Source organism: Lynx rufus, unplaced genomic scaffold, assembly GCF_022079265.1.
Source record: "Lynx rufus isolate CCGP_SWC_20201006 ecotype Redwood Valley unplaced genomic scaffold, mLynRuf1.p SCAF_21, whole genome shotgun sequence".
Lineage (NCBI taxonomy): Eukaryota > Metazoa > Chordata > Mammalia > Carnivora > Felidae > Lynx > Lynx rufus.
In genome coordinates, this window is record NW_025814836.1 from 22,974,675 (window position 1) to 23,183,868 (window position 209,194).

The 209,194-nt window shown below is 49.8% G+C and overlaps 7 protein-coding genes across 19 annotated transcripts; 6 read left to right on the plus strand and 1 right to left on the minus strand.

Moving 5' to 3' along the window:
- The first annotated feature begins 63,863 nt into the window (after positions 1 to 63,863).
- SEMA4B (semaphorin 4B) lies at positions 63,864 to 102,935 on the plus strand. The gene is made up of 15 exons (XM_047086726.1): positions 63,864 to 63,948; positions 77,145 to 77,398; positions 91,723 to 91,886; positions 92,055 to 92,117; positions 94,355 to 94,453; positions 95,059 to 95,170; positions 95,456 to 95,569; positions 95,705 to 95,856; positions 96,936 to 97,117; positions 97,256 to 97,406; positions 98,307 to 98,517; positions 98,599 to 98,714; positions 98,977 to 99,143; positions 100,940 to 101,025; positions 101,258 to 102,935. The coding sequence occupies exons 2-15, from the start codon at positions 77,260 to 77,262 to the stop codon at positions 102,001 to 102,003; spliced, it is 2,502 nt and encodes an 833-aa protein (XP_046942682.1). The 5' UTR covers positions 63,864 to 63,948; positions 77,145 to 77,259; the 3' UTR covers positions 102,004 to 102,935.
- Positions 102,936 to 104,446: 1,511 nt separating this feature from the next.
- CIB1 (calcium and integrin binding 1) lies at positions 104,447 to 108,117 on the minus strand. Its single transcript, XM_047086552.1, has 7 exons — positions 107,999 to 108,117; positions 107,822 to 107,856; positions 106,690 to 106,798; positions 105,400 to 105,550; positions 105,135 to 105,253; positions 104,970 to 105,058; positions 104,447 to 104,704 (listed from the first exon to the last, which is right to left on the minus strand). Exons 1-7 carry the CDS (start codon positions 108,047 to 108,049, stop codon positions 104,683 to 104,685), a joined length of 576 nt encoding a protein of 191 aa, XP_046942508.1. The 5' UTR covers positions 108,050 to 108,117; the 3' UTR covers positions 104,447 to 104,682.
- A 271-nt stretch (positions 108,118 to 108,388) lies between these two features.
- On the plus strand, positions 108,389 to 119,034 carry GDPGP1 (GDP-D-glucose phosphorylase 1). Of its 5 annotated transcripts, none has more exons than XM_047086548.1 (4): positions 108,400 to 108,735; positions 108,970 to 109,100; positions 115,677 to 115,733; positions 116,867 to 119,034. In XM_047086548.1, exon 4 carries the CDS (start codon positions 116,876 to 116,878, stop codon positions 118,034 to 118,036), a length of 1,161 nt encoding a protein of 386 aa, XP_046942504.1. In that variant the 5' UTR covers positions 108,400 to 108,735; positions 108,970 to 109,100; positions 115,677 to 115,733; positions 116,867 to 116,875; the 3' UTR covers positions 118,037 to 119,034. The 5 variants fall into 5 exon arrangements, 3 of the variants coding, with proteins under 3 accessions (XP_046942504.1, XP_046942503.1, XP_046942505.1); XM_047086547.1 differs by having other exon boundaries at positions 108,970 to 109,046; XR_006963392.1 differs by lacking the exons at positions 115,677 to 115,733; positions 116,867 to 119,034 and adding an exon at positions 113,287 to 113,323 and having other exon boundaries at positions 108,389 to 108,735.
- A 1,135-nt stretch (positions 119,035 to 120,169) lies between these two features.
- Positions 120,170 to 132,980, plus strand: TTLL13 (tubulin tyrosine ligase like 13). 2 transcript variants are annotated; one of them, XM_047086545.1, is made up of 15 exons: positions 120,170 to 120,696; positions 121,826 to 122,096; positions 122,452 to 122,492; positions 123,205 to 123,323; positions 125,036 to 125,166; positions 125,397 to 125,553; positions 126,391 to 126,534; positions 126,905 to 126,990; positions 127,290 to 127,521; positions 128,006 to 128,190; positions 129,811 to 129,996; positions 130,291 to 130,471; positions 130,746 to 130,925; positions 131,509 to 131,827; positions 132,189 to 132,980. In XM_047086545.1, exons 2-15 carry the CDS (start codon positions 121,837 to 121,839, stop codon positions 132,443 to 132,445), a joined length of 2,478 nt encoding a protein of 825 aa, XP_046942501.1. In that variant the 5' UTR covers positions 120,170 to 120,696; positions 121,826 to 121,836; the 3' UTR covers positions 132,446 to 132,980. The 2 variants fall into 2 exon arrangements, with proteins under 2 accessions (XP_046942501.1, XP_046942502.1); XM_047086546.1 differs by having other exon boundaries at positions 131,509 to 131,831; positions 132,189 to 132,401.
- Positions 132,981 to 133,137: 157 nt separating this feature from the next.
- Positions 133,138 to 138,983, plus strand: NGRN (neugrin, neurite outgrowth associated). The gene is made up of 3 exons (XM_047086551.1): positions 133,138 to 133,359; positions 133,721 to 133,831; positions 137,881 to 138,983. The coding sequence occupies exons 1-3, from the start codon at positions 133,196 to 133,198 to the stop codon at positions 138,482 to 138,484; spliced, it is 879 nt and encodes a 292-aa protein (XP_046942507.1). The 5' UTR covers positions 133,138 to 133,195; the 3' UTR covers positions 138,485 to 138,983.
- Positions 138,984 to 144,159: 5,176 nt separating this feature from the next.
- Positions 144,160 to 162,110, plus strand: VPS33B (VPS33B late endosome and lysosome associated). Of its 5 annotated transcripts, none has more exons than XM_047086694.1 (23): positions 144,160 to 144,596; positions 146,072 to 146,152; positions 146,515 to 146,576; positions 147,687 to 147,736; positions 148,171 to 148,238; positions 152,788 to 152,833; positions 153,844 to 153,938; positions 154,218 to 154,322; positions 154,730 to 154,826; positions 155,048 to 155,125; positions 155,328 to 155,401; positions 155,681 to 155,767; positions 155,958 to 156,048; positions 156,433 to 156,507; positions 156,780 to 156,844; positions 156,967 to 157,021; positions 158,748 to 158,794; positions 159,337 to 159,469; positions 160,064 to 160,137; positions 160,895 to 160,996; positions 161,180 to 161,255; positions 161,349 to 161,465; positions 161,740 to 162,110. In XM_047086694.1, the coding sequence occupies exons 1-23, from the start codon at positions 144,501 to 144,503 to the stop codon at positions 161,817 to 161,819; spliced, it is 1,854 nt and encodes a 617-aa protein (XP_046942650.1). In that variant the 5' UTR covers positions 144,160 to 144,500; the 3' UTR covers positions 161,820 to 162,110. The 5 variants fall into 5 exon arrangements, with proteins under 5 accessions (XP_046942650.1, XP_046942651.1, XP_046942652.1 ...); XM_047086696.1 differs by having other exon boundaries at positions 144,514 to 144,596; positions 145,998 to 146,152; XM_047086695.1 differs by lacking the exon at positions 146,072 to 146,152 and having other exon boundaries at positions 144,162 to 144,596.
- Positions 162,111 to 166,389: 4,279 nt separating this feature from the next.
- On the plus strand, positions 166,390 to 193,101 carry PRC1 (protein regulator of cytokinesis 1). Of its 4 annotated transcripts, XM_047086684.1 has the most exons (15): positions 166,390 to 166,549; positions 175,960 to 176,092; positions 176,327 to 176,449; positions 178,205 to 178,438; positions 178,516 to 178,686; positions 179,135 to 179,284; positions 180,079 to 180,226; positions 180,984 to 181,120; positions 183,037 to 183,132; positions 185,280 to 185,426; positions 185,640 to 185,750; positions 189,201 to 189,311; positions 189,877 to 190,053; positions 190,372 to 190,413; positions 191,959 to 193,101. In XM_047086684.1, exons 1-15 carry the CDS (start codon positions 166,539 to 166,541, stop codon positions 192,028 to 192,030), a joined length of 1,863 nt encoding a protein of 620 aa, XP_046942640.1. In that variant the 5' UTR covers positions 166,390 to 166,538; the 3' UTR covers positions 192,031 to 193,101. The 4 variants fall into 4 exon arrangements, with proteins under 4 accessions (XP_046942640.1, XP_046942641.1, XP_046942642.1 ...); XM_047086685.1 differs by lacking the exon at positions 190,372 to 190,413; XM_047086686.1 differs by lacking the exon at positions 190,372 to 190,413 and having other exon boundaries at positions 192,531 to 193,101.
- The last annotated feature ends 16,093 nt before the right edge of the window (positions 193,102 to 209,194 follow it).

The window sequence follows — 209,194 nt, forward strand, 5'->3', positions numbered from 1 at the left end:
GTCATCAGCGACTAAGCTCTCCTCACCCAGGTTCTTGAAATGGGACACCAGCCCGGGCTGGGTTTTATTTAGAAAAATCTGACCCCAGCCCCCACTGTCCGGGTCACCCCATCTCACTCCGAACGTTAGCAACCAACGCTCTGCCCTGTGTCCCCAGCTCTCCCCTAACATTGCCTCAACAGTCAACATTGCCAGATGGGGCTGGGCCAGGAAAGCGACCTTGAATTACCGACTTTAGTGCTTCTTCTCCCTGTCCCAGCCAGACAGAGCTACCGCTTTGGCCCTGAGATCCAGCAGACTGGGTCCAAGGGGAGGTTGCTTTTGGACCCCCTCAAAGTCTGAGGTCTCAGTCAGAGGCCTGATCTTGGGCCAACGTGTCCCAGAATGACTCCTAATCCCTTTCACTCCGTTCCCAATTCTCTTGCTCAAAACACCATCAAAGACCTTGGAGGCCTCTGGTATTTGGATTTATGCCATCCTGGCCTTATCAGGCACCTGGGCCTCAGTGTCCATACCTGTCAACGGGGAGAATGGACCCCCTGAGAATCCTTCTGGCCCAAACAATGAGATTCAGTTAATGTATGTCAACTACCCAGACTACCACTTCTGAAAAGGTCGGGAAGAATTTGCTGCCTGTCCCCAGGGGCTCATCTGTTCCTTTACATGGCAGACCAGGGTGTCAGAGGCCCCAGTGAGAGGCAGCACGGAAGCCTCCGTGTGTCCCAGAGTCCAGCCCTCACCTGCACAGGGATCAGGGTGGGGGCACATGTGTTTTTCGCAAACACAGTAGCAGCCCAGGGCAGTTGAGGCAAAGTCTTGAGATTAAACTGCTTCTTACTCCCTGCCTCCCAGGGCTCCAGCTCCATGCCAGCCTCCCCCATACGGTGCCCGTTTGGCGAGGCAGCTGGTGTCAACTCCTTTGGCTCAGAGAGGTTAGGACACTTACTCAAAGTCACAGAGCCAGGAAGTAGCAGAACTCTAGCTCCTACCCATGTATGTGGCTCATAGTCTATTGCTCTTTTAAGAAAAAAGGAGAAAACAGAATCCCTATTAACTACACTTGCTTGGAATTCTTTTTTTAATTTTTTTTTTAACCTTTATTTATTTTTGAGACAGAGAGAGACAGAGCATGAATGGGGGAGGGGCAGAGAGAGAGGGAGACACGGAACCTGAAACAGGCTCCAGGCTCTGAGCCATCAGCACAAAGCCCGACGCGGGGCTTGAACTCACGAACCGCGAGATCATGACCTGAGCCAAAGTCGGACGCTTAACCGACTGAGCCACCCAGGCGCCCCTACACTTGCTTGGAATTCTTGGTGGTCATAACTACTGGCCCTGACAGCCACTTCATAGAAAAATAGTGTTTAAAGGAAAAATGCTCAGATCCTCCCGTTTGGGGTCAGCAGAAGTGAAACTCCACCCTTCCATGTTTTTTGAAAATTTTTTTTAAATTGTATTTTAGAGAGGGGTGGGCAGAGGGAGAAAGAGAATCCCAAGAAGGCTCCACGTTTAGCATGGAGCCCAACTTGAGACTCAATCCCAAGACCCTGGGATCATGATCCGAGCGGAAATCAGGAGTTAGATGCTCAACTGACTGAGCCACCCAGGCACCCCATACCTTTCCATATTTTTAATCAAACCGAAATTGGTTATTGAGACTAGGTCATACGCAAGTTTCCTGTGGGGGGCACAAAAATGCTCATCGCTCAATCCCTTTGGGAGCCAGACACACATGTGTGCAATCACCACAAACCAGGCACAAGAGGCAAGTGTCCCAAGAAGAGCTTAGATGACAGTGAGGCATCTCTCAAAGCCAAAATTATTTCTGATGAGGGAGAGCCTGGTGAGCGTAGGGTCAGAGCATCCAGCAAGCTGGCCCTTAAGGATATTTAAGATCTGGGAACACCTGGGTGGCTCAGTCGGTTAAGCGTCTGACTTCCGCTCAGGTCACGATCTCACAGTCCGTGAGTTCGAGCCCTGACAGCTCAGAGCCTGGAGCCTGCTTCGGATTCTGTGTCTCCCTCTCTCTGCCCCTCCCCCACTCATGCTCTGTCTCTCTCTCTCTCTCTCTCTCTCTCTCTCTCTCTCGCTCTCTCTCTGTCAAAAATAAATAAAACATTAAAAAAATTTTTTTAATAAAAAAATATATTTAAGATCTGGGAGAAGGCTGGACAAGAAGGCTGGGAGAGGCGAGGGGCTTGTACTTCACCCACCTGAGCATTAGTTTCCTGGTATGTTTGCAGGCGGGGTGTAGAGTCTGACAATAGCCGTGAGGGGGTGTTGGGGGATAGAGGATCAGGACTGGGCAAGGGAGGCCAAGAGTCCCTGAACCGGGCGCAGGCCTGACATAACGTCCTGGCAGGACCCTTAAGATTCCAGAGGCCGGGTAGTGATAGAATCAGCAGAAATTGCAGCTGGCAGGACTTGGGCAGGGAGAAGAGTCAGAGTGACTCAGACTTCCATCCCTGGGTCCCTGGGGCTAGAAGAATAGGAATGCCATTATTAGAAATCCGAAAAGAGGAGAAGGCAGGGTGAGTATATGTGTGTGGGGGGAGGGGAGGGTGTTGATAGCAGAGCTATTTATGGTCATTTCTAAACTGATTTCCCTGCCAGCAGTCTGTTCCCTCCCCTTCCCAGTCACCTGACCACTGCTCCCACCACGCCACCCTGAAGCACAGCCCCGAGAGCTTTACCCCACAGCCAGATACCTGCACTAGCTCCCCACGCCTGATACAGTAGAGTCTGAATTAGCTTATAACATTTCCTGGCCTTTACTTTCCTCACCGTCTTTCTCTTCTGTTTCCTCTCCCCAAGAACCCTAAATTTAGCCGTTCCCCCAAACAGTCCCTGACTCTATGCACTGCCCCTTCCTCCCATCAGGTAGACTCTTTGCACTCCCAGGTGGCCAAGCCCACCTTTTCAAGCCTGCACGGGGGGCAGGGGGCACACAGCATTCGTCTCCACCTAAGTCATCATGCAGGGTAGACAACTCCCCAGAACCCCTCCCGATGAAAAAGCACACACTAGGGGCGCCTGGGTGGCGCAGTCGGTTAAGCGTCCGACTTCAGCCAGGTCACGATCTCGCGGTCCGGGAGTTCGAGCCCCGCGTCGGGCTCTGGGCTGATGGCTCGGAGCCTGGAGCCTGTTTCCGATTCTGTGTCTCCCTCTCTCTCTGCCCCTCGCCCGTTCATGCTCTGTCTCTCTCTGTCCCAAAAATAAATAAATGTTGAAAAAAAAAATTTAAAAAAAAAAAAAAAGAAAGAAAAAGCACACACTATGCTACTCTGGTTTTAACTTTGTAAAACAAATCTATGGATAATAACAGGCAGGGTCCAGACACAAATTTGGAAGATGTCAGAATACTATTTAATACTTTTTTAAGTTTATTTATTTATTTATTTTGAGAAGTGGGGGGCAGAGAGAAGAGAGAGAGAGAGAGAGAGAGAGAGAGAGAGAATCCCAAGCAGGCTCCACACCCTCAGCACAGAGCCCGACATGGGGCTCGAACTCACAAACGGTGAGATCATGACCTGAGCTGAAGTCAGGAGTCAGGTGCTTAGCCAATGGAGCCACCCACGCACCCCAGAATACTACTTACCTTTATGAAATATTCTCTCAGGTTGCTTCAGTTAATCCCTAAGAAAACTGGAGATCCAAAAGATGGGGCAAGGAGAAATGATTAAAAAGGCATTAAAAAGGAACCGGAGGCATCATTACTGGAGGGTAATCATTCCTGGAGGGTAAAGGTTTCTGCCTGTTTGCGGAAGTCGACTGGCTCATTGCCTGGGCAAGCCACTCAAGTTCCCAGCCTCAGTTTCTTCATCTGCCAATGGGGATAATGACAGCACCCACTCCTAGTAGTTATGAGGATTAAAGAAATTTGTGCAGATTGAATGCTTAAAATGGTGCCGATGCACAGGCAAGAAACCTGTTGGTGGTCTTGACATTCACCTGAGTAAAATTTAAAGGTTGTATTGGCTTTATTCAGCACTTCATGAACTGGGCAGCGTCCTGTCTAGCAGGTAGAAAGGAGCTCCAAAGACCTGTACAAAATGAAAGGCTTTTGGAGCGCCCGGATGGCTCAGTCAGTTGGTCATCCAACTCTCAGTTTCAGCTCAGGTCACGATCCCAGGGTTGTGGGATTGAGCCCAGTGCCAGGCTCTCTCTCTCCCTCTCTTTCTGCCCCTCTCCCCCACTTCCTCTCTCCAAAATATAGTAATAATATAATATAATATAATATAATATAATATAGTATCATAATGGCTTTTATAGGGGACGCCTGGGGGGCTCAGTCATTTAAGCACCGACTTTGGCTCAGGTCATGAACTCACGGTTCATGAGTTTGAACCCCGTGTCAGGCTCTGTGCTGACAACTCAGAGCCTGGAGCCTGCGTTAGATTCTGTGTTTCCCTCTCTCTCTGTTCCTCCCCTGCTCACACTCTGGCTCGCGCTCTCTCTCTCTCTCTCTCTCCCTCTCTCTCTCTCAAAAATAAAGATTAAAAAAAAAAGTAAAAAACAAATAAATAAAATGGCTTTAATAGGCAGAAGGGAGCAGGACGAGGAAGTTGCTAGCAAAGAGTGGATTATTTCCAGACAAGGTTACCTTCCTATGGAGGACACAGGGGTCTATCAGGTGGATTACCTTACCAGTGCTGAACAGGTAATTCCAGATTGACTGGTTAAAGTTCACATCCCTGGGAGACGCTGAAACAGCCATTAAGTTAGGTATTAAGTCTTGGTTTACTGACACCAGACTTAGCACAAGTAACTCCATTTTTGGCATTTGGGGGGCCTGTTGTCTTTTTTCTTTTCTTTCCTTTTTTTTTTTTTTTTTTTTTGAGAGAGAGAGAGAGAGAGCACAAGTGGGGGAGAAGGAGAGAGAGAGAGAGAGAGAGAGAGAGAGAGAGAGAGAGAGAATCTTAAGCAGGCTGCACACTCAGCCGGGAGCCACACACACAGCTCCATCCCAGGATCCTGGGATTATGACCTGAACCAAAATCAAGAGGCAGACATTCAACCAACTGAGCCACATGGGTGCCCCTGTTGTCTCTCTCTCTCTCTCTCTCTCTCTCTCTCTCTCTCTCTCTCTTTTTTTTTTTTTTTTTTAATTTTTTTTCAACGTTTATTTATTTTTGGGACAGAGAGAGACAGAGCATGAACGGGGGAGGGGCAGAGAGAGAGGGAGACACAGAATCGGAAACAGGCTCCAGGCTCTGAGCCATCAGCCCAGAGCCTGACGCGGGGCTCGAACTCACGGACCGCGAGATCGTGACCTGGCTGAAGTCAGACGCTTAACCGACTGCGCCACCCAGGCGCCCCTCTTTTTTTTTTTTTTAACAGTGGTGTTGTTCATATTGTCCATTCATTCATCCACATCCGTTCATTCACATGGATGAGCTCCTGTGACATGACAGTTGTGACCCAGGGATAGAAAAGAGGGCACATTCCAATTCCTGAAGGGACCTCAGCTCACTGGGGGTGTCAGGGTAATGGATGTATAAAGAGGTCGTTTCAAAATACAGTGGATGTTGGGGCGCCTGGGTGGCGCAGTCGGTTAAGCGTCCGACTTCAGCCAGGTCACGATCTCGCGGTCCGTGAGTTCGAGCCCCGCGTCGGGCTCTGGGCTGATGGCTTGGAGCCTGGAGCCTGTTTCCGATTCTGTGTCTCCCTCTCTCTCTGCCCCTCCCCCGTTCATGCTCTGTGTCTCTCTGTCCCAAAAAAAAATAAATAAACGTTGGAAAAAAAAAATTAAAAAAAAAAATACAGTGGATGTGGTTGGAGGGAGTGTTAGCTAGTATAATCTCTTTGGAGGGCAGTTGGGTGGCACACATCCTTTTATAAAACGGGCATACCCTTTCATCCAGAAATTTCACTTTGAGTGACTGGATACCATAGAAATACTCACCGTAAGATGCTCAGGGGTATAAGAGGAAGGGTTTCACTGCAGCACTGTTTATAGTCTCTTGGGGCACCAAGGTGGCTCGGTTAAGTGTCCAACTCTTGATTTTGGCTCGGGTCATGATCTCACGTGGGATCGAACCCTGCATAGGGCACCTCACTGAGCACAGAACCTGCTTAGGATTCTCTCTCCCTCTCTCTCTCTGCTCCCCCCCCCCAAGATTAAGTAAAATAAACTTAAAAAAAACGAAGATCTTTATTTTTTTTTTAATTTTTTTTAACGTTTTTATTTATTTTTGAGACAGAGAGAGACAGAGCATGAACGGGGAGGGGCAGAGAGAGAGGGAGACACAGAATCGGAAGCAGGCTCCAGGCTCTGAGCCATCAGCCCAGAGCCCGACACGGGGCTCGAACTCACGGACTGCGAGATCGTGACCTGAGCTGAAGTCGGACGCTTAACCGACTGGGCCACCCAGGCTCCCCTGAAGTAGATCTTTAATTTGCTGATTTTTTATTTATTATTTTTTTTATTGCTGTATTACAGTACATTAAGTGGAAATAGAAAGTTGCAGAGAAATATCCCATTGTCATATACATACATATGTATGAAAAATACATATATGTGAAAATTTGAAGGTTCCTAAACCAGAGCATGGGGGGAGGGGGATGAGGGGAGACTCTCAATTTCTACTGTATACAATTCTGGATGGTTTGAATATTACGCAACAAGCATCTATTACTTTTATAACCAGAAAAAGAACAATCAAGATATATACTTTTTTCATTTCTAAAACAAACTGCCACAGTAACGTGGGTGCTCTACAGTGTCCCAAGTCCTGGCACGACTCACTCTGGCTGTGTCCTTCAATATTGAGGCTTTTCCTCTGGCTTCCTTTCCACCCTGGGGGGTGGGGGGGGGGGAAGTGAAGGGTTAATGAGCCTGGGGGAGGGGAAGAGGGAGTGAGGTCAGGAAAGAAGGGTGAGGGGCTCTCAGGCAATCCCTACCAAGGGCAGCTGGCCACTCCCCAGTGCTGAAAGCAGCCACCTGCTGGAGCAGAGCGAGTGAGCAGGGAAGGGAAGAGGGGGGGGGGGGGGAAGTGGCAAGGGTGGGGGGTGGAGCTGCCCTGTTCCTGGGAGCAAGGAGCACGAAAGATAAGAACTTAATGTAAAGTCCGGTGGAGAGGAGTGGAGGGTGTGGTTCGGTTTTCAAAGTGTGGCCCTCAGACCCAGAAGGGGGAAGGATGGGGTTATCCTGGAGGGCAAAACTGTTATCATAACGATACTGAGAAGTTACTTTCTCAGTGTTAATGTTTGCGCACCTGGGGAAAACTGCTGGCAATTTACCAGGAATCAGACACAGGCACCAAACTCTGGTAGCAGTGATTTGATTGCACACCGCATGCATTCTTTGGGTTTAAGAGACAGTATGAAGGTATCCTTAATAAAGCAGTAAAAATTAATAACTATATTAAATATTTACTCATGGGTATACCTCTTTCAAATAGCCTAGATAATAAAAGTGGGAAGTGCGTAGAAAGGGCTGCTGGTGGAGACCCAGGTAAGATGATTGTCTTCTGGAAAGGCATTTAAAGGCTTATTTGAGTTGCCTTTTTCATAGAACACCATTTTTTAAAAATATTTATTTATTTTTGAAAGGAGGAAGGGGCAAAGAGAGAGGGAGAGAGAGAATGCCAAGCAAGCTCCACAGTGTCAGCACAGAGCCCCATAGGGGGCTCCATCTCACGAAGCATGAGATTATGACCTGAGCCAAAATCGAAAGTCGGAAGCTTAACTGACTAAGCCACCCAGGCGCCCCCATAGATCACTATTTTTTTTTTAATTTTTTTTAATGTTTGTTTATTTTTGAAACAGAGAGACAGAGCATGAAGAGGGGAGGGTCAGAGAGAGGGAGACACAGAATCTGAAACAGGCTCCAGGCTCTGAGCCGTCAGCACAGAGCCCGACGTGGGGCTCGAACTCAGGGACCTCGAGATCATGACCTGAGCCTAAGTCGGCCGCCTAACCAACTAAGCCACCCAGGCGCCCCTAGATCACTATTTTAACTGGAAAGAACAACTGATAGAGAAACTATAGTTTTTCAGACTTGAATATCTGGCAGATGTTATCTCAAAAATGAATGAAATTAGTCATTTCAAGGAAGTAATGGACAGTGTTTGTTGTCAATGATAACATACGAGCTTTTTTTTTTTTTTTGTAATGTTTATTTTTGAGAGAGAGACAGAGCGTTAGCAGGGGAGGAGCAGAGAGAGAGGGAGACACAGAATCCAAAGCAGGCTCCAGGCTCCGAGCTGTCAGCACAGAGCCCAATGTGGGGCTCGAACCCACAACCAGCGAGATCATGACCTGAGCTGAAGTGGGGTGCTCAACTAACTGAGCCACCCAGGGGCCCAACATTTAAGCTTTCAAGGTAAACTAAAATTTTGTAAAACTTGTACATATCCCCTGAACTTGAGAGCTTCCCAGTTCTTAAGGATGTTGCTAATGAGATTGGTGGCATTTCCAAATGTGATTTTTTTTCATATTGTGTAGTGAAATATATCAGTTTTTAGAAGATTTGCATAACTCAGCAATCCAGTATTTTCCAGGTGACCAGTACTGATGTTAAAATGTTATGCATGGGTTAAAAAGTCTGTCCAAGAATAAATTTGAGGGGCACCTAGGTGGTTCAGTCAGTTAAGCGCCCGACTCTTGGTTTCTGCTCAGGTCATGATCTCACGGTTCGTGAGTTCCAGCCCCGCATCGGGCTCCACTCTGATAGCGCAGAGCGTGCTTGGGATTGTCTCTCTCCCTGTCTCTCTGCCCCTCCCCTGCTTGCTCTTTTTCTCTCTCTCAAAATAAATAAATAAGCTTAAAAATCTTTTTTAAATGAATGCATTTGAATGTAACAGATACGAATGTAACAGTAGGAGAGGCACATTGACGTTGTTCTGGAGTCCACGTTACAGTTAACCTTTAAGAAACTACCACTTGTATGTTTTGTTATAATAAAAGAATCCCCAGGTGGGGTCTCACCCAGTCTCAGGAACCAGGAAACACAGGAAACCAAGGCTGGGCAGTGGAGCGCCCAGATACGCAAAGCAGAAAGGCCACCTGGGCCTTTCTGGATCAAGGAGCCGGGTTGGCGTGCAAGTTGGGGTGGCCCTGATGCTTGCCGTACCCACCCCCGGGGAAGGACCGTGGTGCAGGCCTAGCACAGAGGTGAGTCCCAGGATGACCCAGGGTGGCCTCACCGCCCAAGAGCCCGGCTGCTGGGTCAGTCTGGAGCCGCCACGGCAGCTCCGCGTCCTTTACTGGAAAGCTGACAAATGTGTGCGTGACCCAGAATGAGAAGGGATCCAATAAGGGAAACTACTCTTGGATGCACGTGATAACCATATGCAAAGATAAACTGGAAGAAACAAAGAAAAGATGAAGGCACGTGGTAAGGAGCCGTTGGGCTTGGATGTAAGATTCACCGCCCCTCTGCTGTCAGTGGATACTTTGATGTAAGAGGTAAAGAGGACGAGGGGATCCAGGCTTTCATAGAAAATGACGACATTCCAATAACTCCTCCTGCAGGAATCTATCACTGCTTCACACCGGATGAAAACAAGCATGTGACAGTCACGAGGCTCCTGGTGGGAGGACCGGTGTGGACTCTATACGACCGGCCAGTTGGCTGTTTTTCACGCTCAAGGACAGTACATAAAATTTTTGGCACAGACAACATAGCGGTGCTTCTGGGAACACTTCTTAAAAAGATCCTAAACCTGATAACTGGGCAGAAAATCTATCATTTTCTCTCTGCTTTCACGTCACAGCCTTGAAGCTAGGTTATCTTTCCTCTGCAAGATTATTTGATCAGAATGTGTTCTGGGGCACCTGGATGGCTCAGGCCACTTCGACTCAGGTCGTGGTCTCACAGTTCATGAGTTCGAGCCCTACATCTGGCTCTGTGCTGACGGCTCAGAGCCTGGAGCCTGCTTCAAATTCTGTGTCTCCCTCTCTCTCTGCCCCTCCCCTGCTTGCGTTCTCTCTCTCTCTCTCTCTCTCTCAAGAATAAACATTAAAAAAAAAACATGTTTTAATGAAAGAAGCTATAAAGCTAATTTTTGACACAGAAGCAACTGTGGAAATTTGGAAAATCGCAATCATTTTTCTCTAACCCAGTCAAGATCAGTGGTTGAGACACGCATTCAACTTTAACTCAAGTGAAAGTCTTGTGTCCTGAAATGTAACGTCTTAGATGTTCTGTTCATGATTCTTCAACTCTAAGCCAGATGTATCCATCAATGCCTTGCCTGTCTTATAAGAAAGTTGTGGTATAGAAATATTTTTGGTCTTTGTCCCCAGTCCCTGGCATAGAACTCCTAAACCCCTTGGAATTTGCTGAGTGACAGGAGTGTCCTTCATTATTTATAAACTGGGACAGAATCTCCTTTGCTCAGGACCTTCTGGACCTCACTCTAATGTACCTCTTCATCTGACTGTCCATCGGAATCCTTTAGATATCCCGTATAATAAGTCAATACATGTGAATCGATATTTCCCTGAGATTTGTGGGCTATTGCAGCAGATGATGAACCCGAGGAGAGGGTCCTGGGAATCCCCAATTTATAGCCGATTGGTCCAAAGTGCAAGTGTCCCAGATCTGCAGCTGGAATCAGTCTGACGGGAAGGAGCCCTTCCCCTGTGGGATCTGATGCTGTCTCCAGGCAGGTGGTGTCAGAACTGAGTTAAATTGTAGGACATTCGGTCCTGCGAGGATTGGAGAATTGCTTGTGTGAACACCAACTAGAAACGTGTACTAGTAGATACCATAACTAACTAGGTATAGCACACTTTTTTTTTCTCCCCAAATTGTACCTTACGGTATGGAGCGGCAAGGGGGGAAGAGCTGTCATATTAGAGGCACGCTCTCAGCTGCTGATGCCTCTTGCTGCTTTCTTGTTCAATATCAAGGACCTGCAACTGACTTAATTAAAAAAAAAAAAAAGCCACCTGTGTCTGGTCTCCTTCCTGGTGCAGGGAAACCTGGGGAGCTTCAGACGGCATGCTGGCTCCTCTGACCTGTGTGTGCATGGCCCTGCTGTCTCATCTGTTAATTTTTTCAAACTCATGTTTTGCTTTCTTCCACTCCATTGTCTGCTTTTGGTATTGCGGATCCTTAAAAATTTAATAGTTGGGGGGCACCCGGGTGGCTCAGTCGGTTGAGCGTCCGACTTCGGCTCAGGTCATGATCTCTCAGCTCCATGAGTTCGAGCCCCGCCTCAGACTGTGCTGACAGCTGAGAGCCTGGAGCCTGCTTCAGATTCTGTGTCTCCCTCTCTCTCTGCCCCAACCCACTCACATTCTGTCTCTGCCTCTGTCAAAAATAAATAAACATTAAAAAAAAAAAATTAAACGGTTGGGGGATAAGTCACTGGAATCTACTCCTGAAATCATTGTTGCACTATATGCTAACTAACTTGGATGTAAATTTTAAAATAAACAAAATTAATTTTTAAAAAATTAAAAATTAAGTTAAAAATTAAACATTTGGGGTGCCTGTCTGGCTCAGTCGGAAGAGCATGTGATTCTTGATCTCTCGGTCATGAGTTCAAGCCCCATGTTGGGTGCAGTTTACTTAAAAAAATAAAATGATTTTTTAAAAATAAAGTAAGTTTAAAAAATAAAAATTAAGTGGTCTTTGATAATCGGAGGGGAGAGATTATCTGCAATATTCGAAAAGCTGTTAAAATCCTCCTTCGTGGCGTGCCTGGGTGGCTCAGTCGGTTAAGCAGGCAACTTCGGCTCAGGATATAATCTCAGGTTCATTATAATCTCAGGACCCTGCACAGGGCTCTGTGCTGACAGCTCAGAGCCTGGAGCCTCCTTTGGATTCTGTGTCTCCCTCTCTCTCTGCCCCTCCCCTGCTGGTGCTCTTTCTCTCCAAAATAAGTAAACATTAAAAAAAAATTTTTTTTAATCCTCCTTCATTTTCCTTTTTCCAAATATAAATCTGTGTGTGGCCGGATCTCCTTCATATTCCTCAGGCAAAACAACATTCACAACAGACTGAATGCAGAAAGCAGAGATGAGAATCCAGCTATTTCCATCAACTCAGCCAGGAAGAGATTTGCAAAAATGAAAACAAACAACCCTCCCCACTAAGTTTTTTTTTTGGGGGGGGGAGGGGAATGTAGTGTTTTGTTTTTGTTTTTTTTTTTTAGGGAGAGAGCATGAGCAGGGGAGAGGGGGAGAGGAAGAGAGAGAGAGAGAGAGAGAGAGAGAGAGAGAGAGAGAGAGAGAATCTCAGGCAGACTCTATGCCCAGTGTGCAGAGTCCGACACAGGGCTCAATCCCACGACCCTGAGATTATGACCTGAGCTGAAATCCAGAGTCAGACACCCAACGGGCAGCCACCCAGGTGCCCCTGAATAAATAAACCTAAAAAAAAAAAATCTGCTTTAACCTTTAACTCAGTAAATGTAGTTTTGTATAACTCCTGTAGCTTTGTATAACTCCAAAGCTTTTTGGAGTCCTCAACAACTCCCAAGAGTGTACAGGGGTCCTAAATCCCAAAAGTTTGAGAGTTATGCTAGAGGAAAGCACTGGTGAGTCAACAAAAACGGGCACCACATCATCATACACAAAAAATTTAACATTGATGCAATAATGCTATGTAACAGGTAGTCCATGTTCCTTGTTCCAAGTTGTCTCAATTTCGTGAAATTTAGGGAGCAAGTCAGGGATCCAGAATCCAACAAAGATCATGCCTTGGCGTGGTTGTCATGCCTCATTAGTTTTCTCTAACCCAAAGCACTACCCTGTCCTTTTGTGTGTGGATGGGCGGGAGGTGTTTATAACCTTGCTATTTTTGAAAAAGCCATGTCAGCTGTTTGGTAGAATATCCTAACAGTTACATTGTTTCTTTTGTCTGATGGTTTCCTTATCGCTGGATTCAAGTTAAACACCTTTAACAGGAATTTTACATAAATTGTGTCACTCCCAATGCACCCCATCGGGAAGCCTGATGTTCATGCGTCCTATTTTAGTTATGACTAACTCTATGTTTGAGAATTTTTTGATTGTGATTTTATGTATTTACTTTAATATTTGATTTTTTGAAGTTTATTTATTTTGAGAGGAAGATCATTGGGGGAGGGGCAGAGAGAGAGCCCCAAGCAGGTTCCACACCGTCAGCGCAGAGCCAAATGTGGGGCTCGAACTCACAAACCATGAGATCATGACCCTAGCTGAAGTTGGACGCTTAACTAACTGAGCCACCCAGGTGCCCCTTCAGATTTTATTTTTGAGAGAGAGAGTGAGAACGGGAGAGGTAGAGAGAGAATCCCAAGCAGGCTCCACACTCAGTGCAAAGCCGGACATGGGGCTCGAACTGATGAACCATGAGATCATGACCTAAGCTGAAATCAAGAGTTGGACGCTTAACCGACTGAGCCACCCAGGTGCCCCTAAAAATTAAATTCTTTTTTTTTTAAGTTTATTATTTATTTTTGAGAGAGAGACAGAGCATGAGCATGAGCATGAGCAGGGGAGGGGCAGAGAGAGAGGGAGACACACAGAATGCGAAGCAGGCTCCAGGCTCCGAGCTGTCAGCACAGAGCCCGATGTGGGGCTTGAACTCATGAACTGTGAGATCATGACCTGAGCCATAGTCGGACGCTCAACCGACTGAGCCACCCAGGCGCCCCTAGAAATTAAATTCTTAACTTGACTTTACAAAGTTTAAAACTGATAATTTTTCTTTCTGGGTCTTACAAATACGAGAAACTTCTATGATTTCTCTCCAATTTCTTCTCTGCTATATTCCATGTTGTTATTCCATAGTATTTTAGTTCCAGTGAGTTTTCTAAGTTCCCTCATGTTTTTCCAGTAGATTCATCAGCACGTTTTGCCAGTTTCTTAGCTCAGGGTAGTGTCTTGTATTCCATCATTGGACAGGCATCATTGAACGGGTCTTTCAACAAAGGTCTGTGAGTAATTAATATCCTCTGTCCAACTCTGTCTCTATCCTCCCTCCTTTTTTTTTTTTATTAGACTTTTTACTGGAGCATAATATATGTATTCACATATGCAGAAAAGTACACAAACTACTGATGTATAACTTATGAATGTTCCCCCAGTCACTGCCCAGCTCAGGAAACATAACATCACCAGCACCCCAAAAACCCTCCTCATGTACCTCCTGGCACTGTTTTTCCCAACTTCTCCCAAAGTAACTGCCGTCCTAAATCCTACTAAAATGGACTGGTTTTTGCCTATTTTTGTTTTGATGGAAATGGAATCAGACGCATGTATTCTGCTGTGTCTTACTTCTCAACATTGCGTCTGTGAAATTCATCCATGCTTTTGCATAAAATAGTTATAATTTATTCTGTTGCTGTCTGACACTCCATTTTATGAATCTGCCACAATTTATGGATCTATTCTACTGGGTTTTTTTTTAATTTTTTTTAATGTTTATTTATTTTTCACAGAGAGAGAGAGAGAGAGAGAGAGAGACAGAGCATGAGTGGGGGAGGGGCAGAGAGAGAGGGAGACACAGAATCCGAAGCAGGCTTCAGGCTCTGAGCTGTCCGCACAGAGCCCAACACGGGGCTCGAACTCACAAACCGTGAGATCATGACCTGAGCTGAAGTCGGTTGCTCAACCAACTGAGCCACCCAGGCGCCCCGGATCTGTTCTACTGTTGATGGACATTAGGGGTTTTTCTGGTTTGGGGCTATTTTAATGAGGCATGGTGAATGTTCTAGCCCTTGTCTTTTGCTCCATGTATGTATGAAATTCCGTTGGACGACACTTAGGAGTGAATTAATGGCTCACAAGTTACTGTGTAAGTGTTCATCTTTCACGAACATTGCCAAATGGTCTTCTAAGGGATTGGTTAATTTCTTTTCCACCAGCAGCCTATGGGACCTTCAGTCTCTCATGTCAGTCTCGCCACATTTTCGCTAACCCTCAGCACTGTCGTTCTTTTCGATTTTGGTCATTCTTCTGGGTGTGCAGTGGTAACTCATGGAAGTTTTACCTTATTATTTTTCTTAATGTTTATTTATTTTTGAGAGAGAGAGAGAGCATGAGCAGGGGAGGGACACAGAGAGACAGAATCTCGAGCAGGCCCCACACTGTCAGCACAGAGCCCCGTGCAGCACTCGAACCCACAAACCGTGAGATCATGACCTGAGTCAAAATCAGGAGTTGACATTTAACAGCCTGAGTCACCCAGGCGCCCCTTGTGGTGGTTGTACATTTCATTTCCCTGGAAACTGAGGGGACTGCGCTCCTTTTCATATGCTTAATATTCATTTCATTATTCTCTTTTATGAAGTGCCTCTCTCAAGTCTTGTGCATTTTTTTTTCCCATTGGATTCTGCCCGTTTGTGACTTGTAGGAGTTTGATATATATTCTGGTATGAGTTCCCTTTTTTGGATACATACGCTGTAAAAGTTTTCTCCTATTCAGTAGCTTTACTTTAATATTTATTTATTTATTTATTTATTTATTTATTTATTTATATACTTATTTACTTACTTATTTATTAATAGGCTTCATGCCCAGTGTGGAGTCCAGTTCGAGGCTTGAACTCTGGAACCTGAGATCAAAACCTGAGCTGAGATCAAGATACGGATGCTTAACTGAGTGAGCCACCCACATGCCCCAGGGGCTTACCTTCTTATTTTCTTAATATGTCTTTTGATGCACAAAAATTCCTTAATTTTAATGTAGTCCAACTTACTGGCCTTTTATGGGTATGCTTTGTTTCCTGTTTCATTAATCTTTTCTTACCCCAAGACTATGAAGATATTCTCCTATAGTATCTTCTAGAAGCTTTATTGTTTCACCTTTCACATGAATATCTATAATTCACCTGGAATTGGTTTTTGATGCACCCTATTTCAGATGTTAAGAGGTGAAAAGCAACACGTATCCAAAATTGATAAAATACAGTAATGTGTTCACCTCCATTTTTTAACCAAATCCTTTATGGGCGTTTTTCTCTGTGATTAAGTATTCTTCTATAAGAGGATTGTTTTTAGGTTTATTTATTTCTTTTGAGGGGCAGGGAGAGAAGGAGAGATTGAATCCCAATCAGGCTGTGCACCATCAGCACAGAGACCAATGTGGGGCTCAGTCCCATAAACCGTGAGATCATGACCTAAGCCAAAATCAAGAATCAGACACTAAACTGTCCAGCCACCCAGGAGCCCCTATAAGAGTTTGCTATGTGTGTGTGTGTTGGTTTGTGGGGTTCCCTTTATTTATTTCTTTTTAATTTTTTTTTAAATGTATATCCAAGTTAGTTATAGTTGTTGCATATAGTGCAGCAATGATTTCAGGAATAGATTCCTTAGTGCCCCTTACCCATTTAGCCCGTCGCCCCTCCCACAACCCCTCCAGCAACCCTCTGTTTGTTCTCCATATTTATGAGTCTATGTTTGTCCCCCTCCCTGTTTTTATATTATTTTTGCTTCCCTTCCCTTATGTTCATCTGTTTTGTATCTTAAAGTCCTCCTATGAGTAAAGTCCTATGATAGTTGTCTTTCTCTGACTAATGTCACTTAGCATAATACCCTCCAGTTCCATCCACGTAGTTGCAAATGGCAAGATTTCATTCTTTTTGATTGCCAAGTAGTACTCCATTGTATGTATACACCACATTTTCTTTATCCATTCATCCATCGATGGACATTTGGGCTCTTTCCATACTTTGGCTATTGTGGATAGTGCTGCTATAAACATTGGGGTGCGTGTGCTCCTTTGAAACAACATGCCTATATCCCGTGGATAAATGCCTAGTAGTGCAATTGCTGGGTCGTAGGTAGTTCTATTTTTAGTTTTTTGAGGAACCTCCATCCTGTTTTCCAGAGTGGCTGCACCAGCCTGAATTCCCACCAACAATGCAAAAGAGATCTTCTTTCTCCGTATCCTCGCCAACACCTGTTGTTGCCTGACTTGTTAATGTTATGTGTTTTTTTAATGTTTATTTATTTATTTTTGGGAGAGAGATAGAGCGTGAGTGGAGGAGGGGCAGAGAGAGAGAGACGGAGAGAATCCCAAGCAGGCCCCGAGCCATCAGCTCAGAGCCCGACGTGGGGCTCCAAGTCATGAACCATGAAGTCATGACCTGAGCTGAAATCAAGGCTGCTTAACCCACTGAGCCACCCAGGCTCCCCAAGAGGTGTTTTTAAATAGCTGCTGGATACTCATCACATGGCTCTCCCTGGCACAGGAGCTCTGGAATCAGACAAGCGTGGTGAATATCCTGTCCTAATCTCTTCCAAACTGTGTAACTTTCAACAAGCTATTTACACACTCCGGGCTTTAGCTCTCATGGGAAGTGTCCAGATCTTGAACTGAGTTAGGTATGTAGTCAGATCTCAATTCCTAATTAACAATTGATTGGCTTAGAAGCACGCCATCAACTGAAACAATGGATCATTAACTCTAGAACAGTGTTATTTGCTCATTAAAGTCTCCTAAAGACCTGGGATGGGCCGAATTTTGTAAGTCCACTGTTTTATTGGATGTGACTAAAGACAGTACAAGTACATCAGAATCAATGCCCCGTGGTAGCTGGAAACTAAAGCCAGCATTGGCAGCTGTGAAGGAATGGTAACTGAGCCACTTAATCGCATCCCCTTATCGGCTCATCGGATTATTGTTCTTTATCTGTAGAGCTAGTGGTTGTGAGAGGGTTCCAACTTTTCTTGGCTGACGGCCTCAGGAGAGAGTTGCTTAACTTCTCTGTGGCTCACTTTGTCATCTATAAAATGGGTCAAGTCAAAGTTCAATACCAGCCCATCAGTGTTGTCAGAGTCAAGTGAGTGCTTAGCTGAGGGAGGACGCAGCGAGGGCCAGGGTCCAGAGTAGCCACCAATGGTCACACCCGTGGTGGGGGACGGGTGAGACGCGGCCCTCTGGGGCAGCTGCCTCCAAACCTGGAGTCCGGAAACCCAAAAGGCTGGACTGTGTTTATCTGGCGCAGATCGAGAATGTTGGAACTGATGAGAAGACAGAATTCCTGACCCCGGTTTGTCCGGCGGAGGTGCTGGCAGATGTTACTGACGACCAGTGCTATGGCGGGGGCAGTGTGTGTACGTGCCCTGATTTCCTGACGTAAATACTTCAGCCCCAGCCAATTTCAAATTCTAGATATGACAGCACTGATCAGAGTCGAATAGTGTTTCTATGACATGGTGTTTCTATCATACAGATGCAACAGGTGTGAATGTCCTCAAGGGAATGGATACTAGTAAAATACAGGAAATTAAATAAGAAGCTATGAGTTTTGGTTTTTTTAACATAATTTTTTAAATCTTTTATGTTTATTTTTTGAGAGAGAGTGAGAGAGTGAGAGAGAGAGAGAGAGAGAGAGAGAGAGAGAGAGTGCGAGCTAGGGAGGGACAGAGAGAGAGAGAGAGAAATCCCAAGCAGGCTTCGTGCTGTCAGTGCAGGGCCCTGATGCGGGGCTCAAACGCACAAACTGTGAGATCGTGACCGAAGCCGCAACCAAGTGTCGGACGTTTAGCTGACTAAGCCACCCACGCGCTTCCTAAATACAATTTATTTAATTATAAGTTTATATAACTTCTTTTTTTTTAATGAAGGTCTTTTTTTTTTTTTGAGAGAGAGAAAGCGCGAGTGAGCACGAGGCAGAGAGAGAGAGAGAGAGAGAGAGAATCTCACGAAGGGCAAAGAGAGAAGGAAAGAGAGAGAATCCCACTCTGAAAGCATGGAGCCTGAATCGGGGCTCGAGCTCAACCGATGTGGGCTCGAACTCATGAACCTTGAAACTGTCACCTGAGCTGAAGTTGGTTGCTTAACTAACTGAACCACCCAGGCACACCTATAACTTAATTTTATTTAAGTTTATTTGAGGAATCTCTACACCCAACATGGGACTCGAACCCATGACCCTGAGATCAAGAGTCTCTCACTCCTCCAACTGAACCAGCCAGGCGCCCCTGTGTAACTTAGTTTTTAACAATGGCTGTGTTTAACAACTGGCTTGCAAAATTCCTGCACATTTAATAATTGACTCTCATGGGTCCGTGTAAACTGGGTCCAGCCACCACTGAACTAGTCCCCAGGGCTGGAGCCTATAATTATGGACAAAAAACATTCATGTTTAGTTCAGAACCTGGCCCTGGACACGTGTTAAGAACAGGCTCAGTGTACTTCTTAAATACCAGTGCTCGTTCCCCTGGGAACTGTGTTCCCTCCCCCACGACACAGCCCAGTAGGTGACCTTTTCCTTCCCTGGCTCTAAGCTGTTTATCATCCCAAACCACCAGCAGCCCCCACACACACTTCAGGACAGACCATCTCAGGAATGCCGGGGACGTGCACATAGGGCGCGATGGCCAGCCATTCACTGAACCCATGTCAGGTGCTCACAAGGTCATCCGGACGGCCGCAAGGAAAACAGCCTGCTCCTCGGCTCTCAGCCCATGACGTGGGTTAGGAATGCCCTCGACAAATAGACCTCACCAGTCCACTGCCCTTGTACGTTCCAAAACCTGGATCTAAACTACCATTTCTCATTTGACTCCTCTTCTCTCCATGGTGCCTCTACCCCTGCAAGTCACAGAGACCGTTGCAATGTTGACAAGTATGTGCTCTGGGAGCGTGCTGTTGAATTATCCCACGTAAGCCTCATAGCAACGCTATGAAGTAGGTACTATTCTTGTCCCAAGTCCTGTGGATGAGAAGTCAGAGCTTGGGGTGGTGTGCTAACTTGCCCACGGTAGTCTGGAAAGGACCCGGTATTTTTCCTTTCTCCCTCAAATGTCTTCCTTCACATGGTATCCTCCTCAGTTCACGCACGATTATTTTACATTCTTTCACATACTGCTTACTACTAAGGATTCTCAGGCGTAGAGACAGTAGTAGGAGCCATGGGTCTGAAAAGATTGCTCAGGAGAGAGTGAGCTGCGGAATGGGGTGGGAGTGGGACCGTGATGAGACCCTGGGGGCCACCAACACTTAAGGGCCTCTGAGGAAGAGAGGACCCAGAAGGGCTGTCACAGATGTCCAGGCGATGGTCCGCGGTGGGGACCTACAAAGTGGAGGAGTAAATAGGCACCAAAATTCTGGATTTAGCAATCCAGAAACCATCGCTGATCTTGGCAGGGGACTTTTCTTTATTTCCATACCAGACGGTGAAGAAGCGGGACCAGGACAAGCAAGAACCCAATCACAGTGGGTTGAAGAAAGGCTGGGAGGTAGCAGTGAGGTCAGCCAGTATAGACCTCTCTTCCAGCAAGAACGCACGAGAGAGATGCTAGATGCAAGGAGGGCTTTTGGGGTGTGGCTTTTAGTTTGTTGTTTTTTAATGTTTATTTATTTTTGAGAGCAAGAGAGAGCAGGGGAGGGGCAGAGAATCCCAAGCAGGTTCTGCACTGTCAGCGCAGAACCCGACACGGGGCTCAAACCCACAAACTGCGAGATCATGACCTGAGCCCAAGTCAGACGCTTAACCGACTGAGCCACCCAGGCGCCCCTGTTGTTGTTGTTGTTGTTGTTGTTGTTGTTCTAAACTGGGAATATCCTTAGCAAATTTATATGCTGAAGAAAAGGAGCTGGCAGAGGCGAGGCCGAAGATGCCAGCGAGAGAAGAGGGTGATGGCGGGAGATAGCTGAGGCTTCGCGCTGCGGGGTCCAGGCTGCAGATGGGGGAACATCCACCCCGGCGCCTGGGGAGGAACAAGCTGCAGTGGGTGCTGCCTCGTGGCCTCTAGTCCTTCTGATAAGTGAGGGGGATGAATAGTTGGGGGCATCGAGGGGAGTGTTGGGGAGCACGGCGCAGGGAGGCTGCCGGGAGAGGCAGCTGAAGTAGGAAGTAATGCACATATGCAGCAGGACAGTCCCCGTAAGTGTCATCGCCCAGCAGCCCTATACCTGGACTTCCTTCTGGATGCTGTGTATGTCTATGGTCTGTAAGCTCATCAAACTCATTCTTCACCTCCTTTCTGGCTGTTTTCGCCCCCAGGAGGTGACATTTTCTCCAGGTTCTGAGGACAGCTCACCACGGCCCCTCTGCAAGAATTCTTGGGGCGCCTGGTTGGCTCAGTCAGTTGAGCGTCCAACTTCCGACTTCTGCTCACGTCATGATCTCCCGGTTCATGAGTTCGAGCCCCGCGTGGGGCTCTGGGCTGTCAGCGCAAAGCCTGCTTCGGATCCTCTGTCTCCCTCTCTCTCTCTGCCTCTCGCCACTCGTGCTCTCTCTCTCTCTCAAAAGTAAATAAACATTTAAAAAGTTAAAGAAGTGAGGATTTCTTTCCACCATGTGAGGTTACAAGAAGTTGGTGGGAGCTACCAGTCTGCAGCCTGGAAAAGGGCTCTCACTAGACACAGGATCCGTCTCTGGACCTCCCTGCCTTCAGAACTGTGAGAAATCAATGTCTGTTGTTGCCATCACCCAGTCTACGGTAGCCCGCTGCAGCAGCCTGACCTGTAGCCCCGTGTGCACAATGAGGAAGTTAGTCGTTTTGCCCAGAACAGGGCAGGACTTCCAGCTCAAGGTCAGTGATTTTTCCACTGTGTCACGGGATGTACCACAAGGTGGTACTTGATCAAACAGAAAATACGTCCTTGGAACTGGCCTCCTGGTCTCAACCTAGATTCGGGACTTCACTTCATTGCAAGCACCGGCCCTTTTCCTCTGGAACAGATTTACCGCTTCGATAATTTAGACCTGACTTTCAGGAAGAAGCCAAATAGGTTTCCCCCCTGATCTGTGGGGAGTGGCTACACAGGGGCCCATCTGGAAAGCGTTCTGGGATCAATTAGCCAGGTCTGCCAAGGGCAAGGCAGGGGGAGAGTTAATCCTGTATGCTAAATATTTGCCCAAACTAGTAAAGAGGTGGGGTGGGTGACAAACTGTAAAGATTAGCTTTGCAGAAAAGCCTGGGAGGGGAAGAGATTCCAGAGAAGTCTGGTTTCTGTCTCCTGGCTGAGCAGTGTGGAGGAGTATGGCTGCCGATTGAGAACAGTTATGCCTATTCAGGGAGTCAAGGCAGGGGTGGGGGTGGGGGGGTCCAGAAGGGAGAAGGACGTTCGGCAGCAGCTCTTGGGGTTTTATATCCCCCACCCTGTTGAGCCCAGGGCCCAGTGAGCAGGGCAGTTACCAAGATTTCTGGGCAAGGCTTACTCTTGGCACCCAGGCCGGAGGAGATGGGGGGGGGGGGGCGCGGGGAAGGGCCTGTCAAAATAGCTTGGCAGGAGGAATGCTGAGTTTGTCTTCCAGCCAGAGGTAGGCACAGGGTGTCCCCAGTGCAGCCTGGTCCTTCGCTCTGGCTACAAAACGGATTTAGATTCCGTGAGACCTGAAGCTCGCACAGTTGGGTCAGCCAGGCAGAGGGCTCCTTTTAAGAAAAGAATACAAAATTAGGTACTGACCCTTGGAGGGGGCCCTGAAGCTTAAGCTTCAAAAAGGGGTGTGCGTGGAAAAGAGAATAAAATGGGATGTGGCGGGGCAGCGGGGGTGGGGGTGGGATCCCTGGGCGGCTCAGTCGGTTGAACGTCCAGTTCTTGATTTCAGTCTCAGGTCATGATCTCACGGTTCGTGAGTTCGAGCCCTGCATCTGGCTCTGTGCTGACAGCTCAGAGCCTGGAGCCTGCTTCGGATTCTGTGTCTCCCTCTTTCTCTGCCTCTCCCCCGCTCATGCTCTCTCTCTCTCTCTCTCTCTCTCAAAAATAAATAAATATTTTAAAATTTTAATAAATCAATAAACTTGAAAGAAAAAACTAGGATGAGGGGATAGAGCACAAGGGAAAGGAGAGTGCTCTAGACGGGGGTTGTCAGGGAAAGTGGACAAGCGACCAGCCACGGGGAGATCCGTGTGAAGAGCATTCTGAGCTGAAGGAACAGCAGTGCACAGGCCTCAGAGGCTGAGGCAGGCTTGGGATGCGCCCGGCCCGGGAAGACCAGTGCACCTGGAGTGCAGCGAAGCCAGAGGAAAGGGAGACGTGGTGCCTCCAGTGGAATGGGCAGGGTTCACGCTGGGCCTCGAAGACCAGGTAAGGACACCATTACTCTGGGATCTGTAGGAAGTCCTCAAGGGCTTTTCCGTGAGGCTAACTATGAAAAGAGTAGTATGGTGGTATCTGGAGAATGGCTTGCACAAACTTCCAGAAAGAGCGGCAGGCGGAGGTGGGGGTGTGTCGGCAGAACCTGGTCCTGGATGAAGGACAGTCATCAGGGAAGGGCCGTGTCCGCCCATGTCCTACAGAGCCTCCTTCGGATAAGCCTCCCTGCGTCACCCACGCTCACCCCCCAGGGCACTTTGGGAACTAAAGGGCCAGTCCCTACTTGCGTCGCTGGGCTCCACGCGTCTGGGCAGCTTCAGGAGCCCCAGGTCAATGGGGCGCCTGCGTGGCTCAGTTGGTTATCAGCTAAGTGTCCAATTTCGGTTCAGGTCATGATCTCATGGTTCGTGAGTTCGAGCCCCACATCGGGCTCTCTGCTGTCAGCGCAGAGTCCCCTTTGGGTCCTCGGTCCCCCTCTCTCTGCCCCTCCCCCACCCTTGTGCATGCCTGCTCTCTTTCTCTCTCACTCTCAAAAATAAACATTAAAAGAAGGAGGAGGAGGAGTCTTCCCAGATCAAACCAACGTAGAGGATGTAGGGAACAAGGCAGAAGGAGATGTAGATAAAATTAAATTTCTTTACAACCTGCAGCCCATTGACAAATACTTGAGGCAGGCAGAGTAGGATTTTCCTCCAGGAACTGCCAGCTGTCTTAATGTTAATGCTTGGCCGGAGGGAAAAACCGCCTCGGCCAGACCAGAGCTAGGCCTCGAGGATCCTCTTTGTTTTCTTAACGTGTGGAACCTTGTGTTCTTTGTCTTGCCTCCCCAACTCCAAAGTGGGTAACCAGTGTCTCTTCACAGCCCCAGGGCAGCTCTTTGTGCCCAGGGTCCTGTCCCTGTGCTACAATAAAAACGCCTTGGGGCGTGGGCGTCTGGGTGCCTCAGTCCATTAAGTATCTGGCTCAGATCGTGATCTCACCTTTCTGTTCCTGAGATGGAGCCCTGCGTCTCCTTGGGATTCTCTCTCTCCCTCTCTGTCTGCCTCTCCCCTGCTTGTGCATGTGCTCTCTCTCAAAACAAAACGAAACACCTACCTTTTTGCCCCGTAAACATCTCAAGAGCTTTTTCTTTCTTCCTTCCTTCCTTCCTTCCTTCCTTCCTTCCTTCCTTCCTTCCTTGAGAGAGAGTGTGTGAAGGTGAGCGGAGCAGGGTCAGAGAGAGAGGGAGAGAGAGAATCCCAAGCAGACTTCACGCCCAGCATGGAGCCCGACTTGGGGCTCGATCTCATGACCGTGACAACCATGACCTGAGCCAAAATCAAGAGTCGGATGCTTAACCTGATGTGGGAAACAGAGGCAGAAGGAAGTGGCAGATAAGATTCAATTGCCTTATAACGTGCCGCCCATTAACAACTACTTGAGGCAGGCAGAGTAGAACGTCCCTACTGTCCCTACTGTCCAGGTTAAGGCTTCGCTAGAGGGAAAAACAACCTCAGCTGGACAATAGCTGGGCCTCCAGGATCCTGGGAGTCCTCTTCAGTATATGAAAATCTCTTTGGAAACTTCTTGCCTTTACTTCCCCCACCTCCCAAGTGTATAACCAGTCACTCCTCACAGCCCCAGCGCAGCTCTTTCTGCCCACGGGTCCTGTCCCCGTGCTTTCATAAACTCACTTTTCTGCACCAAGAATTCTTTCGTGGCCGTCAGCTCCAAACCCCCATCACCCCCCAAAAAACTCATCATTTTTGGCACCCCAACGGGAGGCGATGAGTCTTTTCATCTGGACTCTGAGCTTCGGTGCAAACTTGGTGAGTGCTTTCTCTTTTCTTCCTTAACTCTCATTTCAGGGGCCTTCTGAGAAGTGTGGTCTTAAAGGAACACTTTCATGTCTATCGCTCAGGCTGCAATCCTCTAGCCCGTGGCTCCTCTTCTGGGGAGGAGAAAGCCTGCCTTTTGGCTGGAAGTTAGGACCCCGGCCAGACCAGTAATAGGACCCAGAAACATGATGCCCTCTCTTTGTTCTGTCCTTATACCAAGCTGTCTGTCTTGGGCCTGGTAGCGGCACGGCTGCCAAATCTGACTCCCGTGTGAGGGGCGCCCGGGTGGCTGGCTCGATTAGGGGGTCACACTTGGGCTCAGGTCATGGCCTCGCAGTTCATGGGTTCAAGCCCCATGTGGCGCCTGCTTGGGGTTCTGTGTCTCCCTCTCTCTCTGTCCCTCCCCTGCTTGTGCTCTGTCTCTCTCTCAAAAATAAATAAACATTTCAAAGAAAGAAGGAAAGGAAGGAAGGAAGGAAGGAAGGAAGGAAGGAAGGAAAAGGAAGGAAGGAAGGAAGGAAGGAAGGAAGGAAGGAAGGAAGGAAGGAAAAGGAAGGAAGGAAGGAAGGAAGGAAGGAAGGAAGGAAGACAGACTTGTGAGGTTTCCTCCTGATTCGTCTACCGCGATCCCCTCCACATCTCTGGTCTAGCCACTTGTGGCCGCTCAGAGCCGCCCAAGACCAGTACCAGATTGAATTAAAACTCAACTGGGGACCGTTTCCTAGGAAGGCGGCTGTAAGGACTACGTGTGTTGGAATGTTGCTTAGATCATGATGGATTTCTAGCTTTACTGTTTTCTGTCCTTGCCCTCAACTGCAGAATTGGGTAATTTTGTAAAACTTCTCCAGTGTTTTCCATGGGTTAAAAACAATGGATTTTTCGTGGCCTTCTCCGCAAGGCAAGCCACAGTGTGGCACAGCATGGCCACCAATGGCACAGCGCAGCTTCGAACCCCACCATCACCCCAAAACTTCACACCCGCTGAGCCACCCCGGGGCCCCTCAAGAATTCTTTCTTGGCCATTGGCTCCAAACCCCAACACTTCAAACCACATCAAAACCCATGGAATAGAGACAACCTCAAGATGCCCTAGCAACCCATAGGGACCTCAGGAATGAGCACTCTTGCTTCCAGAATAGCTGACAGCCACACCTGGAGTGGAAAGAAAGGCGAGTCCTCTCTGCGCCTTTCTGTGGTGTCCTTCCTCCTCAGGCTGTTAAGTCCTGGGCATCCGGAAGGCTGATCTCCGTGGGAACCTTGGAGGTGCCCAGTGAATAGGTCCGCCCTGTGAGGAAGGGGGGCAGGGCGGAGGGAGGTATGGAATGGTTAAGAGGGTCTTCAAGCCCAGGGAAAGGGGAGGAGGTGGGGGCCTGTGAGGGATGAGCCCCTCCACCACTCCCCACTCCCTATCCCCCCATCTCTTGCTGAATCTGAGGGAACTAAGGGCCTTCCCCGGGACAAGGCCAGGACAATAACTCTGTAGCCCCCTGGGGTCCTGTCTAAGGCAAGAAACCAATCAATACGGTGACCCACGTTCACTTCCCTGTCTGGGACCAGGGAATGGGAAGCCGGCAGATCCAGAGCTGGGTCTCCCGACAGTGCCTCCTGGTGGAGAGTTTGAGCTTTAGCACTGAATTTGAGACCTCAAAACAAAGGGCTTTGGGCCAAGTCCTAGAAATTCCCAGGGAGGGGGAGGGGCAGGAGGAAAGAGCCCACAGTTGAGGTGAGAGAGAGAGAGAGAGGGAGGTAACGAACTGTAGAAGGGGAGGGGGAAAAACACCTTGACAAACTCCAGAGCCTGGTCACGAGGATCCCAGCAAGCCTGCCTAGGAAGGAACAATAGTTGGGAGGTGCTGGGGATTTCTAGCAAAACAACCCACCATCCAACAGAAAAACAATCGAGAAGGGCCTCAGCAGTGTTGTGACCCGGATGCCTCCCAGCCCAGCGGTCCCAGCCCCCCACAGTGAGGCCCTGCCCCTAATCAACTGAAAATTAAGGCAGATAAACCATCTGTGGCGAGGTAGTGAGGATTGTGTTAAGCCACCGATGGGAAGAGACCAAGGGATGACGCTTGAGACCAGCCAGACTCTAACGCAGGTGACCTGGGTGCGGCCCCAGGAGAAAAGGATTGTTAGCAGGTGAAGGCAACCTCGTTCCATCTTTTGTTTCTTGTTCAGGAGAAAGCTCTTCTCGGGATGGGGTGGGGCAGTGGGTCAACAAAGAGCCAGAAGGTGGCAGTGTCTGCTCAGGGAGGGGCCTGGGGGCGGGTGTACCTCACCCAACTGCAGCCAGACTCACCCGGGTACGCAGCCTCATGTGGCCTCTTGCCAAGATCCACGCTGCCCTGCCTTCCTCCCTGGGCCCGGGCCCATGTGGTAAGGCCAGCTGGGGTGGCCCTGGCCTTTTGAGATCTAAATAGAATCTCCTCCCACTCCTGTCCCACGGGCAGTGGGACTCCCAGCTTCCTCCTTGCTGTTCCCAGGGTTCAGGAGGCCTTGTTTTCCAGTACCTCTGGCCAGAGCCGTGCGCCCCTGACCCCCTAAGACCCTGCCTCTTGCATCCAGGTCCCTTCTCCTCCTTTCGCTGTGTGCCATCCTAGATTCGGCGTGAGTCTCAAGTTTGAGATCCCTCCTCACGCAAGATACAGCTTGGGGCAATAAAGGAGTACACCTAGTGGTACCAGTACAACCCGTTCGAAATGGAACCTTACAGACCCTGACCTAAAAGTCCTGTAGTGCGGGTGCCTGGGCCCCTCAGTTGGTTAAGCATCCAACTCTTGATTTTGGCTCAGGTCATGATCTCACGGTTCATGAGCTTGAGCCTGAGGCCCACATTGGGCTCTGTGCTGACAGCATGGAACCTGCTTGGAATTCTCTCTCTCTCTCTCTCTCTCTCTCTCTCTCTTTCTCTCTCTCCCTCCCCCCCTCCCCCGCTGGCTCATGAGCTCACTCTTACTCTCTCTCTCTCTCAAAATAAATAAACATTAAAAAAAGAAAGAAAAAAAAAACTCATCCTGGGGGCACCTGGCTGTCTCAGTTAGTAGAGCATGTGACTCTTGATCTCAGGGTTGTAAGTTTGAGCTCTACAATGGGTATAAAGTTTACTTAAAAAAAATATTTAAGAAAAAGTAAATAAAAGGGCTGCCTGGGTGGTTAAGTTGGTTAAGTGTCTGACTTTTTTTTTTTAATGTTTATTTATTTTGGGGGCACCTGGGTGGCTCAGTTGGTTAAGTGTACAACTTCGGTTCAGGTCATGGTCTCACAGTTCATGGGTTCGAGCCCCACGTCGAACAGCTGACAGCTGTTCTGTGCTGACAGCTCAGAGCCTGGAGCCTCTTTCGGATTCTGTGTCAACCTCTCTCTCTGCCCCTCCCCTGCTCACGCTCTGTCTCCCTCTCTCTCAAAAATAAGTAAGCATTAAAAAATAATAATAATAAATAAATATTTATTTTTGAGAGAGAGAGAGCACACACATGTGCATGCTCAAGAGCAGGGGAGGGGCAGAGAGAGAGGGGGACGGAGGATCCAAAGTGGGCTCCGTGATGGAGCCCACTTTGGAGGGCTCAAACTCATGAATCAGGAGATCATGACCTGAGCTGATGTTGGTAAGCATCTGACTCTTGATTTTGGCCCAGCGTTCGTGAGAATGGTTCTTTCTCTCCCTCTTTCTGTCCCTTTTCTGCTCATGCTCTCTCTCTCAAAATAAATAAAAACATTTTTTAAAAAGTAAAGAAAAGAAAAACCCATCCTAAAATTCATATGAAGTCTCAAAGGATACTGAATAGCCAAAATAATCTTGACAAAGAACAAAGTTGGAGTCTCACACTTCCTGATTTCAAAAGTTACTACAAAGCTATAGTAATCAAAACAACGTGTTACTGGCATAAAGACAGACATGTAGGCCGATGGATTAGAATAGAAAGCCTACAAATAACCCCTTGTGTGTGTGGTCAAATGATCTTCAACAAGAGTGCCAAGACCATGCAATGGGGGAAGGACTGGATTTTCAACAAATGGTGTTGGGAAAACTGGATATCCACATGCAAAAGAATGAAGTTGGACCCTTACCTCACACCATATACGTAAATTAACTCAAAATGGATCAAAGACCTAAACATGAGAAGTAAAACTATAAAACTCTTTTTTTTTAATTTTAATATGTGTTTACTTTTTGAGAGAGAGAGAGACAGAGTGCAAGCAAGAGTGGGGCAGAGAGAGGGAGACACAGAATCCGAAGCAGGCTCCAGGCTCTGAGCTGTCAGCACAGAGCCCAATGCGGGGCTCGAACCCACGAACCCTGAGATCATGACCGGAGCCAAAGTTAGACACTTAACCAACTGAGCCACCCAGGCACCCAAAACTACTATAAAACTCGTAAAACAAACATAGCAGAGAAGGTTCATGACATTGGATTTGGTAGTGATTTCTTGGACATGACAGGACACAAAAGGAGAAATAGATAAATCAGATTACATCACAATTAAAATCTGTGCACTAAAGGAAACAATTAACAGAATGAAAAGGCACCTCACAGAATGGAATAAAATATCTAGAGATCAGAGATCTGATATGGGGTTAATAACCAGGGAACAGAAATAACTTCTACAATTCAACAGTGGGACAACAAACAACCGGTTAAAAAATGGGCAAAGGACTTGAATAGACAGTTCTCCAAAGATGATTTTTGTTCCTTGTTGAAATTGAAGTATAGACACACAACATAACAATATTACATTAGTTTCAGGTGTACGACATAGTGATTCAGTGGCTTCGTACATGATGTCATGCTCACCACAAGTGTAGCTGTCACCCGTCCCCACACAGCACTGCTACAATACCACTGACAGTATTCCCTGTGCTGTATCTTCCCTCCCGTGACCAGCTCATCCTGTAAGTGGAAGCCTGTACCTCCCGCTCCCCTTCACCCTTTAAAAATGATCTATAAGTGGCTAATAAGCAAAGAAAAAGTTGATCAACGTAAGTAGTCCCTGGGGAAATGCCACCGTGAGATAGCACTTCACAGTCATTAGAGTGGCTACAATTAGAAGAAGACAGGGGCACCTGGGGGGGGGGGGGACTCAGTCGGTTAATCGTCCAGCTCTTGATTTCAGCTCAGGTCATGATCTCAAGGTTCATGAGTTCAAGTCCCACGTCGGGCTCTGCGCTGACGGTGCCTTCTTGGGATTCTCTCTCATTCTCTCTCTCTCTGCCCCTCCCCTGCCCCTGCTCACACTTGCTCTTTCTCTCTCTCTTTCTCTCTCTCAAAATAAGTAAACTTAAAATAAAAAAGAAAATTACCAAAAAAAAAAAAAAGAGGAAGACAAAAAACAGAAAATAACAAATGTTGGCAAGGATGTACAGAAACTAGAGTCTTCGTGTCCTGTTGGTGGGAATGTAAAACGGTGAATTATCATATGATTGAGCAGTTGCACTTTTGGCTGAATACCTAAAAGAGTTGAAGCAGGGTTTCAAAGAGATGTTCGGACGCTGTTCACAGTAGCATTGTTCCCAGTAGCCGAAAGGTGGAAGCATCCAGTGTCTACCAACGGATGAACGGATAAACAGAAGGCGGTATAAACATACAATGGAATATTATTCAGCCTTAAAAAGGAAGGCAACGTGGGCATCTGCTACAATATAGGTGAACCTTCAGGACATTATGCTAAGTGAAATGAACCAGATACCAAGGGACAAATACCGTATGATTCCACTTACGTGACGTGCCCAGAGTTGTCAAATTCATAGAGACAGAAAGTAGAATGGTAGTTGTCAGCAGCTGGGGGGGGGGGGGGGGGGGGAGAAAATGAGCAGTTAGTGTTTAATGCATACAGAGTTTCAATTTGGGAGATGAAGAAAGTTCTAGAGAAGGATGGTGGTAATGGATGCACAATAAGGAGAATGTACCTAAAGTCCCTGAAGTACACACCTAGAAATGATTAAGATGGTAAATTTTGTTATGTGTATTTTACCACAATTTTTTGAAGTTTATTTAGGAGAGGGAGAGAGAGAGAGACTGAGCAGGGGAGGGATAGAGAGAGAGAAAGAGAGAGAGAGAATCCCCAGCCAACTTGGGGCTCGAACCTATGAACCATGAGATCACGACCTGAGTGGAAACTAAGAGCCGGATGCTTAACCGATTGAGCCACCCAGGTACCCCTACCACAATTAAACAAACAAAAAAAAATCCTTTGGGGATTCCCAGCTGGCTCGGTCGGTAAGCATGTGACTCTTGAGCTCAGCGTCCTGAGCTCAGTCTCCACATTGGGTGTGGAGCCTGCTGAAAAGTAAACAAATAAGGAAGTCCATCTGTCCTTCGGTGTCCCTGCCCCTGGAAATTTCTCACTGGAATTCATGCCAGGCTGTGGCTCCTGCCATCTTGTTTTGTGCCCCCACCCACTTCATTTCATCTCTCTGACCTTCCCTGTCTTCTCTCTCCTTGGGGTCCCTTTTCCCTAAGCTCCCGTTATGACGCTGGTAAAGCCGTTGAGTCCCTCATGTATTTATTTAACCACGTCCCTTCAACCATGTCCCGGGCACCGCCCTCCCCTTCCTCGACCAAAGTGGCTCATCAAGATGTTTTCCTAAACAAAACTGTTCTCACCCTGCTAAATGCATCGAAAACATGCCATCTGCTGTATACGCTGGTCTCCTGAGAAATTGAGGAGTCCAAGCCCGCAGCTGAGACTCAGAGCTCCTCTCCACCAGCTGCCAGGCTGAGGCTAGACCCCGGGGTCCCAGGAGTGAATTTGTCAGAGTAAAGGCCGCTTTGGGCAGCCTCTTGGCAGCCTGCCGACAGCCCCTTCCCGAGCCACTCCGTCTCAAGCCTCAGATGTGCGGGCCCGAGGAGAAAACGGAGGATGACAGCAAGGACCGCTCGCCAAGCCGAGGTATGGTGACCTCAGTGGAACGGAGGTGCTTGGGGTCCAGAGCCACCAGGAGACAGGAGGGGTTGGAGGACTGGATGTTGAGAAACTTTGCCTCTGCACAGAAACCCTGCGTGTGTGTGTGTGTGTGTGTGTGTGTGTGTGTGTGTGTGTGTGCGCGTGTGCGTGTACGCGTAGGTGCACGTGTGTGATGCCTCTAGGGAGGTCTCGGAGCTGGGGAAGATGAAAGGCAAGGCCAGGAGCTCTTACTGTGGGTGAATAAGAATGACAAGGCAGGCGGGGAAACAGACGATGCTTTCTAGGCATAGATCTGCGTGCAGAGCCCAGAGGGGGCACAGCCAGGAGCCTTCGGGACAAAAACTGCCACCAGATAAGCACTTCCCGTGTGCCAGGCACTCGATGCTGATAGTAGTTAGTTACTCTTCCTACATGCCAGCACCCTCTAGTAAACACACAGTGCCAGCCACATACATAATTGTGAATATTCTAGGAGCTGCGCTGTATTTTATTTGCTTATTAAAGTACAGAATATTTATTAAAATACAGATATTAACAAACAGAATGGTGCCTGGGTGCTCAGTTGGTCGAGTGGCCGACTCTTGATTTCGGCTCAGGTCATGATCCCAGAGTGGTGGGATTCAGCCCCACCTCGGGCTCCGTGCTAAGCACTGAGCATGGAACCGGCTTGAGATCCTGTCTCTCTCTCTCTCTCTCTCTCTCTCTGCTCCCCCCCACACACACTCGTGTATGCTGTCTCCCAAATTAACGATGGAGGGGGAGGAGGAGGAGGAGGAGAAGAGAAAGAAGAAGGAAGTAAGATACCAACAAACACAAGTGCATTACATGTATACCTAATGTAACATGGGAGATAGTCCAGGGAGAAATGAGTAACTCCTGCATTTTAAAAAGTAAAAAAAATAGGGCCACCTGGGTGGCTCAGTCGGTTGAGCGTCTGACTCTTGACTTCGGTTCAGGTCATGATCTCGGGGTTCGTGAGTTCAAGCCCCGCGTCGGGCTCTGTGCTGACAGTGCAGAGCCTGCTTGGGATTTTCTGTCGCAAAATAAATAAATAAAATAAAAACCTATTAGGTAAAGTAAAAAATATACATATGTAGTGAACTTAATTATAAAATACATTCTATTTAACCTAACAGATGCAAATTTTTATTTCAACATGTAACCCATATAATTATTGGTGAGATACTTTACATTCTTCCATATTAAGACTTCACAATCTGCCGTGAATTTACACTTAATGCACACCTCAGTTTGGATGAGCCACATTTCAGATGCACTCTAGGTACACGTGCCTGATGGCAATTCTATTAGAGTAGTTTAGACACATTAATTCTAAATGTAAGCACTTTAGGGGAGCCTGGGTGGTTCAGTCAGTTGAGCGTCCGACTTCAGCTCAGGTCATGATCTCACGGTCTGTGAGTTCCAGCCCCGCATCGGGCTCTCTGCCGTCAGCACAGAACCCGCTTCCAATCTTCTGTCCCCCTCTCTCTTCCCCTCCTCCACTTGTTCTCTCTCTCTCCCTCAAATATAAACATTGAAGAAAAAGGACTGAAAACAATGTTGCACTGTATGTTAACTAGAATTTGAATAAAAATTAAAAAAATAAGGTAAATATAAGCACTTTAGATATATTAATTCAATATGCTTTTGGGTTTTTTTTAATGTTTATTTTGAGAGAGAGAGAGAGCTTGTTTGCCCATGCTTCAGCAGGGGAGGGACAGAGAGAGAGAGAGAGAGAGAGAGAGAGAGAGAGAGAGAATCCCAAGCAGGGTCAGCACAACACGGGACTCAAACCCACAAACTGTAAGATCATGACCCGAGCTGAAATCAAGAGTCAGACGCCTAGCCGACTGAGCCCCGCCCCCCCCCCGGGCGCCCCATAACCATGCTTTTGTTATCCTCATTTTACAGATGAGAAAAATTAAACACGGAAAGAAAACGTCTGAGCTGGGGTCTGAACCACCGAGCGCAGCCAAGCGTGGGTCCGGAATCTGGTCTCCTAACCACCACTCCATGCTGCCACCACTATAGGGCTCCGCTCCCTTGAAAAATTCCACCTGCTATAGCTATCCTCTGTTTGACACAAGAGAAACTGAAGGTAAGAGAAGCTAAAAAGAACTTGCCCGGTAGATGGTCCCGCTGGGATTTGAACCCACGTGGAGTGAAAACTGGGTGGCCATCTCATACTTCAGTGAGTGCCAGGAAGGGCTGGACACGGCGACCTGCATCCCACACTCAAGGTTAGGTCCACTTTGAAGAGTTCAAAGGAACAATGACCCCATAGCTCGAACTGGGAGGGGAAAGAGGTGTTTGCACCATCTTCTACAACCAGCATCTTATTTTATTTATTTATTTTTTTTAAGTAGACTCTATGCCCAACGTGAGGCTTGAACTCACAACCCTGAGATCAAGAGTTGTGTGCTCTACCGGCTGAGCCAGCCCGGAGCCTCTATAGTCTCTGAAACAACACATCGTAATTCATTTCAGCAGTCCCAATGCAAGGACAATGTTTCACTATTATAAATAGCCCTGCAATGACCATTCTTGCAAATTATTGTTTCCAGTAATTCAACGTACAGCCAAGAAGTTTTCATTCTCTGCCACTTTATTGTCTGGTGTTCAAAGAGTGTAGGAGAGGGGCGCCTGGGTGGCTCAGTCGGTTGAGCGTCTGACTTCGGCTCAGGTCATGATCTCACAGTTCGTGAGTTCCAGCCCCATGTCGGCTCTGTGCTGACAGATCGGAGCCTGGAGCCTGCTTCGGATTCTGTGTCTCCCTTTCTCTCTGCCCCTTCCCTGCTCCTTCTCTCTCTCTCTCTCAATAAATAAACAAACATAAAAAAAAAAAAAAAAAACAGAGTGTAGGAGAGAGCGGGCAAATACCCCCAAGCCTGACCCCAACTGCAGAGAAGAGTCCCTGAACGGGTCCCCCTAAACCCTGGTGCTTTAGGTTCATATGTTCACTTTCTTGTCATACGGGCCAAGTTCATCTGCACCCAACACTCGGTTCCACCTATCTTTCTGCCCTCTGATGAGCCTCTGCTCAGGAAGAAACAGTTCTGAGGCCACACCAATTGGTTGGGGCTGACCCTCCTGGGCACGATTATGCAACAAGGTTTTTTTTTTTTTAAGTTTATTTATCTATCTGGAGAGAGAGAAGAGAGCACAGGAGGGATAGAGGGAGAGAGAGAGAGAATCCCAAGCAGCCTCAGCACTGTCAGCACAGAGCCCGATGAGGGGCTTGAACTCAAACCCTGAGGTCACCACCCGAGCCTAAACCAAGAGTCAGGTGCCCAACCGACTGAGCCACCCAGTCGCCCCAACGAGGTGCTTCAGCTCCTCCGTCTGGCCTCTGCTCTCAGCAAAGTCCCATTTATTGCCCCGTGGAGCCTTCACCCTTCTGCTTCGTGGAAATGTTTGTGCAGGTTCCTGGCTTCTTCCCAGGTTATATCTGACTGTCCTTTTACCTTCCGTTCGGTCTTCTCTCTTACTGGGGGCGTCGTGTTTGCCCTGCAAGAGTCCTACCGACACAGTCCCGTAAATTAATTTTTTACGTTTTCAACTGGAGCAGAGGTTTTTAATTTAGGGTCCACAAATGTTGGGAGTGGCGAGGACACAAAGCCCCGAAGGAGCGTGCGAAATCTATGCGTGTGCATCTTTGCAGGGAGAGGTTGCTTATTTTCATTCCGTTTGCAAAAGGGCCAGGGACCCACCTAGAGCACGTGCTGGGCCCGCATGGCCACCCGATTGGACACTGCACTGTCTGCTCCCTTGCAGACGTTTCTGGCCAAGAACCACCCCTTCTGACTCCTCCCCTCGTTCTTCCCTCGTGTAAGCGGTGGCTGGTGGCAGCTTAGGGCAGAGAGGCCTGGCCTTGGCTCGTATCCTCTGCTCACCCCCTGCCCCACAGGCTGGCGCTCAAGTTCTAGCTGCAAAGAGCAGGGGAGGGGGGTTACAAATTCCTTCCCGAAGCCCTGGGTTTCTCGTGGCCAGCAAAAAGTTTCAGTGTGAAAACTTGAAATACCAAGAGCTTGTATCTGCTTGCCTGTGTCTTTTTAATTACATGGTGTTTTAGTTTGCCAGGCTGCCTAACAAAGAACCGTAGATTGGGTGGTTTAAACAGCAGGTGTTTATTTCCTTACAGTTCTGGGCTCCGGAAGTCCAAGATCAAGGTGTCCACAGGGTCCTTCTTAGCTTGCACATGGTTGTCTTCTTTCTGGGTGTCTGTGTGTCCTAATCTCCTCTTATAAGGACATCAGACATATTGGATTAGCACAGACCCTAATGTCCTCAGGTTAATCGAATCACCTCTTTAAAAACCCCATCTCCAAATACAGTCACATTGAGGTATTGGGGGTTAGAATTTCAACATATGAATTTTGGGGGCACACAGTTTATCCCATAACACATATGTTAACATTTTTGTGATTATAAAAATAACACAGAAGGGGCACCTGGGTGGCTCAGGCTGTTGAGCGACCGACTTGAGCTCGGGTCACGATCTCGCGGTTTGTGGGTTCAAGCCCCGCGTCGGGCTCTGTGCTGATGGCTCAGAGCCTGGAGCCTGTTTCAGATTCTGTGTCTCCCTCTCTCTCTGCCCCTCTGCTGTTCATGCTCTCTCTCTTTCTCTCAAAAATAAATAAACGTTAAAAAAATTTTAATAACACGTTTCCTGTAGAAAATGTAGAAACTTCAGAAATGGAGAAATTAATGAAAGAATCTCTGTAAAAATCATTCTCTTTCTCTAAGTGTGTACAGTAAAAAAAAAAGTGAAAACTTTCCTCTCTTTCCGCACTTCCATTGCCTCCTCCCCAAAGAACACCTGTAATGAAGTTTCATAATAATAGGGTCATGTCCATTCAAACCTTTTCTGTGCTTGCACAAGCTGCTTCCGGGAACGTCCTTGTCCCCACACCCCTCTACCTGTTCATGCTGGCTTCCTAGGGAGCACACCTCTTGTGCTGTGAATTAAGTCCTTGTGCACCTTCGCACTGACTCAACTGTTTTCTTGAAGGCTCCACAAAATGTGAACAATTAGAGCTCAGATTTAAGAGGAAATTCTAGAGACGCCTGGTAGGCTTAGTCGGTTAAGCTCCGACTTCGGCTCAGGTCACGATCTCGCGGTCCGTGAGTTCGAGCCCCGCGTCGGGCTCTGTGCTGACAGCTGTGTGCTGACTTCCAATTCTGTGTCTCCCCCTCTCTCTGCCCCTCCCCCACTTGCACTCTGTCTCTCTCTCAAAAATAAATAGACATTAAAAAAAATTTTTTTAGGGGTGCCTGGGTGGCTCAGTCGGTTGAGCGTCCAACTTCGGCTCAGGTCATGATCTCACAGTTTGTGGGTTCAAGCCCCACATCAGGCTCTGTGCTGACTGCTTGCTCAGAGCCTGGAGCCTGCTTCAGATTCTGTCTCCTTCTCTCTCTGCCCCTCCCCCGCTCACGCTTTGTCTCACTCAGTTTCTCAAAAATAAATAAAATGTAAAAAAAAAAATTTTTTTTAATTTTTTTTAAATAAGAGGAAATTCTATAGTGATGTATTTAGTGCCATTTTGTTACTTGTTTTATGGTTGTTTTTGCAGTTCTCCGTTTCTCTCTTCTTTTGCTCTCTTCTCGCACCCTTAGTTGTGTTAGGAAATTCTAAAAAGGAGGCGCTTTTAAGTAAACGAGACCCGTCAGAGTGGCTTCTGACACGTTAACCAGGCTTGAGCGTAGGCAATGGGGCAGAAAGTTATTTTTCTCACTTCATCTTCTTACTTAGTTGGATTTTCTACATTTTCTCTAATGAGCTTATATTACTTTTTAGAACGGGGGAAATAAAGAACTGTAATAGACCACTGCCAAAGGGGACGATCAAAAGGAACCTTGAGCTCCTTTCAGAGCCAGAGGAGGAAAGAAAGAGGGAGCCAGCTGCCACAGGAGCTGAGGGAGGGACGCTGGCGGGGACCACAGGGGAAGACGGAATCGCTCCGGGTCGCTGGCCCTGTGCCTCTCGGACGTGGCAGAGAAGAGTGCACGCGTGACAGGGAGAAGCCAGCTCTGAGCCCGTGCAAGGTGGCTTGCGAGTGTGCAAATGAGCTCCTGGCTACTTAAAATAAAGTCCTTTGGTCTGGACTAATTATATCCCAGCTGCTGAGAAGTAGATGCTGAGTCACTGCCCGTGGTCTTTGGAAACTTGCGGTGGAAACAAGCTGGAAGGTGGACGAGGGTCAAAAGGCCATTCTCGTTTTTTTGAAGGGGAAGGACGTGGAGACTTCAGACATTGGGCCAGAGAGCTGAACAAGGATAAAGGCGTGGTGGGGGGGGGGGGATTGGGGACGCCCTGGAAAGAAAGTGACGACTCCTGGGAATCAGAATGGGTTCACCAGCTCCAGATGAGGGTCGGCTGTGACCCTGGAGTCGAGATGGGGAAATATGGAGCAGTCGTTAGCACAGTTAGGTCAGATGGTAGCAGACTGAGTTTCCGTGACCACAAAACCAGGGGATCAGTGTCCAACGGGAGGCAGGTCTGTAGATCTGTGTGGAAAGTTTCTGTCCTGTTCGAGGTTCCTTATCAATCGCTAAGGATTAGGGATGAAGTGGAAAGCCAGAAAAATATACGCCTGCCCTCATGGAGTTGATACTCTAGTGTCATCTATTCATTCATTAAAGCAAGTTTATTTCTATCTTAAAGGGAAAAAACCTATTCCTTGGACCCGATCGAGAGAGGAGTAGCTCTTGTCACCGTCCATTAGTGGTTTTGATGACCTTGTTGGCCCACAGGTAGGGCACTCGGTCACTGCGGGGCTCCCTGCTGGCTGTCTCCCCAGTAGCCATTTCTCACCTCTTCCTTTCTTTATCTTATTTTGTTATTAGTTTATTTTATTGTTTCATTATTTTTTTTTAATGTTTATTTATTTATTTTTGAGACAGAGAGATAGAGTGTGAGCAGGGGAGAGGAAGAGACAGAGGGAGACAGAGACTCCCAAGCAGGATCCGCACTGTTAGCGCGGAGCCCTACGCAGGGCTGGGACTCACGATTTGTGAGATCCTGACCTGAGCCAAAACCCAGAGTTGGACGCTCAACCGACTGAGCCACCCAGGCGCCCCCCACCTTTTAAAATGTTATATACAGAGAGAGTGCAAGTGGGGGAGAGGGGCTCTTAAGCAGGTTTCGTGCACAGTGTGGAGCCCGATGTGGGGCTCAATCCCTGGGATCATGACCTGAGCCTAATTCAAGAGTCAGATGCTCAACCAACGGAGCCACTCAGGCGCCCCTCACCTCTTCCTTTCTACAAGTACCACATCTCCCCCCTACACCGAGCACTTTTCTTCCTTGCATCCATTTGTCTCAGGGAAAGTTGACCCCCATACCTCAAGAGTCACCCCATTGGCCTGAGGGGAATTCTGTTCCCCTTGAGGGCAGTTGGTTCAGGCAAAGGCCTATGACCCAGTCTGACAAATATCCTGAGAAGTCCAGGGAGGACTGGGAAGTTTTCTCCCTCCTAAGAGAAAGCCATAGTACATCAGTTAGAAATGTTTTTATCAGCAGGTAACGGAACCACCCCCCATACACACACGCACTCACGTGCGCACACACACACACACACACACGCGCACACACACACACTCTCTGACAAATAACGGTTTAAGAGTGAAGATATTTAACGAGCTCAGTATAAAAGTCTGGAGGTAGGTGGTTCCTGGCATTGGTGTCTCAAATAATATTAGGATCAACATCTCTGTGATTCTCTTTTTCTTTCATTAATGGTGTTTCAAAGGCTGCCACTCCAGCCGTTATGTCCATGTTGAGGCCTGGGAAGAAAGGAACTTTGTCAGGGACTGAAACCTGTCCCTTTTCTAATCAACGATTTCCCAGAAATGCCCTGGCTTTCTTTCACTTTCATCTCATTGGGACAGGACTGTCACCTGGCCACTTCTAGCTGCAAGGCAGACTGGGAAGGTGAGTTTTTGGCTCTTCTTGTCTATAGAAGAAACAGGAAATGAAGAGGACGTTGGGTTGGGAAGTGGGACTAGGTTAGCTACACCCAGGAAGCAAGCCTCCGGTGTCTGGAACCACCTGCTGCCATCTTGGTTCTGGCCGGAGCAGAGAGATAGAAGGAACCTACCTACAGCCCAGATGAAAAGTGAGCAAAGTAGGTGAAGACACCATTCACGGAGAAAGGAAACAGTAACCCTCAAGCATATGAAAAAATGCCCAACTTCACTCATAAGAGCAATTAGAATCAAAATAACACCATGATACTACCTTTTTACCTATCAGATTGGCAAAAATCCAAATGTTTGACAACACATTCTGTTCATAAGGCTGTGGGGAAACAGGCATTCTCCTGCGTGAAGGGCAAAATAGCACGATCTCCTGTGGTGGCGAAAGAGTGGATAAAGGAACGCATGAACTAGGGTCTTCGTGTCCTCACCAAGATGCCACATCAACTGACCTGGGGCCCAGCCTCCTGTGGGACTTCCTGGTAAGTGACACAATCAATGTCCTCACTGATTAAGCCCGTTTGAGGAGAGTTTTTGTTACCCAGAACCCACGATATCCCAAATGATGCCCCTGCCTCCCACCTGAAGCCCAGGAGCAAAGGTATTCTGGCCAGAAGCCAGATCATGGAATCTCATTGGGTCACCCAGTGACTAGCCAAACCCAAGCAGGTACGGATCCAAAAGCTGAGCTCATTGCTGACAGAAGAATTCCTCCCAGAGAATGGGCCGTGAGCCTATTCCCAAATCAGTGGGTGGGTAACTGCCTAAGGTAATATCTAACCCGTGTGGTCATGAGAGGGGCTGTATCTTGAGTGGTTGAAAGTCCTGTTGGAATCCAAATTGTAGGGAATGCCCTAAGGAGTTAGACCTTGAGGTGGTGAGAGGGCTGCCTTGGTCTTGCTTGGCCCGATGTCCTAGCTTGCTATTTGGTTTCTTGGATTGCCTTTATTTGCATTTCTTATTCACGGGGCAACCTCCTGGTTCCTGAGTATTCCCAAATTGTGTGGCAAGTGAAGAGATTAGGATTCTGTTTGTCTTTTGAAAAATAGCTCGTGAAGAATGGACAAGCCCAGTGGAATCCCTTCATCCTCCCATCCAACATTCCTCACTAATGACCTTCCTAGTCTGAGATGCGGTTCAAGACGGATGGCTCGTGCCCTCGGGCTACACCGCTTCATATGCTGCATTTCAAAATCCATGCCCTCTGTACTGAACACCAATGACTGGGACAAACTTCCAGGATATTCAGAGTAGATGGTAGCCACTCGTGAAGCCCTATCCATGTGTAGGCCTGCACCAATTCTGCCCAGGTGTCAGGCAGGCGAGAGCCAGGATACCTGGCTTCTGAGGATGGGAGCCTTCATGGCCCTGGGGATCCAAAGGACTTGGTTTGTTCCCTTCTAAGGTGGAGTCAAGGCCAGAACAAAGGCATAAGCAAGAAAACCTCATTGAGGTCATACTGCCAACGGACATTCTGATGCCCACAGCTAGGGGCAGTAAGAGGTGGGTAAGTGGGCCAGTGTGATCCCTGGTGGGGTTCCTGTGTGATCACGTGGCAGCCCGACAGGAGCAGGGAGGTGGGTGGGAATGCAGGGTCTTCCGCAAGGACAGAACAGAAAGCAGGTGCCAAGAGCGCCACCATGCCTTGGGGGCGTGATGGCTGTATCTCCAAAGTTGGGTAGATGCTGGCCTCTTCCTTGGCATCCTTCTAGCCCCCAGAAGGGCTCAGTCTGTGGGCGTGGCAATCGTCCAGACTCCCCTCGAGCCGTATTTCCGGCAAGCGTCCCGCCACCAGCGTCATAACGCACTCTGATCACTGCTCTCAGCACATGTATATTTAGTTTGTCCCCTGCTGTTCATTTGTGATTGTTTGCAGGTTGTGTCATGTGTGTATGTTATGTCTACGCTGGATACAGGCCCCTGAGACCAAGGTCTGTCTTCTAGTTTTTGTGAATCACCATCCCCCTCCTCCACAAACCACACCACCACCACCACCAATAAGAACTAAGACCTACTACGGGGCATTGCATAACACAGACAAAAATGCTTGTGAATAAGTTACCATTACTGACAGTCCGAGGTTCACCCCCACTGTGAACCAACACTGTGGAGGGAAAAGCTGAGGGTCAGAGCCGAGGAACATGTAGAGAGGGGCTCTTTGTTACGAACAGACCAGGCATCTATTTGCCCCGAGAGGGCTGTCAGAATTACAAAAAAAAAAAAAAAAAAATTGGGAGGCGTGTCCCATAGCCTCATGGGACACATGCACCTGGGAAGATTCTTCACAGACCTGGCCGGTAGCGGGAACGACAATTGCCAGCCATCACATCACCCTGCCATAGCAGATCAGTGCACAAGAAATTAGAATCAGAACATTTTGCTATGGCTTGGCGAAATCTAAAACAGCTTTTTTCCAGAAGTCTTTTACTATGAGATTCCTTGACATGGCGACCCGTCCAACTTAAAGGATTTATTCGTGTTGTCAGCTTTTCAGAAAGGTATTTCTTGAAACGAAGCAACGAAAAACACCGACTTCGAAGGGAGGGCGCTTCGAACTGTAGAGGTCGCGGGAAGACCAAGGTGCGGGGTGGCTCCTGGCCACCAGGGGGCGTGGTCTCCCCGGTCCTAGGCTGCAAAGCCAACCGTGGCGACCGCAGCCCGTCCCGCACTGTCACACGGCCCGCAGCCCCCTCCGCGAAGCCCGGGCCCGGGGATCCGGGTGGGCACCAGGCCTCTTCTCCCACTTGGGCATTTCCTGCAGCGGGTATGTCTGGGGTGCAGAAGGTCGGGAGCGGCCAGGCCGGGAGGAGGTCACGTTAAATTACAGGCTGGGTGGGAGTGCTGTGCTGGCGGCTTCGCCCAGGAGCCAGGAAGGCGGTGGTGTCTGGGGCATGACCTCGGGTGGCTGTGGTGCTGGATGGGCCGCTGGGCAGAGTCCCACCGGCGAGGCCACGGAGAGCGTGGGTGTGGCAACCACAACAGAGACGCGGGGGTGGGGGTGGGGGGCATCGTGTGGTGCGACCCGGGCGAAGTCCATGCTTTGCGGCGAGGTCCGCCCTGGTCTGGTCTGGTCTCCCTTCCTCAGCATTACCTTCTCTGGGAGGAGCTCTTCTCCTGCCCGGTGACCCGCTCCTCCCCCAGGGGACTTCCGTCCCTCTCCCATCCACGCACCCAACACTGGTGAGCGCCCGCTGTAGCCGCTAGTCTTGCGCCTCCGTGGCTTTACTCATGCTTTTCTCCCCGCCCTTCTCAGCCCGTCCAGGTTTCACCATGCCTCAGTGAGGCCCTGGAGCCTCACCAGCTCCAGGAAGCCCCCTCTGATTACTCCAGAGTGAGGAAAAGGATCTAGTCGGCCCCATATGCGGTTATATCCCCAGCGCCTAATACTATGCCTGGCACTAGTGGGGTCTCAGTAAGTATGTATTCGCTTGAAGGAATGAGGTGATCTTGTGTGACGTCACAGCTTTTTTTAAAAGATTTTATTTTTTTAAGTTTATTTATTTATTTTGAGAGAGAGTGAGAGAGAGAGAATGCATGTGCACGAGCAGGGGAGGGGCAGAGAGAAAGGAGGACACAGAAACCGAAACAGGCTCCAGGCTCTGAGCCGTCAGCACAGAGCCTGATGAGGGGCTCCAATCCATGAACCACGAGATCATGACCTGAGCCAAAGTCAGACACTTAACCGACTGAGCCGCCCAGGCGCCCCATTTTATTGTTTTTTTACGTTTATTTATTTTGAGAGAGAGAGAAAGAGAGCACAAGCAGGGGAGGGGCAGAGAGGGGGGGAGAGAGAAGATCCCAAGCAGGCTCCACGACGAGAAGTCTCAGGGCTCCGTCCCACAAACTGCAAAACTGTGACCTGAGCCAAAATCAAGAGTCCCACACTCCACCAACTGAGCTAGCCAGGCACCCCTGATTTGACAGCTATGATTGCCCAAAACTTTCACTTGGCACATCGTCAAGTCCCGCCTGTGACATCTGTCCTACTGAACTGTTGTGTTTATTACCACTGGATGCTTGCTGGTTGGATTAGGCAGGGCTCTCGAGCTGGAAGGGCCAGAAAGGAATTTATTGGCTCATTGAACCACACCATCAGGGGATAGGCAGGAAGGGTTGAGCCTGCTTCAGGGACAACAGGAACCTGGGATTATGTCAGGACGCCCTGCCGCTCATCATGGCTTCTCTCTTTGATGTCTTTATCCCTGCTTCTGCAAACTGGCTTTCTCCACCCAAAAAAATGACTGTCAGCTAGCCCAGATTCACATCCTTTGCGCTCGCCAGTCCAAGAGGAATAGGATTTTCTTCCCTGGCTCCAATTTTATTTTATTTTATTTTATTTTCTTTCTTTTGTTAATGTTTGTTCATTTTTGAGACAGAGTGTGAGCAGGGGAGGGGCAGAGAGAGAGGGAGACGCAGAATCCGAAGCAGGCTCCGGGCTCCGCGCTGTCAGCGCAGAGCCTGACCCAGGGCTTGAACTCACGAACCGTGAGATTCAATTCACTGAGCCACCCAGGCACCCCTCCAGCTCCGATTTTAAAATCCTGACAAAAACTTCAATAGGGCTTGGTTTTTTTGGATCTCATGCCTTTTTCTTGCACCAACCACCGTGGCCAGAGGCAGACACGTAGAATAATCGGCAGCTCGTACCTGAATGGCAGAGTTGGACGAGAGAAGGAGCAGCTGAGCCCCAAAATGTGGATGAGAGAAACAGACGTGGCCACTCAGAAGAGCTGGGGCCACCACCCTGATGTGTGTTTATGACAGTGACTGCACATACGTTTTGTGATTATTCCCTGTTATTGAGGACAAGGACGGTACATGCCCATGGTGCCCTTGCTGAAGACAAGAACTTGATGAATACAGGCTGATTTATAGGAGAGGAAGGGGTGTGTGTGTGTGTGTGTGTGTGTGTGTGTGTGTGTGTGTCTGGGTGGTGGAATCTCGGGTGGATCTCCCCTGCACTTTGCATGAACCTACAACTGTCCTTCTTGTCCCGGCTGCTGTGGGTGAGGCCTTCTGTTCAGGGTGTGGATCTAGAGAGAATTATGGCTTAAGCTGTCGCTTCTGGATTTCCTCCTGAGAAAATCTTCTGAGCCCAGCAGCGTAATATTGGCTTTTTGTTTCGCAGGGGGAATGGCTCTAAGGCTGGTTTTTCTGTTTGGGTTTTGTTGTTGTTTATTTCGGTAGAGAGCAAGAGGGAAGTTTTGGACGATGGCGTCTTCCTCGGACGGTCCCAGGAGTGTGGCTGTTTTGAAAAATCAGGCGTTCCTGCCAGAGGCACTTCAGGCTTTCAACAGCCCTCTTAGGTAACACTATTCACCTAGTTTCTCTGATGAGGAAACTGAGGCTCAGCAGTACACGCCCAGGTCACGGAGCTATAGGAAGTAGGGAGGACAGAAAGACGCGTCTGGATTAGGAAGCGTGCACCAGCGGCTTTGCCTGCCTCCGATCATTTCATCTACACAGCAGGTGACAGGCTTGCTGAAGTGTAAATGCCTTGCCCAAGGTCATAGAGGCCAGTGAGCCCTGGGATTTGTTGATTCCAAGTCCCTACTATTTTTTCTTTTTTTTTAGTGTTTATTTATATTTGAGAGAGAGAGGGAGACAGAGTGTGAGCGGGGGAGGGGCAGAGAGAGACAGAGACACGGAATCCAAAACGGGCTCCGGGCTCCGAGCTGTCAGCGCAGAGCCCGACTCGGGGCTCGAACTCACAAGCCGTGAGATCATGACCTGAGCTGAAGCCGGACGCTCAACTGACTGAGCCACCCCAGCGTCCCTCTACTATTTTCACTTCCTTACACTTGTGGCTTTGGTCTCTGTTGTGCCTCCATTGCCGAATCTGTAAAATGGGGGTGATGACAGTACGTACCTCATGGTGTTGGGGGGGGTGGGTAAGAAAAATGACACCCGGCCTGCAGTAAGAGCTCTGTAAGTGGACGCTATTGTCACTGTTTTTGTTATTGCACTGCAAGACCTCCCTCAGGATCACGAGTCGGACCACTCCCTGTGGCGGGAGAACCAGATCCCGTGGGAGCCCCCTCCGGGCCCAGGTGCTCCTGAGGCCCAGCCGCAGGTGCCTGGGAAAGTCTGCGACAGGAATAAAGGGAACAAAGGCTCCAGGTGCTCGGCTGAAGCTTTGTCTGGCTCAAGGCCTGTTTCCTGCTCGATCAGGTTGCTCTTGGCTGGCTGGGCTCCGGGAGCTGACCCCTCCCCCCTGCCCCTGCCCCTGCCGCTGCCCCTGCCCGCCGAGGGCTGAGGGCCGGGCCTGGTGATGCAGGACGGGGCCCAGCTGGGCAAAGCACTGCCTTTTTAGAGCCCAGCCTTGGAGTTTGGCTGGCTGAAGCAGGGAGCCTTGAGACACCAGGCCCTCCCTCCAGCTCTGTGGTTTCAGTGAGCCCCCCTCCCATCCTCCTTAGGTGGGGTGGCCCTGGGGGTAGAGCCTGGGGCTTGAATGCCAGCCCAAGAATGGAGCCGCAGCCCGAGGCAACCTGTCTTTCTCTCTGCCTCTCGGTTTTCCTGGCAAGGATGTTCAGAAGGTTGTGCCGGTTCATGGAGAAAGCCCTTGCAAGCCCTAACAATTCCCTGGGGCCCCCAACACTGCCTGTAGGAGACGGAGCTTCAGACCCGGTGGCGGGTGATCCTAGTATAACACAAACTGGGGCCTGTCTCCCTCTGCTTCACCCCTACCGCAACCCCGGGCTGCCCACCCCCCTCCCTGCGCGGCAGCTCTCGGTCAGAACCTTAAAGAAAGGCCCTTGACGGGGAGTTTATTCCTGCCTCAGGGCTTTTGCACTTGCTGTCCTGTTGCCCCGGAACACAGTGTGCTCCAGGTGTCCATGTGGCTGTCCTTGTCGCTCAGGTTTGAGCCTTTAGATGTTACCTCCTTAGAGAGGCCTTCTTTGTCACCCTCTGAACCAGCCCCTGCCTTGTCCCTCACTTTCAACCTCATCCTGTTTTCTAACCCTCAGAGGACTCACCTCCGTCCCTCAGAGTTTCTTTTTTCTTTTTTTAATGTTTATTTATTTGAGAGAGAGAGAGAGAGAGAGCACACGATGAGAGAGGGGCAGAGACAGAGGGAGACACAGAATCTGAAGCAGGCTCCAGGCTCTGAGCTGTCAGCACAGAGCCTGACGCGGGGCTCGAGACCATGAACCGTGAGATCATGACCTGAGCCAAAGTGAGACGCTCAACTGAGTGAGCCACCCAAGCGCCCTTCTCAAAGTTTCTTGTTCTGATTTATCTCCCTTCTTTTTTTTTTTTTTTTGTATTTTCTTTAACTTATTTTTTAAATTTACATCCAAGTTAGTTAGCATATAGTGCAACAATGATTTCAGGAGTAGATTCCTTGGTGCCCCTTTACCCATTTAGCCCATCCCCCCTCCCACAACCCCTCCAGTAACCCTCTGTTTGTTCTCTGTATTTAAAAATCTCTTATGTTTTGTCCCCCTCCCTGTTTTTATATAATTTTTGCTTCCCTTCCCTTATGTTCATCTGTTTTGTCTCTTAAAGTCCTCATATGAGTGAAGTCCTATGATATTTGTCTTTCTCTGACTGACTAATTTCACTTAGCACAATACCCTCCAGTTCCATCCACGTAGTTGCAAATGGCCTCCTTTTTTTTTTTAATTTTTTTAATGTTTGTTTTATTTTTGAGAGAGAGAGCGTGTGTGCACAAGCAGGGGAGGGGCAGAGAAAGGGAGACAGAGGATCCGAAGCAGGCTCCGTGCTGACAGCAGAGGACCCCAACGCAGGGCTCGAACTCATGGACCTCGAGATCATGACCTGAGCCCAAGCTGGGTGCTTAACCCTGACTGAGCCACCCGGGCGCCTCTATCTCCCTTTTTCTCGTCTGCCTCTTCGCTGGAATCTACGCCCCCTGAAGGGAGGGCCTCTCTGTCTTTCCTTCCACCGTCTCCAGAGCTGGGCCTAGCACTGGACAGTCGGGTACTCCCTGTAGCTGTCACCAACCGTGAGACCCGCCTTAGGACGGATGTCTTGGTGTCTGTTCCCGTCTGCACTTCTGTGGAGGCAGCTTTGCGGGTATGAACGCACTTCAGATTCCCAAAGCACTTTCAAATAAACGCACTGCCTCGTTGGTACCTCATCTCACAACTCAAACCCATTGTTCCACTGGGTCATGTTACAGATGTGCGTATATTCAGACTCACTGCGTTGGGGTGTGGGGTGGTAGCACTCTAATCTCCGAGATTCTCGTAGGCTCTGGGTTGTTCTAGGACTCTGTCGATGCAGGTGTTACCTTTAGGTCTCAGCCAGGGAAACTCTAAAACGCTTGCTCTCTTCCATGGCTGGGACATCCCACTTTCTCTTCTGCTCTCGGGCCTTGGAATCAGAGAAGGACCTCTAAATAGCACAGAGTACTTAGTACTTAGCATTCTGCCCTCTCAGGTTCACGGATATTCAGCGGCAGGTGAGGCTTGGAGGCGAAGGGACCCAGCCGCCAGGAAAGTGGGGAAGGCGGGTCTAGAACTCCGCTCCAGAACCGTCTGGTCGGACTCCAACCCGAAGGCCCGGCTCACCACGCGCATCTGTATGTGGATTCACTTCCAGCTGCCTGGGGGGTGGAGCTCTTCATGGTCTAAATTGTTAAAATCGTAATGGCATCTTTAGGTGCCTTTATTAAGCTCATTAAGGGCTTATGAGGTCTTGCCCTGGCTTTCCGTTGGATCCTGCAGCCGGAGAGGGAGGCGAGGCTCCCAGCTGTGCCCGTGTGATGGCGTGCATGGAAACTCCTCAAAGGACAGCAGAGATCCATACTGACTGGGAACCTGGCAAAGATAAGCCTGCGTGGGTGTGCAGGGACACATAGGCACCGTCTGGAAGGATGTGCTTCAGAATGCCAGCAGGGACATGGGGCGCCTGGGTGGCTCAGGCGGTTAAGCATCTGACCCTTGGTTTCGGCTGGGGTCATGATCTCACGGCTTCGTGGGTTCGAGCCCCACATCGGGTTCCTCCGCGCTGAGGGTGCAGAGCCTGCCCGGGAGTCTCTGCCTCCTTCTGTCTCTGCCCCTCCCCCACTCACATTGTCTCTGTCTCTCTCAAAATAAATAAATAAACTTAAAAAAAAAGAAGAAGAATGCCAATAGTGGCGTCCCTGGGGATGGCCTTCTGAGTGATTTTTCAGTCTCTTCTTTATGCTTTTTGGAACTGTCTGAATTTTTTTTTATATATAATGAGCAAGCATTTCCTTTATAATCAGAAAAAGAAATAAATAGAGTCATTTTCATCTTGAAAAGGAGTGGAAGACAGCCCCTGAATAGAAATAAAGGAAGGGGAAGAGTGCTTATGAAGTGCGTGATCGGTGTTTTCAGTCGGATCACTCAGGGGGACGTCCCGCAGGTACAATCGGAGTCAGCTCGGGGGGGGGGGGGGGGGCGTTCAAAATATTAACGTAACAAGGGCTGATTGGACTTCTTCTATGAATGAGGCCCATCATTATCATCCCCTCGGCCCCCTGTCTCTGGGCAGCGCTCCTCTTTCTCAGGATCCCAGTGATTAACGTCACAAGCCCTTCCCGGAGACTGTGCAGCGAGACGCTGGAGGAGAACCGAGAAGTGAGACGTCAGTGAGTCAGAACTCATTCAAAGCCCCGGAGTTTCCCGGCCGTTACCTTCCACGCCTGGACCTATGAGTCAGGGTCATCTCGCCCCCGTTGTGTGTGGTGCATACATGCTTCCCTGCCCTGCTCTTCCGGGGGCCCCATCCCAGCCCTCACGCGTGCACACACACCGGCCCCGGCCGGCCGCGTCCCCGGCCGCGTGTCCTGGCGAGGGTGCGGGTGCAGGCGCGCCCGGCTTATTCACTCACCCCCGGGGGGTGTGCACGGGCCCCTTGGGTGCCCAGCTCAGGCTCTGCACGGCCAGAGACGAACCGAAAAAAGAAAAATAAATATTAGTACTTCCTTTCCCATAAATGTTGCAACAGTCTAGCTGTAGCTTAGAGCGTATATTTTTTTAAGTCCATTTATTTATTTGGGGGGTGGGAGGGGCAGAGCAGGAGAGAGAAAGAATCCTAAGCAGGCTCCATGCTCAGGGTGGAGCCCGAGGGGGGGCTCCTATCCCACCACCCTGGGATCGTGACCTGGGCCGAAAGCAAGAGTTGGACACTCAACTGACTGAGCCACCCAAGTGCCCCTTACAGCAGGTATTTTGTGAATAATCAGAATTAACCCACATGTCTGGCGTTAGTGGTCTGTATCCAGAGAACAGAATACTATGGAGGTACTAAAAAGAGTGAAGTAGATTATGTAAAGTGACATAGAAAATGGTCATTTTGGGGGTGTCTGGCTGGCTCGGTCAGGAGAACATGCGACTCTTGATCTCGGGGTTGTGAGTTTGAGCCTCATGTTGGGTGGGGAGATTAGAGATTACTTAAAAGTAAAATTAAACATTCTTTTTTTTTTTTAATGTTTTTATTTATCTTTGAGAGAGCCCAAGCAGAAGAGGGGCAGAGAGAGGTCGGAGGATCCAAAGCGGGCTCCACACCGACAGCAGCAAGTCCGATGGGCTCGAACTCATGAACGGTGAGATCAGAACCTGAGCCAAAGTCGGATGCTCAACCGACTGAGCCGCCCAGGCACCCCTCACAAGTGTTTTTTGTTTGTTTGTTTGTTTTGGGGGTTTTTTTTTGTTTTTTTTTCAACGTTTATTTATTTTTGGGACAGAGAGAGACCGAGCATGAACGGGGGAGGGGCAGAGAGAGAGGGAGACACAGAATCGGAAACAGGCTCCAGGCTCTGAGCCATCAGCCCAGAGCCCGACGCGGGGCTCGAACTCACGGACCGCGAGATCGTGACCTGGCTGAAGTCGGACGCTTAACCGACTGCGCCACCCAGGCGCCCCTCACAAGTGTTTTTAAAGAAATACATAGTCATTTCACAAAAATGAAATGTCATATACGGTAGGACAAAATTAAATATTATAAACCAGAAAAATTGTTTATGGTTCTGCATAGATATAAAAATATTATCAAAACATTCATATTATCCCTTCAAATAAAAAAATAAAATTAAACATTCTTTAAAAAATAACTTAAGAAAAAGAAAATGGTCAGTTTTAAGGCACAGCCCTGTGTACATGATGTTCTTGTTCGTGTGAATCTGTATTATGACTTTTTTAAAAAAAATTTTTAAATGTTTTTATTTTTGAGACAGAGAGAGAAAGAGCATGAGCGGGGGAGGGGCAGAGAGAGAGGGAGACACGGAATCCGAAGCAGGCTCCAGGCTCCGAACTGTCAGTGCAGAGCCTGACGTGGGGCTCGAACTCACAGACCATGAGATCATGACCTGAGCTGAAGTCAGACGCTTCACCGACTGAGCCACCCAAGCGCCCCGTATTATGACTCATTTTAAAAAGTAGATATCTGGGGCGCCTGGGTGGCGCGGTCGGTTGGGCGTCCGACTTCAGCCAGGTCACGATCTCGCGGTCCGTGAGTTCGAGCCCCGCGTCGGGCTCTGGGCTGATGGCTCAGAGCCTGGAGCCTGTTTCCGATTCTGTGTCTCCCTCTCTCTGTGGCCCTCCCCCATTCATGCTCTGTCTCTCTCTGTCCCAAAAATAAAAATTAAAAAAAAAAAAAGTTGAAAAAAAAAATTAAAAAAAAAAAAAAGTAGATATCTTCCCATTGTAAAAAGATAAAACCTCCAGAAAAATTTAGACAAAGACCTGAAAAGCCCCCATCAGGACCCGCATCCATCAGGACAGGCCAGGTTATGCTCTAGTAACAAACACCTCTGAACATCTCAGTGACTTAAAATAACAAAGATTTATTTCTTGCCCACGCTTCATTCCCAGCAAGGCTCTCAAAGGCTCATCTCTTTGTAGTCATCAGAGCCCCACTGTCATTGTATGATGTCACTGTCCCCATGTGAGACTTCAGGGTTCACCACTGCAGGGGAAGAAAGCCTAAGAACCACACACGGGTTCTCCAATGCCTCCCCCAGAAGGGGCACATGTCACCCTTCCTCACATTTCATTGGCCAAAGCAAGTCACATGGCCACCTAACTTCCGGAGGAAGTACGATCCTCGGAAGTATACTCGGAAGAGAAGAGAGCTGGGGGAGTCCGTGAGCCCTGGTGACGTCTACCGCCCATGGCAAACCGACTGCACCCTTCCAGGCCTTGTTCACACTGATACACAGAGTAGTTTTGCAGTAATTTCAAAATATAACCCAGATTCTGTAGTCAGACAGACCTAGGTTTGAATCCTAAGTAAGCTATCTACCTGCTGTGTTCCCTGAGATAAGATGTTCGATCCACCCAAAACTCAGGTTTCTCATTAGCACCTGCTTCCTGGATGAATGTAGCAATGAAATGCCCTAGTGTGAATCAAACCCTTAATAAGCGGTGGCTTACAAAAGTAGTCATGTCTAACGAAGCACTAAGGAGTGCTGCAGGGTGGTTGTTCAGAAGACTGGCGATGTCAATATGCACAAATCAATACGGGGGGAAAAAAGCACTTATCCCTCCATCAGAGTTTTCTAGGGCGGTATCTGGAGGTTCTCTTGTATCCACAGCCCCAGCTGTGGATATGAGTGGTAGTTATTAACTCTAGGGAATGCAGACTGGGGGGGGGGGGCATCTTTACAGCCGGGCAGAGGCTGCCAGTGAGAGAGCCGTGGGTCAGGTGCAAAACAGCCGCCCTGCGTCAACTGATCTGGGCTCTGCTCCTTCCTACTCTGTCTTTCCGAGCTGAGTGTCCTGTTAAAGAGAACGGTTTTCTTTTCTTTTCTTTTTTTAAATTTTTAAAATTTATGTTTATTTATTTTTGAGAGAGAGAGAGAGAGAGAGAGACAGAGCGTGAGTGAAGGAGGTGCAGAGAGAAAAGGAGACACAGAATCCGAAGCAGGCTCCAGGCTCTGAGCTGTCAGCACAGAGCCTGACGTGGGACTCGAACCCATGAACCGTGAGATCATGACCTGAGCTGAAGTCGAATGCTTAACTGACTGAGCCACCCAGGCCCCCTAAAGAGAACAGTTTTCTAGTGAAAGGAGCAGTCTTCATATATAAATATGTTGTTTTAAGATACAACAATCGTGACATTTCTAGAGGACAATCTGGCAGCATGCATCAGAAGCCTTAAAAATAGGGGCGCCCAGGGGCACCTGGGTGGCTCAGTCGGTTAAGCGTCCGACTTTGGCTCAGGTCATGATCTCACGGTCCGGTCCGTGAGTTCGAGCCCCACGTCGGGCTCTGTGCTGACAGACAGCTCAGAGCCTGGAGCCTGCTTCTGATTCTGTGTCTCCCTTTCTCTGGCCCTCCCCCGTTCATGCTCTGTCTCTCTCTGTCTCAAAGATAAATAAACGTTAAAAAAAAAAATAAAAAAAAAAATAGGGGCGCCTGGTGGCTCAGTGGGTTAAGCGTCCGACTTTGGCTCAGATCACAATCTCGTGGTCTGTGAGTCTGAGCCCCGCGTCAGGTTCTGTGCTGACAGCTCGGAGCCTGGAGCCTGCTTTGGATTCTGTGTCTCCCTCTCTCTCTGCCCCTCCCCTGTTTGCACTCTGTCTCTCTCTCTAAAAATAAAAGCATAAAAAAAAAAATCTTTTTTTTTTTTAATTTTTTTCAACGTTTTTTATTTATTTTTGGGACAGAGAGAGACAGAGCATGAACGGGGGAGGGGCAGAGAGAGAGGGAGACACAGAATCGGAAACAGGCTCCAGGCTCCGAGCCATCAGCCCAGAGCCCGACGCGGGGCTCGAACTCACGGACCGCGAGATCGTGACCTGGCTGAAGTCGGACGCTTAACCGACTGCGCCACCCAGGCGCCCCAAAAAAAATCTTTTTAAAGAAAGAAAAAAGAAAATCTTGGGGCACCTGCGTGGCTCAGTCAGTTAAGCATCCGACTTCAGCACAGTCATGATCTCACGGTTCGTGGGTTCGAGCCCCATCAGGCTCTGTGCTGACAGCTCAGAGCCTGGAGCCTGCTTTGGATTCTGTGCCTCCCTCTATCTCTGCTCCTCCCCTGCTCATGCTCTGTCTCTCTTTCAAAAATAAATAAACATTAAAAAAATAAAAATATATAGATCTTTCAGGGGCGCCTGGCCAGCTCAGCTGGAGGTGCATGGGGCTCATGATGTTGGGGTCTTGAGTTCAAGCCCCACACTGGGGGTAGAGATTACTTTTTTTTTAAGTTTATTTATTTATTGGGGGGAGGGGCAGAGAGAGAGAGAGAGAGAGAGAGAGAGAGAGAGGGAGAGAGAATTTCCAGCAGGCTTTGCACTGTCAGCAGAGCCTGACTCAGGGCTCAAATCCACAAACCGTGAGATCATGACCTGAGCCCAAATCAAGAGTCAGACACTTAACCAACTGAACCACCCAGGCGTCCCAGGGGTGGAGATGACTTAAAAAAAAAAAAAATAGACCTTTTGATTCCACTGTCCACTGAGACGAATTTATCTTGAGAAAATAAAACAAGTGAATAAAGGTAGAATTTTGTTGCTCATGACGAAAAATTAAAAACAGCCTACATGTCTAGCGAGAGGGGATTAAACAAATCATAAAATGCTTTGTTTGTCTCACTATGTCTAGACAAAAAATGCTGTAAATTGTCCAATGAAATGTTGTGTAGAAAAGAGCGATGCGTATCTAAAAATCTATATATTCTATGATCTTGTTGTTGAAAAAAGCCTGAAAGTATATACTCTATACATTGAAAATATGAACAAACGAATGCCAGAATCTGAGTAGTAGTTATTAACTCTAGGGAATGGAGATATGAATTTTTTGTATGCTAATTTTTCTACAAAAGAATATGATTAAGTAACAAAAGCCAAAGGTTATTTAGATGTGTCTTTAGCTACTTTTTATTTTCTATCAATGCTCAAAGTAATCTGCTCAACTCTAGAGGGACCTGGGATCGGAGGCCAGGAGTCAGGAAACCTTTGTTGTATTGTGTGTGACCTTTAGCAAGCTATCAGGAGTGAGAGGGTATTTGTACCCACTTTTTACTAATGGACACAGATACATAGAAAGGACCCACTCTGTGTCCAAGAGCCCACAGCTCATGGTCCCAGAACTGGATTGGGATTTTGAACACAGATTTCCTTCCTTCCTTCCTTCCTTCCTTCCTCCCTTCCTTCCTCCCTCCCTCCCTCCTTCCCTCCCTCTTCCTCCCTCCCTCCCTCCCTCCCTCTTCCTTCCTTCCTTCATCCCTCCCCTCCCTCCCTCTCTTTCTTTTTAAGTAGGTTTCATGCCCTACTTGGAGCCAAATACAGGGCTTGAACCCACAAACCGTGAGATTATGACCTGAGCCAAAATTGAGTTGGGTGCTTAACCAACTGAGCCATCCAGGCGCCCATAAAGTATTTTTAAGCAATCTCTACACCCATTGTGGGGGCTTGAACTCCTGACCCCGAGATCAAGAGTCGCATGCTCCACGGACTGAGCCAGCCAGGCTCCCCCGAACACAGGTTTTCTGATTCCCGGTCCAGGATCTTCTATACGACATGACAGCCACCACTGCCCGAGCCTCGTCGCTAAATGACAGGGTCAGAATACAGTCCTTCCCACCGAAAATACTCAATGTCCACAGGAAATTGCCTCCCTGCCCCCATCACGCCTGATGCATCACAGGCCCGAGCAGTTGGTGTGTGTGCCCTGTTGGTCGGATGCCAGCCTTCGGCAGGCTGGCGGGACTCCAGGCCGGAGCCTGGAGAACTCTGGTCTGCCCATGGCCATCTCGAGGGGGAGGAAGGGCTTTCTGGCCGGCTGCGAAGGCTGGCGGAGGGCCGGGAACTCGTTGTCTTCCCTTTAAACAGACACAGGCTGTCTGTTGAGATGCTGGAAACATCTGACCTTTTGCAGAGCATCTCAAGAGTTGTCAGGGAGGGCCAGAGGGAGGTCCCTCCCTTTCTGTAAACGCTTTAACCCTTTGAACACGGCACTGAACAACAACAGAGAAACAGATCCGTCTTCAAGGAACTAGAAGGATTTGTTGCGCCTGTTTTCCTTTTGGGGGGTCAGTGATGGGCAGATCACCCCTGGAGACGTAGACGTGTAGCCCATTTTCTCAGTTCCTGGTCTCGGGGACAAGAGGCCCAGGGAGAGGAGAGGTGTTGAAAGGGGGAACAGGCAGCCCCACAAGCTCAGGGCAGAAGGCCCCCTGGAGGCCCCCACGCCCCACCTGAGAACAGGAGCAGTTCTGCACTTTTTTTTTAATTAAAAAAATTTTTTAACGTTTATTTATTTTTGAGAGGGGGGGCGGGGGAAGGGCAGAGAGAGAGGCCTGAGCCGTTTGCACAGAGCCCGACGTGGGGCTTGAAGGCATGAACCGTGAGATCATGACCTGAGCCAAAGTCGAATGCTTAACCAACTGAGACACCCAGGCACCCCAGTTCTGTCCCCCCTTTGACTGACTGGTTAATGTATTCCTTCACTCATCCTACAGAGGTTTGTAGGGGGCCTGCCATGTGCCAGGCACTGTATGAGGCTCTGGTGACACCAGAATACCCAGAACGGTATGTCCCATGCTCGTTTCATGGGGGAGTAGACTGTGAACAAACAATGCCAAGCACAATTACCAAACGCAGTAGGTAAGTGCTGGGAGAAACAGATCAGCAGAGCGGGATGGGGGAGGGGGGCGGGGGGGAGCGGATTTAATCCCATCTGATGGGCAGATTTAATTTAGGGAGGTCTGGGGAGCTTTTCCGGAGGAGAGGATGTGAGCAGGGGTCGAAGCTTTGCCACTTGAAGTTGAGCACAATGAAGAGCCCTCCCACCCCAGACCTGCAGTACCTAAACCCGCGTTTTAACACGAATTCTCCCACATGATCTGTGCACACACTAAAGCAGTGCTAAGGGTTGAACGAGGAGTTACCAGTCTAGATCCAGCTGGAGACCAGAAGAGAACCTTCTAGGTAAGAGCCCTGGGGTGGGAAGGGGTTCACAGTGCAATGTGGAAGTCAAGGAGTATTTGTGTGTGTGTGTGTGTGTGTGTGTGTGTGTGTGTGTGTGTGTGTAATTTATTTTTTTAAATGGGAGAGATTTGAGCATATTGAAAAGCTTTTAGGAACAAACCAGTGGAGAGAGTGGGCGTGGGACACAAAGAACAGGGGAGGGGATGCCGGGAGGAGGAGCATTTCCTATAGGGCAGCTTGTCAATCTCAGCTGTCAGCTGGGGTCACCCAGGAGCTTGAGACAAGACTGATGTGGGCCTGCCCCCAAAGAGTCATATTTAAATGGTCTGCAGGTGGGGTGCCTGGCTGGCTCAGTGGGTAAAGCATATGATTCTTGATCTTGGGGTCTTGAGTTTAAGCTCTCATGTTGGCTGTAAAGCTTACTTAGATAGATAGATAGATAATAGAAATATAGATAGATGATAGACAAACACACAGACAGATAGATAGATAGATAGAAAGAAAGAAAGGTTATAAATAGAAAGATAGAAATATAGATAGATAGATAGGCAGATAGATAATAGATAGATGACAGGTAGGCAGATAAATAGATAGGCAGACTGCAGGTGTAGCCAGCTTTCCAATGATGGCAACGGTGCGGCCAAGGTAGAGCTCCTCCACAGTGGTGGGGTAAAGGCCAGGAGAGAAAGTCCTGAAGAAGGTTGGAGGAAGAGGGAGCCTACCCAGCGTCCAGGAGGGCCCTTCAGCTGGTTCTCCCATTCAGCAAGGGCCTCAGCTTTAGACTTTGGATATTACGGTCGAGTGTATCTGTACCTATAGCCATTGGATTTGCGTGGTCGTGTTGAAAAGCACTGACTGTTGTGCCTGAACATTTAAAATAGCTGCAGTTTTCGTAACCTGGTTTTGGCGTGCTCTCTGTCCCAAGACCATCACCCTCTTCGTGAAAGTGGTCTGGGTCTTGCTCTCTGCAAATAGGAAAGAGATAAGGGACACCCCCTCTGCTGACTTCTGTTTTGCACGTTGGAAGCAGGGGGAGGAGGGAGAGGTGTCGTTGTAGACGGCGGCACAGAGAAGTGAGCAGAGAACCCAGTAGGACAGCGGGCAGCGTGCACTTGCCCCTGGACTGGCAGCGGAGCCTCCCCTGTGAATGAAGCTCCTGGCTACCGCTCAGGAAGAGGTAGCAGGAAGGTAGGGTCCACAGCCGATGCAGGGCTTTGGCCCAGCAGTGAAAATATGGCAGCGAGGGAGCTTGGGGAAGGTTGTTGCAATGGCGAGTCTAAGTTGGGTAGGGAGGGAATGGAAAAAGGGAAAGGCTAATGGGTCGGGAGAAGGCAGAGATGCTGGTGAGGTCCCAAAAAGGTGAGAGGGAGCGTGTTGAAGCAGAAAGTTGGAAGGAACAGAGATTGTGGCCAGGGAGAGAGATGCCCGGCTTTGGGGTCTTGGTGATGGAGCTGTTATTGATGGTAAAAGGGAGGTGGTGTCGGGGTGAGGTGGGGGAGGTCCCTGGAGACCTGAGAAACCAGACGTAGGACGTATCTTCCATGTGGACGCCGAAGTCACCCAAGACAGAGACAGGGCTTTAGTTGGAAACAAGGGTGGGGAGCCATGTGCCGAGGTGTCCAGCGACTACAAGGGAGCGGCCAACCTTAAGGAGGCGGACAACCTTAAGGCTTTTGCCAGAGGTTGGAAGAGTGTGGTTCAGGAGGAGCACGGGGATGTGGTCGTAACATGTGTGGATGGAGTCCCACGTCCGGGGAGACCTGGGGAAGGTAGGGGAGGAGTGCAGGACGGAACATAGTCGAGAAGTAGGCCACTATGGGGATGCCAGTGAGCTGGAGAACAAAATCCATGAGGTTCAAGGTTTTTTGTCGAGGGCAGTTGTTCTCCAAGTGTGTTTCCTCTGCCTCCACCAGTGGCGTCACCTCATTACCTGGGAACTTATTAGATATGCAGATTTTCAGGTCCCACCCCAGGTCTACTGAATCAGCTGGGTGGGGCCCAGCAACCTGTGCTTCAACAAGCTTTCTTCTGATTTTGATAGAGGCTCAAATTTGAGGCCCACGGGACTCTAGCTTTGGGAAAAGTGGTTCCCTTGGCAGAAAAAAATAAAACTGAATTCCAAACCTAGCATCACATGAACAAAGCGGACCTCATATGGATTAAAAACCTAAATGTGTCCAGAAAACTCTGAAGTTAACAATGTAAAATGTTGAAGAATATGTTTGTGACCTTGGGGCAGGAATGAACTTCTTGAAATTTCAAAAGCAGAAACTGCAAAGAGAAAAGATGGATCAGTTCGATTAATCCCAATTAAAGATTTCTGCCCGATGATGGATACACTGACAAGGTTAACAGGTGGCAAGTTTGGGAGAATATGTTTGTGACATCTAAAGCTGACCAGAGGGGGCGCCTGGCTGTCTCAGTCAGTAGAGATGCAACTCTTGAACTTGGGGTTGTGGGATCGAGCCCCATGTGGGGGTTAGAGATTACTTAAAAATAAAATCTGTAAAGCTGACAAGGGACTAATGTCTAGATTCAGAATATGCCACAAACTTCTGCAAGTCAATAAGAAAAAGATGGGACTCAAATGGGGGAAAACAAAGATGTAAATAGGTGATTTACACAAGGAGAAATATAAAAGGCAATACACATAGGAGATATTAAGATGTATTAGAAATCCAAGAAACACAGGGCCGCCTGGGTGGCTCAGTCGGTTAAGCGTCTGGCTTTGGCTCAGGCTGTGATCTAAAGGTTCGTGAGTTCAACTCCTGTGTTAGGCTTTCCTGCTGTCAGTACAGAGCCTGCTTCAGATCCTCTGTCCCCCTCTCTCTGTCCTCCCTTGCTTGTGCTCTCTATCTCTCTCTCAAAAAACAAATAAATGTTAAAAATAAACAAGCAAGTAAATAAACATTAAAAAAAAAAGAAATACAAATTAAAACAGTTGTTAGCAATGTTAGTCATAGGAGCCCATACCTCCTAAACTAAGAAACAACCCAAATACTCATCAATAGATGAAACAAATTAGTATTCATACAATGAATACTACTTAATGATATAAAAGAATGAATTACTGATACAACCCTGGACCTCTCGAAAATATTATGCTGAGTAGAAGCAGTCCCACACAAATGAGGACATACTGTATGGTCTCAGGGGTCCTCAGCTGGTGAGCTTGTGGAGAGGGTGGCCTGTGACCCCAGAGCAAGTCATACCTATGAATGATGTCAAAGAGATTCTTGTAAGGTAGAGAAGCAAGAAGACATTCACTGTAGAGTTATTTTCAGGGTTGGGGAGTTGTAGACAATTTGGGTGTCCATTCCTGGGGACATATACAGATAAAAGGTGGATGGATACTTTGGGGTACCCTGCAGCAGCTAGGAGCAGTCGATTAGATGTACCCGCAGCAGCATGGATGGGTCTGAGAAATAAAAAAGCTAAGAAACTGAATGAGGTATATAACAAAATGTCATTTATGTAAATTAAAAATGCAAAACAATCCAAGCGGAAGTGAGCCAAAGACATGAATAGACATTTCACCGAAGAAGAGATGTGGGTAGCAAATTAGTAATGAAAAGACATTCAACATCATCAGCCATCGGGGAAATGTAAATTAAAACCACAACGAGCTGTCACCATGCACCCATTAAAATGGCTGAAAAATAAAACAGTGATAACACCAAATGCTGGCAAGGATGTCGAAAAACTGGAACCTCTATACATTGCTGACGGGAATGTAACATGGTACAGCCACTCTGGAAAATAACGTGGTAATTTTTTATAAAACTAAACATTCACTTACCACAAGACAGCGGCAGCCTTGGAGCATATATCCCAAAGAAATGAAGTGTTCATACAAAACCTGTACGTGAACGTTCAAATCAGCTTTATCTGTAATAGCCCCAAACTGGAAGCAACCCAACTATCCTTCGGGGGGGTGGCTAGTTGCACCCTGGAATACCCATGCCATGGACTACTACTCAGCAAGAAAAAGGAAAGAACTATCAATATATAAAACAACCTGAATGTATTGTGAGGGCATTATGGTTGGTAAGAAAAGCCATTCTCAAAAGGTTTCATTTATATAACATTCTTGAAATGACAAAACTATACAGGTGGTGAAGAGATTAGTGGTTGCCAGGGCTCAGGGACCACGTGGGGGAGGGCATGTGACCGTGAAGGGTGTGCTCCGAAAGGAGATCCTCTGTGGTGCCGGAACAGTTCTGTATCTTGACTGTGGTGGTGACTACACAGAGGCATTCATGGGGTCGAATAGTGTAAAGCTGTGCTCACGTACGCACACGCACACAAATAAGATCGTTATAATAATTGGTGAGAACTGAACGGTAAGGTCTGTCATCTATTTAACAGTATTATATGGATGTCAGTTTCTTTGGTTTGGATCTTGTATACTACAGCTGTATAACATCACCATCGGGGGAAGTTGGGGGAAGTGTTCACAGGACCCTGTGTACTATTTTTGTCACTTTCTGTGAGTCTATGACCATTTCAAAACATGAAAGTTTCTTAAAAAGCATATGCATACCATTCTACAATACATTTTGCAAGAATGCATAGGAACAAAGGCATGTATATTAAACACCTTAGTAGCCTGCGGGGTGGGGAGGGGAGGGAGGGGGAGGAGGAGTGCAGCGGATAAAAGGAAATGAACAGCTACATTAATCAAGGGACCATGTGCTGACCAATGGGGACCTTGTGCTGGGAACCGAGGTGATTAACTCAGGGCTTTCTGCACCTGAGGTCCCACAGCTAGGAAAGGGAGTGGGAGCGGGGCAGGCGGATCACTAACATTAAAGATAAGGTCTTTTCTCAATGCATTAAAGATTTTTCCCTTTTTTTTTCATTAGAAGGCTGGAAGAAGGTTGGAGATGAGGAGGCGGGGAAGGGGGATGGGGAGAAGGGGCAGAAAAGGGAGGAGGGAGAGGAAGTTAGAAGGGATGGTAGAGACAGAAAAGGAAGGGAGGGGAGGTGGTGGGGAGCATCCCTTTCCTGAGGGCTCAGGGCTGGTCTGGGGACCAAATGGGTCACCGTTGCCTAAGCCCTCTGGGGCTCTGAGGCCCCACGGGGGAGGCCTAGACTCCAGGAACTCCTCCCCGCGGCCCTGGCTCAGCAGGATGCAAAGTGCTCTCGGTGCCGGTGGTGGGATTTTAGCACCTCCTCCTGCCCCGCCCCCCAGCTTGTTGGGAAGGCAGCGCTCGTAAGACTAATGAACACGGTTTAAGGTCTTGCACAAATGAACTGCGCTACCTTCGCTATAAATGCAGCACGTTTTACTACTAAGTGGAGACTATGAGGAGGAAGGAAGAATACAAGACAAAAGGAAATTATTGAGGAAGTATATAGAGGTTTATTGACAAGGATGCTCATAGCACATTACTTACCAAAATGAACAAATTGGAAGGGAGATAGATACCCAGTAGTAGACCTGGTTAAAAATGTATGCTACATTCACATGATAGAATACATTAAAAATAAAGCTAGGTCGGGGCGCCTGGGTGGCTCAGTCGGTTAAGCGTCCCACTTCGGCTCAGGTCATGATTTCCCGGTTCGAGTCCGCATCGGGCTCTGTGCTCAGACAGCTGGGAGCCTGGAGCCTGCTTCAGATTCTGTGTCTCCCTCTCTCTCTGCCCCTCCCCCACTCACACTCTGTCTCTCTCTCCTTCAAAAATAAACATTTAAAAAATAAAAAATATGCAAGGATTTTTTTTTTTTTAATGTTAGAGAAAAGTGTCTGTGATATACTGTCATCCTAGAAGAAATCACAGAAGAGTATGCACGGAATAATCCTTTTACTAAAAGTTTTAAATGTAAACTGTGCATAGAAAAGAGCTAGGACAATCACCAAAATATGAACACCAGTAGACTTAAGATTCGTGCACTTTATTACATACAAATTAAATCTTTATTACATAGAAATTAAATCTGAGCCTGGGTGGCTCAGTCGATTGAGCGACCAACTCTTGATTCCGGTTCAGGTCATGATCCCAAGGTCATGGGATTGAACCCCGGGTCTGGCTCCGCAGGGCTGAGCGGCAAGCCTGCTTGGGATTCCCTCTCTGTCTCTCTCTGCCCCTCTCCCCCACTTACACTCTCACTCTAAAACTTAAAAAAAAAAAAAACAAAAACAAACAAAAAAACTTCAGAAAATATTAACCCTGGTGGTCTCCGGGCAGGTGAAATTATGGGTATTTTTCATTGTGTTTCTGTTTTCCATCATTTTTGCAGTAAATATGTGTTCACTTTTGTAGACAGACAACAAAATAACCACTCTACCTTTTTATGGGGGGGAGCACTGTCGGCGGGAGTCCGGCCGTCCCTTTGAGGGAAGACAAGGGAAGAGGTCAGAGGAGCAGTGCGCAGGCACTTAGGCCTGGCCTGGCCTCACCTGAAGGGGGAAAGGCTGGCACTTGTCTTCCTGTTTCCCCATCCCCTTGACCAGCCAGCTCTGGCCGGCTCAGCCACTTACACTCCCAGAACTGGTTATTTCAGGAACCGCCCTGAGAACCGCTGTTGCTTTCCTGGAAGACAGGACAGCCAGGATACAAGGGCTGGAGAGGGACGAGCCAAGGTCACTTGATAAATGCTGGATATTTATAACCGTATCTCTCACCCCTCCTGCAGATCTCGTTTCTTTTCGTTTCCCTTTCATAGCGTGGCCCAAGGCAGGTCAAGGGACGCTGCGAGCAGTATTTACCGCGGGCAGAGACGTGGGTGGTTTCGTGGAGGGTGGCTCTGCGCTGGGCTCTCACTTGCCTCTCGTTGGAAACAATACTGCCATTATTGAGAGCTGACCATGCGCCAGGTGTGTGCCTACATAAATGCACTTCTCACCACAACCCTGTGAGGTCTCTACGGTACTGATGCCCACTCAGAGAGGTTAAGGATCCCGTCCTAGGTAACACAGCCAGTTAGCTGGTAGTAGATCTAGGACCCCAACTCCCGCCTGTCGGTTTAGCTAGTGAGTCCGTCCCTGGCGGGGCCCAGGACAAGCGAGGCCTGGCTTCCCAAGGTCAGGGAGGGCGCAATTCCGCGGCCCCCGAAGCCCCCGCGGCCACCTTGGGCTGACGAGCTGTAAGTGGAGGCATCCCGACCGGGGGAGACGGGTACAGCGGCGAGTCTAGAGTGACCGCCCCCGCCCCGGGGCGCGTGGCAGTGGCAGGGCCCCGCTGGGCAGCGGGCGATCCCCCGAGGGCGCCTCCGGACAGTTCCCATAAACAGGGGCGGGGCGGGGCGGGGCTTGGCCGCGGCCCCGCATTTCCGGGGACGCCGCGCGGGACGGAGGTGTTCGGGGGGTCACTCCGCGTCCGCGGGCAGTGCGTCGGCCCGGCCGGGCAGGCGAGGCGAGCCCGAGGGCGATTCGGGAAGAGGAGCCGCGGCACAGAGGCGGCCCTGCCGTGGGCGGTGGTCGCGCGGGGGCCGTGACCCTCGCAGGTAGGCGCAGGGGGCGGGGCGGCGGGGAGCCGCGGGCCCGGGAGGGGGCGGGCCCGGGCGAGACCGAGAGGCCGCCGCCGCCCCCGCTTCCCGCCGGGCCCCTCTCCCGAGAGGGCGCCACCTGCACGCTCTGATGGGCACTGGCGCCGGCCACTGGGGGAGCGCGTTGCCATGGCAGCGCCGGAGGCTGGGCCCTCGTTCCCATGGCCACCCGGGGCCTTAGCGCGGAGGCCTTTTAATCGGTGTCTTACTCCTGCTCCCCTGCTCCCAAATCTGGAATGGAAAGAGAGGCAGGAGCGCTGGCGGGAGGGAAGTCGTTTGGGATTTGGAGAAAGCCCGGGTCCCTCCTCAGAATGGAAGTCGAGTGGCCTTTGAGTTAGGGTTTTTGTCATGGCTGTTTCTGAGTGACACGTGGATGTGGGGGTTAGGAAGGAAAGACGGTTGGTTGGGATCCTGGAAATGAGGCGGCTCTGGTGGCCACTGTGCCGTCATTCTGGTCTGGCAAAAAGACCCAGGAGCTCTGGATCACCTGGGGAAGGTCGTGAGCCCACTGCCCACGTTTCCTAACACGAATGTGAGTAGGTAATTTGATTTAGGAGTCACAGGATTCTTGTAAGCGTCCAATGCCACAAGAGCGGTGAAGCTCGTGATTCAAAAAAAGTTATGTTTCCGATTGATGCTTTATTTTTTTTTTATTTTTATGTTTTTACGTTTTATTTATTTAAGTAATGTCTATACCCAACATGGGGCTCAAACTCATGACCCTGAGATCAGGAGTCACATGCTCCACCGACTGAGCCAGCCAGGCGCCCCCCATCCCCGTTGATGCTTTAGAACTGGAAGAGGTTTAGGAATCCATCTGATTCCATCTTCTCATTTTCATAAAAGAAACTAGACCCAGAGAAGTTAAACTGCTTCCCCGGATGACAGTGGGTTGGGAAGGTCACCGTTTGAACCCAGTATCCTGACTTGCAGGCCCGTGGTTGTCGCCTTTGGTGGTTATTTTACTGAAGCTCGGGGAAATCTGGGATATGGGTCTTTGCAACCCAGGGCTCAAGCTTTTGTTGACAGGTGATCCAAAGATGGACCACGGAGGCTGGAGCCTTGGGGAGAGTGGAAAGAGCTGCTCTCTACCTCGTGCATGTGGGTCCTGTGCCTTGGGCTCTTGTTTTAATGCGATATCTGACATGATTGCCTGAAATAAACCTCCAGGAGCCAAGCATTCAGCAGCTCTCCAAAATACCATGTCTTTTGAAGCCAACAAATCTGTTCAGACAGATGAGGAAGAAACCCTTTGGCTGCCCTAAAGCAGGGAAGTAAGACTTCCCACATCAGTGAGGTGCTTTTTCCTTTGAAAAGCCTGAGAGGAGGGTGGGAAAAGAGATCCAGGAAGGAACACTTGAATGACTCATTTGGAAGTGATTCGAGGCAGTCAGCTAGAGCAGAAAACTCATTTGTTCATTTATTAAACATTTACTGGGTACCCGCTGCTCCTGAGCTCTGCGCTGGGGCTCGGGATTAAAAACCTGAGTTAGGCAGGCCTGGCCCCTACATTCAAAAAGCTTGTAGAAGAGGTGGCGAGAGAGGGATGCAATGTGCCGGTGAGCGTTTCACCACAGCACAGTGAGTGCCTTTTTGGAAAAGTGAGCACAGTGCAGCCCGAGCCCAGAGGGGCCGCTCCGGAAATCAGCTGAAAATATCCAGGAGTCTAGCCTGCGCCTCCTGGGAGCACTTCTGGGGCTCTGCCAAGGGGGCCCTGGCTGATACCTTTGTTGGGAGACAAAGGAAGGAGTGAGTGAAAGTGTCTGGACAAATGTGGACCAGGATGGGTATTCCCTGGAAAGAACAGTTTAAGGGATCCTGGTAAACTGTAAGCAATATGAAGGCAGCAACCATGTCAGTTTCCTTCAGTGTCATCAGCGCTGACAAGTAGCACGTGCGCAAGAAATACTTTGTTGAGTGAATGAAAGAAGGAGGGAAGGGAAGAGGGAAGGAAAAGGGGAGAGAGGAGGAAGGGAAAGGGACAGTGGCTTATATTATCAAGAGGAGGATGGCTGTACCTTGAGACAAAACCCTGGTTGCAATTCTAACTATAGGTAGAACTTGGCTTCACGTGGGAATAGTTTGCCAAACAATTCGTGTCAAGGTTATAAAACTACTTCAAAATGAGATATAATTTCTTCTTACCTGATAAAGGCTGGTTTTGGAAGGTCCCTGTGTCTGCAGATTAGCACATCTCATGGAAATGGTTCTTTTTTGTGTGCGGGGAGAGGGATTTTTTATTATTATATTTTGTTTTATTTTAGAGAGAATATAAGCAGGGGATAGGGACAGAGAGAGAGAGAGAGAGAGAGAGAGAGAGAGAGAGAGAGAGAGAGAGAGAACCTTAAGCAGGCTCCATGCTCTGGGCAGAGCCCAGCACCGAGCTCGATCCCACGACCCTGGGATCATGACCTGAGTCAAAATCAAGAGTCGGAGGCTCAACCAGCTGAGCCACACAGGTGCCCCAAGGGAATAGTGATCTTTTTAAAATCAGAGGAAAGCTCTGATCCCTCTCACCAGAAACGACGTTTCATTGTTGGGGTTCTCAGCTCCCTGAAGCCCACCCTTGGGGTTAAGGGGCCCCCCCGCTCTGCTTTGCTGCTCATAGGCTGTAATGAAAGAACTAAGGCGACATTTATAGAACAAGCTCCTGGGAAGATCAAGGTGGGTCTTGCTCTCATTCAGGGGGTTTATGGGGTCCCTGTGGAAAGCACAGCTGGGGGAGCTGGGGCAATGCCTACGCAGCTGGGTGGTCCAGGCCCCAGGCCCAGGGCCCTCAGAAGCCCTCCTCTGCTTGGGACAAGCTGGGCCCCCTGGGAGCCTCATAGCGTACTCTAGCCCAGGGCTTACAATGCATCAGTGGTTTTGCCGGGGTCATGGGCTGGGTGACTGGTATGCAGGATAACTGTCTAAGCGCGGATCTTTGCTTTCTGTGATGCTGTCTCCTGACACCACTGCTTTAGGGTGTGGTGGGTGGGTCCACCTCCCTCCCCCCCGGGCAAAGCAGGGCAATGGTGCGGCCTTTGGAACTGCAGGTAATCCATGGAGGCCACCGGTCCATCCCGCATCACCCTGGTGGGCTTGCCTGCCTCGGTCCACCCTGCAGGAAGCACGGGAACCGAGAGCAAGGTCGTCTCTCTGGGGGATAACCGGGTGACCTGAGGTGACTGGGAGACCACAGGGGTCAAAGAGCCCCTCATCTTTGGGAAGGGAGAGCCTTAGGCTTCTGGAAAGGAGGTTAGTTCCCTGAGGTGGAGGAAGGGCGCTGGCCCGGGCCTTCTCTCCCTTCGTGGGCCGGTGGCCAGGAGTCTGGAGCCCAGAGTGGGATTCAAGGAGGAAGAACTTGGTTGCAAATGGGGAAATGGATTCCTGACTTCTTGGGATCTGGGGAAGGGAGGGGCCCCAGGCCTGACGAGTCAAACTGGAAACCAGACTTCCCCTAGATCTTTAGAACATCTACCTCCCACCTATGAGTGGCCACAGTGGTTTCAGAGAAGGAGGGTCCCTGTGCCCCTTCCGGGTGGCGGGTACCAAGCGTCCCCCAGGCCCTCCGGGCCCCCTGTGTGAGCAGGCCCGCAGGCACAGGCACACAGCCCCTCCTGAACTTGTCGGGGGCAGGGCAGCGACAGTGGCAACTTCATGTTCTACCGTGTCAGGACTGGGACAGGTTGAGCCCTGCTGGTTGCACCACAGCCCCGTGGGGCAGGGGATCCCCTCCCAGGGAGTGGCCGACTCGGGCCCCAACAGGCCCCAGCGGGGCTGGCACCGGAGCAGGTGGCAGGCTTTTTGCCACAGCCGGCGCGGCCGGGGCCTGGGCCGGGCGGGCCAGTTCCTTCCCCCTTCGAGAGGTGCAGCCTCGGCTCTGGGCTTGCAGGAGGCAGCTGAGCCCCATGGGGAGGCCAGAAAGGGGGTCCTCGGGCCTGGGCACATAAGGTGGTTAAAAGTGACCGAGGTCGTGCCAACTTTCAGGTAGACCGAGGCGAGCTGCCCCCGTAAGAGGCCTGGCTGCGTTCGCAGATTATGCAGATTATTCACCGAGTGCCGCGCTGCCGGTCACTCCGTGTGCTCGCTCTCCCGCCGAGCCCCGTGAGGTTCTGCTAGTGCTCCCGTCTCACAGAGGAGGAAGCCGAGGTGCGAGACGTCGGCGTGGGGTGTGGCCGTGCCCACAGCCCACAGGGTAACGGGTGGGGCCGAGATTCTCCTTGGGACAGAAGAGCTATCGTGCTTGGCCACTGGGTTCTAGCACTTAACCGGAGCCAGAGAGACCCAGGCACCGGTGGAGGGGTCCGACTGGAGCGGGGAACGGCCACGGGCCCACCGGCATTTTTTGCCAGACTCTGGTTAAAGGCTGCCTAGGGGATCCGAAGGCAGTGTTGGCGCCCACCCTGTGAGTGGCCTCAGCCGCAGAGGCTGCGGCCCCGGAGGACGCTCCCAGCCCCCAGGAGCTGGAGTCGATGGCAGATCTGAAAGCACACGCAGGGTGTGCCGGCTGGTGTCGCTTCCTCATCCAAACGTATTGATGCCGCAGCTGAACCGCTGCCCAGCCCCCGGGGAGGTGCCCAGCCCCGGCAGGGGTGGGGGGTGGGGAAGCTGCAGCTGCAGGTTGGCACGAGAGGAGGGCCCAGGGCTACGAGGGGCTGGTGGCGGGGGGCCAAGGCCCCGGGGAGCTGGGCCGCAGCCAGTGCGTGTCTGTGAGGCCTGGCCGGGCGGCCTGCCAGCGGAACCCGGGACGGGGCGGAGCGCGGTGCCGCTCCGGGAGGGGCGGATGGGACCTCTGGGTTCAGGCTCCACTGGGCTTGGCGGGAGGCCCCTCCCCGTGGCCAGCAAACAAAGCAGTGACTCCCGGGGTAGAATTGTGGGAGCTGGAAAGCAAGGTTGCCCTGGGTGGGAATGAGAGCAGGCGGGCCTGGCCGCGGTGGGGGCGGGGGTGGGGGGCCCCGGCGGGAGCCGTCGGTGCCCGAGGTCGTGGACCGCCTGCACCTGCGCAGGGGTCGTACGGATAGATGATTAATGAACAGTGATTGCTCGGGAAGCCGGCTGTGCCCTGGGCTGACCACCCCACTGCCAGCGCTTGCCCTGTGCCTGCGGCCCCTGCCGTTTCCGTCTGTGCTGAGCGGGTTAGAGAGGCGGTGGGCACCTGGGTTCGTTCGCTTTGTGTTTTTACCCGGGCTTCCCTTTATTTCCTCCTTCTCTTGTAGCCTTTCTTATTTCTCTTCATTTTCTCCCTCTTCTGTCGCTCTTCTCACTTTGTTCTTCCCCCACTTGATCCTACAGGTGACTTGGGGTTTTCCTGAGAGAGGGGGAGAGAGAGAGAGAGAGAGAGAGAGAGAGAGAGAGAGAGAGAGAGAGACTGACTCTTAAGCAGGCTCTATGCCCAGTGTGGAGCCCAGCTCGGGGCTTGATCTCATGACTGTGAGATGATGACCTAAGCCAGAATCAAGAGTTGGACGCTTAACCCGACTGAGCCACCCAGGTGCCCCCCGCCAAAGTTGTTTTGTTTAACCTTTTGGCCTCTTTGTGATTTTTTTCCCCCATGAGAACAGGTGTAAGATATGAACTTACATACAGGAAAACACACACATCTTAAGTGTACAACTCAAAACATTTTAACATTTGTACACACTTGGGATACCGGCACCCAGCTTGAGACAGAGAATACTTGGGTCATCCCTAAAGTTTCCTCGTCTGCCTATACTAGGCACGTGCCCCCTTGTCCGAACATCTCTCACCATAGAGAAGTTTTGTTTGGCCCCTTTGTGTGTATTCCCACGCACAGTTTACCTTTCATTTGTGCGTTTTTGTCCTTCTCGTGTATGTGTGTGTGTGTCTGTGTGCTAGAGAGTGGGCGAGAAAGGGAGAGATTGAGAGGGAGGGAGAAACACAGAAGCAGAGAGAAGGGACCAGGGTCAGGACGGGAAGAGGAAGGGCCAGGGCTGTGTGAGTGCGGATGGGGAAAGAGAGGTCCAGGCTTGACGACTTCATCTTGCTGGCAGTGGGTGGGGGTGGGGGTGGGGCCTACACAGAAGCATTGCTTTTCTCTTCTCTCTTTTTATGCTGTCTTTCCAAGCCGCCCCTGAGCTCTTTATAAACACCGATGTACTGGCCGAGAAAGACTTGCCTACGTCCAAGAGTGGCATAGGGGAGCAGGAGACACAGCGTTGGCTTGGGAACCACTCTTGAGCCCACAGGAAGTCAGCTCAAATGAGGTTTTTCTCAGTCCATCGTCCTCCTGTTTTTTCCAGCCTGGGGAGAACAAATTAGCACGCTGACGGAAGACAGGGAAGCCCACGAGGGCCGAGGGTGGGGTGTGGATTGGAGGGCACGTCTCCGGGCCAAAGTTGGGCCCCTCATTTTGTCAGCCCTACCAGAGCACCGTGCTAGGCGGTGGGGGTTCCAAAGACAAGACTGGTCACTCTCCCCAAGAGGCTTGCCACCCAGTTGGCATAAGACGTACTTGAAGCATTTCGGCAGCCGTGAGCAGGGCATAATTAACCACCCAGCGAGGCCTCGTTAGCCCCTGCCTCCTCTCCTCGGGGATGAGCAGAACAGGCAGACAACCCTTGTGTTGCCAAGACACTAGGGCAAACCAGCCTTGCTGCCATTTGGGGAGCTAGGTGACACGGGGATTTGGGCACTCAACAAATACCAACTGAGCACGTGCCGCTGCCCAGGCCCTGTTCTGGGTTAGAATGGTAGGCAGACGGTAGAAGGAAATGCTGCGCCAAGGTAGTTGGTACCTTGATGTCAACAAGATTTCTTGCAATTTTTTTTCATAATACTCTTGTGGATACTACGGAGAAGTGGGGGCTAAGGAGGGCACTTAGGACACAGCTCTTTGTTCAGCCCTCAAAGGATGTTTCACCCTGATAGAGGTCTCTAGTGGCGCTGGGCTCTGCTTTTGGCCCCATCTTACCCAGTTCCCCCCCCCTCAAAACTTCCAAAACACTAATACAAAAACACCTGTAACCTTTCTTTTCTTTTCTTTTCTTTTCTTTTCTTTTAATTTATTTATTTTGAGAGAGAGAGTGAGAGAGCGAGCATGTGTGGGAGCACTCCGGGGGGAAGGACAGAGAGAGAGGGAGAGAGAGAATCCCAAACAAGCTCCGCATTGTCAGCACAGAGTCTGACATGGGGCTCGACCTCCCGAACTGTGAGATCATGACCTGAGCTGAAATCAAGAGTCAGATGCTTGACTGACTGAGCCGCCCAGGCGCCCCACACCTGTAACTTTTCTATATTAATTAATGGTTAAAACTTTGTGACAGTTGCAGCCACACGGTTTCTAACACCCACCCATACACACACAGCACACTTATTTTTGCTGAATCATGTGAAAGTAGGCTGCAGACATCATGACACTTTACAAAACCTCAGCAGGCATTTCTGGAGGATGATAATATTCTCCTGAAACCACAATGCCTTTATCATCCCTAAGAAAGTGACCACTAGTGCCATAATATCTGACACACGGTGCTTCGTAATATTTTCCCGATTCTGTTTGGCGTTCTGTTTTTCTCTTTCAAGATCCCATCAGTTTCACATATTTCATGTGATTATCATGCCTTGTTAGTTTCTTTTTTTTATTATTCAATTTTTTATTTGTCTTAATTTACATCCAAATTAGTGAGCCTATAGTACAACAGTGATTTCAGGAGTAGATTCCTTAGTGCCCCTTCCCCATTTAGCCCATCCCCCCCTCCCAGGACCCCTCCAGTAACCCTCAGTTTATTCTTCGTATTTATGAGTCTCTTCTGTTTTGTCCCCCTCCCTGTTTGTATATTACTTTTGCTTCCTTTCCCTTATGTTCATCTGTTTTGTCTCTTAAAGTCTTCATATGAGTGATTTTTGTCTTTCTCTGACTGACTAATTTCACGTAGCATTATATCCTCCAGTTCCATCCATGTTGTTGCAAATGGCAGGATCTCATTCTTTTTCATCGCCGAGTAGTGTTCCATTGTATATATACCACATCTTTATCCGTTCATCAGTTGTTGGACATTTGGGCTCTTTCCATACTTTGGCTATTGTTGATAGCACTGCTATAAACATTGGGGTCCATGTGCCCCTTTGAATCAGCATTTTTTTATCCTTTGGATAAATTCCTAGTAGTGCAATTGCTGGGTCATAGAGTAGTTCTATTTTTAATTTTTTGAGGAACCTCCATACTGTTTTCCAGAGGGGCTGCAGCAGTTTGCATTCCCATGTCTTGTTAGTTTCTTAATCTAAAATAGTCCCCTTGTCTTTTTTGTCTTTCACCAGATTGACGTTATTTTTAAAAACTTTTTAAGTTTATTTTGAGAGAGACAGAGCACAAGCAAGGGAGGGGCAGAGAGAGGGGGGAAAGAGGATCTGAAGCAGGCTTCAGGCTCTGAGCTGTCAGCACAGAGTCCGACGCGGGGCTCGAACCCACGAACCATGAGATCATGACCTGAGCCGAAGTTGGACGCTTAACCGACTGAGCCACGTAGGTGCCCCTAAAAATTTTTTTAAGGTTTATTTTTGAGAGAGAGAGTGCGTGTGTGTGAGCGAGCATGAGCGGGGGAGGGGCAGAGAGAGAAGGGGACAGAGGATCTGAAGCAGGCCCTGAACTAACTGACAGCCGCAGGGCTGGAACTCATGAACCATGGGATCATGACCTGAGCCAAATTCGGAAGCTCAACCAACTGAGCCCCCCAGGTGTCCCCAGACTGACCTTTTGGAAGAGTCCAACCTAGAATGTAGATGCTGGATGTATCATCAATGTATCAGCATTGACAGATGTGCTCCGAGGACTGCTAATGTTCTGCATGTCTTACCGCATCATGCTGGGGGGGAAACTGTGTCAGCTAGTCGCCTTACTGGTGATGCTACTTTAGACCGCTTGGTTAGGATGGTGGCAGCCAGTGCTGTCCCTCAGAGATCCGATTTCCCTTCCGTAATTAGTAAAGTCGCTGTTACGACAGACTTTGAGACCTTGTTAACCCGCGGTTTCCTAACAATCTTCCACCCGATGGCTTAGCATCCATTGATTACCGTTGCTTGAATCAAGATTTTTCTGAAGTCTATTCTTCTTCACCAGCTAACATTCCTTTGTAAAGAAAAGCTTCCTTTCTTTTTCTCTCTGTGTGTTTTCCTCAGTTTCGCTGTGGACTAATGGATTGTTTTCTTTTGATGCATTAGAACCCATTACTTCAGTATGCTTTTTGATTTTCAGATTATCTCAAGTTTAGTCATCAAGTGGGGTCAAAGTTTTTTTGACGCTATCCCATTAATCTTTAATAACTTCCTTGCTTTCTAGCCCAACCAAATGTCCCAGGCTCGCCTTGTACTTTCCCATTCATTTCCCCAAGGAGTCCCAGTACCTTTTATAAATGAGTGTTATTTAGGAACCAGGAGCTGGGTGCTAGGATTGCTCACCCAATATATTTTTTTAAGATTTTATTTTTAAGTAATGTCTACACCCAGCATGGGGGTTGAACTTACAACCCCCAGATCAAGAACCTCATGTTCCACCAAATGAGCCAGCCAGGCATCACGACACCCAATATTTTTTATCAATGACTTGAATAAAGGCTAAGAAGTTATTATCAAATTTACTGAAAAGAGAAGCCAAATGTGTGATAACAGAATTAATGCTCAAGATGACCTCAATAGGATGAAATCTGGACCAGAACCAGTAGATTCAAAGAGATCAATGTGGGTCGCCTGGGTGGCTTGGTCATCTGGCTCAGCGTCTGGCTCAGGTCGTGATCTTGCACTTCCTGAGTTCGAGCCCTCCATCAGGCTCTGCGCCAACAGTGTAGAGACTGCTTGGGATTCTCTTTCTCTCTCCTTCTCTCTCGGTCCCTCCCCTGCTCGTGCTCTCTCTCTAAATAAATAAATAAACAAACTTAAAAAAAAAAATTAAAGGGGGGCGCCTGGGTGACTCAGTCGGTTAAGTATCCACCTTCAGCTCAGGTCGTGATCTCCCGGTCCGTGAGTTTGAGCCCCATGTGGGGCTCTGTGCTGACAGCTCGGAGCCTGGAGCCTGCTTCAGATTCTGTGTCTCCCCCTTTCTCTCTGCCCCTCCCCTGTTCACACTCTTGTCTCTCTCTCTCTCTCTCTCAAAAATAAATAAACCTTAAAAAAATTTTTTTAAACAATTAAAGGAGATCCATATGAAGTCCTGTGCTTAGGTTGAAAATGTTAAATTGTGTAATTTGAGGTTTTGGGGGAACTCTTTACTAGAGCAAAGTTGATATCAAAAAAGTAGCTCTGGTGGTTCGTTGACATGAGCCAGCAGTATTCCGTGACTCTTAGGTCATATTCATTCATTCATTCATGTAGCCACGACTTACTGAGGGTCTCCCATATGCCCGGCACTGCTTGGGCCGTGTTAGTTAATAACTAGCTCAATAAGCAAAACTTCTGCCTCCCTCAGGCAACATTCTTGGTGCTGGGGAGTGGGGGCAGCTGAGGATTCCAGACAATGAGGAAACACTAAACAAGAGTGATCAGCTCCTTGGAAAAAAAAATCTCAGGGTCAAGGGAATTTGGGGAGAAGTTCAGATTCTTCCAAGAAGGTGATCTTTGAACAAAGATGTGAAGGAAGCAAGGGACTCAGTCACTGGCTGTCTGGGGGAAGAGTGTTCCTGGCAGAGGGAGTAGCCAGGGCCAAGGTCCTACCCTGAGTGCTTGGCCTGGGGGCGGGCCTGGCGTAGATGGTGGCGAGGTGGGGGTGAGGATGACACACGGCCTTGGAGACCACTGTTAAGTCTTGGGCTTTTAGTCTGAGCGAGACGGGGACTCACTGGAGGGTGTCGAGCAGAGGAGTGCCATGACCTGACTGTGGTTTCGAAAGACTCACTCTCGTTGCTGAGTTGAGAACAGGTTGCAGGGGAACCAGGGTGGAGGCGGAGGCAGCCATTAGGAGGACCTCAGAGTAACCAAGAGAAAGAGGGTGCTGACTGCAACCCCCCACCCCCTGGGGAGGTGGTAAATGGTCAGATTATGGACTTGCTAGGGGGTCAAGTGTGAGGAACCAGAGGAAAGAAAGTCGTTTAAGGTTTTTAACCTGAGCAGCTTGAAGATGGAGTTCCTTTAAATGAGATGGAGAGGGGTGCCTGGGTGGTTCAGTCGGCTGAGCGTCCGACTTCAGCTCAGGTCATGATTTTATGGTTCGTGAGTTCGAGCCCTGCGTTGAGCTCTTTGCTGATGGCTCAGAGCCTGGAGCCTGCTTGGGATTCTATGTCTCCCTCTCTCTCTACCCCTTCCCCACTTGTGCTCTGTCTCTGTCTCTCAAAAATAAATAAATATAAAAAAATGTTTAATGAGATGGAGAAAGCTCATACAGGAGGGGCCCGTTTGGGGAGGGGGAGGGGAGAGGTCAGGAGCTTAGTGTAGGACATGCTGGATAGGAGATGCCTGTCAGACAAGACAGCCCCGTAGAAACGTTGAGGCCATCTGGAGTTCGGGACAGAGGTCGTGGCTGCAGATAGAAGCTTGGACATAACATAACTGGCTACAGACAGACGGACACCATTAATAGAGGTGAAGTGTCCAAGGCTTGGGCAACGCTAGAGCCCCGAGTGGTAGGTGCTGTCCACGCCCCGTGTGGAATTCTGTGTCCAGTGCTGGAAGCCCCTTTATAAAGGGGTGCTGTTAGCCTGGACCATGTCCACAGAAGGGTGTCGGGACGATGGGAGGTACAGAAATCACGGAGCATGAGGAAGGGCTGCCTTTGAGAGGAGACCTGGTGCTGTGTGAGTACTGTGCCCATCTCCTGACAGCCACCCCGTGGGAGAGGGTGCGGTGAGCCCTGGGGGTGGGCTGAGAGCAAAAGCTGGTGGCTCTGCGGAAGCTAGTTTTGGCGGGGGGTGAAGAGGAACTTTCCAGCTAATTCCTGAGAAACCTGCACCACTGCCCTGGAAATGACCAGCCTGGCGGAGGTTTTCAAACTCCCTTTGACCTGAAGTACAGGAAGAATTCCATTTTACTGTGATCCTGTGCACATTTAGGAAAAGGTGAAACACGTTTCCCCACACCTTCTTATCCCTTCCGTCATCATTGCATTTCCATATTTGCTTTTCTTCTCCCCCCTTCCCCCCCCTGGAGCCCAAAAGAGGGCTGGAACTCAGGACCCTGAGATCGAAACCTGAGCTGAGATCAAGAGTCAGAAGTTAAAGCTGAGCCACCTAGGTGCCCCATCCGCTTCTTTTTTGATGCTAATAGGGACCCCTTAAATTGATTCCAGGACCCACTGGGAGGTCCAGTCTGCAGCTTGACAGCCCTGGTCCCGGCAGAACTAAGCTCCATCCCTGAGGATGTTAGGAGCCAGGAGGATTGCGGGTGGGTGGACCTTGCCTCTTCCAAGTGGGTGCCTGTAGGATTCCACTCCAGTCTGAGGGAGGCTTTTCCCCTCCCAGGCAACGTGCAGGCTGTGGAGGAGCTCAGACGCCCCTGGCACTACCTTATACCCCGTTACCCCACTTAGGCTAATCTTGCCTCGCCCCCCCCCCCATCCGAGATGCGGCTTCGTGTGGGCAGAATCCTAGGCGTGGATGGCCGCGCAGGGTGCCTAGAGCGGGCGCTGAGCCTGTAGTGACCGCCCTGCCAAGACCCCAGGTGGGTTGACCGGTGCAGAAATTAGACTCGGAAGCAACCAGCCTGGTCGTCAGCACGAGCTCGGCCGATTCCTTTGGTCACGGGCAAGTGGGTGCTAGGAGCACTAGCGCGGGGGTGGGGGTGAGAAGAGACCAAGGCTCGACCCTCGGGAGGCGCCCAGGGAGAGACCCACGCGTTTTCCCAACCCCACGCGCTCAGGGGGTCGTGGAAAAGCCGGAAGGGGGTGGGGCGGCGGCGGCAGGGCCCGCGGGGCGGGGGCCGGGTGGGACCGAGGGGTCCGCTCTGCTCCGCGCGCGCGGAGCAAGCTCTCGGGGCGCACAGAGCAGGGCGCAGCACGCGGCCGCCGCTCGGGCCTCCCGCGCCGGCAGGGAGGAGGGAACGGGGAGGTGGGAGGTGAGAGGTGGGAGGAGGGAGGCGGGGCGGGTTGGGCCGGGAGCGGAGCGGGAGAGGCCGGGCCGGGCGCCCGACTTCCTCCTTCGGCCCCTCCCTCCGCTCGGGGGCTGGCTCCGTCCGGGAGGGGCCGGGGGGGGGGAGGGGGCTGGCGGCCCACGTGACCGCAGCTCCCCGCCCAGGTCGAGAGACCCGGGCCGTCTACGGCGGGGCGGGGCCGCCACCCGCGAGTCAAGTCGAGCCACCTGAGCCGGAGCCCCGAGGACGCCGTTGCTCCCCGCTGTCCGGAGCGCCGCGATGGGCCGGGGGAGCCGACCGCCCGCCCAGCGGAGAGCGCTGCCGCCCTGGCCGCCGCTGCTGCTTCTGCTGCTGCTGCTGCTGCTGCCGCCGCCGCCGCCGACTCGGGCGCTCGCCCCTCGGATCAGCCTGCCGCTGGGTGAGCGCTGGGGCGACCCCACGGGGGCGCGGGCTGGGGTCGGAGGGAGGGGAGGCGGCCGGGAGGTGCCCGTGCGGAGGCTGCCGTGACAAAGGAGGGAGGGAGGAGGGGGCCTGTCGGAGGCTTGGGGTCCATTACGACCCCTCCTCCTTTCGGAGCGCTGCGGGGAGGGAGAGAGCAGAGAGGGCAGCTGTGGGGCCGCCGGGCCCCTTTCTTCCCTTTTGGTGGGCGGGGAGGGGGTCTTTCTCCAGCTCTGTTGTCCCAGCTCGCCCCTTGGTAGGGCGCCCTTTTCGGCGGTGGCGCCCCCCCCCCCCCCCGCCAACCTTTTCGCTCCCCGCCCCCCCTCGCCCGGTGCTGGCTACCCGCTGGTCCGCCTGCCCATCTGCTTGTCTTTGATGCTGACCAGAGCCAGCCGCTGGGCCGCCCCCGAGGGCGTCGCGGGGTGGAGGGGGCCGTACTTGCCGCCCCATAAACACTGGGGTTCTGGTATTCCCAGCAAGTCGCAGCAGGACTCCTGAGCTGCGGCGGGACGGGAGTCCCGTCCCCACTCCCAGCCTTTCACCCTGGCCTACCCGCGCAGTCCCGGCCCCCAACAGGGTGGGAACCCTTCCAGGGGCCTGGGAGCGACCCCAGGGATGGGGTCAGCTCTGAGATACCGAAACCCAGGGAGAGACTCCTCCTTGGAGTGCTTTGGGAGTACCATCCTCATTGGTGGGGTCCCACACCTGGTGCTCACGCCTGCTTCAGTGGCCCCCTCCCTTTCCAGCCATGGCTGTTCCCTCTTCTTACCCCCTTGGATCTGCTTCTCCAACTCCTCTTTGAAATCAGAGGGACCTGGATTCTAAGTTCATTTCTACTATTGGCCAAATAATTCCCTTATTCCTGTGCTCGGGTTATGTCATCTGCAAAATGGGCACAGTCGTAGGTACCTTGCAAGGTTATCTTGGAGATTTCATAATACTAGGTGAGTTCTGTGGGCACAAGGTTTATAGGGGCTCAGTAAATGTTGTTTCTCTAAGCGCTTTAACTTGTTGTCACATTGGAAGAATTTGAATAAAAGGCATATAAATCAGAGGTTACAGATTGGAAGCGTACCAGACTTTCTTCTCTTTATGGCATCCCCACCCCTGAAAACATTCTGTGTACAAAAGGGAAGAGTAGCAGAGTCAGCACTTAGGTTAAGTCAGGGTCTCCTGGCCTTCAGTAACCCTGTCTGAAACATTGCAAGATGGTATCCAGGAGATAGCTTGGGTTCAAATTCTTCTCGGCCATTTAGTAACCGTATGACCTTGAGCAAGCTACTGAACCTTTCTGGGCCTTGATTTCCTCATCTTTGAAATGGGATAATAATAAAGCACGTACCTCACAGTCGTGAGGTTTAAATACGTTTATGTTTGAAAAGTCCTCAGGACAGGGCTTGGTACATAGAAACCGCTCAGTAAGTGTTAGTCGTTGTTATTGTCAAGTGTTAAGCACAGGTTTCATTCTTGTACACACTGCACAGAGGCAGGTGACTGCCTGCGGTGGGGGCGGCGCTGGTTTGTTAGTTTGACCACAGTCCCTTGGGTGCTCTGTCTCATTAAGTGAGGATAAACAGGTGTATCCGGACCCAGGCCTACGGCCTTGCCACTTTGGGTTATGGCCACAATTGCCTTTACCCTTAGAACAAATACTCTGATGGACTCCGCTTATGGCCCTGAGCTAGCTCACAGAGTCATATCAACTGCAGCAGGTCTGGTGTCCAGCTCTGGACCTGGACGGGGACCGCTCAGAGGATAACTGAGAGGTAGGATCGGTGAGCTCTGAGTGGGAACCGAGAGAATCTGCGTCTGAAGAGCAGCTAGAACACTTGGTGGTTGTTACCCACGTAGCTCCCAGCCCTGAGCCACTTCCACAAATCTGACTGTTGCCAGGCTCCTGTCACACACCAGCACCCCCTACACAGGTCACTCGGTGCTCCGGTCTGGAATGTCTGTGTCACCCTCCCCCCCACACACACACACCCGTATGTTAAAGTCCGAACTCCCAGGGGACTGAGACGCAGGTTCACCTGTTAGGACTGGCGCAGACGCACCGCACAAAGGTGCCCCCGTGAGAAGTTCAGAGGGCCTAGATACGCAGTCGATACTCTGCTCTCCAAGCTGCAGATCCTAGAGAAAAAGACGTCTTGCTGTGTTCTTGAGGCTGGGTCTGCCCGAGGGGACCTCTTTTTCTAGCCCCCCTCCAAAGCCCTGGAATAGGTTAGCAGCACCTGTACACCTGAATTTGTGAGCACACATCCACACTTCGCCGATGTGCACCACAGCTCGGAGCGCTGGCCTCCCTAGACGTCCTCCTGGCCCCTGATACCCCACCCGGGATGGAAGCCCCAGAGAGGAATGCCCCGGTGACTGAACGGACTCCCCCTCTGAGCGTGGCCGTAGGCAGTTTCCTGCCTCATCCCCGGGGGCTTGTTAGATGTTCCTGGCGGTGTGCCTATCCTGGGTAGGCCCATGGTGACCATGGGGACTCCTTCACGGAACCGGGAGACAGGCATGGAAGTAGAGACCGCACCCCCCTCCCCTGCCACCTGCCCTCTCCTGCTGAATTCCCACCCACGCTCCCGAGGGCCCAGATGCCTAGAGACAGTGGGCTATGTCTATGGTTTGGAACAAAATCTCCAGAAGTGGAGCGTCCAGTTGATGACGGAACCCTCATTACTGTCGATCTACAGCAGATTCCTGGGACTGTCAAGGAGGGGATCCCCCATTTGCGGTCTCATCCAGTGGTCAGGAGGGGGAGGAGGACCGGGGGCTCCAGGGCCAGCTGGCCGAGCAGAGAGGCCTTAAGAGGAAGTTACTCGTCTCTGTGGAAGGAACGCTTCAGAGGAGGGTGTGGAATTTTGGTTCTCTTGCGCTGGAAACTGCGGTTTGGAGTTCCAAGACCGAAGGCTCGGAAGAGGAGAGACGCTGAGTGGAAATGATGGCCCCGGTGTGTGAGCTGCAAGGCCAGTGCAGCCTGGCCATGTGGAAAGGAACAAAGCAAACCTTCTCCTTTGGCTCACACGAGTCTTATTGAGTTCCCTTCTTTGGGCAATTAAAAGGAGTTATTAATTTCCTCCTGCCCCAGAAGTGCCTGTCTGGAAAGCTCTGGACACAGTGTTTCCAAACCAGATTGGAAATAAATAAAGCCACAGGACTGCAGACGGCGCTCAACAAAACGCCATTGAGCTGAGGAACTGGGCATTGGCACAGATCAGTCATTTGCCCTCTGACCCTGGAGCGGACCCCCAGGGGCATGGCTGCCCTGAGAAGCCCCCGGTGCAGGCTGCTATCAGAGTCCTGCCAGCCGGTTACCGGCCTCCCTCCTTGATGTGGCCTCAGCTCCACATGAGCGTTTGTCTTCAGCTGTGGCCTGTGGCCTGTGGCCTGGCGTGTTCATGGCCCTTCAGAGCCAAGTGGAAAGAGCTACAACTATGGGCGCTAATAGCCCGGCCTCGAAGCCTGGCCTGGCTCCTCACTGCACCACCTGGGCAGGCTGGGAGTAACGGCAGGACCCTCCTCACGGGGCTCTGGGAGGGTTCCGTGAAATAACGTGTGGAAAGCGTTTGGCACCATGCCTGGCACGTGCTGTGTCCCCGGTAAGAAGGTAGCGGCCTCTCTTCTCTGGTGGAAATTCCCTGCCTGCCTCGCTTGGTGAGGTTATTTGCATCAATTTGGTTGACCCCGAGCTCGGCCTACACGCAGATCCTCGCCAGGGGATGGGATAGTGCAGATCCTACCCTCTGGCGTGGGGCCGGGGGGTTCCTGCTGAATTGGGTGCACTTTTCAAGTGTCTTGGTTCAGCTCTTGGAAATTCTTCTTTGCCCCAAGCACCTCCCCTGCCTGGGGCCGGACCGCACCTTTCCCTGCCCCCTGCCCCTCACCGCTTCCACGCTGCCCTGTGCATAACCCACATTCAGCAGAGTGTTGCAATGCCTGTATGCCAGCCCAGCAAAACTCTAAGCTTGCACAACTTTGGGGGCACATCTGGAGACACCCGCACGTTCATCCTCCACACAAGGGAGGCAGGATGACGCAGAGCCTGGAGAAAAGGCTGGACTCGGGTTAGGTTGTCAATCACTCTTTTCCTTTGTCCCCTTCTTAGAGGCCGTGGCCCGACCCGCACACCGCCATGGGTGCCCAGGATCTCAGGATTGGCCGAGAGGCCTCTGATGGGGCCCTCCCTGGGGTTGGTGGGTAGAGGAGCTTCTTCCGGACCCTCCCCAGCCCTCCCCACCCCTCCTCCTTGCATTCTGTCCTCCCGGCCGGGCCCCCCTCTGTCCAGGATGGAGCGTGGCTTACACTGTGGTAGCTGTCTTGGGACAGACGCCCGAGGTCCCATAAAGGCTCCGCTCCATCTCCAGCCATTCTCAAAGCCACAGGCAAGCGTTTTCTCTGCCTAGCCCTGTGCAGTCTCCCTGGTCATTTTCTAGCTGCCACTCCTATGTGACCATCTCCACAGTATGGGGCAGGACCACCCCCCACCCTCAGGTGGCACAGCTGGTGTCCTCGTGTGTATGCTGCAGAGTTTAGTGCCTAGAAGGTGGAAAGTAAGGTAGTAAGTATAGAGCTACTGTGGGCACCGGGCTTTTAGTTTTCTTGTGTCACCTACACAATAGGTGATGTTATCCCTATTTATAACATAAGACAGCTGAGGTTCCGAGAGGTGAAGTATTTTGTCCAAGGCATGTGGCTCTGCCCCCCTGGAATCTGACCTGTTCTCCATGGGATCTCTCTGGTCTGACTCATGGGTCCTCTGAAAAGACCATTTTGACATTTAGTAGGGTCCGGAGAGGTTGGCGGCCCGTGGTGAGGGCTTTTCAGTGGGGGTGGTAGACAGAAACCCCTCATGTTATCATAACTCTTGAACAGGGGCCAAATGAGCCCCCCTCTTTCTTGGCCTGCCTTGTTCATCCACTGATGAACGCTCCCAGGACGGAGCACCCGCTGTGTGCCGGGCTCTGGAGGTGGTAATGTTCCATCTCGCACGTATGAGGGGATTGAGGCCTGGAGAAGCCAACTCACATCGTCAGGGTCACGCATCTAGAAAGGTTTGGGGTCAAGCCTTGGGCCACAGCTCTCTGACTCGAGAACCACATTCTCTCCAGTACTTCAGTTGTGAAGTGTACAAAAGCAGCAAAATGGCCCAGGCTCAGCCCTGGAATAATTGATAGGTTATGTATTTCCATCTGGTAAAGAGATATATTGAGGTCACTCCCTGGATGGGAGCAAGGGGCCGGGCTGAGCCCCTGATGGCGTGGCCACAGTTGCAAGTACAGCCCGCTTAGCACACCTGGCCAGGAATGTTGTGTGCAGGAGACGGGCGGGGGGGGGGGGCGGCAAACATCTGAGACACAGGTTTGCAAACTGGTGGGGGGCGGGGGGCAGCAGGCCAGAGCCAGCCTGGAGATAGATTTTCTTTGGCCTCCAAGTGTTGTAGGAAATTTTAATTAGTGCTGATCTTTAAAGCTCAGGACATTTTAAGTAAAAATCCAATTTTCCAGCTCTTCTGAAGATCTGGCAAGGCTGGGCCTGCATTCCAGTTAGCGAAATGCACCCGGGGCTGAGCTGGAGCCACCTGGTCAGAGGGACTCCTGCCTCCAGGCGGCTGCAGCCCCACCTGCCCTCGTCCCCTCTTTCCTGCATCAGTGGGCGTCTGAGATGGCCAGAGTGCTGGGTGTTTAGTCAGAGCAGGGGTGAGGAGGAAGGAAGACAGTAGGAAGAGCTGGGGGCACGGGTAGGGTCAGTCCTGACTGTGACCCCCTAACCTGGGAGCAGGGCTTGGCACTTCTACGTGCTGCATTTATGTGGTCTTTGCAGCAGCCGCGGTGAGGGCTCCCTGTCAGAGACGGCGGGTCCCTGTTGGGATTGCACAGCTGGTCAGTGATGAAAGTCAGAGCTCCCACGTGGGCATCGAGGCTGCCTATGCAGGCCTTGTGACCTCTCTCTTGTCTCCCTGCAGCACTTTGCAGCGGCCACACTTCTGTCTGGGCCCTGAGCTTGCAGGACTGAGTGGTCAGTGCTTTGGGGAGGGGGCAGGGCAGGGGCAAGTGCTTCGCAGACAGCACTCCTGTGAGCGAGAGGCTTCAGGACCTCTAGGCTGCCCTCTTTGAATCTAGGGCCTTTCCCTGGACCAGAGTACCCTGAATCGGATCTTAGCATTCTGTCAGTCATTTGTTCAGTCGCATGTTCGTTGAACAGCTTGGGCCTTACCTGCCTGGACAGATGATACAAATATGACTAAGACCGTCCTGAGCGTCAGGAAGCTCTCAGCTTGGTGGAGGAGACCGGCACAGAAAGCCCATCAGCAAACGATGTGACCGGTGGAGCCTTGAGAGGTGGGAAGAGGAAATGATGGGCACAGAGAAGGGGCCCTCGCCCAGCGGGGGATTCGGGAAGGCCTCCCAGAGGAGGTGAAACCCGGCTGAGTCTCACAGGAAGAGAAGGAGTTGGTGAGAAGGAAGGGCATTCCAGACGGTGGGGCTGGCTGAGAGAGGAGACACAGGACCTTGAGTTGCAGCAGGGGAAGGAGACGTGGTGAGGGCTGGTGATTAGGGGCTTGGACAGTGGGGCACAGCTGAGGGTTTCATACAGGACAGTGACAGTTCCCAGAGAGACCTCTGGCTGCAGCATGGAGGCTGGGCTGCTGTGTCCTGGGTGGGAAAGGGTGGTGGCCTGGTCCAGGACCATGGGAGCAAGGATCATAAGGGGGATAGATTTGGAAAATATTGAGGAGTCAAATGGGCAGGATTCGATTATGGATCAGATGTCCATGGGAGAGGGAGGAAGGAACCTGCCCGGGTTTCCCCTGGGTGACTGATGCCCACAGAGATACAAGACGCCAGACCCAAGTGTGCGTCTGGAAGGGGGCAGTGGTGGACGGTGCCCATGGCGGGGCTCCCACACAGCGGGCTCCGGTGTGTTGGAGGAAGATCTGCCCTGGGTGGAGAGATTTGGGGGTTGCCAGCGTCCGGGTTGTTGAAGCGATGGGTGTGGTTGTGTGACCTAGAGGCCAAGGGCAGACCCCAGGGAACAGGAACATTCAAGAGGAAACCCTGGAGGGGCTGAAGGGAGGTTAAGAACACAAACGCTAGAGCTGCTAGCCCAGGTTCAAATCCCAGCTCCACACTCTTTGTGACCGGCTGACCGCGGGCCAGTCACATCAGTTGTAACCCTCATCTGAAAGCCACAGGTGGTGAGACCGACGTCACAACAGCCTTGCCAGGATCTCATGCACTGATCCATCTGAAATGTTTAGTAGGTGCTCCAGGAAATTAGCTCTTGGATGCCCAGAAGGAGTGTGAGGGAGACAGGAAGTGACCCTTGAGGCCGATGTGGCTGACACCAGGGGAACGGGACCTCCGTGAGGCCGGGGGGCTGCGGAGGCCGTGCCCCCTCGGTGTCTGAGGTTTGGCAGTGAGGTGATGACTGGGCCCTGGCGAGCGTGGAGCTGGTTGAGGCCTGGCTCCCAGTTAAGGGGTGAGTGGGAGGTGAGCACTGGGTGGCTCTTCCCTTCAGGAGTTTGGCCGCGACAGGGAGGAGGGAGGCACAAAGATTTTTAGGAGGGATATTGAAGGAAAAAAATCTGCTTTCTGAGAGGCAGAGAGGTTGATGACACAGGACTTGGCCTCTGAGGAGATGGGGCGGCAGTGGGAGATTGAGGCTGTCTATACCTGGTGGTCCCAGCTTCTTCAGAAGGAGGAAGGCGGACCCTGGAGCAGTCAGGAGAGAGGGGTGTTCCAGAAGAGCCAGTCCCTGAGCCCAGGCCTGGAGGAGCTGACCTTGGTCCTGGCGGAGGTCAAGCTCCCCAGGTGATGGCAGCTCAGACAGGCCCTGGGTGAGGGCTCTGGTGGCTAGATGGGTCCAAGGGGGGTGCGGCGGGGGGGGGGGGGTCGACTGTGAGGGGCTAGGGGCCACCTGGTGATTCTGGCGGGAGCTCTTGGCTTACTCGCTTGAAGCCACAGCAGTGGCCATCTGGGAAGTGGGCTTCCCTAAGTGCCTGCTCCAGGGACATGGGATGCTTCTAGGCTGGGTTCCCTTGACTGCTTACCTCTCTCTTAGTTCCTCAGCAGGGGGAGAACTTTTGGCACACAACACCTCTTCCCCTGCTGAGAGGAATCCTTCCCTGGTTGGGGACTCTGCCCTGGCACTGGCCTGGTGACAGCGGTTGGGCCCTCCATTTCCAGTCCATCAGGCAGCCCTGGCACAGCACCGGGCGGTGTGGAGGGAGGGAGGGAGGGAGGATGTGCATCCAGGGCGTTGGACGTGCCCCAGTTTGCTGCAGAGTCAGCGCTCCCGCCCTAGGGGTGGTGCCCCCGCGGGTACGACTGGAACCGGGTCCAAGGGTCCAGTGTGACGTCTTGGGGAGGAGATGCTCCAGCAGAGCCTCTTAGGAGGCTCTCGGAGACTTGCCCGGGGCCTGGACCCCTTTCTGGGGACTTTGTGACTCGAGCTGAGGGGCAGCCAGCCACCTCCCTGCACTGGGCGGGGGGGGGGGGGGGGGGGCCTTCCCGGCTCTTGACTCCACAGAGGAGCTGGTGTCCCCTGGCCTGATCCTGCCGGGGCCTGTGGAGGGCAGGATGTTAGGGCCAGGTCAGCGTCAGCTGTGGTGCCAGGAGCCACCGTGGAGAGAAAGACAGGGTGGTGCTCTGAGTCATGGCCTTGCTGCAGCTCGCTGGCTGGACTGGGTGGGGAGGTGGGGACGGGGCCGAACCCTGTTCCCGTCTCACCTCAGAGAGCTCCAGGCTTCCGGCTGAGTCACAGGGAAGGGAAGAAACTCTAGCTGAGGCTGGGGGCTGAGTCGTTCCAGCATCACTTCCTGCTGAGAGCCCCAGGCCCCAGGGGTAGGGGAGCGGGGGGCCCTGCAGGTAGTTCCCTCAGGCCCCGTCCAGCGTGCCCTCTCCAGCATCCTACCTTCCCGGAGTCCTGGAGAAGCCACCAGCTCGGGCCTGCCCGGGGTAGATGGAGAGGTTTCACCCCGTCCAGGGAGACCGGCCACAGCCTCAGGCAGCCCAGGTTTCTCCGTCCTGGACTAACCCGCTGGGTAGAGGACGCAGAGGATGTCTGAGCAGCACAGGCGGCCGAGGAGAGCACACGGGACGCTCTCTTTGCCACGCAGAGAACAGCCTGGAAGCTAAGGCTGACCCTGAGGTATGGTTAAGGCTTCCAGGGAAAGGAGAACACAAACACCCCGCCAGTCACCTCTACACCAAAAGCAGCCCGGAGCGAACACACAAGCGCGGACAAGCCTTGTGGTCGGGTGCGCAGACACACGCACACACACATGCACACAGGCAAGCCCAGGCAGGGCCCACACAGACAGACGTCTGTGCGGTGACTCTGGAGGTGACCCCAGGCACCTGGGCGGGAACCAGCTCATGCATGCAACACGTACACCGGTCCGGTTACAGAGCCCTTGGTCCCTGGTGAGACCCCCAAGTGACCGCGACAGACCTAGGTTAGAAACCACCCCGTGTGAGTTGTTTTTACCGTCGAGGACGAGGGAGGCCCAGCTCTTGCAAACAGCCCTGCTCCTCAGGCAGCTCTTGCTGGGCTGGATTTTCCTGCAGGGCTTTTGGATTCTGGTTTTGACCCACTCAGGTGTTGATCGCGTGCCAGACGCCGTGCCAGCACTCAGCTAACGTGTGCAGGGCTGTTCTGAGTAAAGCTCTCGGTAGACGTGGGTTATTATGTCTGTTATTTACACACACGGTCTCCTTTCTTTTCGTAACAACCCTATGAGGAAAGGGGTTATTATCCCCATTTTCCAGATAAGGAAAGTGAGGCTCCAAGATGTTAAGTGGTTTGTCCTGGTGGCAGGTGGCTCCTGTGTGACAGGGGCAGTATTGGCACCCAGGTCTCTGAGTCCTGAGTCTGTACTTTTTTTTTTTTTCTTTTTTCAATTAAAAAAAAAAGTTTTTCTTTATGTTTGAGAGCGACAGAGTGTGAGCGGGGGAGGGGCAGAGAGAGAGGGAGACAGAATCCGAAGGAGGCTCCAGGCTCTGAGCTGTCAGCACAGAGCCCGACGTGGGGCTCGAACCCACGAACCATGAGATCATGACCTGAGCCGAAGTCGGACGCTCAACTGACTGAGCCGCCCAGGCGCCCCAGAAATGTTTTATTTATTTATTTTTCTCTTTTTAATTTTTTTTCCTGAATTAAAATAATATCCCTTACTAATACTAGAGCTGACTTTAGTCTGCAGCTAAAACTACACTATTTGTGGCAAGAATCTGGCCTTAATAATATAACCGGCCCCCCAGCGTTTTATTTATTTTCAAGAGAGAGAGAAAGAGCACAAGCAGGGGAGGGGCAGAGAGAGGGAGACCCAGAATCGGAAGCAGACTCCAGGCTCCGAGCTGGAAGTACGGGGCCTGACGTGGGGCTTAAAACCACAAACCGTGAGATCATGACCTGAGCCGAAGTTGGGCGCTTAACTGACTGAGACACCCAGGCGCCCCGGAGTCTGTCCTCTTCATCTCTGTCTCGTCGAGGCTCCCAGTTGGGGAGGCAGCCCCACTGACTAGCCCTGGCGAAGTCCACAGGGCAAGTGGGAGGTCGTCAGAAAGCAAGGCCTTCAGGACGCCATGGCTTTGAGTGTGAGAGGCTCAGGGCGGGGGACGAAGGAGGAGAATGCCCAGAAGGGGAATGGATAGTATAGGGGGCCCCTCACCCACATGTCAAGGCATTTTCTTTCTGTCTGCCATTTCCATGACCGTGTTCCCCGCATGACTGGAGGTGCAGCCCGGCGGGTCCTCGAGCAGCTGGCGCCCTGGCTGTCCTTCCAACCTGGCTGCGCTCTGTCTACGTGACCCTTGGCAGATTTCCTCTCCCTTCCAGGCCGGAGCGGGGCCGAGCTGCCACCTGGACGGCAACCTTATCTCTGACCTTTGGTGTTTCTGTTTCTGGACGGATTCCAAGCACAGCCTCCTGCCTAGACTTCCAGGCCCCGCCCGCGGGAAACGAGCCTCCTGGGAGGGCAGATAAGCGTTGGCAAATTTGAGCCAGCCCTTGCTTTCAGAAAACCATGAAGGGGACGTGGAAGATGTTTGCCCTCGACTCTCTGACTCCTCGTGAGACCGCTGGGGGTTGTATTTTCTTTGTTATCCCCATGAAACGTAGGGGACCGCTAAAGGTCAGGCCGCCTACGCCGCCTGACAGGGGACCTGCGTGGTATCCTTCATGGTCTTTGGGAGTCAATTCATAAATGCACGTTCTCAGGCCATCCCAGGTCAGCGGCGGCAGCACCTCTGGGGCAGGCCTGGACCTGGAGGTCAGACCTGGGCGACTTTGCACCCTCCCGGGAGTGGGAGCAGGCCTCTGCTGGCCAGTGGGAGGGGTCCCTTTACCGGCGTGACTTCCTAGGAGCAGAGCGTGGAAATGTCAGGCTCCTAAAGGCTCATCACCGCACAATACAAGCCGCATGATCGGACCCTGTTGCGTTTGGAAATTTCATGGTTGGGAGAACTGGGGGATTAGGACTAGAAACTTTCTTTGGGTCTCCCAGTGTGTAGAGTGCTGGTAAGTGATGAGGAGTTGGGCGTTTGAGGCAAAAAACCTAGAGTCTCAGGCGATTCTAGACTTAAGAGTTCAAAGAGAGGCCCTGACCTCTCCGGACCATAGCTGTCCTGTAGTCTCAGTGCCAGTTTGGACACCAGACGTGAGGCAGGACTTACCCCATGAATTCCCAGTGCCGCCCCAGTTTAGACTCTGCTGTATGACAAGACTCCTAGCTGCAGAGCCACACACATTCCTGCACTGGCCACCTTGTGTCATCACCTTCCCTCACCAGGAGCCATTGTGAGGAGCAGCCTTGGGAACTCCGTCATCCTGTTTGCTGGCGGGCTGCTATCCATCCCATGTCCCATGAGCTTTGCTGGAACGTCCCACCTGAGGGTTTCCTTTAGCATTAGTGGTGAGGCAGAAAGCTTAGTTTCTCCAGAAAGGCTGCTATGTGTACCTCCTCTTGGATAGTGAGAACAAGGTAACTTCATTTCCCTTTTCTCCCTGGCCACCAGGAGGCTCAGCCTTAAATGGGCACCCCATCGCTAGTAGCTGTTGTGAAGATCTCTCAGGACCTGCTTATGTGACTATGCCCTTACTTTCTGGCTTAGGTGTTTTCTTCAGATGTGTGTGTTCTCCCTACTCCTGATTTTAGTGTTTCTGTTTCACTGTGTCCTTTTCTTCATTTTCTTGCCCTTTGTGGAGCCAGGCCGGGGGTATGTAAAAACACTCACCACGTGAAAGCACGTGAAGCCATCTTCACAACTGCTTTGTTGGCATGTTGCATTTTTTGCTTCCTCAGCTTCACGAGACGATATTTGCGTGCGTGGTCATAACCGACTGGTCAGTTAGGAGATACCTGAGCTTGGGCAGGGTGGCTGAGTTCTGCCTGTTTTTCTTTTCTTATCGGCTGCTTAGAATTTTTAGAATAATTTCTCTTCAAATCCATGAGTCACTCAAAGCACAAACGGTACCCTGGTTGGATAGGTATGTGTGTTTCTTTCTTTTTCTTCTTCTATTTCTTTCCCATTACACAAGAGGAACCAGCTTGTTGTAGAATCCAAAAAATAAGAAGGAAAAAGGAAAAGAAAATTACCTATACTCCCACCAGGGATACCAGTTTTCAGCACCCTGTGTGGTTCATCCTTCTGGATTTTTTTTTTTTTCTGTTTATATTTTTCCCACAAAAAAAAAAAAAATAGGATCTAACTAGGCATACTATTCTATAACCTTCATCTTCACTTGGTGGGAGATCATTAGAATCTTTCCTTGTGTTGCATACTTTATAACAATGAAAAAGAGTTAAAGTTTATATCCAGGACATGTGCACATAATTTGTTTTTAAGTATGGGAAGTACTTACCGTGAAAAGCAGCAAATGCCTCTGTCCTCCCCAGCCCCAGGCCTTGAGAAAAGGACACCTTTGCGTCATTTAGACCTTTTGTTAATACAGTGGTTTCCTCCACGTGGTGAAGTGCCTTACACCACTATTTCTTGGCTTGTCTAATTTACTGATTGGCTGCTGAGAAAAATAAGGCCTTCTCTATCCCATTACCCTTCACCTCCTCTGTTTTTCTACCACCGTATTGGGTTACTTCTGTAATTTAAAATATCATACTTCGGGGTGTCCGGCTGGCTCAGTCGGCTCTTGATCTCAGGGCCGTGAGTTCGAGCCCCACATTGGGGGTAGAGGTTACTAAAAAAGTAATAAAATAAACCTAAAGAAAAATTTTATATTAAAAAATTGTTTAATGTTTTTTATATCTGAGAGACGGACAGACAGTGCATGAGTGGGGGAGGGGCAGAGAGAGACAGAGACAGAATCCGAAGCAGGCTCCAGGTTCTGGAGCTGTCTGCACAGAGCCCCCACGTGGGGGCTTGAACTCATGAGCCACGAGATCATGACCTGAGCCAAAGTCAGACACTCAACCGACTGAGCCACCCAGGCGCCCCGAAAAATTTTATACTTGAGCCTCAGTTTCTTGTTGCATTAACCACTGGCATTATCTTGCGGCCCTCTTCGCTCTCAGAAGAAGATAGAGACTCCACTTTTCCCTTAACTCCCCTGGCAGCCAGCATCACCGTGTGTCTATTGTTCACTCAAGTTCCCGAGGTCAGGGTCAGGGACAATTTACATTCTATTTAAAATCCCGAATCTTCCACGAGTGACTGAGTGGGAGCAAAGAGGTAAAGACCGGTGCCCCGTGTTTGCATCCCTCTGCCGTTTTAAATGAGGCTCGCTGCAGGGGCAGGGGGCAGGTTCGCTGCAGGGGTAGGGGTGGGCTGTGCCCTGTAGATCCTTCTCCTTGGGTCTGATGCCACTCAAAGGCGGGTGTTCAACCTCCTTCCCTCTCTTTTGTTCTGTTACGTGCTCTATCTTCGTTTGCTTCATATCTGACCATGACTTTCTTGTATGCTTCTGTTTGCTTGTTTTCCTGGTGTTTCTAACACGACATCATTTTTTTAACCAGCTGCATAATACTCCATTGAGTGGAGTATTAATAGTGATGTGTTTTCATCTAGTCCCCTGTGGTTGGACACTTAGGTTGTTTCCAATTTTTCATTCATAGGGACGGTGCCGTGATAAACGTTCTTTTACATTCATCTCCGTGCCTTTGTTTCTTATATAATGTTGGAGAGTCCAGGAATGGCGTTCCCCCTTAAGCCTGACCCCCTGTCCCCAGCCCCTTGCCAAGCGCTGCCTTGCTCACTCACCGTCAGATCGGCCCGTCCTAGAGGTTGGCAGAAGAGGTTTCTCGTGGGAGGTGTGGCTCCCAGGTTTATGTCTGTCTTCCTCTCCCAGGCTCTGAAAAGCGGCCATTCCTCAGATTTGAAGCTGAAAACATTTCCAACTACACAGCCCTTCTGCTGAGCAGGGATGGCAGGACTCTGTACGTGGGTGCCCGAGAGGCTCTCTTTGCTCTCAACAGTAGTTCCAGCTTCCTGCCAGGCGGGGAGTACCAGGAGGTGAGATGAGGCCGGGGGCTGGCCAGGCTGGGCAGAGGATGGCAGAGGGGAAAACAGAAAAACTGACCCTCTGGGTGTGAAGACGATGCAGACGGGTGGGGGGGGGGTGGTGCTGGGCACGTACATCCTCCGCTCCCCCTCCCACACTCCCCTTCTTTCTTCCTGCAGCTGCTGTGGAGCGCAGATGCAGACAGGAAACAGCAGTGCAGCTTCAAGGGCAAGGACCCACAGGTGAGCTTGTACCTGGAGGCCACCTGGGCTGAAGGAAGGCTGGAGAGGTGCACTGGGCCCCGCACGGAGGGAGGATGTGGGAGCCGCTGCGATAGAAAGAGCATAGGCTTCCGAGGTGGCCGCACCTGGGTTTGGCCCTGTCCTTGTTATCTCCGTGACCTTGAATGAGGAGATTTGCCTCTCTGAGCCTTAGTGTCTCCACCTGTAAAGTGGGGCTAGTGATGCCTACCTATCTCAGGTCTTGCTGTGAGGATTCAGCGAGCTGATACATACGAGGCACCTGGCACCTAATCAGTGCCAAATAAATGTCAGCTTCCAGCAAGAGCAACGATTGGGTGGGGTGGGAGTCCTGTCCCCCCACAGGTGGTGTGATGGAGCAGAGCTGACAGATCCCGGTGGGGTTTTGGCCAGACCACTGCGTATGGGGTCTGGTCCAGCCTGGGAGTTCTCCTGGAGGGCTCCCCACTATTCCCAGAGACCTCCCTACCCTGCACGCAGCAGAGGGTGGCTAAGGTGAAGGGGAGAGAGCACCGGAGTGGAGTTCAGACACAAGTTCAAGTCCTGACTGCCCGTGACTTCTTTTATTTGACAAACGTTTACTTATTAAGCACTTGGTCCATGCCCGAGTACTTTTTTCTGTTCAAAAAAAAGTTTTTTTAATGTTTATTTTTATTTTTGAGGGAGGGAGAGAGAGAGACAGAGACAGAGACACACACAGAATCCGAAGCAGGCTCCAGGCTCTGAGCTGTCAGCACAGAGCCCCACACGGGGCTCAAACTGGAGAATGGCAAGATTATGACCTGGGCCCAAGTCGGATGCTCAGCCGACTGAGCCACCCCGGTGGCCCCCCCTTTTTTTCTCTTTTAAATTTATTTATTTATTTCGAGAGAGAATGAGCATGAGCGGGGGAGTGGCAGAGAGAGAGAGGGAGAGAGAGAGAATCAGAATCAGGTCCCGTGCTGTCAGCACAGAGCCCGATGTGGGACTCGAACTCACGAACTGAGATCACAACCTGAGCCGAAATCAAGAGCCAGACGTTTAACAGACTGAACCACCCAGGCGCCCCTGTGCCCAAGTACTTTTAGACACTGGCAACGTAACAGTGAAAAAGAAGAAACAACAACAGGCAAAACTGAGCCGCTTGAACAGGTAGTCAGGCCACAGCTCGTTAAGAAAGGGACATTTGCATCAGGACTGGACAGTGCTGAGGGAGTTAGCTGTGGGATTCCTGGAGAAGGGGCAGGACTGGACTTACTCTGAGCGAGGTGTTTGGGGAGCCACCAAAGGGCTGGGCAGGGGAGTGACATGGTGGCATCTGTTTTGAAAGGGTTGCTCTGGGGGCACCTGAGCGGCTCAGTTGGTTAAGCATCCGACTCTTGGTTTCGGCTCAGGTCATCTCACGGTTCATGGGACCGAACCCCGTGTCACGCTCCACGTGGTCAGTGCAGAGCCTGCTTGGGACTCTCTCTCCCTTCCTGTGCCCCTCCCCTGCTCTCTCTCCCTCTCTCTCAAAGTAAATAAACTTAAAAAAAAAAAAAAAGGGAAGAGTCCCTCTGGCTGCCATGGTGGAGAGTGGTCTCCTTGGGGCAGGGGCAGAGGGAGGGAGACCAGACCGGGGTGGTACCAGTAAAGGGAGTGAACAATGGTCAAATTTTGGATGTATTTTGAAGATGGACCCACCAGGATTTCCTGGTGGGGAAATGGGAGGTGTGAGGGATGAAGCCGTGAGCTTTGGAGCCTGAACAGCTGAGGGGGAGAGGTCTGAGAGGAGGAAGTTTTGGGGGAACGACAGGATGCTTGGTCAGAGACACCCGTCAGACACCCTTACAGAGGCAATCCATGAGTCTGGGGTCCAGGGTCCTGCTCTGGGCTGTGGCTTCCTCACGAGGTGGTGGGGAGGACCAGAGGTTTTCCCCGAGGTTCCAAAGAAGACCCTCAGGGGCCAAGACAGCGCGAGAGGGAGGGATCCTGTGCCTTCACTCTCAGGCTGGAGAGAAGTTTCCAGAACACAGATCTAGTGGAGCCCCTGGGTTCCCCTCCAGTGCACACTGTCCGTGGTCCTCAGTCTACCCTGCCCTGGGAGGCTGCTGGGTTCTCTTTTGCTCTGGGATTTGAGGCGCACCGGAGAGCAGAGGCTTTACCCACCACGCCCCCGCCCCCACCAACTGGTGGTGAGGGCCTGGCGGTGCCCCCTGGTGGCATGCTTGGGCCTGACAACCTCCTCCCTCCTCCCCCAGCGCGACTGTCAAAACTACGTCAAGATCCTCCTTCCGCTCAACAGCAGCCACCTGTTCACCTGCGGCACAGCAGCCTTCAGCCCCGTGTGCACCTACATCGTGAGTGTCCCCCTCCGCGCCAGGAGCCGTTCTCCAGCACCGATCCCTGGTCAAGGGCAGGAGCCAGGGCCAAGCTTCTAGGGAACAGTGGGCTCTGAGAGCCCTGAGGCCCCGCCCCACATCTGGTGGCCGGGTTGGCCTGCAGGGGGAAGGAGGGGTGCCTGTGAACACCCTGGCTGACCCAGGACACCACCCCTTGCTTCCTCTAGCTGTCCCCTGCCCTCACTCAGCTCCGAAGCCCACCTCGTACACCCCTCCTCGCACACGCTCTTGGCGTTTCTGCTTTTCACCCGCCTGTGGCAGAGGGCGGCACTTTGAGGCAGCGGGTTGCAGCACGGGAGTCAGACATGCCCGGGTGTGAATCGCATTGCTGCCCCTTCGAGTCCCGTCTAGTCTCCTCTGTGGCCCCTGGGGCCGGTAGGGCCCACCACACAGGGCCGCTGCCAGGCAGTGCCAGCACTGTGCCTCCGGTGCAGAGATGAGGGTGGTCTGCCTCCCACCTCTCCCCCCACAGAGCTGCCTTCTGGGGCACACCTCCCTCCTTTCCCCCCAGGGCCACGGGCTCCTTGGTGAGCCCCTGAGCTCTCCTGTCTGCTTCCCTGCAGAGTGTGGAGAACTTCACTCTGGCACAGGACGAGGCGGGGAACATCCTCCTGGAAGATGGCAAGGGCCGATGTCCCTTTGACCCCAATTTCAAGTCTACGGCCCTGGTGGTTGGTGAGTGTTGGGGGCAGAGTGGCAGGATGGGCTCACTGAGGCTCCATGTGCGGGGCGGGGTGGGGGGGGGGTGGGTCCCAGGCCTGAGCTGGTGGGTTCACGCCATGCTGATTCCCAGGGGGCACGGGGCGACCCTTGGCTGCCCTTGCTTTGGCTGTTCCCAGTTGCCGCTCTCTTCCCTGTCCACCTCAGGCGCGGTGGGCAGTGCTGGGGTCACTCCGGGCCCTGAGCAGGCGGAAGGGGCCGTGCCGAGGGGCCATTCCCATGGGAACGTTCTCTTGGCAGACGGTGAGCTGTACACTGGAACAGTCAGCAGCTTCCAAGGCAATGACCCGGCCATCTCCCGGAGCCAGAGCCTCCGCCCGACCAAGACCGAGAGCTCCCTCAACTGGCTCCAAGGTGAAGTCCTCCCCACGCTCCCGGTGGGCAGTCCCCGGAGCCCAGGGAGGGGCGCGCTCTCCCTGCAGGGCCGAGAACACTCTCCCGCCTGTCCGGGATGCCCGGGCTGACTCCGTGCTCCCCGTCGGCCCCCAGACCCAGCGTTTGTGGCCTCAGCCTACGTTCCCGAGAGCCTGGGCAGTTTGCAAGGGGACGATGACAAGATCTACTTCTTCTTCAGCGAGACTGGCCAGGAGTTTGAGTTTTTCGAGAACACCATCGTGTCCCGCATCGCCCGCATCTGCAAGGTGAGGGACGGGCCGCCCCGGAGACCCCAAAGGCTCCTCGGGTACAGGATCAGGAAACGCCAGGAGATGGCATCTCCTGTCCTCCAGGAGGAACAGCTTGGCTAACTGCTTTTCTCTCTCTCCTTTTAAATGAGAATAGCTCTTAATGTTTTTTTTCCTATTTAAGAAAATGTGGAAACACAGAAAAGCGTGCACAACAGTCACTTACAAGGTCAAGAGGCAGCGGACCATCGCGATCCAAAGCATAGTCTCAAACCAGGCTGCCTCGGTTCCAACCCCACTGGGTCCTGTGACCTGGGGCAAGTCCCGTGCCCTCTCAGTCAGCGTCCTCGTCTGTTCAGTGATGTTGCGTGGGTAAAATCCATCCACAGAAAGCTCTCAGGAGCGTGGTACGCAACAACTAGATGTGGACCGGGTTAGCGTTGGAAGCCTGCTGCCTCACCACAAGTGACCACGCTGTTAACGTTTTAGAACGCCCCTTGGGAATCTTTTTTTGTATGTGCGTAAATATGTACGTATTTGCGTTATTAAAACGCCGCTTACAAAGCAAGAGTTCTACTGTAATGCGGGTATTTAGGTGTTTGCTGGGAATCGTGACCTCTTTCCCTGCGTGTAGGCAGACCCCTCTCTGTTTCTGGCTGTTCCACGGTGAGGGAACTGTCCTTTACTCGGCCGGCCTCCTGGACATTGCCATCAAGTCCTCTTGATTTGATTTATTTATTTGGTATATTTAAAGTTCCTTTATTTATTTTGAGACAGAGAGACAGCACAAGTGGGGGAGGGAGAGAGGGAGAATCCCAAGCAGGCTCCGCACTTGTCAGCACAGAGCCCCTGTGCGTTGCTCGAACTCACAAACCTCAGGATCACTACCTGAGCCGAAGTCGGACGCTCAACCGACCGAGTCCCCCGGGCGCCCGCTTCTTGCTTTTAAATGGAACTCGGCCCCAGCCGTGGCTTGCCCTTCCCAGGGTCTGGGTCAGCTCCCACTACCACTGGGGAGGGGCCGCAAGGGGCACCAGGCTCCCCCTGCCTCCCAGCCCCCGCCCAGGCTGAGCCCAGTGTCTCTCCCCCTCCCCCAGGGTGACGAGGGTGGCGAGCGGGTCCTGCAGCAACGCTGGACGTCCTTCCTCAAGGCCCAGCTGCTCTGCTCGCGGCCCGACGACGGCTTCCCGTTCAACGTGCTGCAGGACGTCTTCACGCTGAGCCCCAGCCCCCAGGACTGGCGGGACACCCTCTTCTATGGGGTCTTCACATCCCAGTGGTACGGCCCCCGGGGACCTAACCAGAGATGGGACGGCCGGGGGGTGACGGGACTGGGGCCCAAAGCCGGCCTTGGGGCTAAGCCGGCCTCATGCGGAGCCCCGGGGCTCCTGGGTTAATCCAGCCATTTCCACGGTAGGCACAGGGGGACCACGGAGGGCTCCGCCCTCTGTGTCTTCACCATGAAAGACGTGCAGAAGGCCTTCAACGGCCTGTACAAGGAGGTGAACCGGGAGACACAGCAGTGGTACACTGTGACCCACCCAGTGCCCACACCCCGTCCCGGAGCGGTAAGTGCTGCTCTCTGCACCCGGGTGGGATGCGGATGACAAAGGTCCCCACACCGTGCTGGGCTCCTTGGGCTTCTCTGAGCCTGTTTTCTTGAACGTGGGGACAAGAGCCAGGCCTGCTTGTCTTACTGGGTTACACGTGGCTACGAATGCTGGAATGCCGTAGCCCTATCTAGAGTGAGCAGGCGTGTGCCCATCGGGACACTTAGTGCACGCTTCTGTCATTGTCCCTGCACCCGCGTCTCTCCCCTGCCCAGCTGTGAGCTCCTCCTCTAGCTGTTGAGCGACGCGCGGCCCGGCCGTGGGGATATCGTCCTTCTTTCCATCCAGCTTAATAGGCTGCCCATAATGGCAGCCTATTGGCATTGGACCTTGAAACAGGGATTTGAGTGCCGGGGGTTCATAAGGGAGGTGATTCAGGAAGCACCGTGAGGGAATAGGAAAGCTAGAGGAGGAAGCAGAGCCAAGGGAGGGCGTCCCCGAGCTGTCACCGTCGTGGGCACCTGGGGCCCTGGGAGGGCACCTTCATGCCCCCCGCACTAGGAGACCCTGGTTAGCCTAGGCTTCCTTCCGGCACTGGTGAAAGGTTGCTGAAGCAGCAGAAGCGTGGCATGCTTCCTGAGGCCTGGGGGAGGGCGAGGGGCCTGGGCAGGGAGGGGAACCCTGCCGGCCGGGGCCCCTGGGTGCCCCACACCCAGGCTTCACCCCGGGGCCTCCCGATCGGTGTGCTGGCTCCCTGCAGCACCGCGGGTGACGTGCAGTGGCGTCTGCGAGGCGGGCGGGTGGCCCTGCCGTCCACCGCGGGGGCAGGGCCTGGCAATCCTGGCGGCGGCCACGCGGTTCCCGCCCTGCTGGCCGCTCTAAGCGGCGCCGGCCTCACGCCGCCGCCTTCTCCTTCAGTGCATCACCGACAGTGCCCGGGAGAGGAAGATCAGCTCGTCCCTGCAACTCCCAGACCGTGTGCTGAACTTCCTCAAGGACCACTTCCTGATGGACGGGCAGGTCCGCAGCCGCCTGCTGCTGCTGCAGCCCCGCGCCCGCTACCAGCGCGTGGCCGTGCACCGCGTGTCCGGCCTGCACCACACCTACGACGTGCTCTTCCTGGGCACCAGTAAGTGCCCGCGGCGGGGCGGGCTCGGGCTCGGGGGACGCGGCTGTGGGGCTGTGGGCCTGAGCGCTGTCCGTGTTCCAGGCGATGGCCGGCTGCACAAGGCGGTGGGCGTGGGCCCCAGGGTGCACATCGTCGAGGAGCTCCAGATCTTCTCGCCAGGACAGCCCGTGCAGAACCTGCTGCTGGACGCCAGCAGGGTGAGCTGGAGGAGGAGCCCGGGGAGCACGCCCGGGTGCCCCTCATTACCGATAAGCGGGCCCCAGCCAGCTTCTCCCTGGCGCCTGCAGGATGGAAAGTTCCAGTCTCGTGGCATGAGCCACTGGAAAGTGGGGTGCCCGGGGGCGTAAGAGGAGGCCCCCTGGGGAGTGGCTCTGGTGGGCACGCGAGCCAGGTGCAGCTGTGCGAGGCGGCCCCGGCCGCCCATGCGCGCCTCTCACCCCCCGCCCCGTGTCTGTGCAGGGACTGCTCTACGCTGCCTCCCACTCAGGCGTAGTCCGGGTGCCTGTGGCCAACTGCAGCCTGTACCAGAGCTGTGGGGACTGTGTCCTCGCCCGGGACCCCTACTGTGCTTGGACCGGTTCCAGCTGCAGACACGTCAGCCTCTACCAACCTGAGGCGGCCTCCAGGTGAGAGCTTCTGCAGGCCCTTCCCATCGTCCCACTTGTCCATCCTGTGCCCTTGGCCTCAGAGCACCTTCCACAGGCCCTCCTTTTTTTTTTCTTTTTTGTAAACATTACCCTTCTGACTCTCAAAAGGGTTCTGGCTTGGGCAAGAAATTATGTTTGCCTTACCCATTCGGTAGTGTGAAGTGTCGCAGCAATGAAAAATTCGCGTGCAAATTTTTCTTTAACAAAGAATAAGGGCTACGCAACAATCCGTTAACAAAACCCATTAAAAATGGCTTTCAAGAGAACTAAGGTTGTAAAATGTTCATACGGAAAACCTAGAGTGGAGAGAAGCGTAAACAAAATAAAAACTGTCGCTAATCCCACCACCTAGAGAGAATCCCAGTGAGATTTTGATGGAAATATAGCCTCCCAGACTTTTCTCTATATATGTAAAATACAAATACATGTGTTTTATTTATTTTAATTTTTTTAATGTTTTTTTAAGAGCAAGGGGGGGAGAGAGAAAGAGAGAGCGAGGGCGAGAGAGCGCGCTAGTGGGGGAGGGGCAGAGAGCGAGAGGAAGATAGAATCCGAAGCAGGCCCCAGACTCCGAGCTGTCAGCACAGAGCCCAACGTGGGCCTCAACCTCAACAAACTGTGAGATCATGACCTGAGCCGCAGTCGGACACCCAACCAACCGAGTCACCCAGGCGCTCCAAAATACGTGTATTTTATTTTATTTTATTATTATTTTTTTTAATGTCTTAATGTTTATCTTTGAGAGAGACAGAGACAGAGCATGAGTGAGGGAGGGAAGGGCAGAGAGAGAGGGAGACACAGAATCCGAAGCAGGCTCCGGACTCCGAGCTGTCAGCACAGACCCCAACGTGGGACTCGAACCCACAAACCCGAGATCATGACCTGAGCCAAAGTCTGGCTCTTAACTGACTGAGCCACCCAGGTGCCCCTACATGTATTTTAAATAAAGATGGAATCTGTCCCCCTTGTAGTGACCTTGCTTCACACACATGGAGACCTGGTGCCGATTTTATATTTCAGAGAATCACATACGAGTACACACATGTCCACCTGGAAGGATGCACCACGAATACTCCCCATCACGGTTACCAGATGGTGGGTTGTGTGTGGCTTCCGTAGTGTTTTCAGCCTTTGTACTTGGTTGAGTTTTTAGGTTTTCTGAGTGTATCAAGAATGACTTTTAAGGGGCTTCTGGGTGGCTCAGTCGGTTAAGCGTCCAACTTCGGCTCAGGTCATGATTTCAAGGTTTGCGAGTTCAAGCCCCATGTCGGGCTCTGTGCTGACAGCTCAGACCCTGGAGCCTGCTTCAGAGTCTCTGTCTCCCTCTCCCTCTGCCCTTCCCCCACTCGTGCTCTGTCTCTATCTGTCTCTCAAAAATAAATAAAACCATTAAAAATTTTTATAACAGGTTAGAAAAAAGAATGACTTTTATTTTTTATTACGTTTTATGTTTTCTAAAAGCTCATATTGCTTTCGTAATTCAGGGGAGTGTGACGGTAACTTGTATTTAGAATAGATAATGTGTAAACAGAGGAGGTGCTGGCTCAGAACCTGCAGGTGGGGAATCAGCATGGGGAAGCTGCCTTTTTACTCCTGCTTTGGTCCTGGTCGTCCCTGAGCCCCCCTAGGCCCTTGGCCAGGCCTGGGTCTGCAGGGCCACGTGATGGCCTGGCTGCACTGAGGAGGGCGGTGGGGGGTGGGGGGGGGTGCGGGGAGGGGCGATGCAGGCTCACAGTGGTTTCCTGGCTTATCCCAGACTGTCTCTTGGTCCCCAGGCCGTGGATCCAGGACATTGAGGGGGCGAACGCCAGGGGCCTCTGCAACACGTCCTCAGCCCGGCTTCCGGCTCCTGTACTAACAGGTAAACTGCCCTGTCCGAGCTGGAGAGGTGGGGGCCAAGTCCGCTGAGAAGCCTTCTGCAGGCGACGGTGGGTATAAATGCCCTTCCTTCTGTCCACGTCCCAGACTCAGAGTCCCCCGAGTTTTCCATCATGGTACAAGGATCACAGTCCAGGGAGAGGCGGGTGAGCTCGGGGCCACCGTGGATGCCGGGCCCCCCCCCCCCGCTCACCCCGTGCGTCTTCTGTCTGTAGGCGAGAAGCCGTGTGAGCGGGTCCAGTTTCAGCCCAACACGGTGAACACGTTGGCCTGCCCCCTCCTCTCCAACCTGGCCACCCGGCTCTGGCTCCACGACGGGGCCCCTGTCAACGCCTCGGCCTCCTGCCGCGTGTTGCCTACTGGGGACCTGCTGCTGGTGGGCGGCCAGCAGGAACTGGGGGTGTTCCAGTGCTGGTCGCTGGAGGAGGGCTTCTGGCAGCTGGTGGCCAATTACTGCCCAAAGGTAGCAGCAGAGGACCTGATCGCGGACCGAGCAGACCGGAGCGGCGGCGTGCCCGTCGTCATCAGCACGTCGCGGGTGAGCGCGCCGGCCGGCGGCAAGGCCAGCCGGGGTGCGGACAGGTCCTACTGGACCGAGTTCCTGGTGATGTGCGCGCTCTTCGTGTTCGCTGTGGTGCTCCTGATTTTATTCTTCCTCTACCGGCACCGGGGCGGCATGAAAGTCTTCCTGAAGCAGGGGGAGTGTGCCAGTGTGCACCCCAAGACCCGCCCTACAGCGCTGCCACCTGAGACCCGGCCGCTTAACGGCGTAGGCCCCCCTAGCACCCCTCTCGACCACCGAGGCTACCAGGCCCTGTCAGACAGCCCCCCGGGGCCCCGCGTCTTCACGGAGTCCGAGAAGAGGCCGCTCAGCATCCAGGACAGCTTCGTGGAGGTGTCCCCGGTGTGCCCCCGGCCCCGGGTCCGCCTGGGCTCTGAGATCCGGGACTCCGTGGTGTGAGAGCTGACTTCTAGAGGAGTCCACCTTGGCTTCAGAGGCCGTGAGTGCTCAGAGGGGGTCAGCCGGGCCTCCGCTTCTCGCGGAACACAACTGTGGCGCCCGACCCTCGGGAGCGATGGAGCGGGCCACGTAGCGAGGCCCCCTCCGACCCACAGCCGCGGCCCCGGAGGTCCCAGCTGAAGATGGGGGCCTGCCTCGATGGACAGAAGAGCGCTCCCTGTGTAAACTGAGCCCTTTGTTTAAACAACGGAAAATGTGAAACAGGAGTGAGGAGGAGACAGCCCGGAGCCCCAGGCGCGCCCGCAGCCCCTCCCCGCAGCCTCAGCCTCGGAGGCGTGGGAATTCGCCCGAAGTGGTTGTCTGAGACAGAGCTGGGCACCCCCACCGGCTGGCCTCTTCCACCTTCTGCCTTAGCCTGCCGCCACCGGCTGCCCCTGGTCTCTGCCGAGGCAAGGGCCGGCTCGGGCTCCGTGCGTCCTGCCTCGACGGCTGGCCGGCCCATTACAGCCATCATCCCGTCACCTCAGGGACCGGGGGGAGGGGGGGGTGCCACACCGCCCCCGCAGCCCTCCCAAGGCCCTGGGCTCCGGCTCACCTGCTGGACCTTTCCAGCCTGTATCAGGCTGTGGCCACGTGTGAGAGGGGGCAGCGCGAGCCCGGGAGAGAGTTTGTGACGACGGACGCCTTTCTCTCGGAAGCCTGCCTTCCTCCACCCCAGCCTGCAAACCTGTGTCCCTTTTCCCCACATCTACCCCAGACTCCCCCCTAAACCTAGTCCTCCCCAGAGTCCATCCCCTGTACCTTGCCTGCCCCCATCCTAAGGTATATGGACACTGCCCAACACAGGGGCCCTGAGTTTATGTGGGTTTTATATTTTTTTTTAATGAGATGCACTTTACTTTTTTTTCTTTTTTTAAATAAAATCTAAAGAATAGAAACAATCATGGCCTTTCCTCTTAAAGGACTGTGACTTAAAAAAAATTTTTTTTAATGTTTATTTATTTTTTGAGAGAGAGTGTGAGGGGGGAGGGGCAGAGAGAGAGGGAGACAACAGAATCCAAAACAGACTCCAGCCTCTGAGCTGTCAGCACAGAGCCCGACTCGGGCTCAAACTCATGAACGGTGAGATCATGACCTGGCTCATGACCTGAGCCACCCAGGAGATCCTACTTTTTTTTTTTTTTTAAGTGTTTATTTTGAGAGAGAGGGAGAGAGAGAGCATGCACACATGCACACAAGAAGGAGAGGGACAGAGAGAGAATCCTAAGCAGGTTCTGCCCTGTCAGTGCAGAGCCTGATGCAGGGCTCGAACTCACGAACTGCAAGATCATAAACTGAGCCAAAATGGAGAGTCGGGACACTCCACCCAGGCACCCCAAAGGACTGTTATTTTTTGAGGTTGGTCTAGTTCTCTGAGTTCTGAAAGGTTCTGAACCTCCTCGTTCCAGGGGCTTGTGGGCCAGAACCAGCCTGGCCTGGCTAACTCCATCTCTCAGTGGAGTATGGTCCTTAAGGTGGGAAGTGTAATGCCCTGATGTTTTGGGGGCAAGGAACTCATTTGCTTTCCCTCAGCCCCTTTACTCTGCACCTTCCCCAGTCCATTCAGGGTGACAGCACAGGGGATCAGGGGTTTTGTCATTTTCTTAGTTTTCAAAATTTTTTTACAATTTTTTTTTTTGTGTAAAAAAATTTTTTTTAACATTTTAGTTTTGAGAGAGAAAGAGTGCGAGTGGGGGAAGGGCAGAGAGAGAGAGAATCGCAGAATCCGAAGCAGGCTCCAGGCTCCGAGCTGCCAGCACAGAGCCCGATGCGGGGCTGGAACTCATGAACCGTGAGATCATGACCTGAGCTGAAGTCGGACGCTTAACCGATGGAGCCACCCAGGTGCCCCAAAATTTTATTTTTTGAACGATCATACAGTAAAACTGATGTTTTTTTTTCTTTTGGCACACAGTTGTGTAAATTCTCACACGTGTAGAAATTCATGTAACCACCACCACCATGAGGATATAGAGGGGTTCCATCTGTCCTGCTACCCTTTATACTCACACCCTCAGTGGGGGTGAGTGGGCCAGGCGAGCTACAGTCTCACTTCCTCCTGCCCCTTTAAAAAACTTTTTTTTCATGTCTGTTTATTTTTGAGAGAGAGAGAACAGAGGAGGGGCAGAGAGAGAGGGAGACAAAATCTGAAGCAGGCTCCAGGCTCTGCACAGAGCCCAATGTGGGGCTTGAACCCACGAAATGCGAGAGCCCGATGTGGGGCTTGAACCCATGAAATGCGAGATCATGACCTGAGCTGAAGTCGAAAGCTCAACCGACTGAGCCACCGCGCCCCCACCCCCCCCCCCACTGGCCCTTTAAATCCTGTTGTTCCCAGTATGACCAAAGGTTCCTGGAAGTCCAGTCCTGTCCCATACCTGTGTTTCTAGTATCACGCAAAGGGTCAAAACATCTACACCTTTATTATAGATTAGTAGAACACAAATAGAGCGATGACAGTGACAGGAGAGGCCCTGCCATGGAGGGCCTTCCCCTGCCTGGAGCAGGACTGCACAGTGCCAGCTCTGGGCTAGGCCAGCTCGGCCGGCCGTGGCAACACAGTCATGACCTCGGCCACAGCTCAGCAGTGGAAAGGCTCTTGGGCAGGGTGCTTGCTGGGACACATGGCTGTGGCTCCTGTCACAGGACAATCTTAAAGGAGCTGAACAAGAGAAGAGTGGCTCGGGTTTTCTGCTGGAAGAGGAGGGGAGACACTAACCCCAAACTTACCCACATCTTCCCTAAGACCCTTTGGAATGGGCTGACCCACGTCTGTCCGTCCCCTTTGGAAGAGCTGCCCTGAGACGCTGAGAGGAACTGGGGCCTTCTCAGCCCGGCTGCCACCTCCCATCCCAACATCCCAGGCCCAGCTGCAGCAGGCGGGGACCCAGGGGTAACCAGAACGCAGGGGACCATGACCCTCATACCTGGCGAAGTCTGGTGAGCGGGAGATGACGTGCTGGAACTCTGAGAGGTTGATGGTACCATCCCGATCGATGTCGGACTCTTCCAGGATCTGGGAAAGGACAGCTTCAGGCCAAGTCCTAGCCCTCCCCTCCCGCTCCCTGGCCCGGCCCGGCCCGGCTACTCACGTTGTCAATGAGTTGTTTCATCTCTGAAGCACTAAGCTGCGTGTCCTCGCCCGGGCCCGTGAGGCAGTTCACGAGCTGGCTCAGGTCTTCTCGGTTCAGGGTTCCATCATCATCGAAGTCTATGGACAGATGCAGGAAGCCGGAAAGAATGTGGTCAGCGTGAGTTCCAAGGCTCCACAGAGACCCCCGGCTCCCGAGCAGGAACACCACCACCAGGACCATGTGGGAGCAGGCCGTGTCCCGCCAGGCTGCTCCTGGCCCTCACCGAAGATGCGGAAGGCATAGTGGGACTTGAGGTCTGGAGTCGCTGTGTCACTGAACACACTGAGGAGGTCCAGGAAGTCCTCGAAGCTCAGGCTGTCCCTCGCTGGCGATGTGGAGAAGACTCTGCAGATTCGCTCCTTGAAGGGGTTGGCCTAGGCAAGAGAGCCTTCTGTGAACACCATGGGATGTAGCCCAGGTCACACACTCCTCAAACCCTGCCAGGAACTGGAGGGCGCAGGTCACGGTACCATGAGCTTGGGCTCACGGGAGAGCATGCTCAGTGTTTTGGGACCGGCATGGAGGGTGGGAGAGCCAACTGACTGAGGAAGGGACAGGGACGGCTGTAACCGAGTCAGTTTGACCCAACAGCAGGCCTAGGGGCAGAGAAGTAAGATGAAAGCATCCTAAGCAGAGAACAAGATGGGCTGGTTACTATAAAACACGTTTACTTGAACACTCACTGTGGTATAGGCACCAGGCCAGGCCCTTTGCCTAAAAATTTTCACAGCAACCCTGTGGAGAGGCATTTGGCCTCTGGAATAGAGCTTCTCAAACTTTAATACAGTAACTTAACTCCTTTTATTTATTTATTATTACTTTTAGGCTTATTTATTTTGAGAGAGAGAGACAGACAGACAGACAAAGCTAGAACAGGGGAGGGACAGAGAGAGAGAGAGGGAGAGAGAGAGAATCCCAAGCAGGCTCTGCACTGTCAGGACAGAGCCCGATGCAGGGCTTGAACTCACAAATTGTGAGATGACCTGAGCCAAAATCAAGAGCGGACGCTAAACCAACTGAGCCACCCAGGCGCCCCTCAACTCCTTTTAAAGGACAAAACTTAGGGGTGCCTGGGTGGCTGAGTTGGTTAAGCGGCCAACTTCGGCCCAGGTCATGATCTCACAGTCCATGGGTTCGAGCCCCGCATCAGGTTCTGTGCTGACAGCTCAGAGCCTGGAGCCTGCTTTGGATTCTGTGACTTGCTCTCTCTCTGCACCCCCCCCCCGCCCCCCTGCCCCGCTCATACTCTATCTGTCTCTCTCTCAAAAATGAATAAACATTAAAAAATAATAAAATTAAAAAATATAATAAAGGACAAAACTTACTTGACTCTCCAATAATATGTCCAAGAATCCCAGTTTGAAAAACACCATTCTAGTTAATTCCACTAGGTGATTTTGATAAAGCCCTTGACCCCAGGAAATTGGGACTAAATGGAGGAAAGACCAGAATGGGGGACTAGTGACCACATGATCTCAAGATGAATAGCACAGGCAGGGTGGGGGAGTGGCACCTTGAGCTCTGGAAGGCTGAGGATCTGCTCCAAGGACACTCGTGTGTGCAGTGACTCCTCCGTGCTCCGGTGCTCCTGGGGAAGCAGCTCACAAAACCTCCTGTGGGCTCTGGCAGAAGGAGAGGAACCTGTTGGCAAACCTTCCTGTGTGTATCACATCCCCACTCCTTGCCTTGCTACCCATTATAAACCAGGTGACAAGCTAAGCCACATACACAGAGCTTCTCAGCCATCAGGCATAAGCCAAAGGGAGACATGTCACAAGACTACAGGCTGGGAGTCCATTCATGCAATGGGTATTTACTGAGGGCCTACTGTGTGCCAGGCACTGTACTGGGACTGGCTCTAGAGCTCCCAGAGGGATGGAGAGGATGCAGAAGGAGCCAGCAGTTGGCCCTGAAAAACAGTGAGAAAAGAGTAAAGTCGAAACCTCACTTTCATTTCACTCCAGGGATCTCCAGCTCCTCAAAGCCTTCCATTTTAGCAGCTACCTAAACGATCTCTTCATCCGCCCCCAGCTCCTTCCCACTGGGATTATTTTTGCCAAGAGAAGCCAAGGAATCGCCTCACTCAAGCGCCTTCACCACAAAAAGCTGGCACACGGCTTGGAAGGGGTTTCCAGCCCGAATTCAAATCCTCTCACTTGGAGCGTACTCTTACGCAAGTAAACAAACTTTTCGGAAACCTGATTCATTGTCCCCGCACCTCCCTCCTAAGGATTGAATTAGGTAATATAGGCAAGCACTTCGCACAGTTGCTGGCGCACGACGAGTGCTCAGTAAGCGTTAACGGTTACTGTATATATTCAGGTCAAGTTACGAGGGGCCGGGCTCCCGGTAGGCGAAGTCCGCCGAGCCCCCGCCGGGCTGGGGCAGGAAGTTCGATAACGCAGGAGCCAGGGAGCGCAGGCCCCGGAGCGCCCAGCCCGCGCGGAGGCTTCGAGGTGGCTCTGCGGTGCGCATCGGGGCCCCCCGAGCCGGCGGGGAGGGCTCGCGGCCGGGGCGCGGGCACCTGCTCGGCCGCGGGCCCCGTCCCTCCCCCTGGGGGACCCTTTGTTAAACTCGTCTGTGGACAGAGCCCCCCGAAGTCGCCTCTAGAAGATCCGGGAGCTGAGGTTCGAGACGGCACTTACAGGAGGATCTCCTGCTTGGTCAGGAACGTCAAGTCCTGGAAAGCAAAACGGGAGGGGTTCAGCGGGCCTCCCGGAGGCCGCGCCCGTCCTACCGCCCGCCCCGGGACCCAGCCCCGGGACCCCGCTCCGCAGCGCAGGCCCGCGCGCAAACTCCCCGGGGACCGGCGTCCCGCGCACCTGGTACTCGGCCAGCAGCTCCTTGGACAGGCGACTGCCCGAGCCCCCCATCGCCGCGCCGCACGCAGAACTCCGCCAACTCGTCTCGGGGCGCCGGCAACTTTTTCACTTCCGCCCTCGGGCCGCGTCACCGCCCCGTTCCCGCGGCAACCGCTCCTGGGGCCACCGCCCCCGGGCCCGCCCCCTCCTTAAAGCGCCCAGGCCCTCCCGGCCGGGTTCAGCGGGCCAGCTTCAGGAGGTCCGCGGCTAGCTGGAGGCGGGGCCCGGGGCGGGGCCGGACGCTCCGGGGGCGGAGCCCAGCCCGCACGGCACCGCCTCTGAAGCGGACGGGGCGGGGCCCGCCGCGCGCGGGCGTGCGGACTGCGCATGCGTTCGGCACGCCACTGCCTCGCCATGGCTGGGATAGGAGCTTGCGGCGAGTGTCGCGTTGCGTCCGGTTCGACTGCAGTCGGTGATGGCGGAGGCTTTGGGCGCGGTCCGGTAGGGGCATCAGGGAAGTACCTGGTGCCTGGATATCCGGGAAACCTCGAGAATCGCTACGTGGCCGAAGGCTGCCGGCCAAGCATCCGCTCGGCGAGGGCTTTTTCATTCAGCTCGTACCACTGTGCCCTCGCCGCACGTGTTGCAGCCCGCATGCCACCTCCAGAAATCACAGAACCTTGCGGCCCACTGAGGCTGTACGCAGAGTGCCGGGAGCCGTGCTTAGTGATCTTCGATTTTCACAAGGGCCCTGCAGGGTAGGTTCCCATTTTACAAATGGGGAGAACAGGTCCGATGCGGGGGGGGGGGGTGTCTGTGACTTGTCTAAGCTCCATTTTGAAAGAGGTCACCCCAGTCTAAGTCTCTTTTCACGGCTCTCCATGGCCATACTGCTTACTCCAGCCGACGTGCTCTCTTCTGACCCACGTCGCTTCCAGAGGCGGTAAGGACCGAGGGTGACCTGTTTGCTCTTGTCCCCTCTCAATCTCTAGGAAAACGCTTGGCACGTAGAAGGCTTCAACGAATTGGATGCATGCACGCATGAACGAACCTTACACTAGTCCAGAAGGTGAGGATTACAGGTTCCTGAGAGGAGGAGGTGGGAGTTTTCAGCTTTATTGAGGTATAATTGACACACTTGTTGGAATTCGTTCTTGACTCTCCTGATTTATTCTGCTTGCTGATCTTTGAAGTCTGAGCCTGATCATGTTGATTTCAGCTTAAAACTAATGATTAAAAACCAGTCTAGGACCCTCTGAAATCTGACTTCAGCCTCTGTCCCTTTCTCTTGGCTCTCAGTTCCTCTTCCGTCTTAGCCTCAGGGAAGCCTTTCCTGCTTCCCTAGACTAGGTTAGGAGTCTTATACTTACAGAATCCCCAGTGCAGTTTATGTTGACTTGACTTACTTGTCTGTAAGCCCCGTGAAGAGCTAGGAGAATTGCGATCTACAGGATCTGAGAGGTGGCAGTTGTTGAGTAAATGTTGCTGAGTGACTTCCCCAGCACTGAATAAGGCCTTCATCTATCTGAGAGTGACTTTAGTAAGACTCACTATATCAGCATGTGAGTCCCACCGTTGTGGAAATGTTCTCTTCCAAGAAGCGGGGGCTGCAGAGCAGTGAGAACACCAAAACCAGTCGAGGTGAGCGGAGTGTAGCCCAGTCCCAACCTGATCATCCTGACAGTAGGCTGGCTCTTCCTGTGCAAGAAAGGATTTTTCGGGCACCTAGGTGGCTCAGTCCATTAAGCGTCCGACTTCAATTCAGGTCATGGTCTCGCAGTCTGTGAGTTCGAGCCCCGCATTGGGCTCTGTGCTGACAGCTCAGAACCTGGAGTGCTCTTCGGATTCTGTGTCTCCCTCCATCTCTGCCCCTCTCCCACTCATGCTCTGTCTCTCTCTCTTTCTCTCTCTCTCTCTCTGTATCTCAAAAATGAATAAACGTTGAAAAAAATTAAAAAAAAAAAGGATTCATCTTTGGGTAGTAAAAGGATAGACAGGAAACAGGAAGCTGTCATAGTGTCTCCTGTACTAGACTGTGGGGAGGGAGCACTGGCCAGCCAAGGCCAGTCCCTGGACTTCATGGTGAGACTATGTCTTCACAGTGAAGATGTGGAAATAGGCCCTGTGCCGTAGTGACCATCAGTGACATAGATCTCCCAGCCACCTCACTTGGTGCTAAGCCCTTCTTTGAACAGCCTTCTGATTATAATGTTGCTTCCTGGTACATTTTTATATAGAGGAGGGACTATACTGATTAGCCAATATGAACATTTTGTGCCGTTTGGCACGTTTCTCATTGTAAGTTATTAAATAGGCATTCTGAGCCTGGTTAGCATACCGTCCTGCCTTGCCTGATCAACTCTTGAAACAGTGTAAAACCTGAGTTGCTGATAATGCTTTTAACAATAGCTTCTAGGGGCGCCTGGGTGGCTCGGTTGAAAGTCCGACCTCTTGGCTCAGCTCATGATCTTGTGGTTCGTGAGTTCAAGCCCCACATTGGGCTTGCTACCATCAGCCTGTCAGTGAGGAACCCAGTTTGGATCCTCGTCCCCCTGTCTCCCTGCCCTTCCCCTGCTTGCACGCGCGTACGTGCTTTCTCTCTCTGTCTCTCTCAAAATATAAATTTTAAAAAAAGTAGCTTCTAGTGTTTCCTGTGAAATTATTTTATTTATTTACTTATTTATGAGAGAGAAAGAATCTTTTTTTAAACAATTTTTTAAATGTTTTATTTATTTTTGAGAGAAAGAGAGACAGAGCACAAGTGGGGGAGGGGCAGAGGGGGAGGGAGACACAGAATCCGAAGCAGGCTCCAGGCTCTGAGCTGTCAGCACAGAGCCCGACGTGGGGCTCGAACTCACAAACCGTGAGATCATGACCTGAGCCCAAGTCAGATGCTTAACTGACTGAGCCACCCAGGCGCCCCAAGAAAGAGACAATCTTAAGCTCCACACCCAGCACAGAGACCGATGCAGGGCTGGATCTCATGACCTGGGATCATGACCTGAGCTGAACCACCAGGCTTCCCTTAGTTGAATCTTTTTTTTTTTTTTTTTTTTTTAAGTTATTTTCAGGGGCGCCTGGGTGGCTCAGTCGGTTGGGCATCCGACTTCAGCTCAGGTCATGATCTCACAGTCCGTGCTTTCTGGCCCCACGTCGGGCTCCGTGCTGACAGCTCGGAGCCTGGAGCCTGCTTCAGATTCTGTCTCCCTCTGTCTCTGTCCCTACCCTGCTCATGCTCTGTCTCTAAATTTAAAAAAAATTAAAAATTTTTAAAGTTATGTTCATAACTACTAACTCATGGATTTGAATTCCATTTTTTTATTGTTGTTGTTGTGGTTGTTTTCCACGACATTTATTTCCCTGCTTATAATACTATTTCTTTCTTCCTATTTCCCTTGGGATATTAGGTAGGATGGCCACACAAGCTTTCTCTGAGGCAGTGACATTTGATCTGAGACCTGAAAAAGCCAGCCATGTGAAGAAAATCTGGGAAAAGGGTGTTGTAGGCAGGAAGCACAGAAGACACCAAGGCCCTGAGCAGGAACAAGTCCAGTAAGAGTGAAGAGCAGAGAGAGGTGTGAGAGAGAGAGGCACAGCTAAGGCTTGAGAGCCCAGAGCCCGCGGTGAGGAACTGGACTTCATTCTCAGGGCTCAAGGTCACATTCCTAGTGAATGCTAGGGCTGGAATTCAAGCACCTCGTCAGCCTGTAAAACCTAATCTCTCACCTTTGTCCCAGGATGATACCCACCTCACAGACTCGTCCAGGTCACTAGAGAAAACTTAGAACGTGCCTGGCGCAAGATAGACGTGCAACCGGTGTCCCCTTTCTCCTGGTTTTCCTGTAAAGGTTTGATCCTGTCACACGCTCACTACTAATTGATCACTCTAAATTATTCTTCTTTATTCTAAGTCCATAATGCTTTTTGCCTACTGGTTCACTTTAGTATAAATATGACCAAATGCATTTTCTATTGATTCAACTGATCGGTATATCTTTACTTGTATTTTTAGCCCTCTGGTGTCATCTTAGCCCTGGGTCCTTTGTCCTAGCCCCTGGCTTTACATGTTATTCCAAATTTGTATCTCGCCCACACCTTACCCTTGACCTCCAGGTTTGACTGTCAGCTGTCTACACCATGTCTCGGATGCCCAGGTTCCTCCTGGGCTCCTCCTCTTCAGTCCTCCCGTTTTCTTTTTTTAATTTTTTTTTTTTCAACGTTTATTTTTTATTTTTGGGACAGAGAGAGACAGAGCATGAACGGGGGAGGGGCAGAGAGAGAGGGAGACACAGAATGGGAAACAGGCTCCAGGCCCCGAGCCATCAGCCCAGAGCCCGACGCGGGGCTCGAACTCACGGACCGCGAGATCGTGACCTGGCTGAAGTCGGACGCTTAACCAACTGCGCCACCCAGGCGCCCCAGTCCTCCCGTTTTCTAATCAGCCTGTGCCCACCCCCCACCCCACCATCAGCTCCACCAGCTCTGTAAATGCCACTGCAGTGTACCTTGTCCCTGAAGCTAGGTCCCTCCTACGTCCTCCCCGTGCCTCAGTGCCCCTAGGCAGCCTGTCGCGGGCCCTGTTGGTTGGGCCCTGCAGGCAGGGCCCACGTCCCCTGCTCCTCTCCATCTGTTGCCACCTGTGCCAGCCAGTCTGCCTCTTCGCCCACCTGGCCGTCAGAGTCGCCTCCCGAATGGTCCCCTTCCGCTTTGCTCCCCTGCATCCACTTCCCCCACAGCATTTGGGAAAAAGGTTTATAAAGTATCAGATGGTCCTTCTGCCTAGAACCTCCCAGGGATTTCTTTTTCCATTTAGAATAAAACCCAAGCTCCTGACCATGATGCATAAGGCCCTACAGCTAGTCTGGCCCCTGCCTTCCTCTCCAGCCTCATTCCACCACCACCACCACCTGTTGGCCATGTTCTAGTTAATAGTGGCTTCCTTTCTGCTCTTGAATAGACCAAGCACCTGCCTGACTCAGGACCTTGGACTTGCTATTTCCTTTCCTAGAATACACTCTCCTCGACTCTTCATTGCAGGGTTTTTCTCATTCTGCGTGTCTTCACTCTGCTGTCACCTCAAAGAGCTGAGCCCTGCCCTATTATTGAAGTCCGATGCCCTGATCCCACCTTTTGGTTACCGTCTCTTGTATCATGTTTTATTTCCCACAGAATACTATCACCGTGTTCATTTTGCTTGTTGTCTGACTCTACCACAGGATATAAATTCTATGACAATAGGGACCCTTTTTACCTTATTTGCTCCTATGTCCTCATTGCCTCATATGTAGCAGTTACTTTTGTTTTTTTAGGTAGGCTTCATGCCCAGCGTGCAGCCCAACACTGGGCTTGAACTCAGGACCCTGAGATCAAGACCTGAGCTGAGATCAAGAGTTGGACGCTTAACCAGCTGAGCCGCTCAGGTGCCCCTGTAGTGGTTACTTTAAATAGTTGGATTTTGTGGCTCAGCTGAACACAGAGCAGGTGCGTGGAAGAGGTGCCCCCAGAATATCGGGAGTGGGTGTGAGGTGGCCGTTGACCCTGAATAAATGAATGAAGGAGAGAGTAAGCGAATAGTCTTAAGTATAGCTCAAATAAATAGCAAAGTGTTGGATTTCTTAAATCTCTTCTGAGACTCACTTAAAATTATTTTTAATTGTGGCAAAATATGCATAAAATTTCACATCTTGACTATTTTTTTAATGTTTTTTTTTTTTTTTTAATTTCTATTTTTGAGAGAGAGAGACAGAGTGCAAGCAAGGGAGGGGCAGAGAGAGAGGGAGACAGGATCCGAAGCAGACTCTAGGCTCTGAGCTGTCAGCACAGAGCCTGATGCGGGGCTCTAACCCATGAACCCTGAGATCATGACCTGAGCCAAAGTCAGACGCTCAACCGACTGAGCCCCACAGGTGCCCCGATGTCTTAACTGTTTCTAAGTGTATCGTACGGTAGTGTTAAATATACCACATCATTGACTTTTCATCTTGCAACAGTGAAACTCTGTACCATTAAACAACAAAAAACTCCCTCTTCCCTCTCCCGGCCCCTGACAGCCACCATTCTACTTTCTGTCTCTCTGAATTTGACTGCTCTCAGTACTTAATATAGATGGGATCATATGGTAGTGTTCATCCTTTTATTCCTGGCTTATTTCACTGAACATGACGTCCTCCAGGTTCATCCATGTTGTGACGTGTGCCAGCATTTCCTTCCTTTGTAAGACTCAATAATCCTCCACTGTGTGAATGTACCACATTTTGTTTAGCCTTTCATCTGTCAGCGGACACTTGGGTGGTTTCTGCCTTTGGCTGCTGTGAAAAATGCTGCTATGAACACAGGTGTACAAATATCTGTTTGAGCCTCTACTTTGAGTTGTAATCTCTACACTCAACGTGGGGCTCAAACTTACAACCCCAGGATCGAGAATCACATGCTCCAGGGGCACCTGGGTGGCGTTTGACTTGGGCTCAGGTCGTGATCTCATGGTTCGTGAATTGGAGGCCCATTTAGGGTCCTTTGTCCCCCTCTCTCTCTGCCCCTCCCCCGCTCATTCTCTCTTTCAAAAATAAATTAAAACGGGGGCGCCTGCGTGGCTCAGTCGGTTGAGTGTCCGACTTCGGCTCAGGTCACGATCTCGCGGTCCGTGAGTTTGAACCCCTCATCGGGCTCTGTGCTGACAGGTCAGAGCCTGGAGCCTGCTTCAGATTGTGTCTCCCTCTCTCTCTCTGCCCCTCCCCTGCTCATGCGCTCTCTCTCTCTCTCTCTCTCTTGCTCTCTCTCTCTCTCTCTCTCCTTCTCTCAAATAAATAAACATTAAAGAAAAAAATTTTAGGGGCGCCTGGGTGGTTCAGTCGGTTAAGCGTCCGACTTCAGCTCAGGTCACGATCTCGCCGGCCGTGAGTTCGAGCCCCGCGTCGGGCTCTGGGCTGATGGCTCAGAGCCTGGAGCCTGCTTCCGATTCTGTGTCGCCCTCTCTCTCTGCCCCTCCCCCATTCGTGCTCTGTCTCTCTCTGTCTCAAAAATAAATAAACTCTAAAAACAAAAAACAAAAAAAAAAAGAAAAAAGAAAAACAGTTTAATGGGAATTGTTTTAAAAAATTAAAAAAAAAAAAGATTTGTTATTGTGGTGGGAGGCCTGGGTGGCTCAGTTGGTTAACCTTCTGACTCTTAATTTCACCTCAGGTCATGATCTCATGGTTCATGGGTTCTAGCCTCATTTCAGGCTCTGCTATGTTTCTCTCTCTCAAAGTAATCAACTTAAAAAAAAAAAAAAAGACTTGTTATTGTGGTAACATCAGAAGATTTACCATCTTAACCATTTCTTTTTTTTTTTTTAATTGTCAAATTGGCTAACATACAGTGTGTAAAGTGTGCTCTTGGCTTCTGGGGTAGATTTCAATTTTCTCATCTACAAAATTGAAATTCTAGACCTATTAAGCTTGACCTTTTTTTTAAATTTATTTATTTATTTTGAGAGAGAGAAAGAGTGCACGTGTGCATCTGTGAGCAGGAGAAGGGCAGAGAGAGAATCCCAAGCAGGTTCTCTGCATCAGCTCAGAGCCCTTGAACTGTGAGATCATGACCTGAGCCGCAATCAGGAGTCAGACACCTGACTGAGCTACCCTGGCGCCCCTGAACTAGACCTTTGGTATGTGATTTTGTATGTTTTTTAATGTTTCCTTTCTGTTTCATTAATATGAAGTTTCTGGACCGGAAGAGCTGAGGAAGCCCAAACTTGAGCTGAAGCAACTCTACTGAGGTAAGCCTCCTTGTGAGGTCCTGTCTGAGCCAACAGCAGGCCCTTCTCCCGGACACCCGGGTCCACAGGGCTCCAAGGGCCGCGTGGGAGATGGGAGACAACCATGCATTTCCCCCTTGAAGAATCAACCCTGGTGCTTACGCACGTCCGCACCCAAATGGCTCTCTACGTGGCCATTTGGAATCACTACTGAACAGTGGAAAGGCTGTTCTTGTAAAAGGAGTGGTCAGCTTTGAAACCTTGGCCATTCTTATACAAAAGAATGCTGTTTCAATTTTCTGTAGGGCCCTTTGATAATGTATCAAAAGCCTGAGCCATGCACGGGCCTACTCTGACCCAGTAGTTTATTGTGATTTTATCTTAAAGGAAAATAAAAACATGTCTGGAAACAGATACACAGTATGTTCGTTGCAACAGGTATGAAATTAGCAACAACCTATATGTATAATTAAGATTGGTTAAAAATTGAAGTTCATGTATATATGAAAATAAGGCTGAATGTAAATGGTGATTTTTTCCCCCCAGGTGTTGGAATCGAGTATTGTATTTTAGCTCTGTTTGTTTCTCTACTCAAGAAAGTTGACAAGACGCTTGGGTGGCTGAGTCAGTTAACATCTGACTCTTGATCTCAGGGTCATGAGTCCAACCCCCACATTGGGACTTGAAAGAAAGTGAGGGGCACCTGGGTGGCTCAGTTGGTTAAGCCTCCTACATGGGGTCAGGTCATGATCTCGCAGTTGGTGAGTTAGAGCCCCACGTCAGGCTCTGTGCTCAGAGCCTGGAGCCTGCTTCAGGTTCTGTGTCTCCCTCTCTCTCTTGGCCCCTCCCTTGCTCACACTCTGTCTCTCTCTCTCAAAAATAAAAAACAAAAGAAACATAAAAAGGGGGGGAGGAGAAAGTTTATTCAATATACGTAACTTTTAGAAAGAACATGTATATTTTAATGCAGCAAAAATGAATGCTAACGTGTAAGCGATGGAATCATGAGTGATTTCGTGTTTTCGACATCTTTTCCCAAAGGCATCTATTAGTTTTGTAATCAGAACAAAAAGTGAAATTTCTTTGAAAATAAAAATACAATCTCTGGAGATGGGTTAGCATCATGTATCTTTCACCTCTTATGACTGTTATAGGTCAGCCCCATGGCCGTTCCACACGATTCACACGAGACTTCCTATTTGCTGCCTCCAAACAGTAGGGACTGGGAAGGGCATGGCATTCCTGACTTTGTCTACGGGCAGGAGGAGCTGGTGCTGGAAGGGATTCAGTGGCCGAGGGACGCGCCCGGCCTCCCGGAGGACTCCGTACCACCGTCTCGCTTCGACTCTGTGCTCTGCTCCGCCTGGAGGCAGCGGGTGGAGCTGGGGCTGTTCCGCTACCGCCTGGGGGAGCTGCAGACCCAAACCCTCCCCGGTGCCGTGGGTTTTGTGGCTCAGCTGAACGTGGAGCGAGGTGCGCAGAGGAGGCGCCCTCAGAGCATCAGTAGTGTGAAGCAGGCGTTTGACCCTGCACTGTTTAACTTCAACAAGATCCGGCCAGGAGAAGTCCTCTTCCGTCTGCTCCGGGAGCCCGATCTGCCAGGCGCTCTCCAGCAAGAGGACATCCTCGTAATGATCAATGTCAGCCCCTTGGAGTGGGGCCACGTGCTGCTGGTGCCCGAGCCCACCCGTGGGCTCCCCCAGCGCCTGCTGCCCGGTGCGCTGCGGGCCGGGGTCGAGGCTGTGCTGCTGAGCTCACACCCAGGCTTCCGCGTCGGCTTCAACAGCCTGGGTGGCTTGGCCTCAGTGAACCACCTCCACCTGCACGGGTATTACCTGGCCCACAGACTGCCTGTGGAGGGAGCACCGAGCGAGCCCCTGGACCCCGGCGGGCATCTGCACCTCCTCCAGGCCGTCCCAGCGCCCGGCTTCCTCTTTTACACTAGCAGGCCGGGGCCTGACTTGGAAGCCTTGATAGGCAGGGTATGTCGGGCCACCGACTATCTGACTGACCGCGAGATCGCCCATAATTTGTTTGTGACCCGGGGGGCCCCACCTGGAAAGACATCACCCTCCTCGGCTCTCACGGGGGTCCGAGTGATTCTGTGGGCCCGGAAGTCCAGTTTTGGGGTAAAGGAAGGCGAGGCGTTCAATGTGGCCCTCTGTGAGCTGGCTGGGCACCTCCCTGTCAAGACGCCCCAGGATTTCAGCAGTCTGACAGAGGCGGCTGCTCTGGCCCTCATTCAAGACTGTCTGCTGCCCCCCGCCCAGGCAGAAGAGGTCCAGGCAGCGCTAGTGGCCTTGATAGCCCAGGACGAGCAGTAATCCTTCCAGAAGTATTTATTTCCTACCCGGTCTAACTCCCTTTCCAGAAAGCCGTCCACAGGGTCCACAGGGGTCGTTTGGGCATTTCTGTGACTGCCTTCTTACCTGTCTCAGCCTAAGGGGACGGGTAAAGAATTGACAAGTGGCCTCTTTAAAGAGAAGAAACGTTAGAATAGATCGAACAAATGAGCCTTCGTGCATGTATCTGCTTCTCACCTTCCGTCTTGGACAAGCCTCAGGGATGTCAAACCTGCCACTGAGAAGGGAGTATGCGCAAGAGTTCCGTACTCCTGACTTTGTATCTGGACTTTTCCCTTCCGGTCATGTCTTGGCAGAGTGTTAGTTCATGTGCCTCTGGCACTGTGCCCCCGTTTCCTCTGCTCTCGCCTCTCTGCTTATTCTCCCGTCGCCCACCCCCCCACTGGTTATCATTTCTTCATCCCTCCCGTCTGTTCGGCCCTGCTTACAGCACCTTCCCCTCCCAGGCCACCCTTGAATTTTCCTCCAGCCCTCAGCTCTGAGTTGAATATTCCTCATCTGCATCATAAGTTGTCCTCGCAACTTGAGTACCGCCATTTAACACTTAACAGACGAGGAGCTGGAGGCTGACAGGTTTTGCAACTTGCCCAAGGCCAGATAGCTCTCCAGTACTGGAGTGGGGACCGTAGCGCAGGCGGTCAGGTGCCAGAAGCCCGGGTTGTGCCCTTGTGACTGCCTCTGTAGGCAACTGCTCCCTTAATGGTGTCGTCCTTAACAGTCGACAGGCGCCGAGCTGAGGTTCCCGTCCCTGGATAGTTGGCTTCCTCTGTTCAGGCCTGTATGAAATTTTTACGTAGAACTTTAGGTGCTCTATATCCCAAAAGATGTTGTAAAGTCTCATCGAGATAAGGCAGGATATGTACAAGTAAAAGTTCGTAAGAAGAACAGTTTAGGGGCGCCTAGGGGGCTCAGTTAAGCGTCTGGCTTCAGCTCAAGTCATGATCTCGCAGTTCGTGAGTTCGAGCCCCGCGTAGAGCTATGTGCTGACAGCTGGGAGCCTAGACCCTGCTTCAGATTTTGTGTCTCCCACTCTCCCTCCCCTGCTCATTCTCTCTCTCTCTCTCAAAAATAAATAAACATTAAAAAAAATTTTTTTAGGGGCGCCTGGGTGGCCCAGTTGGTTAAGCATCTGACTTCAGCTCAGGTCATGATCTCACAGTTCGTGAGTTTGAGCCACACATCGGGCTGTCTGTTGTCAGCACAGAGCACCTTTCGGGTCCTCTGTCCCCCCTCTCTCTCTCTGCCTCTCCCCTGCTCACTCACTGTCTCTAAATAAATATATATTTTTTTTAATTTTGTGAAAGAACCGTTTAACATTTAAATTGAAATATTACATGCTTAACATTTAAATTCCTATAGAATATGGGTCGGCTTCCTCTTTTTAGCACCTTGCCGTAATTTTAGCTTATGCTTCTTTCTGCAAGCCTTTGCCTGTGCAAACTCCAAGAGCGCCACCTTGCTTTGCTTGCCCAGTCTGAAGGAAGTACAGATGACCGTTAGCGCAGAGTGGATTTTGTGTCCCAGGTGATGCGCCCAAATACCAGGGTTTTCCCCCAGGACCCATGTTCAGAGGAATGCCTTCTCAGGCCAAACCAAGTTTTTCCTTGAGAAGGGGGGAGAAAGTCAAATAGGTTTCTTTATGGCGGTACTTCTCAGCTGTTTTATGGAGTTCATGAATTGTCAGGGAAGGGATTTAGAAGCTTTTTCTCAGCTTAAGTGTGGAACACTTAGGGGCCACTTTGTACTCCGCCCTGGGCTTTGTGCACACCATAGATAGGAAGGGATGGTCCAGCCCAGGACTTCCATCTCTGCTTGCTTTTTGATGACCTGTGTAATGAAGGGGTTGGGGGTTTCATCTAATGGGAAACCTTGAAGAGTTTTAAACTGGGGAGTAACAAATTTCCATTTTAGCAAGAATACTTAAGCTGGAACGGATGGATGCGGGGGGGGGGGGGCGGAGAACAATTGGGAGTCCGATTAAGAGGTTGCTGCGTAGTTGGTCAGTCCGTTGAGCATGGATTCTTGATCTCCTGCTCAGGTCATGATCTCAGTTCATGAGTTTGAGCCCCGCGTGGGGCTCTGCACTGGCAGTGAGAAGCCGTTTGGGATTTGTGTCTCCCTCTCTCTGTCCCTCCTCTGATACTTTCTCAAAAAAAAAGAAAAAAAAAGGTGCTGCCTGGTGGCAATTCAGACAAGACACGTTCAAATCCTAGAATAGTGCCTGGAACGCTAAATATTTGGAAAGAATGAGAAAAAATGATAGTCCTGGAAGCCAAGAGCCTCCAAATCATTTCAAGAAGGGAGTAATAGAATATTCTGTGCTGAAGGAACAGCAAGAAATGTGTCACTCAGAAAATGTCCACGTCTAAGGGAAGAAGACTGAAGTGTCCCCCAGATTTAGGCACACGGGACAGCCTTACAGTGACAAGTTGGACTGGGTTCGGTGGGGGTGGCGAGCAGAAGTCAGCGTGAGGACGCCAGGAAGAGCAGTGAAGGAGCGCTACGAGGAGGAGGCCGTTCTGTCACTCGGCGGAGCTGGCTCAGCCCGCCAGGGTGGGCACTAAGCACGGCCGCCCCTCCGGAGGGCGGGGACGGCGCGACACACGCTTACTAAAGCTCAGGTAAGGCCAGCAGGTACTTTCCCCGAGCACAGAGTTAAACCAAGCTCCGGGCTCGGCCCGCGGGCTCGAGATAGCCTGGGGTGAGGCGCGCGTGAATCGGCGCGAAAGCGGAAGGACTCCACGTCCCAGCCGATGCGCCCCGTCGGCGGCCGCGGAGGCCGGGCCCCCCGAGGCCGCAGGCGGCCCGCACCTCCCCCGCCAGCGCCGGCGACAGGCCTTCAGCGCGGGGGAGCAAGATGGCCTCGGCGGGCGCCCAAGTGGGTGTGGTTCCCGGGAAGGCCCCGCCCCCAGAACGCCGCTCCGATGGGGACCGCCCCCGTGTCCATGGCGACGGCGGCGGCGGCTGCCGGCTAGCTCCAGGAGGCGCCGCCGCCGCCGCCGCCGCCGCCGGGATCTCCCAGCTAGGAGCTAACCCCGGGGTGGGAGGGGAGCGGGCTCCCCCTCGCGATCGGCGGAGGCTGCCAGTCCTGTGGAGCAAGGAGGCGGTCCCGGAGGCCCAGCGACGCCCGGGAAGGAGCAGGTGTCGCGCGAAGGGCTGACATGAGCGACCAGCTGAGTCCAGCCTCCGGCAGCTAGGGGTGGACCCGGCAGCCCCTCCGCTGTCCTCGAAACCCCGGGTGGGCGGTGTCCGCCAGGGGCTCCCGCTCCGCCGTCAGAGCCCAAGGGGACTTAGCCATCGAGGGCCTGGCCCCAGTGTGTACACATGGAGAAACCGAGTCACGGAACAGGGAAAGGGCCGGCTTAGGGGACCTTTGGTTTTTAGCTCAATTTTAAAATTGAAGGTCCGCTCCAGGGCCCAGCCATCCCCCTTCCCAGAAATAAAAAAGCCATGGTCATGATCCCTGCCAGCTCTGTCCAGCTTCTACTTGCAACCCAATGTGTTGTATGGAGGAGTGATCTTGGATGATCAGGGCTTGTCGGGGAATCCAACATCTCACAGGCATTTCCCCCATCCCCACCCCCACCCCAAGCCTCCATTACCTACTAGGAACACATCGCATTCTGCACTGGGATTGTCCTGAAGGAGCAGCAATGTTCCCTTATAACACGAAGGGGCTTTTTGTGACTCCTGCACGGCCTGGAGGAAGGAAGTTCTGACATATATTTCACTCTCACCCCCTCCCCTCAGAATCTAAGAGGATGGAGCCAGATACCTGTAAGACCAGTGAATCAGAGGAAGACTACGTTGAAGAAGAGGACTCTGGGGAGGAGGGTGTTAAAGAGGAAGCTACCATCCCTTCTAACTCTTCTCAGCAGGAACTTCCAAAGGCTGACTATAAGGAATTTAGGGATGGAGTTCCCTTATCGGTGGTAGCCAAGAAAATTCCAAAGAAAATCATAGCCCCAACTGACTCAGATGACTTAGAAGTTAGAAGGAGAAAGAGAAGGCGGAAACACAGGTAACGGGTCCCTGGACGACACCCCCCTCCACCCCCGCCACCTGCCTGGCTCCAGAAGAGAGCCACCCCCAGCCTCCCTTCAGCAGTCGGGGTCTTCCCTTTAATCTGCGAAAGAGGACCGGGAATACAGGAACATCATTAACCTTCTGGAACGAGAAAAACACAAAATCCAGAACCATTTGAGCTGGCTGGGTTTGCAGACTTAGCATGTCTCTATCATCCTGGTCTTCCGTGGCTTTTAGAGAAAACGAACTGCATTGTAGATGTGTTGGGTGTCTCTTCCTCTGGGTGCCTGGCAGCCCAGGGTCTGTCCTTCATCCCACTCTGCCTGATTTCTACTGTTCCTTCATTCCAGACCCCTGGCCATCAACCTGACCAACTGCAAGTATGAGAGCGGTAAGCACCCGGTTCACTCACTCACAACACTGCGCATAAGAAGGCACCTGCAGCTTTGACTCTGGAAATGGTCCACCAGTCGGGCTCCCAGCCCCTGGATCTCGTCAGGCTGGCCTACAACCTGGGCTGAGCTACTAGCAGCTGAGACATCTCCGTTCCAGTTCGTCTTGGGGTTAGGGTGGGAATCTCCACAGTTAGCTAACAAGAAAAAAAAGTGACCGGAAGTCACCATTGCCCCCACCCTTCCCAGATTTCACCGGAGTTGAGATGAGAACAGGCTAATAGAGTTTTTTTCCAAGGAAGATTCTGGGGGTGGGGGGGGGGGAGATTAAAAGAAAAAAATCACCAGCTGGGTCAGCCATCTCTCCATCTCCTCTTATCTCCACCGTCATCTAAGCAAGGGGCCACCCACAGTGTGAGATGTGACCCCTACGGAGAGAGGGTCAGCTCTGCAGGTCAGAAACCATCCTAATTGAGAGAGAGGGTTGACGGGAGTAGAGAGCCAGGCTCTAGTTTTCTCCGTCACAGATTTTGGAAGGGCCTTGACAGCCTCGTGAACTTGGAATTGTCACATGGTAATTAAACTGCGGAGTGGAGGTAAGAACCACCTCATCTCCAGTCCACTCTCTGGCCAAGTTACCCGAGCCAGCTGCCCTCCCGAGACTCACTGCCAGTGGCCAGGCTGGCCCCGCTGACCTCCGTCTCTCCACAGTGCGTCGGGCAGCTCAAATGTGTGGCCTAAAGGAGGTGGGGGAGGATGAAGAGTGGACTGTGTACTGGACGGACTGCTCTGTCTCACTTGAACGAGTCATGGACATGAAGAGGTTTCAGGTACAATCTCCTGACCCAAGAGCCCCCAGGGGCTGCGGCCCTGAATGGTTACTCCCGCCCTTCTGCTCAGGCGCCCAACGCCACACCCTTTGTAGTTGTCCCTCTGGGCAGAGCAGGAAAGGCCGCGGCTAGGGGCTTCTGCTCCACTGGAAAAACTCTCCTCTTGGGTTCCTGGAACTTCTATCGTAGGAAGGAGGTATATGCTGGGCACTGCTCGCCTGGAAGCATCTGTGCCCAGCTGACCCCCTCCAGGGCCGGTGAGCCCACCTGAGGGGAAGGCTGGAAGGCAGCTTCAGCACTAACCGCAGGGGCAGCTGAGTGAGCCGGCTTCTAAACAGCTTAGTCCCGCATCCGCATCCATTGAGAGTCAGCGTGGGGCGTCTGGGTGGCTCAGTCACTTGAGCATCCAACTCTTGATTTGGCCCAGGTCGTGATCTCCTCGTTCGTGGGGTTGAGCCCCGTGTTGGGCTCTGTGCTTGGGATTCTCTCTCTTCCTCTCTCTCTCTCTCTCTGCCCCTCCCCATTCTCACTCTCTTTCTCTCTCAAAATAAATAAACATTAAAAAAAAAAAAAAGAGGGGTGCCTGGGTGACTCAGTCAGTGAAGCGTCCGACTTTGGCTCAGGTCATGATCTCGTGGTCCCTGAGTTCAAACCCCGCGTCGGGCTCTGTGCCGACAGCTCAGAGCCTGGAGCCTACTTCACATTCTATGTTCTCCCCCTCTCTCTTTGCACCCCCACCCCACTCGTCTCTGTCTCTCTCTTAAAAATAATTTAAGGGGCGCCTGGGTGGCGCAGTCGGTTAAGCGTCCGACTTCAGCCAGGTCACGATCTCGCGGTCCGTGAGTTCGAGCCCCGCGTCAGGCTCTGGGCTGATGGCTCGGAGCCTGGAGCCTGTTTCCGATTCTGTGTCTCCCTCTCTCTCTGCCCCTCCCCCGTTCATGCTCTGTCTCTCTCTGTCCCAAAAATAAATAAACATTGAAAAAAAAATTAAAAAAAAATAATTTAAAAAAAAAGGGACATGCAGGTGGCGGCTGTAAAACAGGCACAGTTAACCGCGCTCATTGAGGGCTCACTGTACGTCAGACCCTGTGTTACCTGCTTTTATGTTCTTACCGCAATTAAATCCTCAAAAAGAACACCGAGTGGCAGATACTCTCTTGTTAAGAGGACACCAAGGCTCAGAAGTACTAAGTTCATGCAGCTAGGGTGTGGTAAAGCCAGTGAGAGAGCCCAGAACCTATGGGAGATTCTGCCTCCCAGCACCGGGGTTCCAGCAGGTCACCCTGGAAACGTCATACCCTGGGGGCGCCATGACCCAGCGCTCCCTGGGACTCATTCTCGATTTCCTTTTCTCTCTTGGAAAATGGTTTCTCGTTGGCTTATGTTCCCATGCCCCAGTTATCCTTACAGGACTAGTTGCTGGTGGCCTGGGGCATGTTAGAAGGTGGCTAGAAGACCCGAAGTCCTGGCGAGTCCTTCTCACTGCCCCTCGTCTCCCGACCTCGGTGTGGACATGTGTTTTGGGAGAGGCCAAGGAGGAGGTTCTCACCTGCCTTAGGGAACCTTCCTTTTCTCTTAGGGTATTAGGTATAGTGGTTTCCTCCTCTGTGACTTCTGCCTTGACCTTCCCAGTCCTCCTGGTGTGCCCCAGACCCCAGGGGTTGCCACTCACTCTGCTCGTGGGGGTAGGTCACCACCTGGCTCTGTTACAGAAAATCAACCACTTCCCTGGCATGACGGAAATCTGCCGCAAAGATCTGCTGGCTCGGAACCTCAACCGCATGCAGAAACTCTATCCCGCGGAGTACAACATCTTCCCCCGCACCTGGTGCCTCCCTGCAGAGTGAGTGAGCCCGGCCCCCGGGGCTGATGTGCTGGGGGAGGAAAGGTTTCGCCATCTCACTTCCCTCCAGGCTCTGGCCTTGTCACCTGGAAGGTTTCAGCTGGTCACAGAAAAGTAGGTGGGAGACTGACGCTCCAGGAAGAGCACGGACAGGAGAGCAGAACCCCACTGGGGCCCTGGGACAGCTGCCACGCGCAGAAACCTTCTGACCAGCCCCCCTCTGCACACAGCTACGGGGACTTCCAGTCCTACGGTCGTCAGCGAAAAACCCGCACTTACATCTGCAAGCCGGACAGCGGCTGTCAGGGACGCGGCATCTTCATCACCCGAAGTCCCCGGGAGATCAAGCCAGGAGAGCACATGATCTGCCAGCAGTACATCTCCAAGGTGAAGGGCGCCTCCGGACCGCCAGGGCCCTGCCCCGGCCTCATCTCTCCCACTGCCGGAGGGGGAAGCCAGGCTTCGGCTCCTACTTCCTATTTCCTCTTATCAGAGCCGTGGCTCAGAGCCAGCCTGCCTCGGTCTGAATCTGAGTTTTTCCACTTCTTACATATGTGATCTTGGGCAATTTTTTTTTTTTAATTTCTTTAATGTTTGTTTATTTTTGAGAGAGAGACAGAGAGAGACAGAGCGCGAGGGGCGGGGGCAGAGAGGGAGACACAGAATCTGAAGCAGGCTCCAGGCTCCGAGCCAACTGCACAGAGCTAGATGCGGGGCTCGAACCCATGAACCATGGAATCACGACCTGAGCTGAAGTTGGATGCTCAATGGACTGAGCCATCCAGGCGCCCCTCTTTTTTTTTTTTTTTTTAAGTTTACTTATTTTGAGGGCGAGGGAGAGAGAGAGTGAGCATGAGTGGGGGAGGAGCAGAGAGAGAGACAGAGACAGAGACAGAGGTCCCAAGCAGGCTCTCTGCCCCCAGTGCAGAGCCGATTTGGGGCTCGAACTCACAAACCGCGAGATCATGACCTGAGCCCAAACCAGGAGTCAGTCGCTTAAAGGACTGAGCCACCCAGGTGCCCCAAATCTTGGGCAATTTCTTACCCTTTCCGTGACTCAATGTCATCATTTGTTGAATGGGAAAAATAACAGTAACTACTTTATGCTGTATATGGTTATTACGACAATCAAACCGGTTGTGCATCCGAAACACTTCAAACAGCGTGTGGTATAGAATGAGCGCTTCAGAAGTATTCTTCCCCGGCGGGTTTGCGTGCTTTCAGCCCTTCCTCATTGACGGCTTCAAGTTCGATATGCGAATCTATGTCCTCATCACGTCCTGCGACCCTCTTCGGATTTTCATGTACGAGGAGGGCCTGGCCCGCTTCGCCACGATGCCCTACGCGGAGCCCAACAACAGCAACCTGGTAAGGGGCCAGACGGTGGCTCTCGGGGGGGACAGGGCGGCGCCCTCTTCTCCTGAGTGCTGAGGTTCTGTGGTGGACCAGGTAGAAAGGCTTGTTGTCGTCACCCATGAACAAGCAATGGAACCAGCGAGCACCCTAACCCCGTGGCTGGGAGGAGAGCATTCGGTGGGTGGTGACCGCTGAAAGGTCCTCCCTGGAGGATGCCGGCCCACCCCCTTCCCCAGGAGCTCACAGGACAGTTCTTAGGTGAAGAGGGCCCTCCGAGGAGCCCTTGTCCCGGGGAGGGGAAGGTCGTAGAAAAGGCAAGGAAGGGCTGGAGAGGAGTGCTTCGGGGAAGCAGTCTGAGTGCCACGGGCCACTCTCTTCCCAGGATGACGTCTGCATGCATCTGACCAACTATGCCATCAACAAACACAACGAGAACTTTGTCCGAGACGACGCTGCGGGCAGTAAAAGGTACCGCCGGCTCCGGTTGTGCCTTAGCCTTATAGTCTCAGCAGCCCCTGAAACTGAGCTGGCTCTCGGGAGGCCAATCGCTCAGGAAAACCACCTTCACAGACCCCCGTCCTGTGCTTGACCTCTAAATGCAGCCCTGCCCCCACCCTGAGAACCAAGCCGGCTCCAAGTTGCCAGAAGCCCTTTGAAGTGTCAGGAATCTAGGCACAGAATCAGGGTTAGCCATAGGGAGCCTCTTGCCCTCGGCCTGGCCCCAGTGGTGTAGAAACTGGTCCTCCTCCGAGCACTGGGCCTCACAGGAAGCTGTCGACGCTCAACGCCTGGCTGCGAGAACACGGCTACGACCCCCGAGAGCTGTGGGGGCACATCGAGGACATCATCGTCAAAACCATCATCTCAGCCCATTCTGTTCTTCGCCACAACTACCGCACCTGTTTCCCCCACTATCTGAGCGGAGGTACACGTGCCTGTTTTGAGATCCTTGGTTTTGACATCTTGCTGGACCACAAGCTGAAACCCTGGCTGCTGGAGGTGAGGATGACCTTCTGGGCTTTGCAAAACCCGGGGCCTGAGGCCTCCCTGAGCAGGACGCCTGGGCTAGGAGTGCAGTCAGGTGGTGGAACAGAGAATGGGGGACATGGCGGCCCTGGGGTGGGTAGGAAAGGCAGAAGGCAGTAGGCATCTACACTCTTGACCTGCTGAGTCCAAGCCTAGTGATCTCTGGCCTCCACCATAGGGATCCAGGAGTTGGATCCCAAGTGTTCCCCCATGGAATCTTTTTGTCTTTAGGGACACTGTATCTGTAGAGTCAGGCTGTCTGGTTTGCTCTCAGCAGCCTGTGTACCGGAGGGATCTCTGTGGCGGGGTCCCGTGGCCTTGGAAGTCAGAACATCCAGCCTCCTCGGCCGAGGCCTCTGGAGGGGGATGTCTTGCCTGGACTGTCCATTCCGGCCTGCCCGAGGCCACACGTGCTCAGGCAGTGTAGGAAGGGTGGGATGATGACTCCTCCTGGCAGGTAAACCACTCCCCGAGCTTCACCACTGACTCCCGCCTTGATCGCGAAGTGAAGGACGCACTTCTCTGTGATGCCATGACCCTTGTCAACCTCCGGGGCTGTGACAAAAGGAAGGTGATAGAGGAGGACAAGCGGCGAGTCAAGGAGCGGCTTTTCCAGTGCCACCAGCAGCCACGAGAAGCCAGGTGGGCCACGTGTCTGTCTTCTTTGTCATTACTTTCCTGACGGGAAAAGTGCTCCTGTAGGTGGCGAAGAGAGTCTGGGGGTAAGGATTAGCTGTGAAGCACAATTGTGGGTTTTTTGGCGTAGATGACGCATTTATGTATCACAGATAGTATGCTGGAAATTCAAAAGATCCTGTGAAGAATCCCTTCCTGTTCTCTGGCTACTCAGTTTCCCCCCGAGGAGCCAACCTATGCCATGTGTATGCTTTAGCAGTTAATGCACGCACACATACATAGGTGTGCGTATAATATATACCTGTAGAAATAACTTATACAGATGTTTTTCTCCCTTTACCTACCTAGACAGTAGTGTAACCTTCACACTCTCTCTACTATGTGTAGCAACACAGCTTAGAGCTATTTTCTATTAGCTCATAAGAAGCTCTTTGTGGTTTGATTGGCTGTTTTTGGTTTTGTTTTTTAATGTTTATTTCTGAGAGCGAGAGAGACAGAGTGTGAGCGGGGGAGGGGCAGACCGGGGGGGGGGGGGGGAGGCAGGGGGAAACAGAGGATCCGAAGCGGGCTCGCTGCTGTCAGCAAGGATGTGAGGCTCTAACCCATGAACCACGAGATCACGACCTGCGTGGAAGTCAGGCGCTCGACCAGCTGAACCACCCAGGGGCCCCTTGTTTTTCTTTTTGACAAAGGTCCTCTAGACAGGTTATAATAATGAAACAGAAAACAGTCTAGTCATGCAACAATAAGAGGTTATTTAAATCAGCATCTTTCACCCACTGTTGTTTTAATTATAAGATGGGTTACCAACACGGTGATTTGCTGCCGATACTAAATTAATGTTAGTAACACATACAAATGGAGTGGAATTGGAAGCATTCCTATTACAGTGCTCTTCCCCACCTGGGTTGCGATATGCAGGCCCGTGTGTATTTGGTTTGCTAGGATATCCTGAGGGCCTGGCACATAGTAGGCGCTCTCATGTGTGAATGGAGGGGAAGCAGGACTGTTACTGGAAATACGCTGGCTCTTCCCACAGTGGGGCTGCACATGTGCCTATTATATCATGAGTGATGTCTTTCAGTGGGGAAAAGGGTTCACAACTACTGGACTTCATAAATGAAAGTACAATCACAGAACCACGTGACTACTAGGAAGCCATTTAGCAAGGTTGTATGATCCCATTTTTGTCAGAAACCAGAAAGGAAGGTAGTCGGTGGCAAAGCCAGGATTCAGACTCGGGGGTCCCGCCCCTGAGTCCATGCTCATGAGCAATATGCTAACTGCACAGTAAGATTATGGGAGGTTTTATCTTCTTTTTGCTCTTCTACATTTTTCTGTAATTAACATAGATTACTCTATGATCAGAAACCTAAAAGACTGTGAGAACTTGGAGTGCTAGCTTGCACTTAAGATGAAAACCAGATTTCTGGAAGTCAAGCCCAGATTTCCGTGGCTACACACAAGCGGGATTGGCCAGAGGGCCTTCGCAGCCCTCACTACATGGGCAGAGGCCAGAAAGGCCGTGAAGCTAACAGAAGGTTCTCAAAGCCTTGGCCGGCCTTCTTTTCCCCACTGAACATTCTCAGAGCCCTCCCGACTCACTCTGGAGCTTGGTTTCCCTAGGCGAGAACAAACTGAACTGTCACACGCAGCGATACTGGACCAGGAGCGCCATGAGGACTCCCACCTCGGGGGGTACCGGCGGATCTATCCTGGGCCTAACACGGACAAGTACGCACCTTTCTTCAAGCACAACGGCTCCCTCTTCCAGGAGACTGCTGCTTCCAAGGCTAGAGAGGAGTGTGCCAGGTACTTTGCCTTGCCGTGTCCTCTGTCCACTTGGGGGGCGGGGGCATATCCTGAAGCTGAACTGCTCGCCAGCAGGGTAGAGAGGAAGCCAGACACTTGAGCCAAGAGGAATGGAGTCGTAAATTCTTTCGGACTCAGTAACTCCATATAGGAGGTTTCCCATTTCCCCCCTCATTCTTCTCTTGTCTGCCTCCCAGACAGATCTGATTTCCCACTCCCCCATCCCCACTTCCCCTCACCCTGCTTCCCCCCAACATAATCTCTCCAGTGTCTGAAGCTGCTGTGTCTTGTCAGACAGCAACTGGAAGAGATCCGCCTTAAGCAGGAACAGCAGGAGACCTCAGGAAGTAAGAGGCGGAAGGAGAGCCGGGACCAGAACCAGGGTGAATCAGCGGGAGAGAAGAGCCGATGCAGGGCCGGGCTCCGGGGACTTCCCGCCCACTTGGCTTACAGGAACCGGAACCAGGAGAAAGAGGTGCCCGGGTTTTGGTAGCTCTTGCCTTTCAACAGGAAATAGGTTGGGTCTAGAGAAGGGAGGGAGAGGGAGAGGAGTTCCTAATGAATACGTTGGATCTGACCTCGCAGAACGGGGGCTGGGGGGGGGGGGGAGAACGGACAGCAAAGGGGACCTTCCACTAGGGTCAGGGAATGCACAGAGGCAGAGCAGGCAGGAGTCCCGCAGCCATCGTCGTCGATGGTTTGGGACTCGCTCTCGGAGATCTTGCGTTCAGCCCTCATGTACCTCGCAGCTGCTCCCCGTACACGTGGATACCATGCATCCTCAAGAAATCGTGGAAGAGGAGGAGCTGGAGCGGATGAAGGCCCTGCTACAAAGGGAGAATCTCATCCGAAGCCTCGGTATCATAGAGCAACTCAGCCACATGCTGCACCCCAGCCACCAGGGCCACAGAAGGCTTCACGAGTATCGGGTGAGGGTCCCTGCGCAGCATCTCGCAGAACCAGGGAACAAGGGCTGCACCGGCACACAGGGGTGGCCGCGGCCCAGAAGGCTAACGTGATGGTGTCTGGCAGGCACGGAGCCTGGGAGAGCAGCTCCTGCTGGGCGCTGGGAAGGGGTCTCTTGGTTGCTTTTGCATTTGCTCCCACGCTCCCTAGTGTTTAGTAATGACATCCGGCAAAGTGCAGCTCCTGACCTACTCGCAAGAGGGTGTTCTCTTTATTCCAGCCTTGCAATAACCCCGAACTCATGCCTGACGAATAAGAAGGCCACCACCCTCAGTGGCTTCTGTGTAATCTCTCTCTAGCCCTGCCAGTGCCGTGGCTCTAACGGGAGATAAGCAAACAGACTTGGGCCAAGAGAACAGCTGCCGCATTCACTGTTCCCTGGGCAGGTGTCAAGCCTGTTGGGTCTTCTGTTTTTGCTGAGCCCCCAGGGAGTAATTGGTTAAATAGCGGCCACGGCCTAGAAGAGACGTTTCGGTTACCTATTTTCTTCCTCCAGTCCATCCAGCCTCACAAGAAGTGTGGTAAGGGGCTGCTCTTCTCCTCTAGCCTAGATTTCACCAGGACGGGCTGGGCAGTCAAGAACTGCAATCTGTGAGTCTGGTCCCACTGGTTCTCCTGAGAGGGGCCACCAAAGAGCAGGGCCCTCCTCACTTCCTGCATCCAGTTCGGCCCCACGAATTGATCCCCAGGATCTTAGGGCCACAGCCAAGCATGAATGCTGCAATTCCACATCATTCCTGGTGCCATCTACAGCCCAAGAACTTCAACTGGATAGGAGATCGAGCAGCCATCGGCCCCTCTTCGTTGTCAATGAAAGCATCGGGAAGGCACTGTTTTCCCAGTGCCAGAGTCAGGCTCGGTAGCCGTAAGTACGCAAAACTAGCTCCGGTCACTCTGACTTGTGTAAATTCCCACTGGCAAACATTACAGCTGGGACAGTCCCAAAACACCACAGGGCACTTCCACCAGTGTGGGAATGGGATGGGTAGTGGACCCATTACCTCCTCCTACATACTGGACCCTGGGAGAAATGGCAGTACAGTCCTAGCACTCAACAAACACAACAGGGAAACAGACAAGTAAACAATTACAATACAGTGTGGCAAAGATGCTGGAGGGAAGCAAGGGATGCCATTCTTCTGTGTTGGTAATTGGGTGACAGTTGGTAAAGAGGGAGTGAATCTCCTGTGAATACCAACTCAGGGGGACCCATGTTTCCACTGCAGAAGGCCAAGCCAGCAGAAGGCTAGAAGCCATAAACAGAGCCCTGGCAGGATCAGTGCCATCTTCTTTAACCCCAAAGCAGGGCTATCTTCTGCAACCGGAAAGAGTGGCAAGTAGCTCATGGACTCATTGCACCTTGCCCTCGGTGGTAGACACCGAACACAGTGCACCCAAGGCCCAGGATCTCGCTCTCTGCCCTGCCTCTACGCCCCTGATGCAGCATACCACTCCACTCCTTGACATCAGCCACCACCGGTAAATGCAGGACGGAAGCCCAGCACTCCACCTCTCCTGGAGAACCCCCTCAAGTTTCCGAAGGCGCAGAGGGCCTTCAATCTTCGCTAAATGAAAGACTGCCACCAGGCTTCAGTTTGAAAAGTCCTGGCCAGGAACCCTGCTTGAACAAGGCAAAACACAAAGATATCAAGAATTCCTCAATACCCTAAGACTATTTCCAGATCCGTAAAGACTAAAAGATGAAGAGGAGCCAGGGCCGGCATCTCCGCCCTTCAAACCTTAGCCTGGATTTATCGCTAGGAGATGGGTCTGAACGCTGGGTGCAGCCCGGGGCTGGAGGTCATCCTGGCGACAAGGGGCCCCCTTCCCAGAGGAGCCGAGTGCCCAAGGCACGGGGCAGTCGCCATCGGACGACCGCCAAGGAGACGCCCTTCCCCCTGCCGTGGCGGAGACAGGCCGGCCTGGGCAGCCATTGGGGCGGAGGGGTGGCTCTTGGCAAATGACTCCGACTTTTTATTAAAGTTTATGGCGTTTTCCAGGAGCGTTCTCTAGCTCATTCCGGCCCTTGCGTTCCAGGGTAAACGCTCGCCACTGTTCCTCTCCGGAAGGGTGAACCGCAAACAGGTTCAATCCCAGCTAACGCACCCTCAGCCGGAAGCGGAAACCACGCACGACCACCCTGGCTTTCGCCGCGCCCTTCCACTTCCGGCCCCGCCCCCAGACTTCCGGTCTCTCTGCCCCTGTCGGACTGTCCCGGGCTGTTTTTGTAGACATGGCGGTCGCTCTGAACCGTTTGCTGGGCTTGCGTGTTCGTGCTGCCGTGGCTCGCTGTGGTTTCGCGACCCGGGGGATGGTAGACCCGGGCACGCTCGGCCGGGAGCCAGACCCCGATTCCGACTGGGAGCCGGAGGAGCGGGAGCTGCAGGAGGTGGAGAGGTACCGGCTGCTTCCCGGGCCCTCAGCCTGAAGCAGGGCTTCGCGCCCCCTTGGAGCCGGGCGTTGTAGCGCCGCATCCGCCGCAGCCCTTGTTTCTTACCCGTTGTCAGGGGGCGCAGGGGCAGGTGTGCGGCTCCTTTGGGACGGCAGGTTTCTTCACCAATGACGTGTTTCATCACCCGTTTAGAAAGTTCGGCATGCTTACGGGCTGTTTTAGGGATTAGATTTCTGGGGAGGTTACAGACGTGGCCTGGTTTCCCTTGCAAACAGAGAAGAGGGCTGGGCCTGTGATTTAGCGCGAGGCTCTCAGCCACCCGTTTTGCTCCCACGCTTGGCTTCTGCCATTGGTTCTCTCCCCCAGCACCCTGAAACAACAGAAAAAAGCCGCCCGATTCCAGAAAATTCGGAGGCAAATGGAGGCGCCCGGTGCCCCGCCCAGGACCCTGACGTGGGAAGCCATGGAGCAGATCCGGTGAGAATCACTGTAATAGTTTACTTTTTATCATTTTAAGTTTTCTAAATGAAAAGGAGAATAGACGAATTTGCATAAGCCCGTCATCTAAATTTAGTAGTTTTTAACATGAGGACACGGTTCGTTTTTGCTGAAATTTTAGAATAGTAAGCTGTAGGCCTCACAGCCTTTAACTTCAAAATAGTTGTCATGACGTTCTTAAGCTAATGTCAGGGATGGGGACTTACAAGATTACGTTTCTCGGAAGAGCAAACCCATATCATTAAAATCTTAGATCCCTTTTTAAGTTTTAAGTTTGTTTTGAATAACAATGCGTGGCATATAGTTCAAAATTAGAACATTATTTGTACACATTGAGAAGTTTTAATCCCTGCCAGTCTTCAGTGAGACTATTTTTAATGAATTTTTGTGCCTTTTTTCAGGTTTCCTTAAGCAAATACAAGCGACTATGAATGTAGATTAACTTTTCTTTTCTTTTTTTTTTTTTGCATGTTTAAAAAAAAATTGTTTTTAACGTTTATTTATTATTGAGAGACAGAGAGGCACAGAGTGTGAGCAGGGGAGGGGACAGAGAGAGGGGGAGACACAGAATCCGAAGCAGGCTCCAGGCTCTGAGCTGTCAGCACAGAGCCCAACATGGGGCTCGAACTCACAAACCATGAGATCACGACCTGAGCCAAAGTCGGTCGCCTAACCAACTGAGCCACCCAGGCGCCCCTACTTTTATTTTTTTAAGCACAAACAGTAGAATACTGTAAATACTGTTCTACACGTTTCTTTTTTCATATAGTTTTTGGTTTGTTTTTTTTTTTTTAAGATATCATTTTCACATAATTTTTACACTCAACACGGCACTTGAACTCACAACCCAGAGCTTAAGAGTCTCATGATCCATTGGCCCAGCCAGCCAGGTGCCCCTTTTCACATATTTCATAGATCTTTCCTCTTCAGAAGACAAAGCTCCTTTTTGAAGAAGTAATAGTAAATCGTAATTTTTGTTTTTAATTTTAAGTAATCTTTGTGCCCAACGTAGGGCTCACAGTCGGGACCCTGAGATCAAGAGTTGCATGCCCTACTGGCCGAGGCATCCAGGCACCCCAGCAAATCATAATTCAGTTAACCAGTCTTTTATGAAGTGTGCTTCGGTTGTTTGCATTCACTTGCTATCACAGATAGTACTCTGATGAGTAACTTCGTGTACACCTCGTTCCACATACCTTCCACGTGTATTTGTTGTGTACATTTCCAAAAGTAGAGTTGCTGCGTGGAAGGACACATGGATTTGCATTTTGATGAATATTGCTAAGTTGCCTTCTGTAAGTTGTGTGTCATTTCCCATTCCCATCAGAGTGACTCTGAAACAGACACTTAGAATGAAGGGGATTCTATAGAGCAAGGAGATTTTGTGAGCCTGTAGTACTTCTCTCATGTCCACTTCCTTTCCTTTTTGGAACAACTGCTCTTCCAAATCTTCCTGTCACCTCCCCTTCTGTGGCTAATAAATGTCCTTTTACTTCAGAGAAAAAATTGGCCATTAATTAAGAGCTCTTTAAACGTTTCTTTATTTTTGAGAGAGAGAGCTTGAAGGGGGAGGTGGCGGGCAACAGAGGATCTGTGCTGACAGCAGACAGCCAGCCCGATGTGGGGCTCGAACTCAGATCATACCTGAGGTGAAGTCGGGTGCCTCATCGAGTGAGCCACCCGGGCACCCCTAGAGCCCTTTAAAGCTTCTTAGCCTTCCTCCTTATTTTCCTTGCTCGATGTTAATACCCTTATTTACATCTCAGGGGAAGTGGTAGCCCTTCATTTGTCTAGGACCCATCCTCTGTGTGCACTAAGTCTTAGATGTATCTAATTCCCCAGAGACCTGCTGTCAACTTAAGGTTCTCCCTCACCCGTTTGTTCTTTGGCTGCCTACCCTTTGTTGTTTTGTTACAACAATGAAATTATTGTCCACAAATCTTATCAGTGACTTCCTCAGTGCTAGGCATTCCTGCCATTCCAGTCTCTAGCCTCCCTAACGTTTTTTGCAGCGTGTGACCCTGTAGTCTGCTTTCTTGAGATTCTTTCTTCCCTTGACCACGGTACTACTCCTCTTTCTAGGACTCCTTTTCTCAGTTTCCTTCCTGGGGTACCCTTAGAGTTGTGTCCTTGGTCATTTTATCTCCCCATATTTCCCTGCCTAAAGCCAGCCACTCGCGTGGCTTCAGCCACCATTGGTCTTGGCTTGTGACTTCCAAGTCTGCCGTTTCCCGTCTGTGTTTATCTTTTGACTTGTATATCTTCAACTGTGCGCTAGCCCATCTCTGTTTGAGTGTCACGTAGGTTCTTCAAACTGAACATAATCGCAAACTCAACAAGAGAGAATTTATTGTTGTCCCCTGGCAATTTCACTTTGTTCCTGTTTTCCCCGTACCCCTGAATGTTCCCACCAAACACTCAAACTGAAATCTGGAATCTCTGCCTACTTCTACCTCCAGTTATTTAGTCCTTACCAAGTTCTTCCGTTTGGCCTTCCTAAAATATTCCTCAACTCTCTTCCTTCTCTGCTTTCATTGCGGCTGCCTCAGTTCAGACTGCCTAGATTACCATGAAAGCCTCTTGGCTGATCCTTCCATTTCTAGTGTTGCCACTGAAAACTACCCCCTAGATTGAGCTTAAAAAAGGAAAAGCTGCTCATGGCATTCCACTGCTTAAACTCCTTCCTGGATCTGCTTGTGGTTTGCCATAGCTTGGATGTCCTGAATGGCAATTCTTTTGCTGTTTTTTTTAATTCTTTTTTTTTTTTAATGTTCATTTATTTATTTTTGAGAGAACATGTGCGTAAGTGGGGGAGGGGCAGAGACAGGGACAGGGAGAATCCCAAGTAGGCTCCGCACTGTCAGCACAGAGCCTGCCATGGGGCTCGAACCCATGAACCACGAGATCATGACCTGAACTGAAATCAGGAGTCGGACGCTTAACCGACTGAGCCACCCGGGTGCCCCCGCCTTCTGCTATTTTTGAATATACCCACTTAAAAAAAAAAATCCTCCCTTGATTCACTGTTGATTTGGGGATAAACTTCAGAGTCGGAAGCATGACATCATCTTGCTTCTGCCCTCACTGTTAGACAAGTTGAGCTGTTGCCGACAATGGTGATGTGCTGTTTTGCATTTTACGTGCTGCTCTCCCTACCATCAATACCTTTGAGGGGCGCCTGGTTGGCTTGGTCAGAAAAGAGTACGACTCTTGATTTCAGGGTTTGTGAGTTCAAGCCGCACATTGGGTGTAGAGGTTACTTAAATAAATAAGACTTAAAAAAAAAAATACCTTTGAGGGGGCACCTGGGTGGCTCAGTCGGTTAAGCGTCTGATTTCAGCTCAGGTCATGATTTCATGGTTCCTGAGTTCAAGCCCTGTGCCAGGCTCTGTGCTGACAGCTCAGAGCGTGGAGCCTGCTTTGGATTCTGTGTCTCCCTCTCTCTCTGCCCCTTCCCCACTCATTCCCTGCTCGTGCTCTGTCTTTCTCAAAAAGAAACGTTTAAAAAAATAAAAAAAAAATACCTTTGATCTCTTCTTTCTCTTCTTTCTGCCAGCTTATTACTCCTCTTCATCCTTTTAGGCCTTATAGAGAGACTTCTGAAGCAATTCCTGAGCCACCCGGCAAATGTTGTGATAGCCTGTTCCTGGGTCCTCTGGGTGCTCTCACAGCATTCTCTGCTATGCCTTACCACAGTAGTGTTGTATGTTAATATATCTGTCTCCACCACCAGATTGTGTGTACTCTGAAAGGAAGGACAGTATTCGTGCATCCCCAGGATCTAACTGGGGCCTGGTACACATTGGGAGGAGTTTAGTTCTTGTGAAATAGAAGTGACCTAAGAGTGGTTGGGTGTTGCTGTCGGTGTATGGGAACAGAACAGAGCCATTTGGTGGCACAAGATAGAGACTGTGTTCGCGCTTTTTCCAAGCCCTCTTCTTTTCACACAAATATAACTAGTATTGTCAGTTAGGTACTCTGATAGCAGACTTTTTCACAACTTGAAAACCTGCTTCTTTTTCCCATAGATATTTGCGTAAAGAATTTGCAGAGTCCTGGTCAGTTCCCAGATTAGCTGAAGGCTTTGGTGTCAGCACTCAGGTGATCCGGAGGGTTTTAAAGAGCAAGTTCGTACCCACATCGGAGCAGAAACTGAAGCAGGATCAAAAAGTCCTTAAGAAACCCGGGCTTGCCCTCTCGTTCAGGCAGCTCCCAGGTTCTCAGGATTCCTTGAAGCCGCTCTCCGCGAGCCACTCTGGATCAGGCTCTTCGTTGATGCCAGCAGATGAAACCTCATTCAAAGGCTGGGGTCACAGCACAGCTTTGAAAGTGATAGAATCGAACACTCACAGTACACCAAGGAGACAGAAGGGAGGGGATAAAGGAATCCAGGATCCGCAGCGGGAGCACTCTGTGCCTGTTGCAGATCTAGGTCACGGGCAAGAGCTGCAGAAGTGCTCCACCAGCGATCGTGCGGGTTCTAGACGAGCTGACGGTGATGGATTGCCAACTGGCAAGAAGCTGGAAGAGTTGCAGGCGCAGGACCCAGGTGACCAGAACTTCAGCAGCAAAGTAGTCCAGAGGGGGCGAGAGTTCTTTGACAGTAACGGGAACTTCTTGTACAGAATTTGAGCTGGAGCCTGGTTTGTGGAGATGCCACCTGAAACGCAGCTGGGAGAGTAGGTTTGGAGCTGCCTGGACTTTTGTGTGTGGATCATCCACCTTGGGATGGGAGGAAATGATGAGCCTGGACCATGGGAGGAAATAACTGCTCAGATATGAATCTGACAAGAGGGCAGTGAACTTCACAGGGCCAATGTGTATGGCAGGGCAGGGTTAATGACTGGCTGGGTAGACTCCAGTGTCCTGGAGCTCTGCTCCTGATCTGACCCGTGTGGATCTTCAGTACTCCCCATTTTTGCTTGGGCTCTCTGTATGTTGAAACCAGTCCGTGTTGCATGCGTTGTTAGAACTTTTCTGTGAAATTTGCAGTCTATGTTTGGGGAAAAAATGAAAAGTTTGCCTTCTGATCTCATTTACTTCTTGATTAATGAACACTAATAGTTCTGGAACTGCTTTATCAGTAGAATGTTTTCATTATGTGCAAAAGAAAATAAAATGTAGCAGTTTGTGTTGATTGGTGCTCTCTGGGGTGGGAAGAGTGAGGGTTCGAAGAGACCAGAGGTCCTTTGTCATTAAACATAGGAGAGAGATGGGGCCAGAGGAGTTCCCAACAAAGGACACTGTGCAGATCACTCTGCTTAATAATTGATGTTGACAGCTAAAAATTAGGACATCATACCTTCGCTGCATCACCTGATCTAAAGGAGCTCCTCTTTCCTTCTGTTGGGGCTCTGAAAGAGATTAGGGTATGGGGGGTTTGATCCATGGAAAAAAAAAAAAAAAAGGCGAAGGCTTTCGGACCTCCGGAAGCATCTCTAGCTACTTTCAAAAGCTTCAATAGCATCTTCACTGTTGTCATCAGATTTTTGCGATGGAGCTGTGATGGGGGTGAGAGCGGATTATCGGCCCCTTTCAAAAATTAGGGGACAGTCTCATTTTCAGATATGCTCGAGGCCACATGGCTGCTGCTGAGCAGTAGCACAGGGACTTGAACCCAGGTCTGACCTTTAGTTCAGGGCTTCTAAAATTCCAGGAATCCATTCCTGCCTGGCATAATTTATGTTAATTTCCCAAATCTTTTAGAGACCTTTCATTATAACCAGCGTGATTATCAGTAGAAAATACAGTGAGACACGTGCACGCAACAGAAGAGCCCAATGACAGTTTTCAGCCATGCCTCATTTTAACAACTTCCTGGCAAAAACTGGTTATTCAGAATTTAAGTGCAGGGTGTTTAATGAAAATAATTGATTTTCCAAACCTGTCATTGAGTGTGTTTGTGAATCTCCTTGCTATTTCAAGTGTCATTAATAGCCATTACAGTATCATTGATTACTGTTAACTTGGGCATTTGTTCAGTATAAATAGCAAGGCCCTATCACCTGCCAATCAAAGAGAATCCAGTTTCTGGTAATACAGCAGCGGGCAAATAAGGTCCTATTATCACTGCTCTGTCACTAGCCTATTAATACACTAAAAAAATCTTTTTAATGTTTATTTTTGAGAGAGAGAGTGCGAGAGAGCGCGAGCGAGGGGGAGGAGCAGAGAAAGGGAGTCAGAATTCAAAGCAGGCTCCAGGCTCTGAGCTGTCAGTACAGCCTTGTGGGGCTCGAACTCACCAACCATGAGATCATGATGCTCAGGCGCCCCTCAGTACTTTTATGATTAAAACATAAGGTAATTAGAATTTTTTAGTTTTGTTTTTTTTTTAATTTTTTTTCAACGTTTATTTATTTTTGGGACAGAGAGAGACAGAGCATGAATGGGGGAGGGGCAGAGAGAGAGGGAGACACAGAATCGGAAACAGGCTCCAGGCTCTGAGCCATCAGCCCAGAGCCCGACGCGGGGCTCGAACTCCCGGACCTCGAGATCGTGACCTGGCTGAAGTCGGACGCTTAACCGACTGCACCACCCAGGCGCCCAGAACTTTTTAGTTTTAAGAGGTAAAAGATGCTACTTTAAAAAAAAAATTTTTTTTATAATGTTCATTTATTTCTGAGATGGAGACAGAGCATGAGTTGGGGAGGGGCAGAGAGAGAGGGAGACACAGAATCTGAAGAGGCTCCAGGCTCTGAGCTGTCAGCACGGAGCCCGACGTGGGGCTCGAACTCACCAACGGTGAGATCATGACCTGAGCTGAAAGTCAGACGCTCAACCGACTGAGCCACCCAGGCGCTCGAGAAGATGCTAGTTTTTAAATACATTTTTTATTTTAGAGAGCGAGCAAGGGAGAGAGGGAGAATCCCAAGCAAGCTCCAAGCTCAAGCACTCTGCTCAATGCAGGGCTTTATCCCATGATACTGGGATCATGACCTGAACCAAAATCAAGAGTTGGGTGTTCAACTGACTAAGACACCCAGGCGCCTTGGAAGATGCTATTTGATTAAAGTGGCATTTAAAAAAATACTTATTTGGGGGAGACAGAGCATGAGTGGGGGAGGGGCAGAGAAAGAGGGAGACAGAATCTGAAGCAGGCTCCAGGCTCTAAGCTGTCAGCACAGAGCCCGACACGGGGCTCAAACTCACAAACTGCTAGATCATGACCTGAGCCAAAGTCAGACGCTTAACTGACTGAGCCACCCAGGTGCCCCGGGCATTTTTAACTCCTGTAAATCATTTGACCATGCCCTTTCCCCAGTTGGCTACGGAAAATTAGAAGCTGTTGTTAAAAACTTTGATAAGTTTGTCATTTACCTCATTCCCTACCATCCTATTACTTACCAAGCTTAAATCTTTTTTCCATTCTTAAAAATGCCAATCTAAGGTTTTGTCCTTACTAGTTCTTTGTCTCCAGATTTTCACATGGCCAGTTCCGTGTCATTCAAGTCTCAGATCAAATGTTACTTTTTTTAAAATACATATATTTTTTTTAACGTTTATTTATTTTTGAGACAGAGAGAGACAGAGCATGAACGGGGGAGGGGCAGAGAGAGAGGGAGACACAGAATCGGAAACAGGCTCCAGGCCCCGAGCCATCAGCCCAGAGCCCGACGCGGGGCTCGAACTCACGTACCGCGAGATCGTGACCTGGCTGAAGTCGGACGCTTAACCGACTGCGCCACCCAGGCGCCCCTAAAATACATATTTTTAATGTGTGTGTGTGTGTGTGTGAGAGAGAGAGAGAGAGGGTGGGGGGAGAGAGATTGGGAAAGAGAGGGAGACAGAATCTGAAGCAGGTTCCAGGTCCAAGCTGTTAGCACAGAGCCCGATGCATGAGGTCATGACCCTAGCCGAAGTTGGACGCATAGCTGACTGAGCCATCCAGGCCCCCCTCAAATGTTACTTTCTTAGGCTTTCCCTGATTACCCAGTCTAAAGCAACTCCCTTCACATTCTATCACCACGTTCACATTCTATCACCATGTTTAATGTTCCCTGCCATTTGAAATGGATTGCTACTGTATTGTCTGTCATCACATACTTTGCCTCCATTAGAATGTAGACCCCATGGGAGCACGAGACCGGTCTGTGTTCATTGCTGTAGTTTTCAGCTCCTAACATAGATTTCAACATTGGTTGAGTGAATGAAGAAATGGTTGGAAAACCTCACTGATCAGCTAGTCCACAATGGCAGAAAGCCCTGCCTTTTACCTCTGCCAGCCTACTCATCCAGACCTCAGCCAACAACAAGACCTAAGCTTTCTCCAAGTTGATCGGTTCCTGCTTTATTCTGTCAGCATGTCTCACATCCTAACTCACCAGCACTGCAGTGTTTTGGGAAACTGCGCACCCTTCCCCCAACCCAAGCTGGAAAGGGGGAGGTGGGATTCACCCAGTCTGTTCCACTGGGCTGGGGTCATAGGACTCTATAGTGCCCTCTCCCCAGGGAGTCCCATTTCATGACACGATGAAAGCCATTGACATCACAACGTACGAGGTGGAGTTGCACTTTGGGGGCATAGGTGCAGGGTCAGGTGGAGGAAGCAACAGTTGACAAGGCTCTGCCCAAGTTGGAGAGAAGGCGGCTGTGGGTGGAATGGAAACTCTCTGCAACCTTGGGGCCAAGCTCAAGAGGCTAGCAAACTACAAACAGAAGGGACTTAAGTCCCTGCTCCCGAGAGGGTATATGTGTCACTAATCTGCTCAGGGCAGTTTCCACCTCTCCGCAGCTGAGATTCAATCTCCTGAGGGGTGGGGGAGTAGGAAAAGCTCAGTACAAAATACTAGATGAGCTCTTGAAGCCCAGTGTGAGCAGAAAAGCTTCTTGTTTTTTGTTTAATCTTGTATTAGAGGATTTTTCAAGCATATGAAAGTAGGGATAATATTGCAATGCAGTGAACCCCTGTGTACCATTGCTCAGTTTCACATTTAACATATGGCCAATCTTTTTTCATTATTTGCCCCACAGGTCCCCCTGGCTTATTTTAAAGCAAATCCTAGACTTCATATTATTTCATCTGTAAGAACTTTAATATGTATTTCAAAGAGATTAGGACTCCTTTTTAACATAGACACATAAGCCATTACTATACCTTAAAAGTTTTAGTATTCAATATCAGCTAACATCCCGATAATATTCTCTTACTGTTTCATAAATGACTTACTTCCACGTTTGATTTCTTGGGATTAGGATCCAGACAAGGTCCACATTTTGCAACATTGCATGATGTGGTTGTGTCCCGGGAGTATCATATTCTAAAGTGGTTTCTTCCACTTTATTCCCTTCACTGTTTTATGGGTTATTTACCTTACGTATTTCCTGTGTTTTGGATATAGTTTTTTTTATTCCTATGATGTCTATTATCATGTCCCTACTACTCTCTATATTTCCTATCAACTGGTAGTTGGATCTTGAGACTTGATCAGATTCAATTTTTGGTATTGAGTGATGCTTTGTACTTCTATGTATCTCACCACGAGATGAGGATGTGATGTTATGATTGATTAGTGAGTGCAGGTATTCTCAGCGGATCCGTCCATTACAATGGCTTAAAAACAAAACAAAACAAAAAAACTAGGCGGATATGGATGATTACTATCACCCCTGAAAATTCCCTAATTTCTCTTCCCAGGCAATTCTTACCCCAAAGCCAATCACTTTTCTGAAAAATTTTCCACCACTGATTATGTTATCCTGTTCTAGAACTGTATATTAATGGCATCATACAGATGCCACCCTGTATCTGGGTTCTTTCATTTATTGCGTTATTTTTATTGTATGAATATGCCACAGCTTATTTATCCGTTTTCCCAAGAAGGATATTTATCCAAACTCCGGTAGCCGAAGGTCACAGGGGGCGGGACTTAGCTTCCATTGGATCCTAACGCGTTCCCCTTCTTTTCTCCGCCGCATCCCATCCCTCCGCGTCTTGCCTCCTGCAGCTGGGAAGCCACAGCGCTCCCAGTTGGCAGCCAAGTTTGTGGAATAGATTTGACTGACAGTCAAGATCCCTAGGGATCAGTGCCCTCCGGACTCCGAGTCGGACTCGCCCATTTTACGAAGTTCTCAAAATCTAGCAAGTGTCCAACCCTCGCTTGCGCGAACTTGGAGAATTGGGTGTACCCTTAAAAATTAGTTTAAGATGTCATCCTTTTATGATAGGAACCCTCCCCTCTGGCCAGGTATGAGACTGTAACGTTTACCCGTTGCTCCCGCGTTTTCAACTGTCCCTTACAGGACGCCGTCCCCTTCCCGATACGCTAAGCGCTGGTCGAGCACACGGGACTTCCGGGAGGTCTAGGAAGTCGCTTCGCTCTCCGGCAGGAGGCGGGGTTCTTCCCGCACGCCGCGAAAGAAACCTGCGGGTGTAGACCGGAATCCTGGGACGGGGGGGAGTGGACCGGGGAGGGGCGGGTCGGTCCCGGGGCTGCTGATCTGGACGAGTGTCCTCCGACGCTGCGGCTGTCTGACCGACAGGTGGCCCGGCCATTCATTCCAGTGCAGGAGCGAGAGCCCCTTCGGGGGGCTCTTTCGAACGGTGCCCAAGCCCGAAGGAGCGCCGCCCTGCGCTCAGCCTGGGCTGCTGCCGACTTTCTCCGAGCGGAGGGCGTCCCCCTTCCACCCTGCGGCTCCGGTTTTCGTTGCCATGGCTTTTCCCCATCGGCTGGACGCCCCAGAGCTACCTGACTTCTCCATGCTCAAGAGACTGGCCCGAGACCAGCTCATCTATCTGCTGGAGCAGGTCAGTGCCCGCCACGCCTGGGGCCTTTTCCGCATCAACAGTTTAGCGCTCGCTGGGCGCGTTGTTCTTTCTTGCGGAGTCCCCTTGGTCTGGGTCCAGGCCCTTGGTATTGTCCTTGGAGTTTCTATAGCAGGTCCAAAAATGATGCATTTAGGGAGGAAAACCAGAGGGCAGTAAGAGCTGCTTGGGACCTGACGGACAGTTCATGAAAGTCACTCGTTTTTCGTAGAGGCAAGGGAGACCAGTCGTGCCCCGCATCACCGGGGATGGAGAGATGGTTAAGACGTCTTTGTCGTTAGGGATTTACTCTAGTAGGAGCCCTGTGAAGCGCAAATTAACCACATAGGTGATATCACGTGGTAAACGGGTGACAGCTAGAGTGTCAGAAGCATTCAGAACAAGCAGCCATACTGATGGCTCAGAGCCTGGAGCCTGCTTCCGATTCTGTGTCTCCCTCTCTCTCTGCCCCTCCCCCGTTCATGCTCTGTCTCTCTCTGTCTCAAAAATAAATAAATGTTAAAAAAAATTAAAACAAAACAAAACAAAACAAAACAAAAACAGAACAAGCAGCCATTTCTAGTTGGAGTGGTCAGGAGTTTCAAGGATTCTAGCATTGTGAGGAATAAGCATATTCTCCTTGGAAATGGAGGACCGTGTTCCAGGCAGATAGACTGGTTGGTAGGAGCGAAGTTGAGGAATCAGGGAAGGACAAGGCATTTACAGGGAAGAGAGCAATCAGAAATTATGCAGTAGGCTTTAGGACCCACTGAAGATTTTCTTTCCCCCCTTAACTGCGTGAAGCAATGCTTGAAGATGGCTCATAGCCATGTGTGGAGTGGGGTAACATGGGCAACAAGAGAAACGCTAGCTGGGAGACCATTGATGAGGCAAAATTAGTGACAGTGGGAATGAAGGGAAGTGATGGATTTCCAGTCGGGACGGAAGAAGACTCAAAGATCTACTGATTGTTCGTGAAGGTGGAGAGAGAAGCAAAGCTGAGCTTGAGATTTTTATCTTGTCTTACTTGGAAAATAATGTTGTTGCTATAGTGGTAATGGGTTATATGCTTATTTATTTGTTTAATGTCCATGTTCCCCACTAGATTAGAAGGTCCTTGAGGACATCTGTTTTGTTCAACACGGTCTCCAATGAGTCCGTAGTGAAGAATCAAGCAATGGCATGTGCTTAATAAATGTATAGATTTATATATATATGTGTTGAGTGACAGGCCTTAACCTTGGAAAGAAGGTGAAATAATTTTCCACTGGTACAGGAAATGAGAAGACAGACGGGGTGAATATATAAAGAAATGTCCAGTGTGGATATAGACAATGAATAAGGTGCTGGAGTAGATGATATGATGCCCCCCACACTCCCAACTCGGTCTGTGCTTTTATTAAGTGGATGGCTGGACAGGCTCTCAGCTGAGGGAGCGTGTGGGACCTGTGAGTGACCCAAGATACTGTGTCCTTCAGCTCCCGGGGAAAAAAGACTTGTTCATTGAGGCAGATCTCATGAGCCCTTTGGATCGTATCGCCAATGTCTCCATCTTGAAGGTACCTGTCCCTCTTCCCAGTGGACTCTGGCCCCTCTTTCCTCATTAAGCAGTTTTGCTTTTGATGAGCAGTACGAATTACCAAAGAGTGACTACCCTACTAGTAAATGCAGAGTAGCTGAATCGGGTGGATGAAGGGGGATCGATGCTATTGTTTGGATTGTTTTTGAATTGTTTGGTCTTGGTTTTTTGTTATTTTTTTCTGTTGCCAGCGTGAGGAAAGTTCGGTGGGATGGTTGTCAGGGAGGCAGTTTGATTCCTAGAAAGTACCACGAACAGGAGCCCTTACTGCAGTGCACCCTTTGTGTCATGCTTTGGGTTTCAAGCACTTACATCCTTGGCCTTGTTGGCTTCTCTCTGTAGCAACATGAAGTAGACAAGCTGTACAAGGTGGAGAACAAGCCAGCCGTCAGCTCCAGTGAACAGTGAGTGTCTGGGAGAGTCCGTCCAGGCCCCAGGCTGGAGGAGGGCCCCGCACGTCTGCCCCCGGTCTGGCCTTGGCTGGAGCCTGGCGCCATGTTTGCGCTCTGGTTCATCTCCCTTCACTTCTACCAACTCACACCTAGGTCATGCCGTGGCCTCGTAACTGGTCTCCCTTTCGGCACTTTCTCCCTCCCTTGTTCTCGTCTCTCTCTAATCCAGTCTGCCGTCGCTAAACCAGACTGATTAATCGTCCAAAAATATTTCCACTACACTCCTCACAGGAACCTCCAAGGCTCCCCTTATTTACCGAGTGAAGTCCAGATTGACCATCACAGATTCCAAGGCTGTCTGCAGCGCGGCTCATGCTGCCTTTCCAGCCTCGTCTGTCACTTGTCCCCTCAAGCCTCTACTTGACACACACACACACACACACACACACACACACACACACATGCCACCCAGCTATGCCTTTGCCCCCTGCCCCGGGCCACTCCATTCACCGCGTGCAGTTCTCTCCTGCCCTCACTGCTCCTGCGAAAACCACCCAGCCTTCAGAGCCCGGTGCCACCTGCTCCATGAAGCTCTGGGTCGCCCTTCCACTCCTGGGGGCTTTTCTCCTCCTCCGTATTTCCCTGGTGTTTAGTATCTGTCCTGTTCACCCGGCACTCGGTCGCATACAGCCTGTTGTCTGGCCTATGTTTTTATTTTGTTTGTTTTTCTGTCGTAAGTAACATTTATCCTCCTTTAGAGGAAAATACCCCAATTTGAAAAACACTATACTTTCTTGTGTTGTTTTTTAACACTTGATTATTAATATACTCCATACATACGTGCATCTCATTTTGCCCAGTAGATTGTAAATTATGGGAGAGCAGGAGCCCCTGGCGCCCCCCACCCCCACCTCGAGTGCCGGTGTAGCTGTTGTACGGAAGGGAGTCTTCTGTAGGCCAGGGGAGCCTGGCCGAGCTTTGGCTCGGCTGAGAACGGTAGGCCCGGCAAGACGAGCAGATGGTGAGAGAGTTCACGTTTCAGTTTCTCCCAAGCTGCCATCACCGCCTCCATGACTTCCCTTCACTGCGGCTTTCTGGTTCTTTTCCCTTTCTCTCCCGCAGGTTGTGCTTCTTGGTCAGACCGCGCATCAAGAACATGCGATACGTTGCCAGTGAGTATGCCGTGGTGCTGCGTGTAACTAAGACCTGGGAAGGAGTGGCCAAGATTAAGGGCTTGGGCCGTGAGGACCTTTTAAAAGAAAAGATGGTTCGAGGGGCTCCTGGGTGGCGCATTCGGTTAAGCGTCTGTTTAGCTCAGGTGGTGATCATGTGTTCCATGGGTTTGAGCCCCATGTCGGGCTTTGGGCTGACAGTGGGCTTTGGCCTGCTTGGGATTCTCTCTCCCTCTCTCTCTCTTTGCCCCTCCCCCACTTGCTCTGTCTCTCTCTGTCTCTGTCTAAATAAATAAGCTTAAAAAAAAAAAACCCACTTTAAAAAGAAAAGATGTTTCGAGTTGGCCGTACCACTTGTAGAAGATATCCGCTTCCTTGCTTCTAGTCTAACAAATGGCCCATGGCTTTCTGGATTGCGTTCCTTGTGTCTGTAGGTCTCGTCAATGCTGACAAGTTGGCTGGCCGAACTCGGAAATACAAAGTGATCTTCAGCCCTCAGAAGGTGAGTCTGGGTGCTGGTGGGAATAGGAGAAGGTAGATCAAGATGGAAGGCTGGGAAGGGGCCGGGGCCCAATAGCCGTATCTCCTGCGAAGCAAACTATGTGACTGAACAAAATACCCATCCTGGTCTTGTCATTGACATGGTCCTTACCGTTTAGCGGAGGGTCTGTCATCAAACTGCCCCAGTTAAGGACTGTGGAATTGTGAGAGGTGGCCTCTACGTAGACTTCTTGTGAAGTAGAACCTGCTGTGTATCCCTTCTCACACAAATTTCTGTACTGTAAGGTGCACTGTATTATGGTTTCAGTGACTTTCTTCTTCTATCCCTTTAATAATAAATACAATAAGTCATTACCCCCCCCACCCCCCACCCCACACCCCCTGTCATGCTCATCCAAGGCATGTGGCCAGCTGCCTCCGGGTTACTAGAACTCTACCGATATACTTTGGAAAAGCCTTTTCTTACACGAGAAAGGAACCTTAGAGACCATTGAACTCCACCCCAGCTTTGAGCAGCAGAGGGAAGCAAGGCCCACGGTCCCACAGGAGTTAGCACGACCAGGCTAGGTCTCTTCCATCCTTTTTAGCTCAGTACTTGTAGTGTTTGGGGACCTGCCGTGGCTCCTCCGTTTCCTGAGTCCATCCAACTCCACTCTCACTGCCACGTCAGCAAGGTGCATCATGGGTATATCTTCCGTCTTACTGATGAGAAGGAATGATGTACCAGGTCTTTGCACTGCCTGCCCTAGGCCTATAAAGCTGAACGAAATAGTGCATGTCGCATGTAGAGCAGATGGAAATTAAGGTTGAAAGGACAGGGGTTTATTCTTTTTCAATTTTCCCCAAAAAACTAGAGAAAATGGAAGCGGTAGCTAAGACTAATAAAGCCAAAGTGGCTGCGAATCCTTGCTTAGCTCTGATTAACTGTGTGATCTTGGATGGGGTTCCTCAGTGCTCTGTGTCCCAGTTTTCTCATCTATGAAATGGAGTTGATAGTAGTACTTACCTCTCTTTTTTATAACAGGGCTGAGCATTTTCACTTTTTGTTATTTTAATTTCGGTATAGTTAACATACAGCGTAATTAGTTTTAGGTGTGTAAGGCAGTGAGTCACCAGTTCCATACATCACCCTGTGCTCATCGCAAGCGCCCTCCTTACTCCCCATCACCTGTTCCCCCCGTCCCCCCACGCACCTCCCATCTGATGACCGTCAGCGTATTGTCTGTAGTTAGAGGAGTGTTTCTTGGTTCATGTCTCTCTCTCTTTTGTTTTCCCTTTGCTCATTCGTTTGTTAAATTCCAGAAGTGAGGGGCACCTGGGTGGCTTAGTCGGGTAAGCGTCCGACTCTTGATTTCAGCTCAGGTCTTGATCCCCTGGTTGTGAGATTGAGCCCCACATCGGGCTCTGCACTGACAGTGTGGAGCCTGCTTGGGATTCTCTTTCTCTGTCTCTGTCTGCCCCATCCCGCATGCTCTCTCTCTCTCTCTCTCTCTCAAAAATAAATAAATAAACATAAAAAAATTCCACATATGATTGAAATCATATGGTATTTGTCTTTCTTTGACCGACTTACTTCTCTTAGCGTTACACTTTTTAGATCCATCCGTGTCGTTGCAAATGGCAAGTAGTTACCTCGCTTGATTTAAGTGGCTTTCAACTTTTGTTGTGAAATCACAGGCTTATATTGTTTTCTTATGTGAAAGGAAGAAGAAGAAAGAGTCAATGATCTTCCATTGAAGATCATTTGAAAATTTGTCGAAGAGTCTTACAGCTGTTTATTCTGTTTAGAAATACAGATATTTCAAGTATAACATCATTACCAGGACAAGAAATTATTGACTATGATAACTGTTCGGAGTTATAGGTTACTTTTTAATGTTATTAAAGGAGCTGTGGCAGTAAATTCCAGTTTTTGGAGTCTTACAGAACCCCTTTTTTCAAAGTGTACTTCCAAGGACAGATTTGTTTAAATGAGATAGAACAAGTTGGTAATAGTTTCAGATAATCCTACAAGCCTCCCTCTTACACAGGAAAACAAAATCGGTATTTCAGTGAATCTTCTCCATCTCACATCCTAACTAATCAGATTCTTTGACCGAATTTTCTGTCACTGAACCACCTCTTTCTCAGTAGCCATAGCAAAGAGGTTATCTCTCTCTCTTCCCGAGACTCCTCTTCTTAATTATGAAGATTGGCAGTTGTCGATCTGGGCTCTGGAACTCTCAGCCCTAAAAGTAGGCCCACAGTTTCAGTTTTACTGACAGAAATGAGTGAGGGATGGGGCACCTGGCTGTCTCAGTCCATAGAGCACATGACTCTTGATCTCGGGGTTGTGAGTTCAAGCCCCACATTGGGTGTAGAGCCTCCTTTATTTTTTATTTTTCTTAAAAATTTTTTTCTAATGTTTATTTATTTTTTTTTTTTAAATTTTTTTTCAACGTTTATTTATTTTTGGGACAGAGAGAGACAGAGCATGAACGGGGGAGGGGCAGAGAGAGAGGGAGACACAGAATCGGAAACAGGGTCCAGGCTCTGAGCCATCAGCCCAGAGCCCGACGCGGGGCTCGAACTCACGGACCGCGAGATCGTGACCTGGCTGAAGTCAGACGCTTAACCGACTGCGCCACCCAGGCGCCCCTAATGTTTATTTTTGAGAGAGAGAGAGAGAGAGAGAGAGAGAGAGAGGGCGAGAATGGGGCAGGGGCAGAGAGAAAAGGAGACACAGAATCCAAAGTAGGCTCCAAGCTCTGTGCTATCAGCACAGGGCCCCACGCGGGGCTCAAACTCAGTAACTGCTTCAAGATCATGACTTGAGCCGAAGTCAGTCATTTAACCAACTGAGCCACCCAGGTGCCCCAGAGCCTACTTTAAAAAAAAAAGAAAAGAAAAGAAAGAAAGGGACACCTGGGTGGCTCTGTCGGTTAGGCATCCAATTCTTGGTTTCGGCTCAGGTCATGGTCTTGCAGTAAGTGAGTTCGAGCCCCACGTCGGGCTCTGCACTGACGTTGTGCAGCCTGCTTGGGACTCTCTCTTCTCTCTCTGTCCCTCCCCTGCTCTCTCTCAAAATAAATAAGCATTTTTTTAAAAAAGAAAAGTGAGGGATGAATAGGATTTTTCTGTGTAAAGTAAAATAAGGAACACGTAGCATTAATCTTCCACATCTTGTAGAGTCAGTCTAGGATTGTGAGGTAATCCTTATAAAACGCTAAGGACAATGCCTAGCACGTGTAAAATGCTTAATGTACATTGGTACCATCATCATCAGTATCAGATGATATGCTTCACTGTTCTCATTGCCTCTAATTATTTTGCCTTCTTCCCACTGGTCTCAAAGGAGGAAGTGACTCTGGCCTCTTCCCCTCCCTGATCAGCTGGTTCACCTGTGTTCTTAGCCCTACATCCATGCTCCTTCTCTACCCTCTTGCTTTGTTAGGTAGACCTTTCTCTTCTGTCTTCAACTATGTCTGCCACTTTTTCTTTTTTTTTTTTTCTCTACTTTTTTTTAGTGTTTATTTATTTTTGAGAGAGAGACAAAGTGCAAGCAGGGGAGGGGCAGAGAGAGAGGGAGACACAGAATCCGAAGCCGGCTCCAGGCTCCGAGCTGTCAGCACAGGGCCCGACGTGGGGCTCGAACCCACAGACTGCCAGATCAGGACCTTAGCCGAAGTCGGATGCTTCACCGACTGAGCCCCCCAGGCGCCCCCGTGTCTGTGTCTTCTAGATGATCCTCCCTGCTTCGTGTCTTCTCCCTGTCGGGGGCTCTGCCTCCTGTTGTGTCCACACTTCTGTGAAGAGGTCTTGCCGCCGCTGCTCCCACACCCTCACGCCCACCTCGGTCTTTAAGCTGAGTCCTCCCAGGGCTCTGTTGTCAAATCCAGTGATGCCTGGTTCACGCGCGTCCTAATGTCTCCAGCATTGACACTGTTGCCCATTCTTCCTGAGACTCTGACCGTCCTGCCTTTAGAGGTGCTGCGTCCCCTGCTCCCCCCTCCATGCCACCCTTGTCTTCTCTCCAGGTCTCGCATGGTGCGCCCTTTTAATTTCAGTGTTCCCTAGAATCCTCCCTGTAGCTCTCGTGCCCCTCCCTGTTCTCTTCTCTCGCACACACCACTTACTTTAAACACCCTGTGCCGTTGACTCCCGGGCTGGATCCCCAGACCCCTCTCAGTGACTCCAGGGGTCCCCTGGACATGCGCTGACCAGCCTCTCCATGCCACCACCCCTTTCCTCCGAGGCGCGGTCGTGCCCTCCCTCGCACGTCTGTCTTTGGGACTCACCCTTCGGTGACAGCTGAAATACCTTCTCCTTTGTGCAGTTTTCCAGTTTCTCGGGGAGAGAGGAGCACTGGACTGAATACATAAATAAAGGGGATGAGAGGGAAACAAAGCCCTGGGCTAGACGGTCCCAGTGGTCCTCCCTGGCCGTCCGAGTCCACGTTCCCTTGTGGGTGCTGGGTTCAGTAGGTATTGTCCTCAGCAGCGACAGTGGAGCTCCAGAGACGGAAGCACAGAGAAGGCGGCGGTCACCAGCCACTCCCTCTTGTCTTTCAGTTTCACGCGTGTGAGATGGTGCTGGAGGAAGAGGGAGTCTATGGAGGTGAGAGAAGGCCACTGTGAGTGGAAATGGGGAGCACGAAGAAGGGAATGATCGCTGGCTCCCTGTGTCTGCCTGTGGGCCTGGGAGGAGGGGAGGCTCCTGACGAGGGGGGGCCGGAGAGGGCCCTAAAGGGAGGGCTGAAGGGGATGCCAGGTGCCGCCATTCCTACCTTCCGAGACTCCTTCCCACAGGGAGAGCGCGCCCTCCATTCTGTTTGCCTCTGCATCCGGCACAGTGCTCCCCGTGCTCCTGGCTGGAACTCTGAACTCCGCCTGTGCTGGGACCCGGGGGCCTCCTTGGCCTCCTGTGGTTGCTCCCTCCCTCCCCCCTCCCCCTCACCGTGTGCTGCTCCCTCCTTTCCTCCTGCCTTGGGCACTTCACACATGCTGTTCCCGTTGCCTAGAATATTTTTCACCCTCAGCTTTTTTTTTTTCCATACCCAAATTTTACTCAAATTCTAAGTTTAAATGTCGCTTGTCTTCCCTCTGCCCCGGCACCCCTATACTCTTCCATGCTCTCTATAGTTGAGGTTCGATCCCTGAACGTTTGTGCTCCTGGATTCCTCTTCTAGCTCCGTGGGGCACAGCCGTGATGAGATGTGTCTGGTGCGTTTCCACTAGATTGAGGTTCTCTCGCGGAAGATGGGGAGCGTGTCCATTCCGTTCACCACAGTACCCCCAGTGCCCCAGTGCCTGCGCCTGTGTGGCTTCCTGTCAGTGTTTGTCCACTAGGGAATGATGTTTCCTCAGCACTTTTGTCGGCACCCTAACGCACACACACCCCTTACCACGTGGTGTGGCTGTGGTGTACGGGTCTCCTTTTGTTATCAGACCGTGAACTCCTTCAGGGCACAGACTCTGTCTTAAACTTATCTTTGGGTGTCCCGTGCTTCGTGTCATGCTGGGCATGTGGCAGGTGCTCTGATATTTCGGCATGACTGTGGGGACCGACCTTCTCAGCGCGGAGCCCCGTGCCTTCGGCAGGGAGACTCACGCCGTCTGTACCCACAGATGTGAGCTGTGACGAATGGGCCTTTTCTTTGCTACCTCTTGATGTGGATCTGTTGAGCATGGAGCTCCCAGAATTTTTCAGGGACTACTTCCTGGTAAGTTCAGGGTCCTTGGGTCTTGGCATTGACAGGTGGGGACAAACATGGAGTCCAGTGGGCTACAGTGGGCCGGAAATACTGATGGAACCTTCCCCTAACTCGAGATACTGGTTTCTAGATCAAATGCTACTGGTTGATGTCCGCAGGCCTTGCTCTGGGGCCAATCAGAATGAAAGCTTTCAAGCAGTCCCCACACCCTGCCTTCCTGCCCTAGCCCCTCTCCAGATGGGTCTGCTGGCTTGGCCCATATCTTTGTGGCCCATATGGCCCCTGCAGGAGGGAGATCAGCGTTGGATCAACACCGTGGCGCAGGCCTTGCACCTCCTCAGCACTCTGTACGGACCCTTCCCTAACTGCTACGGAATTGGCAGATGTGCCAAGGTGGGCACTGGCAGCAATCTTGTCCCGATAGCCCCCATTCCACCCGTTCTCTACCCACCAAGGACTGCCCATGGGCATGTGTGATAAGAGGTATATTCTTTAGCTTGCTTTTCTTGTTCTGGAATAGGTCCTCAGAGAGGAGGACTTGTGTGGCTAACGGAAAGGCCAGGGCCAGGGCCTCAGGGGTAACACTCCTACATGTCTTCCTTGGGGCCAAGGACACGCCTCTATGGGCATGGGGAGGGGCAAGGGGTGGGAACAGGTGCGGGTGCCGGAGTTCGTATTGTTAACAATTAGTTTCCCTCCTGGGGTCAAATAGAGGTGTCATGTGGAAAAGAGGGCTTCAGTAGGTGCGGGCTGTCACAGGGACCTGGACACAAGACTGGGAATTTCCTGGTCCCTGGCAGATGTCGTATGAATTGTGGAGGACACTAGAAGAGGAGGAGGATGGCGAAACCAAGGGCCGAAGGCCAGAAATTGGACACATCTTCCTACTGGACAGAGGTACGTTATACTCAGCACTCCCGTTGTCTTTGGACCCTCGGAGACGTGAGGATATGGCGAACGTGGCGGCCCAGATGGGATCCTCAGGTTGGGGCTGTGAATGCCATCGTTGATGGGGAGCGTGGCGCTTGGGCCCTCTGGAGGCACGGGAGCTGACGCGGAGTGAACTGGGTAGACGTATAGGTCCGGGAGGACCCTCATGGGTGGGGATCTCATTTCAGACGTGGACTTTGTGACGGCACTTTGCTCCCAGGTGGTTTACGAGGGCCTGGTGGATGACACGTTCCGCATCAAGTGTGGTGAGCGGCGTCCCGGCAAGATGGAGGTGGTGCTCGGCGGCTGGGGCCTCTTGCGTGGGGCAAGGCTGGTGGGAGAGCCCCAGACTCAGAGCCGACTGCTAGCTTCCAGATAGTTCAGGGACTTTTAATGGCAGTTCAGGAAAGGGTAGGAGAAAGAAGGCCTCAGCGGAGGTCCTCATAGCTGCTCCCTCTGCTCTCAAAGGGAGTGTCGATTTTGGCCCAGAAGTCACATCCTCTGACAGGAGCTTCAAGGTGCTACTCAATGCCGAGGACAAGGTGAGGGGATGGGTGCTGGCTGTGGGCTTGCCCGGGGGGCGTGGGCCCCGGCTCTGGGAGGGGAGGCTGAGCCTGTGGAGAGGGATTCCCCACCGGGAGCGAGCACACCCCGAGCGCGGAGCTGGTATTTGACACACACTTAGGAGATCAGCTCAGCTTTCTCCGTGATTTTGCTAGAACAGCTGGGCGCTGCTCTCGTGCGCTCATCACACTGCTCAGGGAGGAGGCGCTGGTTAGGTGTCTCTCTGGTAAGTCGTTGCCGTCTTGTTCCCCTTGCAGGTGTTTAATGAGATTCGTAATGAACACTTCTCCAACGTCTTTGGCTTTTTGAGCCAGAAGGCCCGGAACTTACAGGCTCAGTATGACGTGAGGCTCTAGGCCGGGGGTCCTCTGTTCTGTTTCCCCAGTGGCCTCCCAAGGCTGCTGCCCTTCGGCTCCCTTCTGATATGATGACAGCCCCCTGTCTTTTCTCTTGCATCGGGGGGATCCAGGGGAGAGGGGTGGCTGCTCATGTCTGAGGGCCGGGAGAGGCTGACGTTAGGGGATCTTCCGCCAGCGCCGGAGAGGCATGGACATCAAGCAGATGAAGAATTTCGTGTCCCAGGAGCTCAAGGGACTGAAACAGGAGCACCGCCTGCTGAGCGTCCGTAGGTTTCATGAGGGGAGGGCGAAGGGATGCCTCAGAGATCTCTCCCAAGAGAGGAGCTCTCTGTTCACCCAGCACACAGTGATCTTGCTTGGTCTGACATGGGAAGAGGGGCTTCTGCATTTTGCCTTAAGAAGTTTTGTTTGTTTGTTCGTTTGTTTTGTATACTTCTATAGGTTTAACGGCAGTAACGATTACAACGTTAGATAATTTTATTACATAGTTGAAGCGCCAGGTATCATTCTAACTAATTTATACGCACTCTCTCACGTAATCACATAACTGTCTCCAGCGTGGCCAGTAAGAAGTTTTTATTCTTCTGGACATAAAGGCACATCCTTTTAGAACCAGGAGTACGTCAGCTCGCTTTTTGTCCTATCTGTAGATATCGGGGCCTGTGAATCCATCATGAAGAAGAAGACCAAACAGGACTTCCAGGAGCTCATCAAGACCGAGCACGGTAGCTGCGGCGGTCCTGCTGGGCTCCTGCCCCTGCTAAGGCTTCCCTTGCTCCCAGCCCCGTCCCACCCGGCAGAGATGCCTTCTGGCTCCTTTCGGCCGATGCTGGCTGTGGGGAGTGCTGCTCCCTGCTGGAAGTCCTGGGGGTCCTTAACCCACCCCAAGGATGGAGAAAGATGGGGAGATAGACACCTGTTAGCACAGGTGGCAACCCCCCCCACTACCTTCCCCCCACCCCAGCCCCATAACAGGCTCCCCTGTGTTTACTCACAGCGCTGCTGGAGGGCTTCAACATCCGGGAGAGCACCAGCTACATTGAAGAACACATAGACCGGCAGGTGAGCAGGTGGCCGGGGTTCCGGGAACGGTGTTTCGCGGTGGGGTTGGCCTCCAGCGGGAGGAAGGGAGAGAATGTATGTCCTGAAACTTGAACTGTCTTTGACTCTTTCTTCCCGTGTAGGTGTCGCCTATAGAGAGCCTTCGCCTCATGTGCCTTTTGTCCATCACTGAGAATGGTGAGCCCCTGGAACCGAAGACGCCAGATTGCAAAACTGTACCTTAGGGATGGCAGAAATCATTTTTTTTTTTTTAATTTTTTTTAACGTTTATTTATTTATTTATTTATTTATTTATTTTTTTAATTTTTTTTTTCAACGTTTATTTATTTTTGGGACAGAGAGAGACAGAGCATGAACGGGGGAGGGACAGAGAGAGAGGGAGACACAGAATCGGAAACAGGCTCCAGGCTCTGAGCCATCAGCCCAGAGCCCGACGCGGGGCTCGAACTCACGGACCGCGGGATCGTGACCTGGCTGAAGTCGGACGCTTAACCGACTGCGCCACCCAGGCGCCCCAACGTTTATTTATTTTTGAGACAGAGAGAGACAGAGCATGAACGGGGGAGGGTCAGAGAGAGGGAGACACGGAATCCGAAACAGGCTCCAGGCTCCGAGCTGTCAGCACAGAGCCCGACGCGGGGCTTGAACTCACGGACCGTGAGATCATGACCTGAGCCGAAGTCGGCCGCTCAACCGACTGAGCCACCCAGGCGCCCCTCAGAAATCATTTTGAAGGACGGAGACGAATGTCCTAGCAGACAGAACGTTTCCCAGTAATTTGGATTCTTTCCCCCGTAAAATAAAGCAGTTTTTGTTCTGAGTGAGACACCCCAGGTCCTAATTTATCATCCCGACCCTAAGCAGGACCACAGCCAAGCCCCCAGAACAGTCCCCGTCACATCGTAGGACCGCAGAGGCTTAGCGCAGAGTGGCATTTATTCCATCTGGCCTCCTGCCTTCAACGAGGTTTCCTAATGAAGATACAGTCCAGGAAAAGGGGACAGCCTTTTGGAATTGCACAAACATTTCCAAAAGCTCAGATCCTGCGACCTTTTGTGGCAGACCTTTTAACCTGCTTATGCAGCTTTTTCACCTGCTTTTTTTTCAGCGGGAAGTATAGTTGGCACACGATGTCATGTTAGTTTCAGGTGTGTGGCACCGTGCGTGTGACGCTGGGCTCCCCACCAGGGCAGCTACCGCCTGTCACCACACAGCGCTGTTACAGTGCCATTGACTATTCCCCGTGCTGTGCCATTCTTCCCCGTGACTTACTCATCCGCGTCCGGAGGCACCTTCCACTCCCTTCACCCTTTACGACAACTCGTGTGTACCGCGGAAGCCGTCCAGGTGGGGACTAGTCTTCAAGGCTGCTTTCCGCCCCGAGGAGTGGTCGGCTTATTCTACATCTCCTTTGACTATCAGAGTCGCAAGCCCATTCTCCCTACCTCCCTGGAGGAAAGCATGGCAGGCTGCACTTTTGGACTTCATCTGAACATCTGTCCTATTCCTCAGTAGCGGTAAAGTGATTCGCAGTAGCGCTGGCCCAACGGCAGGAAGAAACGCGCAGGAGCCCCCTCCCTCCTGCCGCATCCCTCCGCCACCCCCGCTGGGAGCAGCCCGCTTCCCCGCGTCCCTCCCTCTGCGCCTTGGGGCTCAGGCAGGACTCTGCCATGGAACTCTCAGATCCAGGCTCTGTCTCTCACTGAGCAAGCTTAAATTTAAGAGTCAGTTTAGAATCGGCTGGATAGGATGCAAGGTTAACATTTACCGATTCCTTTCCTCCTGATTAAGGGTTTTTTTTGACAGCAAGAGGATGGGTGGGTGGGTGGGTGGGTGGTCTGACTGTAGATTTAAGGACACTTCAGCTGGTGTTTGCAGGAGCCTGTCTCCTCTTCCTTACCAGGTTTGATTCCCAAGGATTACCGATCTCTGAAAACACAGTATCTGCAGGTAAGGCCAGGAGAATGTACTCGGGGGAACTTGGTGGAGGGAGGTCATGGGACATTCCTAAAAGACACAGAAGAAATGGCCCCTTTCCTGTCTGTGTCCCCATTTTGTTCTCCGTCTGCCTCCCTCTTAGAGCGTCTCAGGCCGGTCACCTTTCAGCACGTGGAGACCCTCCCATGCCCTTGTCTCTCCCACTCTCGGTTCTCTTGGTGGATGGCCAGTGCTGGGAGAACTGGAGCCATAGAGCTGAGTTCTCACCCCTGGGACTCTTCCTCACTTCAGCGCCTTGGAAGGCGTTGATACAGCTTTCCTTCTAGGTCTTTCTCCAGTCTTACCTCATCTGTGAAGCCCTTCCCACCACCCTTACATCAGTGGCCTTCTCTGTTCTCTCTCAGTTCTGTGCTTTTTTTTTTCTTTTTTGTTTGCTGTTTGGTTATTTCTTCAGGGCACAGAATACATGACCCTTCTGTCCCTCACCTCCATATCACCCAATGTGATACGGTGTGGCGGGTGCGCAGTAAGTGGCTGAATTGCATTTTCTTCAGAGCTATGGCCCCGAGCACCTGCTAACCTTCTCCAATCTGCGGCGAGCGGGGCTCCTGACGGAGCAGGCCCCTGGGGACACCCTCACGGCCATGGAGAGTAAAGTGAGCAAGCTGGTGACGGACAAGGCTGCAGGTGAGCACAGGGCACGGGTAGCCCCTTCCTTGGCCCGAGTCCCCTCTTCTCACAACAGGCAGAGCACCCCGGGAGGGAGAGAATGAGCTGGGGAAGGAGAACGGGATTCTTCACTCTCACTGTCATTACCACTGCTTCCGCCACGAGCAGGTTCCACGTATTGTCCACTTACTGAGTACTAAGACCTTTAGGTAACAGTTTGTCAATCCTCACAAAGTAAGTTCATAATCTCCATTTTATAGATAAGGCAACAGGCTTAGAGAGGTTATGTGACTTGTTCAACATCCCTCAATAAGTCAGATTTGAGCCCAGGTCAGTTTGACTCCAAGGCCCACACACTTAGCCAGTAAGCGAGGTTCACCCTGCGGATTGCGCTTAGTAGATAGTTGGCACCCTGTAGGAGGAGGGAGACCGTGCTGGGGAGAAGGGTGGTGATGTCTTGATCGGGTCTAGGGAATTCTAGGTGAATGGCTTTGAGGAGAGTCTTGAGACGTGAGCGGTCCCGCCGTTTGTCATTTCCTGAGTGCTTTCGCCTGTGGTGATGTCATGACCCTGTAGACCTTAAATGAAATCCAGCACAGATTTCCTTCCCAGGGAAGATTACTGATGCCTTCAGTTCTCTGGCCAAGAGGAGCAATTTTCGTGCCATCAGTAAGAAGCTGAATTTGGTATGTAGGATCAGGACAGACGGGGCAGCCGTGGGTCCAGTCCTTTGTGGAGTGCTTTGAATTCACACAAACCTCTCTGTTGTTTTGTTCTTACAAAGATCCTTCTGTTCGGTAGCGTTACAGCATGAGCTTAATTTAATAATGAGACAAGCAAGGCACAGGGCACTGGGGTGGCTCAGTCGGTTAAGCGTCCGACTTCAGCTCAGGTCATGATCTCACAGTTCGTGAGTTCGAGCCCCGTGTCGGGCTGTGTACTGACAGCTCAGAGCCTGGAGCCTGCTTCAGATTCTGTGTCTCCCTCTCTCGCTCTCTGCCCTTCGCCCGCTCCCACTCTGTGTGTGTTTCTCTTTATCTCAAAAATAAACATTGAAAAAATTAAAAAGTAACGAGACAAGACACAAAATTCATTTACTTAATAAACATGTAACAAGCACCCGCCAATGCCAGAGGATAGGCTGAGTGCCACGTCAGTGACAGACCTGTCCCATGTCACCAAGAAATCAGCAAAGGGGCATCTTTCTTTCCAGCCCTTCACAGGGAACGTGGGGAGCTCATTCAAGGGAATCAGTGGATACTGAACAAAAGCTTTAATCTTTGGTTATGGAGTCTTTTTCCTTTTTTTTAATAGGGATTTTGCCGGTTTTCCCTTTAGTTGAAATAAGAACTGTTTTGGGGGATATGCTACTTTTCCCTGACTGCATAAAGGGCTGGAGGGATGAGTTGTCACACGCCTCACATAGTCCCCTTTACCCCTTAGATCCCACGTGTGGATGGCGAGTATGACCTGAAAGTGCCGCGGGACATGGCTTACGTCTTCAGTGGCGCTTACGTGCCCCTCAGCTGCCGAGTCATTGAGCAGGTGAGGACAGGCGACCCGCTCCCGTTCATACTCCGCGCTCTGCTTTCTCTGGCCGCCTGGCCTGTCCCGACTGTTAGCTAACTAACAAGAAAGGCAACGGTCACCTGCCGCCTCCCTCCTTTCCCAGGCCTGACACTGTCTCGGGCTTGAAAGCGGTGCCTGTGCCCCCCCCTCCCCCCCCAGGTGCTGGAGCGGCGGAGCTGGCAGGGTCTGGACGAGGTGCTGAGGCTGCTCAACTGCAGCGAGTTGGCGTTCACAGGTGCGTGGCATTGACCGTGCGGGCGGGGCGGGTGCCGGCAGCGGGTGGGGGCGGGCACCGCGCCACACGCAGTGTCTGCTCTGATCTTCGCAGACATGACCAAGGAAGACAAGGCTTCCAGCGAGTCCTTGCGCCTCATCTTGGTGGTGTTCCTGGGTGGCTGCACGTTCTCTGAGATCTCAGCCCTCCGCTTCCTGGGCAGAGAGAAAGGTAAGAGGGAGCAGAAGGTGGGATGTGGGGGACAAGGGGCAGTGCTCAGGAAGGCTCCTCGACTGGCCCCGGCACCGCTCGCTGGTCTGGCTGTGGGCGGGATAGCAGGGCGCCCTTTCCACCGAGTGCTGCAAGTCGTCGTGTGCGGGACCGGGGCGCGGATGCGTCTGTGTCTGATCCAGCCGGGACCGTGGACCCGAGGGCTTGACGTGGCTGGTGCTGGGGGCCCGTGACCTGCTCTTAGTCAGGGACTCCGGTGCTTTTGACTCCATAGGGTACAGGTTCATTTTTCTGACCACGGCAGTCACAAACAGTGCTCGTCTCATGGAAGCCATGAGTGAGGTGAAAGCCTGACGTTCTCCCTGCCGCTGTCGACGTCTTCCCTGGACACGTTCCCGAGGAGATGCAGGAATTGGTCCCAGCTGCTAATGTAGTGTCCACCAACCACCCTACTCAGAGCTGGGGAGCGCAGAACTTGTGTGGGCTTTAGCAGAAAGTTACTTGAGCAGAGCGTTCACTTCCTGCCCCCAGGAAATTTCTTTTTTGTTGATGAAGTGCAGCTTGTGCTGAAAAGAGGGGGAGGAAGAGGTACCTTTTGCTAAATCCTGTTTGAGTATCATTGTAAATAAAACCTCTGCTCTCAGATGTCATGTTTAGTCCTTGCCATGCACTTCTGTCTGCTCAGTGGAGTACAGGGGCGCCTTCCACTGGGGGTTCGTGTGTTCTGTGGCCTGGACTGTGCAGGAGCTCTGGGGCCGGTCTGGTGCTCCCTGAAACTCACCCTGTACCAGAGTTTCCCCAACCCTAAAATGAGGGGGATGGATTAGATAGGTGATCGGTAAGCACCCTTCCATTTCTAAAAATCTGTAATTCATTATTCTTTCTTCCCTTTTCCTCCTTCCCTCCTCTCTCCATTCCTTCCTTCCTTCCTTCCTTCCTTTCTTTCTTTTCTTTCTTTCTCTCTTTCTCTCTTTCTTCTTCCTTCCTTCCTTCCTTCCTTCCTTCCTTCCTTCCTTCCTTCCTTCCTTTCTTTCTTCCTTAAAACTTCATCCAATGCAGGGCTCAGACTCATGACCCCAAGATCAAGAGTTGCGTGCTCCACCAACTGAGCCAGCCAGGCACTTCTTGTGATTCATTATCCTTTTAGAAAAAATGTGTCCGTTACTGTTTTAACCTAAGAAGGCACTTCACTTTTAAGCATTTGTCTTTTATTACAGAATGAAAGCTCATGTCCTGTTAGAGCAGTTTCAGGCATTGGCAAACAGTGCTTCTAAAAAGGTCAGCAGTGCTCCCCAACTGATGATTTTAGTGGCCTTTCTCTCCCTTGATCTTTTTTTTTTTTAAAGGTTTATTTATTTATTTTGAGAGAGAGAGAGAGAGAGCACACACTTGTGAGCAGGGGAGAGAGAGAGAATCTCAAGCAGACTCCCTGCTGTTAGTACAGAGCCCGATGCGGGGCTTGATCTCATGTTGAGATCATGACCTGAACCGAAATCAAGAGTCAGACATTTAACCGACTGAGCCAGCCAGGCTCAGCATTTAAAAATTGTGAGCTGTAACCACATCTGTGAGCCTCTTTTCGGTCCTCCTGTAACTTAACCTCACTGATAACTGCCTTTCCTTTCTCCCGTTCAGCTTCCATGATGCTCTTTTGTTGTCCTCCTGTGGTCTCCTAGATTGTCCTTCTGTCTTCTTGGATTACATCTCTCTGCCTATCCCCTCTCCATCCTTTGTTGTCATCCACTTCCAGATCTCAAGCTTTCATCTTGCTGAACTTGACATTAGTATTTCCAACTCCCTGCTTCCATAGGCACTTTCAATTCAACATGTTCACTATGCGTGTGAACCTGTCTTCACTTTGAATCCCTACATCTGCTCCTTTTCCTGTAATCCTGTAATTGACATTCTCATTGTCTACCCAAGTTTTGTTCATGCAACAAATTTTATCCTAGACCTCAGATGCTTTCTTTTATCCCCCACATTCAGCTGGTCCCACTACCCATTATTTCTTGAAAAAAATTTGTTTTAACATTTATTTATTTTTGAGAGAATGTGTGAGCAGGGGAGGGACACAGAGAGAGGGAGACATAGAATCAGAAGCAGGCTCCAGGTGCTGAGCTGTCAGCATAGAGCCTGACGCGAGGCTGGAATTCACAAACCATGAGATCATGACCTGAGCCAAAGTCAGACACTTAATGGATTGAGCCACCAGGCGCCCCTCCATTATTTCTAAACGCTTGTGACTCATCTTTTCCTAACTGTCCCCATGGCAGAGATACTTAATATTTTTTGCCTGGGTTTTTGCAAGACTGTCCATTCCAGTTGCTCTGCTTCCTATTTGTCCCCCAATTCACAGTGCTGCCACTGTGGAAGAAAGATCTTGGAAGAAAGATCCAAATCTGTGTTGTTGGATCATCAAAACTATTCAAAACACAGAATGCTGTGTCAGCGCATATTCCAAGGAAAATGCATACCTCAGGTATCCAGCTAGAATTTTTACAGGGCCGTGTCAAGCTAGTGTACAAGATCAAAGACACCGTGGCAGGGCTGTTTGTATAAAGAATATGTGGTGGTAGGACAATGATTGTTTGGCCAAGGGAAAAGACAGCGGCACCACACTTACGTTCTGGAACATAATTGTTCTAGAACAATGCTGTCCAACAGAAATACATGATCCTGTAAAAGGGTCCTATTTAAACACAAATTACATGGTGTTTTACATGTGGGTATATACTCTGGTTATCTTCCAACGGTCCTATGACTTTGTTGGCTTCAGAATTACAGAGTAAAGGACATGATAGCAACATTTCCTTATCTCTGGGTACTTACAATGCTGGCCCCGGGAACGTGTCTGAAGATCACAAATTTTTGAAGCTTTCTGAATAAGTTTCAAGTTAATCAACAGAGAGTGCAAGTAAATTTAAAAAGTGGTATCTAGGGACACCTGGGTTTGCTCAGTGGGTTAAGCATCCGACCCTTGATTTTGGCTCAGGTCATGATCTCACTGTTGGTGAAATCTAGCCCAGCATTGGGCTCGGTGCTGGCAGCCAGGAGCCTACTTGGGATTCTCTGTCTCCTGTTGCCCTCTCTCTGCCTGTCCCCCACTCATGCACACTCTCTCAAAAATAAATAAATACACTTTTTTAAAAATGTGGTGTCAGGGTGCCTGGCTGGCTCAGTCAGTTAAGCAGCTGATTTCAGCTCAGGTCATGATCTCACAGTTCATGGGTTTGAGCCCCACATCAGGCTCTTTGCTGACAGCTCAGAGCCTGGAGCCTGCTTCAGATTCTGTGTTTCCCTCTCTCTCTCTGCCCCTTTCCCGCTCACGCTTTGTCGCGCTCTCTCAAAAATAAACATTAAAAAAAATTTTAAATGTGTCTGCGGTTCACTCCATGAACCATGTGAATGTCTGGTGTGCTGCTGACAAGTTAAAGGATGTTGAAAGCACCAATTAAATTCTGAAAGTGAGAGATACATGATCCTGCACACGAAGCAAACAAGCATCCATTACTTTTTTCTTAATGGAAAAGCAAATGAAAAGGAGTCATCAAAGTTATGGATGGCCAATAGACACAGGCACAATGTGCACTTTCATCTGTAATCCAGCAAGTGCGGATCAAACGAGGAAATGACACTCTCTGCCTGTGAAATTAGCAGAGATTTAAAAGGACAGTAGGAGCTGTGGAGGGTGAGAGGAAGGTATGCTTCTGGGGAGGCTGCCATCATGGGAAGGGGAGTATTCAGTAGCTCCTCTTCTATGAATCAACTGTAAGAAAATAAAGCAAGATGCAAAGATTTATGTATGAAGACATTTATTTGTAAAAATTACAATCTAAATAACTGTTGTTAGCAAAACAGTTGAATTATGAGAACTTTCCAGCCATAATACCATGCAACTGTGAATCACTGAAAACCAAGCTATATATTAGCATTTACAGATGTGTCATATGTTCAGCGAAAAAAGGGTTACAAAAGTGCTTTACTGTCCATTTTCAGGTTTTTTTTTTTTGTTTGTTTATTTATTTTGAGAGAGAGACACACACACACAGAGCAAGGGAGGGTGAGAGAGAGGGAGAGAGAATCCCAAGCAGGCCCTGCCCTGCCAGCACAGAGCCCAAGGTGGGGCTCCAACTCTCAACTGAGATCACAACCTGAGCCAAAATCAAGAGTCCAATGCTTAACCCATTGAACTACCCAGGCACCCCCGACTTTTGAGTTTAAAAATTTTTATACAACCATATAACCCCTGTTACTTGAAAGAACCACGCCCAGGCGATCTCCATTTGTGTGCCAATTACGTGACCTGGACAAGCCCTTCAAGCTTTCAGAGACCGTTCTCTCCTGCGTGAAATGGTGATGCGATAATACCAAACGGGGCGGTCGTGGAGATTAAATGGGACCACCGTCTAGAAAGGTGCCGGCCTGTGAGACGGGTGCAGGGTTCCTCCCCTTCCGCTGCAGGAGACGTGGGGAAGGCCGCCACCAAAGATCACCTCCAGGCTCGCCTTCTGGACGCGCTGGGAAACGAGTTAAAACGCGGAACGCGCTCTCGTCCCCCGGCCCCGGGCGGTTCTCGCCCCTTCCCGGCGGCCTCCGGGCGGCGGCGCGCACTTCGAATCCAAACTGCGCCTGGAAGGGGTGGGGCCGGGACTCGGCGGCTGGCCGGGGCGGGGCTGCGTGGGGGTACCGGACTCCCGCCCACCGCGAAGCTGAGAGAGGAAGCCGCGCACCTGCGAGACCCGGCGCACGCGCAGACACAGACCCCAACCCAAGCCGGCGGGCGAGCGCCTCCCCCGCCCAGCCCTGGAGCCCCCGCCGTCAGCCCCGGGGCGCGGGGGACCCAGTGCGCGGTCGCGGCACGCCGCCAGGGGCGGGGCTTCTCGAGGAGCGTCGGGTCAGGGCGCCAATCGTGGAGCCGCTCCGCCTCCGGGCTCGGTTTGAAATTCCGCGGGGGCCTAACGGCTCGCGGAGCCGCGACCCGGAGCAAGGCCGCCGGTGCTTGCGGGAGGTTGCTGCGCTCGGCCCTGCGTGGAGGTCTGGGGCCTCGACGCCCGGCTGCTTGGAGCGTCCGCCATGAGGAGAAGGTGCGGGCTGCGGGGGAGTCCGGGGGACGCGGGAGGGAGCGACACCCGTCCCGGGTGCGGGCCGGTGCGGGGTCCCCGAGACGACCCTCGGCCCAGGCGCGGGTGTCACGTTAGCCCGCGCCGGGGGAGGCCCGGGCGCGGCCGGCAGGGCCGCGGAGCGCAGAGCTGGCGCCCGGCCCGAGGGCGCCGGCGGGGCTGAGGCCGGGCCCGAAGCTCACCGGCCGGGGCCGCGCGCTCCCGAGGCCCCGCCCGCCGCGTTTCAGGTGCTGCCGCTCGGCCCGGCGGCTCGTTCCAAGTCCCGGCTCTTCTGTGGGCCGGTTTCTCGGTTCTCTTTAAATAAGGCCGGCCCGTTCTCATTTCTCCTTGGCTTCCGCGGCGTCGGGGCTGCATTGCTAACATTTTACTTGAATTGGAAAGTAGCCGGGTCTCCTTGCAACGTAAACTCCTTTAAGGGGGCGCCTGGGTGGCTCAGTCGGTTAAGCGTTGGACTTGGGCTCAGGTCATCCACGGTTCACGGTTTCGAACCCCGCGTCCGGCTCTGTGCTGACAGCTTGGAACCTGGAGCCTGCCTCGGATTCTGTGTCTCCCCCTCTCTCTGCCCCTCCCCTGCTCGTGCTGTCTCTCTCTCTCTCCCCAAAATAAACGTTAAGGAAAGAAAGAAACTCCATTAAGGAATTCTTTTCCGGTGGTTTTAACAACAACTCATGCAGTGCTGGGACCAGACTCACCACACTGCTACTCACCAGCCTTGTGACTTGCGACAGGACGGTGAATGTCCGTGTTCTCTTATCCCCATTTCTCCGCCTGATTTCTCTCCATAGCACTTACTGCCATTTAATGTATGCTGTGCTGGTTTATCACCTTTCTTTTGCTATTAGACCGTTACCTCCAAAAGGGCAGAGATGCCAAATTTGTTCTAAAATTGTTTTTTTTTTCAACGTTTTTTATTTATTTTTGGGACAGAGAGAGACAGAGCATGAACGGGGGAGGGGCAGAGAGAGAGGGAGACACAGAATCGGAAACAGGCTCCAGGCTCCGAGCCATCAGCCCAGAGCCTGACGCGGGGCTCGAACTCACGGACCGTGAGATCGTGACCTGGCTGAAGTCGGACGCTTAACCGACTGCGCCACCCAGGCGCCCCCCAAATTTGTTCTAAAATAAGAATAAAACCAGGGCACAGGTTTTGTGTTAAGAGTAATAAAAACGTTGACCTTACTTTACTTTCTGTAAGCAGTGGGTGAGGCAGTGATGGTTCATGGCTAGTCTGCAGTTATTGGTCAGACTGGCTGCTTTGTGGCTGTAGGAGACATTTCCTTCCATAATTACTAATCCCATCGTTCTGTTTCAAATGCTTGCCTTCCACAGAATGGGAATTTAGTACAAAGAATGGTACCACTGGAAAAACATGCAGGGCTTTAAAAGTAACCTCAATAAGGGCGTCTTTGTGGCTCTGTTAAATGTGAGACTCTTGATTTACACTCAGGTCATGATGTCACTGTTAGTGACATGGATCCCCGCGTCCGGCTCTGTGCTGTCAGCGCGGAGCCTGTTTGGGATTCTTTCTCTCTCAAATAAATAAATAATAAACTTAAAAAAGAATAAAAATCTCAATAAAGCTGGTATTTTAAAAATTTTGGCAATCATCTGAAGGCTTTTTTTTGGGGGGGAGGGGTTGTGACTTAATTGAAAAACTTAGCTGTTTACTAATTAATTTAGCCACCTTACTTTCACAAAATTAAGTGACATGAGCTTTGTAGATCGCAAATCCAATTTAAACCAAAACAAATATCTACACTATACGGACTGCTAACCTCTGGCGAGGTTAGGGCCGCCAACTAAAAGCAGTATGGACACAATTGTAATTGTTAACCATCCCTCGGGGTTGATTACTTTAACAATATTGGGCCTGTTGGAAAATGCGTGTTTGGAATTACAAATCTTCTACTTGGAGAACTGTTCTCACACGAGTGTAAGTTTCAAGGAATTAAAAAATGTTCCACTCTTGGGGAGCCTGGGTGGCTCAGATTGTTAAGTGTTCCACTCTAGGTTTTGGCTCCGGTCATGATCTCATGGTTTCATGGGTTCGAGCCCACGTTCGAGCACTGACAGTGCAGAGCCTGCTTGGGATTCTCTGTCTCCCTCTCCCTCTGCCCCTGTCTCACGCTGTCTCTGTCTCTCTGAAACTAAATAAACTTAAAAAAAAAAAAAAAAAGTGTTCCACTCTTCAGAGCACTCATGCTGATTGTTCTGTCACTCTGACAACCCTTTCTTTCATTCCTAAGATTAGCTTTACTTTCAAAAACCAGCCATAATCTCACTCCTCCCCACCTCTGCTGTCACCACCCGGGTCCAAGTCACCACCATTATCTTTTGCCTGGTCTCCGGCTTCTGCCTTGGCCTCCTGAAGCTTATTGTCAACACAAGACAAGGAGCCACAAGGCTGGATGCCCTATCTTCTATTCAGAATCCTCCAATATTCTGTATTTTAGAGTAAAAGCCTCTGGAGTCCTGTTGTACTCTACTCCAGTCACACCAGAGTCCTTGATTGTTTTGGAACCCCAGGCACTGTCCTACCTCAGACATGGGCATCTGTTGTTCCCCCACCCAGGTCTCTCTTCCCCCACATGTCCTGTGGCTTGACTCCTTACCACCTTTAGGTCTTTGCTGAGATCACCTTCTCAGGGAGGTCTTTCCCGGCCAATCTCTTTAAAACCGCACTTCCCCTTTCCTACACCTTCAGTAGTCCTTGTGCCCTTTCTCTGCTTGATTTCTCTCCACACCACTTACTACCATTTAATGTGAGATTCGCTTATCACTTGTTGTTGTTGTTGTTGTTGTTAGAATGTAAACTTCAAAATGGCAGGGATGTCAGTTTTGTTCAGTGCTGAATCCTCAATACTTAGGATGCACCTTGTGTATAATAAACATTCAAGTAGTATATTTGAATGAATAACTGGACATTTCAAAAAAGTATGATCAGGGGCGCCTGGGTGGCGCAGTCGGTTAAGCGTCCGACTTCAGCCAGGTCACGATCTCGCGGTCCGTGAGTTCGAGCCCCGCGTCGGGCTCTGGGCTGATGGCTCGGAGCCTGGAGCCTGTTTCCGATTCTGTGTCTCCCTCTCTCTCTGCCCCTCCCCCGTTCATGCTCTGTCTCTCTCTGTCCCAAAAATAAATAAACGTTGAAAAAAAATTAAAAAAAACAAAGTATGATCATAAGATGCCTTAGCACATTCACTGTGAATATAATTCTCTTGGTGCAATTATATACTGCCTGTAAATACATTCAGGTAACTTCCTAAAAGGTGGAAATTTGAGATTTTTTTCTTCTAGCACATCACTGAAAAGCTGAGGATACGTACAAGAATACATCCCAAGGACGCAAAAGGTTGTAAAAAGGTCTGGTTTTTCCAGTCTCTTGAACCTAAGTCACTGGACTGGAAAAGATCTCAAATGGTCTTTTAAACGATTTCTTACCTTTGTGTAGCATACAATTTAACAGGTGTTAGTATATTCAGAGTGCTGCACTTACCACCACAGTCAGTTTTAGAACATATTCAGCCTCCTTTCAGAAAGCCCATACCCATTAGCAGTCACTCCCCTTTCCCACCCTCCCTGCCTACTCCCCAGCCCCACAGAACTACTAATCTACTTCTATCTCTGTAGACTGGCCTATTTGGAATCATATGATACTTTGTCATTTGTGACTGGCTTCTTTCCTTGGCATCATGTTTTCAAGGTTTATTGTCAAATAATATTCCACTGGATGGGTAAATCACATTTACCTATTCATTAGTTGGTGGCCATTTTGAGTTGTCTGTACTTTTTGGCTATTATAAAAATGCTGCTGTAAACATTTGCATACGAGTTTTGTGTGGACATGTTTTCATTTCTCTTGGGTAAATACCCAGGAATGGAATTGCTGCGTTACATGGTAACTCTGTGTTTCACTGAGAAGCTGTGAGACTGTTTTCCAAGGAGGCGGCACCATTTTACATTCCCACCAGCAGTGTATGAGGCTTCTGATTTCTCCACTTCCCTGTCAACACTTGCTATTGTCTTTTACTACAGACATTTTGGTGCCTGTGAAGGTATCTCTTTGTGGTTTTGGTTTGCATTGCACTAGTGGCCGGTGCTGTTGAGTCTGCTTTCACGTGCTTGTTGGTCTGTATATCTTTCTTTGGAGAAATGTCTATTCAGATTCTTTTCCTGTTGTGCTAGATTTTTATCGTTCAGAAAAATGATCGCTTTACCTTCTGGATGTTTTACAGAGCTAGGCAGCCCTGCTTATAAATCTCCTCTGAATTGTAACTAGACGTTAGGGGCGTAATGAACCTTTGGCAAGAACTGAAGGCCATTCATATTACATTTATTGAATAATTGCTGTGCATTCGGGCCTGGTAAAATGAAGATGATAAGATGTGGCAGTCCTTGTCCTTGAGTCTATGGTCTACGGGGGGGTGGGGTGGGTAGAAATGACCGTGAGGAATCCACAGCTGTCCGAAGAAGGTGATGGCAGGTGGAAGGTAATGGGCAGAAGCATGGCAGCATCAACAACTGAAAGCTACACATGGTCGAGTGAGGAGCAACACATCTATGGAATGTTCCAGAAGTCCCCTTGGCTGGAGTCTTAGGGAATGAGGGGTAGGAGAGATTAAGAGACAAACCTGGAGAAAGGTTTTAGAAAGCCTTTCCTTTGAAAGTGGTTGAACTGTTTCCTGAGGGCAATGGGAAAATTTCAAGGGAGCAGTTAAGCCTGACTGGATTTTGTTTTCACAAGAACCTAGCTGTCCTGTGGAGATTGGCTAGAGTGGAGTGGGCCAGGCAGCCTGGAAGAGACTGGAGAGCATTCTCTGAAGTAGTAACCCTCACTCAGAGCAGTGCCCCATGCTGGTCTGGCTCAACACCAGGGTTTTACGTTCAAATTGAATATTGACCACAGATTGGATCTTGTAGATCATTTTTTTTTTTTTTAATTTGAGAGAGCGAGTGTAAGTGAGGGAGAGGGACAGAGAGAGAGGGAGACACAGAATCCGAAACTGGCGCCAGGCTCTGAGCTGTCAGTGCAGAGCCCCACGCAGGGCTCAAACCCACAAATCAGAAGATCATGACCTGAGCCGAAGTCGGACGTCCAACCGACTGAACCACCCAGGCGCCCCAGAGAGAGAATCTTAAGCAAGCTTCACGCTCAGTGTGGAGCCCGACATGGGGCTTGATCCCACAACCCTGGGATCATGACCTGAGCTGAAATCAAGAGTCAGCGCTCAACTGACTGAGCCACCCAGGTACCCCAGATCTTGTAGGTTATTATTATTTTTTTTTTATATTTTACACTTCTATTTATTTATTTAGTTTAATTTTACTTTTTATTTTTTAAAATTTACATCCAAATTAATTAGCGTATAGTGCAACATTGATTTCAGGAGTAGATTCCTTAGTGCCCCTTCCCCATTTAGCCCATCCCCCTTCCCACCACCCCTCCAGTAACCCTCAGTTTGTTCCCCATATTTATGAGTCTCTTCTGTTTTGTTCCTCTCTCTGTTTTTATATTATTTTTGTTTCCCTTCCCTTATGTTCATCTGTTTTGTCTCAAAGTCATCATATGAGTGAAGTCGTATGATTTTTGTCTTTGACTAATTTTAATTTCACTTAGCATAATACCCTCCAGTTCCATCCACGTAGTTGAAAATGGCAAGATTTCCTTCTTTTTGATTGCCGAATAATACTCCATTGTATATATATGCCACATCTTCTTTATCCATTCAGCCATCAATGGACATTTGGGCTCTTTCCATACTTTGGCTATTGTCAATAGTGCTGCTAAAAACATGGGGATGTGTGTGTCCCTTCGAAACAGCACACCTGTATCCCGTGGATAAATGCCTAGTAGTGCAATTGCTGGGTCGTAGGGTAGTTCCATTTTTAGTTTTTTGAGGAACCTCCATACTGTTTTCCAGAGTGGCTGTACCAGCTTGCATTCCCATGTAGGTTATTTTTAATAAAATGTGAAAATTAGGTTTTTGGTTTATGCATTCTTTTATCTTAAGATTGGAGTGCAAAGGGATTATTTGGGAAAACTCTGTAGTTGAACTTTAGTTAATTGAGATTAAAATAATTAACTTTAGTTAATTGAGATGAAATAAATGCCTTAATTACATATTAACCTTTCTTCTTTCTTTTTTTCTTTCTTCCCTTTCCTTCCTTCCTCCCTCCCTCCCTCCCTCCCTCCATGCCCAGCATGGCTTGAACTCACAACCCTGAGATCAAGACCTGAACTGAATCAAGAGTCAGAAACTTAACTGACTCAATCACCCAGGGGTCCCTACATGTTAGCGTTTCTAAAATGAATGGATATGAATAATATTTTTTAATCTTTATTTATTTTGAGAGAGAGAGAGAGCATGTGCAGGGGAGGGGCAGAGAGAGGGAGAGAGAAATCCCAAGCAGACTCTGTGCTGTCAGAGCAGAGCCCAGTGCAGGTCTCAGTCTCACAAACTGAGATCATGACCTGAGCCGAAATCAGGAGTTGGACATTAACCTACTAAGCCACCCAGGCGCCCCACAATAAGTGCAGGTCTCAGTCTCACAAACTGAGATCATGACCTGAGCCGAAATCAGGAGTTGGACATTAACCTACTAAGCCACCCAGGCGCCCCACAATAAATTCTCGGAAATGCTATTCATTATCTGGGTATTGATACTGGCCATCTGGTATAGGCAACTGGTGTTTGTGCCAAAACTTCTCTTCACCTAGGACAGGCAACCTTTATTTTATTTATGTATTAAAAAAATCTTTTTTAATGTTTATTTATATTTGAGAGAGAGAGAGAGAGAGAGAGAGAGAGAGAAGCAGACAGAGCATGAGCCAGGGAGGGCCAGGGAGAAGGGGAGACGGGCTCTCTCTGCTGGAAGCAGGCTCCAGGCTCTGAACTGTCCGAGTAGAACCCTAGAAAATATTGAAGCCTATGGAGAAACTGCTATTCTTGGAGATCTAGCCTGGTGATTCATAAGAGCCACTGAATACCCTGAGGCACAAAGGGGGCCAGTGAGAGCCCCTAGCCCCATCATTTGTAGATGGCACACCCTCAGTTTAAGTGACTTGTTCTGGGCCTCACTGCTGACTGGTGGCAAAGCACATCCAGATTCTAGTTTGTCTGGTGCCAGAGCAATGTCTTTGTTATCCATTTGTATCTAAGAAAGGAGAGAAAATTTCTCTGTTCTTTGAATGTTATTTTTGAGAGAGGTGCATGCACTGGAGGGGCAGAGAGAGAGGGAGAGAGAGAATCCCAAGCAGGCTCTGTGGTGTCAGCACAGAGCCCAATGTGGGGCTCCAACCCATAAGCCACGAGATCATGACCTGTACCAAAGTCCGGATGCCCAACCGACTGAGCCACTCAAGCACCCCTGGTTATCATTTTTAAAGTAAACTTTTTTTTTTTAAGATAACATGCAGGGTACCCAGTTAAATTCGTATTCCAGATAAACAATGAAATTTTTTAATGAGCTTTCTGTAATTGGAGAATAACATACAGAAATGTACATAAACTCAAATGCAGACTCAATGGATTTTCACAAAGTCAGCACACATGTAGGTAACCAGTGTTCCTTGTACCCCGTCCCAGTCACCACCTCCCAGGATAATGGACCACCGTCCTGCCTTCTGAAAGTACACCTTAGTTTCGCCTGTTTTTTGAAGTTTATATAAATGGAATCACATAGTGATATATGCTTTCTTGTCTGGCTTTTTTCGCTCAAGACTGTTTTTCCTTTTCTTCTCCAACTTTTGTTTGTTTTTCCACAGTAGTTTGTTTTACTTCCTTTTTTTTCTTTTAGGTTTGAGGTATAACTTACATACAGTAAAACTGACTCATTTTACATGTACAGTTCGAATTTTGGTTATTGTATACAGTTAGGTAATCACCGTTGAGATCTAGGACCACTCCATCACCCTGAAAAAATTTCCTTGTGCTGTTTTGCAATTGATCCCTTGCCCTGATCCCAGGCAATTAATGTGCTTTCTTTCACTATAGTTTTGCTTTTCTAGAACTTCATAAAATGGAATCATATAGTACGTAGTCTTTTTGCATTTGACCTCTTTCGTTTAGCATAGTTTCTCGTAATGTTTCTGAGATTTATCCATGTTGTGTATTCATTGTTGTAATATTCCATGATAGGAATGTACTGTTTATTATGTTGATGGACATCTGGGTTGTTTCTACTCTTAGGCTATTATGAGGAGTGCTGCTCTGATCATTCCTGTTCTTGCCTTGAGTGCATATGTGTGCGTTTCTGCTGGACCTGCATGTAAAAGTGGAACTGCTATGTTCAGGTTTAATAGGTGCTGCCCACAGTTTTAAAGTGGTTGTACCGGTTTATACTCCAACTTTATGAAAGTTCTGGCTTTTCTATATCCTCACCATCACTTTCGTGTTTGATGTTTGTTTATTTTGAGAGAGAGCGTGTGTGCACGCATGAGCTGGAGAGGGGCAGAGAGAGAGGGAGAGAGAATCCCACACAGGCTCCACACTGTCAGTGCAGAGCCTGACCCTGGGCTCGATCCCAGGAACCACGAGATCATGACCTGAGCTGAAATCAAGAGTCAGGCGCTTAACCAACTGAGCCACCCAGGTGCCTCCTCACCAAAACATGATGTTTATCTTTTGTAATTTTAGCCATTCTGTAATTCAGTAGTTGTAATTTAAGAACAAGAAATTAGTGTGATAAATTGCCACCTGTTTTATAGGATCTTCTCACCAAGCAAGCTCTTGTGTTGGTGGGATTTTATTTTGTCTGGTTTATCTTTACTTTTTTGTTTTTTTAATGTTTGTTTATTTTTGAGAGCGAGAGAGAGACAGAGTGTGAGTTGGGGAGGGGCAGAGAGAGGGAGACACACAATCTGGAGCAGGCTCCAGGCTCTGAGCTATCAGCACAGAGCCCGACACGGGGCTCGAACTCATGAGCTGTGAGATCATGACCTGAGCTGGTCGGTTACCCAACGGACTGAGACACCAGGCACCCCTACTTTTTTTTTTTTTTTTTTTTAAGTAATCTCTACACCCAACGTGGGGCTCGAATTCACAATCCTGGTATCAAGAATCGCATGCTCTACTAAGCCAGCCAGGCGCTCCTGTCTGGTTTTTCTTTTATAATTCTGTATTGTACTGCCATCGGTAGAATTGTTGATGAAAGTCCACATTCTATTATTCAGAAGATTGAACTTCCAGAGTAAGGCAATACTGAATTTTGCTTTGCCAGTGTTGTGTTTTGGGGAGAAGAGTGGTTAAGCTGAATGCTTGTTTTCAATTTGTTTTAGCCTTCAGGCCACTGAGAAACTAGTATATTTAGTTTCAGTAAATTTTTATTTTAGTCTGGAGGCAGTGGCTCATGTTACTGGCTTCTCTTTTGCTTTTCAGTGAGGTGCTGGCGGAGGAGTCAATAGTATGTCTCCAGAAAGCTCTGAATCACCTTCGGGAAATATGGGAATTAATTGGGATTCCAGAGGACCAGCGGTTACAAAGAACGGAGGTTGTAAAGAAGCATATCAAGGTGAGTTGGGTAGTACTGGTCTCTTTACGGTGGTTCAGGGGTAAGGATATTGGTGTCTCATCTGACATAGCTACAGAAGTGATACGAAGATGTCACAGGCTCTTCCTCGTTTTCTTTGTATTTAAGTCCTTTCTTAAGAATTTGAAATTATGAAGGTTTTGGTGTCGTTTGTTGGTTTGGGGTTTTTTCCCCCATTGGCCTCAGACTTTTATGGGACTGTATTCTCTTTTGTAGGACCTCCTGGATATGATGATTGCTGAAGAGGAGAGCCTGAAGGAAAGGCTCATCAAAAGCATATCCATCTGTCAAAAAGAGCTGAATACCCTGTGCAGCGAGTTACATGTCGAGCCATTTCAGGTACATGGCAGAGTCTCAGGGGATCCTGCTGGGTCTGAGATTAGGAAGGAACTCTGACTTGGGGCTACCGGTGGAAGGTTTCCTTGTGAAATCCTGGCCATGAAAGCAGGGAGAATTTGTCACCTAGTTATTTAGTTTCACCAAAGTACCTTTCACTTATGTGAAGAGTTGCCCTGTTGAGAGATACTAGCTAATAAGTGGTGCAATGCTTTGATCAAAAACAGGCCCTATATTTGTGGGGTGTGTGTATAATATATATACATATTATGTATATTATTATATTATTAATATATAATATTGATATTAATATATATAAATAATATGTACTTTTTCTTTTTTAATTCTAAGGAAGAGCTAAGTACAGATGGTACCATGCTATTCTTTCTTTGAAAAAAAATTAAAAGCACTACCTAGGAAGCAAAAGGGACTAGTGATACAAGGGAAAGTTACCAAAAAACCTGCCTTTGTGGTTTTTTATACCCAGTAGCTGCACACCAGTGAACCAGCCAAAATGGCTACTTGGGAAGAAATGTCTCAAAAGCTGGAGTGTCAGGAGAGCATAGTCAAATTCAGAGCATGATTATCTCTGTACCACGCTGACAGGTTGCTGTTTTGTGGTCCAGCACAAGGCAGAGCTTGAATGAGGACACCAGCAAGGATGGAATGAATAACAGGACTCCAAAACATGTCCCTGGTTAGATCCCGTATAAGTAGTGTTGGGATCATAAAAGTGAAAACCACTGTGGAGCTTGGCAAGGTAATTAGAATAGATGTGAGTGCAGGGCCAGCACAGGATGGCTATAATGTGGTGCCAATAAGATTCTTGGGTCCCTCTCTGCTACAGGAAGAACTACGTGGGTACCTAGATGGAATCAGGCTAGGAGGGAGACCGCCTTTAAGGGATTAATGATAATTCATACCTGGCAGCCAAGAGCAATCAGATCGTGATAGCAGTGTAGTTTTTTGGAATCTACAGAAATGGCATATATATCATTGATTTCGAACAAATAGTTTCTTTAGTCTTTTTTTTTTTAACTTTCAGTGTGAAATCGGGTGAGAAGTTAGATATACAGTGATAAATATATATCTCCCTTAAATTACATGGCAGTTTTTATTAGTTCACCAGTGTGGAATAAAATTCTATAAATTTTTAAGACCTGTAACTGCCACTCCCCCCTACCCCCCGCCACCTGTTTATCTGTTGGAGTAAAGCAAGGACTGTCGATTTGTATTGGTTAGGTGATGTTTGTAGGCTTTTTAGGATGAGCATCAAGTTATGAGCTAAATAGACTACCCCATAGCTAACTCAAAACAAGCTTTCCAACCACTTTTCACCTCTTGCCAAAGTGCCCTGGTACGTTTCCTTTACTAGAGACCTTCCTTAGGGGACCCTCCTTGTGCCATATTTTGTTGGCCGTGAGTTGATGTACTGTTAAGTTTAACTAAAAGCCTGTCATCCTAGGGGTGCCTGGAAGGCTTAGTAGGTTAAGCATCCGGCTTCAGCTCGGGTCATGATCTCACAGTTCATGAGTTTAAGCCCTGACATCAGGGCTTACTGACATCAGTATGGAGCCTGCTTCGGATCCTCTGTCTCCCTCTCTCTGTGCCCCTCCCCTGCTCACGTGCTCTCTCTCTCTGAAAATAAATAAACATTAAAAAAAAAAGTTTGTCACTCTAGCCTTCTTCCATTGTCCTTCTCTTCGTGTGAATAAATCCACTTGAAACCTTGTAACAATGGCACATTGTCTCTTGCAGGAGGAAGGAGAGACGACCATCTTGCAACTAGAAAAGGATTTGCGCACTCAGGTAGAACTGATGCGAAAACAGAAAAAGGAGAGAAAACAGGAACTGAAACTACTTCAGGAACAAGATCAAGAACTGTGTGAAATTCTTTGCCTGCCCCACTATGACGTGGACAGCTCGTCCGTTCCCAGCCTAGAGGAGCTGAGCCAGTTCAGACAGCACGTGGCCACGTTGAGGGAGACAAAGGTATACTGTTTGCACTCATACTTCCTAAAGGTCGGTTTGACTTTCCTGGAGGGGCTCGTAATCATTGTATTTTATAGGCCTCTAGACGTGACGAGTTCGTCAACATAAAGAGACAGATCATACTGTGTATGGAAGAACTAGATCACACCCCAGACACAAGCTTTGAAAGAGATGTGGTGTGTGAAGATGAAGATGCCTTTTGTTTGTCTCTGGAGAATATCGCAACACTACAAAAGTTGCTACGGCAGGTAATGGCCACTCGCTACTCCATCGTGTCCGGCAGTTTGAAAAAGCTGACAGTTTCTTCCTTCAGTCTTAAATAAGAAGCCCATATAAGTGAAAAGGGGAAGGATAAAGATAGCAAATGATATGAACATCCTTGATTTGCATTTTTTAAGCAAAAAATTTATATGTAGCTCAAAGAATGTGAAATTGAAATTTTGAATGAGATACTAACCGTCTGTGAATTAGCTTAGTGTTTAATTTTTTAAGTTAAAAATTTGATTCTTGGTTCTTGGTGTTTGAGATCCTACCATAATGACAGCCATACAGTTTGTGTTCAGAATCACAAAAATACACTTCTTCTCAATCTAGTCAGAGTACTGCTTGTGAGTCCAGACATTTCTTTGTGGGAAGGCAGCGGGCTGGGCTTCTTTGTTCTGTCTTTGCCCTAACTGTCAGCTCTCCTCCCCACAGCTGGAAATGCGAAAGTCACAAAATGAAGCAGTGTGTGAGGGTCTGCGGGCTCAAATCCGAGAGCTCTGGGACAGGTTACAAATACCTGCAGAAGAGAGAGAAGCTGTGGCCACGGTTATGAGTGGGTCAAAGGCCAAGGTCAGGAAAGCGGTAAGAAATCCAATGGGTGCTAGGTCAGCAGTCTCTACAAGTGTCAAGTCTGTTGTCCTTACCAGCTTCCTGCCTCAAGCGAGCCTGTTTTTAAAGACAAGCATCAGGGGTGTCTGGGTGGCTCAGTTGATTAAGCGTCCAGCTTCAGCTCAGGTCACGATCTCACAGTTCGTGGGCTTGAGCCCCTCGTCAGGCTCTGTGCGGACAGCTCAGAGCCTGGAGCCTGCTTCGGATTCTGTGTCTCCCTCGCTCTTTGCCCCTCCACCATTTGCGCGCACGCGCTCTCTCTCTCTCAAAAATAAATAAACATTTAAAAAAATTTTTATTTTTTAAAAAGACAAGGGACGCCGGGGTGGTTCAGTCAGTTAAGCGTCCGACTTCGGCTCGGGTCATGATCTCATGGTCCGTGAATTCTAGCCCCACGTCGGGCTCTGTACTGACAGCTCAGAGCCTAGAGCCTGCCTTGGATTCTGTGTCTCCCTCTCTCTTTGCCCCTCCCCTGCTCATGCTCTGTCTCTCTCTCTTTGTCAAAAATAAACATTAAAAAAAAAATGACTTAAAAAAAAAAAGACAAGCATCAGACGAGGGTGGTGATAGCTGCTCATCTTCTGTCCTTTTGTGTGCCTTTCTTAGATTTCTGGCTCCCATGAGCTCATTGTTGCAAAGAGCATTGATTTACCTCTGTTGCTTTGTGTTATAATTTTATTTAGAAGGGGGAGGGGCATGGGAGCTTTTGGATTCCTGGGGGAAGATGAATGTGTGCCAAGCACCTTTACCAAAGCTCCTTGTTTCAGCTGCAATTGGAAGTGGATCGGTTGGAGGAACTGAAGATGCAGAACATGAAGAAAGTGATTGAGGCGATTCGAGTGGAGCTGGCTCAGTACTGGGACCAGTGTTTCTACAGCCAGGAGCAGAGACAGGCTTTTGCCCCTTACTATGCTGGTCCGTACAAAAGTGGTGGTCTTCGTGTGGCCTGCTCACTTGTCTTTATGAGGGCAGACGTTTGCTGGGAAGTGTTTCCTCTACCCAACAGATACGGCTCCCCTTTCAAGCCATTTAGCATCAGTTGCCATTCCTGAATAAACAGACATTTGCAAATGCTACTAGGAAGTAAGGGGTCTCTCGACTTCTGAAGCAGTATATCACTGTAGCCTGTGGTTGTGAGGCTCAAGTCTGTCAGGCGCTTACTCTGGGCCAGGTGCAGTGTCAAACCCTTAATGATATTATCTCACTTAGTCCTCGTGTCAAGAGATGAGCACACAGAAGCACATAAATGCTCAGCAACTTAACCCAGAGGCAGCACATAGGCAGCAGAGCCCACATTTGAGCCCACAGAGCCTGTCCCCAAGAGCTCAGCAGAATTCTAGTCTGACAGACGAGACTGTACTCAATTCAGCAGTGGTTTTAGAAATTGTGGGCAGGATGCAAAGGAAGAATATGAAGGAAACCAAGGACAAGGCAAGCGATGACCTAGAGCTTTGAGAATCTTCATCGCTGTGGCCTGCACCCTAATCCCTTAGCCCCTCCTCTCCTCCCAGACTGATCATGTGACAAAGCTGGCTTTTATTATCCACGATATATGCTTATTCACGTATCACTTTTACTCTATGGAAGACAAATTGATTTCCATTCTAGGAGGATGAGGATGAGGGTTACTAAACACTAGAAGTTTTTCATCTCCTGGGCTTGTATCTTGCAGAGGACTACACAGAAAATCTGCTTCAGCTCCATGATGCCGAGATCGTGCGGTTAAGAAACTACTATGAGGTTCACAAAGAACTCTTTGAAGGTGTCCAGAAGTGGGAAGAAAGCTGGAGGCTTTTTTTGGAGTTTGAGGTACCGCCCTAGCTTCTGTTTCCCTAGAGTGCGATCAAGTGTTAAGAAGGCCTGCCCTGGACAGTCAGAGTCCACTCTCCTGTGCCCTTTACCAGGCTTCTAAAACCCTGTCTTTATCAGTAAGTCTGAGTTACTGCTAACCTATCTGTACTCGTGAAGCTTATATGCAGGAACGTGGAAGAACAAAATTAATGCCTTAAGTAAGGTAGGAATTTCTTGCATGAAGGAAGTCTAGAGGTAGAGCATCCAGAGCAGGTATGGCTGTTCCACACTCAGTGGTGTCCCAGGCTTCTCCAGCCCACGGCTCCCCGACCACTAAGGGGTGGCCCGAAGTGGCTCTAGAGCCCCCACCGTTGCACTTCAAGCATTGCCCCTTCAGCCCCTCTCAGGGCTCTTTCCAGTATTAAGCTCCCCACACCAGCACTGGCGTGCCTGGGGCACCTGCTGCCACAGATAAATTCACGTTCTCGGTACTAGTAGGAGGGAGAGAGTGGATGTTGGGGCAGGCAGTTAATATTCACTACCAGTCCAACTTTTGCTGTCTTCTTAGAAAGTTTGCCTGGGTATCAGGGCACATTTATTTAGTCTGAATTCCTTTTCTTCTGGTAGACTGGGCACTCAAAGCATTTCAGAGCTTGGGACTGGGACTGGGTGAGCCACACAAGACATGTAGGGCACAAGGAGAGTCCTTCTCAGAGCTCAAAGGGGTCCTAAGAGAATCCCGAGTTCAACTCCTTCAGGTTTATAGGTGGGAAACTAGGACTCAACACGTGGAGAGAGAGATACGTGAGGTCTTACAGCTGTTTCAGAACAGACGTCCTAGTTCTCGGTTACTCCTTAACTTCTGGTTGAATGCAAGAAAGAAGAGTATTAAGCAAGTCTTGTTGATGTGCTGGTATTTAAGGAGATGAGAAACTGATTACTGTCCCTTTAGTTAGTGTTTAATAGACAGTCATCAATCAAGGGGTCTGGAAAGGAGATAGGATTTCTTTACAAGCTCAGCCCCCAGATTGTCAAGATTGTTTCTAAACTTTTCTGATGATCTGCTCCTACTGTTGAGTGTATAAACCTAATTTACACTTACAAATTACACATTTAGATTACTGTTCTGATATAATATATGCATGATAGAGGAACAAAAACCAGAAATGGGGGCACCTGGGTGGGTGGCTTAGTTAAGTGTCTGACTCTTGGTTTCAGCTCAGGTCATGATCTCATACTTGGTGAGATCGAGCCCTGCATCTGGCTCTGTCCTGACAGTGCAGAACCAGCTTGGGATTCTCTGTCTCCCTCTCTCTCTCTGCCCCTCCCCTGTTCACAATCTCTCTCCTCTCTCTTTCTCAAGAATAAACATTAAAAAAAAATTTTTTTAAAGAGTAAGAAGCCTAACACTTTACATTTTAACTTGCCCATTTTGTGAGTGTTAATTTCATAAAAACCAGATTATGAACCTCTTAACTGGGCACATTTAACCTGCATCATTAGTATGCCAGAGCTGAGTGGGTACACAGGGTTGTCACCACCAAGCCCTCCGAGTGTAGATCTCTCCCTTGTCCCTCCAAATACCTCATTCCCTGTAGGTGACAAGTCACGTCTGACATCTGGACCAAGTAAGGGAGCCAGTGACTTTGTGCACTCCATATTAAAGCTTACCTCACTCTGAGATTAGAAAGGAACCGAACCATAGTCTTCCTGCACCCCAGTGGATGACCTCGCATACGCCCACGGAGCTCACACCCCACTCCCCTTGCCTTGGAACACCATCATTTCTCTCTGCTGCAGTGGATGGAATGCAGAACTCTCCTTAGTATGTAGTCTCCTTAGTATGGATCAGTTTACGAAAGCAAGGAATCTTAGCAGAAGTAACTGGTCTGACCATCTCAGGGCTTACTCTAATTAAAATCTGTTTTTCACAGAGAAAAGCTTCAGATCCAAGTCGATTTACAAACCGCGGAGGAAATCTTCTAAAAGAAGAAAAGCAACGAGCCAAACTTCAAAAAATACTCCCTAAGGTAATATTGCCACTGAGAGTTTTTGTTGCTTGGCTACAAAACACCTTACTTTTTTTATATCCTTGGCTTTGAAACATCTTGCCCCAGAACCGTCTTCTCTTCTAAAGCTTGGGCCAGGATAAGTACATACTGAGCCTTCCTTCTGACTGAATATCAAGGCTTAATAGCTTTCTAGGGCCGGTGTAGCAAAGTACCACAGACTGGCTGGCTTAAACAATACATTTATTTTTTCACAATTCTGGAGGCTGTAAGTGTGAGATCAAAGTATCAGTAGGGTAGGTTTCTTCGGAGGCCTCTATCCTTGACTTGAGGATGACTTTCTTCCTCCCTATATCTTTCCATGGTCTTCCTTCTGTATGTATCTATGTTCCGATTTTTCTCTTACAAAGCTACCAGTCACATTGACCCTAATGACCTCATTTATCATTTAACTTCATTACCTGTTTGTGGGAAAGAAAAAAAAAGTCACATTCTGAGGTATTGGGGGGTGGGGGTTAGGACTTAAATATGAATTTTGGGAGGATACAATTCAGCCTATAACAAAAGACAAACTTTTGAGAAAGTGCTGTGGGCTTTGTTACTGTTCTCTATTTTAATAGTAATAGTGTTTATTGAATTAAGTGCCAGATACTATTCCAAAGTATTTTCCAATTAGTCATTTCCATTAAAAATTTTTTTTAATTTTTATTAATTTATTAAAAAAAATTTTTTTTAACATTTATTTATTTTTGAGAGAGAGAGACAGAGCAGGGGAGGGGCAGAGAGAGAGGGAGACACAGAATCCAAAACAGGCTCCAGGCTCTGAGCTGTCAGCACAGAGCCCAATGTGGGGCTTGAACTCACAAACCTGAGCTCATGACCTGAGCTGAAGTGGGACACTTAACCGACTGAGCCACCCAGGTGCCCCTTAATTAATTCATTTTAAATTTACATCTAAGTTAGTTAGCATGTAGTACAGTAATGATTTCAGGAGTTGATTCCAGTGATCCATCCTCTATGTGTATAACACCCAGTGCTCATCCCAACAAGTGTCTTCCTTAATGCCCCTTCCCCATTTAGCCCATCCTCTCACCCACGGCCCCTCCAGCAACCCTCAGTTCTCTGTATTTAAGAGTGTCTTATGTTTTGCCCCCCTCCCTGTTTTTATACTATTTTTGCTTCATCTGTTCATCTGTTTTGTATCTTAAATTCCACATGCGTGAAGTCATTTATTTGTCTTTCTCTAAGTTCACTTAGCATAATACTTTCTAGTTCCATCCACATTGTTGCATATGGCAAGATTTCATTCTTTTCGATTGCCGAGTAATACTCCGTTGTATATATATACCACATCTTCTTTATCCATTCATCCATTGATGGACATTTGGGCTCTTTCCATACTTTGGCCATTGTTGATAGTGCTGCTATAAACATGGGGGTGCACGTACCCCTTTGAAACAGCACACCTGTATCCCTTGGATATATACCTAGTAGTGTAATTGCTGGGTCGTAGGGTAGTTCTATTTTATTCATTTCCATTTTTATGCATCAGGAGACTGAGGCCCTGAGAACTTAGGTAACTTTTCATAGCCTATAAGAGGTAGATTCTAGATCGGGACCCAGATTGGGGTGCTCTTAATATACATCGTGGTTTTTTTTTTTAATATATATATTTTTTTAACGTTTATTCATTTTTGAGAGAGAGAGAGCACGAGCAGGGAAGGGACAGAGAGAGGAAGAGAGACAGAATCTGAAGCAGGCTCTAGGCTTCGAGCTGTCTGCACAGAGCCGGACGCGGGGCTTGAACTCATGAACTGCGAGATCATGACCTGAGCCTAAGTCGGATGCTCAACCGACTGAGCCACCCAGGCGCCCCATAATGTACATTGTTCATTTAATGTTGCTTGTCCCCCCAGTGCCTCCAGCTTTAGGCACCAAAACCCAGTTAGACTCTGGGTTCTTGCTGTTTCCCACCTTCATGTGTGTTACTAATAAATCGTCCCTAGGATTTGCTTCCCGATCACTCTGACCTGGGCCCACGTGAGTCCAGCTCCCTGAAATTAGGCTTACGTGCTCTGGGGCGGGAGTCTTCCTTTGGGAGAATACTTTCATTCGGGCTTCATACCAAGGATTTGAAGTGATTAACATTTCTTTCTTTATGGCCTCAGCTGGAAGAGGAGCTGAAGGCACGGATTGAAATGTGGGAACAGGAGCATTCGCAGGCATTTGTGGTGAATGGGCAGAAATTCATGGAGTATGTGACAGAACAATGGGAGATGCATCGAATGGAGAAGGAGAGAGCCAAGCAAGAGAGAGTAAGTGAGCACAGTGTGGGCAAGAGGACGATGGTAATGTGAGTAGCCCAGGGTCTCTTCCAGGGATCTGGGTTGGCTGAAGGGCTAGCCCACCGCACCTCTTTTAGCTCTGGGTTCAGGCACTTGGCTCTAGATATCTGGCCCAGCTTCTGCCCCATCCCAGACCTGTTCCTTTCCTGGGAGTTTTCACTGTTCCTTCTGACCTTCATACAGCAACTAAAGAACAAGAAGCAGACAGAGACAGAGATGCTCTATGGCAGTGCTCCCCGAACCCCCAGCAAGCGGCGAGGACTGGTACCCAACACACCGGGCAAAGTGCGCAAGGTGAACGTGAGGCTTTGTGAACCACCGTTTGTGAGGGGTTGTTGAGGCTGGGGCTCTTGGCCACCTTTCGCCTTCTGCCCTGCAGATGGGAAAGGGCTTTGGGGACCTTCCAGGTTGAGTCCATCTGAAAGTGTGACCAGAAGGCAGTACTTAATCCCAAGTAATAACTTGATAATGACAGTCAAGGACTTGGCTTTGATGTGTGCCTGTGGTTGAGGTCTTGGATTAATCTTGGGAGACCATAACTGTCACCATTCCGTAATGATGAAGACCTTCAGAGGTTCATCCTAGAATTCCAACAAGTGACAATGATATTCTGTGAGAGCCTTTCATGTTTAGTAAATGGGATAGTTTAACTTTTCCTCTGATAAATAGAGCAGTATTTCCTTTCTCTTTCCTCAGCTCATATTTATAACCAATAGATCTTTTAAAAAGCACCTGCAGGGGCACCTGGCTGGCTCAGTTAGAATGTGCAACTCTTTTTTTTTTTTTAATTTTTTTTTTTCAACGTTTATTTATTTTTGGGACAGAGAGAGACAGAGCATGAACGGGGGAGGGGCAGAGAGAGAGGGAGACACAGAATCGGAAACAGGCTCCAGGCTCTGAGCCATCAGCCCAGAGCCCGACGCGGGGCTCGAACTCACGGACGGCGAGATCGTGACCTGGCTGAAGTCGGACGCTTAACCGACTGCGCCACCCAGGCGCCCCTAGAATGTGCAACTCTTGATCTCAGGGCCGTGAATGTGAGCCCTGCGTTGCAGGGAGTTTAAAAAAAAAAAAAATCACCTGTAGTGTAACTCCAAGAGAACTATTGAGAGTATTTGTTTTTCCTGCTTTTTAATTTTTTTAAATGTTTACTTATTTTTAAGAGAGAGCACGAGCAGGGGAGGGGCAGAGAGAGAGGGAGACACAGAATCTGAAGCAGGCTCCAAGCTCTGAGCGGTAAGATCAGAGCCCGACTCAGAGCTCCAACTCACATACCATGAGATCGTGACCTGAGCTGAAGTCAGACACTTAACTGAGCCACCCAGGTGCCCCTGTTTTTCTTCGTTTTTTAAATAACGTATTTTTACAAAATAAAGGTCACATATGATTTGGATTTCTGCCTTTCCCCTAGTTGGTATTGGTTGTGGTTCTTTTTTTCATAGTATCAAACTTTCTTCAAATACATGCTCGTTATTAGCTGTATATTCTATTCTCTTGACATACCATCATTTATTAAACTAGTTCCCTATTGTTGATAGATTTTACTTTATTTTTGATTAAAAAAAATTTTTTTAATGTTTATTTTTGAGAGAGAGACAGCATGAGTGGGGGAGGGGCAGAGAGAGAGAAGGAGACACAGAATCCAAAATATGCTCCAGGCTCTGAGCTGTCAGCACAGAGCCTGATGCAGTGCTCAAACTCAGTAACCGTGAGATCATGACCCAAGCCAAATTCCAATGCTTGACCGACCGAGCCACCCAGACGCCCCACTTTCTGTTTTTAGGGAGACGGAGACAGTGCAAGTGGCACGGGGTTGGGGGAGCAGAGAGAGGAGACAGAAAATCCCAAGTCTGATGAGCTCTAACTCACAAAAGCATGAGACCATAACCTGAGCTGAAACCAAGAGTTGGATGCTTAACTGAGCTACCTAGGTGCCCCAATATTAGATATTATAAAGATTTTATTTTTAAGTAATCTCTATATCCGACGTGGGGCTCAAACTCATAACCCTGAGATAAGTCACACACTCTACTAAGCCAGTCAGGCACCCCATAATAGGTAGTTTTTTTATTATGAAAATCACGTGATGGGGCACCTGGGTGGCTCAGTTGGTTAAGCATTCGTCTCTTTCGGCTCAGGTCATGATCTCATAGCTCAGGAGTCTAAGCCCCGCATGGGGCTCCACGCTGACAGGGCAGAGCCTGCTTAGGATTGTCTCTGCTCCTCCCTGGCATGCATGTGCACGAGAGCGCTCTCTCTCAAAATAAACTTAAAAAACATGTGATAAGCTTTTAAAAACCTAGAACACTAAAAATCAATTATAGAAAGATCTGTTTTAATTAAAAGTTTGCAGACCTCTGTGCTACATGCTGAGCATAAAAGAGAAGCGAGAGGCCCTTGCTCTCGAGAGTGAAGTCAGGGGCGCCCGGCTGGTAGGGCAGCTCTGGATCTCCAGGTTGTGAGTTTCAGGCCCATACTGGGTATAAAGATTGCTTAAAAATAAACTCTGAAAGTTTCCTCTAATCAGACATTTCTGAAGCCCTAGTTGCACTGATTAATGATCTGTGCTGCCAGTGCCTAAGTGTCAGACTCTGATCCTTGTTAACAGGTGATACTTTCATACTTTAAGTCTTTGTCCATCTGAGGGTATGAAGTTCTGTCTCATGATTTTAGTTTGTATCTCCCTCCTTACTAATGGAAATTGAACCTTTTGCCATGTCTACCGGCAGCATTTGTGTCTTGTGTAGTTTGTGTTTTTACTCTTTATGGTGTTTTGCTGATGAACGAAAAGTGTTTTATGGTTTTGTTTGTTCACTTTTTTATTTAAAAAAAATTTTTTTTTAAGAGAGAAAGCACAAGTAGGGGCAGAGAGAGAGGGAGAGAATTCCAAGCAGGCTCCACACTGTCAGTGCAGAGCTGGACATGGGGCTCGAACCCACAAACCATGAGATCATGACCTGAGCTGAAATCGAGTCAGATGTTCAACCAACTGAGCCACCCAGGCGCCCCCAGTTTGCATTTCTAACGTTTAAAAAATTTTTTCTTTACATTTATTTTTAAGAGACAAAGAGAGACACATTACAAGTGGGGGAGGGGCAGAGAGAGAATGAGACACAGAATATGAAGCAGGTTCCAGGCTCTGAGTCATCAGCACAGAGCCCGATGCGGGGCTTAAACTCACAAACTGTGGGATCATGACCTGAGCTAAAGTCGGACGCTTAACCAGATGAGCCACCCAGGCGCCCCTCTTAACATTTTATGCAAATACAATTATACAGTATGTATTCTTCTTTTGGTTTGGCTTCTCTCGTTTAGCATAGGTTTTTTGAGATTCATCTATGTTGTTACATGTATAATAGGCCACTCCTTTTTACTGCCGAGCAGTATTCCATTGCACAGTTTGCTTATCCATTTGCCTGTGGATGGACACTTGGCTTGTAGGCAGTGTTTTGGCTATTACAGATAAAGCTGCTCTCTATATATGTATAGGTCTTGGTAGGGATATCTGCTTTCATTTCTCTTGGGTAAATACCTAAATATGATAGAATTACAAACAAAATGGCTACCATTTTATAGTGCAGTCCGGATAGAAATACTTTCAACACTTGTCACAATTTTCCTCAAAGCTCTTAACCATGTAAACCCATCTTTCTTAGACTATTTCCCATACTCCTTTCTCTATAGTGTAGGGATGGGCTGCCAGGCATGTTACCCCACCTCCATAATCTCTGTTCTTCCCCTTAGCTGAACACTACCACCATGTCCAACGCTACGGCCAACAGCAGCATTCGGCCTGTCTTTGGGGGGACAATCTACCGCTCCCCTGTGTCTCGACTTCCACCTTCTGGCAGCAAGGTTAGTATGTATGCTCCGTGTACAAGGGACATCCCCAGCACACCTCCAGCCCATTTACCCAGGGGCCCCACCCCGTCGTTCGAGTTTCTGAGAACCCTGGATTCGGTTTTCAGGGAGATGCTGTGAGTAAGCCAGCTTATCTGCCAAAAAAAGAAACCAACAACAACAAAATACACCCAGCGGTCATTCTGAATCCCGGTAGTATCATGGGAATCACTGGGATGTAACTAGGTTCAGTGCAAAGCCTGGTCTTCAGCTGCTGCTGAGTGAGGTCCCTGTGTGTGGGTTCAAGCCCAGCGACACTGGATCACTAGACAGAATCGGGTACTCTCACATCAGGAGAGGTGGGGAATCTGTGCTAAGTGGGTCTTTCAAGTATTTTACAGACTATGCTCAAGATAGGTATTTTGCAAGTCATTAAGAATTCATGTATTTTTTGAAACCACAAGTAGAGGATTATAGGCCCATGAATAACAAAGACAGTATCAGCCTTTAGCCATTTGCGCGTGTGTGTGTGGTCACTATGAGCATGGTGCGCGGATCTCTCTCTTTCCCTTCTCTGCAGCCGGTCGGCACTTCCACTTGTTCGGGGAAAAAAACGCCCCGTGCTGGCAGGCATGGAGCCAACAAGGAGAACCTGGAGCTCAACGGCAGCATCCTGAGTGGTGGGTACCCTGCCTCGGCCCCCCTCCAGCGCAACTTCAGCATTAATTCTGTTGCCAGCACCTATTCTGAGTTTGCGGTAATTCACCTTTTCTAATATCTGCCAGTCTCTGGGGAGCACACAGTTGGGGCAGAGTGGGTATCTTCCCAAGGGCACCCAGGCCGTGAGGACAGTTCTTTGGAGGCTGAGAATCCCTTTCCTGCCTTGACCATGGCATGGGGCGGGCTGGTTTAAGGAGCATACGAGAAGGAAGTTGGCAGCAGCAACTAGACGTTTAGCCTGGATCCTTCTGCTTCAGAAATACCATTCCCTGGCTGCAGGAGGTGACCCTCTGATCACGGCCCTGGTGCTCTCTTGGTGGAGTTCTTGGTAATTGTCTTAATTCTTTGTTCTTAGAAGGATCCGTCCCTCTCTGACAGCTCCACTGTCGGGCTTCAGGTCTGTATGGCAACCCCTGCATGTCCCATGTCCGCTTTCCAAACTCACCTGTCACATCTGCTGGCTTAATTCCCGTCTGGGCACGGGGCTACACTAACCAATAATCTCAGCTGTACTACCACAGAACCTTTTTTTGACAAAGGAGCAGAAGTCCTAATGCGGACCTCAAGGATAGCTGACTTCAGTCCCAAGAGACTAATCTGCTGATTAACAAGAAAACTTGTTCAGACTTGAATTGGATTCTCAGCCCTACCTAAAGCCAGGCAAAGTTTTTTTTTTTTTTTTTTTAATCCTGTCTTTCACAACAGAAGACCTTCACCCTCCCCAGTTGTGACATCAGAGGCCTCCAATGTGCCGGAAAGAATAGAGGCCCCATCACGTGGGGAGGGGAGCCCCAGCTGTGTGCTGCCCATCATGAGGTTCTTGGCCTGTGTGCTGATTGTTTCCTGGAGTATATGACTTACTAACCCCTTAGGGCTGAATTGCCAACTTTCTGTCTTCTGTGAGCTAGCCAGTGTTCATTTCCTTGCCTCTGCCTGTTTCTACCTCATTAAGCTGCTAAAGCATGTATGTGGCATTGGGAGATGTCTCCAGATGCTCTTTAGTTCCTAGTAACCTACTCCGTGTTTACTAACACCTAACTGCAGTGCCCTTGACTTACCAGTGTGCGTTCTCTCTGCCCTCCGTATCTTCCTGCTGGGAAGCGAGGCTGTTCCTCACCGTGGGGGAGCGGATACGGCGTTAAAGCCATGGTGCCCGCTTACTGCTGCAGTGACAGAACGGGGCAGTTGCCCAAGGCAAGAGCTTGTTTTGAGCATTGAAACCGTTTCATATTATGGCACTTGTTTCAAATTAAATGATTGGTATGGTTTTATATATAGAAGTGTACGTTGCTCTGGCTAGCTGATTGCTGGACAGAGGGTCCAACTTTCTCTTCCTTGCTTGTTTAGCCAAGCCCCGTTATCATCCCCGTGGGGCTTAAATGTACCCTGCTTATCTCTAATCTGGTTTTGGCTGCTTTGGCTGGTAACAGACTCCACCAGGCGGCACCAAAGCCGGTAGACTAACCTTTACTAACCTCTTTCTCAGTGGTATTCGTGCTTTCTCTTCTTTTCCATGTGCTCCAGCATGAGATCATATCACCAGCAGGTTACAAGGCCCTCAGCCCCAGGGATTGGTAGATAAAGGTCTGGCCCCTTGCTTTATCCAGGGCTCAAAAGACCAAAGGTTGTTGCCTGCCTAGCTTGACAACTCAATAGAGTACTTTGTGAAACTTGAGGGACTGCTATTCTGTGAGGTTGTAACAGAACGAACTGGCTAAGGACGAGGTCCCGGGCATATGTGTGCACGTGCTTAATCTCTGACTAATAGAACGGGGCTCAGAGCCTCTCATCTTGTGTTCCTAACAACCTGTGCTGGAGAAGGACCTCTGTCTCAGAGAAACAGCCCTCAGGGGACCTTGTGCTGACATTTACCCATGCTTACAAGGGCGGGGCACGCAGAGGAGGGACAGTACTGCCACTGACATTATTTATTTTTCAACAGCGAGAACTTTCAAAGGCTTCCAAATCTGATGCTACTTCTCGAATCCTCAATTCGACCAACATCCAGTCCTGAGAGGCCCTGAGCGGTCAGCCAGCTGTGGCTTCCTGTGCCTAGACTAGATCTAATTATCTATGTGGCTTTCATTTTTCTTGAGTTTAGGTGTGCTTGAGAATCTGGACAGGTTCCACTACCACGGGCCTAACTTACACAAGTGAATGAGTGTCACAGAGCAAAGTCCATCATAGGCTTAGTGGGTCTTCAAAGACTTGATTTTGTTTTGACCCAAGAAATACATTAAAACTTAGTTCATAGCAGTAAGTGCAAATTTTAGCATATGGAACCTAATTTTTCTCTACCCCGTAATTCTGCTTGCTGAAGCACGAGCAAGGGCGTGTCGTATTTCACCACGGTGTGGGAAAAGGAGTGTGCCGGTCCTTGGGGTAGGGACCTGAAGCAATATTGGCTCGTAGGCTGTCACTAGTAATTAACATCTTTTTTGTTGAGGGACGCTGAGTTAACCCTCTGGCTACAGTAGCTTTGCTCTCACCTAAAGATCTGTCTCCGCCACACAGGACAGCCTTCCTCCTGCTGAGGATGTGTGTGTGTCAGAAGTGGAGATGGCCTGACCTACTGCCAAAGAGGTGACAGGGAGGCTGGGAGCTCCTTTGTTAAACTGTGTACAGTTCTGTTATTGTGCAATGCCCTTTGTGGGGATGTGTGTGTGAACACATGCCTGTCTGAACTCTGTTTCTGCAGTTTTCCTCTGGGTTGAGTCCCCCCATCCCTCTGCCCGCTAGGTCCGAGTTCATCTACCCCGGCAGTTGCCGAGCTGGGAGGCTGTTTGGATGGGTTGGGCCACTTCTGTTGTGGAGATCTGGAACTTTGCACAAATCAGTATTGGGGAGTTGTTTCTGCTCCAGCGTCCACATCTTTACCTACCCTACTGATCACTACTGCTCTCCCCAAAGCACTATTTATTCTTACCTTGTCTGCCTCTGTCAGCACGTTCAATGGTTCTCAAAACTCACCAGCATGGATTTGGTCTGTGTCCGCCATGCTGCTTAGACGTATACATGTCCTGTTTTTAAAATATAAATATATTCTTAAAAATAAATTAAAATGTGTATACTTACCTTTCAAAAAGATATATTGTTTTTTTTCTCCCCGGCCAAATCACTTTTTGGTTGCTTTGGTCTGTGGAAAACAGAAAAGACTAAAAAGAAAATATAAGATTTTTTTGTTGGGAGTATGGTTTTATGTTCTGTGCATTTCTAAATATTTCTTGAGAAAAGTTTGAGAGAAAAAGTCCAATTCCTGATATGTAAATTTCCATTTGCACTGCTCTCTGTCCCTAACAGGACATCTTTTATAGGCCTGGCTTTTTGGTTTTTTAACAGCCTTTATTTTTATTAGAAAATAAATGCCCATTTACAGTGTACACTTGGATAAGTTTTAACAGTTTCACACACTTGTGAAACCATCACCACAATCCAGTTTCTGAACATAACCATTACCCCCCAAATTTCCTCCTGCCCCTTTACAGTTTTCCCCTCCCCACCCCTACCAACCATTTATCTGCTTTGTGTCACTGTGGAGGAGTTTGCATTTTCTAGAGTTTTAGCTAAGTAGAATCCTGCAGTATATATTCTTTTTGGGGGCTTTTTTTTTTTTGTGGGTTTTTTTTTTCAATATATGAAGTTTATTGTCAAATTGGTTTCCATGCAACACCCAGTGCTCATCCCAACAGGTGCCCTCCTCAATACCCATCACCCAGCCTCCCCTCCCCCCCCACCCCCCCATCAACCCTCAGTTTTTAAGAGTCTCTTATGCTTTGGCTCTCTTCCACTCTAACCTCTTTTTTTTTTTCCTTCCCCTCCCCCATGGGTTTCTGTTAAGTTTCTCAGGATCCACGTAAGAGTGAAACCATATGGTATCTTTCTCCATATGGCTTATTTCACTTAGCATCACACTCTGCAGTTCCATCCACGTTGCTACAAAGGGCCATGTTTCATTCTTTCTCATTGCCACGTAGTACTCCACTGTGTATAGAAACCACAATTTCTTTATCCATTCTTCAGTTGATGGACATTTAGGCTCTTTACATAATTTGGCTATTGTTGAGAGTGCTGCTATAAATGTTGGGGTACAAGTGCCCCTATGCATGGGGCTGGCTCTTTTGACTTTGATTTTGAATTTCATCCATATTGTTGTGTCCATATTTCTTTCCTTTTTATGGTTGAGTCCTATTCCGTGGTATGGGGAGACCACAGTTTATTCACTTTTTATGTTTATTCACATTTGGTTTGTTTCCAGTTTAGGGCTATTAAAAATAAAGCTGCTGTGAACGTTCACGTACAAGTCTTTGTATGGAGCTGTACTTTTTGAGGGGTAAATACCAAGGAGTGGAACAGCTAGGTCAGATGAATGGTAGCTCTACATTTGTTTCCCAAAGTGGTTGAACTATTCTAAGTTCTCACCAGTAACAGATGAAGGTTTCAGTTCCTCTACCTCTTCTCTACTACTTGGTATTGTTTTTGTAATTTTAGCCATTTTAGGAGATAGGAGGCACTATCTCATTGTAGTTTTAATTTGCGCTACCCTAATGATGCCAAGCGTCTTTTCACGTGCTTATTTTGCCATGCTTACCTTGTTTGGACAAGTACCTAGTTGCGGTTTTTGCCCATTTTAAATTTTTTTTTTTTTCAACGTTTATTTATTTCTGGGACAGAGAGAGACAGAGCATGAACGGGGGAGGGGCAGAGAGAGAGGGAGACACAGAATCGGAAATAGGCTCCAGGCTCCGAGCCATCAGCCCAGAGCCCGACGCGGGGCTCGAACTCACGGACCGCGAGATCGTGACCTGGCTGAAGTCGGACGCTTAACCGACTGCGCCACCCAGGCGCCCCTTTTTGCCCATTTTAAAAACTGGGTTGAGTTTTGAGAGTTCTCTATCCAAGCATGCCTCAGATAATGCAGGTTTGGTTCTAGACCACCACAATAAACCAAGTCAAATGAATTTTTTTCGTTTCCCAGAGCATGCAGAAGTTAATAAACTACCACAGGATAGTGAAACCTTAAGTGTGCAATAGCATTAGTTCTAAGGAAAAAAAAAGTACTTACCTTAATTAAAAAATACTTTATTGCTAAAATAGCTAATAGCCATCATGAGCTGTAAGTCATAATCACTCATCACAGATCACCAAGTATGAAATATCGAGGGAATTACCAAAATAGGACACAGAGACCAGAAGTGAGCAAACTGTGTTGGAAAAATGGCGCTGAGAGACTTCATGGATGCAGGTTGCCACAAACCTTCAAGCTGTAACACATACAGTATCTGCGAAGTGTGATAAGATGAGGCTTGCGTGTATGCTTTGGATACAAGTCTGTTGGTCCCATCTTGCAAAGATTCTCTCTCAGTCTGTGGCTTCTCTTTCCAGTCTTTTAACAGTGTCTTTGAAGAGCAGAGGTTTAAGTTTGATGAATTCCATTTTTCTTTGGATTGTGTTTTTGTTGTTCTAAGAAACCATTACCTAACCCAAGAGGTAAAGGTTTTCTAGAAGTTTAAAATCTCAGGTTTTGTGTTTATGTCTGTGATCCATTTTGGCTCTGTGTGTATCCATGTATATGGCTCCAGCTAGGACTTTCAGTTCCTTTTCTTCGCATGTAGATATCCAGTTTCTAGCAACATTAGTTGAAAAGGCTGTCCCTTTCTCCACCGTATTGCTTTTGTACCTTTGTCAAAAATCAGTTGCCTTGAGTTTCTGTTCCATTGATCCATTTGTCTTAATGGCCATACGACATGGTCTCGATTACTGTAGATTTATACTAATTCTTGAAATTAGGTAGTGTTAGCTTTCCCATTTTATACCTGTAAAAGTTACTTTGGCTGCTCCAGGTCCTTTGCTTTTTCAGATGAATTTCAGAATTAGCTTGTCAGTTTCTACAAAAGAATCTAGCGTTATTGAATCTATTGATCAATTTAGGGAGAAGTGACCTATCCATTTATTTAGCTCTTCTCTCAGCAGTATTTTATAGGTCATATATCCAGATCTTTCACATCTTTGTCAGATTTATCCCTAAGTAGTTCATATTTCTTGATGCCACTGTGAGATTTTTAACTTTCAATTTCTGGTTATTGCCTGCCTGTAGGAACACAGTTGATTTCTGTATATTGCTCTTATATTCTGAAACCTTGCTAAACTCACTTATTAGGGGCGCCTGGGTGGCGCAGTTGGTTAAGCGTCCGACTTCAGCCAGGTCACGATCTCGCGGTCCGTGAGTTCGAGCCCCGCGTCGGGCTCTGGGCTGATGGCTCAGAGCCTGGAGCCTGTTTCCGATTCTGTGTCTCCCTCTCTCTGCCCCTCCCCCGTTCATGCTCTGTATCTCTCTGTCCCAAAAATAAATAAACGTTGAAAAAAAAAATTAAAAAAAAAAAAAAAAAAACCTCACTTATTAAAAGAAAAATAAGGGGCACCTGGCTCAGTTGGCATATGCAACACTTGATCTTGGGGTCCTGAGTTCGAGCCCCTTGTTGGGTGTAGAGATTACTAGAAATAAACTTAATTTAAAAGAAAAAAAAAAAGAGGAAAAAATACCCTCTTAATTGGCTCTGCTTTGTGGACCATTCCTTCATGGCTCAGCCAGGCTATTCACACTCTGTTTCAGCCTCTACTTTTTTTTTTTTTTTTTTTTTTTTTAGAGAGAGTGAAAGAAAGGGGCAGAGTTTGGGGAAAGAGAATCCTAAGCAGGCTCCACTCTCAGCATAGAGCCCAACACGGGGCCCCATCCCACAATCCTGGGTTCGTGACCTGAACCAAATCAACAGTCGGACGCTCAACCGACTGAAGCACCCAGGCGCCCCTCAGCCTCCACTTCTGCTTGTGTGGAGCCTGAAGACGAGCCAGAGTGCGAGCTGCGTGATTTGTCAGGCCTTTCCTGGAGTACATCAGCACTGGGCACGGGCTGCGTTTCCCCAGTTCGTCATTATGCCTGTGGGAGCTCGGAAAGGCCTTTCCCTAAGTATCTCCTTTCCCAACTTTTTCTTTCCAGTCTTCTTATAGGTCTGTTGCTTGTCCCAACGATCGTCCCTTGTCCAAGTTGCTTCAGCCGATTCCAGAGCCATGGAACACTTTTGGCCAGAGCCACCCAGCCTTGGGAACACAGAGTCTGGCAAAACAAAGGCCAGCTCTTAGGTTGGTCTTTCAGGCGAGTGCCAGATGTGTTGAAGCCCACAGTCCCGAAGCTTTGAGAAGGACTATATTCCTCCCGCTGGGGCTAACAGCACGCACCAAAACCGTGAGCTCTTGTCCTCCTTACGGCCCCCCACGTGCGGTGTAGTAGGCAGGCAACTGGAAATGTCCTAGCACACTCACCGCAAAGCATGCGCTTCTTTCTTCCCCGGGTCGTGGGAAGTTTTTGACTAGATTTCTAGAGTTCTGCAAAAGTAGATTCTGACGGTTTCCACCACCAGTTCATTAGCTGCTTTTGTGGAAAGGCAGAGCCTTGGAGTTCCCTACACCATTTTCAGTGACGTCCCAATTCTAAATGTTTATACACCTAAAATGGCTTTGAAATATAACAAAGCAAAACTGATAGAACTGAAAGGAAAAAATGGACAAATCTGCCATTAGACTTCACTTTTCTCAGTAATGATAGAACTGGATAAAAAATAGTCAAGGCTATAGAGAAAACGATTCCCACCAATAACCGGTTGGACCCAGTTGTAGAACAACATCCAGCAACAGCAGAAACGTTCTTTTGCAAAGTACATATGGAACAGTCATGAAAATAGACCATAGTCTGGGGCATGAACCTTAAGTTTTCAAAAACTTTAAATGATGCAGGCACCTGGGTGGCTCAGTCGGTTAAGCATCCAACTATTGGTTTTGGCTCAGGTCATGATCTCACTGTTCGACAGTGTGGAACCTGTTTGGGATTCTCTCTCTCCCTCTTGCCCCCCCCCTCCCGCCCCCTCTTTCAAAATGAATTAAAATCTTAAGAAAAATTTAATTCCATTAAACTTAACTATAACTCTCAGAAAATGCCCCAATGCTTGGCAATTAGATAACACATCTAAATGATACAGAAAGGAAAGGAATTTTCAAAGGAAATTTGCAGACATTGTAAACTGAAAAAAAAAAAATACTACATATCAACGTTTGAGATGCAGCTAAAGCACTAGAGGAAATGTTACAGTATTAAATGCTTATCTTAGAAGAAAAGTCTCAATGCAATGAGTTTCTATGTTAAGAAACCAAAAACAACAAAATAACCTGAAAAGGAGAAAGGAAGTAAATAAACCTAAGAGCAGGAAGCAATGAAACTGAAAAGACCAAAGCAATATAGAGGAAATAAATAAAAAATCGGATTCTTAAAAAAAAAAAAAAAAAAGTAAACTTTTAGTGATAAGGAAAGAAAGGAAATAACAGATTAATATCAGGAATGAAAGTAGGGCTATCACTGTAAATTTTTTAATGTTTATTTTTGAGAGAAAGACAGAACATGAGCAGGGGAGGAGCAGAGAGAGAGGGAGACACAGAATCCAAAGCAGGCTCCAGGCTCTGACCTGTCAGCACAGAGCCCGATGTGGGGCTTGAACTCACAAACCATGAGATCATGACCCGAGCCGAGGTCAGATGCTTGACTGACTGAGCCACCCAGCCGCCCCAAGGGCTATCACTATAGTCTCCACAAACCTGAAAGGGATCATGAGTGACAGTTACAAACTCTCTGCATAGAAATTTTGACAACTTAAGCAGATAAATTCCTTGAAAGACACAAATTACCAAACTCACCCCAAAAGGAAGAATCGGAATAGTCCTATAGCAATCAAAGAAATTTAACCCATCATTAAAACCCTGAAAATGAAAACTCTAGGCCTAGACAGCATTATTGGTGGATTCTACTAAACATTTAAATTAGATGGAACACCAATTCTATGCAATTTCTTCCAGAAAACAGTAGACCTACCACTTTTCACTCATTTTATGAGAATGACTCTGGTACCAAAACCACAGAAACACGAAACAAACCACAGACTAATATCCTTTGTGAACAGATACAAAAATCCTTAATATTAGCAAATTGAATCCAAAAACATAAAAGAATACATCATGACAAAGTAGGGTTTACCCCAGCAAGACAAGGCCGGCTTGGGAATGTAAGATAGGACCCAGAAGTTTCACTCCTAGGTATTAATACCCAATTGAAAACATGTTTGGGGTGTCTGGGTGGCTCAGTCAGTTGAGCATCCGACTCAGCCTCAGGTCACCATCTCACAGTTTGTGGGAAGGAGCCTTGCATTGGGCTCTGCACGGACAGCCCTATTGGAGTTCTCTCTCTCCCTCTGCCCCTCCCCACTCGTGCTCTCTCAAAATAAACTTTAAAAAAAGGTGGCAGGATATATATATTTTTAAATGTTCCTACAAAAACACATACACAAATTTTTACATTATTCCTCATAGCAAAAAAGTGGAAACCACTCAACTGTTCATCAGTTGACAGAAAGATGAACAAAATAAAGTATCTCCACCCAGAATATTATGCAGCATAAAAAGGAATCCATGTGGGGCACGTGGCTGGCTCAGTCGGTTAAGTGTCTCTCGGTTTCAACTCAGGTCATGATCTCAGGTTTCTGAGTCCAAGCCCCACGTTGGGCTCTGCACTGACACTGTGGAGCCTGCTTGGGATTCTCTCTCTCCCACTCCCACACATTCAAATTAAAAAAAAAAAAAGGAATACATGCTACAACATGGATGAACCTTGAAAACACTGCTAAGTCAAAGAAGCCTGACGCAAAAGGCCATACATTGTAGGATTCCATTTATATGAAACCCCTAGAGGAGGCAAATCCTTACGAAAAGAAAGTCGATTAGTGGTGCTGGGGACAAGAGGTCAATGGGCAGTGACTACTAATTGGTAAGAGGTTTCTTTTGGGGGTGATGAAAATGTTCTGAAATTCGATTGTGGTGATGGTTGTTGCACAACATTGTGAAGGGACTAAAAGCCCCTGAACCTTGTCGTGGCTCGTCGGTTAAGCACCCAACTCTTGACTCGTGGTTCAGGAGATCAAGCTCCGTGTTGGGCTCGGGGCTGACAGCGCGGAGCCTACTTGAGGTTCTCTCTGTCTCTGCCCCTCCCTCTTGCACATGCGTGCTCTCTCTCAAAATAAACTTTTTAAAATAAGTAAAAGGGTGAATTGTACAGTATGTGAATTATGTATAATTTTTAAAAACCAGTGTAATCTACCATATTAACCAAAAAAAACCCACGTGATCCTATCAATTGATGTAGGAAAAGCATTTGACAAAATTTATGATAAAATTTTCCAGAAAATGAGGAATAGGAGAGTTCCTTAACCTGATAAATTGCATCTACCAGAGTCAACTTACGGGTAACATATAAAACTAACCACTGGATGTTTTCCTCATAAGATTACAAATAAGGCAAAGCTGTGTACCTGTACTCCTCCTATTGAATAGTATACTGGAATTCCTAACCAGTGCGATAAGGCAAGAAGAAATAAGTGACACACAGATTGGAAAAAAGAAATGAAACCATCTTCATTCGCAGGGATCATGGTTGTGGAGATCCCAAGGAACCTACCTACAAAAAGCTCCAATTAGTTCCACAAGGCTATAGGATACAAGGTTTACCTACAGAATCAACCTCATTTCTACATACTATGTAATCAACAATTAAAACTAAAATTTGCAAAAGAGCATTTAAAAGAACTCCAAAACAAATACCTAGGTACATATCAAAACCTGTTATCTGTATGCTGAAAACTGCAAACTACTGATGAAAGAGACAAGACCTGTTTCAATAGACATCCTGTGTTCTTGGGTCAGAATCCTCAGCAAAGTGAGACAGCAGTCCTCCCCAATGGTCTGTAGAGCTCATGTAATTCCAGCAGATAAGCTAACACTAAACTTTATATGGAAACACCAACGAGAACAGCCAAAGGATTTTTAAAAGAACCAACTTGGAGGCTGGTTCTATCACCCTATCTCATCTGAGACTAGCCTGTGCTACTGATGAGTGAAAAGACAAACATAGGTCAGTGAACAGAACAGCGAGTCTAAAATGACCCACACAAATATGGTCAAATGGTTTTTGAAAAAGGCGTAAAGACAAGATAGGATAGTGTTTTTAACAGAGGGTGTTGAATAATTGGATATTCTTATGCAATTAAAGGGAGCTATAGCTATGCCTCACTCACTCCTCTTGAGGCAAAAATTAACCCCCAAAGATCAAAACACAAAATCTCCTTTTCGAAGAAGAAAAAACACTCATGGTATTTGGCCAGGCAAAGTTCTTAGTTATGACATCAAAAACATGATCCATAAAAGAAAAAAAATTGGTAAGTTGGACTTGAACTTTTAGACTTGCTTTGCATGAGATACTTACAGACCAAAGAGACAAACCGCCAACTAGGAGCAAGTATTTGCAAATCATGTATCTGATAAAGGACGTGTATCCAGAATATATAAAGAACTTCCAAAACTTAAGAAACAGCTAGCCTACAGGAGGGGGAAGGGTACAAGCCCTATCAGAACAAAATATCCTACACAAAGCTGTGGTGCAATGGGGTACAGATCAGAAGGTCTAGAAATAGACCCAAACACATACAGAACTTAGGTAGAGGACAATGCTGGCATCGCACGTCCCTGGATGTGGGGACAAGGGCCAGCCATCGGAAAGAGGAGACAAAGGAGGCAGAAGGTAGAATGATGGTTGCGGGGGGTGGGGGTGGGGGTGGGGGGCAGGTACCAGGAGTTCGTGTTTAATGGGGATAGAATTTGTGTAGAGAGTTTAAAAAAGCCCTGGAGGTGGATGGTGCTCGTTGGACAACAATGTGAACTTATTTAATACCACTGAATTATACACTTAACATAAAATTTACCACTTAACCATCTAAGTATATTTTACCACAAGAAGAAAAAAAGTATCTTAAAGGCCTCCCCCACAGTCAGAAAATTTTCTTAAATCACCTACATACACACAAATTAACATCAAAGGAAATGCTGATGAAGTTGAGCACATTAAGAACTCATGTTCATCAAAATAAGGTATTTGTAAAGCACCCTGAGCATTGCCTGGCACAGAGTAGCACCACATAAATGTTTAAAACAAATGGCTAACATCAAAAGATACCGGAGCCTGAGAAAACGGCGGCGGAAGACACTTTGAACCCGTAACTATTAAGGGACTTGCGGCTAACATTTACGAGGAAAACAAGTCACTACGAAAAATACAGAAAACTTCAGAAGGGCAGGAAAACTTCAACAGCCACTCGAAGACAGAACAACTCCAAACGGCGGATGAAACGGACGCCGCCCGACATCGCCAGCACGTGGGGAAACGCGGCCTCGGCCACCTGTCCACCTGGTGTGTGGGCCGCGACGAACCGGACCCGCTGGCAGAGACGCCTCGGCAGCCCAGGGCTCCCGAGTATTGCGCAGATGAACTTGTGCCCGCGCACGCGAGGTTTCTGACCCCAAATCAGAAACGTACATGACCCATCAGGGAGGATTCCGGGAAGAGGCAGGAAAGCCCCTGGCTCCACACCGAGGCGCCAGTTTCGGAAGGCGGGTTTGCCGAAGGCTTGCAACTTCCAGGGGAAGGCTTGGAGGGTCAAAACTGACCGGTTCTGGGCGGTTTCGGCGCTTTGCACAGTAGCGGCTCCCCACCCCCTGATGCGGCCGCACGCGACGTACAGCAGTCAGGGTGGGCGAGAGGCACCCGTCCTCGGAACACCAGGGGTCCGTGTTCTGGTCGCCGCTTCTGATCACAGAGAGGCAGGCAGCCGTTATTGTGGTACCTCCCCTCAGAGTCGCAAGCCTGTCCCCACTCCGGTTCAGGTGACTTCCAGGTGATTCAAAGGGCCGGTGCCCTTTTGTTCCCTCTTCGTTTTTCACTTTTCCCCTTTCAGGAGCCACACATTAAAAGACTAGCACATTCACAAATATCCACATATATGGGAAAAATTAGAAAGTCGCTGCGCATGCTCAAGGAAAGGTTTAGAGAAGACATAAGAAGACAAAGTCTACACCTCAGGGGATCCTCGCTACAGAGACAGCTTACAATAAAGCAAAAGCAGTAACAAAACACAGCAAACCCTGGGGAAGTGGGAGAATCCAATTCCCAGAGTTACCACACAACTGGATTCACATGTCCAGTGTTCAACAAAAAGTCACAAGGTATACCAAGAAATAGGTAAATATGGCCCATCATTCGAAGGAAAAAGTAGGGACACCTGGGGGGCTCAGTGGGTTGAGTGTCCGACTTCCGCTCACGTCACGATCCCATGGTTCGTGAGTTTGAGCCCTGCGTCGAGCTCTTTGCTGTTAGCACACAGCCCGCTTCGGATCCTCTTTCGCTCTCGCTCTGCCCCTCCCCAGCTTGGGCTGTCGCTCTCAAAAATAAACATTTTAAAATAAATAGGTAAATAAAACAGTGATCTAAATGTGCTTAAAGAGCTAAAGGAAGATGTGGAGAAAGTCAAAGTGTGAAGAGAAATGGAAATATTAAGGAGACAGAAAACCGAAAAAGAAACCAGGAAGAATCTCTGCAGCTGAGAAGCACAGTAACTCGAATGAAAACTTCACTAGAGGGATTCAAAGGCAGACCTGAGCAGGCAGGGCCAAGAGTCGGGTATTGAAGACATGGCAATGGCAATGACCGAGGCTGAGGAAGGGGGAGAAAACAAAATGGCTAGGTAACGGTGACCAGAGCCTCAGAGACCTACGGGACATCAACACAGGGACCAAGGCGCAGGTCACAGGCGTCCCGAAAAGAGAAGAGAGGAAGGGGCAAAAAGAACATTTGAAGAAATAATGCCTGAAAACTTCCCAAATTTGAAGAAAAACATCAACATCCAGAAAGCTCAATGAACTCCAAGTAAGATGAATTCAAAGACCCACGCTAAGACACATCACAGTCACATTTTCAAAAGACAAAGAGCGAAACTTAAAAGCAGCAAGAGAGAAAGAAGTGAATCATCACCTACAAGGCATCGTCTTTAACATTAGGTAACTTGAAGCCATATAAACAAACGAAGATCTCAGTAAAGGTAAACATAGGCAATGACAAAAATTCGTATTACTGTAGCGTCTGGCTTGCAATTGTACTTTTTGTTGTCTGTGTAATTTAAGAGACTAATTCATTTAAAGAAAATTAGGGGCACCTGGGTGGCTCAGTCGGTTGAGTGTCCGACTTCAGCTCAGGTCACGATCTCGTAGTCTGTGAGTTCGAGCCCCATGTCTGGCTCTGTGCTGACAGCTTAGAGCCTGGAGCCTGTTTCCGATTCTGTGTCTCCCTCTCTCTCTGTCCCTCCCCTGCTTGTGCTCTGTCTCTGTCTCAAAAAATAAACATTAAAAAAATTAAAAAAAAAAAAGAAAACTAACGTAAAAGCTAGTATTCCTGTACCTTTGGTTTATAACTCCCAATCTCGTTTTCTACACGATCTGGGAGACGAATGCACTTATTTTACTTTTTTTTTTTAATTTTTTTTCAACATTTTATTATTTATTTTGGGGACAGAGAGAGACAGAGCATGAATGGGGGAGGGGCAGAGAGAGAGGGAGACACAGAATCAGAAACAGGCTCCAGGCTCTGAGCCATCAGCCCAGAGCCCGACGCGGGGCTCGAACTCACGGACCGCGAGATCGTGACCTGGCTGAAGTCGGACGCTTAACCGACTGTGCCACCCAGGCGCCCCTGTACTTATTTTACTTTTTAAATGTTTAATTATTTTTGAGAGAGTGAGAGAATGTGAGTGGGGGAGGGGCAGAGAGAAAGGGAGACACAGAATCGAAGCAGGCTCCAGGCTCTGAGCTGCCAGCACAGAGCCCGACGTGGGCTCAAACTCACAAACAATGAGATCGTGACCTGAGCCGAAGCTGGACGCTTAACCAACTGAGCCACCAGGGGCCCCGACAAAATACACTTTAAATAAAAAAGGGGAAGCCTGGGTGACTCAGTCTGTTAAGCATCCGACTTTAGATCAGGTCACGAGCTCACGGTTTGTGAGTTCGATCCCTGCGTCTGGCTGTCTGCCGGCAGTGCAGACCCTGCTTTGGATCCTCTGTCTCCTTTTCTCTCTGCCCCTCCCCCGCTCACGGTCTTTCCAGACTAAACATTAAAAAAACGTTACAGGAGTCAACAAAGGACATTATTAATAAAAGGCTCCATACAACAAGAAAATATGTAAAAAATGCACTTAATGACAGACCATCAAAATATACGAGGCAAAAACGGACAGAACTGAAGGGAGAAATGGTTGTACAGTAACAGGTGGAAACTTCAGTACCCCACTCACAATAACGGACAGACCAGACCAAAGGAAGGAAACAGGATTCACACAACACAGTAAACCAATAGACCTAACAGACACGTGCACAACACTCCGCCCGAGAGCAACACGCACATTCTTCTCAGGTACACATGGGACACTTTCCACAACAGACCATACATTAGGCCACAAATTAAGTCTCAAAGACCTCATACGGAGCAATCCCTATCAAAATACCAACAGTGTTTTTCACAGAACCGGAACATAAACAATCCTAAAATTGGCATGGAACCACGCAAGACCCAGAATAGCCAAAGCCATCACAACAGGAGGCATCACAATTACAGACTTCAAGTTATATTACAAATCTGTAGTAATCAAAGCAGTACGGTACTGGCACAAAAAAACAGACACATAGATCAGTGGAACGGAATAGAAAACCCGGAAATAAACCTATGATTACATGCTCTGTTAATCCTTGACAAAGCAGGAAAGCACGTGCAACAAGAAAAAGTCTCTTCAACAAATGGCATTGGTAAAACTGGAAACCACATGCAAAAGAATGAAACTGGACCACTTTCTTATACAAAAATAAACTCAGGACAACTGGGTGGCTCAGTCGGTTAAGCATCCGACTTTGGCACAGGTCATGATCTTGCGGTTTGTGGGTTCGAGCCCCGCGTCAGGCTCTGTGATGACAGCTCACCCTGGAGCCTGTTTCAGATTCTGTGTCTCCCTCTCTCTGCCCCTCCCCTGCTCGTGCTCTGTCTCTCCCTCTCAAAAACAGGCATTAAAAAAAAAAATTCTTAGTAAATAAAAACTTAAAAAATGGATTAAAGATTGGATTAATGGATTAAATGTGAGACCTAAACCCTTAAAAAACCTGAGAAGAGCGCACAGGCAATAACTTCTCTGACATCAGCTGTGGCAGCATTTTTCTAGATAGGTCTCCTGAGCCAAGGGAAATAAAAGCAGAAGTAAAAATAAGCTATCGGGACTACATCAAAATAAAAAACCTTCTGCGCAGTGAAGGAAACAATCAACAAAACTAGAAGGCAGCCTACCTCCAAAGAAGACATGCATGTGGCCAGCAGACACATGAAAAGATGCTCAACACGATTCATCGTCAGGGAAATGCAAACCAAAACCACAAGGGAGAGGTCACCTCACACCTGTCAGAACGGCTAAAATCAACAACACAAGAAACAACAGGTGTTGGCGACGATGTGGAGAAAAAAGAACCAACCCTTGTGCACAGTGGGTGGGAACGCCAACTGGGGCAGCCACTCTGGGAAACAGTATGGGGGTCCCCAAAAAGTTAAAAAAAATCACTACCCTACAATCCAGAAATCACACTACTGGGTATTTAACCCCAAAATACAAAAACACTAATTGATTCAAAGGGATACATGCACCCCTAAGTTGACTGCAGCATTATGTACAATAGCCAAATTATGGAAACAGCCCACATGTCCATCAACAAACAGATGGGATGCCTGGGTAGCTCAGTCGGTTGAGCGTCCGACTTCGGCTCAGGTCATGACCTCACGGTTTGTGGGTTCGAGCCCAGCGTCGGGCTCTGTGCTGACAGCTCGGAGCCTGGAGCCTGCTTCTGAATCTGTGTCTCCCTCCCTCTCTCCCCGCTCCCGCACTTGCCCTCTGTCTCTGTGTCTCTCTCAGAAATAAGCATTAAAAATTTTTTTTTAATTAAAAAAAAAACCCAGATGAATGGATACAGAAGATGTGGTGTACATACACAGTGGAATATTATTCTGCCATGAAAAAGAATGAGCTCTTGCCATTTGCAACAACATGGATGGAGCTAGAGGATAGGATTCGACGTGAAGTCAGGCAGAGAAAGACAAATACCATATGATTTCACTCATGTGGAATTTAAGAAACAAAACAAGCTAAGGAAGGGAAAAAAAAAAGACAAACCAAAAACAGACTTTATAGAGAACTGATGGTTAACAGAGGAGACGTGGATTGGGGGAATGGGCGAAATAGGCAGCGGCATTAAGGAGTGAGCTTATCACGATGGGCACCGGGTGCCGTATGGAAGTGCCCAGTCACTATATTGTACACCTGCAACTAATATACCGCCGTATGCCGACTATCCTCAAATTCCAAACTTAAGAAAAATAAAGATACCATATACAGTATCTTCTCCGACCACAACAGGGTGAAGTTAGAAATCAATAACAAAACTGAAAATTCACAATATTGTGGAAGTTGAACCATACATTTTAAGCAACCAGTGGGTCAAAGAGGCAATCACAGGGCAAACTAGAAAACAGAGACAAAGGAAAATGAAAGCACAACAGTCGGAACTCACGGGATGCAGCAAGCGTGGTGTCAAGGGGGAAATTTCTAGCTATAAATGCTCACATTTAAAAACAAGAAAGATCTGAAGTCAACAACCTAACTTTAAACTAGGATTAAAAAAAAAAACTAAAGCAAAAGCTCACAGAGGGAAGAAAATAGTAAAGACTACAGCACACATAAAGGAAACCAATAGGGAAAAACAAAACCAAAAGTTGGTTCTCTGAACACATAAATAATATTGACAAACTTTGAGCTAGATGGACTAAGGAAAAAAAGAGAGAAGACTCAAATTATTAAAATCAGAAATGAGGGGCGCCTGGGTGGCTCAGTCGGTTAAGCGTCTGACTTCAGCTCAGGTCACGATCTCGCGGTCCGTGAGTTCGAGCCCCGCGTCGGGCTCTGGGCTGATGGCTCGGAGCCTGGAACCTGTTTCCGATTCTGTGTCTCCCTCTCTCTCTGCCCCTCCCCCGTTCATGCTCTGTCTCTCTCTGTCCCAAAACTAAATAAACGTTGAAAAAAAAATTTTTTTTAAATCAGAAATGAAAGTGGGGACATTACTACTGATTCTACAGAAATGAACAAGATTTGAAGAGTATACTATGAAAAATTGTATGCTAACGAGTTGGATAACCTCCAAGAAATGGACAAATTCCTAGAAACACAAAACGTACTGAGACTAAATTACAAAGCAATAGACAATCTGAATAGACATATAACTAGTAAGGACATTAAATCAGTAATCAAATCTCACCCAACAAAGAGAAGCCCAGGACCTGAAGGCTTCACTGGTAAATTCCACCAAACATTTGATGAACTAATACCAATGCTTCTCAAACTTTTTCAAAAAAAAAAATGAAGTGGGGGCGGGGAGAGCACTACCCAACTCATTCTATGAAGCCAGCATAACTGTGACACCAAAGCCAAAGGCATTACAAGAAAACTACACACCAATATCCCTTTTAAACATTGACACAAAAATCCTCAGCAAAACACAAGCAAACAGAATTCAGCAGCATTTAAAAAGGATTACACACCAAGACCAAGTAGGATTTATTCCTGGAATGCAAGGACGATGGATGATTACACCACATGAACAAAATGAAGAAAAAAAACACATGATCATCTCAATCAATGAAGAGCATTTGACAAAATCCAACACCCTTTCATGATAAAAGCACTCAATAAAATAGGGAAAAGAAGGAAACTATCTCCACGTAATAAAAGCTGCATATGAGAAACCCACAGCAAACAGAATAAATGGTCAAAGACAGTTTTTCCTTTAAGATCAGGAATAAGGCAAGGAGGCCCACTCTCACCACTTCTATTTAACACAGTACTGGAGGTTCTAGTCAGAGTCATTAGGCAATAAAAGAAATAAAAGGCATCCAAATTGGAAAAAAAGAAGCAAAACTATCTGTTTGCAGATAATATGATCTTCTATAGAAAACCCTAGAATCCACAAGGAAACTATCAGAGTAAATGAATTTAGCAGAGTAACAGGATACCAAAGCTGTACACAAAAATCAAGTGCATTTCTATACCCAAACAATGAACAATCTTAAAAGGAAATTATAAAAACAATTCCATTTACAATAAAATCAGAAAGAATAAAAT

What these genes read in the sequence shown, in the direction of transcription:
- NGRN (XM_047086551.1), top strand. Translation starts at nt 133,196, where the DNA reads ATGGCGGTCGCTCTGAACCGTTTGCTGGGCTTGCGTGTTCGTGCTGCC. An exon ending in GAGCTGCAGGAGGTGGAGAG is followed by an intron (nt 133,360 to 133,720) that starts GTACCGGCTGCT and finishes TCTCTCCCCCAG; the next exon opens with CACCCTGAAACAACAGAAAA. An exon ending in GAAGCCATGGAGCAGATCCG is followed by an intron (nt 133,832 to 137,880) that starts GTGAGAATCACT and finishes TTTTTCCCATAG; the next exon opens with ATATTTGCGTAAAGAATTTG.
- GDPGP1 (XM_047086548.1), top strand. Translation starts at nt 116,876, where the DNA reads ATGGCCGTTCCACACGATTCACACGAGACTTCCTATTTGCTGCCTCCA.
- PRC1 (XM_047086684.1), top strand. An exon ending in CACCGGGCAAAGTGCGCAAG is followed by an intron (nt 185,751 to 189,200) that starts GTGAACGTGAGG and finishes TCTTCCCCTTAG; the next exon opens with CTGAACACTACCACCATGTC. An exon ending in GCACCTATTCTGAGTTTGCG is followed by an intron (nt 190,054 to 190,371) that starts GTAATTCACCTT and finishes CTTTGTTCTTAG; the next exon opens with AAGGATCCGTCCCTCTCTGA.
- TTLL13 (XM_047086545.1), top strand. Translation starts at nt 121,837, where the DNA reads ATGGAGCCAGATACCTGTAAGACCAGTGAATCAGAGGAAGACTACGTT. An exon ending in TGGACATGAAGAGGTTTCAG is followed by an intron (nt 123,324 to 125,035) that starts GTACAATCTCCT and finishes GCTCTGTTACAG; the next exon opens with AAAATCAACCACTTCCCTGG. An exon ending in CAGAGTCAGGCTCGGTAGCC is followed by an intron (nt 131,828 to 132,188) that starts GTAAGTACGCAA and finishes TTTCCACTGCAG; the next exon opens with AAGGCCAAGCCAGCAGAAGG.
- CIB1 (XM_047086552.1), bottom strand. Translation starts at nt 108,049, where the DNA reads ATGGGGGGCTCGGGCAGTCGCCTGTCCAAGGAGCTGCTGGCCGAGTAC. An exon ending in TCAGCCTTCCAGAGCTCAAG is followed by an intron (nt 105,551 to 106,689) that starts GTGCCACTCCCC and finishes TCTCTTGCCTAG; the next exon opens with GCCAACCCCTTCAAGGAGCG. An exon ending in CGCTCACCAGACTTCGCCAG is followed by an intron (nt 104,705 to 104,969) that starts GTATGAGGGTCA and finishes TCTCTTGTTCAG; the next exon opens with CTCCTTTAAGATTGTCCTGT.
- SEMA4B (XM_047086726.1), top strand. Translation starts at nt 77,260, where the DNA reads ATGGGCCGGGGGAGCCGACCGCCCGCCCAGCGGAGAGCGCTGCCGCCC. An exon ending in GTCTACGGCCCTGGTGGTTG is followed by an intron (nt 95,171 to 95,455) that starts GTGAGTGTTGGG and finishes TTCTCTTGGCAG; the next exon opens with ACGGTGAGCTGTACACTGGA. An exon ending in CAACCTGAGGCGGCCTCCAG is followed by an intron (nt 99,144 to 100,939) that starts GTGAGAGCTTCT and finishes CTTGGTCCCCAG; the next exon opens with GCCGTGGATCCAGGACATTG.
- VPS33B (XM_047086694.1), top strand. Translation starts at nt 144,501, where the DNA reads ATGGCTTTTCCCCATCGGCTGGACGCCCCAGAGCTACCTGACTTCTCC. An exon ending in TTTTCAGGGACTACTTCCTG is followed by an intron (nt 153,939 to 154,217) that starts GTAAGTTCAGGG and finishes TGGCCCCTGCAG; the next exon opens with GAGGGAGATCAGCGTTGGAT. An exon ending in TCAGTAAGAAGCTGAATTTG is followed by an intron (nt 160,138 to 160,894) that starts GTATGTAGGATC and finishes TTTACCCCTTAG; the next exon opens with ATCCCACGTGTGGATGGCGA.